This window comes from Falco rusticolus, chromosome 4, assembly GCF_015220075.1.
Source record: "Falco rusticolus isolate bFalRus1 chromosome 4, bFalRus1.pri, whole genome shotgun sequence".
Taxonomy (NCBI): Eukaryota; Metazoa; Chordata; class Aves; order Falconiformes; family Falconidae; genus Falco; species Falco rusticolus.
In genome coordinates this window covers 89,663,423-89,951,780 of record NC_051190.1, presented here as the reverse complement: position 1 = coordinate 89,951,780, position 288,358 = coordinate 89,663,423, and the positions used below count along the sequence as shown (strand labels likewise).

Below are 288,358 nucleotides of genomic sequence, written 5' to 3'. Positions count from 1 at the left end.
GGAGCAAATTATTTGGTGTCGCTACTTAATAGGATATTCCCTCCCTTCTCTATTTATGAATTGTTCATAAACAGAATTGTATTTTCACTAGGGATTTCCCCCCTTGTTTAAAAGCAGCAAGTAAATGACATGTGATCATATTCACTGAGAAGGTGACATCATGCAGAAGATATTCTTGACTCCAGCTTCTGATATTTACTACTTTCTACCCAGTCCCTGTGCAGAAGTCCAACACAAGGCTATTGCATAAGTTGAGTCCTGCTTAGACCTTCAAAATACAAAATGTAAATGTGCAATACTCAATTTTACCTCTATGAGACTAGACAGAATTTGCAAGTTACTGAATACACCCATTTTATAGCTAATGTAAACCTTAGCAATGGCTACCAAGCATGTCAAGTACAAATGTTCAGACAGATCACATGTATTTTTGCAAACTTACAAAAAAGCCCAGGGATTTCCTCTGAGTGAAATTTTCTAAGTAGCAGATTTAAAAACAAAACTTAAGATGCACTGTTTAATTCACAACCTTGTGTTGCTAGTAAGAACTTCCATTTCGTATTTCCTTATCTTTGGATTATTTGGGCCACTTATGTTTGAGCTAAGCAGCGCTGTTTGCATATCCCAAAGCTAGTGCACTAAATCTCCCAACACCCTTCTGGAAGTTGAGCAGTTGCACTTTGCTATTTATCTGAGGTACTGGAGGGGTTTCATTATGCAAGGTCACATAGTAAAACTAACTGAAGGTGAGGTGCACAGGATGTTATTTAAAAAAACAGAAGTTTTTTTTTTTTTTTAATAAAGAACAATTGTGCAACCAGTGAGCAATAAACTCAGGCAAAATTTGGTTTATGGAAGATATATTACTAAATATCCCACAAATATAGTTTCCGCATATGGGAATATATGTGGAGATGGAAAAAAAAAACCAAAACCCAGCTTGCAGAAATGCATATGTCATCAAAGATACTAAGCTATACGAACTGTTTATTGGAACTGTGTCCCATGTCAATACCGAGGAAAATAAAGAATGGAAAATAACTTTGGAATTGAATAGAGACCCTGTCACAGTTAAATTTGATACTTGGAGCCCAAGCCAACATACTGCCAGGACAAAAAGTATACAAGAAAATCAGGAATAAATCCAAGATGGAAAAAGTAAAAGTTAAATTAGCATCATACGGTGAAGAGAAATACCAATAATTAGGCAAATGCATAATAACCCTATGAAGTCAATTACTTTTATGACAGTGGGACTGGAAACACAGGCAGTTTTAGGGCTGAACATTTGCAAAGAATTAGGACTGGTTAGAACATACAATGGGTGCTGTGTATGATCTAAACAGACAATAAGAAACCAGAAGAATTTAAAGATATTTTTGATACAGTAGGATACAATAAGAAGAAACACTATATTTTTTTTTCAAACCTGAAGCAACCCTTTCCTCCCCAGTCACTGTTACATGCAAGTAGTTTCCATTGAGCCTCTGCAGGTACTAACATACACAAAAATTGAAGAGAAAGACTAAGTATACCCCATGAAAGAGGCCAAAAGAAAGCAAACACTATTGTTGTTACAAGTTCTACAGTTTCCTGATTTTTCTTCCAAACTAACTTTATTTCACTGTCTGGCTGTGCCTACCTTTGAGCCACCCAGCCCACAGACCCTATCTTTGCATGTGTTTGTAAAATGCCTCCTAACAGGTCTCACTGGTGAAAAGTTACTCTCTCCCTCTTGATCTGAGCAGATGCCTGCTCCCATGTCTGCTGTTTGAGGCCCTAGGTGAACACAGGTCTCCAGCAGCAGTGAAACACAATGGACTGAATCAGTGATACCACTCTGGAGCCAGGGCTGTACGCACACCCCCGTGCCCTGTTGGACCCGGTCTGTGTTGGGTCCTATTGCTAACATAGCCCAAGGCTTCCTGCTGTGCCTGCACTGGGAGAGTTTCTTTTTTAAAGAAAACCATTGGCTCTTACAGAGAGCCCTAGAAAAGCACTTTGAAAAAAAAATATTAAATAACATTTCATTTCATGGAAGGTTGGACAGACAAGGAGAAGTGACAGGACTGTGACTGTTCAGCAGCCCCGTGACAGAGCTAGCACCAAAACACAGCCGTCCTGGATTCTGGAATGGCACTGACTTCACTAAGCAGCAGTAGCAACCAGACACTATTCTAAAGAAAGTGAATGCTTCTGTAATAACGCCACTTGAGTTCACAGGAACACTATTTGGTAGGCGCCTTAGCCACCACCACAACTCTGAAAACAGACAAATGTTGTATCTCCGTTTCTCATGCTATTTCATTAAACTAATGCAAATATTTTCTTACTACTAATAAAATAGGCTACTCACCAAAATTTAGAATTGATTTCTTATTAGAATAAATATATTAGATATAGCTATAGCATATTCCATTGGAAGGATCCTGGAATGCTTTTACAATTATTTACAAGAGCGGCTCCAAGGCCTGAGAAACTCAAAAGTATCTTTACTTTAACTTCATGAACGTCTGACTTAAACCATAGTTATTTATGTTTTAGGTATAGCAGTTTCCCAGTTTTACAGATACAAAAATAAAGGCATACACAGGTTAAGGCCAGATCCATTGATGAGTTTACATACCTAGAGACAGTAGGTTAAGTTTCCAAGCCCATGTCTAGACCACAAATTTCCCATGTCTGTAGGTGATATTTCTGCCAGCAGTTTTTGTCAGTGTCTGCCACCTTTGCACATATCTGTGGCTAGCTCCAGAGCAGTGGGCCTCCCAGCCCCATCAGTACTCTTCTATGCATTGTTCTGCTGATTTCCCATGCAAACCTGCATTCCACAGGTGCAATCACAACAAGCTTTTAGCCCTCCTAACAGTTAAAGTACAGGCCAAGGCAACACCTGCGTTTTATATACCAGCCTATCAATCAGAATAGGAAAGTAGGATTTGAGTGCAGGACCCAAATGCAGTGCCTTCCTCAGCAATTTCACTATGATAGATCAGTTGCCCATCTCCCCAGAAACATGTCCCTACTATGCTGTAGTGTCACACTCACTCTTCTTTATTTTCCCCTTCTCCCTCCCCTTCCCTGTGGATCAGAACCCTGTCCTGCCCTAGTAGATATCTGCCAGGAGGGCTAGAGATTGCCATTCCCAGAACAGCTTATAACCAGACAGCTAGGCATTTCCTGGAAAGTGGGAGATGTTCATGGTGGGAGGCTTTTGGTAAGAGAACTGACCACTAGTGGCCTATATGAAGGGGTGAGAGTGTGGGACCAGCTGAAGCTCCTGCCCTATTCAAAACAAAGACTTTAACACACACACACAAAAGTGATTTGTGCTTTCTCTTTGGGAAGGAGCAATCCAGATGCTGAACTCCTGAAAAGGCTGAAGATCTGTAAATCCCAATCTGACATTGGTCCTTCCATGTCAGCCTGTGATTGATGCACAGAAAGGGAGAAATTTCAAGATGCCTAATTTCCCTTTGGCATTCCTGTTCTCCAGGATGCTGGTACCAGAAGTAGATCTCACAGCTCCAGACTCTCTCCCAGCCTCCAAAAATTCAGAAATAAGATGTCAAGCAAATAAATACTGGGGTGTCAATCCTAAAAACCAACGGCAGCTTTCTGACAGAACCACTAAGCCTAGAGCATCATCCCTTATTTCCTAGCTTTTAACCCTACATCCCAATCAGTAGAAAATCAGTCCTCTAAAAACTATTAGTGTGTATTCAATACTGATGTGTTACCAAGAAATAGCATTAGTAAGAAAATATAGGACTTATTTGTAAGGTTTCATATTATTGCCACCTAAATTCCTGTCTGACATAATACACTGGAAACATCTCCTGGAAAGATGAAAATTTTGCCTTCAAAGTGACACCCAACTCAAGGAAGCCACTTAAAAGAAATTAAAATCTTGCCCAACAAAGTGGTCTGATTTCCTTGCTATTTGATATGTAGTTCATCTTTAGAAAAGTATAAAGATTTCCTAGCTTTTGACATCTGAATTTCTTAAGTCAGTAAGAAATTAGGCTCACTCAAAGCACAGAATAATTCCACCAGTAGCCAGAGCAGATACCCCACCCCACCCCATATTTAATTTTATTTAGTGCATTTATTACAAAGGACAGACAAGCTTTAAAATGCTAAAATGAATAAAACCCAACCAACAAAACAAACAAAAATGTTCCCCAACAACAACAAGCCTATTTTGATTAATTAGCAGCCTGCAATGCGTTTCTTGTCAGGGCCTTTGTTAACGTAGCTTTGATTTATTTATTTTTTAAATGAGAGAGGTAAGACCAAATTCCTTGAGCAGGAAGGTCTGGTTTAAGTGATTTTATTATACTTAAATGCTGTTTTTCAAAGTCATATATCCTCATGCTTATCTTTTCTACCCACAAATACAAGTAGTTCCAAACCTCTAAAATGAACCTTCCTCCAAGGTTCAGTTCAGGAGTCTCATGATGCTCATAGTTTAAGAAGTTACTACACTAGCCTTGATACAACTGTGGGATCACTGGTGCTCCACAAAATCAGTATTTCAAGGCCTCTTAAACTAGAGGATCCTAACATGCACTGGTACATATCAAGAGTAACTCCATCAACTTCAGTGAAGAAACATTTCTGTAAACACCAAGTATGCAGCAGAAGTTACACATAGAAGCTTTTCTACTGATAGATAAATAAGCGAGAAAAATTAACTTTTTGGAGATTACACTTGGAGTGCTACGCATATTCATATACTCACAGAATAAGTATGAATGTAACCACTGCATGTACTATGAATAACAACACAGAGCTTACAGTGACCAACAGTAAATCCCAGATAATTTATTTGGTCTCCTTTCAAGCTATTCATAGACAAAACCAGAGGGAAATTCTCCATTACAAGTTCTGTTGCAGACAATGATTGTTCTGATTCAATTAAACAAAGTCATTGCATGGTTTCTGAAAATGGCAAATAAAGACAGCACAGGAACAGAAGTGAGTAGGGTAAGCTGGAGGAGGAAATTACTTTTTTAAATCGCTTGACTCATCAGAGTAGAAGTGTAAATTTAGAAGATAGGGCTGAACTTTGTAGAAATCTGTACATTGATTAGAGCCATAGAAAAGAATTGCTGCAGACTTTGCAGAATTTTTTTCCACAGTGTCTGGAAAAGAACTTTTTTTTTCTGGAATAGTGTCACACTTTTCCTGCCCCTTTTCTATTCCTAGGACAGGTGACTGCATCAAAAAGAAAAGGAAAACATTTTTTTTTTACATTGTTTTATTTTTAAAAATGAAAAAAATAAAAACCAACCCTGGAAGATAAATTATAGAAACAGCCGTGAGGAGCATTTTTAATTTTTTATTTTCTTTTTAAGAAAGGCCATTACTGAAAAAAAAAGTTTAAAAGCATTTCAGTCAGCCTTCCTTAGGTTGAGGCCTCAGTCCTTCAATAAATGTCAGTCCACTAGCGGTGTCTGTTCCTACATCCAAGTGAATTGGGGTTGCCTGGTATTAGCCTGGAGGGACATAGGATTCTTGGTTTGTATCCCCTGACTACCAGCTTATTTGCATTGGGCAGATCTCAATCTTTCTGTACCATCATGTATTCCCAATAAGGAAGTGGAAGCTTAATTAGGCGCTGGAAAGTTATTTTAGTATCCAAAGTGGTTGCTGTCATAGAAGGAAAACGTAACTTTCCATTGAGAGAAAGCAAGATAACTCGTGCCAGCTTGTTTCACTCCTCTCCAAGAGGCAGCTATAGTCGCGCTAACTGGCTGTCAGAGTGGAGGGCTTTGATTTTGGAAAGGGCACCAGCAGGACAGCTGCAGTCTGCACACAAATCCAAAGGATGGTAACTTGGACCTAGTTGGTGGTCATGTTTTCTTTGATTCTGGGAGATTTCATCTGCTGCCATCTCACACAGCCCCATGCAAAGACAAAGGCTTTTCATCATCTGAACGTTGGTCCCTCTGGGAAGAAATTAAATTACCTGACACAAAAAGGGACAGCTTGGAACTGAGGCTGTTTCTGTACTTTTCAGGACTGTTGAATATGTGAATTGAAGTGCATGAACAGCAGTTAACTTGGTGGCTGGGTTCCCTGCATGCCTACCTGTCCACATACAGGCTGGTTCCTGTGCAGCACTCCTCCACTGGTGCTCAGCTGGCACTGGAGCCAGAACCACCACCCAGTGGGAGCTGTGGATGGGCTCCCCTTGCCCCCACAGCTCTCTGCAGGGTTAACAAGGGAAATGGCTCTAAGCACTGTGAAATGTGCTCACCAGCAAGCCAGAGGCACAGGTTGTAGTCCTAGCTTCCACCCGATTCTGAAGGACAGAAGGGCAAAGACCACTATCTACCTGTCTCTTTTGGGGACTGGGGAAAGAACGAGAAAAGCAGTCCGATGTCTCTTACCCCCTATTCTCCAAGCATGAGGAAAGAAGGTCCAAAGTCTCTTGATGAGTCTCCAGCATTTTCCCTCTTCCTCCAGAAAAGGGAGCAGAGGGAGCAAAGTGGTGTTGAAGAGTGAGTGTGGGTGGCAGAGAGGAGGTAGCAAGGGTAAGCCCTGTCCCTGCGGGAGTCCGCAGGCTCTCAGTGTAGGACAACTCAAAGAGCTCTCTGTCCTAACCTACTTTTCCCCTGCAAACAACAAAAGCAATGACACAAAGGACAGTATCCACTTCTCACAGGCTTTGAATCAAAATAAACCAAACTCCAGAGTTGCTTTCCAGCTGCCTTTGCATCCTCTGTTCTCCCAGTGCGAAACTCTCATACAGACTCAGTTTTCATTCTCTGCTGCAGAATGAACCATTCAAAGTAATTAGCTATTCTTTTTCCTTTCCTCCCAAAACATGGAAACTCACGTAATGGGGAAGGGCAGGGGGAACTCTGCGAGTTTTGCTGCTGGTCACGTAGTTAATTCTGCTGATTGAGTCATGGCTCTTTTTTCTTCCTGACAATGTTTGCAATTGTGGACATAAAGGCAACAGACCCCCCATAACACCCAAGCCCAGGGTCCTGGCCTTTCCCATTTTCCCCCAAAATAAGAGGGCTCCGGGTCCCTTCCAGAACCAGCACATTCACACCTCATCAAACCTCCAGTTCTGAAACAAAAGCCTGATAAAACAGAGCTATTTTTGCAAAGGTTAGGTAACTTTTCCATACTTTCCCTTCCCCAGTGGTACCTAATATCTCTGCAACATCAAACAAACTCCCAGATAAAACAACAAAGGCAGCTGCAGAGAAAACACTGAATGGCTTAACAAACTAAGGAATGACCAGAGGAAAACACTCCTGAACAGGAAAAATACAAGGACATTGTTCAATATTCTTGGCCTACCCAACTCTAGTGATTTCCAAAGATTGCTCCCTCTCACTCAGAAGCTTTTCCACCCTACAGCTGAGAAATCCAGTTACATGACAAAAAGGGACTTCCCTTCTAGTACCAGATCAAGTATAGAAAGCGTTTGTGAGCATTGGAGATGCTACAGGGCAGCATACAGCAGATCTCTCCTGCTTTCAGAGGAACAAAATGATCTTGTGTCTCCAATGGTGTTTTAATGTGATTTATATTTAAAATGCTATTTACCAGGGAAGAAAAGATACTGTGTAACACCCAACACAATAAATTTCACAAGAAAAAGGCCAGCATGATGACGTGGGGAGTTACTGCCTCCCCCCTGTTAGTGAAGGCAAGATTGTATATTGCTTTCTGTGGTTAAGCAGGGTACTTAATAGATTGCTTTTTTTCCTATAACAACACTTGGTCCTGTAGCAGAACTCCATTCTCCACAACACACCAGCCTCCTATCTGGTTACACTGGTGCCACTCATGATAAAAGGAGCCATTTAGAAGGGGAGTGCCATTTAATGAAAGGAAAGGTCATACGATGCTGCAGTCAGTGGACTTGTTTCACCTATTACAGAAAGGCTCTCCTCACCCTTCCTACTACTGCCTGCAATGAAGACATAAGGAAACACTCTGAATATTCTTGAATCCTCAGTTTCACCTAAGTCACCTCAAGAATATATCTGTAAGAGTCAGGTATGTTTTTTTCTCAAAATAAGATTGGAGACTCCCACACAGTTTCTGAGCTGGGGCTTATGGCAAACCCCTAGATCCCACCCAGCTTGACAAAACTGCAAGAGCTGATGTGTCTCATAGACCAAGCAGAGAGGTACAGCATGGTGGATGCCCTATTAATTATTTTTATGAGTCCACTAGACCAGGGACTCATAAAGGGACCCATTTTTACACACTGTGCCTATGTCTCACTCTAGAAGCTGTGCAACTCCAGAATGAGCTTTGTTGTGACTACTGAACACTCAAGTTATATTTCTGCACGGGAGCTTGCACATAAAAGCCTGCAATTCCAGCAAATCTGTTCCACTAGACCTCTTCTGGTTTGCTGCATCAAGCTGCCAAGTATGTGAGCTCAGAACTTCAGCTGGAGGGAAGAGAAGGGACACCATATGTCATCATTCAAAATATTGTGCTATTCTTACCATTCAGCCTCTTGGGAGCTAGTACTTTTAAAGCAGTATTTTCAAAAAGAATTGCAAGCACATTTGTGGATAGAAGCCCAGTGACAGCTGATCAAACTGGTTAATTAGGCATCTACATAAGTGTAGTTGTGGATATAGTAACTGCAACCCATACTCAGTCCCACTTAAAACAGGGCTAAATATGGGAAGCAGAACAGATCAGAAAGCCCACTGAAGCATTACCGCTATTGCTAAAAGAAAACGTGAATTCTGCCAAATGTGCTTTCCATGAGAAAGTTTAGATTTTCTCAGAAGTTTTTGATTTCCCATCGCAAAAAATTAAATTTTTAGCTCCAGGATGTGCTAACACAAATCATGAAAAGCGCTTGTAACAAAAATCAGTGTCTCTTTTCAGCCTCATTTTCCAGTCATCTTCTTAGTCCTATTGTCTCATGGGAGCAGTAATTCAAGTGATGTGAGCCCCCCTTCTCCTTCCTCTTTGGCTCTTGGGCTCGAGCACATTTTCCACAGTGCACCACAGTATTCTTTTTATTTGGACTCCCGCAGCTCATGATGGAAAGAGTCATCTGAATGGGGAGTGCCAGCCCTGGAAGAGAGCAGATCACGAGAACCACAGCTTCCATGAGTCACCGTGGTAGATGCATGGGACACAGATCGGGCCAGCAACTTTCAACATTTCCCATTTAAAAATTGCTTTTTGTCCCAGATCAGAAAAGAACTCTGGAACTTTTTTTGTGATACATATTCACATTCTTAACCATCTCTAATCATATTAAAAAATAGGTTTATTGCATGGCCTGTTTCCTGGCCTCTTTGAAGCCTCTGATTCCTCAGCCTGACTCCATCAGCCCCATACCATATGTATCTGCGACAAAATTACTGCTTTCTTTGTTTTATGATATGCTAGCAGTGTAGCATCTGGCAATGTGGTGTGGGGTTTTTGTTTTGTGTTGTTTTGACTGGAAAGAAACTTCCCAAATACTCCAGTCAAATCCAAAAAGACACTAAATCAGCACTTTTTTAATTTATGCACAGAGGACGAGGAAGGATTTCCTGACTCATCAAGTGAGGATGCAAGCATCTGTGTGCCAGCATGCAGGTGATTGTCACACAGTGACATCATGGTAAGAGGGAATGGGTGTCCCTCCATCATCACACAGCCTTGTCACGCACACTGGCTGGCCAGTGCAGAAAAGGTCTCAGTGCAGAAAAGGCCACCCAAGACGAGACTTAACCACATTTTGGGGCAGTTTAGCAGGAGATGGGGCCCCAGGCCTTCTGTCACGTACAGTGTTTTTTCCCGTACTTAGAAGAAAGCTAGTCGACTTCCCATGTGTAGAGGATATGTCCCCTCCTTCTTTTTATCATTCCTTGTTGTGAATGTTGTCAGTGAAATCCACATTTCAACAGTGAGTCTCTCATAGCTCTCCTTATCTGTAATTTCCTTACACTATAGTCTCTTTTATGGTGCCTTTCCTTCACTAGCAATTTTTTTCCCCTTCCTTATTTCAGCTGCAGTGGCCAGATCAGGATCAAAAGTTCTCACAAGTCTAAGGGAGAGTCTGGAGGCAGAAAATGTCACATGGGTCAAAGCAGAGGTGCAGGTCAGGGCAGTAAATGTGTTTGTCCTTCATGTTTAGTTTGGCCAGACCCCTTTTCAGCCTTGTACTCTGTAACAAAATAACTTTCTTTTCTAAACTATCCATTTTAATTCTGCCTTACTAACAAAAGGTTTACTCCAAAACCCAATAGATCTGAGTCTTTCCTTCAGATTAGGCAGGAACAGTAGCTATCATCCATTTCATTACCAATTTTCTTAGTGCCTGTTGGGGAGGAAGAAAAAGCCTCATCTGTGACTAAAAATGTCACCTTGCAGGCCAGGGCAGGAGCTGTCTCCTTCTCCTGCTTGGGTGCTGACCTCTTCCCTGGGTGGCCACCAGCTCTGGACCGGCCACACAGTGAATTTTCTGTTTCTAGATGGTTCCCCTCATGCCCTCCAGCAGAGGTACAGTAGCAAGGAGGAAGAATAGGCAGGAAGAAGAGGAAGGGAAGGACTGCCCAGACAAGAGCAAGCCTGGGCTGTGTTACATGGATGGTGGCATTACAGCTTGGTAGCAGGGAAAGGGATCAGTGAAACATTTGGGGGGTGGGGGGAAGGGGAAGAGGTTGAAAAATGAGACCAACTTTCACCTTAGTCTGGCTGCTGCATGAGACATCCCTTGTCAATGTCTCCGGAGCACATTTTTTCAGTTCATAAGAAATTAAAAAAAAAAAAAAAGTTTTCAGGTCAATTGGACTAAAGTCAACTTGCTAAAAAATAAAAAATCCTCAAAAACTGGAAATCCTGCTTTTCAGCCAGCTCTGAAAAACCCTAATCAAACAGTTTGAACGATCAATCAACTGTACATTATTTACTCTAGCAGCATACACACTTTTTCTATTGGAAACACTTAAAAACAGCAAGCATATTCACAGAAACTGGGACTGGTTTATGCATGATTGAGTAAAAAGTGGGATGAGAGAGGAGTGTCTGGGGAGGGATATTCAAGTAACATTCATCTGTGAAAAGCATGATCTCCTCTGTTCCTGTAACTGAAAAAAAAATCTTATGAATGTCTGCACGTTCACATACATCATACAAGGTTCGTCATGCAAAGCTTCACTTTTTACTGTTCATGGCAGTTTATCCTGAAAAGGGAATGTGTCTCCTATTTCAGGCCGTAGGGAGGGTTGCCTTGTAATAGCACAGTGCGTAATGGGTTTCATTGCACCTGGGAACCAAAGAATTTGACCTTTGAGCAAAATAACATGAAGCAAAAAAATGCATTCAGATCACAGTTAGGTTGAGCTAAGAGTACAGGTGGCGAGGGAGTGCTTTGAACATTGTCCGTGTGGCCTCACTGCAGCTCCACAACAATTAGTCCTTCCCCTTTGAAGAAAATGTGTTGTCATTTTAAATTTTGGGGGGGAAAGGGGAAAATCTGTTAAGGGTAGTCTCATCCCTAAATATTCAAAAGTCATGAATAGGGAATGGGGTGTTTAAGGAACTATCTGAAACTCATGAGACAAAAAAAGTAAAACAGTTCTATTCATTTGTATTTTTCCTGGGGTTTTGTGGCTGTCTTTAGGATGCCCCTGGGTCATATTTTCAAACTTCTTCACAGTCTGAGGAATAGAAACTTACTTCTATAAAAATGAAAACTGAGATTCTCACCTAATTAAATGACTCTGGGAATGGGAAGTTATAGGGAAAAAACATAAAGTATCACGAGACTTGCGATAAAAATCACAGGATTTGGCAACACTGAATTAATTATGAGTTAGGAAGTGATAGCACTTGTTCTAGCTGAAAAGCAAAAAACAAACAGGCATAAAGTTTACTGAAAAATATTTTGCAGGCATGACTGCCAAACTTCAGTTGGCTGTGAGTAACACTGTTCATTATTTCAGAATAGTCATACAGCCAGTAGGTATTTCTGGAAATCCTTGAGAATCCTGCGTTTTCCATAATGCCAGAATGATTAATTTGTATTGAAAGTTTGTTACTTGCCAATTATCCATCTACTGTTGAAAAATCTGAGTCACACAATCAGCAGCCAGAAACAATACCACGCTGTATGTTTAGACATCCAAGATGCATAACGAATATTCAAAGGAGCAAGTTTGCAATCAAACCACAGGCTGAAAGTTATGCACCAAAACTATTTAGCTAAGAAGTGAGAATAATTAATAACTTCTCAAAAAGCGAGACCAATTGCAAGATAATATGTACCCCAGAAAGGTAATTACATTCATAACAGATTTAAAATTCAGATTTGAATGACCACAAGATATTATTTCTAACTACTAACAAACAAACAGGGATGCTCTTCTAGCCAGAATATAAAAAGATCCCTAGTTTCCATTGCAGATTTAAGGCCATCAGTTTAGCTCTGCTTATACAAATGGATGAGGCAGATGTACTTCTTAGCCAGTCTGTTTTGGTCCACCTGTGCAAACTTCCCAGTAGAGCTAAATTTGCAGCTCAGTGTAAATCTGAGGTAAACAGCACACTATGCTGTAGGATTTATATGTGGGTTATCGTTCAGCCAAAGTCTGGCCTTTTATTGATATGCCTGTTATTTAGATGTATTCAGAAGCCTTCCAATGCATATGGGTTTTTCCCTTGCAGTCACTGTATTCTCAAAGAGATGCCAGAGCCAGATCTTTTCTGTTCCCCAAGGTTAAAGGAAAAAGTGAGATGTCCTTTGCTTTTTCAACTCCTTACCCATAGAGAATAATTCATCTGCTGATATTCATAAGATGACTTCCACCACCAAATGTAAAGATGTCAGGAGGAGAATTTTTAAGCACATATGTAATTGTTTATGATTGGTATCTGCTTTTATTTAGCATACTTGCTAGCGCTCTCTTTCTGCTGCTAGTCTGTAGGAATCTTTCTTGACCAAGAAATCTGTTCTTTAGGGAACTGTATTTCATGTTCTTTCACTCTTTGCAAGCTCTGCTATAATAAAATCAATGTATCAAATCAATCCCGCAAAGCAGGCAAACAGTCTAATGGCAAAGGTAGTCGGCAGAGACATTTCTAACAGAAATTTTGGCAAGAAGGGATTAATGTGTGTTTGCCCATTTCCTATGCTTCTCCTTCCCTTCATACACAGTGTGGGAGGAGTGAGACACAGAGAAAGTGTCTTCTTTGGTCCCTAATAGCATTTTTTTTATTTTACCTCAGAAAGTCTTGATGAGAAAACCCTTTGAGATTTTTGAAACCACATTTCCACAGCTAAGTCCCCTTAATTAATAAATTATTTAAATACAGTTGTTGCAGCTCTGTATGTCTTGCCTTTGTCTGCAACACAGGATGAGCACAACTGTCACAGGGTACCAGAGAAGCTCCCCACTACTCCTGAGTTCTCTTGCCCACTGAAGAATGACTTACGATCCTTGGCACAGGCATACACTGTTTGGCACTTTTACTGTGCAGCCACTTGCCTGGAGAAGGGGTGCATGGGAAGAACTTGTTACCCCACCCCGGGTTTGCCACTGACCTCCACCTGCTGCAGGAAGGAGGGCTCTCCCCATTGTCACTGCAAAACAGCAACCTCTGCCGTAGCCCTAATGATCTCTCCATTGAATGGAGAACTACTGATTCAAATCCCAAAATCATAACCACTTTCCAGTTTAAAAGGTAAGCCTTAATTTTGTTATTATCAATGGTAGATCCTCTTTCCTCCTTTTTAAACATAAACTCACCAAAGAAGAGGTCAAGCTAAAGAAAACAACATGCACATTTGTTGCTGATCTGAATTGAGCAGCAAATTGATGTGATAGGTGGAAAGGTCTGTATGCAGGGATGAAAACTTTTTTTTGAAAGTTCTTTTTCCTGCTTTCCAGCACACTTTAAAAAGAAGCTGAAATTTCTAATTCTCTTTTCTGAAGGTGAGGAGGGTTGTGACTTAATTACATTGAACTGATTGCATCTTGAGGTGAACTGGAATCTTTCCAGTGACATTATGTGGTTTGTATTCACCAGAAAACTTGAGTGTAGTATGGTTAGAAACTACTCATGCAGAGCTAATGAAATCAAGTCTTGTACAGCTACAGTACTCAGCAATAGTTGCCATTTGTACCTTGCATAGTATCCTGAAAGTTATCTTTATACATAAATTGTATTGCTTTTATCACACTGATACAGCTGAAATGATACAGTAACTCCTAATTTTTCTCCAGAGTCAATATAATTATCTTGGGCCAAAGCGTAATGGCACTTTATGTAATTTATCAATAGCTGTATTTTGAAGAAGGGAAGGAGAATCAGTTGTGGGTCTGTAAATGCACTTTAAACTGGCATTCACACATCTCGAAAAGTAGTTGTACTAGGTGCTTCTTCTATATTTCTCTTTTTTTGGTACAAGACCATAGTCAGGAATGGTCTTGAGGAACAAAGTTATTTAAACAATCTTTTTGTGCTCAGCTCTTTAGCACTGTCCCCCCAGCTGAGGAATGGTTACTGGCTGTGTGAGTGTTCCTAGTTTGTTTCAAAGCCAATAAACCAGGTTAGATTAGATTGCCATTGTAAGAGCTGGGTAAATTAGCCCATGCTGGGCCCAAGGCTTTTATGCTTGGCCTGTGTCCAGGTCCAGAAGTGCCTTGTTAAAAACTGAGCTTGAATGGTACTGCATTCCAGGCACTTCTGTGACTGGTGTGCACACATGCCCCGCGATGGTTTTACTGATTGGACAATGCTCATTTTTGTGTTTAATCACCTAGAAAGCTTTTCCTGCTAGGTTTTTTGCTGAGTATGCATGTTTCCATTCCTTTCTCAAATTTTATTTTATTTTTTGGATTGTCTATAAAAGGCTGACCTTCCACTCCCTCAAATATCCTTGCCATTAGATATAAAGCATATGTATTGGCATAAAAACTACTGTATATGGAATGAAAATTATTGGCAGCTCTTGAAACACATTCTGTACATGAAAGCCTAATTGTATGTTGGACAGTGGCAATCGTAAAAAAATAATCTTGAATACTTGTGGTTTAAATCAATGACCTTTACTTCTGTGAGTGGTTGCATTGATACTGAGGTTGTCAAGTGCTAAGCCAAGCTGAAACTGTATATTGTGTGAAAACAAAGGTGCATGCCAACACTCCTGTGCCAACAAACAGCATGCCCTAAGTGAGGATGAATGAGGAGACTCGTGAGGAGATTAGCAGGTTAAGGTGCAAGAGTAAGGGTTTGTTCCTGTGAGTAAGGATTGATTCCTACAACCCTGAAAGAAAAAGTTTGCTAAGATGAATTTGATTCATCAGAAAGGCTTGAGGAATTACCTTGATAACCAGAGTATCTGAAAACTTCTTCATCCAACTTTCACAAGCTGGAAATACTTTTAGGATACAAGTGTTAGAAAACAGGCCAAATACAGTTTCTATTATATTGATGACGTAGCCATTGATCTAAACGGAGTTTCCTTGGGGGTTTTGTAATGCTACAATGAATAAAATTGATCCCTCAGATACTACTAAGCGTTGAAGAGTCTGTGTCTTTCTTGTTTTGGGTTCAGAGCAAAGTGAGGGTGATTCACAAGTAGGGTGTCACATCAGGTACCCTGCAATTACTTTCTGTCTGGCTGCTCTTGGTCACCTTGCATCACAGGGATACCCTGAAAGGGAGACCTAGACAGGGTTGTGTAGCTAGTGTGCAAGTAAGATGCACCCAAGAACTGTTGTGTTCATCTTACCTCTGCAGACAAGCCTGTATGCAAGTGCAGGTGAGGAGTTAATTTAATCTAAATGGTTAATGTAGGTAGGGCCATATGAGGGAACAGGATCAGGCTAGTGTTGTTTTGCAGAGAAGTGTCATTTTTCCTGCCATGTATAGTTAGAAAATAGGGTAACAAACCCATGCAATAAAGTTTGGCTTACCTCCGTAGTTTTGTGTGTTCCCTAGTACTAATGAGAGTTTGTTTGCTGGTGTTAGTAAGAGGTGTTAACAGATAGCTCTGAAAACTGAAGTCCTGTGTTTGTCTCCTGTCTGGGCACAGGTTTTCCCAGCTCACCCTCTACTGCTTCAATCAAGACACTAGAGGGAGGAGGAAGTGCTACTTCAGGAGTCTCTCTGGGCCCCTTAACTACTCATCCCTCTTCTGAGACCAGAAGCAAGCCTGGTAATCAGTAGCATCCATGCTGTGGGTTTTGCAATGCTGGTGTCTGTGTCTCCAGAACAGGACTGGTAACACCCATTGCTTCGCACCTGTACCCCACAACGGCAATCACAAGGCAACACCTTCTTCCCAGCAAGCTGCCTGGGTTGTCACCAGCAAAGCAGAAGCAGGGAATGGGTAACCTAGTTAGTGCTTGGGCTGAATTTATACACACATAGCAATACAGTACGCAGTCCATGGATGAAAAAATAGTGCTTTCTAAAGTGAGAATGAATGGAAAACTCAGGAGACAAACAATGTGATTAGTCCGAATTGAGAGATCTGGTGTCTCTTGTAGTACACTGAAAGACCTCTGCACAACCAAATCACCTGTGTTTTGTTTCCATTTGTATCAGTGTAGCCCCTGAGTACTACTAATCTAAATCAGTGAGAGCTGGCTCAAGGCCGAAGTCAATTTTATTTTGAAGTTTCTTCTGCCAAAATTTGGCCCTGGAAGCTTGTACTTGGAGTTGTACAAAGTTTCGTTTTATTACGGTATGTTTCCCCCTCTGTCCCCAAACTGGCGACCGCTTATATGAATTTTGGCAGAGGACAAATGATCCTCACACTCAGCCTGTAATTTACAGCTACATTTGGTTTTACATAATGTACAATTTCAACGTTGTCTAACATTTCTTCATGTATTGCAGAAGACTTTCAGGTTTTACTAAACTGGCATATGTAAATTGATTTTCCAGCTGGATGCAGTCACTTGGCAAACTCTGCACATTCTAACTACATATGAGCTAAATTACACACTCTAATAGTGTTTTTGAATTACTTTATATGCAACATATAGTTGCAGGCACATGTGGCAGTTTCCCAGTGCTTTGCCTAAACAGAGTTTTGCTCCTAGCTAAAGGAACTGTTACAGAGACAGATATAAATATTTTAGTGAAGGAGCAAGCAGGCTGTGCCTTTTGGTAGGAAAGACTCTTGCTAATTTGCATTTGCTGAGAAGAGATATTACTGTCTACCCATGACATGAAGAAGTGTTACTGAGGGCAAGACAAGTCTTCAAAAGTACCACTTGAGTTGAGGGATTTATGGATATGAAGAAGAATAAAGCTAGATTGGGGCACCTTCAGTGTCCATGGGATTTCTTATACAAATAGATGATCCATGAGAGACAGAAGACTTCTGCAGTGTGGCAGTTTCGTGACTGAAAACCTGAGCATATTGATTGAATTTCCTCTTTGTTAAAATGAGTCAAGATGCCAAGTGAGACACGTTTACCTCTGATAGGCTCACTTCCCAGTTTTGCCATTCTTGCTCATTAAGAGTAGGCTTTAATGCCTGCGTAGCCTCATGTTTGCATTACTCTTTGTGAAGGATCAGAGTAGACCTTAATGTCAAACCGGTTACCCAAAAAATAAGGACTGGGGAGAGGACTGTGTTAAATATTCACGCATTGAAGACAGGCAGATTACTTCAGTCCACATGAACCCCAGTGTGTGTGGCCTGAGATTTATGGCTGAATTTTGAATTTGAAAAGTCATTTGGTGTCACCTGTGTGCTACCTACAAGGCTTGGCCTGTCATGAGGGACAGCCACCAGAGTTGGGATTTTTTTTTAATGATGTTCCCATTTACCAGAAAGCTTCAAATCTCTCTTTCCAGAAGGTTATCCTCCAGGTGTGTACTGTTCAACTCAGTAACAGATATCTCTGTCTCATAATGGCAGTAGTCTGGCAATTAGGGTGCTTTTGTGGAAAGTAGCTACCGATGGTCACGCCTTGTTCTGCTGGAGTTGGCTCCCAGAGTCACCCAGGCTGCAGACAGATGCAGTAACTCAGAGGGGTGGTGCTGGACTTTGCATTGTGAGTTTCCTCTCTTGAAAAGATTTCACGCTGCATCAGAAAATATGTTGCAGCCACAACATCTTTGTAAAATGGAATTTCTAGTTTTGAGCCTCTTTTATGTTGAGATGCTGCAAGAGTTTTATGTCAGGCTCAGAATTCTCTAATGCATGTCCTCCTTTCCTACAAAAGGTGGAGGAAAGGAAAGCAGTATTGTAATGTTGTCACCAATAATCTTTTAATTCACCAGATATTTGAATTTTGCTGAAGAGTAATGTGTTTCCTTATTTCCTAAGAGATGGGATTAGCAATAAATTCTGCCACTGCCTCTCAGAATTCTGATTTTGTAGCCATTGCTCCTTTTACAGTGCTTCAGGTGTCAATTGTGCTATCTATTTACCACATGGATAAACACATAGCAAGCATTATATCACTTTATTAGGCCACTAATATCTAAGAGCTTTGTCTTATGACATCGTATAAACAATAAATCATACGCTCATTGCAGTTATTCTTTATGTCAAGTCTTATTTCTACATTCTAGGCAGAATAAAGTGTTTGGTACAGTTTTCTTGTTATGTCTTTCCGCCGCCTCTGTTGTTATTAATAGACTGTGTGCCTGATTATTCTGCCAGGGAAGGCAATATGGGATAAATTGTGGGCTCAGATGAGGGAATCGGAAAGAAATGTCTCAGTTCTTACATGGTATTAATGACTGATTTTCTTCAGGAGAGCTAGGTGAAACCAGTGCACTAAGGACCAAATAGTCAAAGTTCAGCCAAAACTGCTTAGCCTAGTACTTCATACTGAAAAGAGTGCCCTAGAGCTCAGAGAGTGGAGGTCATGTGTAGTGTTTAGGATGTGTAAATGCAGTCCAAGGTATCACACTGGTAAGAAGTCCTCCTCAAAGACATGTTGTGGTAAGCAATCGATAGTCCTAAGCTAAAAGCGCACTGTACAGTCCTGGACTATGTATTTCTGGAACAATCATGAGGAAAAAGAACAGGTTTATATTTGAATGAAGAGGTGCATTAATTTTACCACAAAAGAAAGAAGCATTTTATGCCATCATAACCACAGCCATCTACTGTGCAGCACCTACAATTGCTGTCCATCAGATCTTCCACCTTTGGTTTCCTGGTGCCAGATAAGACCATAACAGCTTGCTTAGCTGCAGCATGTTGTTTCGTTGGCATCGGTTTTATTCTTTTAGGAGAAGTAGCAAGCAATCTTTACTTTCCCTTTCTCCTCTTCCACTGGAGCAGAATGGGGGGCAGAGGGGGAAAAGGGGGAAGAGAAACACAGAGACGTCAGCTGTGGGGATCCAAAATGCCTTCAGCCTGTCCTTTCACCTGCAGTGGGTTTAATCCAGGCTGTGAAGAGAACAGTTCTTCCAGGCCCAAGCTATCCAGGGCCTTCTGCCCTGCCAGAGCCACTTCAGTCAAGTATTGTAACAAAAGTGGCATTGACTTTACCAGCCAGTTCCTTGAGAGAAAACTCCCGTGACTGACATCTCTCACCATATTTGTGGCCAAGCATAAAATAGGATTCACTGAAAGCCTTAATGCCTGCCTTTTCAGTTATTGACACTCTGCTATGGAGCAATCATACCACCTTGCATATCTCCCAAGACCTATTTCTTGTTGCTATCACATCTGTCAGATGATTTTCTGATGGGTAGCCTTAACCACAGAGGACTATAGATATTCCAGGGAACCTGAAGTAGCATTTCATAATAAAAGCAGATACCCAGGATCTTTCTTGCCAATGATGAACTCATTTTTGCAGGTCTAACAAAAGGGCATCAGTTCATCTTGATGTCCAAAGCCATGACATACTACAAAAAAAAAAAAACCCAACCAAAAAACAACAACAACAAAAAAAAAACCCAAACAAAAACAAACCAAAAAACCTCAACACAACATAGTTATAATCTGCATGTCATAGAGCATTACAAGTCTGTATCAAAATCTATCTCTCTGTATGTATTTTCCATTCAAGTGCCTTGTTTGTCTTCTTTTACATGAAGGTAGTTCAGCACCTGAACTGTTTCTGGCCAAGTGGATTAATGTGTGTATCAGATAGAAAATGTTGTACCTGATAGAACCAATGCACATTTCCAGAGTGTAAACAGAGCTAGGCAACACAATTCTTCATCTATATATTTATTCTACACTGTAGGTTGTATTTTAATCATAACAGGGTCTCCAAGAAGAATACTCTGCCCTACAATGATCCTCTAGTAGATTTATGTTGTGCTAAGGATTTTGCAAGGATAGGAGAAGCAGGGTGAATTCTTCACTGTTTCTGTTGGGATGTTACAACTTCCTATATGCATCTGGAATAGGATCCTAAACTCTGTCATTTCTTTGCTGGCAATGTCTCTCCCAGTTTTTTGTCTGGATGGTTTTTTGGCCAAGGGATAAATTACAATTGTGTAAATGCCTGTACTGAGCTATCTACTTGGTAATAGTTATTCTGACTAATCATAAGCTCATTTCTCTCTCATCACTACCTGGTTCTGAAGTGAAGAAATGGAAAAGGAGGAAGTCTGAGCACTCTATTACACTGTTGAACTAACCTGAGGCTGCTCACAAGACAAGATTTGCCCAACGATGGATCGGGACTGTAAGAAGTACAAGTTACTATTTGGGAGAGTTTTTCTGTTGCCTTCTCTTATGTCTGTGTGGAGCAGCTGTGGGGAGAAGGAAGAGAAAGGCTTCCCTTCAAAGTACCATCTCCTGCCTGAGCCTAAAATTAGGATTGCCTATCCAGTTTTGCAACTTGAAGGAAAGCAAGAACAACACTATCTGGTATGTAGAACTTGTTAGGGCATTACGGTATTTGTTCCCTGATTCAGGCCTCTTTTCTCTTTGCAAATCACTCAGAAAGACATCCTGTTTTCAGCAGATTTTTGCCAGACCATTTGGGGGAATGTGATTTCAACCTCTGCTTTGTTTGCAGACTACCACTCCATCTGTTAGTTGTTTGGTGTTTGTGATGAGTGGTTTGTGGCCTAAATTGCATAAAGTCTTGCTCTTAGCAGGAATGAATCAATACACAGCTAAACTCTTTTACTCTTAAAAAAAAGTCTGGCACATTGTTTTGCTTTTAGTCCTTGATTGGTGGCCTGAAATTTTTGGAGAAGAGAATAACCAATGAACAGCGAACAGTGATTAATTTGTAAATGCAATTGTTTTCCAAAAAAAATCATAATTCAAACAATTTTTAACATGAAGAGGAGGGAGGATGGTGGTATTTGGTAACTAGTGTCCATAAAGACATAAAGATAGCACAGCTTTCTCAAAGCCAGTAGCATATATAGTCTTCATTTCCATAAGGCATGGCTTTATTCCACCTTTTTGTGGGATTTAGAAGCTCTGAACGCAACAGCCCAAAGGGTAAGAGTTAAGCTGTAGTGGGAGGTGTGTGCAAAATGAAAGCTCTTCAGTGAAGATCACTGTAAATAAGAACAGAAGGTTTGTTCATTTGCTGTTACAAGCAGATAAGAAAGTCCAGTGTGCAGAAGAATAGGCTTGGGGGCAGCAGCTTGCACACTAGAAGAAAAGTATAAAGTGAGTTTGAAGGTGATGCCAGTTTGGTGAAATGTGTTCACTGGAAGGTGGCTTAGACCTTTGTCATCTTCCATAAATAAGGACATGTTATGGGCTGTAGGGGTGACAGGCTGAGAAAGAGCATGCGGGATCATTGAAGGCCACATCTGTCCAGTTTTGCAGCTGCTTCTAGTCCAAGCACAGTTTCCCCTCTTCCCTTTCTCACCCTGCATCAGGGTGCCTTGTGCCTCTCTTGAACAGCAGGGAGATGTTGACAATGTGGTATAGATCAGAAGACGCACTGGGAAAGGAAAAATTTGACATTGACTAATGCCTGATTAAATCATATGTTTGGGATCTCCTGGGTCACAAATTGTGAGAACTTTCCATGAATATTATGAGCTATAACTCAAGCAGGCAGCTCTGGGACGCTTGCACAGCTGTGCAAAGCATGCAAGCTACCCTTTTGCACTCGAGACTGATTTTTATTATTTTTTTTTTTTTTTCAGTAACCCTATCTTTGACTTACAGGTAAAGGTGCAATTTGTCCTCCGGTACCCCCTCTAGCTGGGCTGAGGCAGGAGGGAGGTGGCCGGAGCGGAGGCGCTGCGGGTCTGTGCGGGGTGCGTGCCCCTAGGGGGTGCTGGCAGCACAAGGAGAGGGCTTCCCGCACCGCGCCCGCCGCATGCCAGGGAACTGACCTCAGCTGTATCCTTCCCCAAACAGCCTTAAATTGGAAAGTCAACGCTGCATGCAGACTGCTTGTCAGCATCATGCCTCTCGCATCAGGCAGAGCGTGGGACCAGTCAGCTCGGCTGCCTGCTGCCGCCATTCACAGATCTCTCCATACTTTTGCCTGCTGCAAAGGGAAGGGGAGGGCTGGCAACAGCATTCCTTCCTGGCACCTTTGGTGTGGGAGCAGCAGCTGGACGCTTCCAATGTGGCCGACAGGCTCCATTACAGGGAGAAAGCACGGGGACTGTTTCCTCAGCTCAGAGAGCAGGTAGCCCAAGCTCTGTTGCAGCAGATTCGTGGCTGCAAAGGGAAGGTGAGGGCCACCAACAGAATTCCTTCCTGGCACCTTCTGTGTGAGTGCAGTGGCTGGACGTTTCCAATGTGGCCGATGGGCTCTGTGAGAGTTGGAAGTACGTGGGGACCATTCCCTCGGCTCAGAAAGCAGGTAGCTCAATTTTTGTTGCAGCAGATCCACGGCTGCAAACAGAAGGTGAGGGTCAGCAACAGAATTCCTTCCTGGCACCTTCTGTGTGGGAGCAGAGGCCGGGCATTTGCATTTCCAGCCAAGGGTCTCCGGTAGAGCTGAGAAGGTGCTGAGACCTTTCCCTTGGCTCAGAAAGCAGGTAGCCTTTCCCCCACAGAGAATGCGCCAGGCGGGGGTTCCACTGCTGGCCCTCACCTTCCCTTGGCAGCCACAGACCTGCCACAGCAGAGCTCGAGCTACCTGCTTTCTGACTGAAGAAACGGTCCCAGCACCTTCTCAGCTCTACTGGAGGCCCTCGGCCACAAATGCAAACTTCCAGCCCCTCTGCTCCCACAGGGAAGGTGCCAGGCTGGAGTTCCACTGCTGGCCCTTATCTTCCCTTGACAGCCATGCACAAAGACAAGAATATGTGCCTGGACAACAATCGTTATGAAACAGGCCAAAAATTAGTATTTAGTAAGTATGCAAGCCCCTAAGGTTTCATCTTGAGGGTTAAAGGAGCCTGCTTGCTCCCTAGTGTGCCACAGTTTATTGCTGGTAGCAGGCATTTTGTGCTTAATCCTCCATTCCTTTCTTGGATGCAACCCTAGCAAGAAGTGAAAGATAGTTCTGTCTTGGAGGAGGACTACAACACCAGTACCCATAAATACGTATCACTTAAAAGGACATTGAGAATGTAGCAATTGGTTCCAGTGTAGTCCTAAGAAGACCTGCAAGCCACTTTTGTCACTATCCATGATGAGAGCCACAGATCAGTCACTCAACACATACCAGTTTCAAGCGAAGTTGGGGGACTGCCCTTTAAAAGCCAGACCCTCCCAGGTCATTTTGAGTTGGGTTCCCCAAAATAAACTCTGAAAGAGGCACCAGCCATGATCCACCAGAGTACAGCAGAACAAGTTGGTGAGGAGACAATCCAAGTATCTATGAATTAAGAAAAAGATGTAGGATTTTTGAAAAACAGACGATTAGTGGGACAGATACAGCTGAAAAACAATAGTTTTTAAATCCTGAGGTAGATTCCCAAAAGAAAAGAGGTCTTGACCCAGAAGAAGGAATGGGAAAAAAAGGCATTTCGTCCTGCCATAAATGTAGTTTGAGGTGAAAGAGAATAAGGTCAGGTATCTGTACCACTTACGTTTTTCTGATGAATTCCAGAGCATGAGCACTTCAGTCATCACCCACTAATTTTAGTGGAAGTATCTAATGTTGAAAGCAGCATTTCAGATCCATTTTTATCACAGATTTGGTTTCTAAACAAGAAATGACAAACAATTCAAGAGGGCTGCATGAAGCTGAAAGCCCACAGTCATATGAATTATCTATGTATATTTGGCAGAAGAGATGGTGGGAGAAATTTCTGGAGCTTACTTTTACTGAAATAATTTTATTAAATAAAAAAGGAAGAAAGAAAAGTTGAAAGCCATTTTGAATTGTGAAGATATTGACACTTTTGAAATGGAAAGGGTGTATAGGTCTCTAGCCCCAGGTCCATTGGCTGAGGAATCTTGTTGGGCTGTAATAATCAAACTTTTAAGATTTAAAGAAAAGGAGATAATTCTGAAAAAAAGGTACAATACTCTAAAGAAAGAAAGCAGAGGATATAGAAAGGTGAGAAAGAGTTCGTATTTTCTCCAGCTCTACCCAAAAAGAAAAGAGGAGAGAAGAAAGAAACTGTTGAATTTGAGCCTTTAATGCCAGGAGGGGGGATGGGGGTGGGGGAAGTGAGACATGAAATTTTGCTACCTACTACTCCTATAATAACAGCAGGAACCATCACCATCTAGCAGAGGCAGTTCAACAGTTTATCAAGGAGGTTTTTTCCTTCTGCTATGGATTTCACTTTCATAGCAGCACATAGGCTTTTCCATGTTGCTTGGCCCTATTCCACAGCTTTCATTGAAGATTAAGGCTTAGAAGAGAAGAGAAAGCAAACAGCAAACAAGTACAGGCTCAACATCTTGATGGAAGTTTATACTGTCACTCTGCCTTGTTGCTTTAAACACAGTTGTTTTAGCTCCAGGCATTACAATTTTGAACTGTGATTAGTTGAAAGACTTACTGAATGCAATTTTATGGAGAAGTGTTTTAATTTCTGTACTTATTTCTTCCTTTCAAGGATCACATACCATCCTTGAAAGGAAGAACAGCCCAACACATTTTCATGTTACTCATTCTAAGGAATCATTTCCAGTAAAATGTGTGAGTATGGGGTGTAAATAGGAAGTAGGAAGCTTGTCTTTGGTGAGATCAAGCAGCAGAGGCATCAGTTTGTGCATATTTGCTTTTAATACTAAGTGGAAAGCTGGAACAGATGAGGATTCAGTTTTCAGAGTTGCTGAGTTTTCCAAGCTCTCGTTTATCATGCTGAGTTTGCAGGTGCTCAGCCCTTCTTAAGAGGCAGACAGTAAGCTATGAACTCTTTTTGTTATGGAGATATCTGTCCAAATGTAAACCAGTGCACCGAGTCAGCTCCCGGGCTGCCCACGTGCTCCCTCCACTGCTCAGAGTATTCTCTAACATGCAAACAGAAAAAATCTTTTGATATGTTTTGGGTCACCTTCTGCACTCCAGAATCTCCAATGCCCAATAAGATAGCCACATGACACAAGGTCATAAGAGAGGCAATATTTTCCAAGGGATGGGACCTTGCAGCAGGGTGGGGAAACCTGTGGTGCCTGCCTGCCTCTGCCCCATCCTGCTGCCCAGGCAGGGTTCTTGCTGTCTCTGTGCTCCTCCTTCCTTCCCTCTCCACCATCCATCTATCCCAGCCCTTCACACTACCCACCGCTGGGGTTTGTAACTGGGGGGCATCCACAAAAGGAGAAAAGGGATGGCTTCCCTACATGGTTTGCCCTCCACCCAGCCTCCAGGCTTTCAAGTTTCTACCAGGGAATGTCTGTGGTGCCTGGCTGCAGCAATGGCATCCCACAGTACTGAACTGGAAAAGTCACATAGCGTGCAAGAGGATTGGCGTAAGCTTTCCCCTGCTAAGGGGCAGCTCATTGTCGCACCTCCCACCTTTCAGGAAAGCCTGCAGGAGCATTTTCCATCTGTCCTACCCAAGGTGTTACCTCTTGCACAGCAACCTGCGCGGTGGAGCTAAGGAGAGCAAGGCAGGGAGTGTGACTGCAGCCTGACAGTCAGGGGAGCCACCTGGAGGGGAAGCAGGTGGCCAGCAGTGCTTTGAGGCCCTTCCCGGTGAACACCACATAGATTTTAACTGCTGGGTGTGTAGCGTGAAAAGCAGGAAGCAGAAACGGAGACCTAAGTCCCCTGTGGATCCAATCCTCTGTTTTATTATGTGCATGTATGGCAACGTTATACAGCAGACCTCTGGTCTGGTTTTGTGTCTTCAGGCTGCAGTTTAATGATGAATAATTAGGTTCTGGACAGCTCTTGGCAAAGGCTGCCACTGAATACTTTATGCTGTAATGGATGTTAATCTGAAAATTGTGTTTGCAGTTCTGTTTGATCATCTATAATGAAAGTAGTCAAATTGTAATTTGGTCTTATTAAAAAAATAAAATAATAATAATACCACCAAAACTATTTCAAATCAAGATCCAAATCCTATTGCTGTCTTACAGTAGTGAAAACAAGCAAGAATTCCACCGCATCCAATGATCTTACGTGACCACAAGAGGTGAAAAAAAGATTCCCAAAAACCATTTTGAAAGAGTTAAGAGTTCAACTACAGCATCAAACCATAGGAACTCAAGGGAGGAGTTTTACTTAGATAGCTTATTGCTCAAAATCAGTGGTCTATCATTACAACACAGTAAGTGACAGCAAATATAAAAGGCAAGTTATTTAAAATATTTTGAAACATCAAATCTTCCAAGGTACCTAGATTTGCATTTGACTGTTCTGGGAATACCTTTGTGAAAATTTTGCTCAGGAGTGGCATCGAAAACCATGATGCAAGAGATTCTCAAAGAATAAATGGTACCTGCATGTCAAACATTACTTTCACATCTCGTGACTGATATGAGACACTTGTAACGTTTGTTATGAAATACAGAAACAAATTACTCATAACTGAAACACTGATCAAAATACATATGCAAGTGATTTCACCTTCTTATGATCCAAACAATTGCCTAGAAAAATATGTGAAATTTAGAATAGTCCCTGAAATCTAGATATAAGCATGAAAAAGAAAGGAAACAGGATCCTAACCAGTGTGACCCAGCAAGCCAGTGGCTGAAACACAACTTACAATACATCCAGATAATTTTTTTTTTAAAAGTCTTCATACAGTAATAGCTGCAGAACTATTCAGTGACCGAAACAGTTAAAACAGGAATTTTGGACAATGTTGATGTGAGAGCTAACAAAATAGGGCAACTGTCCTCCCAGGAATGCTGGCTGTGTTGCTCACGCAGCTGCTGTGCCACTGTGACAGCATTAGGATGGAAATCTGAGTGATGCTGGCCTGTGAGGCAAAATAAAGTCAATCATATCTCTAAGTCTTTATGCAGATACATTTCCACTGATTTCAGTGAATTGGAGACAGGTTAGAACCAATGGAAGTTTAGTCTGGGTAAGGACAGAGACACAAATGAATAAAGATTTCAGCATTTGGCTTTACCTTTGTAAAGAAATAATAAAAATATATTGCACATGTTGCATATCTGTCAACTAAATTCATTTTATCTACAACACTATATTGGTTTCATGCAGCTCTAGAGAACAATTCAAATCTCAAATTACAAAACCACCTAGTTTAAGGCTCCATCAGTACTGAAGCCTTCAAACCCTGAAATACAGTCTCCAAGTTCCCATTCAAATTGTCATCAAAGCTATACTCCAACTTTAAGTCCATGTCAGCCTTAGTGGAAGCAGATGAGGACTCTAGCCACATCTGGTTTGACTTCCCTGTAATAACTACAGCCAATTGAGCCATATAAAAGAAAATGTAAGTATTTCCTTGAAAAGTAACTATTATTTTTCTTTCAGGAAAATAATTGCAAAAATGCTAATTTAATATTTAATAAGTCTTATTTTAAAACACAAGATCAAAATATCTACTGGACTAGAACAGGCCAAAAATATCAGAGAATAAGTTACAACATTCTCTCTTTGAGCAAATTTATTTCTGCGTAGGAAGAAAAATATTTGAAAAACTCAGCTTCAGTGACAGAAGATAAATTTAAACTCAGATCTGAGCTCTTCAAAGACTCGTTTAATCTACAGATTCCCATATATGTCCCGTCCTAAAGCATGGCCCATGCAGGTCCTTCAGAAGCTCTAGACATTGCTTGCTCTGTGATGCAGGCACTTCTGCTCTGCCTTTACCTGCTGGAAAATTAAACCTTCAGCAAGTGGGTTGGGGGTAGGTGGGAGTTGCTGTTACTCTTGATGAAACCATGCAACACAGGAAGGTACCTTCAGGCACTTAAGAAAACATATCTTCTCACTATATTTTAAATTAACCATATTTTCTGCTAGCTTTATTCGTTCTTTTAGGTCATTGATATACTTAAGCACTTCTCAATTACTTATCTAATGTCATGACCATTGTAATGTTAGTTACTTCCTCAGTCACTGATGTCTAACCTTCTTGTTTTTCTCATCACAAACAAGAATGTTTTATTGTCCTAACTTTAAAAATGGAGAGCCATGGCATACAAAAATGAAATCTCAGGTAGATTCTTGATTTTTGGACTACCTTCTTAACCAAAAAGACCCTAGTTTTCTGTAAGTAGTTGGTTGCAAGGCCAGTATATCATTTTCTACATGTCTCTTAAGAATTCTTTATTAGACATTCACATTCCAAAGGAAAGTTAAGTGTTTACTTTAGAGGAGAATTCCTCACTTCATCTATTGACAAGCTCTAAAACAACCAGGCATGGCTGGAAAGCAGACATCTGCACCCCTAGATTGTAGTTTGCCGATACAGGTATTATTTATACTCTCTACTTTTCACTTCTTTCAACCACTTCTCTGAGCTATGGCTACAAGTCAGGCACCCAGCTGCGTGGATAGAAGTAAATTAAAATTCCACAGTGCTCACAGAGAACACAAATGTAAATCTGAAGAATACCTACCAATAAAAATTTATCTTGATTTTTTTCCTATGACAAAACATTAAAGTGTTTAAGAGTGCTCTGAAGGACAGAAAAAAGGGCTACCAAACAGTTTTCCGTTACAAACATGTGTAAGGGAGCTGTCCTCTATGACATAAGCACAAGTTAAGCATGCCTCTTAATGCATGAGATTGGTTCCTCCATCACAGGTGTGGACTAGTGAATTTAGTAGAGGTTTTGGAACTGATGCCAGCTAACAGCTAAGATAAGTTCTGTTCCTTTGTTAAGCATTGTAATGATCCATATCGCTGTAATACCTGAAAATGTCTCAGGTGAAGCAGAGGGAGAAATATGAGGTTTTGGTGGGGGTTTTTAAAGTGAAAATGATGTATTTATGTGAAAAATAAAATTTCCCCTGTATTAATGACTCTGTTGTATTTTGGGGGTTGGAGGAGGGGTAGGCGGGATTGGTTTGGGGTTTTTCTTTCATTTGGTTGGGTTGGGTTTTTTAACAGATCAAAAAAGGAAAAATACCCTAGTTTTAAATGACCATTTCCAGTTTTTAAAAAAAATCACTATTTAAAACAAACATTATTGATAAAAATAAACCATCAGGAGGATAAATTTTTATGCTTGCATTCTTTTTCCATAAAAAAGCCAGAAACTTTAAAAATACTGAAAACTTTTACTCAAAGCCCTCTTTATATTTTCATTCCATAATGCCTTTTTAATTAAAATATAAAGTCAGCAATTAAAATTCTTTAAGTTTTCCACTAGTACTTACAAACTGAAAATACTCTTTCATCATTCCCACACCAGAGAGAAATAGCTTAAATTTAAAGTAAAGCAGTGACTATTGCATGAGTCTTTGTGTGAGGAAATAAATGAAGGAAAGTATAAGAGTATTGTGTTGCATTTTAATTCTGAAAGGAATTGTTTTGTTTTGGGTTGGGGTTGGGTTTTTTTTGCTTTTTAGAGGAGGAGTGCTATAATCCATCCCCTCCTTGTTGGGTATTTACCCATTAAGCCTTCCTCCCAGTGGCTGGCACTTCCTACTGGTTCATTTTTCAAAGAAACTTTTAGGATTGAGGAAGGAAAGGCAGACAAATTTTCCTGATCCATTTTTCAGAAAAAATGATTTAATTCAAGAATGCTGGTTAAAGCACACTGAGGGTTCAAACACCTGGGGCAGCAGCCCTGAGTAGGAGCCACACACAGGTTTGATGAGGCTTAACTTCATAACTTTGCTCAGTTCACCTAAACTTTCTTGAACACAGAAAAAATCTCAGGCTGCTACCTACTGCCCCAAGAAGAGTTCTTGGTACCAGGAACAACGATGGTGAACTAGATACTTCAAGAGCAGGAAGCCTATATGGTAACTAAAGCACAAAAGCAACGTGCACTTGATGAGTTATTGGGATAAACAGATTGGTTTGGTTTGGACTACTCAGAGGTTTTCCTATATGTGTCATGTTGTTACTTGGTACAAAATTCACTATTTAATAGTTTCCAAGTTCTAGAAACACATAGTTTTCCAAATATCCATGTCAATCACTCCACAACAGCATGTGTTATGGTATACCAATTTATTTTAATAGAGGCAGAACTGGCTTGAACCTATCCTCAACATTTTTTGGTGATTTGTGAAACAGTTGAATTCATTTTTCCCCGCATAAATCATCAAGATGAATGCCATTTTCCATTATCATTAGAAAATGGGCCTAAGCACAAATGAGTTGATTTCAGGGATGATGGAGAATAAAGGTGTATTCAAATACTTGTAAGTCGAACATACCTTTGCTTTTTGCTCTGCTGGGATGATAATGTAAAATAACAAATGAGAGTCCCAGCTTGCCTACCAAATCCATTCATGAGTTTCACACCATCATGTGAACTGACTTTCTTCTTTCAGTTCTAATCATGGTTCAACCTGGCTTTCACTACTTTTGCCTGCTTGCCTGGGACATTACCAGGAGCCCAGCCACCATCAGAAGTGTTTGTGCTTCACCACCACAAAACCAGGATGATAAGGAAAAAAAAAACAAAACAAAAAACAAAACTAAAACAAAAAAACCCAGAGACTATGGCTGAACCCAATTCATAGCATTTACATCAAGCTCAGGTGGGAGACATTACAGCAAAGAGGAATCGAGAGCGTAAAATGCCAACATGAATATGTGCCAATCACAGGCAATATTGCTAATTTAGGCTCATACAGTGAAACTTTGTAAGGCATTTGTGGGTCAATGCCGTGAGCATTACAGGCCTGCACAGCCTGGATGAGTACCTGGGGCAAATCTGGTAACCTAGGTAGTTTACAAACAGTAAACTCCTGATACACATTACTTAAAAACAAAACACACGTGAAAATGATAGTGTGTTCATGATACTTTTTTTGAAGGTCCAGACTGGTTGGAAGTTATCAGACCTTTGCTCCTTCTAAGTGTTAGCTGAAGCAAAGCCTAACTTGAGCATCTACTCACAGCTTTCCCAATGCTCCTGTGACCAAGCATGGACTGCCCTCAGTCAGGAAGCCCCCCCACTGCCCTAGGGGTTGCAGCCATGTATGCAAAAGAAAACCAGATCTCCTCACAGAAATGCATCAATAGGCATTATTCCCATGGCACACTCCCACCTCTTCTAATCAGCATCACACACCCACAAAACATCACACCTGTGCTCACTATAGCGCTTTACATGCTCCTGCCAAGGGTGTAACTTACAACACTGCAGACTTGAGCCCCACATCTTAAACTGCAAAGGGCAAGTTCTGCTCACAGTAACATCAGTACAACATTTACTAATTTCAGAGTATATCCACTGGGTTAAATCAGAGATGAATGTATCCCTAAATCTTCTGGTTTCTTTTATGGCATCAGTGCACTGCCATTTTCAATTCTTTCCTGAGCAGTTGATTCAGAGAATTCAGGACTGTTGAAAGGTCCTGAAAAAAAATGACTGAAATAGTTTATAAATCCTAGGAAGGAGCATAACTGCACAACATTTGTAGGACAAGGAGCATTCTTTACAGCGGTTATTTTATCTGGTGATTTATACTGGTCTCCTCCATCTATCACATGGCTACAGTATTCAGTTCTGCCTTGGAGGAATTCACTTTTGGCCTTACACTACATTGTCCCTGCCAGAGCAACACTTTCCTTAGGTTTGTGCAAGCCTTCTGCATCTGTTTTCTGTGTGATGATGTCCACAAACTGTTAAATTCAGTGGATGCATTTGTTCTGTGGCCCTTGGTGATATGACAGTGAGAAACTGAAAGCACCCCATGACAATCTGCACTCTAATTCAGAGGTTTCAGGTACAACTCAACAGGAAAGTTTGAGTCTAACCTCCCTCAAGCTTTACCCAACTGCTGCAACAAAAACAGCTACAAGGAGCGGGAAGTATCCATATCCAAGGCCTGAGAGGCCTCCTTACACAGGTCAATCCTGAATGTGATTGTCTCTGAGCTTTGAGGACATCCATAGTTCAAATACAGACCAGTCTTTTGGAAACGATCCACCTTAACATTATGTAGAATTCAACTTCTGGCTGTTAAGTTCCTATAACATTGCCACACTTAACATTGATAGATAGATCCAATTTATTTTGTTTAAATTTAGTTTGTTTGATTTTAAATACCAGCCTGAAATCTTGATATTGCCACAGTTCCTCATGTCCTCCTCCCTCTTCAGGCAGAGTCAAAACTGTGTCTTCAAGTACATTTCCCAGCACCACTTCAAGCAGAAGGCTGAGCCAAGTTTCTGTCTTACTGCACAGGCAGGTGGGAAGAATCACTTGCACATTTCCTCTAATACCAAAAACCCGACATAGGTTTTCCCTAGAACAGAGTCACAGCAGGCAACTCATTTTTATATTACCTATGATTACTAAATTTAATTCTCAGGCTAAATAAATCCATATTTAAGCTGCAATTAATACGTTTGATTCTGCAGTTCATATACCTTCACAAACAATACTTTTAACTTTCCATGACAGCACTTCCACAGTTCTGTGCACACTCACTACACGTTACATGCAACAGCCATTTGATTGCCAATGATCAGTGCAGATCATCAGAGTTTCACAGAGTTCCTTAGGTGGGAAGGGCCCTCAGGAGGTCTCTGATCCCTGCTCCTGATGCTCTCAAACCCGTGCCTCAAATGATTTTCAAGTTTAAGAACATTACAATGGCACTGAGAGAAAAGCAGCTCTGAAGGAAGTCTGGAAGTTTCCCCCACGAAAATTTGTGAGATAATATGGCACTTCAGATTGCTCCAGTTATATCAGCAGATATCTGTGCAGAAAGCAGAAGCCTATGGTAGGTTCTACAGGTTCCTCTGCTGCCACAGCAAGCTTGATCCAATGCTCCAGACTAGTCTATAACCACTTGAGGGTGAGCGGCTTCTTCACCCCCTAAAAAAATCTGATCAGTCAAGCTTTCTTCACAAATCAGCTCAGGATGTGAAATCTTAAAGGGCTTGCTTTTTGATGCTGGTGGAAATACAATCTGAAAGCAGCCTTCTCCTTAACCCAAAACCAACAAAACCCACCCTAATTGTTTCCTCTGCAGGAAGCCCCCTTGGGGATAAAAGAAGTCATACAGGATTTGTATCACTTCCTGTATTTGTGAGCATCTACCAAGTGACACGCAGCAGCAAAGCCAACAGCACCTTATCCCTGCTTCAAAGTACAGCCCAAGAGAAAGGTAAGAGAAATTCAGAACTAAGAGATTTGGATTGCCTCTTCCACTATTCACAAGGTAGAAAAATTATTTGATATGTAGGCCAGCAAAAGGTCCCTTTTCCTTCGTCTAGAAAGACACATCCTGCTAACACGAACAAAGTAGTAGACAGAAGTTGCAATGCATATTGAAAGTCACAGAGAAAGAGACACAGACACAGCGGCTAAGGAGTTGATAACACAGCGTGTCGGGGGAGGGGGAGAAAAGAAAAAAAAGAACTTATTAAGATTCTTTCTAAGAAAAATGAATCTTCACTGTACTGGTGCTTTCATTATAATGGCTCAAGCTTTTTTCTTGCTCTCTCTTCCTGACACAGTAAGTTATGTTCAAGCTGACTGTGACACTGCATTGTTCTTCTCCCAGACAGCTTCCTCCCAAGCTCGGCACACAGCACCATGCTCCAGTGGCAAGTGTGATGTGGCAACCCTCTGAGGGCTGAGGACGCTCATGCTCCTAATGGTGACCAGAAACCATCATCTGCAACAGTATTCAGCACACTTGGCTTTTTGAAATCAAGGGAAAGGACACTAAGCAAGGCTGATGTAAAATGAGGTGGAGCAAAGTAGGGTGTCAAACCTTTTCATGAGAAAGCTGTTCTTCCTACCCAAGACAGTGTCTCAGAAGTAGAGAAGGTACCTTTTTTTGAGCTTCAAATGCTGTACTTCCTTGGAGAGTGCCAAACTTCAGCCATGCAAGCCAAGAGTTCACAGCAATTTCACTTTTTTTTTTTTTTTTTAGCATGGCTTTTCTAAGTAATTATTGCCACTTCATGGGACCTACATTGTTACAGCAGCAATATGAAACCCTGTAGTGGGATCATTGCTAGACAGAGCAAAAAATCATTTCTGTCCGGAGGTCCTTTCAGGCAGAGGTAAGACAGGCAAAAGGCAGAAAATAAGTATAATCCACATTATACAGGAGGTATGGAAAGGCATACTGTAGACTTGATCCATGCCTCACCAATGCAAACCTGAGCCCAGGTCTTTGCAGACATGATGCCGAGCCTTACCAAGGGAACTGTCTTTCCCTTGGAGAAGCCATGGAGGTGGTGGGCCTGCAATGCTGATTGCAGCTGATGTTACCAATAGATAATCTCAGTTTGTCTAGAAGGAAAGCCGCAACTCACATGCCCTGCCAAGTACCACCTACAGGCCTGCCAGCAAATGGACGACTGGAATTTTTACTATGACTTTGCTCAAAATTACATATAATTTTCTTACTCTTCTTCCTTTTATTTTTATCTGGTAGTATAATTTTTAAAAAGCCAAAGTAATTCTATGGAAAAAGAACAATATCAGTCACAAGATAAGACTTACTCTTCAGGTTTTTACAGGCTTCTTGAACCATGTTAACAAAAAGTTATTTAGCCCCTCTTTATTTTAGCTTATACCTTTGCAAACAGAGCTTGCATAAGGCACAGTATGCCTTTACCACTCTCATTCTTAAGCCAGGAAGTAGCACAAGGGTAGACAGTATTACTTACCCTTTTCTCATGACTTGGGGATAGGCAGTTAAGTAGGAATATTAATGATCCTAACACTGGAAAAAGTAATATAACTACCAACTGGCAAGCTCAGAATGACAAGCTACAGCCCCCCACCAAGAAGATCATTCATTCTGGTCTAGCAAACTGCACATCCAGAATCCTCTAGAAATACTGTACGATCGCAAGACTTTGTACAACTTTGCGTCTAGTTTAATGTTTCCAGTCTGGAATGAGGTTACTAAACTGATGAGTTCTTTCAGAAATCTGAATCTCAATTGTGAGCAACAGGATGAAATAATACCTTTTCATGCGCTCACAGGGACACCTTGGCAAATGGAAATATAGCCAAAAGTCACATGTATGAAGAAGAAAACATGCACACTTCTGTACTTCAGAGAAATTTGCATTCCAGTGATTCTGAAGTCTAAGGGGTACTACAGTCTCTGACGAGAGTGGAAAAGACATTGAAGAAAAGCAGGAAGATTATCATATCTCAGTTGTTTGATGCCTACTACAACCAGGTAGGATCGCATGCATCAAAGGAAGATGTAGATTCACCCTCCCTCTGGAAGGATGCAGGCTTTCCATAATGCACAAAGACAGTAGTTCCCAAAACCTGTGATGTTCTGATCAGTTTAGCTGTTGTTCACCCATGTTACATGGAAAAGTGCCATATGCTCCCAGTGAACAAATACACAAAATTCTGAAGAAAATCTGCCCCCAAGGAGGAACACAATTCAACACGGTACTGAACTCTTCATCACTGTTACTTTAACACATAATTAACCTTGCTCATTTGAGGAAAGATTGATCTTCAATAATGCCATACAGAGTTAAACAGATACAGACAGAACCCACCCACTCACCTACATTACATCAGTATTCAGAATATATTAGTGGGGGGGGGAGGGGGGAAGCAGGCAAGGGGAAGAGGTAACCCTTTAGCACCACTACAGTAGAAAGATTTAAAATAAATTCTTGTGTTTTGAAGAACACAGAACCCAAGCAGCAATGTTCCTAATTAAAGCCCTCTGCAAAGTCCACAGCTGCTGCCCGCAGGTCCTCCACAGAGAAAACTGGAAGCCTTTTGCTCGGAAAGGAATCAGCAAATCTAACTGAGCCTTCTATACAGAGCTCCAAACACCCTCCACACTGCTGACCTGCCTCTCAGAGAAAATGTGTGAGAAAGACTGATGATGGCAGCCAGGTAGGCAGAGCCATCACCTGAGGAGATGCATATAAAATGGGCACCTAAAGAGTGCTCAGCCCAGATGGGGTGAAAAAGCCAAAGGATTCACACTAAGATCCTTGTTGAGAAATCGCCAAGCAAAAGGCGGTGAGTCTGTTATTGAAGGTTGTACATTGTGAGATGCTGCCATGTGGCTCAGTAGCCAGCCTTCATGCCAGGTGTGGATGGTGGCCACAGCAGTCCGGGGTCAGCTAGCCAACAAGTGATGCAGAGATACCAGCTAACCTTAGTGACCATCATCTGCCCAGCTGTGGGGGCAATTTTGCCTACAAAATGGGAATTTCCCCTCCACAGATTCACCTACCCAGAGATTTTCACAAAGGGAACATTTTGATCAAAGAATAAGTTTCACTCCAACTACAGTTTTGTATAGGGCAAGTTGCTTTCTGCTTGAGGTGGTGGAGGCTGCCCTGCTCTCTCATAGAACAGCAGCAGCTCAGTAGCACTGCAGGACACCTTGTCCTGCCCCAGTGACATACCTTAGATATTGTCTAAATGTCTCATGAACTGAGGAAACCGAAAAGTCCCCACAGTTTGTTCACTGAAATGTTGAACAGCACACTTTCAGGGGTATGCTGTTACTAGTGTTTTGACATATTTAAGTGTGAAGTAGTTTTCGTTTACAGAGTTTATGGAAGCTGTCAGTTCTACCATTAGTAAATAACTGAAACATATTATTAATGCAGGGGCAAATCAGTGTAGCTGTACAGGTCTGTATCTGCTGGAGACCTGTTCTCTTGCCTTTTTAATTGTCCTTCATGAGAAGTGAAGGTAAAGGCATCAGCACACAGCTTCCCAGGCAGAGGTGATGCTCCAGTGCATCCAGAGTTCAGATGAGATACCACATCAGATTGTGGATGTTTCCTGAAATCCTTCACATGCCATCTGTGCCTCTTGCTCATTACTTGTGAATACTCCTTCAGTACCTAAAGGCACAGGTAAGCCTATATATTTCATACAAACATGACTGAAGTGAAGTTCCACAAGGTTTACCATGCTTCCCTTAAAAGAACCACATTGGAAAATCTTAAAGAAGTCATTAAAGACTTTCCACTGGATATAAGCCAAAGAATAAAACTTCAAGCAAACCTTTCTTATAGAGTTTAGGTCTTTAGAGTTTAGGCCTAATGCGGCAGGATTTGAACAGTTTTAGTAACTTTGGAAGCTTCCTACCTTAAGTGATTTCCAGAAACACTTTCAGTCAACCATATTTAAAAAAAAAAAAAAAAAAAAAAGGGATTTAAAAGAATCAGGAAATTCATCACGTTGCGCACAATTTCTCTTTACTTGCCCAAAAGCTATGTCAAGTCAAAACATAAAAGGAAATTATCTATGGATATTTTTAGTACTTGTTTCCTAACCAGTCATTTCTGTGTTCTGTTTGAATGAGAAATTGAAGGTAAGAGGTTTATGTGCAGATGCCACGCTCCACTGAGATCATCTGTTAACTGCCATGAGACAGAAAGCAGTTTCAGAAGACAGAAAAAATCATCATTTAAGGTTTGCCTCTAGCAGAACTATCTTTTTTCCTACTTCAGTTACCACTTCCCCTAGGCAAAATAAGGCAGAAGTGTCAAAACATTTGCAACAAAACATGCAACTGCAAACATGCAACCACTTGCAAAGATGTGCCAAGCTGTGAAGAATGAGCCTTGCTAGCTTATACTGTGTAAGCAGAAAATCTTGGCAGAATGGCTCATTTTGCATCACATAGCAGTTCTGCTCACAGATCTAAGACATAAGCTCATGTGTATGTCTGATACCCAGCTGCACATGGTAATCCTGTCCAGCAGCACAAATAGATCCAGGAGGCAAAGCAGTTCATAGCCCATGTCAGATGCCTAAAGTTGGATAGTATAAACTCTACTCCTTCTGCAAACGGTCAGGACAGAATCTGAGAAATATCTACTAGGCATCCCAAGTTTCATTTTTAGTGCGTTGCAGAGCATAGCTGAATTAGGACTTGAAAACAAATGCGAGGATCCATCAGCGTTTCTGTCAGTGAGGGGGTGGTTTCTGCCCTGGAAAAGGCTAAGGATACATTCATGTCTCAGCAATGGTTCTGTTCATCACTTTCTTCTCAGAAAAGGAAAACCATGAAGAGCAGAAACTGGAGGATAAATTTGCCTGTGTGACAAGGAGAGGATGAGGTCTTTCAGGCGATAAGTAGGGTCTATCTGGATAGATAGGGTCTTTCACAGCAGTGCTGAAATATAGACATTACACTGCAAACAGTGGTAAAGAATGAGACAGGTGGAACAAAGCCAAATTCTCATGCCCAGAGACTGCTAGCATCCATTCAGACAAAGCAGATGAATCCTGGAACACGCTAAGGTTTTAGAACAGAAATCATATAAATCAGCAGCTCCTCACAGTTAAAGGCTTGGGTTAAATCTAATCAGAATTTGAACTCATGACTCCAAGAAGCCAAGACTCCAAAAGTCTCTTATTCTAGTATGTTAAGCTATTCCTGAAAAAAATTTATTTAGTGTCTAGGAAGACAGAGACACACTGGCAAAACAAATCCAAAAGAATCTGTGAATAGAGCCTGCACTTTAACATATCAAAAGTTTATGTGCCTACCAAACAGACCAAAGCCCCAAGTTTGCAAACTGAGAAAATGGGATCCTTGAAGAGCAGGATTTGGGGGAGTATAAAACCCTGTTGTGGGAGCTGGACTAGCAATACATGAGGGAGCTTCCTCCACATCATCAATTTCAGTTCCTAAGGAAATGTGAAAGGACAGAGATAGAAAAAAATAAAAGCCCCACCTCTTTTGTGTATGGGAAATATTAACCAAGCATGGTAGAGCCCGCCGACATGCTTGCATCTAGTTACAGAGAGAAAGCGCAAGAGGGGGTTTGATAGTCTCTAAGTCACTTCTCCCATGCCTAATGTGTGCAGTGTGTATTAATGTATTTCATACATTTTCTTTGGCAAGTTTAATGGAAACAGAGGCTTTCAATGAAAAGTTTAACTGAGCCAAAAGTCACAAATACCCAGATATACTGTCTACACACTCTTTTCTCTTATTTCCCTCTGCCCTTCTACACCCCTTCCCCTGCCTACACACACACCCCCGCCCACCCCACCCCACCCCAAAAAAAAAAAAAAAAAAAGAAGGCGCATTTAAGTGATGTTTTTCCTTTTGGCTTGTGTGGAAGGTGAGCTGATCTCTGCTCTGAAGTTCTATATTTGTTCCTCTTATTTTTTGAGAGACCAAAAAGGGAAAGAATAAAAACCAGCCTCTTTAAATGAAATATGTCCTTGTCAAAACAATTTAACAAATGGAAAAGGCACGGCCATTATGCTAGTTTTCCAGAAGTTCATCAACCTCACTGTTAAATGTTAGCATGTAAGAAAAATTATTCTATTTGTTCTTTATGGTTTGTTCCCAAGATCAAAGTGCTGTGGGCTGGAGGGTGTTTGACATCCAAGAAACACTCGTTGCTGCAATATTGTCTGTAGTGTCTTTTGTTAGTTTTGTTTCTTTATAAGGCTTTAAAGAACAGCAGTCAACACTTGCAGCACATTGGCATTCCATCAAATGCCAAACTCATCCTTTTAGAGCACATGGGAGGATAATATTTTTACAACTCTTATTATGGTTTTCTCCTTTCATTAGGTCCTCTGATAGAAGTAACTGGAAATTGTCTTGCATCCCAGTCTCCTTTCACTTGCAAGAAATTTGTCCAACAGTGAAATCAACACTATTAATTCTTTATTTTAAAGAGGAGTTAGAGCCTTATATAGATAAATCCAACAGTTGGTTTTAGACAAATATATAAATCATTAGAGGTTTTGCTTTGTTGGTTTGTTGGTTTTTTTTTAATACTGTGTGTTGTCCAATGTAAATTTTTTCAGTAGTTTTTATTTAGCTCCTATCAGATAGTGGATGAAATTTGAAGGGCTGAAAATGTGTGTCAGTAACATAACACAGCTTTATTTAACCAAACCAATTTAACTGACTGAATTAGCTTACACAGACTGTTTCAGTAGAAACTTTCCAGCACCTACAGCTCAGTTTTAGAAAAGCAGAGTTTCCGTCAAGTTCAGTTATCTGAGCTAATGTAACTTAAAAAGCATCTGCTCCAAACCCCACATCACGATAAGGATGGAAACTTTGTTTACTTCTGGAAGGTAACCACAGTTACAAACACATCCTGCTATCTGCAAATGTTCCATTTATTTGAAACAAGGACTCAAGTGCAAATGGTTTTGCTACAAAATAATATAGCTAGATAGATCTGTCAATAAATAAAAAAAATGAAGACTGAACTCTTTAGGTCTCAAGGATCACAGGCCTAGGCTCATCACCCAGCTCAGGGAGTCTGCTCTCAGGAGCAGCCTTGTTACAGATAATCCTTTTATAAACTTACAGAGCTTCATCTTCACTTATGTTATACTTCGTGCCCCAACTGCTCCAGTGGAGTGTCTGTTCAGAGCTCAGCTGCTTTAATAATAAGGAACTTGTTTCTTAACCCCAACTGAAATGTACTCCTGGCCAGTTTATACCCCTCTGTTCCTCTGCCAATGCTGCCCTTCATCTTAAAAAGTTATTTTCTGCCATGATGTATTTAAAGACAAAAAATTGTATACTCTCTCATGTTTTGCCTTGCTAAGATAAAAAAGCCAACCTTTTCTAGCCTCCGTTTGTAAAACAAGTTCTCTGTTCCCCTGATCACTATACCTTGTCAATGCAAGCTTCAGTTTCAGGTCATATTTCTTGAAAACTGTTAGTCTAAACCACATGTGGTATCTTAAGCAAGGTCTCATTAATGATCCTTGTATGCAGCCAGCACTACTTCCCTATCTGGAATTACCTTTCCTGAGACAACCTAGAATTGCATTTACCTCTTTCATATCTTTACCTTTTCGTATCTTCACAGCTTACTGTCAGCTTGTGACTGAGTAACTCCCATGTGTTGATTGGTCGTTTCCAGCTGATGACCTCCCAGTTTAGAGCAGTGGGTTTCAGCAAGAGCCCCCAAATGCATGTTATCTTCTACATTCATACATTTTATCCTATTTGTAGTCCTCATCATCATCCAGCTCTTTCTGTGCACTATCCCAAACTCCCTTTATACTGCTGAGTCTGTTTTGTGTCCTTGATTAAATAACTAGGCAGAAGCAGTTCCCCAGGGTGAACAGCCCAGATGTAATTAACAAATAATTAAAAAAAACCCCAAAACTTATTCTGTGTACCCAGTACAAACCGCCCTAGGTACTTTTTAAATCTGTAAGCCAGGTAAGTAAACTGAAGCTGGGAGAAGACACAGGACTACAATCAGCATAATTATGTCACTGCTTTAATGGGAAACTGGCAGCAATTTTCCCCTAAGGCAGTGCAGTATAGGTGAATATAACAAGAGAGGTTTCAGTGGGACAAAGGACAGAATTGCTTATGTGTTCAAGAAGGTTACTCCGTAACAGGCAGCATGAATGATGGCATGGCCAAATTTGTACAAGGAATTAATCAAATTAATTTGTTGTTTTGTTACCTGATAGGAGAAAAAAAAAAGCGAAAAGGAAAAGTAGTAAATTAGGCAAAGGGGAGGAGCAAAGATACATGGATTTTAAATGAGAAGGAAGAGTTTGAACTAAACACTGATAAAATGCAGGAAGCTGAAGGAAAGGTATGACAATCTAAATGATAAAGACTATTATTATTTCTAGAAAAAACACATTTGTAATGAAATGTGTTGGGAGGAGAAGACAACTGAATCCAGGAAGGCCCAAGGAGGGGGGATCTCCTCACCAGGAAGGGGGCAGATACATGTTTTAAAGCAACACATAGAAGGTTAAACAGTATCTTTAATTTTAAGGTCCAAGAGAAAAAGACTGAAAGTAAACCTGTTAAGGAAGAAATTGAAGAAAATCTGGATTCACAAGAAGAAAAAATCTTTACTTGAGAAACTTTTGGTACAGAAATTTTCGGGGGAAGAGGAAGAGGAAACATGTTAAAGCAAATAATGATGTAATTTCTTCTCACCTCCAGCAAAAGCAATTTTTTTTCTTCACAGCTAACCTACCTTCTCCTGACTTCTTCCTATTGTAACAAAGAAATTCTTCATTCAGCAGAAACTATTCCCACCATACAACGTGTTATAAAATGGGTGTCAAACATATTACAGTGTGCTAAAATGCTGATGCTAAATTGATCACAATTATATTTTAAGCATGCTGTCAGATCACCTACCAAAAAAACTCTGATTTACTAAACATGCTTGTCGTTCTCTTTCCAGCAGATTTCCCAGAACATACTCATGTTTTAAAACTGCTTACTAGAACGATGACAGAGAGACTTCTGCATGAAAGCCAACAGCACCAGAAGCCTACAATGATTTCTCAGATAAAAAGCAGACAAATAACCCAGGCATCCCTTGACTGCTATGGGGCCCCAGTCTTCCAGCTGAATACTGAAGAGCTCAGAGATGCATCCGAGCTCTTACTGTGGTAGAGCTTGCTGCAGTGATGTAGTCCCATTGGCTGCAAAGAGGTGATTCTCTTGTCTCCCCAAAGAATAATCAATTCCCAGTCAAAGAAATATTAATACCACAAGTGGAAACAAGCAGAACAGAAACAACATTGCTTCTTTTTTTCCCTTTTGGGTAACTTGCCTAGTGATTATAAACTTTACACTTAATGCATATAAATTGCTTTCCAGGTGGTAGCCTTCTACAGTCAAATAAAGAAAATTACACTAATTGTCCTTTTCTGTTACTAAATGTTAAACTCACTCATTTGGATGGGACAACAGGAAGTGCATATACAGATGAAATGAATATATATTTCAGATAATTGTGTTCAATATGCACCTGTTTTAAGATAGAAATTTATGTATTTTAATTCTACATAGAATCTTCCTAGTTTTAATGAAGTAGTCCATAGAATACATCTGATATACTGTATTGTATAAATGCAAATGTTATTTAATCTTTTATACAGGTGCACATATTCCTATACATACAAACACTTTTTAGGAGAAATTTCTACCACATTTAGACTGCTCTTTGCATAGTTTTCTGCATTTTTACAACATCATTATAAATAAATGATGAGATGCTGAAAGACTGAATGAAAAAAGTTCATACTCTACAGCTCCCCAAGGTGTTAAGAACAGCAGTCAGGAAATGAGCTTACAAAAGCCCACTTGAACATTTAAATTCTAGTAATAGCAGCACATAACATTAAAAACTTCAAGTAAAACCAACTATGAGAACATAAGTAATAACTCATCTAGAAAAACAAATAGAAGAACATGAATAGGTTTAGAACTTGAGTTTCACAAAACATCACAAATGTAATGTGAAACTAGCTATCCACTGGTTTTGAAAATGCTGAGCCAAACAGAGGGAAAACACTCAGTGATTTCTCAGAAGGTAATGTTTTATTTGGAACATACAACAGTCCAGGCAAAAACTTCATTTCCCCTTACAAGACAGAATATTGTTCGCTTAGCAGTTTGCTACCTAAAGACCCCTTCTACTTCCATTTTGTAGGTAAAGAGCATGCATTTCTTTCTGGTACTTAGTGAAGCTCCTCACAACTTGGCTAAAATTCAAAAAGTCAGCCCACTTTTGCCCAAAAAACACAGCCTGGACTTTTTCGTCTTCTACTGTCCAGCTGCAGCCAAAGAACCATGGCTCCTGTTTGTTTCATCCTTGATGTATCTCAAATTTCCTGCTGCAGCCCAACAAAGCCTACTACATTCATTGCAAAACCTTTCCTAAATTTCGTTAACACCAAGGAATTGGACACCCCTAAAATACATCTACTGCTATAACCCAGAGAAAGCAGCCCAAACCAAACACAGGGTCCAGTGTAATTCTTCCAAATACCACCCTGCACAATGTATCTCAAGCGCCTACATTTTCATATTGAACTGCCCCCAATCTGTGGCAATCCTGTTCTCTAACTCATTCCATATCACCACAAATGGAGGAACAAACTGTGGGTATGAAGAAGACTGATCTACTCAAACGCAAAAAGGCAAATGAAAGAGAAATTCCTCTAAAACATCATGTAAATATACATTAGAATTAGAAAAGGTCAAACAACAGTTTAAGGCCAAAAAAAAGACATTTTGGCATTTGTATAACATCATGCTCACAAGAAGACATTCCAACAGCATTTTCTTTCATGTCTCTTTTCTCTTGTACAGTTCAAAGTGTTGAAAATGACTTACGGAAGTTAAAGGGGGGGGGGGGGGGGGGGGGGGCGCAAATAACGAAAATTCATTAGTAGCCTGAAATAATTTGATTTCTCATTTAGAATTTACCGTTACACTCATCTAGTCTGACTTCTACACACAACACACACCAAATTTCACAAAGTAGCTCCAGAATTTAATCAATATCTTTAAAGGACTCTACTGAAAAGCCTTACAGCATGGAAGGTAAGCAAGACATCAAACAAAGCCATTAGATTTCCCTGATTGCAATTGCAACAAACGTCAGTGAATTTTATCTGCAAACAGCCACTTTCAAACAAAAAAGAAATGCAAAGCTAATGATATGAATCCCGCTCACTGACGTATGACTTGCAGTTTCATTCAGAACCAAGAGACTGATAAACAGTCACAAGTTACAAATTTCAGATCTTTTGGTGAATGCGTACCTTTATTCTTTTTTCTTCTCCTTTTCTGCCTTTTCATGAATCCTTATTCAAAAGTGACACTTTTGTTCAGTTCAGGGAGATTCTTCTCTCTGGAGGTGAAATAATTTTTATCAGTAAGACTCCCTGGTGATCAGGTAGACTTGGAACTGCTGTTAATCAGCTTTTTTGACATGGTAGCTTGAATAGCACTTCCCATGATGCTTTGTGCGCCTACCTTAATTCTTTCCTTTTGAACTCACCATGACTTATAGGTGTCTTTTTTTCCTTTTGTGTGTCTGAAGTTATCCCTCTATTAACTTTAATTGGAAAGGTATCTTTTGTTCCCCTAGAGTAGTCATATACTAACCACTGAACTCCCTAGGTTCAAATTTCTGGGGTAGCAAGAGTTCAGTTTTCTGATAACTCAAAAGAAAAAAAAAAATCCCACCAAAAGAATTGATGCCTTTATTAATGCTAATAAAATAAGTTATAGTTATGCTAAAGATGAGCTGTTGCATCCATTTATATCAACAAATATAGGGACTTTACTGCAAGTCATGGTGAGTTCAAAAGAAAAGAATTACCAGCAGACACACAGAACATCACAGAACCCCAACCCTTGCCATCAGCAAACTGCTGTGAAACGTATGCTGCTAAAAATAAATAAATAAATAAATAAATAGCCATTTTCTGAGGCACTAGGAGAAATTAAAGCTCTTTCATAGAAGCAGAACTAACAAAGATTCACTTCTTATAGGCTTGTGCCTTCTCTCAAACCCCACTCACCTGCCCTCACAATACCACTGCTGGCAAAAGGGAGGATATACTTGGGCTAGCCTGCACCTTGCTGCACTCTGATTAGCCCCACAAGACACCTGCATGGGGGGGGAGGTAATTATCAACCAAAATATGTAGATGAGTTCCTATCTTTCCCTCAGAATTTTATCTCATCTGGGGGCTCTCCCCTCACTCCAGGCTTCTTTCAAGAAATTTATAAGAGATTTTGAGACTTCTGCTACTCTTCCAGGTCTAGAAGAAGCTGCACAGAGAACCTAAAAGTTTCTGGGAAGGGACAGGCAGACATGTGCTTCAGATATGACACATTTCTTTAAGAAAGCTAAGTTTTATTACGTATTGAAGAAACTCTTTTCACATTTACTTCATGGCCTGCTCACAGTCAAATAAAATGTTAAAGAAAAAAGATGTTATACATTGGGCTTCAAATCAGAAGCTATGTTTGAACCTTCCCAGAAAGCTATCTAATCACTTTCATGCTGTTCAGTTGTATGTATCCACAGAAAGTGACCTAGGATTCATCTCTTCTGGATTTCCTTTGTACCAGAAGAAGAATTTGCATTAATGAGGACACAGGGCAGCAATATGTCCACCTCTTCTGCCCCACAGCTTAGAAGTCCCTGAGCTATAGAGGCAGCTACCACCCTCTCACTACTGACAGCTATATTAAAAAAAAATAATAACCCAATAATATACCAAGGATTAGCACATGGTCAATGGTCCAGCCATACGGGCACACAGAATTTTGCAAGCCAGCCAGCTTTAGAGCCTGTTTTTAAAGCAGTCATCTTAGGGCAGCTGGAGACAGTATTAATGTTTGAAGTAAGTAATAGTTTGAGTAAGCTGCTGGCCCTATGCCATACTTTTTACACCTGTATATATAGCAGAAAATCAAATTCACTGTGTCCAGTACGTCTCACTTAGTACCTTTCACAAGCAACACAGAGAAATTAACATCCACCATACAGGTCACTTCCTTTCTCAGCTACAATGAATTGATTCATTTATCCAGCTCTCCTAATCAACAACTAGCTAATGTACCAGCAGACAGACTGAGGTTTCTATGCGCAGTGCTGACCAGATTAATTATACAACCACACCTTTAATACTCAAGCGTTTGCTCTTCTCCCCATTCCCTGACTGACCACAGCCTAAAATGCAGATAAAATTTAATTAAGTTTCCAAATGGTCTAATTCAGTGTATGAGACTACCTGCACTTTTGATTCCTGCTTTGTTTCTCCTCTCTCCCTTTTTATGCGTTGTATCCTTCTAAGAATTACTGGGCAAAACTCTCCTTTGCAAAAAAGTGCTAGGCCATTGGGATAGGATTAAAATCACATTACTCCAGGGCTGTTGCAGCTGAGTCTGTGAGTTTACAGCAAACTGCTCTTTCTTTTCTCACAGCCCCACAGCCAGGACGCTGCCGGCATCCCTCTGGTGAGGCACACGCTTTGCAGACGCATTGGCTCTGGAGCCCCACATTGAGCACCCATATGGTATTTAAGCATTACAGACAGAAATGAGAGAGCACTGCTACTCCAAGTGACCTAGTACCTGTGAAAGGCACAGGGTAAAATGACCTGCAGAGAACAAAATTCCTCTTTATTCACCTCATGTACAGCCAGACAGCTCTTTGTTTACTAGGACCCAAAAAGCACCTCAACCCTGACCCCCAAGCGGTGGCCTAGGAGGAAAGCTTGCTGCAGGATCCCCTTCCCAAAGGCAGGTCTGGCTAACCCTGTGACAGCAGCACATCCCGACCTTGACACCAGCCCCTGACTTACAAAGCCCACATATTGGCCACATGGGCTACAGCATGGCCATGGCTTCATTCCTCTTCTGGGACTTGTGCTGGATCCTCCAGAGGAGTCCCTGCAGCAGGGGGCAGCGGGCGCCCCTCATCCCCTTCCTCCCTCTCTCCCCTTGAGGGTCGCAGGGCTGTTCCTCGCACTTTTTACCTCAGTGCCAGCAGCATTCTGCCCTTTCTTAGCTGCACTGTCCCTGAGGTGCCCACTGTGTGCTGCAGAGGTGCCACTGGAGCCACCTGGAGCTGACTGTGTCCAGCACGGGGCAGCCCCAACCTCTACTGACAGAGACCCCTGTAGCCCCCACCAGCAGCTGGGCCTAGCCCAGGGCCAGGCTGAAGAGCAACATGGCAGATAGCACCTTTTTGGGGACAGGGGTATCATCAGGCCATTAGCAACAAAACCTGGGGAGCAGAGGGGTCTCCGGCAGCTCAGGCCAAATGCAGGCTCCTGCCTGAGGCAGCCTGCAGCCTGTCGGCACTCAGGTGGGTTTTTGGAAGATATGGTTAGAATCAGCACATATTCCCCTCCTTTCCTACCCAAAAGGTCAGTACAGAGCTTTCCTTACCATATAAACAAGTTATTTTGGAGAGGAAAGAGAAAACAGTGTGGTAACTTACTCTGGTGTGATTCAACTCCTTGCGGAGGTTTCTGGGAAAGCAGCCTTGCAAGAAATTTGGCTTTTTAGGGCTGAAGTAACAGGCAGTAATCAAAAGCAAATTAAGATGACCATCAAGCTAAAATAAGATGCTCCAAGCCACAACACCAGCAGCTCTCTGTGCAGGGACTGCAAGGCTGCTTGGTACCACACCAAAATCGGCTCATCTTCATCCTTCTGACTGCCAGATTCATCTCCCCTCCCAGCCAAGGCAACCCACCGAGTTCATGCCGTGCAAGCAGACGTGCACAGGACTGCTTCACAGCAAAGTCAGGCCTGGAAATCATTCCTCCAGCCCCAAGAGCAGCTACTTGAGCACAAGCAAGGCCATGTGGAGGGTGGAAATAATCTTTCCTACATGCTGTTCCTGGGCTCCAGGTAAAATCAAGTTCTGCCATTAGGGGAGAAAAAGAAACAAGACCCTAGCAGAGGTCATTGCTATAGGACCTCTACTACCATGCCATGCCGGTATGGATGTCATACACAGCTCTGTGCTGCAGCAGCCGGCTTCCCTCTCAGGTGCCGGTGGTCAGCAAAGCACCCAGGTGCTAACTGCTGCATCTGCTGGAGGTTTCCTCCCCTCCTGCCCCACCAACTTGCAAGCCAGGCACAAAAGCAAAGGCAACTGCCCTTGGGAAACCCTGTAAAAAAGGCACAGGAGGTCTCACAGGTGCAAAAAGCAGAGCCCTCTGAAGGCTGCTTTCCAGCGTTTGGCAGCCCTCAGCCCCCTCCCGCTCCACAGCTTGTCTTTGAAATGGGCTGATGACTGATTATGGGAATCTTCCCCATGCAGTACCCCCACACCATGACATCTCAATCATACTTCCATTTCTTTTTAAAGTAAAAAATGGTTTTCCTGGCCCAGTATGTTTATCAGTTAGAGTCTGAGCCAGTTATCTGCACAGGTTTACGGTATGCAGCCTAGAACCATTAGATTTTTATCACATCTTATGAAAATCATACACAGCTTACTCTTGTAGCTGTATATTACAAGGGAAACATGTACAGAGAGACTAGTTCTCCCTAGATTACTATCTCTGAATTGATGCTGTATGAGGCACAACTGCTTTAAAGGTTATAACTGATGTAATTTTTGCCATTACAGGTAATTTATGGCTCCTGTGTGTCTGACTTGTCAAATCATCTTAGAGAGATCAAACAGGGTCTGTTTGTCATATGCATTTATCTAACACTTGTTCCTCTGCAAGCTTCAAAACGCAATAGTTATTCTTTTCTTGGGTGTCAATTTTCTCCAGTATATCTTGCTTCTTAGTCCTTGTAAATGTCCTCCTAATGCAAAATGCAGGGGTGCTTCAGCAGCAAATATGAGCAATGACTACCTCTCTACCTGTATTTTTAAAAGGGAGAATTTTGTTCTTAAGCGGTGCTCCAGTCCTTCAGAGAGGTCTGAAGTTAGGCACACAGATGTTTTGAAGCTCCAACTGTGCCTCAAACCTTGGTGCGTCATTTTCCCCTCAGCTTTGCATAACTCTGAGATGATTTCTGCCGCTGAGAAAGAAACGCTTCATGAAAAGTCCCAGAGAACAAAACAGCCTTTCATTAGGTAAAGCAGGGGGATAAAACCATAGCTGTGTACATCCTCAGCCCCTGCCTGCACATCAGCACCTGCTTCACTGCAAGGCTGAGGAGTTAAGGCCAGCTCTCGTGTCCTGCCAGGTCTCCATTCTGCTTCCTTGTCTCACTTTGCTGGAAGTCATATTCTGCTTTACATGCTTGAGGGTAAATCCCAATCATGCATAAGCTGCAAAAAGTTGTGCTCGTTCATTGCTTACTCTGCACAGGTTTGACAGCAAATGGAGCAGGCATTAGGGCAGGCAGGGAAGTGCAGGAGGGCTCAGTGGCAATGCCCACAGGGCAGCCGAGAGGAACATGAAGTTCTCAGCCTTCTGCCCACACCCTGCTTTCTCCTGTGCAGACTCCTTGGGATTACAATATCTCAGAGGGTATGGGCAACAGAGGCAAAATGTTAGCCAGATAACTGGAGAGAGGGATGAGAGGCACACTTTTCAAGAAGCCTGGGGATTTTGAGAAGTGTCAGTGTACATGAATCTTTCCAGCAGAGCTGAGGAGATAGAAGAGGCTGTGTAAAGGACTCGCTTCATTCTGATTCCCCGAGCACGAATCAACTGGAAATGAAAGGATGTGCCTCTGCATCAGGCACAGGAATCTCTGGGCTTACAGAGGGGGAAAGGCACAAAGGAGTTCATCGGCAATGTGGCTTCAGCACCACGTGACCCCACTACATTGGCACTACTGGTGGGGAAACAAGCCATAGGGGGGCTGAGTAAAAGGAGAGTCGCCAGTCCCTGCTTCCCTCACAGCACTGCAATGCACCCTAGCAGCAGGGGACAGCGCCTGCTCTGCTCCATGGACCCTGCTGCCCTGCTGTGCACTCATGTCCATATGCGATACACCACATGTCAGTAAGGTAAAAAAGGTAAGGAGCGGAGCAGCATTCAGACACACTCATGTTTCACATTTATGGACCTTTTACCCGTTGTACTGTCAAAAAGCTGCATTTCTTAATCGCTATGAAGTGTGAAGTGTCTGGAAACACACAGCACGCTCACTAGCAAGGGAAGAACTTCAGAGGAGCCTTGCCAGTTTAACTCTACATTAGGTTTTACCTTCCCACCAGGTACAAAATGGAAGGACATGCTTAAGCTGGCAATATGATAGGAATCCTAGAGATAGATAAATAAATAAAATAAAACAGTAAATGTATAGGTACTGTTTCTTTATTCAATAATAAATAAAGAGAAAATAATAAATTGTAATTTAAATAATAAATAAAAAGAAATAGAATTAGAAGAACTATAATTTGTTGAAGGTGAAGTCCTTTGAGTAAATTAGTTGAATTGGGTACCTTCACTGACACATAATTTTTAACAGTGTTTACAGTACAGAAGTTTTGTGCAGCAAATGGGAAATATTCTGAAAAAGTACAAATAATCCTTCAAACCATATATGAAGAACAGAATTTCAGCTGCAAACACACCAGAAACCTAGGGTTCTTAAGATCCAGTGATTTGGCCCAATAACACAGAACATATCTGAGAAATGCCAGTCTTTGATGCAGAAACACCTAATGCCTGCAAAAAATATTCCTCATATCAGGGAAAAATTTGGTGTTGCCAATTGCTTGAAATGGCTTTAATGTAATGTAGAATTAAAGACTGACAATCTTACATAGCAATAAACTGAATTGCACCTGCATCTTATAAATTATTTACATATCTTTCTACAGGAATCACACAAGTATGTTAGTTGCAAAACATCACTGACAACCTCTTAGTTTATAACCGGCACCCTGTTGGAGGCACTACCTGGCTCTGTGGACATTCTACATCCACACCTTTGAAGCTTTCTAGACTATTTGAAAAAAATTCAAGTATTTATTCAGAACTCATTAAAAGCCTAACAAGTGTTATAATAAATAATTTGCTTCTTCACAGATTAATTTTAACACTGACTTATTTTACCACACTGATAAAATCGATCTCCATCTCAAATATTATTCAAGCTACCTCAGGATATGCCACTTTTTTTCCCCCCAAGTTTGTTTTTTTCTTTTTTCTTTTCCTTCCAGTGTCTTAGATGAGGATCTCTCTGTATCTCGGCCCCAAGCTTCATGCTATAGCAGTCTTGAATGGCATATCAGAGCCTATTTCTGAGTACTGGAACAATGTCTCTGACATTATGTATTAGCATTCTGGCACCTTCCTCTAGACGAAATTTCTATGTGCTTCAGACAATAGACAATGTTAGGAGAGTTGGACAGACACTAAAGAGCAGTATTCATCTGATCTCGGAAGCCATTTTGGTACTGCAAGCAGAAGATGATAGAAGGCAGAAATACAAACTAGAAAGGAGCTGTAAGGCTGAGGATTTTGTGAAACAGGAAGAATATCTTAGTTCTTCCGGACAGACTGACACATTCAACAAAACAAAAGGCAAAGGTAACAGAAAACAACAGGCCCAAGAATCATGGGTTTGAGCCATACTAGTCAAAACATCAAAATGTATAAAGAGTACAAAATAATTTCACTGCCTCTACCTGCACAATGCCTGCCTCTACAACAAAACACCAAAGAAAAGAAGAAAAAATAAAAAAAAAAAAGAAAAAAGATGCACAAGGAAGACTTGTTCATTTGTGAGCATAACTACAGCTTACTGAATCTATTAACACTTGCTGGAAACAATCTAATAGGAAAATGAAAATATGTGGTTTATAAAAACATACTGAGGAAGGAGCTAGTGCTCTCATTCAGATAGAATTGATTAAAGGAAATCCTTGTATTATGTCAGACGGACTTTACTACTGTGATAGCTGAGCACAACAGTCCTCGATAATGGACTTCATGCATATGATAGAAATACCAAGTAGATACAATGCAGTTGATACCACTGGCTTTAATTGACAGCATTAAGTTTCAGAAAAACTTTACCAGTTTTCACTCCAGAGAACTAAAGATTGAGGACTACCCGCAATCTTATGGCTGGGTGCTGTGCTGGTTTGTGTTCAGGATAATCACCACCAGAAAGCCTCTCTTAGATGTTTTACAGATATCAACCATACAAAATATTGATAGAGAACCTTAGTAGCATGTGGCATCCATACCATAAGGTTTTTTGATAGCAACAACTTCAGAAGCAGAAAACAGTCCCTCTTATTAAAAGTAATTTTTTTTGTTCACCACTGAAATATTTACAACTTCTCCACAGACTGACAGGCCCAAACAATTTACTCTGTAATCCTCCTACAATTTACAGAAATGCTTTGTACACTATTACTGCCATAACCCTTTGAGAAGCTGAACATTAATTTAAGTCATGGGTATACAGGAATTTCAGCTGCCTTATTCATTAGTAGTGGCAAGGGCTCATTTTCTCTAAAAACATCTTGACAATTAAATCTACTGGAAAAATATACTTGACTTCCTGTAAAATAGTACCTTTTAAAAAAAACCATTTCCATGAATTAATCCACGCTGTGAAGGTTAGAGACCTTACTCTGAAGGCACTTTTGTTTTAAATCAAGGGCTTTCAGTCTGTGCTTGATGGACTTATAATACTCTATGTGGTCCAAGACAGTTGACTAAAATAAGCTATTTCATATGTGCTACTCAGATCTATGTATGCAAAAGTTTATAATAGGAAACGTGTGAATCTGATAACCAAAAGAGTAAAACTTACTGATTTATGCCATCAACTGGAAGTGTTAGTACATTTTACAAATCAATGCCATCACATTAGTCCCTGCCACATCAGCAATAGTTTATTGGTAAAACAGACAGTGCAGCCTCCACCAAGCCATGCCAGAATCACCATCTTGTGAGTTACTACTACATCGGAACAGGGTAACAGGAAGCGGGGAAGACAAAACGGCAAGGAAAGGCAGTATCCTGTGGAGGAAGTCCTCTCTGACTAAATCTCAGCTGCTATCAGAACTGGGGAGGAAAGCAGAAGAGAAAAAAAGCAATAGGAGCCACAGCATGTGTTTCTGGGAAGAAGCATTCCCATTTCATTCTTTAGGTGAATTGTGACTTGTCAAGTTTGTTATCTCTACTAAACTGCAGCTATTTTGTTACCTTGATCTCCTGCTCCTTTCCTTAATCCCACGTTTTTGCTGGCTTTGGTCCATGTGTCACAATGGTTACACCAGGAATGTCCCTGGCAGTGACCCTCCTCTTTACCCAGTGAGCATCTATGCTGTTGAGCATCATTGACCTGCCTGTCTCAAAGGGGATCTACAGGAAAAACCCTAAAATTAGCAATAAATAATACCATCCTTGCTAAAAAGACTCTTTTTCAAACCCACCCAGCCAAATATAACCTAATAAGTGTCTGAAGTATTAGCACAACCTTAAAGAGTTTCTACTAAGGGGAAGAGACTTCTTAGCAGTCTTGCTGGTTACTCATACAGTCATATTGAAGGGATACAGTGCAGTCCTTTGCACAAGCTAGTTTGCACTCACAGCTTCTTCCAGAAGCGTATGGCCATGTCACCCGGAGATCCAACACAGGCTGTTAACACTCATCTGAACTCAGTAATTATGGTAGGTCTTCCTGCCCTCTCCTCACACTGCGGCACGTTACATGGTGCAAGCACATCCAGGGCATCCCCTAACTCACAGGGCAAATTCTGCTCTTGGACCTCGACTGGTAGATCCCAGCGTGCTCAGAACAACTGTGCCAATGGGGAATTTAAACTTTGTTACACTTCTTTTCTCCAAATCTCAGTTTGAGAATAATTCCTTGTTTTCACTTTGGAGTGGTACATGTTCCACACAAAACCTATTGCCTCCTTACATCCACCAAAACTGGAAGAATCATTATTTACACTGAATAGACAATCCCTGGACATTTTACATCCCATTCATTTCAGCATGACATTCCCGTGAAATAGTACAGTTCCCATTTGGGACTGAACAAGTTTCTCCCTGCAACTGGCTACTAAACAATGACACTTCTCCCACTTAAACTCAGAAAACAAAGCCAATGCAGCGACTGCCTAGAAACACACTTGAATTCCACAAACCCCTTCCCCGACACCTATTGGATACAAACCCCAGAGGCTCACAGAAGAAATATCAACTACTCCATCCTGAAATTTTACACATGTGTTTGTGTCTCATATTAACAACATTCAAAAGAAATTCCTAATCATTCTGAGGACTGAATTTCTTAAACAAAAAATGGAAAAAGGAGAATATAAAACGTGAAGCAATTTTTAGCCTACAGAGAAGCACCCCGGAGAGAGCTGTTTCCCCACCAACAGAATTTCAAATCTAAATACCAGTATTTCTATGCATTCGTTGTTTGGATGCTTGAAGGGGAAAGCTTAATAGAAAACTGACTGAAGTTTGCCCCTTTTGCCTCACAGTGAACAAAAAATATCACTGCCTGTCATCTTCTGTGTCTGGCTAGTCACAGGCATCCAACCACCAGGAAATAAACTGCAATAAATCATGAAGCTAGGTTAAAAATCCACCTGATTTCCTGAATTCCAAGCATAATAAAGGTAAGTGGGATTGTCTAGGTATTTCAGTTTTCAGCTTTTGTTCTTTTGACCTCTAGGGTTCTTCACTTTTCAGTTTTTTCTCTGCAAGTCTGAGGACTAATAATTTCTTCAGTAGATCTGGATATTTAAAAGGCCGGCTTCCTATGGGTGCAAGAACTTCATTACCACCCAGTTAAGCTGTATACAACTGTTTCTATTTTGTTGTAATGTACATTTTTGCATTACAGAGATCCTCCAAAGATTTATTACAACCTCCCTGTTTGCTTCAAGTGCTCTAAATGGTTTGGCTGAATTTCTCTTCAGGGATTTCTCGCAGGGCACAAATTCACTCTCTGTGGGAGCAGTGTCAGGGAGCAGCATAAGCAGGGCTGTCCCATGAGTGGAGATGAGCCAGCAGCTGCAGGGGACCCAGCACAGGCCATGCCCTCCGTGATAGGGTCCAGTTCCACAGGGTTTGAACATAGGGCAGAGCCAGGCAGTCATAGCAATGCATCCTATTGACAGCCTTGGACAAGGCAATCAGCCAGTTCCAAGGTCCATCCAGCAAACAAGGGTAAGAGGTAGGAATGGAGGCAAGACTACAGCATGGGTCTGTCCAGATGGCAAGGTCAGAGATTGAAGTGCCCACAGCATAGCTCAGGCAAGGACTGAGTGCCAAGCCCTGAGCTGAAACAGGGCTCCTGGGCAGAGGGTAAAAACTGGTTGGGGCCAGTAAGGCTCATTAGTGCCCAAAGGACCCTGACAGGCACAGGCTTCGGGGGAAGCTCAGGCACAGTCCTGACCCCATGAAAATGAAAGAAAATACTGCAATTGACTTCCATGAGGTCATGATGTCTTTCTTTTCCAGGTCCTGTGGCATGCACCTCAAATGCCCTGGGGTATCATATCAAATAAATAGATAAGAGAGATAAAAGTTAACCAAAGCTATGAAACACTCAAAGCACTGCATAGTCACAGCTGTTAAGGATATTAGCACTGTATCAACCACTAACAAAATGAAAATTGCTGTTGTGTTTCTGGCCAGCACTGGAAGGTTTTGAAGCTTTTTTCTAAGGCTTGCTGCCAACAGTGCCATGGGAGTGCTAACACACTGCCATTTCATTTCAAGGCTAATATTGAAATATATTAGAAGTCTGCATTTATACAGAGCTATAAAGGCCAAAGAAAAGATCCCTCTTGCTCTTGGCAAGTTTTGGATCAAGTAGCAGATGCATGATTTTCATGTGCAAGAGTGATGTTGCCCTCTGCTGGGTAACCCACAACCAGATCAAAGACCTTGCTCTGGAATATCAGCAGATTCAAGCAAAAGCACCCCCTTTTTTTTTAATACTAGAATATTTGCAAATACCAGGTGATTTAGGTTTGCCACACCCCAAGGACAAAGAAGTAGCCTCTTTTTACAAATGAAGAGACAGAGGGTACAGGAAGGACGCAGTTTCAGTCTTCATCTCTATGTAGAATCAGTGCAGAATCAAGCCCATCCAACTTTTCCAAGGTCGTGTAGAAAATCTGTAAGACAGTTAAATAACAATAAAAGAAAAAAAAGGAGGGGGGACGACACACGACTACTCCATGCTTCATGACTCCCAAGTTTTAACCACAAGATTGTAAGAAAAAACAATCCTTCAAATATTTACATTTGGTCCTTAAAACCTCCTGACACCAATTATATACTGCAGGCTATGTCTACATTAATTCTCACCTATATTCATTTATTTGTTTTTCCTCCTTTCATGGAATCAGATTTAATTTTTCTTAAGTAACAGATAAACTACTAGTGTCTATATTATCAGCACCCTATTAAGAGCAGGAATCCAGCTCGATGCCACTGGGACGTTGTAACATTCCTATCTCATCAGCGATCAGACTAAGGTCTAGGGAGTGAAATTTATCAAATCCCATTGTACAGTGTATCTGGAAGGATGATAAACATGGTTAAAATTCATTTCACCGACACAGGTGCTTATGTGTATTTGATGTCCTTTTCCTTGGAATGGTTAGACAAATTGCACGGTTCCCTAAAATGAAATTCAGTCTTGGATTTTATACAACATGCCCTGATAATACAAATCAATATTTTGACAAAACATATTTTTGCCTGAAGATGAAGTATAATGTATAATGAAATACATTTAAGTACTTCATAATTTATCCTGAGAGCACAATGCATTTGACCAAATGTCATACATCATTCCATAGAAAACTAGGTGGAATGTATAATCTATACTCCTTTAAGAAGCAAGTGCATTGAGAGAGTACTCAATATTCAGAAAACCTTTAAAATTAAGCATCTGTGTGCAACCTCTTAAAGATGTGCATTGTTCTACACGATTTAACTGCAAGATCACGGTTTTTTTTCAAATGCATCATGTTCTCTAATTACTTTCATTTTTAAGATGGAGTACATTATCTTCCGTGTGTCAGCTTGCTCTTGCCATAGACCTCACAAAGCTTGTTTACACATATACTATAAGGGGAGACAAAAAACCCCCAAGAAGTTTCTGTGGACCTTTAGCATGCTGTGTGACTCTTGCCCAATGTCTATGATGAATGAGAGGCTTTCCTCTGGAATTCCCATGTCCTAGACTCATTTGGGTATTTACCCTCTCAGAGCTCTCTCCCTATAGACCCCTTAGCAAAAATTTCACAGACAGCAGTGGCACAGAGAGAAATTTAAAAGTTGGTAACTTAACATGTGCCAATTCCTAAATCCTGTGCAGCCCAAAGACATCAAGAACATTTAGGAGCCCAGTTCTTCATTTTGCAGGGAGATGTGACAACCTACGTACCTTAATGGGTCTTGGCATCAAGTACTATCTGCATGGTCAGGTAAATATATGAGTAGGGATTTAGCCTTTAACTGAAATATGAGCCAGACAAGGTATTATTTAATGGGAAGCCTCAGTAACTCACCAGACAAGACTCACTGACACAGAAAATAAAACAAGCTATGTATTTTGCTTATTAAGGTCTGTTCCATGTAACATGTCTTATTGCAGTCTTATTTTCTGCTCTCTTGGCTGAAACAAGCCTGGCCTTTAGTCTTTACAAGAGGTTTATCAGAATTCAAGACCTAAGTGCCCAGGCCATGACCATTACATAAGAATTTTTCCCACTGAGGCCAAGACATGAGCATGTTCAGGCAGTACACAAAGATCTGTTGCTGAAACGTTTCCCACTTGAAATGTAATTGTTCTCCAGTTAGGAAGTAACCACTGAAAAGCAAAATCCTACAGATGACACATTGAGTTTTATGCTCACAGAAGGTTAATATATTTTCCATCCACAGTGGAACTGTTTGTAATTTATAGGCAAAAATTCAGCCTTAGTGTAAGCAAGTGCAATTCTTATTGATCTCAATAGGAGATGCACTCATTTATAGCACGACTGGTTTTGGCGTCATGCCTGTTTAGTATGAGAATGAATAATATTACAAGGCAGGGCATAGGTTCAGTATGTGTTGAAAGCTTTTGCATGTGAATATTAAAATAGCCTGTCTCCACAATAGCAACTATTTTGGGCTGGAGAACACAACGTGCCAATCTGAGTTGCATAATGCTTTGCATATCTCGGGGTTCGCTACTCTGAATAGTTCCATACTGAATGGCTGCTTAATCTCTCTGGTACAGTTACTGTATAGATCCTCTATCTAACAGCACGATGCAGTGCTTTGCTCAATAGATGAGTCCTGTATTCACTCTCAAAAGCACAAGCCAGCCTGCAGGAGAGACTGAGGCAGAGGCTTCACTTGGAGAGCTTACACTATTTTGGTATGAGTTTAAAGAAAAACACTCACATTTTTTACACATTTGGTTTTCATTTGTTTGAAACAGTTTTGTAGCCTAATAAAAAGACCTACAGTTTCATAGAAGTAAGTTAACTGGTTGTCTTTGGGCAGTAGGAGATTTTTTCATTTATTACTGGGTTATTTTAAGGTTATTAACTGCAGTCAGCCCATGAGCTCTGTTATAGAACTGATTTGATTTAGGATTATTTTTTTTAATTACACTGTGTTTTATTAAAAAAAAAAACAAATGTCAGGGTGAAAATATTGGATCTATGGCCTTTCGTATTACACCACTTTGGCATGGAAGGCAGAGCACTGTTTGTAAGTCATCACATTGCCCACTGCCTGCCTGCTGCCTGCCTAGCAGCAGCAAACATATCCAACAGCAACAGAGATGCAGGGTGCTGGTGTTCCCATTCAAGCTCTCCTTCCAGCAGCAGGAAGGTACCTAATTTACCAACGCACTTTCACCTTCCAGCAGAAAGAAATCTGACAGCCTGATCTCACCTTCCAGCACTCAGGCCCAAGGGGAAGGCAGTTTGACTTGTCTAACCTTGTGTTTTGGCAGGGGGACAGTAAGGGAAGTAACCTGTCCACTACCGCCTTCCCACCAATAATGTACAGACCTCAGGATGGCCATAACTTACCCAATTAGCCACAGCACCTGCCATCCCCAAAATATACTCTGAAAATTTTCTGAAATGGATGATCACAGAACACAGCTGAGGAGTAAAACACAAGCATTTTTCTAAAGCTCAAGGAAACACACACATGCTGTACTCTAAATATGTTTACATTACTGTCTTCTTTAAGACAGCACATAAAAGTCACTGTGTGTAAGCATAAAACACTGGCAGCTAACATTCACCTCACATGGTTACACAGGATAAAAAATATATTGAAAGCTTAATTTCCAAAAACCTAAACTTTTTTAATTAGACTTTTCCATATAATGTATATTATCTCAATAAATTCACTTTACAGTTATGACTAGAGTGGCTATTCAATGTTAAGCTGTATTAATTCAACTGTACATCAAGGGACAAATTAAGATGAGGACATAGTCCAGATAAGTAGAGTAACAGCCCTGGGAAGATATACAAAAAGCTGAATGTTTTGTTCAAACCCGTAAAGAAAAGAAAGAGAAGAGAGAAAAAGAAAAGAGGAAAAAGAAGGGGGTGGTGGGGAGGGGTGGGATGGAGCAGAAGAGAAAACAGAAAAGGAAAAGAGGAAAATGAAGAAGGGGGGGGGAAGGCAAAGTCACCCAGGGTCTCCTTAACACGGAGTTCAGCCACTAAACCCAGAGTCATGGATCTTTTTTGCTCCTGCCTAATACAACCCATTTTTTGGTGCTGCTTTCTCAAATCCTGTCCTATCAGGCAGCGTCACTGTCACCTCTCAGTAGCGTTCAAGGAAGCTGAAGGGATTTAGTTCCTAAGCCAAATTCATGCCTTTGAGTCACACTGGAGATGAATCTAGAGGAGCACTAGACTAAAGTGGGAGAATTATACAATCCCTGAGACCACTCTCAATTATACCTAGATGTTTAAAAATATAAAGGGATTTTGAAGTCTAGATTTTGCCCTGGCCTATGGGAGGCAATGGAGAGGGTCAGAAAGGACAGAAAAGACCTGTCTTTTCTTTAGATGAGAAACTGAAGACCTATTTGCCTTAGTTTTAAGTGATGATTTTTTTTTCTTCTAATGAGAAGTTACTTTAGCTAAGTAAAAGGGCAGAAGGCATACGAAACTCATACCCAAACCCTGAGACCCCTCTCAAGTGAACAAGCAACCCTAAGGCAGATTATCCTTGATATCTCAGGGAGGGAGGGGGGTGTGTGTGGTAAAAACATAAGTGACAGAGGGTTCTTAGTTTGTTACCAGAAGGGTGGACTCCAAATCTACTCTAAACATGCCAAATACACCCAGGGTGATAGGCAGCAAGCTCTACAGATCTGCAAATGAGTATCGGCCAAGTATACATAGAATACAGAAGGCAAAATCTCAGCAGCTGGAAATCAATGCAAATAGGGCAATCTGCACTTGTGGATACTTGGGGCTGTTAGGGGTAGGTTGAAAAGTGAGCTATTACACATAGCATACACGGTGTCCACAAATGTCATGTGGCTTCGACACACTACAGATTAGTCTTATTCAGAGCTAATTACTCATCATGTGGATCTGAGGGAATTTCCTGTATAAACATAGTCTGTTATGCTGAAGAGCCTGCTCCTTGTCCCATCAAAGACAACAGCAAACTTCACTGACTTCAGCCAAGCAGTAACAAGGTTGATAGCTGCAGGCTTCCTTAAAGCATAAGAAGCTTTAGCTGTGAGTGAAAATCAGGACTTGCTGTATGATATACTGAGCATGAGACAAAAGGATGTTTTTCTTTGCTGGACAATGGAAGCCCTTCTTTTATAGCAACTGAGTTCCGTATCTGATCTGTCCAGCCAGAGTTTTAAAAAAATCTCACACATGCATGTCACAGCTATTGAATGATATTGTTTAAAGCTAGAAACTGTGAGCTGTTAGTCTTTAAAGAATAGGCAGACAGGCAAGAAATTCCACCGAGTGATTTATAAGCAGGTGGAAGAGAAAAGTGGAAACTTCTGTGAATCTTGGTCACCATCCAGCATAAGAGCCTTATTTTGATGGAGGGCTCCCTCTTCTGGATTTTGATTTCCCAAAGTCCAAACCAGTTTATTTTTTCCAATGCAACTGAAAGGTGTTTTCAGCTAGAGAACCGATCAAGGAGAGAGCCTCCATGTGCTCTCGCAGCCCAGCAGTCCCTCTGCCGCATAAACTGAGGGGCTCTGGGCTTTGGGCAGTGCATCCAACTGCACCTGCCCCACAGACCTGCCTGAGATAGTGGGAGCTGCCGCTGAGGTTTGTGTTTTTAATTTGCATATTGAAATTAATAGATGTCCCAGGCACAAGATCTAAACGCAAGTTTTGGAGAACTGTATCACTAAGAAATAGCCTTAGTAGTTACAGTTCCTGGGAACTCTACTTCTGGACAAGAATACCTTCAAGCTAAGCAGCTCAAAAAGAAAAATATCTATTTGGCTGGAAGTTCTCCAGTGACATGAAAAATAGCCTTTTAGTCCCTTATACAAATCAAAATAGTCTTACACGAAAAATCCTCCCTAATCTGTGGGGAATTTCCTCCCCCATAGGAATTCCTTCTAAAAACAGACACTTCCTGAATGGCAGGTGGGACTGCTGGAAACTGAAACTGCAGCTTTGAGTAATTTACATTTCTTAAAGAGAACAACCTTTTCAGGCAGAAACTTGCTTCAGTGAAGATTTTCCTTTAGTACAGCCAGTGTTTAAAACCCCAGTGCAAATACATCTATAAGACCATGCTACAGACTGTTACTGTGGCCAGAGGGGAATTCATTATTTCAGAATAGGGTAGGAATGCAAGCAAAACTCTGAGTTTTGCTGGAAATGAAATAATAGCAATAATAATACATACTGCTTTGTGGCCTGAGAAAGAGTCACATCTCTGATTTTAGAGAATGAGTGCAATTGTGTGTTTTATTTAAACAGAATCATTATCCTATTTGAAGTAAATTTAGCAACAAGGATGTGACAAAAGCTATGTAATCCTTTGTCAGAGAATCATATACTGTTCTTCCAGAGAGGTGGCAGGCCTTTGCCATCTAATGTTGCTACTGCCCACAAGACACTATTCACCTAGACCAGCTATTCCCTGGCACTTTTTTCCTGCAGAGTAAGCAAACAGCAATCAGCTCTGCCAGCATTTGGGGTCTACAAGATCCACAGGCCATTTACAGTGAGCTCCCAGACCAATCTGCAAGCCCCTCAGACCTCAGTTTGGGAACCACCAACTCAAAAAGCCCCATCTGATGCCAAATGCCTCCTGCCCTAAGTGCTCTGCAGCTACGTTGAAGGAAAGAGTGCCAGCCCCAACAGGTTTGTCATTCAAAGAGATGAGATGTGTAAAGGTTATGAAGAAAAACAGAAGGAACGTGAGCTGCTTAATGCCAAGCAGTGAACTGGATGGAAAGGCAGGAGCAAAGTGTGGGCTTCTTGGGAACAAGCTCAGTGCTCTGCACAGAGCTACAGCCCTTAAACTGAGGCCACACTCACAGAAGGGGTCATAAAAAAGCATCCACCAGAACACAGCTACTTCAAGCGTATGTAGAAAATGATGCTTGGGGTAAGAGGTCCCCACAATTTCCAGCACTATGAAAAAATACAGGCAAGAACTTTAAGCCGAGTTCCTAACATCTAATTTATGTCATCACTCTTAATAAAGGTGTTGCTGGCTGGTTTTTTCCCTTTCTGCTGAACTGAACAACTATAAGTCTGGGGAAAATTGCCCTGTAGGGTTTGTGGTTTTTTGTTGGTTTGTTGTTTGTTTTTTTTTTTTGGGGGGGGGCGTTGTATGGGTTTTTATTGCTATTGTCATAATAATGTGAAGGAGAAAAGTTGTGTTGTATTCCTATTACTTAGCTTTGCCAGGAGAAAGATGACAGCAAATTTGACCAGCAATGTAACAACACAGCTCTTGATTCTGAGAGAATAATTAAACAAACATATAAAAAGCCCCACAGTTTTCTTCCTACAGTGTTGCAAATAAAGAAATAAGCTCATTTTCAGACTCATAACTTGGTTGTGTTACAACAGATTGTTTCTGAGAAAGCAAGCAAAGGTTTTAGTCTCTTCCAGTGCACCCTAATTTATCTTTAGTGAGGCTTTGTGTTTATCTTTCCTTGGAGCAGAGTTGCACAATACTACCAACTTTCACCAGGGCTTTGTGCTGCAGTCCTCCTGTGTGTAAGAGTATCTGCCTGGGATGCACAGACCCTAAAGTTGGCTCCCTCCAGAGCAATGACAACATTAACTATTTGACAAGCTCTGTAACACACAATATAAAAAAAAATAATCTTATTAAAACCAATAAAACAAATTAATGGGCATCAGTCACGTGTTTAACTCTCCCACAGATAAAATTGGAGAGGACATTCTTCATCTTTTTCTTTCAGGACATCTGCCTCCATCTGTATTTCAGGTCAGCCAGTTTGCTGACAATGCCTGGTAATACACACCTCACAACAGGAATCAAGGCAATTCTTAAAATTCAGTAGTCCTCTCTGCTGGTATCTCCAACTTCTGACCAAGCTGAGTTTCTGACAAGAAATGAGGTTCCCAAAAATAACATGCATTCCACATCACCTCTCTGGGAAGCTATTGTGCTGCTTTCCTCCTGCCCTTCCCCAGAAAAGGACAAGGCACTGACATGGGAAAATCCTACACCATATCCATTAGATTAGCAGGGGGGTTTATCATCACTATTCCTGAGAGAAACACAGGAGTTCCATTCTGTCACACCCAGAGAAGCATCATTCAAGAATACAGTGTGGGGTTTTGCTGGCAAAAAACTTCAGGCTGGCAAAAAGGCCCTTTTAGCTGCAAGAAGAGCTGTTGAGTTGTCCCTTATTCCTTACAAGGTTCCCATTAGCTATGAGAACATGTGCCAGGGAGAGGTTGTTACTCCTTCCACATCTCTTCACAAATCCTCCTAGTTCTCTATGGCTATTAGTGGTGATGTCCATCCCCACCCCTGCCCCTGGGTGGGCTCTCACTTTTTCCCGTACCATCCTTGTAACAATTCCGTCTTCATTTCTTCTGTTGTACCCTCCTACAACAAACTTTGCCAATAGTTCCTAATTTCCCATGCTTCTCTCCTCCACTCCCGCAGTCATCACCAACATTGTCTCCTGGTCTCCACTGGTCTGTGGCTACATCCTCTCTGTTGCTTAGAGACCCCTTTCTGCTCTTTCCTCATTTACCTCAGCAGGGTAGAGCAGGGCACTAGGAAAACAGAAAGCCAGAGAACTAGGAATACTGTCTTTTATGCCCTATATACCCAGCATCACCAAAAGACATGGGCCAAACCATCAAATACCATCTACCACCATCTGCATCCGCAGCACAAGGGCTGTCGTGGCCCCAGAGCATCACAGCAATGTTATTGCTTCATCTTTGTAACAAAGGTAGGGATTTGGGAATTTTTTTTTTCTAATCTATTTTATAAAATATGACAAAATAGTAGCTAATCTGTAGCTTTTTTTTTTTTTTACTCAAAACAGGTACTGATGCCACAGGAGCTAAAGGAGCTGCTTCAAGTTATTTGCAAGATGAAGTAAAACTGTCTCTCACTCTACTGCAATCCTACAGCCAGAAATGGGGCTACTGTTCTATAGTCCGGCAGCAAACCTAGGACATAGGAGTAACACAGAAACTGGTGGGAACAACCCTGATCCTTCAAAATGGTAGAGTGCAGGGATATCAGGACACTGGGAAACAGAAGGCAAATTTAATGGTGATACAGGAAGCAAATGGGGAGGGAGGTGGAAGCAGTAAGCAGCCAGCAGAACAGCTGCATGTTAGAAAGCGTATATGAGGCTTGAGTGTAACCCTGAGAGCAGCCATCCCTAAAACTAAAAGAAAAAAAACAAACCCAACCAAAATTAAAAACAAGGCAAAAAGCATTTTATTACATCTTGGGATTTTTTAAGGTCTGAGTTACAATCTCTGAACACAGAAAATCAGTAGTCCTATAGCCATGTACTACACGTACCATCCTCGCTAGTTCAGGTATCCACATGTTGTAAGGTGTCATGAGAATAGGAATGGCTTTAGCTAACAGATTCCTTTATGACTGAGGGAGTAGTAGGTCAGCATCAACCTGACTTTCCTCACCACCTTTCATTGGACCTCAACCAACACGGAACTCACACAACAAAATGAAAGACAAAAAACCGTGGGCTACTGTATGATCTCCAGGAGGGGGGAAATAAAGGGACACAAAGACGCAGTGAGAATTGTTAAGATATTTAAGAGACATTCTTCAGCTCACCATTTTAGAAACTTGAAACAAAGAATGCGCATTCAGTCCATAGACAAAACCCAGGCACAGGAGAAATATCGAGTCACAAACCAGTACATTTTGGAGACAACTGCATTTTCCATTTCAGACACCAGCATTAGAAAGCACTGGGCAGAAATCTCAATAGCAGGGTAGAACACGGAAATGTGCTTTTGTTTCCCTCAGAGGAGTAACTCTTAATTCTGGAGATGAGGGCTAACTCTTTCATCCCTGCTGTGATCTTGGCTTTGCAAAACTCTTCTGCTGCTTGCAGCAATGGAACTAGTTTCCAAAAAAATGCATGGTCTCTCTTACAGTTGATGTATTAGTACAGATGAATCCAGCATTCAGTACCAGACCTGATCCTAGGAAAGGTGCCTAGCCTCCCTCAGTGGGTATGAGAAGTTTCCCCTGCTGAACTGCCCTTTGCTTATATTTCTATACATTAAGAACAAGTTCAGCCAGGGACTTCAGCATGCTTTATAGTAGCTAATAAGATTGGACTTACTGTTTTCCACCCTTGCCTGGTGGCAAGGCTGATGGTGCTACACTTTAATTCCCATTCTAATGGAGAGAAAGCACAATTTGCTAGGCAAGGTGTGAAATGCAGAAGGTTCACCAGAATATTAATTGCCTGTAGTCACCCTTAATTCCCTTAAGGTGGCCTGCACCAATTCTACTAGCCACATAAAATCTTGAGACTCAGTCCCTGAAACTGTTCCTAGCCACTCTGCTGCTTTCTGCCACCCTGCTTAAAGCCCTTTAGGACACTCAGGCCAGGCATCTTCTCTGAGCTATGTTCCAATATTCCCAGTTACCTCGCAGAATCACATTTTGAGGTAAGAGTATGACATAGCACTTAGAACAGAGATATTCACTCTTTACCACCTCTTTAATTTCCCCCTAAGCAGTTAGCTACTCATTTCAATAGAAAGATTTCTTCCCAACGGGTGAAATGAGGAAGTCACTTCAACAGTACCTGGTACAGTGAAAAACAAAGCAGAAAACCTCTCCAACTTCCATTTTTCTTCATCATCTCTGTATTTTGTGCCTTTCAGCTTTAAAACCAGCTTGCAGGAATGCTTCTGGACATCCGTCATACATCTGGACTTCTATCATTATGTCTAGCATACACATAAAATTACATTCAAATATCACTACGGACATTGTATAGTCAACCACTCCATCTTTAGGAAGTGGCAGATCTATGATTTTCCTGTGTGATGTTTATACAGGTCCTCTGAGCCATGCAACTACACAACATAAGTCTTCTGCTTCACCCAAAGCCCATGACATACTGTTGAAATAGAGAATGGCTATTTGGCTTTACCACTATTATTCAGTTTGTGGCATTAAAAGCACACCCTTCCCACTGCTGATTAAGCATGGGATTAATGAATCCTAACAGGCTTTCCAACAGTACTCATCGCTCCCTTGTGGGAGTCCTCCAGCACATCATGAAATTCCCTAAAATACTTGCAACATGTGTGTTCATCTCTCAGTTCCACAGCTGAGAAATAGGGAGGTATTGAAAATGTACAAGTTATCACAGAGATCCAGAATTGTAAGTACTGGATACAAAGCACAGACTTCTTTCAATTCAAGCACTTTGTTAAACATGCTTTCTGTGCATTGGAGGTCATTTCTGTGCATTTCTGCAGGTCAGCCCTCAAAGGTACCTTTGGCAGACATAAGGAAAGAACCTTAGTTTGAGACAGATGTGGCTGCATAGTTATGACACCAAATCTTTGTCTCCTTCATGTTCCTACAGATTTCATACAAGTTGCAAACAACAAAATTGTTATTCACTCACCCCCTTGCCATCAGGTAATAAATGAGCTCAATATCCTGCAGTAAAAATAACCTGTATAATGTAATTTAAATGATAGCATTACAATCAGGAGTCAAAGTGAAGTTGCAAGGATAAATTCTGACATCTCATAACTTTTGACTTTACAAACATATTAATGTTTTATGAACAGAGTTTTTTCTTTATAAGTTTCCTACAAAATGAACAAACCAAAAATACCAAAGCTTCTTTATGTGGCACCATACCAGCGCCTATAAGAGCACAAAATTCAGGTGCCGCACAAGCCACTCTCACTTGTGCTACCCAAGGGAGAGAGAAGCAGTAAGAAAACCTCCTGCTAGTGCTACAGGAGGATGAGAATGTGAGTTTCTCAGCCATTTCCAAAAGTCAAAGATAGAAATTCTGGGTTCTGCCCTGGGTGTTAATTCAAGAGTTCACAGACCTCCTACCCGGGGTCTCCCACCATACAGTTCAGCTTCCCCACAGGGTTACCTCCAACCTGTCCCTGTCTCAGTCCTTTCTAAGATGGGGACACAGATCAGCTTTCTGGGAGTGCATGACTTTTTTTTTTTTTTTTTTTTTGCTAATCCATACTCTTTTCTTTGATACTTTTCCCAGTTCGGATTCAAATTTCTTCTCCAAACTCTCAGCCAATTGCTCTCAGTTCATTTCCCTGGACCTCCAGCAGATGAAGTCAAAAGACATACTGGTGGATCTCTGACTTGAGAAAAGAATCAGGTGACTTAGTTCTGCCCACATAACCATCAGATAGCCTTTCAAAAGGACAGTGACAGCAAAGGTAAAGGCTGGGATCTGGGCACCTTCTGGAAATCCAAGCAGGGAATGAAACGGAGGCCAAAAAATCCACAGTAAAAATAGTTTTTAATAAGCCTGAAAGGGGAAGGAGAGAAAGTTTCCACTGCTTTGAATAAATCAGATGCTTGCAAATCAGAGAACTACAAGTGGCCCAGGTAATCACCTGAACCTTCTCTTTTTTTAGGTATTCATTACAGAAATTGCCTCCAGAAAGCCCCTAAAAACTGTGTTTCCCAGATACAAGGCTTCTGATCTGCATGGGTCTAGAGCAGCTGTTTGTAAAGGGCAATTCTACCCAAGCAGCATGTCTATGGTGTTGAATGCAAACCAGTAAGAGCAAGAAAACAGTCTTATCCCAAAACCTAACCCTCACTCATATTTGCTTGATGGAGCGTGCAATTTGACAGTGCAGCTACAGCAACTTCATGGCTGGCTGCTGCCCCTTTCAGCACATAGTCCCTGTCCTGCCTGTGTGCTCCCACCGTCTCACTGGCACTGGCTGTCTTCTTTTAGTTCCCTGAGCAGTTTCAATAGCGGATCACACAGTCTTGCACTAAGGCAAGGGTAGAAACATGCCTGTGATGATGGGAAATGGGGGAAGCAGGACCATCCATCCCCTTTTGGGAGCATCTTGTTGCATCTGCTTACAAACCTGCTGTCAGACCTAACCTTGAGTTCCATTACAGTGCCTAAAGTGCTTGGGATATATTTCATGAAAACAATAATGTAGGATTATTTCATACTATATGTTATAGAGATTTAAAATAGGGCTGTTAGAACTCTACTAGAATGCAAACTGTTTGAACTGATTAAAAACCCCCAAGAAGTCCTACATCCAGTTTCAATTCTACTTCCCAAATGGTTACCAAGCTTAGACTCTCTAGAGGTCAGCACAGTATCAAAAATAAGAAGAAAAAAAAAAATCCTTGTTTGATTGTTGTGTGTATACAGTGGACTTCAGTGAGAAATGCTGGAATAACCTTATTTTTGGTTAATAAATTTTCAGAGAAAAAAAACCATAGCTTTTTTAATGTAATATAAAAAAGATTGAAGTGATGGTGTCATAATTCCCACAATACGACTTTGTAGAGAAAGTGACATTTCTAAAGCATTTGTTCATAGACAAGAATTAATAGTGCCTGTACTGTCCTGTTTGCCTGACTTAAGTGTCCATTTCTGTTAAAAGACTGGTGCCATTAACAATTAATCAGGACCTGCCAAGAAGTCAGATCCTGAAGCCCTTACTCCCCTTTGTTTTCTTCACATTCAGGGATATTTCCCAATGAATTTCTCAAGATCCAAGAATTTTGTTTGAGCATAATTGTGGCAAATTATGTAACAAATTCCCCTTTAGCCATGTTAGGAAAGATGCAGTAAAACTGGAATAGCATCGAAGCATAGAGAAAAAAGTCTTCCTGTAGAGCTGCAAGGAAAAAAAAATAATCTAAGAGTTTAGCAATTAAACATTTACATGACAAAACTGACTTCATGGGGGACTCCAGATCTTCCACCAATGTCAGTGAAGTAGGCAAAGCTGCTAGGCTGGGACCTTCCAGAAACCAACAGTAGGCACAATTTTTGCTTCAATATTCATTTGTTCTATAAATTTGTTGAAAATGTCTGGACTTTTACATTTCCCCTGGTACCTCTGAGAAAGAAAAGAGGGATTCATGATTTTCCAGAAGATAGGATTCACAGGATTTTAAGCATGTAAAATAGTTGATGCTTTACAAAAAATGGTAGAAGCCAGAGAAACACACAAACTGCACTCCACATCTGAATGTAAGCTACAGCTAGCTATGGTACTTCCTAATCAAAAGGTTGCTAACAAATCATAACAGATGTAGCTAGGACTGCCAAGTTTGAACCTAAGTGTCAGGGCTGAGTGATGACACATTGACTCACCATGTTAGCTGAAGTATCGTCCTTATAAACAGCTTTAGACTCTCTTTTATGTACATGTGACCAAGTGTAACGGAGTGTCGGTAGAGCAAATGCAAACAGCACTGTCTTTCATTAAAGCAATCACATACCCAGACACAAAATCCAAGACTCTGAGACCTCATGCGAATCTGAGTCCCTGGAGCATTTGGGTTTGCTGAGAAATACATATAAATATTATAATCTGTGACAGATATAATCTTGCTCCAATACTTTCCACTTTATTTAAAAGGAAAGCTACCTATTCTGTTCAGCCCCACAGTCTGGAAGTTACAAAGATAAAAGGACCTCTCAGCATGAACAAACTGCAAAATGTATTTGAAAATAAATTCATAATGACAAATGGCATTAAAGAATTTATTTTCAAATACATTTTGCAGCCGGTTCATGCTGAGGGGTGCTTTTATCTTTTGAACTGGATGCTGCTAGGCTGAGCAGAGATCAAGAGTTTCCTCTTAACTCTTTCAGTATCACATAAACAGCAGAATCCATCAGGATTTTCTTATAAAGTACTTACACCTGCATTAAACAAACGTTGCATTACAGGGGCTCAATTTCTAGTCCCAGGAAAAGAACCACAGCTCTCCCAGCCGACCATGACACCTACTTTAATTAAGTCAAAGAATCTCTCTTCCTTAATATAGTCCCTTAATGCTTTTTCTCAACAGAAATCACAATTGTTCTGCTAACCTGGTTAGCCACAAATCGCAACAGCTTTACCTACTAAGTAAAGCTGTGTAGGACCAGAATTTCCTGTCTCCCCAGTGGGAGTCAGAATCTTGCATTACAAATAGCTCTGCTGTTGAAAAGGGAAAGGCAAGCTCTGCCTCCTTCTCTGGCATCCATTCTGCTTTGTGTGCCTCAATCTTTATTGCAACGCAGTCACTTTTAATGTCACGAGATAAAGCCAGGTTGCTCCTGAAGTGTAGTCCATCCTCCACACCTGTGCCTTCCTACAGTCAGTACTATCCTTTCCCTTTGGGCATTCACACAACTGCACAGTGAGCCAGGGCAGGAAACAAACCCAGCAGAAATCAGCCTTTCAGTCTGGAGTCCTTTTTCAGCAAAATAGTTCCCCTGGCTTGCCTGAATGCATAGTCAGACAAATGTCACGTAGGCAAAAGTCAGAGGGTGGGAACAAGAAGTCAGGCCTAGGGGTATGCTGGAGAGCTTATTTGCAGCATTGCCAATTTATGTTGGATTTAAAAAGTAAATGCATAACTGCAGGTGGAAATACAGGTATAAGAGAAGCTTCGATATCAAATTCTAAGAGCCTAAAGAAAGCTGAGATGTGGAAGAATATACATTACCTAGGAGTATGTACCACCTAGAGGCTGCACCGTGGTGCAAACCTGTCCATTATTTCCATTCCTGGCCTCACACTGTTAACTATGGAAAGTAATATAACCAAACAACAGAGAACAAGAAGGCCCTCCAGAGAGACAGACCCTTCTCAATGTCACTGGAGTGATCAGGCTGTAAAATGTAATCCTGCCTCTGTGAAAACTCCGTTTCGCTTCCTCTCTGGGCAGAACAAGGAGAAAGTGAAATCATCTGAAGACAGGATGTAAGTAGTAAAAATTACAAGAGGAAAAAATTCTGAAATATTCATTTTTGCCCAGTTTGCTCTGTCTCAGGGAGGGGAGGTCAGAAGAGGTATTTTGGATCACTGCATCCCACCCCCAGTTATCCCCATCAGATCACATAATCCCTTTCATATACCTATCATGTCTCATCTTAAACATTTGTTCTTATGGTTCACTATTCCCCTCTAAAGGCTCTTCACAAAATTATCCTCCTTCTCTCTTTTCCACTCTAAATGTACATAAAGCTTTTTGTCCCTGTGCCAGCACCTAAAACAGCTCTTCAGCTACAGTGTTTACCCTCCTGATGTGTTCACAAGCGGCAAAACACGTCACCTCCTGCCTTGAATTTGTTAGGCTGAACAAGCCAACATCTTCTAGTCCCTTCTCACAAGACAGGCTCTTCAGTCCCATGATTTACCAGGACAATCAGGAACTGAGGGAGCTCGCCTAGGGAGGCTGTAAGTCAGCAGTGGGGCACCCCAGTGCTCAGGCATAAATGCTTTCCCCGGAAGCCAACAGGGCGCAGATAGGCAGGAAACCACGCAGGCTGCCCTGCCTCCCTCTTTGGTGTCTATTAAATGTTTTGACACAGTAACACAGCAATGTTGAATGTTTCAGTGCTGGCAAATTAATATTTTCCAGCAGAAAACTATTCCACCCAAAAAACTCAACTGGCTCCATAAAAACTTTAAAACATCTCAATCCCAAAGGGAAGTCTGAGAAGAGGGAGTGAAATTTATGAGCTCTACAACCCACCTCTCTACTGATGGCAGGCAACTAGTAACCAAAGTATTTAAAGAATCAAGACTGGCACAACCAATCCATACATTTCAGGCAGGAACAAGCAACAGCAATACCTTTGAAAACCTTATGACTATGCAGACCAAAGCCAGAGTGAAACATAGATCTCAACATTGTACAGAACCTATTATTGCCTTAGCACAGCCTTTTTGGTAAACATCCCAAAAGAGATGATCATTGACTTCTTTACTAAAATATCCCTCCTCTCCCCAAATAAAAAAATCTTTCTCGAAATGCAGTAGAAATCGGGCAGTGATTTCAAGATGGATGGCCTGCACCTTACAAGAACATCCTGATGAGGTCTCTCACTCATGTGCTGTTTAGTGGCAAAAGTTTAAAGCAACCCTGTTCTTCCAGTGGACTCACTATGGATTAAAACACATGTTGAATATGTGCAAGCTACCCCTCTGACTGCTGAGACACCCTTCCTACCCATCCAGTCCTGCATTCACAAAGATAAACAGCACATATCATGACTGCAAGCTGAGCAGGACTCATGGGTATGCAAGCCCACATCTAAGAGAATATCCAAGATGCTAAAGAAAGCTCTTGCTTGAGCCAACAGCTGCTGTGCTCAAGGGCTGCTGATATGGAAAACTTGTCAAGAGTGACACCAACAATGAAGTTACGAAGCTTGAGCAAAGGCACATACCAAAAAGGTATTCACAGAGAACCAAAAATGCTGCGTGAACCTAATTTATTGGTCTGATATTTACCACAATAGGAACATTCTAGAAGGGGAGGAAGATGACTTCTTTGCTCACATAAGATTAAAAACAGGCAGAAAATATGAGCTCTGGCACTCCTCGTGGCTGCTCTTATTGAAGTTGATAAGACAGCTTCCACTAGCTTCATCAATACTGATTCCTAAAAGAGGGAAAGCAATTCATAATAGACCGTGCTTCCGTGGTACAAGAAAGATCCTCCTGTACATGAAATCTATGACTTTATTATGCTACTCACAAACCATTTTTAAAGCATACAGTGTATTTCTGAGCAACATTTCTGTTTGTTCCTCTCATGAGCAAAAGTGATATTCTTGCAGGCAATGTTGCTTTGCTGTATTAGTATTGCCAGCAGTTCGTGTGTCACACAAAAGCTTAAAAAATATTGAGAGCTACAGAACCTTGAAATATTTTGAAAAATTGAAAGAAGAAAAAAATAAAATCATTTTGCATTGCATCTTCCACATTCAGCTGAGATGATGTGTTCTCCATGGCTCCTGCAGAAGAGCTGAGGTGCCTCTGCTAAGCACTTTCATTTTCTCAGAACCTGCTGGAATTAGATACTACAGTGAAAACCCTTTACAGAGCAGGCAAACTCTGGTATCTGTGCCGCTATGGCACTTGTTGTTCCATAGGTCCTTCCCTACACAAAGTACTTGCTTTCAGAGAAACTCCCAAAGGCAGTGGGAAGCCATGACATTACAGGGTCAAATATGCAGCTGGGTAAGCCAAAGATCTCAACAGGTGAGTAGGGTCACATTATCTCTGAGTAAGCATTTTTGCCTTCTGGCAGAAAGAGGAGAGTCTGAAGTTTTACAGATAAGAAAATACTTCTATCTACTCCATCCTGGCAAAGTTCAGGTGAGCTCCTTCCCTCTTGACCTCCTTCAGATGACTCTCCATGAAAGGGAGACTAAAGCTGACATGAAACGGTGACAAACATGCATCTACAAAACAGTGACAGGAGAAACAGACACAGAAAGGAAAGGCCAAAAGGATGTGACGTTGTTGGGACATGAAAGGACATGGAACAAGAATACAAAATAGATCGTGGAAATTATCATGTTGATAAAAACAGGAAAAATACCCAAGCCTGCATCTGCTACTAAATACTCTACCAAACTGAGGCATTACTTAATCTTATTTGTCTGTCTTTCCCCAGCAGGATATCATTGCAAACTGCACATCTGCTTTGCTGGCTCATACTTTCCTGCCTGCTCTCAAATGCCAGCCCTTAGCACTCTCAGCAACCAAGGACAAGGCTGGGGTGACATGAGAGTTTCCACTAAAACAATGAGGTTTCAGGGGAAGCCCTGAACGTGCTTCTGAGCTGTAACCCTGCAATCCACAGCTTGTGTTGGTGCTGCGTAACCCACTAGTGCCAGAATCTGCACAGGGCTTTGCTGAGACAGCTTTACTGCATCTGGCCTAAAACCGCTACCATCAGCTCCATTTGGACTAATTACTGTCAATTTGGCATTACACAGACAAAGAAAAGAGTAACTACAACCCACCATTTCAGTTTATGCCTTTCCAGTGAGTTACAGAGCAACTCGATGAGGTCAGCTGAGATGGCCGAGCAGCTCACTGCCACTGACATGATGCCATGTGCTCCCACTGCTTCCCTACATCAGCTCCAGTGCTCATCTGACCTCTACTGAGGTGGTTTAATTCTTCCATGTAGCAAGAAAAGAAAGTTTTCTGCCGCATCAGCAGAACCAGCTCCCCAGGAGGCAATTAAGCCCCATTGGTAGCAAGAAAGAAAGCACAGGGCACAAGGGGAGAGGGAATCAAGACTTTTTTTTTGGGTGGTATCTCTGTTTTGTTAGTTAAGCTGGTTGAAAGATCTTTTATTATTTTACCCAGGTTCAATCCAGGGAAATCGCAAGCCAATCTGATTTAAATTGTACAAATTGCACCTCTCAAAATTAAATAGGAGCTTCTGTAAAGATTTTTATATCAGTTCAGATGTAAGAATCCAAATTTACATCATCAAAATTAGAGTAACCCCCAATAAAGGGCAGGAAAAGTAAAGAATCATGTGCTCAGGCTTTTACTTTTCTTCACTCCTAGAGCTAGTACAATTAACAGGAAGTCAAAGTGAAGTTCTTAAGTAATGTGGAAGCTTTCTACAGAGGAATCAAGGGCTACACAGCTTCATATGCTCCCACCCTACCACGTCCTTATAAACTGAAAGACTGAGCAGAAAAGGCAAGGTATAAACCATCTTCCCTGTCTTTATGGCTTTAGAGGAGCTGCCTTATCTACAGGCTTTTCATTACATTCATCCAATAATGTTACATTAGGTTACATTACCTAATGACAAGGTGATACAGCAGCAGGTTATTAAATAGAGAGCACACGATTCTCTTTGGAAGTTGCATGAAACGCTCCTAGGAGATGACCATTTCATTAAAACAGAACCAGATCATCCTCTTCTACACATTGAAGTGGCTTAAAGCTGCCTTACTTGAGCAGTTGGATATTCTCTTTACACAGCAGACCTCGGGGCTGATTTAGCCAGTCAAACACCAAAGCCAGCTCTGAAATGTCTTTAGAAATGAAGACACATAAAAGACATGACTTCTGACAGATCTTCTGTAAAGATCAACTCTCCGCCTTGCTATTGACCATGCATCATGGGTTAATTTCTCAATCACTTCATCCATTTTTCCATCATTATCTCATGGAAATCACCATCACCAGATTTTAAGAAAGTAAAAAATATAACGGGATTCCAAAAGCACTTAATGCTATGTGATAGAATCAGACAACCCAAATAACACCTACAATGATCAGAAACAAACATAGGATTTGGGTCTTCCCAAACACCTCACTAATGACAGCTAGAAAAAAAGGCTCTCTGTGGGCAAACTGTCCAATAACAGCTTACTGCATGCCTTCTTTACCCTCCCTGTGATAAAAGTGGAGCACAACTTTGTGCAGGGCTCAAATGAGGACAGCTGGACCTGGTTCAACTTTACCATTCTTGAGTTGAACTACATTGAACTGTAGACATGGCCTACAAAGAACACACGCTCAAAGCACCAGTTCCTTCTGATCTACCACAGGTACCTTAACTTTCCATAACATCTTTCTCTTTCATGACTTCCTTCACCTCCTCTCCATGGCTCCAACCTCTCTCCCCCGCCCGCCCCCCCCCAAAAAAAAATCTCTGGAAAAATGGAGATAAAAAATTTATTTTGAGATATCCCTGAGAAGCATCAGGGTACCATTCATTCAGTCTTGTAGCCTTGTCTGTGCTCCAGTATCCCCAGCTGCAAAGTGATAAAAACTTATTCATCTTTGTAAATTACATTGGACTTCTAGGGAAAAAAGGTAGCTGGGTACCAAGTAGTGCTGAAAGTCTGGCCTGAATCACAAAACATTATTTCAGTTATATTTAGAGCTTCTGATATGTAACTCAGCCTACTCTTATGTATATGCAAAAGATCCTGACTTTATATTTTTTTCCTAGATTCTCCAGAAAAGGCCAAGATTTGCCTTCTTGACAAAAAACAACAACAAATCAGCTCCAGAAGCTTGTTGGAACATTAAGCACTAAGTACAGTCCACTTCTTCCTTTGGAATTTGACTTGGAAGAAACAGAATCTTTGACTTTCCTTTTCTCCCAAACTGATCTCCATTAAAAGGCAAAAAACTCTTTGTAAAATACAAATAAAGTACCTGAAGGGACGCTATCACAGATCCTTTTCCCAAAACATAAATAGTTATATCTGACACAAGATGCCCTAGGGCACTTACAATTCTCAGCTCACAAGGAAAGAATTTAGCATCCTTCACCTTTCCAGAAAATCTGGTCCTTGCTAAAAAAAAAAAAAAAGTGCTTGTTTTTAAAACAGTAGTTTCTGTCTTCTGTTGTGCAATCTAATCTCACAGGTCTTCAGCACTGAGCCTACTCCTGTAAATTAAGCTGTTTCCCAAATGACCTCCTTTAATAAGATTGCAGAACTAAAAATTATTCTGCCTCCTGCAACACCTTAAAAAAAACCCAAAACCAACAACACAACAGTAGAAGAATTTGCTTATTTTTGAAACAGTGATGAAAATAACCAGCTACATTTGTTTTTAAGTGTTCTGAAGCTGTTTCAAATACTCAAATTAGGATCAACATCTTTCTCTCCTATACTAGCCCAACAAAGGATCCTAGTCAATACATTCAGCATAACCCAGCCCAACCAACGATCCACCTAGCCCTGTTTGCAAAGGTGGCCATAAGCTGATGCCCAGAGAAAAGTAAGAATTCAGAAGTATTTATATTATATGCATGTAAATACATGTAATATGTCCCTCCAACTAATATTCTCTCACTTCCCAGCTATTTATGAGGGTTAGCAAAAGCCAGGCTTGACAGTGGTACTCAATGAGAGGATGAAAGACAACAGGTGTAAATCAAAACAAGGTAAGTTCACACTGAATATAAGAGAACATTTTTTCACCATGAGGATGGTCAAGCATTGGAGGTTGCCTAGAGAGGTTGTGCGGGCTCTGTCCTTGGAGGGTTTTGAAACCAAACTGAATAAAGCTCAGAGTAAACTGGTATGAGCTAGGTGACCCTCCTTCCAGCAGGATATTAGACTAGAGACATCCTGAAATCCCTTCCAAGTTGAATTACCCTATGATCCTATTTTTCATCTGAGGATCTCTTGGGCTGGATGTTGCTTCCGTGTATTTAGTTACCATCAGTTTTACTTTTATAGGCAGTGTTCTCTTGAGCCTGCATAAACTTCTGACAACTAGTTTTTCCACCATCTGACAATGTCCCTTATTCTGAACCTAGCTCCACAGAGTTTTATATGATGGCCCCAGCTTGCTTCCAGGTGAAAAAAAAATATAAAAAAACATCAGCTGAGGAAAGCAGTAGATTTCTAAAAAAAATATTTTAGTATCATTTATTCACAATACTTTTAGTACATGAAAATGCTTTTAATAAATACCCTGCACTACATTTCCCAATTTGGAGATGAGGGGGAAGGGAGGCTACGTATCACAACCTGCTTCAGTTACCATTACTTGCTGTCAAAACCTCTCAGCACGGTGCCTGCCTGCACTGCATACCTTTGGAACACTTGCACTGGATCGTTAAAAAGCAAAGTAAGTGTTGACTTCCAGCCATTGCACAGGCACAGAATTGTAAGGAAGAATTGCTTGTTTCACACCTACTAGAGTTCCAGGTGCCAGTCTCCATGTCAATCAAGGCGCCTGGACTGAATGGGTACAGAGAAGGAGTGAAGTTGTCCCTCCACAGAGATGGTCTAAAACAGTATCATCACAACTGATCCTACTCCAGGGAAGAGCAAACAGTTTCAGTCAGTATCAGGTTTCTATCAGGTATCCTTCAAATCTCAGTAAATTTAAGTTAATTCAGAGTTCACTTTTATTTTTCTGACTAAAGATGCTCTGTGGATATTTGCACAGCTTTCCATCTTCTGCACACGAGTGAGCCGAGCATAGCATACAAACAGTTTATACAAACGTGCCTGGTACGCTGTAACCTTCTGCATGTTAAGTGAGACCAAACATCTACCACCGCACAGAGGAAGGCGGTGATCCATCTCCATAGTTGTAAAGTCATGTTTGTTTCTCCCTGAGTCCAGTATCAATACATAATCTGGACAACTGAGACCCAAGTGACCACAAGGCTAAGAGGAATTGCTGGATAATCATGCTTAGGTTTCTTTTTAAATCCATCAGGTTTTTAAATACCACTCAGTTCCCTCACAGTAAGTCTAGTGATTAGTACCTAAATCATTAATTTTGTTTTGGCATCAAGCCACAGTCGCTGGTTATGCTTCTGTCCATTCCATTAATGACTGCTTTAGGATCTAGCACTTTTATTTTTTCCCCCTCCCCATGAAACTGCAAACCATAAGTCACTCCTGTATCTTTCTTTTTGATAAAATAAATAGATTGGGCATCTGAAAGGATTTCTTCCTTCATAGGGAGGAATTTTTTCCAGCAATAAACATTTATAGTTTTTTTTTCTTTACCCTCTCTGACTTGGTTATACTCTGTAATTAATATTTGGACTGAGGGCCATGTTCAGGCATTTGGGGAAAGAAACAGTTCAAGAAAGATTGTTTTCGAAGACGTAGCCTCCATTGCTTAAGTACAGCTTTTATTCCTTTATCCTGTACATGTAACTTGCCTTGATGGCTGGGGCTGATTGAAAAAATTGTCACTAAATGCAATAAACCTGTAACACACCTCTGTTCTCACCATTATTTATTCTTCAGGATTCTCATCTAATTTGTTGATTCTTTCAGCAATGTTAACTGTATTTAATTTCAGGTCACTGAAGATACTGAATAGTAACAGACTCTGTACTAATTCTAAAAAAAAAAACCAACCACCAAAAAACAAACTAAAAAAACCCACCAACACCCTCCAAAATAAACCCACCAAAACACCAAAAAAACAAACAGTAAGAACTCCTACTCAAAATGTATCCCCTGATTACTATTTGAGATTGCTCCTTAACAATTCTTAACAATACAACCGGCAACAGTGAAAAACCAGTGAATCTAACTTTGTCTCCAGACAAACAACTAACCTGCAATGCTGCCTTAAAATGCTTAAATTCAATTATGCTTCCAAGTTGTTAGAAACTGGAACAATGAAAGGAGCAGAAGAGATTTGGGAAGAGCGAGATGGGCAACTTTGCTCAGTGAGCCCTGTGAGAAGGGAAGATAAATACTTTAGAAACATGAGTAACATGACAATTTCTCTCTCCTTGCACAGCAATAACTGAAATTTCAGTTATTTCAGTAGAGTATTTTAGAATATAGAAAATATCTGTTTCAGTAGAGTAACTGAAATTTGTTTGCTCTTTCTTCACAAACAGCAGGCCCACCGCTACCTCATGAGAACAACTGTGCATTAGAAAAATATTTTCAAGAATGAAAAACAAGAGTTCTTGGTCTCTAACTGAGGAATCTTGCTCATTGCAAATAGTTATCAGCAGATTTCTGACCCTTGCATCATGCTGTTACCTCTTACAGGTGACTCAGCGACAAAGTCTTCCATTCACATTTGAAAAAAAAGAAAATGCTACATATCAACCTTCAATTGAAACAAATAACACAGGAGAAATTTACTGCAGCATCTGTAGGTGTTCATGGGCATCAGTTTTTCTTTTTCACTTGAAGAAAAAAATGAAATCCTTCTGTTGCACCATAAAAAGCTTGATTAGAGGAATAATGCCTCAGGCAAACCCTAGAGGTAGAAGCAACTTGAAAGAAACACTGTGCTGAAAAACTAAGTTGATGCAATATTAAACAAGTGAAATCAGGGAAATGGGAGGGGAAAAAATAATCTTAGAGAGCCAGATTCTAAATTCCTTTATGTTGATTTGACATGAACCTAATTCTGCTAATTACTGCAGAATTGCTAGTTATAGCAATTACACCACTCACTCATACAAATGTAATATGCAGAATCAGGCTCACAGTTCTCTATCTGCATCACAGAGTTGAACACACAGCCCTGAGGTCCACCACTCCCCTGGCAGACCCTGAAGCATAATTAACCTTGTTACACTTGCCACAATTTCCCAGGGTCTTGCCATGACCCACCTCCCTGGTTAGCAGTAATGGGGAAGGTCATGGGGACCTGCATCCATGCAAACAGAGCATCTTTTCTGCATCAGAAATGCTCCTGGAACAATGATTGTGCCTTGCTGGCTACACCAAAGGAGCTGGCTCCTCTCTGGAGACTTGTCCGAACCTCTAAAATGCATCACTTTGGGGCTGAGATATGACAGGCTAGATACACACATGCACAAACACACAAGTATTCAACAAGGAAAAAGGAAGGTTTCACAATGAAATGCTCATCCAGCCTTGACCAAAACATGACAGTTCTTTCACGTTGTTATTACTTCCTTAAAAAAAAGAAGCCAGCTGCACATTTTCTTGTCCCACCTCACCCTTCACCTGTTACCATGAGGCACATTCAGTTTGTCAAGTGTCACATCAAAGGATTTTTGAAGATTCTCATTCAAAACTAACAGGATCAATTGCTTTGAGAAACCAGCATTGCCAGAGGCACGCAGTGACACCACTGTTGGTGCTCCTGCAGTCTGGGGCCACCACTGCCCCACCTCTCTGCCCTCAATGTCCTTTACTGCTTGCAGTAAAGGTTATCTCACCCTGTAGCAAGGGCAGGAACTGACTGATTACAAACCCTGATGGGTCCTAAATTCATTTTGAGAATGTAATTTGGAAGTTGCTTTTTGCAACCTGTTATTTTCGAGAAGATGCCAAAGCGCACAGAGATATGAGCTTACCTTTAAATACCCGGGGCTTTCTGTCCAATACGTACTTCAAGTTTCACTCTAAACGCTTGTGCTTAACGTTGCATTTAGATAACCATGCTGGAAAAGATGACGATCCTTTCAGCACTGCTGGCTCTGATTCTGTTCGATCTGGTAAAGGCAGGAGGTGAGTCAAAAATGTATTGGCAAATCAGTCTTTGTCAATTTGAAATGAGATTCACATTCCAGAGTGCACTTGTTCCCAGATTTATTTTTCCCTCTCCTCAAACTCCTGCTTGGTCTCTCTAATCTATAAAAGCAGCTATGAACATGTTAGATAGCCCTGTAAGTAACTTGGCTTTTCAAACCATCCTCCTCATCGACGTAAATTCCTTTCATTTTATTTGTAGATATCCCTGTGCCTGAGGTAACAAGAGCAGAGCAAAGCAGAGACCCCAGCGTGGAACCAAGCACAGAGCTCCCCCTGGACTACAGCAGAGACCGCTACAAGGAGGAAGGCACAGAACAAGCTGGGAACACTGGCGTGCAAGAAGGTGAACAGGCCACTTGGGAGATGAGCGGGGAGCCAAGTACTGAACCCACCCTTAAGCCGAGTGTGGAGCCAAGCACTGAACCAACTCAGGAGTCAATCACTGAAATATCTGGTAAGACTCATTTTGTCTTTGATTGTCCATGTTATTGCTATCCTAATTTTGTTACTCCAGTGCCCCTACCTTTCCTGCACTCATGAGGCATAATGTAAAAAATATTTCTTTTCCTTATAGTCTGTGTCTGGTAGGCTCTCTGACATGACAGAGATCTAGCCATCTTCTGCTCCTCTCCTCCTTCCAAAAACATAAATAAATGGCTAGTAATGGAAAGGAAGTTGAGACTCCTTAAGATGAACAGTGTTATTATGGATAAATGACTTTCCAGCTGTATGTGAAGTAAGGGGGTCGCACCCCCCCTCTCCATGAAAGAGGTTTTTCTTGTGGATTTAATTAATGCTGTCTTATAATGTGCATTCTTGTTGTAGGAAAAAAAAAAAACAAACAACCAACCAAAACAACAAACAAACAAAAATCAAAACCAAACCAGATTTATATGGTAGAGTTTAATTGTTATGAAGGCCTGTGGTCTGCCTCAGTGACATTTCACTCTGGTAAACCTCATCTCCATAAAGATGGGCCAAATTAACCCCTACAGAAGAAAAACCTGAAGAGTCGTCAGAAATTCAGTGCCTGCAAAGCAGCAGAGGGTCTGTCATATCATCCGTCTATAAGGAGCTCTCACCTGCAAGGAGGTTGTGCGATACCTCACCCAAAGATCTCATTTTGAACAGTGCCACATTCAAAGGCTCTACTCGTTGTCCCTTAGAGCTATCAGTACTTCTCCAGAGCTCACAGCAGGGCACACAGCATGGAAGAGGATATGCCAAAAAATTACTTTTCCCCCACCTTTGCCAATTTTGCCATGATTCTAGTCTGGCTAGCAGGACAATCTGACATCGACTTAACCTTCCATATTCATTCACTCATGTTCACATCAGCTGCCTCATCTTTTGAGAGTGTTTCACCTTGTAAACATTTCCTTTGAAATGTTTTTGCTTCGATTCTCCCACTTACTGACTGTATTTAGGACTATGTCTGTGCTAGGGAAACTGGAAATCATAATACTACGTCCAGTGTGATTTCAGAAAATGGAGCAATGTCTTAAATTAGTCAGCATTACTACCACCAATGCAAGGAAATGCTATGGCAGTTTACAATAAGCTCAAGAAATTCCATAATTCCATCACCTTCACTACTGTTAGCACCAGGGCAGTGTTAAGACCTCAAATACTTCAGTAAATGGAGGTGATGAACCTCAGAAAAAAAAAAAAAATACTATCAAGCACTCATGCTACTTGCTTCTCTAGCCCCTGGATTTTGGTACCTACACTGCAGTGTAAACTTCTGTGCCCTGTGTCTCCATGTTTCTTATTACCACAGTGAGCTGCTTTATCGTGCACTCAGCCTCATTAATGGATAAAGGGACACAGCTTCATTATCAGATGTTGTTAATTCTTTTGCCTGTTTTTTATTTTATTTGGTTGGTTTGGTTTGGGGGAATTGGTTTTTCTTTGTGATTTTTTTAAAGAAATGTTAATATAAGACATTATAAGTAAGGATCTTTTAAATGGACAGAAGGACTTTCTGAACAACGAAGGCTTGAGGAGGGGTGTGATAGAATGTAGGAACAATCTTAATTTCCATGGTGTTCATAGGAAACAATTTGCAAAGCTCCAAAGCCAGAATTCCAAGCAGTTCTGTCACTCGAAGTAGTAGTTCTACATTCACTTTCTCTGTTTTTACTCCAGAATGAACTGCAACATTAAAACTTGATGGAAAAGCAACAGCCACATGTACCTACAGAGCTGATTTCACCATAAAAGAACACATAGACAGTGCCCGCAGCAAGCTGGATGGCAGAGCAGTTCCTAAAACCACAGCTTGCAGAAAAACTGTAACCACAGCCTGCAGGTCAAGAATCCAATCTAACTCTTGCTTACTTTACCAGGTTGATTAGGTAACAGGTGACCTGTGCTGTTTTGCTTGCATGATAACCTGAAATAAAAAATGTCATTGCAACTACATGCTCTGTCATTGTAAACCCTTTCCTCGCACCACTTTAACAAAAAAAGATTTTAGGGTATTTTTTTCGAAGTCTCCTCCAAAGTTATTTAGAACAACTGATGTTTGTGTTTTCTAGATTTATTTTTGTTGCAACCAAGCCTACATTCAGTTTTCAGGAACTAGGAACGGGGTTGTGAAAGTTTTCAGACAAGCTCCAGAAGAATTCAGCAGACTGCTTTTAAGTCTGCTGAAGGCATCACCAGGTGAGGGGAACAGTTTGAAACACAACCTTTTTCTGACAAAACCGTAGAAGCTAAATTAGACACACAAATGTATTAACTGCTTAACTTACCTATTGATTTCTCATATACAATGCCAGTACTTTGTACTGCCTGACATCAATCGCAACGTTCCTTGTTTGGTAATCTTACTGTTGGAGCAGAGAACAGGCTGAGCGCTGCACAGAAAAGCAATGCTGGCTGTCCTCAGGAGACCATGGAACCCTACAGAGGTAACATAAAATAGAAAGTGCCAGAAGAACAAGGTTCTCCAAAACAGTTTGGGAATCCATCTTTGCCAAAGAACATCATGCTGACAAATTCCATGGGGAAAAAAAAACCAAACAAAAAACCACAGCAGCAAGGGAGATGTCCCTATCCCTGAGTGCCTGGAGCGGTGTAGACAAAGCAGTTGTGTGATACTGGAAAGAAAGGATAAGCAGTGTTGGGTTTGGTTTTTTTTTTTTTCAACTTAATTTCAAACATAATTAGGTATCTTCTGATTACTCATTTGTAAAGTCATAAATAAGGGAAGTCCCATGTCTTATCCCCCATTTGTGAAATTAAATAGAAGCTCTAAATGCACCAAACCAGAACACTGGTTTATATATGTAGATCACCAATATCTTAGAAGAAAATACAAAAGCCACCAGATATGACAATTAAAACACATTTTGGTTCCAAGTCAGCATTCAGTTTCAGGTTTCATCTTATCAAGCAATTCTTACACTCTGTCAGCATTGCACTCCTGTTTGACCAATAAGCCAGAAAACCATTGTAGGTAAAAATACCTTTTTCATTAAAAAATAAAAATCCACGTTCTGAACTTTTATTGCAACAGGGAGACACATAAAAAACCTCTCAAGGTGCACACTGGCATGGAGATAATTTCTAGAGTTTTGTATTCCTAAAATATCACTTATTTGGTCATAGAAATCAGTAAAAGAAAGAAAATGGATTAAATAATTAATACTGTGTTGGGCATAAATGACTGGTAATGAAAAAAATTATCACATGATGGCTCCAGATACAGAGGCTTTTAAACAGAGTAGCACTTAATGGTCACACAAAACAAGTCAGCTGGCTCTGCAGCAGCAGGAGTGAAGAAATACAGCAAGTGGAGCTCACTCACTTCTAATCTACGCAAACACAAGTCACTTGCTTTTCACTCCTTTCTCTGGGTCATCTACCATGTCAGAGCGCAGGTCACTGCCCCCTCATCCTTGGATTGGGGAAACCTCTTTAGAGGGTGCCCAAGAGGCTATTCAAGAGGACTGAATGGGATACAGTCTCAGAGTTGTAGCAGGAAGCAGCTATCTCCTATTTACTCGTTCAAAACCCTTATCGGGGCAGAAAGGCTGCAAGCAAATTAAAAGTAGCCTAAATACAAAGGATTAGTTCTTAAAAGGCCATAATGAATTACAATGCATAAGTGCACTGTTACCATGCACTTACCTTGAAGTATGTTCTGTAAGACTGTAAAACAGCTTAATCAGTGATGAATAGTAAGCTGCCTGTTGGGACCTCAGCTTTTAAAGCTCTGCATTGCAAACAAAAAGGACTCCTCTCACCCAGGTTGTTTGTTCATAAATTATTCACTAGGTGGTTTCTTGTACCTTCCTTCAGGACTTCTGGTACCAGACACACACAGTTTTGAGAGACACACTTCATTCTTATTCTCCACAGCTTCTCCCACCTGTATTTCCACACCTACCACAAAGGAAAGACATCACACAAGTGCCCAGGGTGATGTCCAGAGTAAGAGCTCTCATGGCAGAAATGAAAGGCACCTCTCCTTCCAGCTGTTTATAGCACTGTAACATTTCACCAACATCTGTGGTTGTGGTCTGGTAAATCCATCGTGCCACGATAAAGCAATTATCTCCCTAAGCTCCTGTATGACGGAGCTTGCACTGTTAACTACGAAGGCAGACTTGTGTTTCTGTAGCACAGACAACTTATTAGTTATTTTGTTTCATTATGTTGGCCCCTTTTCCCTTCAGAACTTTCAGAAAAATTAATGGATACAGTGGGGGATGTATCCTGCCATGAGGTTTTGTTACACTGTGTCAAGACTGTAGGAAATAGCTAGATGGTTTTGTTAGAACAGCTCACCAAGGGAGAACTGTGAAACTGGCAGGTAGAAGACTGGATGCTGAAGCAGCAAAAACCAAAATCCAGTTCCACCCACATTAACAAACCCCATGAACCACCTCAGTGACTAGCAGAAACGAGGGCCAGGTGAAGAGCAGACTGCCCTCTGCATTGTAAACAGTTACAAGTAAAGACAGGCAGCATGAGGATATTGGTTAACTCCTAACAGGTTAACTTACAGGCATAGTAGGAACAGAGCAGAGCAAAGGTTATACCAACAAAAAGTATGCTTTTGCTCCTTGGAGTTAAGCTTACTCAGCTGAAAGAGGCATGCAAAGTGGTTTTGCTGGCATGCCAGTATCTTTACACCGGTCGAGTGTACCAGAGTACCGGAGACAGAAAGAAATAGGTAGAGACTATAGCTAAGGGCAGCACCACAATTACTTTCTACTACAGGAAGAAATTTAGAGCAGCGTGGCAAGAGGCAGGAGAACATTCTTTGCTTGAACTATAAACTGCACAATGATGCTATCCTTTTGAACAACAGCCTATAACACATTCAGTGGGTATCTCTTTCACTGACCTGATAAAATATATCACTCAGGGCCAAGAGGTTCACTGACACCTCAGTATTTTCCACTAGGAACCTGATGCAAATTAACATCAAATAGCAAGTGCTATCATGACAGCATAAAGGAAAACATTAGAAAGACTTCTAAAACAGCAACTCTCTCCTGTGGGGGTGAATAATAATAAAAAAATTATTCTACACTTTTAAGTAAAACCAGCAATTACAACAACAGTGAAAAACCTTCTCTCTACTATAGGGCAAACTACCATTTAACAATCTGCCCCACAAACCTCCTCCACCGCCATGCCAACACTAAAGGACCTCTGTGAGGCTGTTTCAGGTAATCCTCAAGCAACCAAGCCAAATTCAAGTTACACAATGAGTCCTTCGCAGAGGGCTCACTAATATCAAAAACTACCTGGATGCTGGCTCAGTTCAGAAGGATTCTGTTACTCGAAGCCTCAAGACAGGTTTTGCACCCAGCAAGACTTTGCACTTGCTAAGAGAACAGGGAAGCAGGTTTGCCTCCTTGGCCTGCTACTGCCAGCTGTCCAGTTTCACCCAAGAGTCACAACATATTAGTGCCAATAAACTCTGATTTCAACTGCTTTCTCCAGGTATTTCAAAGCTGTTGTAACAGCGTAACATGGTGTACACAGAGGTTCCTTTCAGTAAAAGAAGGAAGGTTTAATTTGGTTTCTATTCACGGCTACTAGTCACGTCTTCACAAAACAGCATACCCAAAGAGGTACAGGTCTGTACACAAGGTAACAAACAATTCAGTTGAATAGGACTGGTGAAAGAAAGATTTAAGTTCCACTGAAGCCCTTCTAAGGTGCTGAAATTAATCTCTTGGAAAAGACAAAAATGACAAGGGCACAACAGCAACTGTGCTTTAAATGAACTTTTTTAATCAGGATGGATACAATTAATATACTGCAAGCCAGTTAACAATTTTCTCTGAAATCTTATTACCTTACTGAATAAATTAATGGCCAGCTGAACAAAAAAAAAAACCACCCAAGGATTAAGTAAAGCTATTGCAAATCCCTTGAGGAGCCCTCCCGCTGCTACAGTTACTGCTTTCACTGATACACACCCAAAAATGTATTGTTATGATTCTTTCATTTCTCCAATGCCTCCACTGCAGCATCTGCAATATTTCAATGACTAACTCATTTAATGACTTACAGTCCATTATCAGGTGGGCAGCTCTTTGGTAAAGGTGTGGCAACAGATTCTTTGCTTTCTGTCAATGCTCGTGGCTGATGGACAAAAACACTGAACCTGACACCTTGGTTAGCCGCTGCCCTCACAAAACCACTGTTTGCAGTCATGGTGATGGCTTTTAAAGTGTCTCCTGTCCCAAAAATGGTTAGAGAACGGCTGTTGATTTTTGAACTAGCCACTAGTCCTAAGGCACGGTCAGACGGCTGATCTGGCACCACATTAATTCTTTTAATAAGCAATGCAGCTCGCTCTTTCTCCCCAGGTCCTCCCAGTGTTTCTAAGATGGACTGAAAATCTCTGACAGCAGATTCACAGGCGAAGAGCTCTTTCCCCTCCATGAACTCCTCCAGCTGAGGCAGGACTCTCTCCTTCCTCTCCTGGGCTGCTTGCTCCGTTAACACTTTTTCTTTGAAGATGAAGTAGCAGCCACCATAGCTCAGAGCAGAGACATAGGTTATTAAGGTAGTGATGTCCAAGTTAACTCTACTGCACGTGTTTACTTTGATCTGGGTTGGAAAAGCAATGCTAGCCACTAGATTCTCCCGGTCTACTCTGGTCACCTGCAGGAGTTCAGGGCCTTCTTCATCTGATTCACTGGCACTAAGGTGCTTGTTTTCTGTAGATGGCTCTGCCAGTGAATTCACAGCAACAACGTCTCCTCGCACAGATATTCCCATCTCCTTGAGTCTCTCTGCCATAGGACTGGACACGCTGTTGTAGAATGCAAAGATTATGTGGGGATTGCTGTACTCCACTGGCTGCTGATGGCTTGCCTGCAGGAAGTCCTCTGCCTGCTCAATGATGCTTTTGTCACCATACTGGCCTCTCCCCAACCAGATGTTATGCAGAGCCTCAGCCTTCCGACCAATGGCCTTCACCCACGTGTGACCTCCATTTGCAACAACATCTACCACCAGTGTCTGTTTGTCTCCAAACCTGTCCTCATAAGTAAAGACATGCAGGACACTGACAACGTCCTCCAGGTTCTCTGCTGACTGAATAATGGCTTGGAGATGGGTAAGGTTTGTACTCTGCAGATGGGATTCTTTAATGGCCACCTTCCCTGCCTCCACCTTGTGTAAGAAGTTTAATTCGGCCTTCAGTTTGCCACATAGTTTTGCCCCACCTTCCACTTTCCTTTTCTGGGACTTGGAAAGGGCTTCTGCTCTCTTGATCAATTCTTTGGCAACAGCAATTCTTTCACAAAGCAGCGACTGCACAGACATGTTGGAAACATTATTCCTACCAAGTGACAGCAAAAGAGAAAACTGTTATTGCATGACCAAGAATAAAAACAGTCAAAAGAGGTCTTTGCAACAGTATACTCTGGAGCTTTGCAGTAGATTTAGTGCAATAGCTACCACTATTGTAAAGCACAAGCATCAGGAACCTCAGCACAAGTTCCACTGAAGAGTTCAATTCCTTTCCTTTGCCTCTGGGGGTCCAGCCTGCAGCCTCAGAAGACCTCTGTTCTCAGCAAGGGAGAACAGCAGCTTTCAAGTCTCCACACGCCCCTTGTAATTTTTTTGCTTTTTGCACACACACGTGAGCCCTTCACCGAGTTAGTCACTTAGTAAGACCGCAACTCTCACAGGTCATTTGGAAAAGCTGCCATTCAGAGCAAAATTAGAAATCCTGTTGATGCTTTAGGCAAATCTTGCCTCTCCCTCTCACCACAGTTACCATTAACATATAAAAACTAGCCACCATGCTTACAGGCACACATAAGAACTGTGAAGTCTGGCTCCCAGCAAGTATTTTAACACAGCATAGAGGAAGCCCACTGTATTTTACAATTACAGGCAGCACAGATCTGTCCTCTCCAGCTTCCAACCTACCCTGCACAACTCAGTGAACGAGCCCCTAACAACCTCCTGGCAAAGTTTCAACAACACACAGCATCATAACAGACTACGATTCATAATTCTAGAGCCAGGAGGATCTAGAAACCTCTGCGTTTTCTAGTTCTACTAAAAATTTCCTGTGTTGCATCCAGTTAAGACTATTCCTTTGCATCCATATTACTTTAGTATGCATTCCTAAGAAAAGCATGATAGGAATTACTTAACTGAATGTGGGCTGGTTTTGAAAAATATAGGATTCAATACCACACAGAAGACAATTACCACTTTTTATGACAGGCGGTAAACTGCCACTATGAGCAGTGAAATGAATCAATTTTGACTCCCAAGTACAGACACATGCTCCTGTAATCCTGTCCCAAGCTGAGTGTTGAAGCAAACTGGCATTAAAGGGAAAGACAAACACATCTTGGGCTGAAAAGGAGCAACAGCATGCGGCCTGTGTCCTACCACAGGCTCTGCCTGTGCAAACCCTCAGCCTGGAGCTTCAAGCAATTGAAAATACCCTTGCATTAAGCACAAGATCAAATACAGTCAGCATTAACTGCTATTGGCATGGTCAAGGCCCAGCATCCCCCAGATCTCCCCCTTCTTCTCAACTAAGCAGCCTAACGGCTTCCAACATGTCCCACCGGCTCTCTCCTGGGTCAGGGCAGCCACTGGCATCAGCCCTTCCCTCCAGAGTCCTCACCATCGCCACAGGTTTACTCTTATACGTAAAACGAGTAAAACCCCGCGGTTACTGCTTTGGCACCTCTCACCACAACACTTTCAATTTCTACACACATAAAAAGTCTTCAAGACAAAGCTTGCTTCCAGTTTTTCAATGGAAGTAAGGAAGAAACCCACAAGCCCAACTATTACTTCAGCACAACTGCGAGGGGGCCTCACTACCAAGCACAAAGCCTCAGAAGAGGAACTACTCCTTCAGATGAAGGGGGGGAGGGACGAAGGCCCTAACACAAACGCTCGCTGTTATACGGAGCCCGCCAGCCCGCTCGCCTCGGCCCAGGCCCAGGCCCAGGCCCAGCCCCGGCCCCTCATCCCCTGCGCTACCCCGCGGGCCCGCACCTCCCCTCGGCGGCGACCGCCGCCCCTCCCGCCCATACCCGCACGCTGCCCCGCCCCTTCCCACCGCTCCGCCATCACGTGAGAGCGGCACCGGGGAGGCCGCGGCGCCATCTTAGGTGAGGGCAGGGTGCCCTCGGCGCTTGCCCCAGGCCCGTCCCGGCGATGCGGGCGGACCCTCGGCGGCCGGCCCCGGCGCGTTGCCCTCAGCCCACACGCCTTCCCCGGCAGGGCGGCAGCGGGACTCGGCGGGCTGCCCCCCCTCCGCAGGCACCCCCGGGGCGCTACCAGCCGCCAAGACTCCCCCTCGCCAGACACCCCCGGGGCGCTACCAGCACCTCTCCGGGCGCTCCCGAGCCCCGCTCCCTCCCCGGTACCCGCAGCCCGTACTTACAGCCCGGCGGCGGCCACCTGCGCCCCGAATAGCGGCAGGAGCCCCAGGCCGGCGCGGTTCGGCCCGGCCCAGCACCTCCCGCGGGGCCGCCGGGCGGGGACAGCGCCGCACCCGCCTCGCCGCCGGCGCCGGCCCCAGCCCTCCCCGGCGCGGGGCCTCAACTAAACACGTGTATTTCATACCGACAAGCCTTTAAGGAGCAAGGACATTACCTGAGGCCGGAGACCTGCCAGCCTCGGGCTTTAACTTCCAGCTGGGCAGAAAAAACCACGGCGCGTTGGGTCCGCAAAGTTCAGGTAACATCGGGCCCTGACACCATCCGGCGCCAAAGGCGAGCCGGTGCCCGCCGTGCGTTACTGCATCCCCGCGGCCTCCGGCCTCCCCCCGCTGCAGCGCTGCTCCCGGCCAGGCTCCCCTTCCTCCGCCTAGCCGCAGCTGGCCACCGGTGCTACCGCCAGGAACTCTCTCTGCTTGTCCCGATGACTGCACACCACCTGCGAAGCGACAGTAGCCAAATCAAGTACAAACCTGCACTTCTTCCTTCTGTCGTATTGGAACCTACTGAAAGAATGAACCGCATGGCATAGTGATACTGCTCCCAGATCCCGATCCTACTAGTTAAATAAAGCCCAAGGAAATTCTGTTCTCTTAAGCGTCCCTGCCCTGAGTTCCTCCTAGCAGATCAAGATGCAAATCAAGAACATTACCTCCTTTAAGTGACCAGTGTCTCTTTTTCCAGCTGACTGCATTAGGAACAAGATAAACAAGGCAAAGTCCTACTTGATGGCCAGCTGAAGTAATCAAGCTTTTGTAATTTGTTGTTTCTCATAAATGAACTGTATTTGTCAGCTTTATTCCCCACCTGCCACACTTCATGCAGTGATTTTATAAAATACAAAGCTAGCATCGTATAGCTAAAAAAAAGAACTGCACTTTTTGAAAATGACCGCAACATCAGTTTGTTACTTCATTGCACTAGTATCTCTCACTGCTGAAGTGAGAAATACATTTCCAAATTAAAATTACTATTTACTTAAATCCCAAGGATTTTGAAGAGATGTAAGTTAGTTCCTTGCAGTTTAAAGGCTCCCTTTAAGTACTAGATACAATGTAGTTACTATTCTAAGCAATTGACATAACCATTTTCTGAAGTACATAACCTACATTTTCTCATATAGAAAACTCCTTTAAATATTTATATAGCATTAAAAAACAAATGGGTATAAATTTTCTAAATTGAAGATGTAGCAATATAAAATTCTCCAGTTTCAACTCCTAGCTGTTTCTCTAGAAGAATCAGAGCATGAACTGGTTTTCAGAGTAAAATACTCGAAAAGTGATCTGGAGTGTATCTTAATGCATTGTTTGGACATAGCTTTTATTTCTGACATTAAGAAAAAAACTTCATTTATGGCAAGTGTCAGAAATTCTTATCTAATGGTAACATAAAACATCAGACAACAGACACTGAAAAGAACAGATCAATTAGCTTATACACTGCTTACTACAGACTAACTACATAACTACAGCTGGCTACCATGTAACCTGTCAGGCTGCTCCCATACCTGCTTAACCTTAACTACAAGCAGAGTGATCCAGCTATTACTCCCAGTTCATTATTGACTGCTTTAAAAGAAAATAAAATCAGCAAACAGTAGAACTGTTAAAAGCCTGCTTTTAAAAAACAGATTTCTGCTGAAAATAGTACATATATTTATTCTGTTTCTTTTGCAGTAAGTTTTGTGTATCAATATAGCCTGAATTACTCTACACATGTAACAAATGTATTGATACAAACACCCACACATTAAGTGTTCTGTTCATTACTGCACCTTTAGGGTTACCTTGCAAGTTGGAAAATACTTCAGCACAATTCAAGGGATAAAGTAATTACATTATATATTCTCATCTTGCTTTGTAACTCCTGTTGAATTTTTATTGACTGTGATAAATAAATTTAGTTTTCAGTTATTACTTCCATTATTTCTAACAATATTTCAGGGTTGGAAAAGTGCAATTTCTAGGGCCACAAAAATAATGCAGTAGAAAACAAGTTCTTGAGACACAAAGACAGAGCAGAGATGCTCCAGTAGATAGATGACAGGTCACACTGAAATGGTTCTGCCTCTTTGTGAAAGTACATGATCTGTAACACCAGATAACACCGGTTTTGGAAGTTACTTAACATTTAAACAATATTCCAAAGTGAAAAAATTATCCTGTCCACTCAACATTTAAATTCTTTAAAAGAAGGTCTAACATGAGTTTATCATGGCTGTATGTGGAAGATTCTGTTTCCTCAACAATAAAGATACTGAAGTCTCAGCTTTTTGCAGATAAACAAGCTGTGATTAGAGAGACACAGACACACCTTCCCCCAGAACTGTGGCCTTCAAATTTTATTCTTTAGCCTTTTTCAAGCTGTCATTATAATTTTACATTTTGTACAGCATTTTGTGTACAAAGATTCCATGTATCAAGGGAATTACCTGTAATAAGATTCCATGTATTAGGACTGTTGCATTTGCATCCATGATATTTAAAAAAATCTCTCAGACAAACCATGTACAAATACATATGCAAAAACTGCAAACAAAAACATTTAAGTAGCCAAAATTAAAAAGACCTTTGTGTGAATCACACAGTCTTGCTGGTTTCTACTAGGCTATTGCAGCCAAGTAGTCCTTAACCTCAGTTGGAGTTAGCCTCCTAAAACCAGCTTCATTACAGATGCCGACTTCAATGTTGTCTTCTGTCATTTGCCCTTCAAAGCTCTCCTATTAAAGAAAAAACTGTTCAGTGAATCATATCAGTGATGTCATAAGAGTAATGAACTTACTTCTCAAGTATTTTGCTAACCTTTAGTGTTAAGATAGCTGTATGAATGGCATCTTCAAGCTCCAGATCTTCATTGTATCTGTAATTAGAAGTTCATGGGACAACTATGTTTCCAAATCCTAATAAACCTGGAGTTTCTAAAAACCCAAACACTACTAAAATCTTCTATTTCTTATACAAATATTATTTGTAAGCACTGTGAAATTAATAGTCAACGTTATTTGAATAACATATTTGAAATCTGAAAAGTGTCACTACTGTACAGAACAATATTTTTGCAAGTATGTTTAATATAGTGTTTATTGCACTGAAATAATTCTCTATAAACACAGAAGTTTGAGTTTAAATACAACAGATTTCCTGTGCATGTATAAATAAGAAACTGGAAGCATCTTATCTTAAGTATTTTAAGATTATCAGAACAAAGTTTTAAAAGTGTGCATTTTTTTGCAGTTTTAACATGGAACCTGAACAAAACAGAGTATCCTTCCCGACAAGTATCAAATATATTACCTTTTCTCAAGGAATGTTTTCCCATTGACGTAGTTTTTGCCCATCGCTGTTGCTTTCCACGCAAAGTAAGCTCCCTGTAAAAGCAATAATCCATTGAATTGTTCTGCATGACTTGGTCAGACATGTATTCAGTTACTTGGTAAAAAGTATGGAAGCAATTATGAACACACAATGTTCAGAGAATATAGGAGACTTTTGGATCACATTCAGACTAATTTGATATGGAAACATATGTTGTGAAAATTCACAAAACATTTGTACAGGGTTCCACCTGTTTTCATCCTCTCACTACTTTGAAAAATTAATTTAGTAAGTTATTAGCATAGTTTTGATTTGGGATTACTTAAACAGAAATAGTACGTTTGCCCTTGAGAATGAACACAGTCAGATCTTTCCTCAGGTTCACCCCTTATATTTTTTTTAAGATTAAGTACTGTAAACAACTTGCTCCAAATCAGCCATCTGATTTATCTTAGGTACTACTAGGCTATTTAGCCACCAATTCTTTCCTCTGGCATGAAGGCCATCAGCAGCTCTATGCCTCAATCAAGCTGCCTTACACAGGGCACCTGCATTTTGCTTTTTACATTTCAGCACCAGGTAATAATTCAAATTTCTGAAGCTTATCAATGATCACTACAATAACCACATTTTCTGTCAGATGTAAAGTATTACAACTCACACATGCATCAAAGGATAGTTTTTCAGATATGCAGTGCAAGTCACTTAGTATTTAATTACAGTGGTTAATTTAAAGCATATGCATTAGATTTCACAATGCAACAGAATTTGGCATAGCTTCCACCCAGTTTAGGGAATGACTATTTGAGCAGCATAAGCAGTCAATTTTTTTTCCTGGTACCTGCTGCACCTGCAGTGCCACTCTTACTGGCACTACCAACTAAGTGGGAAGGCATGAAAAAGGGTGGTGATACCCTGCAAAAACAGATGCCATCCCTCAAACAGGACAGGAACATGTAGGCACCTACAGATCCAGGCTTGCTCCAAGCACCTACTGAAATGGCTCATTCTGACTTCTGATGTTAAGGGATCTTTTGTTCTAGCCCTGCATTCTTACACAGAAAGTATTTCAGGAGCACATATAACGATTTAGATGTTTTATAAAAGCAGCAGAATTTACAAACGTAAGATACTTACGGATGGATCTGACTGAAATAAATAGGGCCGCCCTTCATTCCAGCCACATATTAGCAGTGATACACCAAACGGACGAACACCACTACAAGCAAAAAAAAAAAAACCTCAAACTGAAAAAACACAGCTGTTGTGTGAAATTCATTCAGTGAAACCCAAAGGTGACTGAATTATTTTGGATGCATTAACCTTCCCTCCAGCCCAGAGCTGTGATCAGGAATGACTGACTAGGCAACCAACAGTACAAATCCAAAAGCACGCTGCCTGGTCTGATGTGTGTTTGCAAGATATGAAGACCCTATCTCACCTGCTGCCAGCAGTCCTCTCACCAGCCTGCTTTTTGTGGACACTCTTTCCATTGAAAAACTAACTGCCTCTTTGACACAAAAAAATGGAATCGCTAGGTAGTTGTTATGCATTACATTTCAATGTTATCTTTCTAAGAAACTTCAAAATTCAGAAAACTACATACCCAGATTGTGTGTACTCCTGCATCACAGAAGCAATTCTCTGTACTAGCTGAGCTGTTGGAATGGGCTCATGATAAACCAAATAATATTGCTGGGCCAGCTTCCGAGCTCTGTGCACAAGTACTCTAAAAACAAAGACAAAATTAGCATGTCAAAGAAATTCCAACTAGTTGTTACAACTCAAACTGAAAACTCGTAATAAATACTGTCCTAAGGAGTTGATATATCTGGTATAACAACAACGTAAGAAAACACAGACTGTGCTGGGTTATCTTTATCAACCGTGTAATCTCTGAAATACTTAAAACTGAAACTACAGTTGAATTACACTGCTGTTCATTCCCTACTCACTTTAGATATAAGGTTATTTGACAAGGTATTGAATTATAAGGAAAAACTTAAAGTGGAATTTATATACATTGAAGTACAATATAATATTATGCCATATGTTTAGAACGAAACAGCTAATTGCCATCTGTTTCTGTTTCTTACATTTCTTGCATGAAAATGTATCTAAATGGTGACCAAACAAAATTTTGTAATACCTATAATCTGGACCCATACCGCTGTACACTAAACCTATATGTTTGGTAATTGGTTCTACTTTGTGGACACTCCTTTCATCATAAAGGATAGACTTCTGCTTCTTCTCAGTTGCCAATACCACTCCATTTGCAGCTGGAAAGGAACAAGATTTTTGAAATTCTTTTTAGTATTAAACTAAAATTATGGAAAGCACTCAAAACACAGAATAAATTTATCTGACTGTAAAGAATTTTTCTTCTCCCTTTTTAAAAAACCCTTCAAGTTTACAACCACATTAAACAGAGATACTTTGATGAATCCATTCAACACTTCGTTTGTAATTTTAAATAATCATACAGCTCCCAAAACCCCATTCTAAAGATTCTAAAGCACATATTCATAACTGAGCAGCTGAATTAACTTTGTGTAATTTTTATATATATGGACACACAGTTGGACTTAGTTAAGAGACAGGAACATTAAAGAAAAAAAAAAAAGATGTCTACTTCTAACAGTTGACTGTCTCCAAAATCACCCACACAATTCTCTTCTCCTAGCATGAAGCTCTATGCTTCCTTCCCTCTTATTGAGTTGCAGAAGAAAAAAAATAAAATTAAACCCACTATAACAAATGAAAACCCACTGAAAGAAAAAAATATGCAATAGAAGGCAAAATGAACAAAGACCCAGTGCATCATCGAAACTATTTTAGTTCTCTCCAACGATACTCAGAATCCTGAATCCTTTGCTAAAGAAGTTATTTTCTGAACATACCTTTAATCCCAACCGATGGAGCTCCTGCAGCCACTGCAGCTAAAGCATATTCAATCTGAACAAGCTTTCCAGAGGGACTAGAAAGGAAAATGCAAAAGTAAACAATTCTGACATGCTCAAATCTTTCCCATGACTTTTCTGATGCTAACTTGTTTCTCTAAGCTGCTTTACACCTAGTATCAGCGTATTCTAATCAGATTTAAAACAAACCACCAACTAAAACCCTGCAAGTCTGAAGATTCATAACAGTTTCTAAAGGAACTAGACCGGTTCAGCACAGAACTCACTGCCACACAGTACTACTGGGATACTCATACAGCACCTGCCTACAATCCTGATGAAAGCTAATGTGTCTCAGATCAGGAGCAGTGACTGGGATGCAGGTTGAAGGGCATGTCTGTTCTCCAGCACTACACCACTTTAAACAAGTTTTCCACTCAGTAGGGAAAATCTTCAAAGTGTCTCGTGACTTTCTACTGAAATGGCATTACATTTGGTATGGTATATACCATACATACACATGGTATGATTTGCAGAAGTTTTCAAGACAGTGATGCCCACTGCTGAAAGATACAAGGAAAACAGCTACTCTTTTTGCCTGATAAGCACAGACCAGGTCAATGGCACAAGATAGAAACAGCTCCCGTTCCATCCGCGGGCATTTTGTTTTAATGATCTGTGTTGTTCTAGTAATGGGTGCAGAGTCATCAGAACAGAGCAGCCAGTATCAGCCTAACAAACTGACTCATTCAGAATGAGGGGGATCAAGGGGTCCATTCTTGATCCCCAGGGAAAAGGACAGCACAGAGCAGTATTCACTGGACAAGTGATTTTGCAAGTGGGATCTATTCTCCGGGCTGTATTTGAGACACTGCTGTTAATAGGTGCAGAAGTAAAATAGAAAGTTACATAATTCAGTGCTTAGAAGAGTTAGAAAAAAGCAAGCAAGCAATAATCAATTAGTATAGTTACTTATACACTGAATATTTATATTACTGAATAAACAGTGTATAAAGGTGACAAAGTATTAATTCTATCTTCTCTGCTACAAAACACTAACAAACCATAGCCATAGTTTTCTATGCCAGTAATTAAAATATACAAAACATCAGCAAAATATTTTAAAAGTAAGTACAAGCTAAAATAAATAATTATTAGTACAAGGAACAGGTGAATGAGGGAAAGCATAAAGAAGTGTATTCTCTTCCATGTGAGTATAAAATCAAATGGTTTCATGTTTCAGAGCACGTACTGTTTCCATACAGTACAAAATGTTTGTAACTCCCTTAGGAAACCATTTCCAAGAACAAATGAATTCAACCCATGTAAGTAAAGCAGTGTGTTCAGCTGCATCCATCCACTAAGAAGATTCTTTTCCTCATTTTAGATTGTGCACTGCTTCAATTGCTTAACATCAACAAGCCTTTTGTAATCTACTTCGCAATTACAGAGCGTTACTCTCCTCTGAGATTAAGGGGACGCTTTACCTAAAACAGCACAAAGATTCTTGCATTCAGTTTTTCTATGTATAGCTATAATGTAATTCTGGATAGCTTAATAGTTAGTCAAAAAAAGAATGGAAAGTATTTTTCTCTGAATTAATCTTAAGCATATGTATTAGAGCAACACTTCAATAGGTACCACTCCAGTAGCATATTCATTCTGTGCGTGCAATCATCCCACATGCAGGCTGTGCACAAGATAAAGTGCAAGGTGAGCACTGCCTGCAAAGGGCAGCAGGAAGGGAAATAAATTAGTTAAAACTCATCTGTAGGCTTCTTTCATTCCCATGTCTGCAAGGTGTATTCTGAAGCAAGCTCTCAAAATACCATAGCTCAGCTACCACCACGCACTTCCAATTAGCTCAGAATTATGACCCAGCCTAAAGCATGGGAGGGGAGGGAACCCTAAGTTCCCTAAACTGTTTCACCAAGCACCAGGCGCCACCAGTGAGGGGACCGACCTGAGGCTGCCCCACAGTGACTGTGACTTACAGCAACGAGCAGCAGCCGCACTTGGGCCCGAAGTCAGCGGTGGAGATGAGGCGGGCCCGGCACTCTCACCTCAACTCCAGCCCCTGCCCCCACTTGCGCCCGCGACCGTTCAGCTCACGAAGCCCCCTGAAAGGTGCATGCCCCCCTCAGGCGAAGCCGCCCGCTCCCCACCGCTTTCCCCACGCCCAAGCCCCGCGGCCCCCCACGCTCGCAGGCCCGGCTCCACGATGACTCTGCAAAGTCCCCGCTCCGTCCCGCCCCACCGCCGGAAAGCGCTCCACACGGAGGCTGTGCGCCGCCCTCCCCCGCCAGCCTGCCCGCCCGCCGAGAGCCCGGGCCTACAGCTTTCTCCCGCCGCCCCGCGTACCTGAACGTAGTGAGGGAGAAGCTGTAGCCGCGCTCCGCCATTTTAGAAGGCTCTGCTCCCCGCTCCCGCCCCCGTTGCGGAGGCGCAGCCGCTCCCCCCGCTTCCGGCACGAGGACACAGCTCGTCCGCTGATTGGCGAGAAGGTGGCGAACGGCGGAGCATGCCTGGAACGGCGCCGGGCCAGCAAGGGGCGCGATTGGCCAAGAGGCATGCAGTGAGGCATGCTGGGAGTTGAAGTCCTCGGTGTGCCCCTGCGCTGCCGTGCCCTCCTGGCAGCGAGGGGCATGCTGGGACTTGAAGTCCCGGTCCGCGTCCCTGCAGCGCTGCGAGGAGCGCCGGGCTCGCGGTTTCCCAGAAGGCTCAGCGACAGGTGCGCATGCTCAGTGCTCCTCTGAGGCTTTGGCGGTGCTCTGAGGGGCTATGGTGGTTCAGGTGATGTTTTTTTCTCCCCTGCCGCGGCTTCGTGGTCTCCTTCAGCGCTGCTGGGGACAGCTGGAACATGGCCTCTTGCCGAGTTTCTGCAGGAGCCAGAGCCCGCCCTGGGGTAGGTATCGGCCTGTTCTCTCGTCTGAAGGAGGGCGGTGTCGGGGCCACGGGACTCATCTTTACCGTTTAACGGCTGAGGCAGGGGGGCTGGAGCAGGAAAGCACACGCCCTGGGGATAGTGAGGGGATAGGGTGGGAAGCGTCGCTGGCTGCTCTTACCTCCTCACTTTGGGAGTGTCAGTTGCATCTGTGTCTTATTTCCGCGGTTGCAGGCGAAAATGGGGCTTGCCTGTAATGAATTAGCTTTTCTTTTTCCTTCAGGACCAGCACTAGCTCTCCAAGCTCCAGCTTTTCTTCCACAACCGGTAAATGACACCAGTGAAAGTAATGAGGCGCCAAGCCTGTTGGATAGCATCTTGTGGATGGCGGCGCCAAAGTCGCGGCACACCATTGAAGTGAATCGCTGCAGGTGAAGAAACACCCCTAAGCTTATAAAAGTAAAGGTAATCACCAAATTTCTGCAGGCTTGCCACCTTACTCACTGCAAGTAATTTTCTTAATGGCAAGTAAGCATGCTGGAGTAAGATTTATGCTAATCATTGTTCATCTTACAGTGATCAATACTGAACAGAAAAAGCTTTCTGGAATTTGTTTATAAATAAACTTAAGAGACATTGTAATCGTCAGAATACTTTGTAACAGGTACGTTCATCATGCGTGACAGTGGTCTGTGGTTAAATAAACAGTGACAGTTCAGGTGTAAGCCAACAACATGTGAATTTTAGCTAAACAGCTAGTATAAATGGAAAAGTTCTGTACTTTCTGTGCATCTGAGTTGTTAGGTCTTTATTCTTCCAGATTAGGCATAATGATTTAGGTATTGACTTCATAGGCTATTTTTAGTAGTAAGCATTTGGCATAGCAATACATTACAGAAAATATATTTTACAAGGAAGAATACATTTTGAAAAGACAATTGAATTTTTCTCGTATTTCATTTAACATTTTTAGTAGTTTGTGATTGTTCCCTGTGTCTTTCATTTCCATTGTTCAAATTACATAATTTCCTCTTTCCACTGTCTTTTTTTAGAGGAACATAGATGTTTGTCCTGAGTGTGGAAACTTGAAACAGAAACATGTCCTGTGTGGCTACTGTTATGCAAAGGTCAAAGAAGAAACTCAACAGATACGGCTGGAAATGTGTAAAAAGGAATGAGGACCATTTAGTGCTCCAACTGTAGAGACAACAGAGTCCTTTATGATGGAGAAAAGCCCACAGAAAAAGATGAAGGCAAGCGGATCGTTGAAAGAGCCAGGAAGCATCTGTCTTGGTTTGTTCAAAATTAATGCTATAGACCTAATGCTAACAAAACCAGTTGCCACAGCAGGAAAGATCATGATTTTAAAGAATGTTTTCCTCATTCAGTGTTGATACAGAAACCCTATGAACTTTTGGAAAGCCTGCTTGAAATCATGTCATGCCATAGAAATTTGCCGTCAGGTGTTGTTTCTATAGCATGCAGTGGGAATTACGTCTCAGTGATACATCATAGCCGCCAACAGTTGAAGAGAAATCAGGTTCTGCATTGGGTTTGGACTTCTGCATACAGTACACTGAGTAATTTGTATGCTAATGGTTCTATGCTGGTTTTAGGTGTGAATAACACTTCTGTAACAAAGGGAAAACAAAGGAAAAAGGGGAAAAAGGTATGTTAAGTTTAAGGAAGCCTGCTTTCTGATTTTGGCTGCTGCTTTTTGGGAGAGGGGGAATAAAGTTCAAACCCAATATGGATTAGATACAAAAGATATTTACAAGGAAAGATACAGTTGTCTGGTTATTTCCGTGGCTCTTACAGAATCTGCCTGGATTTCTCCCTTCAAAGTGCCCTTGGTTTCTTGGGCAAAGTAGCAAATCAAAATTTTGGATGGAAAATCTGTAGATTTGAGAAGAGTCAAAGCTGATCCTTCGCAGCCATTGCCATTAAGTAGTCTGGGTGGTCTGTGTGTGCTTGGAAAACTGCAAAGAACAGTGAGCAGTTCCTGCGTGTCTTCAGTCTTCTGCAGAAAGAGGGCAGCTGTGCCCTCTAATGTCCATTGGTACTTCAGTGGTATGGTTACAGCATCTAGCTGGGGATTTTCACTGTTGCATTTAAGACTGTTTTGAATTTTAGGTTGGGACTTACATACATAAACAGTACTGTTGGATATTATGGCTCAGCTATTTCCTGCCAAAAAATGCAAGCGTGCCCCTAACCCTGGCTATGTTGCCTCTGTGTCTCTTAGGCACTTGAGTGTATCTGCTCCTTGTGCTGGCCTTGTTTGGGGAGCTATGCTTACAGAGAACTGATCCCTGGCTTTCTACAGCTTGGTGTTTAGTGGGTACCTCCCTGTAGCTTGGCTTGTGTGAGGGTCCAAAAAGTGGCACTGTGAATGGGAACATGAAAGTGAAGGACACAGGAACACACTTTCTGGAATAGCCTTTGTTTGTATGTGGGTGAGCCAATTATGCCTGCTCAAGGATGGGGCTTGTGTGTGCTTTAATGATGCACTTCTGTGTTGCTTGCTCTGGATTCCATGTTCTGAAACATAACTGGTGGGAATAGATGTTAGTGGAGATGTTACATTTCTTCTGTAGTCTAAAGGAACAATGAAAGCTGCTAAGTGTAAATTGATGCCATTTAATTGATAGTGTCCAAGCAAACAATATAAGCTCTTTTGATTTGTCCAAACCAGGATTTATTCCAGTTGTATCTGTTTTACACTTGTTCAGAACTGAAGCCAAAAAAAGGTGGCAAGCAGGATGCGGAGTGGAAAGCTTACTTTTGACAGCTGCATGGCATGAGAGTGACATGTTGGAGGTGAGGTTAGCCAAGCAATAAGGCAGATATTTTTTCCAGAGGGAAAGGTGTGTCTGTATTTCAGGGAGAGGTGGGGTTTTTTTGTTTCATTGTCCATATATCATAGGACCAGTTACACCTTACTGTCTTAGTTTGTTGGGGTTTTTTTTTGACAAAGGTTCTGTAGAGAAATAATCTAAATTAGTCTGGGATGTTGAGAGTCATAAATTAATTTCTCAGTAAAACAGAAGTATTATTTAAAGAAAAGAAGAAAATTATTTTTCTCTATGAGAGAGGACATGTGCTTTCTGCTAATGGAGTAATAATTATAATTGGTAGTATATTGCATTAGTTTACCGAGTTACAGGATCAGTGAAGCAATGAAGATGCTTTACAAATAGAGTTCTTATGAAACATGAGTGAAGTTAGGTTGTGTCAACACTAGAAATTTTAAGATACTTGCCAGGTCACAGTTAAGTAATGATTCATTTGACAGCCATAGTGCTTATGTTAGTACTGCAGTTGTGCAATCTGGACAAAAGGAGATGCTTGGTAATGTTTCATAATGGTTTCTGAGTAATTGGGGCTGGGGGGAAGTAAAATATCTGGTATTTGTGATCACTAAAAGAAAAATTAGAACTGACAAATATTGAAGATTTGTATGTGCAGTTCTAGTACCAGTTAATTTTTTGAGAAAGGAATTATCTTCAATGAGAGTCAGAACAGTTTAGTGGGAATGACGTTCCTTTCAAAAGAAAAGGAAAGCTGACTTTCATAGCTTCGTTTTATTAACAAATAATAGTTAAGTCCAGAATTCCTCTACAATATGTGGCATGCTCTGTTACTTGAAATAAACAATGTTTATGTGTAATTTTGAAAGAAGTACAGATTGCAACAGTGATAATATATAAACATACACTTTTGAAACAATGTAAAGTAAAGGTAACAAAAAGCACGCTAGTTGTTACAAGTGCTATACTCCAAAATCCATTTTAAAACAAAAAGTATGTTTGTTTAAAAACAAAAAGTATCCCAAGGCATACCTTGGGAACTTCACTTTGATACATTGGGAAGCTGCTAGTAGTTGAAAAAGCCATTCTGTTTTGTCTGAAAATTTCATATGATTAAATACACGTTATATTTGATTATGCTTTTCTTCTATAATGATCTTATGTAAAAATTAATTTATTTTATATTTTAGAAAGATCCAGGAAGATTATGTAACATCATAAAACACAAGAATGCCAGTTGCTAAACGATTTTGTATTCTACTAATATCTGCGGTGATAGAGGTGATCTCTGGTGGTGATCAATTATGATATCCATAGAGGCTGATAAACTAAGTTTCTCTTTAATCTCCCATTTAGCAAGGAAATTTTAATAAAGGGTTTCTGCACAGCCCTCATGTATTCTTATTGAACACGCTATGCCAGCAAGAGCTGTTAGTTCATATAAAATATACTTCTTTAAAGCACTAGATGGCAGAGGAGTATAGCTTTCTGGTGGGTGCAAAGCAAAAGGCAAAGATCACTAGTGAGATGGGAAACAGTGTCAGATTCAAGGAATTTGCACCTGTGTAAGCAAAAATCTGCAGAAAGACCGAATTTGCAAAGTACAAAGAAAAATATTACACTTGTTATGGACATAAACTAATCTATTGTAATTCATTGTCCCAGCTAAATTTAATCAGATCTATATTAAGAACTTATGTGCTGGCTTTTCTGTATATTTATGCACTTCTGCTCTTTGCTGGGTCAATTACTTGAAACTGCACTTGTACCTATCATTTTTCCCTAATAAGATAGTGGAGCTCTTTTTACATCTGTTTTACAGATGGCTTTCTATGCTGCTTGGTATGCCTGGTATATTCAGGTAGTTGACATTTTATTTATGCAGCTAGAAAGTCCTGCAAATAATAGGTCTGGCGGCATTCCAATGAATTTCAATGTGTAACTGCCTTGGATTTGTAGTCATAAGGATCAATTTGCAAACAGCAGGCACAAAGTGGAAAGGAAAGAAGACCAATGTGGTGTCTAAATGAATATTAGTTGCTCGGAAGGGAATAGAAGATTGTGTGCCCCATAAAAGTTTTTAAATGTTTTGCAAGTGCACCAGTGATAAAAGTGTATCTAAAGATACATCTTTAGAACTTACTTCTTAATTAGTATTTAAATAAGATATTAGCAAAAATCCTTCTTTTACTTGACATGATTGCATTATGTAATTTATACAGCGAATGAGGATCAGTAAATAAAAGTTGTTTCCAAATAATTGGCCTAACTCTTTACCTGCCAAGGACTTTAAGAATGGGGCCAAATGGGAGGAAAATTAATGAAAGGAATGAGAATAAAGTATGCTATGCAGCAGTGATGGATCTAGTTTTGTTTACTCTGGAAATTCTGTTGAAGTTGGTGGAGTATAATTCAAGGCAGAATTTGGTCCAATGTACTGAAACCCTGGACATATGGATGTGTGCAAGTATATATCTCTTTAATGCAGAGCATGTACCTGTGAAACTGCTGCTGGTTACCAGCTGGGTTGGGTTTACAGCTGAAAAGTAAGATTGCATTTAATTGATATAGTAAGTTGAGTCTAATCAGTTGATACTTTAATTCCTTTCAAATATCCTATATATCAGTTTCCCCTGGTTGAGGACAATATACATATTTAGAAGAAAGGGTATAGGATTCATTTAATATTGAATGTGCTGGAGAAACATACGAAAAGCAAAACTGAAATTGCTCTGGAGCAGAAGACCCAAACCAAAAGCTTTTGTGGCATTATCAACATCCAGTATTTGTCACGAATTTATCTAAAGCCTCACTCCTGGATCACATGATTTTTTTGAATTATTTTTTTTTTTAATAAAGCAGCTTTCCTCATTCTAAGATGGTGGGTCAAAGACAAGGAAGCAAAGACTTGGAAAATCACTAGGCAGAAAACCGTTCCTATATTATTACTATTTTAAGTGTGATACCTTTTAAGCCAATGCTATGATTCTGAAAACTTGGGGTATAGTTAGTGTGTCCTGATCATCCAAATACACAAGCATCTGACCCTTTCCCTTGATTTCTTGAAAGGGCACAGACTTTTCTCTGCACGATAGAAGGTGGTTCGGATGGAGTTGTTCTCACTACACGAGCATATGGAAGCGTTCTGTCTAACAGGACCTGGGTATAAGCATGATTAATCCTTTATGTGTCCTAAACTTGAGACCAGCTCATGAGGCTCCAGAGGAACAGGCACATTAAATGTAGTGTGTTATATGTGTGGGAAGCACAATTAGTCCCTACTTATACAGCTGACAGATTTACATCCATTCCCAAAGTATCCTAATGCTGTTTCTCTTCCCAGCTCCATCACACAGGCTCATCGTCTTGTCTAGCGATATGGCTTACTGCCCTATTTTCTGTTACGGCGTAGCTCTAGAGCACGTTATGTGAAATACTTCCAATAGAACTGAGGATTTTGTACAGGCTGTTGGAAAGATGTATGTTTTATTTTATAATCTGGGATTAATATTAAATACAAAGAATAGTGGTTTTAAAGAAGCTATACCGAATAGCTTAAGGCTCACAATGGACAGACCATTTTGTTTGTTCCAAATATTTCACAATTCACAAAGTTACTACTCGTTCATCTTTTGACTGTTCCTAATCAGTCCTAATCAGACCAAGCAAAGCATCTAAGGTGTTTTGAAGAATAACATCAGGATTTGGTCCAATTAAAGGTACGTAACTGTCACTCTTACACAGGATAAACGATACCTTGATCTTCAAGAAACCATTGACTTCAGTAGCATTTCTTTAAAGGAAATTGTCATTCCAAGTGACTGAGAGGCAGGCTGTAACGCATCGAACTGTTGTATTACAAAGTCACTTAATGAGATCGTGAAAGCATTTTTTAATTGAAATAAAGAAAAAAAATAATTAAACCTGTTAGTTGCCAACACCCATCGTGATACATACTTGAGCCCATGAGTCCAGTTCTGCCACAGTCATTTGGATATGGTCATTTATGAACAAAACATGTAATCTTTTAGGGGTTTGGGAGAATACTGAGATGCTTGAATTTCTCTTGCCCTAAATGAATCCTCTTCATATATTTTTGTCCAGCACAGAGCAGTATACCACAAAGTTACTAAGAGAAAGAAATGGAGGAAGGGTTGGAGGCCAAGGAGGTACAGTTATTGGCAAGGGCATAGAAGTAAGAGGCATCCTGTTGCTGTGTATGTAATACAAAGAGTGCAATAGGAGTTTCTGCAAGAAACATACCTACATTGTGCAACTGAGTAAGTAACTGCAAAGTATTCATGTGTGTGGCACTGCAGAGATGGATGGCATAGCAAACGCCGCCCTATCATGGATCACTTTCATGTTAGCAATTTATATTGGAAGCTAAATGGCACGGTTCCTTCTTGACAGGTGGCAAACAGGTGCAGAAAGAGCAAATGAATTCTTCAAAATTGTGCCCTCAGTCAGTGGCAGAGGAAGGGACTGGAGCTATTTGCAGATTATCAGACTTTTGAAATCTCTGCTGTGTCACAGGTTAGGGAGTAATAACAACTATTACTTGCAGTGGCCATTAATCTAGCTAGGTTTTTGTTTTGATCAAGTAAACTGCTGCAAAGATGCTATATATCTGAACATTTGTTGGGGCATGGGCCCATGACAGCCTTTATCCAGAGCTCTTCAGATAAGCTGGAAATCTGGTTTATTACTAGATGATGCCTTCTTTTATCCTCCTTTCACTTGAGAACTGGAGGAAAACTGTGATTTTTGCAGGAAGCTTCCAAGGACCAGACTCAATCACTTCTCATCTGCAGAAGAGTGTCTTACCCTAAAAGAAAAGCCATTCTGTACAGTGAGCTTATTTATAAGAGTATGTCTCAGCTGGACAACAATGACAGAATCTGTCCCTAGGAATTTTTTGATGTATGAATCTGAAATAAGTGTAGTCCTAGAAGTAAACAATTTCTCCTCCACAGATTAGATTCCTTTGGTGCAGGAACAAGGTGCCTTCTTTATGTGCTATATACAAGACTGTCAAATAGGAAAAAAAAAAAGTCCAACCTAAACAATGTAATCAATTAAATTCAGGAAAACCCAAGAACACAAGATCAAGAAATCTTTCACTAGCAAAACCAGCAGTACCAATTGGTTTAGATCACTTCTCAAACATTTTTCCTCTGAGACACTGCATGCTGAAAAATACAAAGGAAGAGAATTTGCTATAATTTTTTCCCTTTTCTTTCCAATCAAAAAGATGTACTTTGCTTTTAAGCCACCGGAGTGTATCTTCCTCATCCTGCTGATTTGGCATATGCCCTGGATCTGTTGCTTGGGTTATATGACTATCAGATTCAACAGGCAACTGATTGAGAATAGGTAATCCTGATCAAAAGTAATTGAATTCTTTTCAATTTACTGATGTTATATGACCCTGATTGAAATTACTGTACCTTCCCAAAAGCCCAGACATTGGCTTTGTTAATATGATTTTCAAGAATGCTATCTGTATCAGGAACATAGCACTTGAAGGAGAAAAAAAACCAAAAAACAAAACTTTGTATCTTCCTTTGACAGGTCTTATAGCCACATTCAGGTCTGAGAATCTGATGCTTCAAGCAAGATTCCTTTCTTTCCAGAGATAAAGCTGAAATGAGAAATTGATGACCAGTGATAAATATGTTTCACTGAGTTTTCCCAGCCTGTAGAGGGAAAAAATAAAAACGTGGAAGTTCCTTGCTAATTTCAAAGCTGTAGAGAGCATTGTGAGGCAGGCTACTTTTTGTGCATACTATTTTCATGTCCCAACAGAATTCCTCTTACTTGTCTGCAGTTGGTGTTAATCATGACCACATGTATTATCTCATTAACAGAGCACGTAGCAGAAAAAGCCATAAGAAAAATGTGACTTACAAGGTCCCTACTTCAACTGTAAAATCCATAGTTACTTTGGTCAAGTAATAGACATCAGCATTTCACCACTGAGCATCTTCCCTTAAGTGGTTACCATAAGCCATGGTCCTTAGTGTGTATGTTACCAATAGTTGCAGAAAATTGTACCTGTCTCTGCCTCTCTTTTCTGTCTACAAAATGAGGATAACACCAATTCCATGACATTCCCATGGAGCTCTGCCAGGAATCTTTTCCTAAGCCATCTAGGTTCTGAAGATCACCAGAATGCAGACATGGGTGCACTCAACAGAAAAGCCAGGTGCACACAGAATTCTGCTTTACTGGCAGACTGGGTATTGCTTGCAAAGCCACTGAGCTCTGGCTTCTGAAAGGGGTCCCCTGTATAGAGCGAGCCATGCTTATAGCCCACTTCTCAAGCTCTTCACACTCATGCCATGAGATGAAGTGTGCCTACTAGAGAAAAACATCTCTTCTCACTCTGTAGGCTACACAACACAGCAACAGGACACAAGGAAATGGCCTCAAGCTGTGCCAGGAGAGGTTTAGGTTGGATATTAGGAAGAATTTCATTACCAAAAGGATTGTCAAACATTGGAGCAGGCTGCTCAGAGAAGTGGTTGAGTCACCATCCTTGAGGTATTAAGACATGTAGTGGTCTTAAGGTGTGTTGCTTAGAGACATGGTTTAGTGATGGACTTTGGCAGTGCTAGGTGGACTTGGACTTGATGATCTTAAAGATCTTTTTCAGCCTATGATTCTGTGATTCTATGATCGCCGGCCTGCCCAGAAGCACTAACAGCAACTCTGCGCTGACGGTCTCAGAGGAGCAGTTGTGGAAAATAATCAGTCCCGCTGATTGCTGGGGAACGACAAGCAAGTACAAAGCGTCATGGAGAGGCACAAACCACATCTCGGTTAGGTTGTATGCAGCCAGCTGCAGCAAGCTTTGTGCCTGTGGGGTGTCCGTGTGTTTCCCTGACTGTGCCACGCACTGTGGCCCCTCAGTGGTAAGGGACAGATTCTGCCACACCTGATGGTCAAAGGAAGCATGAACTATCTGCCCTTTTCAGGTCCTGAGGAGGCAGGGGGGAGTGGAGGCAGTCCCCAGCCGAGGGCAGTTGAACTTTGCAGCACCTCTTTTCCATTCATCAACAGCCACCACCCACAGCAGACTTGGATTACACATGGCATAAAGTTTCTTGGATGTGTGCCGAGATCAGGACAGAGTGCAGCATGAACTAATTAATTCTCCCTTACCCAGTCTTGCTGCCCTTGCTGTAGAGAATATGGAGCTCAGATTTTTAAATTGAAGCTATTTTTAATGTACCATAGTTCTTCCATCAGTGAAACAGAAGTATGGGGGATGTTTGACAGGCCAGGCATCAACCTCTAGTCTTGTTCCTGGTGCAGAAACTGCCAGCTATTGTTTTCCATGGACTGCTCAGTGCTCTGCTTTCCTGGACTCCATCCATGAAGCAATTCTTGCTGCAGTGCCTGAATATTTAGATATTTACATTATAATCTGGCCATGGTGGACTTCCCTGTGCTGTGTACCTTACTACCAAAATATTCATGGCTTTGGCATGTCTTGTGTTTTCCCAACCTAATCACTTACTTTCCCCATTTGAAATTTTAAGAAAACACTAATTGTTGGACACCTTTCTTAAAAGAGCTTACATTTTATACAGCCCAATTTTCTTAGTACCCTCCTCCTATTTTCTGTGTGTGACCTTGGGGCTAATTTCACCTTTGGTAAATGATTGATCGAAGCTGTGTACATGCGGATAAGCATGGTTCCATATTTCCAGTCAACCTACTGGTGGGCTTTACAGCGAGTAGAGTGGGTCCCTCCAGATTTTGCAATAAATGAATTCATGCAGGGCAGAAGTTAAACAGTATTCTCAGGCTTCCTCCATTTTCAGTTTTAAATCCTGGACTGGCACAATTCCCACTCTCTTCCTCAGTCATTTTCCAGTAAAGCAAAATTCTGAGACAAAGCTCAAGAACTGGTGAACAACCTGGTGCAAATTACTTTCAGCATTCAGTCCCCAAGATAGTCAATAAACATGGAGGACTCTCTGTACCTCGTTGACTTCTTTCCAGTTTGTATTTTCCTTTAAAGAAAAGGACATTGTTCTTTTGTGAAATTCAGCTTCTACAAAAGAATGCTTTGTGTCTGCACAGCTCCAGTGGCAGCAATATATAACACTAACAATGAAGAGCTCGTTCTGAGGAGGATCCTCCATCTGCTCACCCTGAGATATGTGCGTATCCAATTTTTTCTGCTTCTGATGGGCTGGAAAGACTGGCAGTATATAGAAGTAGAGGTCTGATGCAGTACTTATTATGCTGAAACTAGTATGGCTTTATATCTTATTTTAGCTACAGAGGAAGTCCCAAGGCCATGGGGGATTATCAGAAAAGCAGCAGTATGGAAATGTGTATGGAGGGGGAAGGGGAATGAGCAGCTCGAGAGTGCTCAGCGCTGGTACTCTATAGGGAAAGCAGAGATCTCATCGTAAGCGCTGAGATCTTGTCATTAAGCGCGTTGATCTCATAGGGCCCTGCAGAGAGAACACAGATTGTTAGCTGTGGACCACCACCAGTTGTGGGTTTTATAACCCAGAATGACCAGAATGGTTTTGATTTGCTTGCCCTGTAGTATATCTGGCTGCAGTATCTTTCAATTAATTTATGCACTGGTTTTCTCAAAGCCAGCAGAAAGCCACATTTTGTAATTAATTAGTTTTTAATATTGCATCAGCCTATGAGAAGTGCTCTAATTAGCTCACCACTTTCCTTGACAGGTAAGGTTTTTTCTACTACTTATTCACACATATTCCATATATTCTTCTAAGTAGGGGAAAATTTTCTTAAAATATTAAGAACTCTTATTGGTTAAACAAGTTCTCTAACAGAGAAATTAATAACCTGATTGCATTGTTCAGAAATTCTTTTCAAGTGGATGACTATGTCACAAGTTAATAACCAGAAACATGGATCAATATGGGAAGCATATATGCAAATTTAGCAGCTGAAAGAAAGCTTCAATAAAGGTAGTTAATTATATCGTGTCATTTTACTTTCTCTCTGCCATTCTATGTATAATCCCAAATCCATTCTCCCTCTTGCTTTCCACATTCCTTTGTGTCAGTGAAGCTATCAGCTTTGTTTCACTATTCCCACATCTCTGACACATCTGTGAGATGTTCCTTCTTCCCATATTTTCTTCTAAGGATTTATCTTTTTAATCTTCAGCTATTGTATGAAACCCTTATCTTTACCCCCACTGAAGTCTGAGATACCTTATGCTTTTCCCTAGCTCCTGAAAATAAACCTTTCCTTGTTCTTGTGAGGTCTTTCCTGGAAGTGTGTTTGGGACCTGACATTTCCATTCAGCATATAAAAAGACAGACAGTTTGCTGGGGAAGCCACAACTACACCCAAAAGTTTTGTTCCAGAAAGGTGACGGGATGCGTTAATAAGAAGGAAAAACACAAAGGCAGAGAGGGAGGGAAGCAAGGAAATTCTGTGTGTTCAGAGACATGAGATTAGGCTCAGATGGAGAATTGCTCCAGGACTCGCTCTAAGATGTTGTGTGTGCCCAGCCCTAGCTGCATTCCTAGGGTGCTCCATCTCACATGCTTAGTTGCAGATTTTTCCACTCTTCTACTTAATAATTCAAGTAGGCAGATTGAGCAACTACCGAATGAATTATTGAAGGTGTAATTAAACTGGCAAGAATTGAGGGGAGCATGTGAGCATTTTCTTAGGAAAAAAAAAAGAAAAAAAAAATCTAAAATCTATTTCGGTATGAAATGAAATGTCACAGCTGAATTTAGTTACTACCTAGAACCTGCTCCCACTTGCTCTGTTAAGTAGCTGATTACCTGATGCACCAGCACAGTGGTTGTGAATATGGGTAGTGAGTCTTCAGCAAAACCACCCAGCTGTTTGGAAGGCGACTGACTTCTGACACTACAGGGGAGAAAAAAAAGCTCTTATTTTCCACTTCTTTATCTTCTGTAGTAGCAGTGGCCAGCTCCCATTTAAAGGCAAGGTCATGCCCCTTCATACAGCTCTGGGTAAATATTGAGAGATTGTATGCAAAGATTTAGCAGCCTCTGTACTGCAAAGATTAATATAGACAGTGAAACTGATTCCTGTTGCCTGGGGTTCCTCTAAGGTAGATAAAGGCGCTCACCACTTTGAAATACATGTAGCAGAGTCCTTCAGGGTTGTGACAAAGATATAATTCAGCTCTGTGAGATTAGGCATGATAATGAAGCAAAGGTTATTTTAGGTGGGCTTCCTTTATGAAGGACTTCGGCTAATCTTCACTGTCTTGCTGTAGCCTAAGAAGGCAAAATGCAGCTGTGGAAATCAGGTTTAACAGGTTTTTATTTAGTCTAGTAAAAGCTTGCTTTAATTCTGGGGTTTAATCGTTCCACAGCTGAGACCTATGTTGTGATGAAGTTGTGATGGCTGTCTCTATCATTCAAGTTATTCCAGCTCCTATGGGACAAAACCTTAAACTGCAAAATGCATCTTTTCCTGCTTTGCCTTGTCCTTTGGGTAGAAAAAGCTAATAATAACTGTCTGCGATTTTGTAGGTTATACTGCCTGATGCCAGCTTTTGTCTCCATCTCTCCTGGTGTCTCCTCAGTGCTGTTTTTGCATTCTGCAGACCATGTAAGACCTGTGGATGAATAAGACATGGTGTGGATGACCACCTCAGATGCCAGAAGTCCCTTGACTGGCCCTCACAGGCTTGAGAGAGGTCCCTTCTAGCGACCTGTTAGAAAAACAAGAAAGCATATTTAGATAAGCAGGTAGTTTACACCTGAAGCTACAAACTGTTACCTGAGAGTTTGGGGATACCCTCTCTTTGCCTCCAGTGGAAAAAATGGGAACAGAAACAGATCCCACAGCCAACGTGACTTTCACATCTACTAGAAACCAGTTGCTCAGGACAAATATAATAGCATCCACTTTAAAATTATTGTCTCCTTGAATGAGGAAAGAAAGCAGACTCTTTTCATTTAATTTGAGATATCCAGGGTGGTCCTTCTGCTGCATCCATTTTGTGAGTACTTCAAAAAATATTAATTTAAACCCAAACTTTATTTTCTTGGAGGAAATAATCCAAAATAAAACATTTGCCTGTTCTCCCTCTCCTCTTACCCTACTCAGTGAAGATGTATGATGGGTAAGAATATAGAACATATCCCTTCAACTCTGCTCCCCCCCTATTCTTGCAGTAATATTTTCAACTCTTAGATCTCCACTGAGGTTTCATTCTATTTTTAAAAAATGGAAAAATGAAAAACAAAATGTAGCTTCCAGTCAGCCCTCTTTCAATACACCAAGGTAGATCTCTTATCCAGATTCAGTGAACTTTGCCCACAGGTGCCAGCATCATAAACACTCAGAAATGCAAAATCAAAACAACTGAGCCAGTTACTTGTACAGCTTGCATGAAAAATTGACCTGCTTTGGAAGAGGGATGCAGGGTTTGTGGGGGGCGGGGGAGAAGCTGGGGGATAAAAAAAGAAAAAGATATCTTTTTTCTTAGAAAATTTTGTTGTCAGATTTTCAGATGTGCAAAGACATTGAAATAATGTGGTCGTCTGAATCTCTAGTTTAATAATATATTCTGCTGTCTTTTGTGTTGGGAAAGCAAAAATTTTTCAAGGAGGAAAAACAGAATAATAAATGCTTGTCTGCTAATTATGGGATTTATATGAGGTCTTCTATACTGCCATTTCCCATGTATCCCAGGATGGTATACAGTGATAGTACAGGCTTCTCCCCCATGGTCTTGGTGACAGTCCTCAACTTGGGTTTTAAGCAGTGCCTTGAGGAGTGAGGAGTAAGTTCATCCTCAAGGCCATGCAGGCACTAGCCTCTGCACTGAGGCAGCCAACAGAAGCACCGGTAAGTGTCATTTGGGTTATAACAGCAGATCTGCTTGGAAATAAGCAGACACCACTGTTTCTTTGCAGCTTACCCCCCTTCAAATGATTGACTTGTTGCCGAAGCTGCTGGATGCACTCGTGGTAACTTCCAAGGGAGGCAAACAAATTGATGGCAGCGTGCATGCTACTGCGATGGAAAGAAATCCTGCTTTGAACTGGGGAAGCTGTGGGTGTCCATCAAGAGGACTGCCTTGTGTTTATGGAACTGCCAAAGCATTAATATTTATCCAAGAAGTGACCTGATTATCACGAATGCTGCACAGGAAGGGGGCCAGGTTAAGCCAAAATGGTGAAATCTCAGATTTGAGTTCCTATGGAACTTCTATGACTGCTCAAAAATTGAGTGTGGCAGTCTCAATAGGAAATCCACGGTGGTCAGTGGTTTTTCAAAGGGATTTTTATAGGGAGAGTTAAAACTTAAAACACCCCAAATTAATTAAATATATATATATCTAAATTTTTTAAGATGATGCGTTTACTTGTGTTGAGGCTAAACAGAACAGGTTCCCGGGACACCTATAATTTCAGATTCCTATAATAGCATGATTTGAAATAAAAGTGCAGATTATTCCTGAGACCCAGAAGCATTCATTCTTGCCTGAAAACAGTGTTCTGAATGGGTATAAGCAGCAGGGCTTTATTAAGTGTGGCTCTCCTAAAAGGGTCTGAACTAACATGTTACCTGTTCCTGGATTTACTCCAGTTTTTTGTCTTGGTCTTATTGGGGTCCTTTGATATATAAAGGAGACTTATAAGAAAGACAGACTTTTTACCATGGCCTGGCACGACAGGACAAGGGGCAATGGTTTTAAACTGAAAGAGGGTAGATTTAGATTGGACATAAAGAAATATTTACAGTGAGAGTGGCGAGGCGCTGGCACAGGTTGCCCAGAGAAGGTGTGGATGCCCCATCCTGGGAGTGTTCAAGGTCAGGTTGGACAGGTTTGGAGCAACGTGGGCTAGTGAAGGATGTCCTTGTCCATGGCAGAAGGGTCGGACTAGATGATCTTTAAAGGTTCCTTCCAATGCAAACCATTCAGTGGTTCTGAGATTTTGCTCTCTCTCCCATGGGGACCTGGGAGTGTTTTCCTGTGCAAACAAGTAACAGAACTTGTGATAGTTGTGACAAAACAGTATGTGCTTACTGGAAATAATAGGAAGCTATCTTTGGAAGGCCCTGTTCTCTGATCCCCGGGTGCTATTTTGCATAGGCTCCCTGATGCTAAAGGAAATGTACATTCGGTGGGTTGCAGCTGCCTAAGAACTCCTCCAGCTGAAGGGAATCCTCATGTAGTATACGTTACAGCAGCTGTAGACACTCCTATGCCAGCACTGTGCTGGGTTGCTGGATGGCATATGTTCCAAAAAGCCTGAAAAAAACTCAGAAAAAATGAGCAGTGAGATTGGAGAGACACTATTATACTCTCTAGGCTTGGTGTGGGGATCTAGGGCTGTGCCGTGTGCCTGAACAGTCCTGGCTTTGATGTGATGCTCCCTGAGAGCCCCCAGCCTTTGGCTCTCCAGCAGTGCAGGTGAGATGACGGCCAGCATGTCAGTTGGCTTTTCTGGAAGAGGTTACATCTCCTGTGGCACCTGACAGAGGACAAATGTTGGAGCTTGGGGCTGCCCTGCTGGGTGGTGACCAGGCCTATGGGGACTGCATCGACATCAGGCACTGGTTTCCACAGTCCATGGAACAAATAGAAATTACCTCTGTTTGGAAAACTGTCCTGCAGAAAACAATTTACACAATCATTCTTAACACCACAATCTCAGTTGCCAGTCTTTGCTGGAATGAAGAAAGAGGCATTCATTTAATAAATTATGAGGAGCAGCCTGACGCAGTGCACAGCTGCTTAATAGTACTTGGCAGTGCTACTGCTTGTGATGATATCCTTCATGCATTTGCTGCTGAGTAAGTAATAGGTTTTCCCAATGCGATTGCACATTCTGCTCAACTCATTTTTCTTTAATACTCAGGCATTTGCTTTCAGGTAGTAGGGTTATTTCATTGAAATGACCAATCTTGTAGCCTATAGGTTTTTTTGGTTTCTATTAATTACCATGGTGTTATTTGTTTGCAAGAATAAAATTTAGTTCCTGATTCTGAGAAGGATTTGCATAATGTTAAGCACAAGAAAGTCACATTGGTCCTTACAAATATTTTTTTATGTTCAAAGGCTATACTGGATCCTTGTACGTTAGGCTTGCTAATTTAAAAGGGACCTTTTTTAATTCTTGGAATTGTTTTTTTATGTGAAGGCAGTTCTGCTTGACTGCATTATAGAGGAAATTTCGGTTCTTGTATGAATTAGGATTGCAGCATCTGTTTTCTTTTGTTTGCTGTGAACAACTAGCTCCACTTGAGCATAAGTCAGGAGCCTGCTCTCTGAGTAAACTTCACCCAGTAGCTGGCCAGAGGAGGAATCAGCATTGTATCTTCTGTGTGCAGCCAACAGGCTGTTAGCTGGTGCATTCATCTATATAGGAGACCTCAGTTCAAAACCTTCCTCTGTCTAAAAAACTTGAACTGTATCTCCCAAAGCCCAGGACATTGCACTAATTCCTGGAGCTTTCCAGGTGAATGTCCTGAGTCATGGAGCAGAAGGAAGTGGTGGTGTCCTCCGCACACCTCCTTGGCAGCACAGGGGCATTTGTGCATGGAGAGCATATCCCCTGGTTTGAGCCTGGCAGAAGAAATCAGCAGATTCACAGTATTTTGTGGCTCATGATGGGCCCTAGATGTGTACTAGATACCTAGCAACTTAGTGGACTTTCAGGCAGTGGTGCAAACACTAGAGCAGTGGTGTTAGGTGAAGACATCTGAGCCATTGCTGAATATATTAACTCAGTCTTGGAAGCAGCCTAGACATGCTACTGTGGCATTTCACTCTGCTTCTTTTTGGCCTTCTGGAGAAGCATCATATACGGGCCTGGGAGGCCCCACACTTTGCTGTGCAGCTTCCGTTTCCAAGGTTACCTTACTTACAGATAGCTATTATAAATAGCATATGGCATTACTATAGCATAACATTACACACCTACAGAATTAGTTGTCACTTGAGGGATGGCTTTGTGAATGTCAGCGGCATCTCAGCCAGTTTTCCTGCTTCTAAACACCTTTCATTCATTCTTTCAATATGCAGGAGAGCTCTCCAAGTGAGAAATAGTTATTTGCACTTCAAGTGAGAAATAGTTATTTCCACTGTACAAGCAAGAAGTTTAATGATTGCTAAAGTCAGCTTTAAGAATCAGGAAAGTTTTGTCCCTTGTGTAAAACCACAGACAAAACTACTCCTTTTGATTCTGTGCTCTTGTATTGCTCTTTTATGTCAGAGCTGACTGATGCCTACAAGGAAACGCATTCAGCTAACTTGGGCTCTAAGAGCTAGCAAGGAAGATGCTCACATTCTGTATAAATGTGCATCCCGTTTGCCTGCTGATTAATTATTTAAATCCCTGCTATTTATGGAAGCTGTCAGCATGCTTTGCTCTGCTGCTTTGACAGAAGCAAAGGAATCTGAGTAAAGTGACCAGTTAAGAGTTAAAATTTATTATTAATAGTCACACTGCACTCAGTTGCGTTTTGCTCAGTATTTGGCAGTCCTCAGAGATATTACCTGTTACTATAAATAGAACACATGCTGCCAGGATAACTGTTCTTCATTCGTCTGGCAAAATGTGCCATTTTTTTTCATTTTACTTTCAAAATCTGTATTATTAAGGCTTGTGTGTGTATTTGGACACTCAGTACAGACAGTTTTTACACTAGTCTCATGTTGCTGTTACTCCATGTGGTATTTCTACTCAGAGATAGATTTCACATGGTAATGCTGAGAGCTCCCATGCACTGTAGAGAAATGTGGACTGGGCTGGTACTGAGCTGGCAGGCAGACCTGGTGCTGCTCAGAAGCCAGTGAGCGGAGGAGGGTTAGGAAGCGCCTGGTGTGTTACGTCAGTGACTCCAGAGCCCCTGTGCTTTGGTTCACAACCTCTCTCCTAGTCCTCAAGCCACCATCTGGGATACAGATTGGCTTAGGGGTGATGTGCTGCCTTACCTTTCAGGCACTCCTGCTGCCATCCAGCCACGCAACCATGCAGAGGAACAGATCTGGCCAAAGTACATCCAGGGGAGGGGGAAAAATAAAAAGAGATTGCGAAGTGCACAGACATTACTGCCAGCCAAGGGCGTGTGCAGGAAAATTTGGTAGGGAAGAGGATGAAACTACTTTTTTTGGTGGCAGCAGCCTGCATTAAGCCAGTTTAAAGTGGTTATGGGACTGACCCACCGAGAGATGTAGTTTTGTCTTTTATGTTGTCCCCGTGTAGCTTAAAAAGTAGGTAGAAGTATGCTTAAGTGTTTTCCTTCTTATTAATAAAAGCATATGTGCCATTAAAAAGCAACATCAATAATTTATCTGGAAATATTTCACAGAGAGAAGACTGCCTATCTATATATACAGCTATTGATATATCTATATCCATATATATCGCTTAATGTGTGCAATAATCATCAAGTAGTCTTGCCAAAGGATTAGAAGTGTTTTGGAATGATTAATCAATTATTTCTGGGAGTATTCAGTATCTTCGTTCTATAGAGAGATCGACTCAGCTGGCATAGAGGGTGTTTAAGAGTCTCACCCAAAGACAACTGAGTCAGAGAAGCTCCTTCACCAACTTCCCTGAACTTGCCTGAGGCCAAATAATAAGTCAGTAGCAGAGCAAAGGACTGACTGAATTGTACAGATTTCCCATTTCTATTTTCTAGTCCCGAGGCACCTTCCTTCTGTATGTGCCATGATGGTGTTACAGTGATGTTACTTCTGATGAAGGTCATCTTAGATTCTGAAGAAAGCCTTTTCTTCCCCACCCCTGTTTATTTTTCAAAAGGCACATAACAATAATAACTTTTCCCTGGGATGAAATTCAGTCTAAGGACAGTTACAACAACCTTAAATCAGCATAGCCATTTCTCCCTAAGTTAAAGAATGCCAAAAAAGCACTTTTGTGGTTTCACATTATGCGCTTAGCACTTCTCTCAAATAGCATACAGTGACTTTGAAAATGTAATTGATAGTGTGAACTCAGCTTTTCTAGTATTGAAATAATGTAGCCTGCCAGTGAATCAAGAAAGAATATTTCCTGCTGGGAAAACACCTCCCACACGAGGTGAAAGTGCCCACAGACAGTAGTACAGGGCTCCCTGGGCAGCATTAACCACGTACCAGGAGACCACTACCAAGCAGTCCTGTCCCCAGGCGCACATGGTCCCTGAGACAAGTCCTGCAACTCCCAGGGGATGGTTTGGCTCGCAGAGAGCCCTGCTGTGCCCGAGAGACAAAGTACTCTTTCACCCCAGGCCAGGACTCCAGCTCTTCATGACTGTGTGAGACAAGAAAAAAAACCACACACAAGAAAGACAAGATCTTACATTTTTCCAGCCATACAGTGGGCTGCTGAGAGCACTGCATCTTGGCGAAGCAGGAACTCTTCACACGCAGATTCATCTGACACATTTTGAATTAATAAAAAAGCCAGATAGGGTCAAGAGTGAGCCTTAACTTCTGATCCGTGAATGATCCTTCCTGGAAGAGACATAATTGTTAATACCACATGTTAACCTCATCTAAATCTCATCTGTACTCACCAGCCCCAGTCTGTGGAACAAGGAGAAAGCACTTGCAAACAGAAGGAGAAGGAGCATCTTCTACCACTGTCCTGAAGAGACAAAACAGTTGTTATGGCTAGGCAGGAGACAGTTACGGAATGACAATCTACACATATAAAGTTTGGAGCTGAAACAAGAAATTTCAACCTGCTATCAGCTTGTGTCACTTGCTGCTTTTGTTCTTAAAAATCCCAGACTGTGGTTAATGTCACAATCATTTCATCAAAACATAGTGGCATGTTTTTGTCACCATCTCTTCCAAAAGGTGGTAAAATGTGGCCTTGTTCAGAGTACCCAGACTGCCTGTTACCTAGGCAGCAGTGAGAGGAGTGGGGTATCTCCAGTAGAATGCATATCTCATTGCAGACCCTTGGCAAGACTTGTCCTTGGATTCTAGTTATGGGTTGAGTTGTTTTCCTTTGATATTTTTTTCTTTTACCTTTTTTCCCCTGGTCCTGATAGGAACAGTGAGAATTGAGCAGGGCCAGACAGAGGTCCTGGTTCTTATCAGAGGGGCTGACTGCCATCAGAGGTGCCTTGGGATATCAGAAATAACCTGTCAGAGTAGTTCAGGCACAAGACCTACAGAGATCCACCATCTCAAGCACTACTGTTCTAGATGATCAGACAATCCACAGTGATGAGGAAAGTCTGAGGTCAAACTAGGAACTCAGTCCATGCACCCAGGTCCAGATCAGCAGATTACATGGCCAGGCACAGGCATGGCTGGGACACAGTTGAAGCTGGAACTCAGATGGGGACCAGAGTCAGAGCCTCCTCTTCAAAGTAGTTCCCATGAGCGGAACAGACGTGGCTGAGGTTGCTCTGAAGTCCTCCCTGGGAACACTGGTTCCAGTGTTAATAGAGGGAAGTGACACAGCCCTCAGTTGCACTGGCGCTAATTTGGCCATGAGCCTAGCTAGTCAAACCTCCAAGATGGGGAATGTACTTAAGGTGCTGACACTGAGGATGGCAACTGGACAGCCTCTCTGGGCAACAGATTCTGATGCTTCACTGTTCTCGTGGTGAGAAAGCTTTCTTACGCATAGCCTGAATGTCTTTCATTTAATTATTTCAATTTTAATATTTACCCATTATCTTTATCTCTCATGTTCCCACCATTTGCTGCTGTGAAGAGCCTGGTTCCATCTTCCTGCTTGTAGATATTGGAAAGCTTCTGCTAGTTCCTCCTGAGCCTTCCTCTTGTCCTGTCTGAACAAGTCCAGTTCCCTCAACCTCTCCTCAGTATAGATCTCTATGGTACTCCACTTGCTACTTGTCCACTTGTCTCCAGGTAGAGTATAGCCTGTTAAGCACTGCCACCAGTCTCTGAGCCTGATCATCCAGCCTGGTTTTGGCCATCCAGCATCCAGTTGTCCACTCACTCAAATCATAACATCCTAACCTAGATAGAAGAATGTGCTGGGAGACAATGCAAAAGCCTTCATAAAGTCAAGGTAAATGACCCTCACTGCTCCCCCTCCATCCATAATGCCATAATGAAAGAAGGCAATCACTTTGCTCAGGTCTGTTTAACACTTGGTAAATGCATGCTGACTATTCCAGTCCCCTTCCTCTCCTGCGTATACCCTAACATGCAGAGACTTGCCCCGTGATTTTTCCAGACTTAGAAAATGTCTGTTTCTCCTGTTTGCTAGCTTTCACCTTTCATGTTTTCATTCTTCTAGGGCCTGCCATCATGACATCTAATCTGGTTTGATCTGCTTCTTGAAAGCTTTTTAACCGTCCAATTTCCTTCCCAGTCCCACCAAGAGATAAAGCAGAAAGCTGCAAACCACTTTGCTTACTGTGGTGTATGAGATAGTGTTATCAGAGGAGCACAGATCCAAACTGATGAGGCATTTCAGGTAACACCAAACGGCAGCACTAAATGATAATAAAAACTTGAGCAAACCCACACCCCTCTTCAGTATTCTGATGTTTCCAGGAAAGAGCTGATGTTCTTAGTAATTCCTCTCTTGGCTGGTATCTCAAACAACTGTCAAGTAAGAGACTGTGTCTTCTTTGTGCCCGTGAGGAGCTTTTCTGAACATGAGACAAGGTAATTCTCTTATTTCCTCTCTGACACAGCTTTGCATACTGGAATTCTTGGGAAACACCCAAAATCACAACCCCAAGTTCCTCTTCTCTGGCCGTTTGGAAAAATCATAGAATCATAGAATGGTTTGAGTTGGAAGGGACCTCAAAGATCACCTAGTTCCAACCCCCTGCCACAGGCAGGGACATCTTCCACTAGACCAGGTTGATCAAAGGCCCATCCAACCTGGCCTTGAACACTTCCAGGGGCATCCACAACTTTTCTGGGCAACCTGTTCCAGTGCTTCACCACCCTCATAGTGAAGAATTTCTTCCTTATATCTAATCTAAATCTACCCTCTTCTAGTTTATCTCAAAAATCTCAAATACTAGTGTGAAAGTAACATTACAAAGGTGTTGGAGCCAAACAGACAGACAGAACTGTGAGATAAGGGAGCAAGAGCAAACCCCAAGTGTGTTGCATGAGGAAGTGACATCCTTTAATATCACTGGCAATAAAATTAAACATCCCAAGCCAGAAGATACACTGCAAGGCTTGTGACCTCTTGAATGGGCCTGCACAATCATACTACTGACCACATGGGCTGGAGCATGCTGAGGCTCTGCATGGTGGTGCCTTTATGGAATTATTGTTCTTTGTGCCCATGTATTTTTCTGCTCAAAATATCAGAAAGGTCAGAGCAGACATGCTTGTGTTGCAGCTTACCAGGATACTGCTTTTGAAGGTGAGCACTGAGAATTTGTACTGTCTGTCTTGGGATGTGTCAGGAGACATATGGGAGATGACTGGGGCCTCAAGACACACTCAGACTACCATGAAGGACTGTGAAAAACAGAGACACACAAACCTAAGCCATCCCATTCACACCATCTACCTGGAGGCATCTCTGGAACTAACTGCTCTGAGAATCACAGGTGTCATGGTTTAACCCCACGTGGCAATTAAGCACCACACAGCTGCTCACTCCCTGTCCCCTCATGGGATGAGGGAAGAACTGGAAGGGTAAAAGTGAGAAAGAATCTCGTGGTTTGAGGTAAGAACAGTTTAATAATTCAAAATAAATAGTAATTAAAATTTAAATTTTAAGGAAAAGAGAGAGAAAAATAACAGAGAGAGGGGAAAATAAAACCCAAGGAAGACAAGTGATGCAAAGGAAAACAATGGCTCGCCACCAATCAACCAACGCTCAACAACTCCTCAAGCAGCAGGCCCCCTGACAACTTCCCCCTCCCAGTTTTATTGATGAGCATGACATCATATGGTATGGAATATCCCTTTCGTCAGTTGGGGTCAGCTGTCCCAGCTGTGTCCCCTCCCAACTTTTTGTGCACCTCCAATCTACTCACTGGCGGGGCAGTCTGAGGGGCAGAAAAGTCCTTGACTCTGTGTAAGCACTGCTCAGCAATAACTAAAACATCAGTGTATTATCAACAATACTTTCAGCCCAAATCCAAAATAAATCCATACAAGCCAGTATGAAGAAATTTAACCTTATCCCAGCCAAAACCAGTACAACAGGAATATCTCAGCTTGAAGGTACCTGTTTGATTTACTATAAAGCACAGACTGAGCCTGTACCTATGCTTTGTGAGTGCTCAGAGCATCAGAACCTGAGCATGAACTGGAGGTTAACTCTCATGAAAATGAAGACACGTCATTTGTCCTTTGGCATGAGTGCAGCAGTCTATCAGAGGTAGATGGCTTTCAAAACACAACTTCAGCAATATGAACCCAAACATATCCCTCCACTGCTGCAGATGAATTGAAAAGCAAGTGGTCATCAGAAGTCCGGAGGACAGGACACCTTTAAAGAGCTGTGGGAGTGTAGCTGATACACAGTGGGAAAGAGACTTGTGAATGGGACTCCATATCCTGCTGCTCTTGTGTGAGTATCCTCCTGCTACTGGTCCTTCCCCAGCTGGTGGGAAATCTGCTGTTGCTTCTGAGACAGACAACAGGGTCATTCTGCAACTTCATTTTCTGGTGAAAAAAAAAGTAAAACCTTAATACTCATCCCCTGTCCAGAGAAGGGTATCCCCCTGCATTCATACTAGGCTTTTAAAAGTATTAAATTTATTATATTGATTGTACTAACATAGGTGTAGTAAAAGAAAAAACTGCATGAAGCTCTTCTCCTACAGGAATTCTGGATATAACTATATCAAGCCACTTTGTTATAAGAATTTTGAATTCAAACGCAATTCAAGCAAATTAGTATGTTTCCTAAGTTCAAGGGAGGGATGATCAATGCATGCAGATTACTGCATGTGGATTATTGCACATTGATACATGTTGTTGGGTTTTTGTCTGTTTTTTTTAATTGACAACTTCTCTCTCATGGCAGAGAGCAAGCATGAAGACAACAATCACTTATTCTTTTATTTTAAGGCAACAAATAAGACTTGAAGAACTTCAGACCTCAGCTCCTCTGGATGAGAGTAATGATATTCTTTGAATGCTTTGAAGTGCTTCCAGTGCCTGGATCCTCAGATATTCTCTCTTTCTCTCCCAGTTTTGTATTCCATCCAGTCTGCCCTTTCCTTCTCTTCTTTTCAGCAGTAAACAGATGGAGCTGTCTTTTGCACAGATGGGAAGCCTGTTCCCTGGAGGGCCACAGGATTTCAACAACATGTGGCATTACTCTCATCTGGTTGGGGAGGGTGGATTTGAGGGATGAGGCAGGGGCTGATTTTTTGGGTTTTAGCTCTCATCCTCTTATGAACTTTTTTGTCAATGTGCACAACTGAAAGACTTGTGCCTACAGACACTATTATGACTATCTAAGAGGAAATTCCTTGTTTTCCATCCTCTGAAAGCCCTTACTATTCGATTTTCTAGCATAAGTAAAAACTTTAGTAGCTCTACAAGCAGGTAGAAAGTACATTCTGAAAATATAATCAGCTTAGCCTGCTCCTGTCCCTCTTTGTCCACTGACCATGGTGTTCACAGGGTTGTTTCTCTTCTTTCCCTTCCTCCTCTGCCTGTCTGACATGTTCTGCTTTTACACGTTTTCCCAGGGACAGCACCAGCTTGGCCGATGTGCTCAGCTGTGCCCTGCCATGGGTCTGTTTTCGAGATGGCTGGAACTGCCTGTGTCCAGCACAGGGGCAGCCTCTGACCTCTTCCCACAGAGGCCACTCCTGCAGATTCACCTACCACCCCTCACCCCCAGCCTTCCAATATAAACTTAATACGCAGTTGTCAGCATTGTCTCAGCCACAAATACAAAGCATAGCACTCTATGGGCTGCTCTGAAGAAAGCTAACTCCACCCTAGCCACACTCAGGACACCCTCCGTTGACTATGTTGCATAGATGGTCACAGGGTGTTTATTAAAAGGTAATAATACATTACTGGGATCTTTGCAAAGAGTAATGCTCAGAAGGTGAATCAAAATCTCTCAGAAAGGATGCTTGGTCCCTGTCCAGATGGTGATGAGACTCTCTGTTGCAAAAGTCTTTGCAGCAGCATCTTCAAGTATGTAGAATAAGACTCCCCAAAATGTTTTTTCTGATTAATTCATCTATCAAACTGGTCTGTGGATCTCTTTGACCACTCCAGCACATACATGTTTCACTGCTATTTTTCATCTTAACAGTGCACAAAACATTTCCTAATTTATGTTCAAATATCTGTACTTCGGGACCATTCCTTCCTCTGTGATTTCCAGGTGTCTCATCTATGTAGAAACCCATCTGTTCTTTGGTAGGAACTGCCAGGAGTGGTCGCTGGGACAGAGGGATTCTCAGTTCAGGATGTGAACAAACACATTGAAATATACAAATAGAGCTTTTCAATTAGACTAGGTTTGGCACCATACCCCAGGCCAGGACACTGTCTCATCTATGCTGAGACTAGCAGGGCAGTTCCTGGACCACCAGGAAATTAATGACTAGGTAAAATGGGTTTGCACAAGACTACACCACAGTTATAACTAAAGGACAAACCTGAGTATCCTGCTTCTACCCCATAACTACATTCCCCTTAATTCTTGTCACAACAGCAATAAAAGTCTAGGAACCAGTACACATGAAACCACACCAGCACATGTTTTGGAATCTCAGTTCAGCGGAAGGAAATCATTTGCCCGCTTGACAGCATGTAGTGCTGTTGAGATGCTCTTCAGAAACCCATCTGGTCTGGTGGTTCGGAAAGGCACATACTAATATATTCTGTAACACTGTACTTATCTGATCAGTAGAGATTACATCTACACCTTCTGTATTTACAAAAGCTGGGCCTGTACTGTTGGTAGGGGAAGAGCTAAATGCATTTGTAACCTTCTTCTCACTTTTAGATCACTTTTTCCTGCTTCTAGACCAGCAATGAGCTATCTTGAAAGTAGTTCTGAAAATCAGAGGGCTGGGATGTGGATATAAATCCAAACACTTGGCAAGCACAGAGCTATTGGAGACACATATGCTATTTCTCTCTTAAAAGGATGTTGGGTTTTTTGTAGAAACACACATTAATTAGTTCAAAGAAAGAAATTGCCCTAACAGCCCAGCAGGTAGGGCACTTACCTACATGACTGTCTTAGGATGCTGGAAACTTTGTCTCCTTTCCAGGGAAAAAGACTACCTCAGGATCACATGAAAAGTTTTCATAAGACTGATATTTCACTTTCACTTAATAACTGACAAGAGCTTGTTCATGCCTTATCAAACCCCCTGTATTTGTTCATATTTGTTCTCAAAACCTTCTTTATGTTGTTATTTATTAAGCTGCAGATAAGGGGATTGACCAGTGGAGTCATAACTGTGTAGCAGACAGATAATATTTTGTGGAGGCTTCCCAGTGTGTTTAGTTTTGGTACAAAGTGTATAACAATCATTGTCCTATAGAAAAGTGTTGCCACAGTGAGGTGGGAAGAACACATAGGAAAAGCCTTATGCCTTCCTGTGGTTGATGGGATACTGAGGACAGTGTTGCTGATGTGCACGTAAGATATGAGCATCAAGAGAAACTGAGGTAGTTTGAAAAGGAATGCCAAGATAAATATTACAAGTTCAATCCAGTGGGTGTCACCGCAGGAGATCTTTACAACCAGCGTGAAGACACAGAAGAAACGCTCAGTTTCGTTTGTCCCACAGAAAGTTAGCTGTGGCATAAGAGAGGTGTCTATGGCACTAGCCGACAACCCATTTATCCAAGATCCACCTGCCAACTGGAGTCAGCACCTGCCATTCGTTATGGTTGTGTAATGCAATGGGTTGCATATTGTAATAGACCAGTCATAAGACATGACGGTCAGGAGACAATATTCTGTACCTGTTAGCTCAGTGAAGAAAAAGTACTGCAGAAGAAAATCAAGTTTGTTAGGAAACTTGCCAGGATTCTGGGAAGGATGGTGGAAGTGTAACAGATATTTTTTTTAACTTCAACCAAAGATTTCATTATGTGCAGTAGAAATACATAATTTTTGTGTGCTTTTAACTTCCATCTCTTGACATATCATGTTCTTATAAGAACCAAATACTGATGTACTCCAGCTTATCATAACTTTCTGAGTACCAAGCAACTATGTTAGATATGATAGACGGCCAAGTAGTTAGCAACAAAGCTAACAAAGTTATTTCTCCTATTATCAGCTTGGAAAGATAAGGGTACTTAATGTTTAGCTTTTACTTTATTTTCTGGTATATTAGGCTACTTCTAAAGCTATTCAGTGGGTATAGTTAAGACTTGCTAATTGTCTATTTATATCTTAAACAAAATGTCTTTTCTGTTCAGAGATCCTCAGGGACATTATCTGTGTTTAAGGAAACAAACAAAAAATTAATTTAATTATATAACTTACAATTATTATTATTTTCAACTTCAGTCTGAAACTAGCTGAAAAGTTTTAAAAGCTTTTTAAAATAGAAGCTTGATCTACCTGTATGTCATGGTTTTGGTATCTGGACACACATTAGTGACTGTAGTATTAGGGCAATTAACAGTCAGAAAGTCATTCTGTCTGCTTGAAGCCTTTTCCATACTGCCAGTGAAACTGTCACTGCCTTCAGCATTAATTTTGTCTAATGTAAGACATTGACAATGTAGGTATTTAAATCAGAATTAGTCAGAACTTCCTTTTATTCTAGAAATAGGCTGTTACCAGTGATAGATCTGACTTAGTTTAGCTTCATTCAAGATGCAGTGTCCCTTGCCATGAAAGGTCAGTGACTATTGATTAAATCACCACTAACTGTAAGACGGCAAGTAATAACTAGCTCAAAGGTAGATGATCGTGTTGCAGAGGTCTGTGGTTAGTCTTCTTTATTCATCCTGTCCAACAAACTTAAATTTTAGATTACTAGGTCCAAAGGAATCAGACAACTGAGTTGTGTTGTTCACTCAGTTGTGAATAGAAAACACTCCAACCTGAGCATAAATTCGGAATTACAATCTCTTGTTTTCTAAGTACAAAAATCATCTGTGATTTAGACTTCTAAGTCAGAGAATTTGGCCTTGGGCTGCCTGCATAATCAATGGGCAAAAGCAGGTAAGATAAATCTCTCTGTATGTTAGATAAGTAGGCAGATGGAGATCTTTGGATAATCTGAATTAAATCTGTCAAGTGTCATGCTTTAACCCCAGTCAGCAACTACGTACCACACAGCTGCTCGCTCACTTCCAACTGGTGGGATGGGGGAGAGAATCAGAAGACTAAAAGTGAGAAAACTTTTGTGTTGTTTAATAGGTAAAGCAAAAGCTGCACACGCAACCAAAGCAAAATAAGGAATTCTTTCACTGCTTCCCACTGGCAGGCAGGTGTTCACCACCTCTAGGAAATCAGGGATCCATTACATGCAATGATTACTTGAGAAGACAAACAGCATAATTCTGAACATCCCCCATGTCCTCCTTCTTTCCCGCAGCTTTCATTGCTGAGCAAGATGTCATATTGTATGGAATATTCTTTGGTCAGTTGAGGTCAGCTGTCCTGACCCTGTCCCCTCACAGCTTCTTGCATTCTCCCCAGCCTGCTCACTGGCAAGGCAGTATGAAAAGCAGAAAAGGACTTGATCCCATGTAAGCACTGCTCAGCAATAGCTAAAACATCAGTGTGTTATGAAACTGCTCTGGTCACAACTCCAAAACTGAGAACAATATGAGCTAATATGAAGAAAATTAATTCTATCCCAGACAAAACCAATATAACAGTGCAGACAATCCGAGGAGCAGTGCCCTCAAACAGAACAATTAGCAGTTTGGGCAACTCCTTTGCTTTGAAAGCTATTTTATTAAATTCATATAAGAGACAGAGTGAGATCCATCATGTTGATATGAGTACAGTGAATTATCTGCTGCAAGATAATTGATTTTCTGGTTGTACATAGGAAAATATTGGCATGTAAATACAAGGAAGCACCCAATAAAATCTGTATATGGTCACTTCAGTAACTTTCTAGACCCCATTAACTCTTTGTCTTGTTGAGGAATGTATGTCCCTTGACTGCCTGGTGCTTTTTAAATGACTAATGTATCTCTGCCCAAGTAAGCTTTGATTATCTCCAACCATGGAGATTCTATCATCATATCTGCTAGCTTTGGACTGTTAAACTGATCTATGTGATAGAATGATGTACAGACTCGAGAAAAAAAATCAGTTTGTGGGTTATGGGACCTATATCAGGACATACATGTTTGTGTCTATATGTAAGATAGATGTTGAAGGTCCTGTTATTGTAATTGGTGTTCTTAGGCTGCATTCAGTTGCCTAAACAGAGGGTTCTAATGACATTTCTGGGTCTGTGTGATGATCAATATGACTCAGAATATTTCATCTTCTCCAGAAGGTTTCCCATAACCCCTGTGTAATATCTGACAGTCTCTTGCAGATATGTCAGAAAACTGAAGTCAACTAACAAGACACTATACACTGCTGTCTAGGCACCTTGGTTGTACCTCAAAGGTAAGGAGAAAAAAAAATGCCAACCGTGACAGCAGCTATATCATACTGTGCTTTCTTCACTTTAAATTCTTCTAATTTATTCAGAAACACTTTCCTCAAAAGACAAAAAAAACCACTTTGCTTGCCACAAGCTTTAATAAAAGATACAAAGAATAAAGTAATTTTATTGTATATTTATTTAAAAATCAGCAGCACCAAAACTAAACACACACACCAGAAGAAAAATGAACATGCATCACTGAAACTCATAGATAATGTATGAACCTTATTAGTAAAATCAACAGATATTTGCCTTGTACTGTCTGTGCAAAAGAGACAATTGAGTTGATAATTGCAATAGCAATAAGAAGTAATATAACTGCTGGTCTCGGTGCTTGCCAATGCAGGGTCAAAGAGAAAAGAGGGTAAAAGACCACCAGAAAGTCATTCAGCTTACGGTGATAACTGATTGGAAGTGTTTTTGAAGCAGTAACTTATAGCACTATATATTGTTCTGATTTGGGTTCTACTTTCTTCATACTCCTCTGTTATGTACTCTTGAACATTCTTTCCTTAGGACTGAACAAACCCAGTGATGGTGCAGCCATGAAGGCAACTCAGTGATAATGGCAAAATACTGACAGACAAGAGTATCTGCTTTGCTGGGAGGTCAGGACATCCTTGATATGCACCATTCAAAGCCCAAGATAAGCACACAACAAAGAAACCACAATAACAAACCTCCTATGAAAGCAGAAGTCAGCAACACTGTTCCAGAATATGTGGTGTCCTGATACGTATCTACATCGATGATATAAAAGTTACACACTATCTACCCAAGGGAGCTTCTCTGTGTAAGATCTCCCAGACAGACCAGACCCTTGTTTGGGATGCTTGGCTGGCTCTGGACTCTAACACGGATGATCTTCGAAGTGAAACTTTTCTGTCATTGATTGGCTCCACTCCCGTGAGTTGTTTGGTGAGTGTCATACCCATAACACCTCAAACTATATCTATAGGTGTATACATAGGTAAATGTATAAGCTTATACTTGCTTTACTAGTGGTAATTTTGTAGTAACTTACAACATACACTTGCTTTACTAGTAGTAATTTGCAGTTAAGTAATTAATGAAAACAAAGCTTCCATGTCCTTGTGCATTACAGAATCCTGCAAATCCACAATTGCAATCTTTATACCCAACACGGGTCAGGTAATCCTCATAGGTTGTGACCATGACATTAACTGATATCAGAAGAGGGATTCTGTAAATACATATGGAGAAGGCTGTAGAAGAACAACTAAAATGCAAGAGAATAAGGAATGGAAAACACCAAGGTGGGACAGGAAACATGTCACTGAAAATTGTCTTGACTGGGAGATGTGTAAACAGAATTTCAGAAGTGGCAGGAAACTTCCAAACATAAAGCAAAGGAAATCAAGGGACCCTTCACTGGGCTTCTCATGGACACGTTAATGTCCACAGGTATTTTGCTAAAAGGTGCTGAGCAGTGAGTTCAAGACACTGAACAGTGAGCTGAAGATGCAGAGGCATGTGCTTTGAATCTCGTAGTCATGAAAAAAGCCAACAACATCAATGGTTAGAAACTAATCTTAGACCTCTGGCTTTGCAAAAGCTGGAGGCTATACCCTCCCAGTCTCAGAAAGTAATATTATTCAAAAGATCTCTGCACTGGAAGCTGATGAAGAGGAGGTTGATTCTGATATTATAACAATGGGCCTTCTGCCCCCACCTCAGCCACAGTGTTACCTGAGACAGATCCATGTAAGGTAAAACAGGTGCCACTCCAGTGCGCCTCTTACACCATATTAAAGCTGATGCAGTGCAATCTCCTGCCCCTGCCAGACTCACAGGAGGCACCCGTTACCCCCACCTCAGGTTACTACAACCATTGTATCATACAAGGCAGAAGCAGTTAATGCACATGTCCTTAAAATTCAGGAAGAAGCCAACTGAGGATTGACTAGGATGGGTAGCACAGCCCTGCTGTAGCCTTTATTTTTTATCAGAATGAGGCCAATCAAATACTCTTGGGAGAAGCAATATTTTTTTCTAAGCCCCAAAGCAGGGGCTGGACAGAACACCTTTTCTCTATTATCTTAAATAATACACAATCTTAGGCACCTGCAACCTCAATGTTGGGAAGGTGCTAGAGGAAATCACTGCATCTGCTGCTCCATCCCTGTCACAGCACTCTCCAGACTATGAAGCTGCAACAAGGTCTTTTACCATCTCATACCAACATACTCTTCATGCCAGTCCCTCTGCTGCCTTCTCCTCACCTCATCCAGGGCACGGGTTCCCTCTCCTCTTGCTTCTTCCTTGGCTGCTCTCTCTTCATTGGCTCTCAACCACTTAAAAGAACCAGCCACAGCTGCACCTTATCTACATTGACCAACCCGCGGGCCCTGAAGCCAACCCACAGCTGTAAATTATCAATGCTAATTAACCCAGCTTCATTCTTCTACACATCCTTACCTTTGGGAAAGTAATGGAAGGACACCAACATCTAGCCCAGGGAGTTTTGATGACGTCTGAAGTGGTTAAAATTTTTGGAATTTAATATATAGTAAAAGACCTCATATACCTTTGGTGGTAAATGATTTTTCTCATGGGCCCAGGAGCCTCAATGCCCATCATTAAAGCTGGGGACACGCCTGGATTGATCCAGATAACTCAAGACACTATTTATATAACATGGGTCACTGGGAAAGACAAAAGCTCCAAGTATCTATGATAAAGTTGACTCTGCCAAATGGAAGAATGCTGAGACTTATATTGATAGTAGGGACCTTAAATATATTAGGTACAGAAATACTGAACCTGACCATTAGTACTGCATTAAGCATGGGGTGCCAAATCTTTGGATTCAAACCTTAGCAGTCTCTATAGATAAAGTACCAACTGAGGGGTCTGCTGCCTATCACAGGCCACACCTAATTACCCAAAATTGCCTCAGTTCATGTGTGACAGTATTGTATCAGCCCTAAAGACACACCAGGCATAACTACTCTTATTCAAAAATTAGAATGGCAGGGAATTATTCAGAAAACTCATTCCCCATATCGTTCTTCTGTGTGGCCTGTTTGTAAATCTAATGGCACCTGGTGTTTGATGGTAAACTGAATGAAAATAGTGGACCCCTACAGGCTGCCATCTCATCTATCACGTCTTATTTTTATTATAGAGCAAATGGCCCATCCCTGGATGGCTGCTGTAGATGTAAAAGATGTGATTTTCATGGTCCCCTTTAAACTTGGGGGTCAAGAGATATGTACCTGGAGTTGAATTCAGTACACTTTTACCCAATTACCTCAAGGATTCAGACATAGATGTGCATTATCAAATCAGGATTTAGCTCAAGTATTAGAACAAATCCTACTGGAACCAGGGGTAATAGTATATTGATACACAGATGACATTTTAGTTGAAGGGAATTCCTCTGAAAAGGTCCAAAGAATGCATTATCACATCATTGTCCATCTGGAAGGTAAGTGGATTACCATCACTTAAGGGTAAATGACAGGGACCTATACAAATGGCTCTATTTTTAGGCATAACTTACCATCATGAGCCTTTCTCTATCATCTTGCTAAGTTTCTGCAATTAGACAGCAGAATAAAATGTCACAGCAAGAACATAAGCCTCTGGAAAAGCCATTGGTGTTCCCAAGATATGTTCCTTAGTTTCACCTGTCAATAACATCTGCAGAAAACAATATATTGCAGATTTTGAGAGGAAAAAGAGGTAAAACCCCCCATCTGACTGAGCATTAGAAGAATGAAGAATGAATGTTTTCACGTAAAAGGTTTTGGCCATGGAAAGGAAGAATATTATACCTGCACCAATCTTTTTATACATGGAGAGATAAAGAAAATGCTCATTAATTGCTTTCTATGTTCTTTGACGGAATGATACAAAATTGAATACAAATTGATACAAAAAGAGAGAGAAAGGATATCCTTGCAGTTGGAGGAATTGTGCAGTGTGGTCATGAAGGGAGGAAAGGTTGTTAAAGGATGATGAGGAATCTGCTTCAAAAAGGTCTGAATGAGCAGCCAAATGACTGCCTTGCAGGGATTGTCATACCTGTCCCTTCACAAAGGCAGAAGATGGGACTAAAGAATGGATGGACCACACAAAATTCTGTAGATGATTGAAGTGTAAATCTGCGGCATCTCCAAGCTGTTAGCCAATCTTAAAAGCGTAAGGCTTAGTCTGTGATAAAAATCATAAGAAGTATTTACTCTGGCATTTTCTTTGTCTTACTTTTAGCATTCAGAAATATTTTTTTCTGTATTTGAGATTGCTACAGTCATAGAAATGTTGGTGGGAAAGAACTCCAGGGATCTTAACCTGGTATCTAAACAATGAGGTGAACCTTGCCTGCAGGTTTATTTTGGAGGCAGTGGAAAGGAATAGACAGACCCAGAGTGAGTTGCACCTCCTTGTTAAGTCAGTATATAGTATATCTGTGCTGTCTAGCAAAGAAACTTCATTGTGACTATTTTATACGTAAGGCAAATAAATTGTGTCCACCTGCCACAGCCTATCTCCTCTGCTTCTCTCTCCACAAATGCTCTCATTTACCAGCCTTCACTGAATAAGTATTTTTCTTCCCTTTGTGAATACATATACTTTTTTTCATAATTTTGTGCATGAAATAGCTGAAAACAGACAAAATTATTCTCTTTTAAATATGTGTTGCTCAAAGGCATGCAGGAAAGATTAATATATCAGAAAAAACCCAGATGCTTAGGGCACAGAGGAAAAAGCTCATGTCCTCCTAAGACACTCAAGGATCAACCCCTACTGATCTTAGGAAGGCATGTCTTTCTTCATTTGAATGTGGTTTTGTTTGATTTATGGGTTATGAACCTACAAGTGACAGTGGGTAGCATACATGACCTAAAAGGAAGCATATTTGTGGGTACGTGACTTAGGATTCATCACACTGAAGAAAGCAGTTGCAATGACTGTAATGAATATTAATACCCTGTATTAGCAAAATAATTTTCAGGTCTTGCCTTTCTTTGTGGGAACTGAGAGCATTCTTCAAAGGGAAAGGGGGAAAAAAGTGTTCATGCTTTGAATATCTGTACAGTGCCTGTCTAATTGTACCAAGAAAACAGTGGTTGGTAATATATACACTGGAGCTCTCAATCCATTCTCTGCCCAGCCTGTACTGATACTGGGGGTTGCCCTGACCCATGTACAGGACCTTGTACTTGGCCTTATTGGATTTAATGAGATTAGCACAGGCCCATCTCTCAAGCCTGTCAAGGTCCCTCTGGATAGCATCCCTTCCCCCCAGCATGTCCACCGCGCCACTCAGCTTGGTGTTATTGGCAGACTCGAGGGTGCACTCAATCCCAGTGTCCATGGCACTGACAGAGATGTTGAACAGCACCAGTTCTACTATGGACACCTGAGGAATGCCACTTGTCACTGGTCTCCACTTGGACATTGATCCATTGACTGCAACTCTTTGAGTGTGACTCATAGAATCATAGAATGGTTTAGGTTGGAAGGGACCTTTAAAGATCCACTAGATCAGGTGCTCAAAGTCCCATCCAACCTAACCTTGAATTTCACAACTTCTCTGGGAAACCTATTGCAGTGTCTCAACACCCTCATCATAAAAACTTTCTTCCTTACATCTTATTTGAGTATTCTATCTTTGTTATTGAGGATGGCCCACATCAACACCTTTTTGATACCAGGGAAAAAAAAAAAAAGAATATTGAAACATAGCCATATAGCCATACAGGGACTAAACCTTTATTGGATAGCAGGCCTTTTAAATTCTGATGGAGATCTTAGGAACCAGGCTGGCACATATTGAATATTGCATTTGGCGTTCAGCACTTACAGGGAACTAGAATATTGCCATTTGTTTTATATACACAAACACACACCCATAAGACTACTCTGTATCTGTTTCTTGAGACTAGGTTGTTAACAGCTGGGTGTTAAGCAAAAGGAACGTTCAACCTGTATCAGGAAGCTTCCATTCTCCCCCTGGGAAGCAGAATGCTGGAAACTTGAAACAGCTTTTTCATACATGTTATCAAATTAGACTGAGTCAAGTAAGCAGTAACAGCCAGTCATAGTGTAACCATTTAGGCTAATGATGATAATTTGATTGCCTTTGGATATACACAATATTTATTAATTATTTTGTTATCAAATGTCTCATATTCATATGCGAGCATTCTGTGGAAACTGTGGCAATATTGGCAATATTGACAAGGCAAAGCAGTCAAAGCCATCAGGCTGTGAATCATTAATCCTAGGTAATAAGTAGTATGGTGCAATGTGTTAATTACTCAGCTCTTCTTTTAAACATTTATTTGGTTGTTTTTGTTTTTTGTTTTGGTTTGGTTTGTTTTTTTAACTTGGAAGACGGTAATCGGAAAATAAATTCAGCTCCTTTACAGTTTGAAAGTTCCTCTGAGCTAAGATACTGCTGTGTGTTCTCTTTTTGGTAGGTCTCCAGGACACAAAGACAGACACCTCAATGGCTACCAAGGTATGCTTTTTCTACTCTGTTTCCCCCTCTGTTTCCTAATCCCCCTTCTGCCTGCTTCACTGTCCACATGCTATGACACTTGTGTCGTGATTGTTTTTTAAAATGGATGTTCTATGTACTTCATGCTAATATTACTCTGAAAAGTATTTGTAAGGACTAACTTCAATTATTTGAGCCTTCCTCTCTAGATGATAGCTAAAGAGGAGCCTCCAGGACATGAATCAGAACAAGGGTAGGATTCATCTCACCTGACTTTAAGCATCTGCATTATAGCTTTCTACATATGAGCTAGTCAGGAATGCATTTCACAGTGGAGTTGAACAGGCATTTGAGGGGTGTCTGAAGTATGGTTTAGGACTGGTACTCTGGAATTGCTTCTTGCTCTCCTCTGATGTTTAAGGATATTCAGGAACTGCAGATTTCAGGCTGAAGTTGAAGTGAGGTGAACGCTGCTACAGGCATATACCTGATCTATATATACAAACCTAGGAAAGCTGTATTTCTTTAGGCTACTGTGAACATTAGTTCCAAGTTAGAAGGTTTTTTTTCAACTGAAAAAGACACCATTGGCTCAAGGAAATCAACTGGTGTATTTAACTGAATTTGATAAATTCCTTCAACACAAAAGAGTATTTCAGACTTGCAGTTACTATTATGAAAAAAATGCTAACAAGCTGTCACATGAAAAGGGGGTGGGGGGGGTGGGGGGGGTGTAGATTTTCCCAACACCGGGTTTTTGATCTGTCTACCAGTGCCCCAGGAAAGCCGAGACCCTTGTGCCCAACCAGTCTGTCAGCATCCCATTACAGGGACCCTTCAATGAACAGTCCCGCTGGATCAGAGGGCGATCCGACTGACTTGTTCAGGGAAACACACCCAACAGCATCACGGGGACCCCTCAGCTTTATTTGAATGTGTTACCCACTGCTGGCAACTGCTAGCACCCACAAAGGACTCACACCAACATTATATGGAATAACACTCTTCATTATAAGATTTGTGATTGCCGGTTATAGGGACTATCTGCAAAAACAAGCTTGAAATGCTATACAACCAGACTATATGCAACCAAAGCATTAATCACTAATAACAGCTATCACGGGTTAGTTATTTAGCATACATAAAACAAAGTTCTTACCCAATAGGCGTCCCTGTGCAGGAGAAGACAGGTTCAGCCTATCAACTGATCCCAGAAGTTACAATGGCATCTTCCCTAACTTCTCCCTTCATTCATTTAATTTTACACTTTTCTTAACTCTCAGGTGGAGCTTGAGTGACTCTAGTCATATATTCTTCTAGTATTGATTGCTGTAAACTTCTCTTGCTTTCATATAATGACATAATTGATAAGAACTGGAAAGCACATGCTTGGTGAAGGGTGGTTGTGTCTTGGAGGTAGGTAACTTTGGGATGGAGATGTTAGTATTATAACAAGATTATAATGGGCAATTAGATGACCAATGGGCAATGACATCTACCACAGTTGTTGGCCCAGCAATGGACATCTCATATATTTTCCATTTCATAGCCCCTATGCAGCTTATCGGCTGTATGGTACCATCAAGTTCCCAATCCTGCAGGGAGCACAGCAGAGCCTGGCCGTGGTGTCTCCACTTCCCTCCACCCTCCACTGCTCCTCTAGGATAGCAGGTGGTGTGGCTTAGAAAACCATGGGTGGAGTAGATTCCCTGCGTGCCCCTGTATTTTTCCCTTAAAAGGTTGTCATAATACTACAACTTCTATTGGGTCCTAATTTTCTATAATTTCCCCCCTCCAAGTGATTTTCCCACGTAAGTAAAACAATGTTTCCTTTTAGAAAATGGACTACCTTGTTCAGTCAAGAGTTTGAGGACTTTTTAACCTGGAAGAACTGAAATTTTTGCTTGTGTTCCTTCCCCTTTGCTTTGCTTATTAAGTTCATAAATACTGCCTCTTTCATCACATATTTAAAGTGTAGTACAAAAATTAGTTCCCTGATCTTCTTTACAGTGTTGTTAGGTGTTGACTCAGAGTGAACACTGGCTGGTCTGTAGAGAGCTGGGTCATCTGTATGGATCCCATATATTGATTTTCTTACAGAGAGAAATATTCTTACCCTGAATGTTTCACTTTGTATGCCAGGATGAGAATGAAATCCGTCTGTCTCATGCTCTCTCAGAAGGCGAGATAAAAGCCACTCAGAAGAGACAAGAAAAAGTATTGATGTGTCTGAAAGACCTTGGGATTCATTGTGACCAGGTAAGGACTGACAGTCCTGTGAAGGAAAGAAGGATAACGCTGCAGTGATGTGAATGGCACATAAGGTGCCACGTGAAGTGAGGTCCAGTCCCTAGGAAAACTACATCTGTCATCACAAGTTTTCCAGTACAGGCTTTCTGTCCACTGCTGGGAAAAGGATTCAGGCTGGGAATTCCCAAGAAGAAAAAAGGGAGCAGGACTCTTAATTTCCAGTGGAATTCCCAACGGCAATTCCTAGATCTATCAGCTAATGAATTAATTAATCAAATTTCCCTTGCATATGTTTATATACATGCATAGTTTTATAAATTTATACATATGTGTAAACATGAATATATATGCATCCTCTGGAACACACACACAGTTAACCACCTGACAGTGTTTGTATCTTAATAAGTGTGCACACACATCTCTTCCATCTTTGCATTCTTGTGTACACATTCTTCTCTATGTTCCAGCCTTTTCATCCTCAGAAGTACACCATCATGTACAATGATACAGGAACACTGGCCCCTATGCTTTTTCATATGCTGTGAACACAGGCATACGGTATAACTCTGCACACATCTTTCTTTGACTCCATGCTGATTTTATCCTCACAATATGCGCGGTGGGTTGACTCTGGCCAACAGCCAAGCAACACAGAGCTGCTTGCCATGGGACAGGAAGAAAATGGAAGGAGGGTGACAAGAGTCATGGACCAAAATAAAGACAGTTTAACAGGGAAAGGAAAAGCTGCAAAGATGTGTGCACAGGCAAGGGGATGTATCCACTGCTTCTCATCACTAGGGAAGAGTTAGCCACTTCCTGGAAAGTAGGGTCTAAGCATACATAACAGTTACTTGGGAAGACAAATGCCATAACCACAAACATCCCCACTTCTTCCTTTCCCTGAGCTTTTACTGTTTAGCATGATGTTATATGGTATAGAATATCCCTTTGGTCAGTTTGGGTCAGCTGTGCCCTCTCCCAGCCTCCTGCCCACCTCTAGCCTACTTACCCAGAGTGGAGTGCAGAGTGGGAAAGGGAGAGCCTTGATGTTGTGGAAGACTGTTCAGCAAGTAAAAACATTTGTGTGTTATGAATACCTATTCAGCCACAAATCCAAACCACGGCACCATATGGGCTGCTGTGAAGAAAGTTCACTCTGTTCCAGCCAGGTCTGGTACTGCTCAAGGTTTGAAGCTACAGCACAGAAACATAGCCACAACAAATTTCACTACCAGGCAGATAAGCGATAGCACAACACAAAGGAAAACCCATTCTGTGACTGTAATGTGAGGGGAAAAGAGAGATTATGGAATGTGTCTTAAAGCAAGGAAGCAGATCAGGTGAGAATTGCAACAGCCTTTATGCCTGTCTATTTGTTAAGCCTTTGCTCCAAAAGAAATATGCTTTCTGTCTTCCATTCCCCAGAATAATGTGCCTAATATTGTTGTTCTGGGATCAGGCGGAGGCCTGCGTGCCATGATAGCCCTGCTCGGAACCTTGGTCGAGCTGAAGACACAGAATTTCTTGGATGCTGTGCTGTATTTGTGTGGGGTGTCAGGATCCACTTGGTAGGTGCCCGTTGTCTGGTGTGATGATGAATGTTTTCCCTGCTCCATAGATTAAATAGCAATTCAACACTCATCACTGTTCAGAACTTTCTGCTGGGCTCACAACAGATGAACTAAGTGGTAGATGAGGTATCTTCCTGTGTAATGGTGGGAGGCACAGGGAATATTTGTGACATTAACTACAGTCCAGAAAGACTGACCTTTCATCCCCAGAGAGGGAGAAACTAGTGCCTTGTTGGGGAGAAGGGTTCGCCAGAGTCAAGAAATTGCTCAATATGAGTTATGCATCTTGCTCAATTTTATTAGTTTCTAACACTACTTATATAGACTCGATACACATGCATATTCGTAAAGCAAAAATATAATTGGTTATTAGTCTCTAAGCACGTGCGGCTCTCACACCCCTAATTATCATGTCTAAAATAAGCATTCTATCCATGTAGCTAATTGTGTCGCTATGCTTCAGCCATGTAGTTTGTTACTCCCTATTTTCCCCTACTGCTCCCTATCTTTCTTGGCCCTGCACCTGCTTTCCCAGCAGCTGTATCTTGTTACAGCCACGGCCTGTTGGCACAACATAATTACTTGGGCTCAGGATTCAAGAATAGCTCAAGGCTACCTTTCTTGTTAACTTCAGCACAGCAACTTCAGTACAATTCTGGTTACAGGCCTATTCTAATACCAGGCCTGGATTGTGCGGATCTTCAGAGATTCTAAGGCCACGCTTCTGCAGCCATTCTTCTACAGTGCCTCTCAATGGTGATTCAAATAAAGACCTCACTTGGCCATTTAGTCTTACCTTCTGGAGGAGATGATTCCCCCTGCTCACAGGCCATGAGAGGCAGAAAAGGGATAAGCAGCCAGGAAAGTATTGAAAACTTCTAGGTAACCTACTGCTCAGAAACACAAGGACTTGTTTAAATAGAAGCTGTGGTATAGTTAAGAGGAGCTCGTGCTACCAAGCTACATCTCTCAAGTGTAGGGGAATGAATCAGGTGCCTAAATATAAATACTTAGTACCATTTCAGTACTTAGCCAACCCCCTACCAGTCTGGAAGAGCACTGGGCTTCCTGCACATATTGCATCGAATCTGTCAAATCTGTGGTGATGTGACTCATCCTTGTGGCAGGTTAAATGGCAATATATATGTATGGTTATGGTCTTGAATGTTTATACCTCATTTACTTTTTTAGGCTTACCTTATACACAAGAAACAATACAGAGAAATATACAAAAGAAATACACAAAAGAAATGACATTCAGGAACATGAGCCATTTTCCCTTAAGGCCCACATGTAGCATGTCAATAACATGCCAAGATTGTTCATTACACTGAAGTGACTGTGAAGGAAGTCTAGCTTATAGGTCACATACGGACGTCTGCCCTGAAAGCACAGAACTCTGTCTGACTCTAGCACTCCTAAATTTACATGTGTCAGTATGTGTATCTGTATGTGACATATACACCTCTCCTTCCATTTTACTTAAGGCGATAGGCTTACGTTCTTTGAAGACAGACTTCCAGTGACAGTTTAGATGTCCTAGAAGGAAGTCCAGTCTGTTTTTCAAATGCTGGTTCAAGAGGGCAAGTCTGCCACAGACCCTAAGTTATTGCTGGTCAAATAAGGGTAGAAATCTTGCATGCTTTAGGCCACCTGAACTGTCACTGTCTGTGATTAGGTACCATATGTGGTGTCTGCAGTAATCCAGAATGCCTCCTTCCTTAAACAGTCAGACACATGCTGCTCTAGATAAAGAAGGTAATGCTGTACACCTTAATTTATACCTGAATTAGGTTGTGGAGTTGGTCTTGGAACAGAGTGAGCCTTTACATCTCTGCAGTTAGCTAGCATGAGCTGAGAGCTGTAAGTTTAGTATGAGATGATGCCACTCTTCAAGTGTACCAGCTTTATTGGTCCTAATAACAGACCAAAAAAATGTCAGAAGTCTTTAGTGCAAAATGATGACATGATGTAAATCATTCTATGTGTTTACATTTGTTCCAAGTTCTTTGATGAATTATCTGTGTCTTGGCAGATTTCGTATATTCCCCACTAAAGCCTTCTGCAAAACTGTATTTCTGCAGCAATTTACCCTTAATATATGACATGTAGCCAGCTGAAATTCAGCTTCAGGTCATCTAACTAATTAAATGACATTATCAATAAGTAGCTGGGAAGTAAGTGATCAGGGAATAATGACACCTTCCTATGATGTAAAGTGCCTTGTTTTTGTAGAAGCCTGGAACTTGTTTTTCCTCCCATACATTTTTAAAGACACTCCTGTGTCTGCATGCAGATTCAAAAAAAAAAAGTAAAGCCCCATGCACTTTCCTCTGTGGTAGAGATAGGGCTTTTCTTTCTCTTTAAAAGGTGCATGTCCCTCCTGTACGAAGATAGGAAATGGTCAGAAAATTTGATGTCCTTGGAAAAGAAACTGTGCAAAAACCTCAGTGATTTCCCCTGGCATTTTATGAAAGCAGAAGAATACTTACAGGAGTCATCAAGAGATGAACTTTACTCACTCACTGACTTCTGGGCCTCCTGTCTTGTATACCAAATACTGAAGCAGGTAAGAAGTTAACTGCAAACACCTTGGGAGTGTTTTGAAGATCTCAGAGTAATTACAACTAAATTTGACCTTAGTGGGTGGGTTTTTGAGGAGTTGTATAAGTTGAAGCAATATTTTAGAGCACAACATCTTATCTCTAGGTGTGGAAAGGTAGAAGTGGTTAATCCAACTCCTTGGTTAATTCAGTCTCCTAAGTGGAGGTGTTCTCAGTGCTATAGCAGAGGGGAGGGGCATTTTATGTTCCTTCAGAAGTCTATACTTACCTTGCAGTTTGATGAGCATGAGCTGGTTGACCACAGGGAGGCCTCAGAAACTGGAATAAACCCTTACCCAATTTATGCAGCAGTGGATAAGGAAAAACTAAGTGAAGAAGGTGAAAACTTTCCAGGTAAAACAGGGGTCCTTGTCTAACTATCTTAAATACCATGCATTAGGTTCCTTTAACTTAATGGCAGGCATAAACTGTGCTGACATCTAATCATAGCTCATCAGCCTATGTCTTTATTTATAGGTAATGGAGAAAAACATGCACAACCAGGGACTGAATCACATTCTGTAAAAGTGGCTTTCATGTTTGGATAGGGTGGGGAATCCCTTGAATAGAATGGGCTAAACAGATTAAATAAAAAGTCAATAAAATAGACATCCAAAATGTAGAAGCCTGAATAGAGGCATTTAGTGCCATCATAGATTTCCTTGGCCACCATCTGAGTTTTCAGCAGGGTGCAGATCTCTTGTAAATGCTCTGTAATATTCATCAGCCCTATGTGGAACTCCAAAATAATCCAGTGTTTCTAAAACTAGGCAACTATATCCTTTTTCAGTAGTTAGGGAGAAGGCCTTCGCATGGAGAAGTTTACTTTCAAGCAACCACTTTTACCCTGTTCCATTAAACTGACTTTTCCTTCAGTACAATTTAAAGCTCTTACTGCCTCTCCTACCCCTCCTCACACAGAGGACAGATCACCTCCTTCCACTTAGCAACTGTAGGCCTTGATTTAAGGTGATGGGACTTGATTTTGCAAGCATAAGCTGGCCTGAAATTGTGATAATCCTGGAAGGTCTGAGTGAGAACTGGGAACTTCATTCTGAAGGGAACTGTAATCAAGGAAGGCATTATGAAAGAAAGAGTAGGTGGCTTTGCAGCTCAGACAGGTGCAGGATAGTAGTCTCAACCAACAAAAAGTTTCACCATTGCTATCAAATTTTATTTTCCATACCTGTTAAAATAATTGATCTCTCCCTGGAGCAAAAAGACTCCATTCAGTTGTCCACACAGAGGCCTGTGGTTCTGTTTGAGATGCCTTATCATACTCTGCCTACTTCACCTACCTTTCTAAAACAGTATGAGTATTATTTCAGTCCTGTGTCATAGCTGTTGGCCACATGCAGATGACTCAGTTCACTGTAGGTCCCTAGTACCATAGGTTCCCAGTTACGTATCTTGGATATTTGACTCAGGACCAGTCTCTTCATCAACTCTAAATAATTTTAGGGCAGGTAGGTTGTGTGAACAGAATGACTTTGTTGCCTGTGCATAAGCATCAGGAAGCCCTTGAAACACCTAGCACATCTGGGAGATCTGCACAGAGCTGTACAATATGACATATGATCTGTGGGAAACCAAGACACTTTTGGTGTGACAGCTGGAGGCCAGGGTGGGAAGGATACAAAGAGCATATCAAAGAGTAGGTGGTGGCATGCTCACAGCTTAGTTTATTCCCCATATGTCAATTCATCTTCTGACAGCTAAAATCAGGAAATTTTAGAAAGGAAAACAACCAAAATGCTATTTTGGGACAGTGAGGTCAACTATGCTTCCAAATGACAAAGTGACAAAGCTGTTTGATTTTTTTCAGGGACCTGGTTTGAATTCACCCCACATGAGAGTGGATATACTGCCTTGGGTGCTTTTGTGAGTACCAAGTACTTTGGAAGTGAATTTGAGAAGGGTAAGATGAAGAAAAGGGCGAAGAAGAAACCCATTTGTTACATGCAAGGTGAATATTCCTAGTTCTGTTTTGTAGAAAAAAATGCAGGTTTATCTATTCTGTATCTTTCTGTAAAGAACAGGAATATATCTATTATTCCATGAATTCATGCATAATAGAAATGAATTCTAAAGAAGTTTGTCTCACTTTAAGCATGCAAACAGGAGCATCTGAATGCCTCTCTACACTCCACTGTCTACATTGACCAATTTTATGTGGTTGGTATGTGAAGTTAGAAACCTACACTGCAGATTACCAAAGCTAATATAATAATTATATTTAGTCCCAGACTGGATGTCTAAATGTTCTGTAATCTCAGCATGTTCACTTTACAGGGAGAGATGCTTCTCAAATTAGAGACATCCTACTGTGAGGACTGGTAGTCCCTATTTTGCGAATTTGTTTCGCTCTGTTTCAGGCCAGGTCTGAAGTTCTTTCATTTGCTACCTAAGTGTTACAGCTGCAGATTTCCTCTCACTTGTCTGTGACACGGCTAAACATATCTGGCATCCTTAGACACATCTTGTGCTCAATGACCCCAATCTCCTCAAAACATACCCTTGGCATCATGCTATAAGGGTGGGGATGGGAAACAAGGTAAAAAAAAAAAAAAAAAAAAGAAGCACTCTAGTTCCTACTATTTAATTTATTCAGAAGGAAAACCAAATAAGCACAACACAACCATGAAGAGTACTTATGCCTCCAGGTTTATGTGGGAGGCTGACCCAGGGAAGTGCTCGAGCAAGTGTACTGCAGTGTGAGAGTACCTGATGGTTGCCATGGGATTCTAGACTTGTGTAACGTAAAAAGCTGGTCTACAAAAAATGTGTAGATCTAGCAGGAGGAAGAAGGAGTAGTCTCAGGAGGTGTGTAATCCTATCAGTAGACAGTAAGTGAAAACTAGGCAAAGGAATTTTAATTTAGACATCAGTTTAGATTTTGAAAATTAAGACAAGCATACTATTGAAAGGCAAACTCGGATTGAATTCTTAGTGAGACTATAATAAAAGAAGCACTTTAAGCACATTCTCTTTTTTATTTCAGCCTTATGGGGGAGTGCTCTTGGAAGCATCGAAGAAAATCTAAAGTTTATACGAGGTACTACATCTTTCCTGTTGCCAGTATGCTCAAATCAGTTGTGGCACCAGCTGAAATTGAGCACATACTTCACATTACCATCAAATAATCTCTGCAGTCCTCTAGTTCCAAACAGAAATACAGGTAGCTAGAAAAACAGAAACTCCACTGGTTCTCCATTTGTCCTTCTCCCAGCATTCAGCAGAATCCCAGGAAAGTTTGCTGATCATAGTTTGAAATACATCTATGGAGACTGGCAAGAATGAAAGCAGATTCTGTGATAAAAAATTGAAATATTCATCAGTTTAAAGAACAGTTAAGATAAAACATGAGAATCATTCAGCCTAGTGTCTATTTCCTCATGTGAACTCTTCCAAGAACACAGCTACCAGTGGGAGCCTATAGATGCAGCAGTTTGCACAGCAGCTCATGCAGCAAGGTACACAGAAGGGGGCCAGCAGCTCTCCTGAGGACAGCATCCACACCCTCAGCAATCATGGTTCTGCATTACACGGTATGGTCTCCAGCAGCTGTTGCAGTAACATTCCCTGTAATGTCAGAAATCCTCATCAAATGGAGCTACAAAAGAAAGCTGCAGCTCTGCAGGTCTCAGGCTGCAGGGAGTGCCTGTGGTCTTTTGCTGAGGCTGCAGAAGCAGAAGGTAGTCTTGCAGCTTGCAGGAGAAGCGTGCTTGTTGAGATCTGTGTCTTAAAGTAAAGGATCTGTAGGAAGATGTCATCAGACTTCACAGCATCAGCAATGACACGAAAGAGGTTGGCCAGATCTTATCCAAGACACTGCAGCTTGAAAAGCCAAAATTCCAAATGTATTAAAGGAGTGCTCTATGCATATCAGACTGGGAAGTGGACACTGTTGCAACACCAAAAGCTGAAAGCTGGTGACTTCTGACACCAGGAAAAAGGCTCCTGCTCCACCTGAAGATCTGCAATTGTGGAATACATTTAGTAGGCTCAGAAAAGATGAGGGACTGCAAGCACAAGGGACTGAGAGCTCTGTCAAATGAAGCATGAGAGTCAGATGAACAGGACCACCAGCTGAAGGAAGTGATGAGTTATAGGAGTGAGAAACTCTGTGCTGCAACGGACAGACACACCCATCTGCCAGTTTCATGTCTTGCCTAGGGAGGTTCACTCCTTGCTGGGGGCCTGAATTTGGGAGACCTTGTAGATATATCTGTTGCTTGTGTGTGACCTTCTGGTTATCACCCCCCACTGTTCCTGCCCTGTGGGCACCAAGGATACCATCAAGCATGACTAGATCTGGTGAGAGATGTTGAAGGGCCACAAGAAGGGGTTTCAGAGGTTCAGCAGCAGCAAAAAGAAGACTAGGTAAAATGTGGGCCCGTTGCTGAATGGGGCAGGAGCCCTGGTGAGAACGGATGTGGAAAAGGCTCAGGTACTCAGTGCAGCCTTTGCCTCACTCTACTGTTTGGAGTGGACTTCAGGAACTCCTGGTCCCTAAGACAAGTGGGGGAGTCTGGAGTAAGGAAGTTCCTTGTCCCTGGGAACAAGTAAACAAATTGCATCAGGTTAAGGAACATGCAAACAAATTCAACATATACAAGTCCGTGGGACCTGATGGGATATACCCATAGTTGCTGGTTGAGCTGGCTGATGTCATTACAAGGCCACTCTCAACCATTTTTGAAAGGTCATGGCAATAGAGAGAGGTTTCTGATGACTGGAAGGTGTCATTCCTGTCTTCAGAAAGAGCAGGAAGGAGGATCTGGGAAGTCTCAGGTCAGCTAGCCACACCTCAGTCCCTGAGAAGGTGATTGAGCAACTCTTCCTCAAAGACTTTTCCAAACACATTAAGGATAAGAATCCCATGAGGACTAGTCAGCATGGATTTACAAAGGGCAGATCATGCTTAGCCAACATGAAAACCTTCTACAATGAGATAACAGGCTTGGTGGGTGAACAGAGAGCAGCAGATGTTGTTTACTGTCCTCTTAGTAAGGCTTTTGATGGTGTCTCCCATCACATCCTCACGGACAAACTGAGGATTTATGGTCTAAGTGGACAGTGGGGTGGATTGAAAAACTGCCTGAATTTGTGGGCCCAGAGACTTATGTTCAGCAGCGCGATGTTCAGCTGGAGGCCAGGCACTAGTGGTGTATTACAGGACTGAATTCTAGGTCTGATATTTTTATCATCATCAGTGACTCAGATAATGGGACAAAGTGCACCCACCCTCAGCAAGTTTAGAGATAATATGAAACTAGGAGGACTGCCTGGTAATCCAGAGCGATCTTGACAGGTTGGAGAAATGGACCAGGAGGAACCTCATGAAGTTCAACAAAGGGAAATGTAAAGTCCTGCACATAGGGAGGAATAAACCCAGGCACCAGGACAAGCTGGGGGCTGACCAGCTGAAAAGCAGCTTTTCAGTCAAGACCTGGGAGCCCTGGTAAATACCCAGTTGAACATGAGCCAGCAGTGTTCCCTTATGGCAAAGAAGGCTGAAGGTATTCCGGGCTGCATTAGGAAAAACATCACCAGCAGCTCAGGGGAGGTGATTCCGCCCTTCTACTCAGCATTGGTGATGCCACACCTGGAGTACTGTGTCCAGTTCTGGGCTCCCCAGTATGAGAAAGATGTGGACATATGCGAGGGAGTCCAGAAAGGGGCCACAAAGATGATTCAGGGATTGCAGCATTTTTCATATGAGGAGAGACTGAGAGACCTGGGACTGTTCAGCCTGGAGAAGGCTCAGGGGGATCCTATCCATTTCTATAAATACCAAATGGGAGGATTCAAAGTAGATGGAACCAGACTTTTCTCAGTAATATCTACTGAAAGGACAAGAGGCAATGAACACAAATTCAGATACAAGAAATCCCATTTAAACATAAGAAAAAACATTTTTACTGTGAGGATGATTGAACATTGGAACAATGGAGCCTGCATTCTTGGAACTTTTTGAAAGCCCAGCTGGATATGGCCCTGAATAACTTGCTATATCTGACCCTGCTTTGAGCACAGGATCTGAACTGGATGACCTCTAGAGGTCCCTTCCAACCTCAGCTGAAAATGACCAAAATAAAACACTGCTGCTTGCATGTCATTTTAACATTTATAGCATTGTTATGAACATTCAAATTACTCGCCTTAAGGTCTTTTCATAAGTAAAAAAGAACTTTACAGGTGCTTTTCACAGATACATTTAGATACCTGTTTAAACATGTGATGAAACTTGCTCCATTGAATATAGATCTATGGCAGCATGAGTGTGGACTGTTGAAGTCCAGTTTTGGTCAAGTGGATCTCTGCCAGTATCACAGGGGAAAGTTTAAATATCATGTCAGTGAATGTGGACTGATCTTCACATTATATTTCTTGTAATGTGGAAGCATCAGAGATGATATCTTAAACTTTGACATAGGAGGCTATCAAAACTGCTGGGTGAATAATAGAGATGACTGAGATGTCATCAGGTATCTGAGGCATCAAATGTAAAACTATGAGTGATGAACAAAAAAACCAGGAGATTAGTACTCTTCTGGAGTGTCAGCCACAGGGCAGGTGAGATTCTCCAAGGAATCTGAAATAGCACTTGTCCATCTATGTTTAGGTACATGGCTAGCTTTCCTGATGTCTTTCATTGGCCAGACAATGACTATTTTATTGGAAGAGGTAGTCTTATTTTGATTATCTTTGTATTTCTTCCAAGAGTGTCTACAAAGAATATTTCAGTTAAAGGAAGGCATCTCCTCATGTGCACCTGGTGAGTTTCTTTGCTCTTTATTTTTTAATGATTTTTTAAATTTAACATTATTTTCTGCTTGACCCGTCTTTTCCTTAGGGGACCGACAGGAGTGTCAGCCAGGCACAAGGAAATCCAGGCTTCCTTGTCTCTCATACACATAATGATTTGTGAGATCTTGAACATGTAACTAAAATAACCACCCTGACATTTTGGAGGGAATTCACTCATGTTAGATGTACTTTACTAATAGGCTTCTGGGAAGGTGATGTTACTGCACTCTCATGTTGCTGTTGTGGCCAGGGAGTACCAGTGAAGCCTGCACCACACATATACAAGGCTCACACACACATTCAGGTCCAAAATTCCTGCTTGTCCACACTGCCTGTGAGTGCCAGCTCTAGATTGCAATACAGTTGATCTTTCCACCTGGGAAACATGGGGACAGCAGGGATGGTGACCAGCTGATGACCAGCAATACAACATGAGGAAATGGAATGAAGCTTCATCAGAGGAAATTCAGACTGGACATTAGGAAAATTTCTTCACTTAGAGGGTGGTTGGTCACTGGAACAGGTTACCCAGGGAAGCAGTCACTGCACAAAGCCTATCAGAGTTCAAGGAGTATCTGGACGATGCTCTTAGTCATATGGTTAAGTTTTAGGTAGTACTGTGAGGAGCAGAAAGTTGAACTCAATTATTCTTATGAGACCCTTACACTTGAGACATTCTATGATCCTGTAATTCTGTGATTCTATGAAATGTTCACATAGAAAATTTAATTTTAATGACTGAAACACAAAATGCATTACCACAGTATTCTTTTGGTAATACTGGAAGAAATCACACCAGGCTTCGCTCAAATCATCATTACATTTCTTACTCTTTTATGTAGTTATTTATAAATTCAAAATGGGAATGAAGTATTTGAGGCTTATTGGAAAATTCCCATTTACACCAAAAGATATTTCTGCTCCTCTTTCCACTACTTTGTTTCATGGAACTTCTCTTCCAAGATGAACACAAAGGCTATCTGAATCCTGGTATGGTTGTGCAGCTGTCCAGATGTGTATGTTCCATGTTAAGTGTTTTTATTGTCAACAGAGAGAAATACTCACTTTGGCACATAGTTCCTTTCATCAGTTTAAACAACTTATTTAGGATAAGAGGAATGAGGTCAGTGTTTCTATAGATTTCATTGAATGCAGGGACTACATTTCAGTAATTCATGTGTCAGTTACTGTCTAATCAGATGTTTGGTAAGATAAATTACACTCTGACGTAACTTTTATTTTTCTTAGAGAGTAATTCAGATACCGTCATGGCATATCAGACTGCTCTTCTTCTACTAGACCTTGAGTTCTGTGCTGTAAGTGGGAATGATCCTAAGGAAGTCTTCAAGAAATTGTTGAATATATTGTCAGGCAAGTGAATGATGCTGAGATTTCCAAGTAGTCTGGTTTTACAAATGGTGATTTCTTCATTGTGCATTCTCGTATTTTCCTTTTCTTCTTTTCTCTCTCTTTAAGAAGACAGGGCAAAAAGTGCATCCTACCAACTGTGCACTGAAATGCATAATACTTGGGCAATGAAAACAAGGGAGGAAAGAATGGAGAGCTGTACTGAACTGGACAAAGAGATAGAAAAGGAATTGAGAGGCAAGTATTGTACATTAATATTTATCACAACAATGATTCCCTCTCCATCCCAGGTAGAAATGCCCACCTGCATTTGTAGTAAAATTTGCCCTGTAGGTTGACATCTGTTTCTTCACTGTGACTGAGTTTTGTGTTTTCTTCCACGTGATCTTCCTCAGTGCATCTTGGAGAAGAAGGTACTCTAGAAGGAGAGTTACAATCATCCCATGGAAACTCCCTAGGCAAGTTTATCCCCTTTTCAGTATCTTTTACTGCTTTTTGTATTGTATGTGCTTTGAAAAATTCCAGCTTTGGAGTTCTGTGAACTTAAATTCCAGTGTAAACCTTGGGTACAGCCACTGTAGGAAGATAGGGTGAAAACCATATTGCAGAATACGTGCCAGTGATATTCTCATCCAGGGACCACTTTCCAATATTCACAAAGCTTCTAAATCTCATGAAAGCACTTAGAATCTGCCTGCCTAAGTAAATAAAATCAGAAGCCTAATCCTGAACAATCACTGTTTCCCATCTATCTGCTCCTGACTGAGCCTGTGCTGTCAGCAAGACTTCACAGACATGCCAAACTGATGAAGTATAGATCTTGGCAGCTGCAGGTGCTGGATTACTGAGTGGATTGCTGTTGGACACCTACGGTGCCCTCATATCCAGTGTCTTTTGGAACTTCTATCGCTAGGGAAATTATGAAACAAAAAGTAATGAACTTAGATGTTTTAAAACAAATCTGGGTTTTCTTTACAGGCAACTCCATTCCTGCTGTGGGGGTTTTTTTGGCAGCTAATTAGCATTTCTGTCCTTTTATCTAAACGGAAGCTCATTTTCAATAAACTGAACTCATTTAGCCTGCACCTTCAATAATTAATAGGCTCGGCTGTGGGTGACATGAGGATTATTAGGATTTGCATCAAAGAGAGCAGGAAAAGGACTAAGCAAGACACAAATGAGTTGCAAAGTAAAATTTCACACTGAAATTCTTCAAATACATTTGTCATGTTTAGCTGGTACATTACCTGTTTAGATCCAGGGCTCTCCTAGTTCCATCAGCCACAGTTCATGGGAAGTTTTTGGCCAGTTCCTTCTGGAGCGAACTGACCGGTATTCTGAGATTAAAGCTGGGCACTGCAGACAAGTCTTTTTTCTCTCCAATGCCTGTTCCAGGGAGTATTTTCACAGATAAGGCCTGGATTGTCTCTCTGTGTGCAGTACAGTCCTCCAAATTCTTTTACTGGGCTGATCTCACATTTTCCTTCATGATATCTTGATGTTCTCATGGCTTTCAGCTAATACCCCCCACCTCTTACAGGTCATTCTACTGGGTTGTATCATGGCTCTCACTTCACTCAGGTCACTTTCAGCTGGAAAGAAGTTGAAGAGAAATAGCCATTCCTCTGAACCACAGGAATGCTGTAACAGGCCTACAAAAGCTCAGGCCTCACTCTTGTACAGCACTGGTGAATGTGCTAGCTGGTGTAGGGCTCAAGTCCTGCACAGTTTGTGTCTTGAATGGCTTATTCAAATCTGTTTCACCTGTGCTAAGATCCCATTGCTTGGTGTTAATTATTCGAACTAGTGTGGTTCTTTCTCTTCTGAAGCATTCAGGCCTTGGCCCTCAGGCTGTCTGTACGCTATCTGCACATATGTTCTTTTACATAACACATGTCCCCCAGATTTTGTCACACCAGTAAAAAAGTGAGGTTCTCCAGAATCAGCTATGTTCTGAATTTATTGTCTTTCCCAGGACCACTGCAGGATGTCATTAGGATGATGTTTAAAACAATTGGATGCGTGATGACCTGGAAATGGGGAACGACTAATAACTTCCTTTACAAGTGCTGTAAGAAAATCCAGTGAAATCATGATTTTTTTATATTCAGAAAATACAGAATGGTTATGCTATCCAACTAGATCTATGGGGCAGAGTGCATGGGGTTCAGCAGAACTTTTATGCTGTGTTTGTGTGATGTTAAACCAAGAAAACAGTCTTTGCCATTTGCCTGCTTAAAATAGTGAGTTTTAAAAAGTTTAAAAGAGGCAGCTTTTCTTTGCAGGATTCACCCTCTCTTAACAGCAACCCATTATGAGCAGCAAATAAGCTAGTCTTGAACAGAATTATTTCACACTACTGGAATCCAGATCTGCAACATCATTGCAGATATATAAGCTCAATTATATCACATTAACACAGGTATCTCACATCACACAAACTGACCTTGTGTACAAAGGACAACAGCATTAAGCTGGAAGACCTATAGGACCCCTGTACCCTTTTGGAGCAGAACCTGAAGGACACAAGAAGTAACCTAAGGAGTTGGAACTGGACAGCTAAATTAATGAAATTGAGTTGTGCTCCTGATGCATGAGCAGTAACATTGGTCTCTAGGTTCCATTCCCTGCCCTAGCTGGATGTTCACTTATGGTAAGGTAAGCGAGGGCACCTAGTGTATAAGTAGAAACCTGCATTTAGACAGCTACAGTTAGGTGTCATGATCTCTAGCTGGCTCATGCATTCATTTTCCTCTCAAAGATCTTACATTAGCACTATGGGTGCATAGTTCAAGGGATGTGATCTTTTGATCTTCAAAAAGCCCATCAGCAATTCTGGTCTGCAACAGACCACAGCCAGAGAGAGAGGGATGTGGATTCTTCTTGGCAGAATACAGCTGGACAAGTTTCAATACATTCTTGGGGTGCATCATCAGTGAAGACCAATGGACTCCTTTTGGGGCCCATCGTGTTCGTGTGTGTGTGTATTCATTCATATATGTCTTTATGAAATCTCATTGCTTTTTTTCATTTGATTAGCTAACATTCAACCCTCTTACCTGGTCAGAAACAAAATCATTTCTTTGATTGATGCTGGCCTGGCAATAAATTCTGCCTATCCTCTGGTCCTTCGAGCACAGCGGAGAACAGATCTGATAATTTCCTTTGACTTCAGCTCTGGAGATCCTTTTGAGGTACATGTGTGGTTATGGCTTTGGAGAACCTCCTTTGGGGTCATTGAGTTGGGGACTACAGAAGTGCATTATAATCATTGTCAAGGCAATTTTCAAAGAAGATTGAATGGATTCTGGCAGGTTGGTATGCCGATTGTTACATTGTTTTGGCTTCTCTTCTAGACAATTGGCAGAAACAGATACTTGTAGAACATGAGCCATTTTGTCTGTCTTGTTCACAGGCATTGTATAATAACCTAGCAAGCTTATCAAGCTGTCAGGCTATCAAGGGTGCATCAAGGCAGCAGGAGGGAAAGCTTACAAGTTTCTTACCATCCTTTTTTTTGCCTTAGGGCTGACTAGAATTTTTCTGTGGGCAAGTGATATTACTCCTTCCTTAAGGGTAGTGGCTGACATTCATGAAGGAGAACCTCATCCTGCTCCTGCTCACCAGGACGAGGAAGCATGGTGTTGGCATTGAATTCTTCCATATTGTTGGGGGAAATAGGTGGGGGAGGTACACTATACATAACTATTACCATTCCTTGCTATAGTTTCTGTTCCTTCCAAACACAGTGTTTGATCTGGAATTTCTTTTGGAAGTTGATTCAAGTTGATTAAGTGTAGTGTCTCATAAGAATTTAAAACGTTCTGAGATGTCTCAGATTGCTGCTTCTCTGGGTATTTTCAGTGTGGTCACTTTAGGGACAGTGGAGGCAGCTGTATCCAGAGGCTCTGGTTCCTCTGGGCATCTTACAGTAGGAGTTGAAAATAGATTAACTGATCTCTCCAAGCGCCCATTTCCACTTGACTACAAATAAGATTGTCAGGGAGCAGCGAGGGCCAGCTCCTCTGTAAGGGACAGGGTGCCAGGCTCAGTAACATGACCAGCAGGGCAGGAGCCTCAACACCCAGGGTCCAGCCCTGCAGCACCTGAGAGACAAGCAAGGCAGGTCTGAAGATGGCAGACAGGGTCAATCAGGAGTCCAGATTATTAGGGAAGTCCATGGTGCAAAGGCAGGTCCAGGGTCCAGCAGAGAAGCTAGTCCATGGTCCAGGGTGTGGATCAGTGGAGTCCATGGCCAGGCACATCCATGCATGAGCTGACCACTGCTACTTGTACAACATCAGTGAGGCCCCTGCGCCAATGGGAAGGGTACGGTTGGAGGCCCCAGGACCACTGAGACCTATTAGTGCATTCAGGACCCTGACAATAGTCTCCCCTCCCAACAAAGTGTGTCCTCATGCTTGGGAAGTCTGGGTTCAGAAGGGCCTTGCTGTAGAGTGATTTCATTGCTGCAGCTGTTAGCAGGCTATTTCAGGGGACCCCGAGCCAGGGCAGGGTCTGGCAACTGGGAAGAGAACATGGCACAAGAGGTTTGGGATTGGATAGGGGTGTTCTGGCTGGGGTCTAGGCCAGATTGGGAGTGAAGAAGGTGGGGCAGGGGCTTCTCAGGGCTGCCCCTGGCAAGCCTTGGAGGGTTGGCAGGCTTGAGGAAAGACATCACTCAGGATCCTGGGAATGGGTAGGAGCTTGGCAGTGTGGGAATGTCAGAGCCCAGGTCAAGGCTCAGCCCTCAGGAGGAGTCAGTGGTAAGGTCCTGCACAGGTGTGGGTCAGGCTCCACGTGTTTGTCACAGGGCTCAGGAGGGCCTGAGCTAACTACCAAGGGCTGGATGCTCCTAAGGGAAAGGAAGCCAGGCATGGTAACAGAGCAGGCAGGACGGGGCCTTGCCAGCCAGTGATCAGTTTTACAGGATCCAAGTGCATCAACCAGGGCAGGCTTGGAGATGGCAGTCAGGTTCAATGAAGGGTTGGAATGATCAGGCAAGTTTGCTGTGATGAGGCAGGTCCAAGATCAATTCAGGAAGTCAATATCGAACAGGATTAGTGGCAGGTAAGGATCAGGTCTGCTGAGGGTAACCAGTCCAGTGATTGCTGGGCAGGTCCATAGTGACGACACCATTCCAGGGTTAAGCTGTCAGCCTTTTGGTCAGGGCCCAGATCAAGAGGACTAAAGGCACAGGCATGACTGTGGCTGAGCAGGAGAACAGTGCACCTAGGACATAGCTCATGTAGGGGTTGCAGGACCAGGTTTGAGGTTAAATGGAGCTCATGGCCACTTGGAAGGGTCTGGTCCTCACTACCTCACACTTCAACAAGAATAAAGCAAAAGGGGTTTGGAAAATTTAATTCTCCAAGGCAGAAGAGCAGAAACACTTACTAGTAGTAAGAGAAGCCCCTATCAGATGGCAGAACACTTTCTGACAGGCAGTATTTGCAGCAAAATGTATCTTTCACCTTTGAGGAGGTCTCATATCAGTATCTGCAATAATTTTGCTCAGTTTCCCTTCACGTAAATTCTTTCTACTTAATCTACTCCATTTCCTTTCCCTTTTTTTGAACAATTTTCATTACAAATTAGGGTAAGTGTACAATACTTTTCCTGTAATTGCCTCTGTTTAAACATGAGGTGCTGGACCATGTCCAAAGAAGGGCAATGAAGCCTGTGAAGGGTCTGGAGCACAAGTCTGATGAGGAGCAGCTGAGGGAACAGCAATCCTTTAGCCTGGAGAGGAGAAGCCTCAGTGGGGACCTTATTGCTTTCTACAGCTACCTGAAAGGGGGGAAGGAGGGGGGGGGGGGGGGGGGGAGCGGTAGGTCTCTTCTCCCAGATAACAAGCAATAGGACAAAAGGAAATGGCCTCAGGTTTTGAAAGTGGAGGTTTAGAATGGATATTAGAAAAAAAATTTCTTTACTGAAAGGATGATCAAGCATTGGAACAGGCTGCCCAAGGAGATGGTGGAACCATCATCCCTGGAAGTGTTTAAAAATGCATACATGCAGTGCTTAGGGACATGTTTTAGTGGTGGACTTGGCAGTCCTGGGTTAATGGTTGGGCCTGATGATCTTAAAGGTCTTTTCCAACCTAAATGATTCTATGATTGTGTGATTCTATGATTGTGTGATTCTATGATCTATGTCTAGGGGATGAATTTTGAAAGCTTGAGTTAAAAAAGAACTTGCTAAGCTTTCAAAATGTTATTACTATTTCAGGAATATTATTATCATTCCAAGAAGATGTTGGGAGAAGTCTTCAGTATCTTTTGTGGCTACAAGAGTCATCATGTCTTTAGATACAACTCAACCTTTTCCCAATGGTGAATAAGGAAAAGGGATAAAACTGTAGAATCTAAGCCCTGAGGCAGATTTTTGGGGTGACAGAAATACCAAAGTGTCAGTAAGTGCCTGTCTATGGGAGAAGCCAGTAGTGTTCTTAGTGCCTAAGGCCCCATCTTTGGTTGTGAAGTGCATTCTTTGTGGAGGTGTTGTTGGAATGAATTGTGTAAGATGTCATTCACCCTTGGAAGCTTACATAAAGTGGCTGCTGTTCACAACCCTTGTGCCATCTAGAACAGAACATTGCAAACCCATTCAGAGGAGAGTGAAAAAGACCCAAAGGCTGTTTCTTCTCAGCTCCTGAACAGTTGGGGGCAATATTTCTCAGGGACACCACAGAAAATCTCACTTTGTTGAAGCTCCCAACACAATGCTTAACCCAGTCAATATTTTCATGCAAAACCAAGCCAACATTAAAGTTAATGAGTGCCTTGAATCAAGTGAGTTATTGTCTCCCTTTGATGGTCAGATCCACCTAAGTGACACAGAGCAAGTTTTTTTATTTTGTTGGAGTGGTAGAGTGTTGAATTTTGTTAGCGTGGTAGAGCAACAGGAAGGATTGCTTTGGAAAGTAAAATTTGTTCAGAAAGTCTATGAACTTGGTTAGGTTTTCAGATTTGTTTTATAGATGCCAATTCCCTTTAATTTCGACATCTTTCTCTGTGTCTCAGACTATCAAGAAAACAGCTACATATTGCCAGAAAAACAGTATCCCATTTCCCAAGATAGAGAATCAGGAAATGGATGAGAGCCTCCCTTCTGACTGCTATATCTTCCGAGGAGACAAGTCATGCCCTACAGTCATGCACTTTCCACTCTTCAACAGCGTGAATTGTTCTGGTAACACATACTCTATGCAACTTTGTATATTTGCATTTCATATTCTCAACTTCCAGTGTCATGCATTCCGGAGTCCTTCTTTACTCAGTGCTGCTGCCACAAATGGACACAGAAGAAAAGGAACAGGGCAGCCTCTATGTGCAATGAGTAGAAGCTTTGCACAAGCATTAACATACCCTCTCAGATGTATGTCCTGAGCTATAAGGATTTTACACTCTTGTTCTGTGAATCAGTGTAATTAAATTGTGGTCCTTCTCCTAAAGAGGAGCTGGGGAGGCATTACATTTGGAAGCCAGAGTACCCAAGTCTGGGATATTTACCACTGCTTCTCTTGATAGTTACTGGTGAGGAACAGGCAGGTCCAGAGAGAGACCTATCCTCCTCTCTGAGACAGCTGATAAAGCAGGTGATGAAAGAGCCACCCCCAGACTCTGATTGATCTCCTCTCTCTTCACTGAATGCAGCAGGATCTTAATGTGATAAAGAACTTGCATGTGAAACTTGCAGATCTTCAGGGATTAATGTTTTCCTTAAGTCCATGCTCTTCTTGAATGATGTTGTAGTATTCTGTTTGGCATTTACTTACATATATTGTCTTTTTTCTAGATAAAATAGAAGAATACAGAAAGAGGTTTCACACTTTTTCCATGTTCTTCTCCAAGGAAGACATCAAAGACCTCCTTGAGAAAGCAAGGTTGAATGTATACAACAATAGCGGGAAGATTATGGATGAGATAAAACGGCTTGTGTCTTCCTCTCACAAAAAGGAGTTCTGAATGTGAGGGGGGGGGGGGTGTCTTTCAGTACCAGATAACAAATTCATGAATCGCCGGTAAACTTCACCCCACTGCATTTTTAATTTTGGCCATTTGATCTTAGTCTTCATACTGTGCTCTGTACAACTGTAACGTAGATTTCTCCATTTTCTCCATTCTCAGCTACTTCTGGAAGTTCCTCTATAGTCAAAAGAACGAAAAAGCTGCTCTTAGGGAGTGAATCATTTGGCACATTTTAAACATATTTGTGACAATAAGATGGCCTGAGTTTCTTCTGAAGAGGCTCCCTTTAAAATTGGCTGAGATGGAGGCATCAGTGTTCACAAAGAAACTCCAACTGAACAGTGCTTGCACAGTGTCAAGAATTCCTTATTTTGCTTAGCGTGCGTGCTCAGCTTTTGTTTTACCTACTAAACTGTCTTTATGTCAACCCGTGAGTTTTTGCAGTTATGCTTCCAATTCTCTCCCCCATTCCACTGGGGGGCAGTGAGTGAGAGCTGTGTGGTGCTTAGCTGCCTGTCAGTGTTCACCCACGACAATCCTTCCTGGTGCCCACCATTGAGCTCAAAGGGTTCAAGATAACATTGGATTTGATTGGAGTGTCTTAGACCAAATTTATACCTGTTCCAGCTGTTCAACTATGAATTGGCAGGCTCCTGCGCTTGTCACAGGTCTTGCTTACCTTAATGTACGTTAATCTAGTGCTTGTTAGTGGATTCTTTTGCTGTTTGCTGTACTAATTATCATCTTACTCCTCTGTGCCTGGGAACATTTTGCTAACAGCAATGGCGATGAACCTGGGATGGCAGGTGGCCAGGGTATCACTGCTATTCCTGTGTTGCTGTACTGGACAGGCTGGAACTCCAGTATGAACTCAAGTCAAAGGGACTGTGACCTGCGGCTAAGTCCGCACTGGAGCAAGTACAAATTAAAGCATCTGTGGCCATGGATAAGTCCATGCCAGAGCAAGTACATCTCAGAGCACCTGTGGCTGTGGGTAAGTCCAAGCTGCAGCAGCGGGTATGTCCCTGAAGAGACTGTGGCCCATGGTAAAAGGCCAAGCTGGAGAAGGTACACCCCTAAGGGATTACGTTTAATGGAAAAGCTCACACCAGAGCAGGGGCAAGGGGAGGAGCTCATTGCAATGTTAAGCCCTGTGGCCTGGTTTAAAGGGAGCAGGAATGGAGATTGCAATAGATATATGTTTAAATTGTAACCCATTATTTGAGTTGCATGTTACAGGAAGTACTGTAGCAGGAACCAGCCAAACCAACAGACAACGAGCCTCACAAGAAGCAGTGCAAGTGCAGCAGTGACCCAGCCTGAGTCATGCCTTGGGTGCCTAATAACTCCACACAACACAACACCTCTCCTGACCTGAGTGACTGTTGTAACAGACAGAACCCAAGTCGTGAACTTAAATGAACTCAGTGGCCAATTTACGGACATGTTATGGGTATTTTTACAGGAGTGGCCCAAAGACTAAGGGAATGATATCTATGTGTAAATCTAAAGACAGAAAAGGGGTGGGTGATTAATGAGGGTGTATTGGATGACGTGGGTCCTGAGTATGATGTAAATGGTATGGAATAAGGAGACTGTAGTCGATCTGGCGGGGATGGAGTTATTTTTTTCATAGCAGTTCATACGGTGCTGCCTTTTGTGACCAAAACAGTGTTGATAACACATGGATGTTTGAGCTGTTGCTGAACAGTGCTTACAAAGCATCAAGGCCTTTTCTGCTTCTCACACTGCCCTGCTAGTGAGCAGGCTGGGGGTGCACAAGGAGCTAGAAGGGGACACAGCCAAGACAGCTGACCCCAACTGACCAAAGTGATATTCCATACCATATGGTGTCACGCTCAGCAATAAAAGTTGAGGGAAAGAAGGAGGGAGGGGAGGATGTTTGGAGTTATGCTGTTTGTCTTCCCAAGTAACCATTACGCGTAATGAAGGCCTGCTTTCCTGGAAAGGTCTAAACAGCTGCCTGCCAATGGGAAGCAGTGAAAGAATTCCTTATTTTGCTTTGCTTGCATGTGCAGCTTTTTCTTTACCTATTAAACTGCCTTTATCTCAACCCATAGTCTTTTGCACTTTTACCTTTCCGGTTCTCTCCCCCATCCCACTCAGGGGGAAGTCAGTGAGCAGCTGTGTGGTGCTTAGCTGCCTGTCAGGGTTCACCCACAATACCTTGTTTGAGCAACAGAGGTGGGACTAGATGACAGCAAGAGGTCTCTTCAAACCTCAATGATTCTGTGTGGCTATGTACTACCAAACTGCTAACCCACCAATAGCACTGTGTGGAAAATGCTATTTCCTTAAACCCAGAATAATGCCTTTCAAATGCTGACACTCATTGGAATTCCAGCTGGAATTCAGGGACCTTGATTGTGGGCAGCGGATATGCAGAAGTTACTCCTTCAAGGACCCTGGCTCTAGCATGTTTGCCACTTCTGTGGTGTGGAGTGCCAAAGCACCATGAAAAAGATGTTTTCTTGGCAAAGAGCTGTCATTACACACACAGACTGGCAGAGTGATGTGGCTTGCCACAATGAGATAGAAACATTTTGCAAACATTTTTGCATGTGATAACTTAACATGCTAAACATCATCTCTGTTGTTTTCCAAATGAGCTGCATAGCACTACGTGTTCACTGATTTTGTGCTCTACTGCATGTTCACTGGTTTCGTTGGGCCAAGAACAAAAGGAGCTTGTACTTCTGTGACACACACCAGAAAAGAAAAACACCTCCTTCAATTTTGTTTTTTACCTACAGCCACAATTCAAGGCAACTACACTGTCAGTGTGAGTCCACACTGTAGGATATGTTCATATGAATTGCTACAGCAAACAGTTATCAGGAAAAAAATATTTATTTGCCAATGCAGATGAGAAACTGAGCCCTCAGTTCCTGCTTGCTTGGTAAACCTCTTGGGTGACAGCCTATACGTTACATGGAGTACATCCAACATGACTCCTCCCAGTACCAAAATTCAGTTGTGGGAAATATCTTCACAAAGAGGGAGCTATATTCTAGACAATGCCACAAGACTGCTGATGATTGGCTTAAACTCCTCCCTTTACATCTCAACTTAATCTTATTTCTCTGTGTTATTCTTGCTGTTATGGTCTCGAGACTAGTTAGGAGCAATGGTTCTGTGTTTAGTGAAATCAAGATCGCTTCCTCTGAAGCCATGGATCTTCCAGTCTGGGTTTCTTGAGTGGATCTCATTTATCCAGAGGCATGTATGTTTAAGGGAGACACTTCTGTGCTGCTATTCACAGCTGAATTCATCTGCAAGTACACCATTAAAAAGTGTGTTTCACCTAGGCTTTGGTCAGATGTCCCAGACAGGCTCTATGAATCCTGCCTCATAGTTAGGTGAGAGGAACAGAGGCCCAGGCAAAACTCCCAACCAATATGCAGTCATTTCAGACAGACTTTCATTTCCTTTGAGAAAGTAAAAAAGGAAAACTATTATTAGGCATTGGAGGTGGGGGGTAGGGGTGGGGATAGGGAGCCAAAATCTTATGAGAAATGAGGTTTCCCAAACATTGCAAGATTTTCCAGAGTGGTTGAGGAATCTCTGCCTCCAGAGATATTGAAAACTCATCCGGACATGACCCCAAGCAACTTAATTTCACTTTGAAGTTGTATCTAACTTTACAGTGGACCCTGTTATGAGCAGGAAGTTGGATCAGATGACTTCCAGATACCTCTTTCAACCTAATTTAGTCTATTATTTTAAATCCCTTTGTTGGGGTTTGCTTGTTTTGTTTTTGTTTGTTTGTTTTAATTTGGAAAAATCTGTCACACTAGGATCCTTGCAGGACTTCCAGTCTGAAGACACACGAGGTGGGATTTGCCTCATGTGACTGCCTGCCTATGTGTGAATGTATTTATGCGTATCTGTATGTCTCACGGTACAGAGTGAAAGAGAAGAAACAGTGGGATTCAGCTCACCTGTGTATCTGCACAGTACATCTAAGAAGACTTAGTGAAGTTTCACTTGATCAAGTTGCCTGTCAAGAGGCACCCAATGCCATGAAAGAAGCCAGAGTAACCCAGATACATGTATAGATGTTAAAAAAGATACTGTTGATCCCAAAAGTATTTCACTAGTAACTGTCTGCCAGTTAAACTCTGCAGTATTGATCACCACCTTTTGAACTTGGAGACCCACCATTTTATAATTCACCTCTCCATTCCATAGCTCACCAGTATTTTGTGTGTAGCCTGGCTCTGGCCTAGCAATTGTTATCCCATTGACAAAACAAACATTGTTCTTCAGGGCCATGGAGACAACATCAAATGCAGGTGTTCTCCAGTGAAAGGAGATTACTTCCAGCCTGTCTTTCTTCGGTCATCAGCATGGCATGTTCCCATAGGTCCCAGCAATCCTGAGCACCACCAAAACTGTTGGAGTGCCTCAAGACTGCAGCCACCGTCTTCACCCAGGACATGGTGTCCTAGAGTTGTCTGGGTTTGGTGTGGTGAAGAGGAAACCCTACAGTTCCTGATGATTGTAGATGTGAATATGCAGAGGACCCCCACAAGAGCAGCAGTTGCTAGCATTTGGGGGAAGAAGCAAGGGACATGGCTGTGGAACCCATTCCCATACATGCCTTTGCTCCTGTGCTGGACACAGGCAAATGATTATTCCCAGAAATACCCAAAAAATAGGCAAGGACCAAGGGAAAAAGGTCCCAGTCCTCTTACAGGCACTGCATAGACACCCTGGGGGAATATGCATACTCAGGTCCCAGTTTCCTCCACAACCAGTGAAACACATCAGGATACCAGAGGCTATAGAAGGAACACAGGTAACCTCCCAGACTGTGTCCTAGCAAAAATATGTTGTTAATCCCATCTCCTAGCCACAAATAAGCTCAGAAATGTAGGTGTCTCCTACAGGATGAGGCTCCTTCACAAGGCACTGGAGGCATGATCAGAGGATGGGGCATCTGCAAACATCCCAGCTCAGCCCTACCATTTACAGACTTGGCTTTCGAAGGGGAAACATGCTGCAGAAGTTGAAGCCAAAGAAGGGAACGTGTCCATACTTCACCTGCCCAGCCCCCCGATGGGTGCATTCCCTACCACATAAACACAAGTGTTATTTCTTGTGGGTACATCTATCCCTGTCCCAAGCACAGGTAAGAGGACATCCACAGGGAGCAAGTACACAAGTTAGGAAGGACAAGGTCTCCAAAGATTCAGGCTACAGGACTGATGACATGATGTAGTTCAAGCAGCACACAAACACCACTTCTGTCAGAGGGCAGGGGATAGAAAAATGCCCCACATTCATTTCAAAGCATGTTCAGGAGTATCAGCTGTCCAAATAGAGACCGTCCCTGCTGTGGGAGAGGCAGAAAAGCTAGAACTACTTAAACAGAAGTTGGGTAGAAAAGCTCTGCTTCTGGTGTCTTGAAAAGTCTTCCCGCCCCCAGAAAACCTAAAAACAGCAGAGTCATTGTGCTCTCAAGTCGGGCTCACCGTCGTGAGTTTTTAATCAAAACCAGGGAAAGCAACAGTCTGCCTTTTCCCAGCTCTGAGAAGGGGGCCACAAAATTCAAGCTTCCACCGCCCTCCTCGGAGAAATTCGACGGCCTTTCCTCAGGCAGTCAGCAGGCGCACACGTGCACGCACGCCCCGAGCTCCCCCCTCCCGCGCAGCGGAGCCGCCTCAGGCCAGGGCGCCCCCAGCAGGATCCCCCGCTGCCAGCGGCCGCGGTTACCCGGGACGGACCCTCTTCGGCCAGGCCGGCCCCGCACTCGGGTGTGACAGGCCGGCACGGGCCGCGCCTGGCCCCCGCGGGCAAAGCTGCCCCGGCTCTGCGGGGGGACCGGCCCCAGTCCCGCCCACCGGGGCGGCGAAAGTGCCCGCGGGCAGAGCCGGCCGGGGCCGCAGCCCCCCGCAGCGCCCCCCCGTACTGCGACAGGGCGTCCTGCAACCAGAGACCCCCAAGCCTCTGCAGGGCAGATGCCAGCGCTACCGAGGGCCGACCACGGGCCCGGGCAGCCGCTCCTCGAACCCCCCGACGGCTCTCGGACAAGCCCGGGGACGCCGCCCCAGTAAGCCTTCGGCGCATGCGCCACGGGACGCGGCGGCCCGCCGCTCGCTGCCCGACACGTACGCAGGCGCAGCGCCGCCGGCAGCGCCCCCTGCTCCGCCCCGTCGGGGGGAAGAGCCGCGCCGGCGTGCTGGGCTCCTGCCCCGGCGGCGGGCTGGGCCTGCGCCGCCCGCAGCGCCCCGGAAGCGCTTCCTGGGGCTGCGTCCGGCCACCTCAGCCGGGGCGGAGGGACCATGTCGGGCGCGGCGGGGTCGGGCGCGGGTTCCGCGGGCTCGGTGGGCTCGGTGGTGCGGCGCTTCCTGGTGGAGTACGGCAGCGGCACGCCGAGCCGGCTCAAGGTGCTGGACGCCTACCTTCTCTACGTGCTGCTCACCGGGGCGCTCCAGTTCGGCTACTGCCTCGGCGTCGGCACCTTCCCCTTCAACTCCTTCCTCAGCGGCTTCATCTCCGCGGTCGGCAGCTTCATCCTCGGCGGTCAGTTCCCCGCCACGCCTGCTCAGCCCCCGCGCGGTTTTCCCTGGAATCCTGTTCACAACCGCGCACTCTCCATAACAAAACCTGAGCCTCCCACAACGATCGCGGAACCCCCAGCAACATCCAGAGGCCCCTGGACATCAGAGAGTTGCTTTAGAAATGCCGAGATCTCTTGTAGTAACCGCAGGATTCTCTTAGGAGCCACAGGCATTCCCCAGCAGCCCAAGAGAGCCACCCACTGCAGCCCTCAAACGTACCCTGGCAGGCAGGGAGTCCCCATAGCAATCCCCAGCACCCCCTCCCTTCCCCTGTAACACCCAGGTCTGCTCCCAGAACTCCCAGGCTCCTCGGCCAGCCTGCTCCACAGCAGCTTCGAGCCTGTGGTGGTCCTACCGGCGTGTGCCACAGAGCCTGGCTCCTTATCAGCTCCAGGGTGTCCTTGCTTCTCCCTGACAATCAAGGAGCCTTCACTTTTACTGTCTCGCATTGCTGTCCTTTAGCAACCATCCCATGGTGAAACCCCAATCATAGTAATGATTACTTCAGGGTGTTGCTCTTCTGTAGTACCCTCCAAAACCACCTTGTTCCTGTACAGTCCTCCCCAGCACACCCAATGGAGGACATAGAAATACCCACATTCCTATGCAAGTCCCATCCTGTTATAAGCCTGTTCACCTCAGGACTTGGCCACCCCTAATAGTGTAGTGCTATGCCAGTGTTCCGCTCATGTTATAATAAAGATAGGAGTTACCTTCTCCTGTGGTACCCTGGTGGAACAGTGACCCAGACTGGGATGGACTGCCCCAGGAAAACTGTGCTTCCCATCATGGCTTCCTTGTGTGATTGCTAATCTCACTTTCTTTCTCTGCCTTGCAGTTTGCCTCCGGATCCAGATCAATCCCCAGAACAAAGGCGAGTTCCAAGGCATTTCACCAGAGCGGGCGTTTGCTGATTTCCTCTTTGCAAACACCATCCTCCATCTTGTCGTCATCAATTTTGTTGGCTGAGCTCTAGAAGAGACTGTGAGGTACTGATCAGTGGGGTCGCAAAAGGGTCAACCACAGCTCATGCAACTTTGATACTTTTATAAACTAGAAAGATAATGAATCCAGGAGTCCTAGCTCCCAGCTTTGTCTTGGCCAAGCACTGTTAAGCTGTGGTCCTCTAGGTTGATACAGGATTAGGATTTACAGCTTTCTGGTTCTGTGCGTGTATTTTTTGGCTTTTATCATTTAAAAGGCAGTTTAACCAGGAGCATTACAGAAACCTACCCACATGTCTCTCTTATGAGAGAAATATGCCATTCTTTGCACAAGGGACTTTGGGAGCTGGAACTCCTGAGCTCTGTGAGGGTTGTCCTGTTTGGAGGCCGTGGTATGGCTCGTGTCTGAGTATGAGTTTCTCAGCACGTAAAACAGGGAGTTTAGGACAGGGAGAGTTTGGTGCTGGGAAGTGGAGGACATGCCCTGTCACTGTTGCCAGGGGCCACAAGATCATTGGAGCTTGTGGGGTATGTCCTCTTCCTTTGCAGAAATGTTGCTCATGTTGCCTTTCTCTCTTTCCAGGTCTTGAATTGCTCTTGAGCTCTGATGCCAAAGCCTGGCATTGGGCAGTGCTATTCCACAGCAGACATTTAACTGCTTCCTTGGTGGAGGGAGGAGACACAGGGCTCAAGATTTTCCCCACAGACTACCCTATGGAGGGGTCTGCTGCCTCATTACAGTTACTGTAATCCTTTCCATCAATAAAAACCCTTTATAGTACTGCAGTCTTTTTCCTATTGGTGTCAAATACAAAGGTTCTTCTGACACCCAAGTTACCTCAGGCATGACTCCCTGTTTTTACCCACCTCCCACCCTTTCTACCCAGCAGACTTTTTTCTGTGCCCGAGTTTTGGAGGAAAACAGGAAGTCAGTCAGTCATCGTGGCAACTCATTTGTTCCCTACCCTTTTCATCTCCCTGTTTCAGCTTCGAGGCTGTGGAAGATTTGGGTTAGGCTGTGGTTAGCAGTCATGAATGGGAGGAAGTGGAGGGTGTCCTTCAGCACATCCCCAGGTACACCTGTCTTCCCGCAGGCCTTCCCATGTATCTCACTGGTATGTGGGGCACAGCTGGATGTCCCAGCTGGACTTACTAGCTGATTAAGGTCTGGTAGTGATACAGCCACCCTACCACAGTGTTCAGTTCGGTGTGCTGATAAACCTGAGGATGTTGGAAGGGGCTGCCAAGCTGTATCAGTGCCTCAAACAGGGCTGCACCTGAGCTGTTCTGGGTCCATGGAGAAGCTCACCCTTCAGACTTAACTTCGTTGAAAATCCTTCCCCCTCTTAAAGCACTGTGAAATGCTTAAACACAATGGCTTTGGCTCTTGACTGTTGCCTGAGCCCAGGCTAGCTCCTGCGTTTAGGTCAAGTGCTTCTTTGTCCTGATGGAAAATGAGAGCCCTGTGAGGATCAGCTTATGGGCACAGAACAAGATACTAACCCCAGCTAGCCCCTCCACACCTTTGGCTGTAGAATTTACTGGGGTTACCTTCGTGCAAGAGGCTCCATCCTTGACGCTGATCCTGCCTCGGGCTTGTTTGGTTTGCCCTGCAGCTGAAACACTGGATAGGTAAATTGTGCATTAAGGCTATGTGACAAAGAAATGCTTGTCTGCTGGCACTCAGGAGGTAAAACATGGGGTCTGATAGCTTCACCCTCCCAGCATTGGATATGGCTTCTGTTTACACCATTTTCCTTTTAGCATTTTCAGCTGTGCCGCCGACAATAAACCCTTTAAATCAGGGGTCCTCAAACTACGGCCCACAGGCCGGATATGGCCCCCCAGGGTCCTCAATCCGGCCCCCGGTATTTACAGACCCCCCCGCCGGGGGTTGGGGGGGGAGACCAAGCAGCCACAGATGCCGGCCCCCTGGTTAAAAAGTTTGAGGACCCCTGGTTTAAAGTGTGAAACCTGGGACTCCTAAGTCTCTTAGCCTAATACAGGCTCTGAAGAGCGAGGTATGAGGGAGCAGGGTCTTTACTGTCTTAAAGGATGCTGTCTGGGTCTGTGGTAGGAACAGAATTAAGGTCAGCTCTGACCTCGTCACCTTCCTCCAGCCCCAGACATTAAGCTGGGTTTGTTTATAATGGTACCAGCGTTGTACCGCTGGGGAGCAGGCAGGGGACTCGACAGCATGTAGAGATTGTAAATGACCCACCGAGACCTTCTTTCCCATAAGAAGGGCCCTCTCCGAGGCAGACCCATGGCAGGCACCCAGTATGTTTGCAGGAAGAGGAGCAGCTCAGGCTGTCCCCTTTGCTGCTGTTGCAAGCTGCGAGTGCCTCCCTGCAGGTTTGTGCGACTCGGTCTCCCCACGGTTTGGCTTTAGAGAGAGCTCCAGGCTGGGACCCTCCTGTGGCCACGTCTAAGAACTGCACGGGAGTCTGCAGAAAAGGAACAAACGTGGGGTTTGGGGGGGGGGGGGGGGGGGGGGCTGTCCCCACCCCACCTGTTTTTTACCAGCTTGCAAAGCCTTTAGTTGCCATAAACTCAGCACTAGAGTTCAGGTCCTATTAGAGCTACTCCCATATCTGAATAAGCTTCAACAGTTCTATAGATACCTTCAAACGCTGTGCCTTGCTTATAACAACCGTGCTTGGGTCCCTACTCACACTATGGAAGAGGGCAAGAAGAGCGGCTGTTTCATGTACAGAGCTATGTTTGAGAGATGAAAAATGTCAAGGAGGGTTCTTCCTTCAATAAAACCCTCAGAAAAGATGCAAATTCATCTCTCACTCACAGGTGGGTGGGTATCAGGGGCAGGAGCTGTCATAGGGGAAAGGGTGATAGAGATGGACTATGGCAACATCTCTTTTCCTGTAAATGTGAGAGGACTCTCTGACCTGCTCCACCTTCCTCCTTTCTGTTTTGGGTAAGGAGAAGCGAAAAGATTTTTCCTGCACAGATTAACAGCCTGTATCACAGGGTGCAGAAGCCTATCAGCAAATTCAGAAATCATACACACTTCTAAGGTCTCTCCCCACCACACTTTATAATGTATTTTCTCTCCTTCTTTCTTCTGCCTATGCTATACATAGCTCAATCTTTTCTGCTGTACCCAAAACAACTCCTCCCAGACCAAAGCGTAGGCTGCGGTGAGGGGACAGAAAGGGAGGGTACCTTAATCTCATTTGACTGTGGCTTGTGGTCTAACGGCTGCTGTTCTTTTCCACATGCTTTTCCTCCTCCGTGCCACATGTCACACCAGCCCTGCTCCCCCCACCCCTTGTTTGTGCTCCACTTTCCAGAGGAAGTGGTTTCTGCGGTAGGGCGTAGAGTAGAATCAAAAGGTGACCCAGATCTCGACTGTGGCGTCATGGAACTGGTGGTGCATCCCCTTCCTGCCCCACCTGGGCCATGAGACCCCTTCCACGTCCTGTCCTACTGTGTTATTTCCTGCCTTTGCTTTGCACTGTGGTTTTTCTTTCTTGAAATAAACAAGAAAGCACAAAGTTGGGTCAGGGGGGTGGGGGACAAGGGGGGAGAGCACATTGCAGTGGTGGGAGATTGAAAACCTAATATCTGAAAGTATCTTTGAACTAGACCTACAAATTCAGTGTTTTGCCGATCACATGCGAAGAGTTACTTTAGTAAAAAGTCTTTACCTGTACACTCATCTTGCCACTTGGCAGATCTTATCACTTAGGTGGTTCAACCTGGAGGAGAAAAGACTGAGATGTGGAAACAAAAGCAGCACACTGTCCTTCCTCTTTGACCATATATATGGCTGAGAATGTGTTTGAAATGCAACACAAAAAATTTAACATGGATATTAATTTTAAAAAGTGATGCTAAAGGTAAATGAGTGTGGGAACTTTTCTTCCACATCTCTGAAGGTTTCTGGAATGAGGTTAATCAGTTGGAAATCTGTCAAATGCAATGACTTGTTTTGTAATTCAAATATGGTTTAGGCAGCTTCATCAAGCTGTCTTGTGACTGGTAGACCTCATCATGAATGAAACTGTAAGCTTCAAAATCTGCCTGGAATTTAGCGTTTAAAGGGCTGTGGGCTTTCTACAGCTAGAGAGAAATTAGAGATTGATGTGTCAAGGGAAAGGCAAGAGAATGAATCCCTGAACATCTGTACTATCAAATAATCAGGGTAATAGACCCAGACAGTTTGAAGTTGTTCCTTGGCAGGAGGGGGTCAGTAACTTGCCACCCTGTGACAGACCATCTGCTAAATGATCAGGTGGCAGCACCATAGCAGAGACCAGGGAGACTTTTTTGTGTTGCTGCTCAGTCAGATCCTGTGGCAGGGATGCTGGCATGGTCTTCAGATAGAAACCCTCTCCCCCATGAAGCACCAGGGCTTTTGACTAAAAGTATCTGAAGCGTAAGCCTTTCCAAAATCAGAGTTCCTTGCAACGGCTGTGAATCTAGCAGGGTGAGAAATATCCCATGAGGGGGAATCACCCCCATCAGTCTGGTAAGGCTTTCCCTGCCACTCAGTTTGGGCACTGGTGTGAGGTACAAGCAAGGTTCAAGCTTTGCAGGGAGGATGTGTTTCTTTCCAGAGCAATCTCTGGTGCTTCAGAAGAAGACAGAGAAATCGATGGCCAATCGATGTCCCAAAAGGAGAAAATTTGATTATCAGTCTTGCCAGTGAGACAGAACCTGGAGACACAATCCGGTCAGTTGGTGTCGTTAATGCAAAGCAGGTACCTTGTTCTCTAGCAGTGCTTGGGAGTGGGGGACATATACAGGCAGGGAGCTTCAAGCTCCTGTGTTCTCCATAGCAGTAGACACCTGCCTTCAAGAACCTGGACCACTTACTAGTTCTCCTACTGTGGGGAAGCCATATTTTACCATTATCTTCACATAGCACAGAGTCTACTCTTGGAGAAGTTCTCTGCTCCATTCACCTCTCTCCAAGCCAGCCGTGCTATTATCACCCAGACACAGCAAGGATGTCATGGAAAGGGACTTTGTAGCTATTCCCTGTCCCGGCAGTGGATCCAGTGCTGGGGTCCAAGTCATGCTGAAGAGCAGTGTCTGGATGCCCCTTCCCTCCTTCACCCCAAAAGCCAGTCTCATTCCCAAAGCTCATCTGAAGGGTAAAACAAGTTCCTCAAACTACAGATGGAAAAGACAAATAAGTTTCTTATTTTTTATAAGAATTGTTTGATCACAGCCAAAGGCCTAAAGAAATGCCAAGACATCAGTGTGGTTGCTAGTACAATTCAAGAATTAACAATGTACAAATTTCATATGCATGCACTATTTCCAAGATGTGTACGCATGAACAGGTAGATATTTCAGTATAGTTTTATGCAATGAGTATGAAAAGAAATTGGGAAATCTAAGGTTGTTAAACAAAAAGAATAAAAGTAGTTTGCGTTTTTACTAAACCAAAGCCAAATCTTAAGCTGGTTTAAATTCAGAAAATCTTAAGGCCAGATAAACTTTAAAAAATACTTTAAAACGTTATTTTGTTTGGTGATAATGAAATGAGAATTTCACTGAATTCAGGAAATTCAGGACTTCTGGAGACCTAGTAGCATATCTTGCCGGGTGGGGGTTGCGGGAGGATACCTTGCTCCGATCTAGCAAAAGATAGCAGGACATGGTTCCTAGCCCCTCAAGCCTCCCTTTGCTTTTCAGAGTGTTTCATTTGCAACTGAAATGGTGTCTGTGGGGCTACACTAATACCTGCATACATGCAAGCTACCAAGAGTTGAAAAATTCACATTCAAGTGATATTTAGCTTGCAGCTTTCAATAAACAACACCGTCCCGAGCAGAAATCATGTGTAATTTTAATGCAAGTAATAATGTTTGGCAATTTATAGTTACAGCAAACTATGCTTCATGCAAAAAGAGGTATTGTCATGCTAAACCAGTCAGGCATCTAGGGGAGCAGAATGCTGAACATTTAAAGCTTATTTTTGAGAAGTTTTATAACAAAGCAAATAAAGTGATTTAGACTACAATGGCTGGCAAGATACACAGAAAAAGCAAGTGATATCCCTTGCAACAGGAATGCCTGTGTTCCCTCTTGTATACGATGCTCTGGTAAGGATTTTTTAGCAGGTATTTTTGGTACCTCAGGACTGCACCATCTGGTTACTTTCATTCCTGTTAAAAAAATAAAAGTATTTTAAAGTCATTATTTGGGATACAGTCGCAGCTACACAGTTGTGGACCTGAAGTGTCTACACAATAGAAAGAGGAGAAAGAGACACTGCACTAAAACTAATATATTAGGTCTGAGGTCTTAAAGTCAATAAACATCAAACTCCCTGATGTCAGGGGATGAACCTGATGGATGAATGCAGACAAGGGAAGAGGTGGATGTAGAAATAGATGAAAGAGATGTCTAGAAAGAAGAAGAAAGTTAAATTTGCAGGTGGATAAGGAAAAGTATACAGACTTGAGGGGTGTGCAAAACCAGTGATATGGCCAAAGGAGCAGAGGCATCTTACTGTTGGTAGACATAAGGTATATGGATAGACTGCACAAACAGTTACTACAGAGAGAAGAAACATCATAGCTAATGAACTGATTGAGATGTTTTCTGTCAGAGGTCTTACCATCCCCGTGCATACTCACTTTTTTTTCCGCATAAGCATCGTCATCAGCACATTAAAAATTATTACTTTCATTAAAATTATTTTCAGGCTCAGATGTGATAAGGACAACATGTTCAGATTTTCATCTGTAAAAGTAATAAAGAATGAAAGTCACAGGACAGCCTCACTGAGATATCCTCACTTCCAGACAGATTTAAAAGCACTTCTTAATGAAGCTGTTCCATTTTGCATGATTGAGTCAGCTAGTGGGAAGGCTAATGAGACAGTGAGCAGGACTCTCTGACTGATAGACTTTAATTTCTTCCAGCTCATGTTTCAAGGGCCAGGTTTTCATTCAATAGCCACTTAATTATCCAATATGCAAGTCTGCCAACATCTAGCTGATCTAATTACAGAGTATTATGAACCCAGGATGCTAGAGGCATCCCTCCTCCGTCTCCCTAAAATTTTTTAAGATGGGCAAGGAGAAAACAAGTTATTCAACATTTTATTCAAAGAACACGAAGTCTATTTGGTTTTTCTATTAATCTTAAATTGCAAAGCCATTTTCATTTGAAAATACATTTATCTATGTTGGGGAAGAAGGGAGATGTCATCAAAAAGTCACTTTATGTTTCTTTTTGACAAATTGTCTGAAATGACTGATCAAATCAGCCAAATTACTGATGAGTATTTTTCTGAAGTGGTATTTTGTGAACATTTGGCTGTTTCCTTCTCAGCAAGGCTGCATGTTTGCAAAAGTACAGCTATTATGCAAACAGGGCAAGTGCAAAGGCAGGCTCAGCTCCTTTGAACTAGCAGGAACCGCAATTGCTTAGGCTCCAGCACTGGCTAGTATACTCCCACAGCCATGAGCTGCAGCAAAGCTTGCTGAGGTGCACAGTATCTTTACTGCAACCCTGCTTCTGAGCACACACTGGAGAAACCACCTTGTTTATTAGGTGCTTGTACAACCAAAAATAAAAACAATGCTTTTGAAGTGTGAAATGCAGACAAACATCCAGCAAGGCTGACTCATATCAGTACCTTAAATCATTATGTGATGGGGTGTAGTTGTTTGGCTGGTCCTAGCATAAGCAGGTAGGCACTGTCTTACACTGGTCACATAAAACTACCAGCTCAGATCCGGAAGACTACATTAACCCAATGGCTTTCAGCCTTGATGTTTAAAGCCTGTTGGGCCCTTTTGGAAATTTCCAGTCTGATTTTTTTGCTCCAACAGGAATTCTGCAAACAAGGAACATTAGCAAAAACCTGGGGAGACATTTCCTCTAATCAGGTCAAGTTTACTCCTAAAATGCTGTGTACATACCTGTCCTGAAGTGTAGAGATATCCCTGTAACGCAGACAGTGCTGGCACCTGCAGATAGTAACAATAAATTTAATTAATAACAGAAAGGTACTTCTTCATAAGTTCATAGAGCTACCTCTACTTAGAAGGGCTGGATTAGAGTTTCTGGCCAGTAAACCCTCCCATAAACACCCATTTCTGCTGTTTTCAGGACAAGCATAACATATGTTCTAGTTAAACTTTGGTGTCTCATCAGACAAAGGAATTTCAAGCTTTTTAATCCCCATAGTGTGATTTTAAGATCTCTCTGCTGTGACAGTCTACTTGACCCTTAATCTTGTTTCCATCAAGGAGGAAGGCAAAAGAGAGCAACAAGGCAAGATTCCTCTGGAGTGTGGAAGCATAATTCAGCATTGCTTGCAGGACTGGGAGACGTGAACAAGTCATGCTCATACTAATAGCACAGACACCAGAGTACTTTAGCCATGTACACACATCCAACAATGCCATTACCACTTTCAGGATCCTCAGCCTCCAGTTCTCCAAAGCCCTCATGATTTGCACCACACCACATTTTATCTTTCTTGGCCCAGTACGTTGACAGGTAGCTCGCTTCTGGTTTGCTCTCAGATGTTGTCACCTCCACAACAGCACTTGTCTGCTTATCAGTCCCTTTAAGCTTTCCAGGGGAGTAATCTGTGATAAGGCACATTTCCAAATCCTCATCATCTTTAGAGATCAGCTTGTATACTGAAGGAGATGGTGTAACATCTGAAAATGGAGAAGAGGCATTAGATGAGAGTACACAGTCATAGTTACTTCAATTTAATATACAGACACTTATGTGAGGTTTTTGCATGATTCCGGTGGGAAGTTGCCTGGTCATAGGGATCTTGTACTAGGACACCTTTAGAGAACCAAGGCATCCACAGCAGATGATGCAAGAGCTACATGAGACTTATGTTGATTTATATTGTGAGACAGAGAAAGTCATCAGGCAAGATCCCTAGAACATCTCAAATGATACTCACGTGGGCACCCACACTCTAGATGTCCATATCTAACCTAGTCATCCCTCTCTGTAACAGCTCAGTCCACTTTGCTCTGCAGCCTTGGCTTCCTTTTGGATCTTGTCTGGGGTGCATCCAGGACTTGTGTGTAATGGGCAGAGAGCACTCTTGCTTCACTGCTACAATGACATGTAATGTGTCTGGAAAGAACTGAGCAGCTCAGGGACATTCTGCCTTTTCTGCAAATGTGTAGTCAAATCCACCACTGACATTCAAATTTCCACTTCTTTTGCCTGTCCTGCGGGACTGTGGATAAACTACTAAGTCTTAAGGATGTCCACATTTACCAGCAGTTTAGCTAATTTTGTTCCTATGGGAGAAAGCTAGGAAAGCCACTGCAAAGAACACATGGTTGTATTTAGGGAAAGAAAGACAAAACAGATTAATGTTTCATTATGTTCCACCATCTGACAGTGGTGCAAGATTTTTTTTTACTAGATTTTACCTTGTAAAAGAGGTGTTTGGGGAACTAAAGGCTGCAGATATGACACCTGGCATCTATTTCTGTTTTCTTGCTTCAAATCTGCTAGCAAGTCAGACTAGGATTTTCCACACATATCAAAACGCTACCTGTGGTTAAATTCTTTTATGCGCATTTAGCTTTGTAAACTTATACTTTAAGCATACATTTCATCTTGTCCAGCTCTTGAAGTCTTATTCTTTGAAAAGGTGCTTTCCTAAATCTTTGTTCATGTGTAATAGTAAAATGGCATGTGCATTGCAGTGCTCTAACAACGAACAGATGAAATATCATTAAAAACATACTGTAGTCAAGATGCAGATTTGGGGCTCTCAGCACCCCTCTGGCTGCATTTTCCATTTGACTTCACAATCACAGGTTTGAACCGGAGCTTCAGTTCACATTTATAAACTAACAAAGTGTTATCATGTAGGATTGAGAGTTTAGATTAATATTTGCTTTGTCCCTGTTCACACACCGCACTGAGAAGTAGTGTATTGTAGCGTATTGTATAGGGTCTTGTAGAAATACTAAAATTGTATTTTATTATTTTGTAGAAATTATTATATTTTAGAAATACTAAAGACCGCATATCTCTCAGAAGAAGAAATTTGAATTTCTTCCCATGCAGACAGTTTGGACTAAATCTTGGCTTTTAGAAAGTGTCTCAATATCTTATACAAGTGAAGATCCTATTTCTATTACTGAGGTAAGTGCTTTTCATCTGCTCAGTTGCCAGTTGTCAGCACCTCAGAGAAATAGCCATACTTCTTTATTAGTATGATCTCAGAAAAAAACTAATCCACAAAGCCTAATGGTTCATTCTCTGGCCCTTCTGAATTGCAGTTCACCTATCCCAGCTTTGTCCTGGCTTTGAAAAACCTGATGAGATTGTCTTTTTCTAAACTACACAGGATATGGCCTAATGTACGTTCTGACTCCCTCAACCCCACTCCTCACGTCCCATACTCCCAGTTACTGTTTTAGAAATAGATTTCAGTGATCGTCTGTTAGAGAGAGGAAGATAGGAGCAGATTAAAAGCTTGATGGTAGATCCCTGTATAAAGTACAGATAAACCAGGGTACATCGTTGTCGTGGAGTACATGGATATGAAACAGAAGAGGAGGAACTGATAGAGCTGTTCTGCTTCTCTCTCATAATGAGTATGATGCTTTCTGAGAAGCTACCTATCTACCTTTCTCCAAATTAAGGTGTTTTTCTCCCTTTCAATCTGTGCAGTGCTTGTATCTTGAGCAGATAAAAATACAAGTTCTGTGTTTTTCAGGCAGCTTCAGCACCATCTGTTTTGCAAAATACTCATTTCTCATTCTTGCTCAGAGTGGCTGCTGGCTTTGTTCTGGTACTAGAGTCTTTTTCTGGTAAATTCCTTTGCATATTTGCACACTGTTTTGAAAGTCTGCAGATAGTCTTGGTAAATATCAGCTATTACGACCACAGCACTGTGACCTATGTTTCCTATTATTCTGTCTCAATGAGTTGGCGGATGTGTTGGAGATACTGTATAGATATTTATGACTATGTATTTGCAGGAAAGAAAGAAAAAAAAAAGATAGGTATTTGCAGGAAAGACTGAGAAGTAAATCATGATACTCCTAGCTGTCCACCCTGCCTAATTTCATCTTTACTGAAGGATATCTTCCAGATGAAGAACAGGAGCTGTTGAAATGCTATTCCTGACCAGTCTACAGAGGAAGCCAATTCCAGAGTCTGATTTCAGGGAGACAGCAGTAGAAGTCTGTTCCAACATCAGACTGAGACATACGGCTTTTTTTCCAAACAAGCTGCAGTAGTAATCCTGAAGTGGTTTAACAGCTTGTATTACACAGAGATTTCTCTCATTCTCCATTCCTGCCAAAGCAAACTCTGAATCTCTGGTCAGACTGGAATTGGTGTGATAGGGGTCTTTGATCCTTTTACCATTCCTCAACCTGAGACACAGTATTCCATGGCTAGAGTAAATCTGGAGCTATGGCCCAACTCAGAGGAAATATATGCCCCCTCACATACTCATACAGGCTAATCCTGACCATAAAGGAGCAACTCTAATGACTTAACAAGCACTTTAGTGATGTCTTCCAGCTGTCCTCCAATGGAGGTTCCAAAAGGTCTACCAGAGGTCTTTTGTGAAATCTGCTGGCCCTGCATGGATGATAGGATGTCAGCCGCAAGGCTAGATGTCCACATTTGGTATCTGAACCTTTCTCAAGACTTCCAGTGCTTGTGTCTGGAGGCATTCAGATAAAAGACGCCAGATCCTAGTGCAGCATCAGCTAAGTCATCTGAAGTACAAAGACTGCACAGAGATTCAATATTTGCAAATGTGAGTATATTGCTTCACTTACAGGGTTCAAGCATCATTCTGGTCTCCATCCCAAAAATATGTTTGTTGTTGCCTCTGTAATTACACTTGAGGAAGTCAAACCACAAAAACCATCCAAGGCCTTTCTCACAAACCTTTAAAGAGGAAGATTTCTAGCTGAACCAAGACTAAAGCTGAATTAGTAGAGGAAAATACCCAGTATATAAGGAGAAATTAAGTGTTCAATGGACTAAATAGTTCTCTAGTATCAAAACAAGATAAATTCTGAGCTTATAGCATGTGTCCACATTAAGGAAAAGTTGAGATTAAGTTTCCTTACATTTCATAGTGGGAAACAATGCCTTATTTGTGTTCATGTAGAGATTTACTCATGCATCACCTAAACTGCAGGAAAGATTTACTATGATTTCCTTTGCTGCTCCTGTCAACAATGTTAAAGAAAGATTTTGGGGGATCAGAATGAACAATTCTGCTTATCTAATCCACCCTTTAAAGCTCACAGGTGAATGAGATGGCTTAATCCATTTATCTAACCATTGTCTGGAAACAAAAAGACTTGAAATGGTTGCTCATGAACCTCCTGAGAACCTCTGTCACTTTCACAAAATACCTTTGCATGCTTTTTCTTCCAGAATCAGAGTGGGTTTTACATTTCCAGAACAAGTTTTCAATTTTATATGCCACAGTTTTAGTTTCTAGGAAAAAATTTATAAACTCTTAGAATGGTTTGAGTTGGAAGGGACTTTAAAAGTCATTTAGTCCAACCCTCAATTCAAACAATGTGAACTAAAAAAGAAGAAACTTTCTGAATTAGAGATTAGCTATTCATGTAGCACCAGCCAAAAAACCAAACAAACAAACAAAAAAAACCCCACACCAGCCACATTTGTTTAATGAGTAAGAAAAAAAGCATTCAAAAGAATCAATCTAAAATCCTAGTCTAAAAAAAAAAAAGTGGAAGGTAATTTTTATGTTGATAGCAAAAAGGCAGAAGAACTTTTGATCTTACAGTTGAGGAATTGCCTCAGATGTAGATGTCTGTTTCACAGCAAAATCATATTCTTTCCTGATCAGTCTATTTAATGGGTATATTTAATTAGATTACTTATTTGGGATTTGTGCCATTTCCAAAAATTACTCTCCTAGCTCCAGATTCCCACTCACCTCAGTCTGAATCATGCAAATACTTTAGTCTAAGCCACCTGGAAAATTTCTTCACAATGCAGTGTGAAACTAAGACTTAACCATGAACCAGAGGTATCTCTGAATTTCCCCCCCCCCCCCTCAATTTAAGGCAAAACACTACTACTGTCCACCAAGACTCAGAAGTTGATATGCCAGCATCATGAACCTAAGTGTCAATGATGCTGTCTCATTTCCCACTATTCCAAATCTCCTTGCTCCATCTTCACAAGCACTCTGCTGATAAATAATCCTGGGTTCATTTTCTTTCAGCCTTAACTCCTCCACTCATCATCTAGTGTTTATGTTCATTCTCCCTAAAGGTAGACCTATTCAGAAAGACTAACCAGTGGACACTCTTCCTGCTCTCATACCTTCATAGGTCATCCTGCTCCAAATCTTATTCACCTGGGTTGACGTTAAATCTAGTCCCTCTTCCAAACACAGATGTACTGTATCTTTCGGCTTCCCGCTCAACAAGAAGCCATTGCAATAAATTCCTGCCTACCAGCTGCATATTCCAATGGCTCCTCATCCAAAATATGTGAGAAAGCTGTCTACCAGAGGATGACACACAAAGATATTTGAAATTTCATATCATCTTTTCAAGTTTCTAAAGTATTTTAAAATATAACTGAGGAAAGGAAAGGAGTTACCATACATCACAATTGTAGCTCCCCTTCCAAATACAATTTTTCTAGTTCCTGACTGCTCACCCTGTAACATCAGTTTTTATAGATATAGTAGGGGACTTCATTTCTGGATTTATGAACCAAAATATCATGACATATGCTCTTAGGCTGAGTTTAAAAATCCACTCTCTATGGCATTTAAACATGCAAAAATCAAGTCCGAAAACTTTAAAAGACAGAAACTCTATGAAAGTGCTAAACTGTTTGTGTAGCATTCAACCATGTGTGAACTGTTTGCAGCATTCTATGTGTGACTGCACCATGCCATGACTGTAACTGCACCATGCCATGACTGTTAAGCCTGTGTGAACATTACCATTTTTTCTAGCAGTTCTTTCCTGCAATGCGTCACTGCCACACCATAGCCAAGCACTACTTGGATTACAAGACAGCATCTCTATTCCAACTGGTTTTTGTTAAAGGAAGCTGAAAAGAAGTTGAAACATCCTTCCACAAAAATCCCTAGTCCATCTACCCAAGGAAAAAATTATTTGCAAGTCCTAGTCTTAATACCAAACAGAAAGCTCAAACGTACTTGGAGTAACAAGAAGTTGCGTCCCGGTTCCAAATGTGAGTTTCGTATAACCCTGACTGACACACTGGTGTCAGTCTCTACAAAAATGTAGACAGGTTATTGCAATGCATGACAACCAGGTCAACAGACATTCCAGAGCAGGGAATAACTTAAGGCAGCATTGACAAAACACATTGATTTAAGTCACCATCAAAGTACCAAAGAACTCTACTAGAAAATTATCAGGAACAGAATGTTCTTTCATTCACTGGTTACAACTGTGTATTACACCTTGCAGGGCAGTCCTAGGAACAATCTGCTTTTCCATCTGCAACATCACCTAAAATTCTTGTTCACTGTACTGTGTAGTTAGGGCCGCTGCCTTCCAGTGCAAGTTTCCTCCTCAATGTTTCACCATTTACTACTCACCTGGCTTGACCACCATTAAGGTTCCTTTTCCTAATGCCAGCTTGTATCCTTTTCCACCCCCATAATTCACATGACCCAGGAAAACTTTGCAAGAACCCCTTTGATCTTGGTTACAGTTATCTCCTTACACGTTTCACTGGCACATTGTAATCCTCTCTAGATCTTACTGCTTCTCAGGCAGTTGTAAAGACAATCTGAGCCTTCTAACTCTTGTCAGGATTCCTATACCCTCACTTACGTAGATATGCAGTAGCAGAAGTAAGCATTAAGTATGGCCTTGCAGCTACGACAGCGCAGTAACTCTGGATTCAAGTCCCAGTCGTGAACAGAATCCACTTGCAATATTGTGGATAATATAGTATCTGTACATCAGACAAACCAGATAAAAGGCAGCCAACTCCCATTCCAACACTAATACCAAAACGAAGCATACTGTTCCTTGGTGGGATTCTGCTACAAGCAAAAAACCAGCTAAAATGGTGATAATCACCATAAGTGGGTATTTTCAAAATCATAGAATGATTTAGGTTGGAAAAGGCCTTTAAAGGTCATTTATACCAATCCCCATGTAATAAGCAGGGACAACTTCAACTAGATCAGGTTGCTCACAGCCCTGTCCAACCTGACTTTGAATGTTTCCAGGGATGGGGTTTCTACCGCCTCTCTGGGCAACCTGTTCCAGTGCATCGCCACCCTCATCATAAAAAAAATCTTTCTAATATCTAATCTGAATCTATCCTCTTTTATTTTAAAACCATTACTCCTTGTCCTATTGCAACAGACAGAAAAGTCTGTCCCCATTTTTCTTACAAGCTCCCTTTGAGTATGGAAACGCTGCAGTAATGTCTCCCCAGAGCCTTCTCTTCTCCAGGCTAAACAGCAACAATTCCCTCAGTCTTTCCTCATAGGAGAGGTGTTCCATCCCTCTGATTATCTTCCTGGACCTCCTTTGGACTTGTTTGAACAGGTCCATGTCTTTTCTGTGCTGAGGACTCCAGAGCTGGACACCTCACCTGAACTGAGTGGAGGGGCAGAAATGCCTCCTTCAACCTGCTGGCCATGCTTCTTTTGATGCAGCCCAGGATACAGTTGGCTTTCTGGGCTGTGAGTGCACATTGATGGCTCATGTCCAGCAATATATTATATATAGCCTGTAATGGTTTTACTCCAGCCAGCAAAGTACCATGCAGCCACTCACTCACTTCCCATCCTGATGTCATCGGGAAAAGAATCAGAAAAAGGTAAAACCCATGAGTTGAGATAAAAACAGCTTAATAACTGAAAAAGTTAAACATACTACTACTCCTGCTCCTCCTTCTGATGAAAAGGGAGATAACAAAAAGAGAAGAAAACTGAAGAAACACAAGTGATGCATAGTATAATATCTCACCACCTGCTGACCAATGCCCAGCTAGTCCCTGAGCAACAATCAGCGGCTCCTAACCAACACACCCCCCACCCCACCCCACCCAGTTTAGATGCTGAGCATGATGTTCTGTGTTACGGATATCCCTTCGGCTAGCTTGAGTCAGCTGTCCTGGCTGTGCTCCCTTCGACCTTCTTGTCCACCTGCTCACTGGCAGAGTATGGGAAACTTGAAAAGTCCTTGATTCAGAGCAAGCACTGCTTATCAACAACTAAAACATCAGTGTGTTATCAACATCGTTCTCATCTTATATCCAAAACAGCAGTGTACCAGCTACTAAGTAGAAAATTAACTCTATCCCAGCTGAAACCAGGGCATAGCCATTCTGGTATTTCAATGCATTTTCATTTATATCATGCATTTCTTTGCTTGAGTCCAATGGAAGTGGCATGCATTTACCCCTAGGAGAAAACAATTCCACATTACTTACTTGACAGAAAAGCAAAACCAGGCTTTGTCTTAGTTTATCACAGGAATGCAGTTGATGGAAAAGCACTGAAAGCACATGCTTACCAGCAGCTACCTCAAGGAAGACTGCTTGGACAGCTGCCATGGAAAAAATTCCATTGGTTAAGATGAGATGTCAGGCTACTATGACTTTGACAGCTGCCATTTCCCATATCTTGGTGTGTATCCACACCAATCTCGCAAATTAGGCAAAAAATCAGGATAAATGTACCTGGAGAAACCAGAAGTCTCGTCCCAGATCCAAATGTGAGTTTGTAACTACCTCCAAAGCCACACAATAACACAGGCCTCTACAATTTCCAGAGTGTTATTGAATGGAGCCTTCAACAGTGAAAAACTCCACCAAAAGAAATCCTATTTATCTCTAGATTAGACAGATCCATCTATCTAGGATTTTTCTTCCAACTAACTTTCTTTTCATGTGTTTTTTTGCATCTTTCAAACTTCCAAACAACTGTTCCTTAATATTCTCCTCCATCATATTTATCCCATTGCTTCCAGAAAGCCACATCACAAGTTCTATTCTTCACCTCATTCCTTGTTTATTTAGTCTGCCAGTCAGTTTCCTCTCTCAAAAATCAGTTTATTTACTATAACTTCACAGCTCACCTAGTGATCAATAGCATAATACAAACTCCATCGTCCCACTGTCTTGGATTTGCCATCTGAATTAGTCAAGAGTGATTCCAGAACAAATTTGCCGTTCTGCTTTTAAGTAGAAAGCACACTTTTTGGTATGCAATTTCTTTGAGGGAGGAAGACCATTGCTTGTTCTGCCATTAAACAGTAAGTTTTCCGTATACATTCAGGAAGCTCTTAGGTTCTACAGTGTGGCCAAAGTGAGATCTGGAGCTGCCGAATACAGACATGACCATAATAGTAAATTTAGGGACATGTAAATGAACTTAGGCAGAGCCTTGATTTATAGCTCCTTTGGCTTGTTGACAGCTTCTTATAAATCTGAGATTCTTCTTTTTCTCAGATGCTTTTGAACAGGGCCAGGAGGCTCATTTGAAATATGAGGAATTTCCTCAGAGGTATTCAGAATGAATAGTTTCTTTATATTGCTGTGGTTTTTAACTTTCAGTATGCAATTATTTTGAAATTATTTTAACAATCATTGCCATTTTAAGAAATGGAAACATTATTTTTCAAAAGTAAACCCAAAGCATTTAGGTATTAATGCTTCTGAAATTATTCTTAAGAAATTCAGAAAAATTGATATATTTACAAAAAAACATCGGTATTTCAGGATCTGCCTTACTTTCTTTCCCTTTTCCAAGGGGAAGAGTCATGGGGGTTTGGGGGGATTTTTTTTTTTCAAACACTTGTGGCAGTAACTGTCAAATCACACATTTTTTTCATGCTTTTTCATTCAAAGAAAATTATTTTGTGGTCAGGGTCACCTTTCCATCTTTCCACAGAAGTCCTTCAGTAATGAACTTTACTTCTCTACCTCTTTCCCCTCTGTCTGGGTATTTATTCCACCCCTAGATTTTAAGACTTGTCACACTGTTCTCCAACAATTTCAGAGCTTCACTTCTAATGTGCTCCAAGCTTCACATAGATGTTGAAGGGAAGATAATTTCACACTCCTCAGCACTAGCTGGCTGTGTTCACAAACTTGTGATTCTGTGATCATTCTCAAGGATAAGCTTGCTTCCTGAGATTCCAGTATGTATATAATGCCTCATAATACAACGGAACACCACCACCACCACCACCCCCCATCATTATAACTTTACTGAGGAGTCCAAAGACCCAATACAAGCTTATATTTTGCATCTGCATACAATTAAGAGTCTTTTTATATTAAAATATTAGCAGTCACGTAAGATTCACGAAAAGTCCTTTTTACCTGCTACAGCTTTATGAGACTAGTCTCATCACTCTGCATTTTGCTGGCCCATGCTGGCTTTCCCGATTTCCCTTTCCTTCTCCTCTACATGAAGGTTTCTGATTTAGGAGCCCAATTCCTGTGAACCTTCCAAGAAAAATCCTCTTGCAGATGTAACACTTCTGCTATGGCTAGTTCATCATCAGAAACAGGGAGGGGAAAATACATATGCAGCCATGGAAATCACTTGCTCTTATATTAGTTGAAAATTTATAGTCCTATCCCTAACATATTGTGGAGTGGTGAAATAGGCAAAATAACTTGCAAAGTGAAAGAAACAGTTCCAAGAGGAATCTCATTTAAGAAGTCAGACATACCTGGAGAAACCGTGAGTTTGGTTCCAGCTCCAAATGTAAGCTTGCCATAACCCACAGTTTTACACTGTGACACTATGCTTTGCAAAATGGTGCACTGGTGTGCCCATGTACTGGATTAAGACTTGAGAACATGGCAATGCAAGATTCTTATTGGAATAATCTAACCAACATTTTTGGCTACCTCCACAGCACATATAGTGAAAAAAACCACTTCCTTCAGCCACATTCCATTGCTTGCTTCATAATTCCTGATACTCACTAGTCTAGCTATTGTCCACCACCTAGTTAGTACTCTGTTGATTCTTTCCTCTGTCTCCACACAATAGCAGCATCTGTCAATCAGTGTGCACATACACAACTTTTCAGACAGTGTTTAGAAGCTTTCTGACTGCTGCTGTTGCATCTCACCAGTCTGTGTTACCTTTCTGCTCTATTCTCTTGGAATGTCCACCCTCCTTTGCAGGCTGCACTTCATGCTGCATTAATTCTTGCTAGGTCCACTTTGTGGAGGGATGCCACTACCAAACATGAGCTTGTCACATGCTCCAAAGTCTGCACAGTGCTTTAGAACACAACAGAAATCTCCCTTCCATCTTTCTCCAGAACTAGGTCTTCTACAGCAACACAAGTTCATCACTAATGTTTATACAGTTACACACACAAAAGCAAGGACTCTGTAAGTGCACTATATAGTCCGTTTTTGATTATCCAGAGCCACAGAGAACCTGAGTTGCCTTAGATACCAGAAGGACCTGAATAGTATGGTTATTGTGAGAAAGGCTGAAAAAAATAATGAAGAAATATCAAATATCAGAACCTGAATTGAGGCCATGCATTCAGAGAATTTTGCATCTGAGCTAGTAAATGGAAAAACAAGAAGAAAAATCCCACCAAAAAACCCACACCACCAAACCACAAAGAGAAACCAGTTGTAGCCAAACTTGGTTAATTGAGCCAGGAGTGTACAAATGTCCCAGTCTGCAGTAGCTAGTTTTGCATGATAAAAACTAGCTTAGCCTGTGGAATGTTCTGTAAAGCACGTCATACATAATGGGAAAATGCATTCATAGAAAAACAGAGATTTGGGCACAGTGCATCAAAACCTCACCCACTGGTTACTGTAAAGCCCAGCATCCTTCCTTTAAGTCTACCATAAAAGACTGCTGTCCCTAAGGAGTTTGTAAATTAAAAGGAAGACAAGACCATAGTTAATTCATTAGTTAATGAGCAAAAAATATCCAAGCACCAGTGACACCTCTCTCCCATTCTTCTGCAAAACCTAGACCACAATTCAGTTTGCTGTCCGTCACAAAAAGAAAATGGGATTTAATTTCTGGGAAAGCAGACACAACATCTAAGCCACAGGGGAAGCATTTACAATTCCTTTCACTCTCTTCCAATGGGGGAAAAAATTATTCTGGCAGTCTTCTAAGAGTCTTTTATTTTCTTAACTATTGGGTTTTTTGAAAGCAAAAAATCTTCTGAAGAATCTACAATTCTGGCTGAAAATTTTATTACTGAAGTAGTGAAAATTTTTGCTTGAGGTTTCTGATTCAAATTCTCATGAAAGTTTCTTAGGAATTCTTAGGAATAATCTTTCTTAGGAAAGATTATACTCACAATTTTCAAAGGATTTTATTTTCTTTCCTTCAGTTGTTGGATTGTTTATCTCCAAATCCAAGCAGCTATCAGAACCGCCCCCCCCTTTAAAGTTAGGGACCGATTTTCTTATTCATAATTTTATTCCAGATGAAAGGAAGATATAAACTACAGAGTTTTCTGTGACTATTTTTCAAGCCTGAGTGTATCTAACCAATAGTTAGGCCTTTACCTAACTTGCAAAATTCACAGGTCTGGAGAAATAAGATTAGTTCCTACTCCAAACAAGTTTATTAAAACTTGTGGAAGGAAAAGAGAACACTGAGCTTGCATAGACAATGCTGCAAGCATGAAGCTACTCATAATAGGAAACCCAGTTGCATGCACCTACTGAAGTTATCAATTTTTATGTCTTCTCTCCACAGCATGTTTAATTTCCATCATTGCTCTGTAGACCCTCTCTCCTGTTCTACAATACCCAGCAGATACTATAGTAACCAAGAGATCACTGTTGCCATTTTTTAGTAACAGCCTGCTTCTGAACTGCATTTTGCTACTCTCCCAGCAAATATTAACTTTGGGTGGATTGAATTTTTCCACTGAACAGCTCATTGTCCCAAATCTCAGAAATCTTACTTGGTTTTACTGTGAGCCTCGTTCCACGTCCAAACGTAAGTTGGTAGACATTCATAGACACTGTGTTGTTTGCCATAGCAAAAACCTTTGTACACTCCTATCCACCCCAATGCACCTGAATAACATTCTCAAGGAAATCCCACAATTCTGCATGCACAGGCTTGCAATGCACTACGTCTAACCTCCACATCCATTGCTTATTCTTTTTCCTCTCTGCACATCAGTCTCAGTAATACCACAAGGAAGGGTCACAAGGCAATTCCCTTTCCACCTCCATCCTTGACAAATCCAAACTGGCACCATTCACTAAAGACCGCTAGATATTTTCCCCATACACACACATCTCTGTTCTTGTATTTCACTTTTTTTTCACTTTCCAATTGCTTCCTTTCTGCAGGATGGACACTTTGCTGGTACACATTGGTCAAATAGGAAATCTACCACTTCTTTCCAGGGAATACTAAAAAAATCCCAAATTGCTCCACAAAGCCACTACACTTACTTTTGAAGCTAGAGTACAATACCATCTATACTAAGTCCAGCTTGATTCAGAGAAGAGACAGCTCACCTGGAGTAACATGAAATTTGGTTCCAATTCCCCATGTGAGTTTTCTTTGTCCTCCAGTAATAGCACTATGTGACAGGACATTACAAAATGGTCCTTTTCATCCAGCAACCTCAGTGTGTGTTGGAGGGCTTGGATAAAGTCAGTCATGGATCCGGCTCTGCAAGAAGCTTTAAATACTCATATAGGTTTCCACAGATCTCCTCTAGCCTCTTTTTGCCAAATACTTTTTCCCATGTTCAAATACATGGGAATAACTAGCAGGATTATAGTCATGTCATGTATCAAAGATGAGAAGAACTTACTCCTTTATGATCCCTGCCCCAAGCCACTGTTGTACTGGAATGGCAAAAAGAAATGGGAATAAAAACAGGAACACATTCTAGGGTGTGAGTAACTGATGAAGCCCACCTTCCTATCAGTCCAGATTTCTAGATACAGGTAGGTTTTTTCTCCAGTGCAAGAACTACAAGAGTATTTCAATCAGTACTACACATTTCAACTAGCCTTTTCTTTTTATCACCAAGACACAGCACAGCCTTAGAACATAGCATTCGGATGAGATTGCAATATGCAGACATTAACCCACTTACTTGGCAAGACGGTGACTTTAGTACCTGAGCCAAAAGTGAATCTGAAGCCATTGACAGGACAGCAGAGCACTTTACAGATTCCCAGAGGGTTACTTCCCAGCTGGTGACACCTCCACTAGCTGTACTGGCACCAGTTTCGCTTACACCCTAGGCAAGTAAGAGGTTTTCACTAAATTTCTGCTACATTGCTACAGCCATTAGTCTGGCTGACAAGGACCTTTCCAGAAAGGCACAGCTGACACTTCTCCAAAAATTGTGAAGACCTCAGGCTGAGATTTCCTCTGTCCAGCCACAACCTCATTAAAGACTACATCTGAAAGCATTCTCAGAGCCTGTGATGGGAGAGAAGGCATTTCAGGTGTGCAAAGTTAACACAAAAGGAAGAATATAAAAACACCCTGTTTGCAAGAGAGGCATATGGAAGAACAATGGCAAGCTGCACACTCACTGGTCTGGATGGACAGCCTGGTCCCTGAGCCAAAGGTCAGCTTGCCAGCGCCAGAACCATAATCACACAGCATTTCCTTCCATAACAAAAAGTTCAGCAAGCCGCTGCAGAAGCAGCACCTCTCCACAAGCCTTTGCCCAGCCATGCCAAGGCTAGGAAAAACAAATCCTCTGTGTCTTCTTTCCCTTATGCCTTTGAATTCTCTTTTTGGCCTTGAGCTGGCTAAAAGTAGGAATGCAGGAAGAGGAGACAGCATAAAGCGGAGAAGCAGGAGAAGAAAACATACTTGGCAGAACGTGTAGCTTCGTCCCTGGCCCAAACTGCAGTTTTCCTACATTGCTGGTCACACAGTGCTACACAACCTAACAAGAACCCAAGGCTCGGCCTACTCTTCTACCATCCCGCAATTTCCTTTTGCAAGGGGTGGGACAAACTCTTTGGATGGGAGACAGCATTGGCTTTGGGAACCACAACACAGAGAGGAGGGAAAGATAAAAACCGAGGGATGACTTTCTTAGGCCGCTTGGGCAATACCAGTCATTCACTGGCACAGTGACTTTTCTGGACAGACTGCCAAAACAGCTTGGTCTTGGTTTGTTGTGCAAAGGAGGAAAAGGACACTCTTGCTCTTGGCTTTCTGGTTTATCAATAACCTAAGCTTCCCCAGAGAGTTCAGTTTACCTTTCCTTTCCTATATGCTTGCCCTGTGCTGTTGCTGGAGCACAGCCTTAAGACAGAATATTTGGGTGAGATGGCAATATGTAGGCATTAACTCACTTACTTGCCAAGACGGTGACTTTAGTACCTGAGCCAAAAGTGAATCTGAAGCCATTGACAGGACAGCAGAGCACTTTACAGATTCCCAGAGGGTTACTTCCCAGCTGGTGACACCTCCACTAGTTGACCGGTACTGGCAGCAGTTTCACTTATACCCTGGGCAAGTAGGACACTCACTAAAGTGAAAACCTGCTACATTTCTGCAGAGTTGTTCAATGCAGTGTAATTGCACTTTCTTGGCTTTTTTCAGGGTCCTCCTCCTTCTGGCTATCTGCTCAGCCACATGAGGTTCCTTCTTTCACTGTCCACACCTCACCTAGGCTGAAAGCAGCCTGGAGCACCATGCTCAGGACACATTTCCCCCAATATCAGAAATCCTCCACCTGGAAACACTTTCTAGCATGAGAGCACCTTGAAATAGCACAGTTCTCCTTCCCCTGTGAAAGGTGACCCAGATACAACAAGGATATCTACAGGGTGCTCCAGTGGACACTCAAGCACTTTTGACAAAGGACACACAAGAAAGCTGCACACTCACTGGGTTGGATGGACAGCCTGGTCCCCGAGCCAAAGGTCAGCTTGTCAGAGCCAGAGCTATAGTCACACAGCATTTCCTTCCATAACAAAAAGCCCAGCAAGCCATTTGAGAAGCAGCACCTCTCCACAAGCCTTTGCACACCCTGCCAATGCTCAGAGGGGCAGCAGCAGGGTGTCTGTGCTTCCCACCTCAACACAAACCCCGCTGGAAGCAGTGGCGTAGCATAACCTCCCCACGGGACAGCAGGGACTTTTGGGAACAGGCGTGTGGCCACTTTGACTGTCCCAGCCAAACTGAGAGCAAGAAGGGTGGGTTTGGGCCAATCCGGCACATTCCCTTCAAACAAAACCTGTCACTAAATATGGTCACACATAACTGACCAAGCACCCAGCCACACTGCTGCTCTCAGCCACCCCAAGAAAGGTCTCAAAGAAGGCAGAAAGCAGAGGAGCAGTGTTGGACTTACACGGCCTAACAGTGACTCTCGTTCCGGATCCAAAGACAAGTTTATATGCACCAGCTCCTGTGGTCACACAGCATTTCCTCTCTCAACAAAAACCTTCCCAACAACTTGGCAAAGCTGGTTCCCCATGTCCCAATTAAATTCTACTGATTGTCACTGACAGTCAGGTACATCCTGAAATGAGGACACACCCAGCAAGGACTTTTGACAAAGAACGCACAGGAAAGATGCACACTCACTGGGATAGATGCACAGGCTGGTCCCTAAGCCAAAAGTCAGCCTGCTGTTGCCGTAGCCAACATCACACAGCATTTCCTTCCATAACAAAAAGCCCAGCAAGCCATTTGAGAAGCAGCACCTCTCCCCAAGCCTTTGCCCAATCCTGCCAAGGCTCGGAGGGGCAGCAGAAGGGTGGCTGTGCTTCCCACTGCTACACAAACCCTGCTGAGGCTCAGTGGTGTAGGACAGCCTCACCACGGCACACGTGGGAGCAGGTGTATGGCCACTTTGTCCATCCCGGGCATACTGAGAGCAATGGCAATTCTGACCAGCCTGACATGATCACCATTGGACCTATGGGTACAAACACCATTTGTGAAGGCCTTCTGCTTCTGCCCTAAGCCAAAGCTGTCCTGGAGGAAAGCAGGTGGCATGTAAGCCCATAGCTGAAGAGCCACAACCTCAAGAAGAGAGATGCTGGAAAGCCTGCTGCCCACTGTGCCAGGAACAAGCACGTTCCATTCAGGTAAAGGTAAGTGCTCAGGGAGCTGGAAAGGGTGGACTGGGATAACAAAGAGCAAGACATACCAGCAGCTGGGCAGCAGGTCTACTCACTGTGCTTCACAACCAAGCATGTCCATATCCCCAGCAGCAGGTTCAAGTTCCCTGCATTCAAAAAAGTCCTTCACACCCCAGCAAAAATAATCATCTCTCATGCCAGTAACTCTACCACTAATCTCTGTGAGATCAGCTCCTTCCCATCAACACCAGGCATTTGAATCCAAGAGCAACTGCAGCCTTGGCAAGGAGCGATCAGAAAGACATCAAGGAATACCTGGGTTTGCACCGTGTGCAGGTCTGACAGGTGCCCTATGGAGAAGCATGTCACAGCTGGACACCTGTTCCCTGGTCACCCAAACAACCTAAGCTGTTCCCAGCACCAAGGAATTCTTGTTTGTGTCTCCTGAGCTAGTAAATTTTCTGGACAAGAGGAATCTGCTGACCTGGACTCAAACTACACTTTAGGTTACCACCACAAGTTCGTGTTTGAATCAATGATGCTGCCTAAACTTCAAGCAGCAGAAAGTCTGGATCTGCTGTACGAGTGGCAGGAAAGCCATCGCTCACTGCAGCTGTAACAGTTACAGTCCGCACACTCCCAACTCTTACCACCACAGTAATGCAACAGCAGTTGAAGCACTACCACCAGTAATCTCATGAGAATCTCATCTACAGGAGAGATCACAAATGGGATTCTGGTGCAAACAAGAGGGTTATTAATTTGATCTTTCTTCAGCAGAGCAAAGGAAAACCTTTGCTTTGGAAAGAGCAAAAAAAAAAAAACCAGCACCCAGGGCTGTGCTCGACAGAACCATCAGCAACCCACCCCAATTTTCACAAGTACAGATGGCCATGGTGCAAAATACTTGTCTGTATTAACAAGAGGATTCAGGACCCCAGTCTGCTTATGTGACAGGCAGAGCACAGGAGCTGGCAGGAGTAAGTGGAAGGGGTAAATTCACAGCCTTGTTGAATCAAGGTCTCTGCTGCTACCAGAGAAAATGACGCAAAGAGTCCCACAGATTGAACCAGTCTCCCTCCACTTTAGTTGCTAACTCATGACCAGAAAACTGTTCCACCAAGTGGAGCAGGAAAAGGCTTTGGAACTTACTGGCATTTATCCTTAGCTGAGTTCCACCTCCAAAGGTGACTTGGTTGCCGTAATTAGTCACACAGTGCTTGTCTTCACAACAAAAACCCTGTAAATCACGTCTGCCCTGCACTAGCTTGTTCCTCCCCAGCTGTGCATTGCTGGCTGGGCATTTCTTTAACACCAGTCACAGCTGGTCACCCCTTCCAGCTTTGACAAAGATGACCCCTGAGTGCATCCTTATTCCATCTAGAGGAAAGATGCAGGATTATAATCACAACTTCCCTCTCAGCCCTTAAAAAATTGACCCTGAAAGCACAGATCTGCCCCTGGACTCACTTGCACACCTTCAAAAACTCTTCCTTGGTTCTGGCTGCTCTATCTCACACACAAACACTTACACACACACACACACACACACACTGCATCCCCGTGCGGAGCAGTTTCCAGCAGAGCTCAGCTGGGGTTTTTTTCCAAGTAAGGCATGTGACTTTCCTATCCTCACTCCTTCAGGCTGGGTTTCTACCTACCAGGTTTGACCATCAGTTGTGTCCCATTCCCCAAAGCAGCTTTCCAAGTGGGTGCTGAAATCACACAGTCACACACCCACTACCAAAACCCACACAGAGCTTTTGTTCCAGTAAATAGGAGAAGATTCCCCATAGAGATCGAGGGCGGGGTGGGAACAAGAAGCTCCTTTGGGGTACAATGAAAGACAGCTAACACATAGCTACTTACTGGGTTGGACAGAAAGTCTGGTTCCATGCCCAAAGGTGAGCTTGCCAAGACCTGACCCTGCAAATTGCCACAGCCACAGCCAGCTTTACAAGAACCCCACAGCTAGCAGAAAGGAAACAACATCACCTGTAGAAGAGGTGGACATTTGCCTTTCCTGGCAGAGCATGGAAAAATGGTGAAAGACAAGGGAAATCACAAATTCCTCAGCTACAGCAGCATCATACACACATCCAAGGCTAACACACAGCTGCTCTTCCTCCAACACTCCCCTTGCCCATAGGGGCTGCAGCACTGCCTTTGATCCTCTTTAGCAGCAGCCAGCGCTACCCAGCAACAACAACAGCAACTGTTAAAACACACAAGTTTCTCTCAATCTCGTTTCTCAATCTCATGGCCCTTAGGTGCCTTTGTTAAGAGCATTCTACACTCCCCAAAGACAAACCTCCTGTCCTGCCTCCCACTCATCTCACAGCAGCTCATAGCTTTTACACTCCCACAGAGAGGGCACAGGGTTATGTGACCTCACAGGAGTGCCTCCCAAAATTTATGCCCTGCATACACTTCTGCATTGCCCTGCAGGCTAAAAAGCAGCTTTGACAGTACTCGCAAGGCTTCACACTTAGCTTTGTCCCATCTCCAAAGGTGATACCTGTTCCCACTGATGCAGCAACAAAAGTCATTACACAAACGCTCACATCTCCCATAGCAAGGAAGCCATTAGTCTGGCTGACAAGGACCTTTCCAGAAAGGCACAGCTGACACTTCTCCAAAAATTGTGAAGACCTCAGGCTGAGATTTCCTCTGTCCAGCCACAACCTCATTAAAGACTACATCTGAAAGCATTCTCAGAGCCTGTGATGGGAGAGAAGGCATTTCAGGTGTGCAAAGTTAACACAAAAGGAAGAATATAAAAACACCCTGTTTGCAAGAGAGGCATATGGAAGAACAATGGCAAGCTGCACACTCACTGGTCTGGATGGACAGCCTGGTCCCTGAGCCAAAGGTCAGCTTGCCAGCGCCAGAACCATAATCACACAGCATTTCCTTCCATAACAAAAAGTTCAGCAAGCCGCTGCAGAAGCAGCACCTCTCCACAAGCCTTTGCCCAGCCATGCCAAGGCTAGGAAAAACAAATCCTCTGTGTCTTCTTTCCCTTATGCCTTTGAATTCTCTTTTTGGCCTTGAGCTGGCTAAAAGTAGGAATGCAGGAAGAGGAGACAGCATAAAGCGGAGAAGCAGGAGAAGAAAACATACTTGGCAGAACGTGTAGCTTCGTCCCTGGCCCAAACTGCAGTTTTCCTACATTGCTGGTCACACAGTGCTACACAACCTAACAAGAACCCAAGGCTCGGCCTACTCTTCTACCATCCCGCAATTTCCTTTTGCAAGGGGTGGGACAAACTCTTTGGATGGGAGACAGCATTGGCTTTGGGAACCACAACACAGAGAGGAGGGAAAGATAAAAACCGAGGGATGACTTTCTTAGGCCGCTTGGGCAATACCAGTCATTCACTGGCACAGTGACTTTTCTGGACAGACTGCCAAAACAGCTTGGTCTTGGTTTGTTGTGCAAAGGAGGAAAAGGACACTCTTGCTCTTGGCTTTCTGGTTTATCAATAACCTAAGCTTCCCCAGAGAGTTCAGTTTACCTTTCCTTTCCTATATGCTTGCCCTGTGCTGTTGCTGGAGCACAGCCTTAAGACAGAATATTTGGGTGAGATGGCAATATGTAGGCATTAACTCACTTACTTGCCAAGACGGTGACTTTAGTACCTGAGCCAAAAGTGAATCTGAAGCCATTGACAGGACAGCAGAGCACTTTACAGATTCCCAGAGGGTTACTTCCCAGCTGGTGACACCTCCACTAGTTGACCGGTACTGGCAGCAGTTTCACTTATACCCTGGGCAAGTAGGACACTCACTAAAGTGAAAACCTGCTACATTTCTGCAGAGTTGTTCAATGCAGTGTAATTGCACTTTCTTGGCTTTTTTCAGGGTCCTCCTCCTTCTGGCTATCTGCTCAGCCACATGAGGTTCCTTCTTTCACTGTCCACACCTCACCTAGGCTGAAAGCAGCCTGGAGCACCATGCTCAGGACACATTTCCCCAAATATCAGAAATCCTCCACCTGGAAACACTTTCTAGCATGAGAGCACCTTGAAATAGCACCTGTGTTCTCCTTCCCCTGTGAAAGCTGACCCAGATACAGCAAGCATATCTACAGGGTGCTCCAGTGGACACTCAAGCACTTTTGACAAAGGACACACAAGAAAGCTGCACACTCACTGGGTTGGATGGACAGCCTGGTCCCCGAGCCAAAGGTCAGCTTGTCAGAGCCAGAGCTATAGTCACACAGCATTTCCTTCCATAACAAAAAGCCCAGCAAGCCATTTGAGAAGCAGCACCTCTCCACAAGCCTTTGCACACCCTGCCAATGCTCAGAGGGGCAGCAGCAGGGTGTCTGTGCTTCCCACCTCAACACAAACCCCGCTGGAAGCAGTGGCGTAGCATAACCTCCCCACGGGACAGCAGGGACTTTTGGGAACAGGCGTGTGGCCACTTTGACTGTCCCAGCCAAACTGAGAGCAAGAAGGGTGGGTTTGGGCCAATCCGGCACATTCCCTTCAAACAAAACCTGTCACTAAATATGGTCACACATAACTGACCAAGCACCCAGCCACACTGCTGCTCTCAGCCACCCCAAGAAAGGTCTCAAAGAAGGCAGAAAGCAGAGGAGCAGTGTTGGACTTACACGGCCTAACAGTGACTCTCGTTCCGGATCCAAAGACAAGTTTATATGCACCAGCTCCTGTGGTCACACAGCATTTCCTCTCTCAACAAAAACCTTCCCAACAACTTGGCAAAGCTGGGCACTATCAGATTAACTAAACAGTACTGAATTTCACTCACTGTCAGGTACATCCTGCAGTGAAGAACCCCCACCCCAGTCTGTCTGTGGGACTAAGAGCTCTATTGGACCTATGGCTACAAACCGCATTTGTGAGGACTGCTGCTTCTACCCTGAGACAAAGCCTGCCCTGATGGAGAGCAGGCAGCGTGTAACCCCAAAGCCAATGAGCCACAAGCCCGTGAAGAGAGATGCTGGAAATCCTGCTGGATAGTGTTAGCTTTACCCATATGAAAGGATGCTACAAGAAGGTGGCAGCCTCTACTAGGCAATACCTGAAGTCTTGTCCCTTTGCCAAGTGTGACCTTGCCATCATTCACTCAGGGGTTTTCAGCTCAACAGGAACACAAGCTCATCCACAATCTTAGAGAGAAAGTCAACCCATACTCACATGGCCATGGCACAAAATGTCTGTCCCTCAGCAAATGTTTTTAGGACCTCACTCTGCTTCTCTGGAAGGAAGTAGGTTACTGACAGAGTTGAATTATTGAGGGCGTACCTTAGTACACCTTTCTTCAACTCAGACAATATATTAGGAGCATGATGCTATTCACACAGTATTTGTCTTCAAAATGAAAAGCCTTTTTTCTCCTTCAGTAGCTCACTATTTCCTGCTTGTTATTTCTTTTAGTCTGCTCAAGTAAATTCATTGGGAACTTAAACTTAGATTTCCTTTAAAGATTTTCCTAGTTGGTGATCTTTTTCAGTTTTTACAGAGATGGCCATTGACTGCAAGTTTTATCCTTCATTCATACGAAAAAATGCTACAAGGATTAACAGCAAAATTCCTCTGGCAGAATTAGATCAGCATTAGAAGCAGAGATCTCCCCCCCTGGACCTTTGTGCACATAGTGCAAATCTTAAAAATACCTTTCCTGATTCCCCAAACAAACAACACCTTGCTTATTCAGATCGCTTTCCAAGACAGGCAAACTTTTTTTGTAAAGAAGTAAAAACCTGGATGGAAACCTACCAGGAACATCAGAGCAAAAGGTAAGACAGTTTTTCCAGCAGAGACAAGAACTCCAGCTTATGAGCATAAATGAGGAAAAGGTTCTGGGCAACTGAAATGAAAGGACAGTGAGTGTCCCTGCAGGTCTGGGAGATTTCTGGGAACACACAGTAGTGAAGAAAAGGAGTATTTGTGGTAGGACTCCTCTCTCCAGGTGTAGAAAGCTATAACTGAGAGATTTGCATACTCTTTTTGGAGTAAAAGAAACATGCAGCATACAGTCCACTGGGATGGATGATCTCTCTCTGTCTCTCAGAAGGACAACTGACATCAATAGAAGCTGCCCAGAAAATTATTATTGTAGTAATTGCTCCAGAACCTGAATTAAACTCATTTTGAACATTCACAAATGTTGTATCTCTTAATGACATATACAGGAGAGACCAGTTCTCCAAATAGGTATTTAGCTTTATAACAATTTTTTTTTTCCCCTCATGCAAGATCAACCTTGTCCTTTGATTGCCCACAGAAGAACAACGGAATTTTAATGGCTGTTTCATAGAAAAGGGAAATAGGCTTTCCTATCCTTACTCCTTCAGGGTTTCTACCTACCAGGTTTCACCACCAGTAGCGTCCCACTTCCAAAGGTGACTTTCCAGTTGGATGCTGAATTCACACAGTGACACATCAACTAACAAAAACCGCACACAACTTTTGGCCCAGACAAGTATATGCGTTTTTCAAAATAGATCAAAGGGGAAAACAGATGTCATCCTTGTCACATAGCTTTGACCGCAAATTAAGATGTCTTTCTAGTTGTATGCCTCTGATTTTTCCATATAAATGAAGACAGAAACAACTCTGAAATACGTGAAGTAGAAAATCAAGCCCATTGCCCTGTCAGCATAATGCAGTTAAACCTCCTTGGACAGTTTTTAAGTACAACCATTTTTGCCATGGTTAGAATCTCAGCCTCACATTTATAATGTGAAACAACTATTTGTTTCAAGATTACCTGATTTCATAATTAGTTTTGTGCCTTTCCCAAAGGTCATTTCCTGGAAAACTTAATTGTTCCACAGTAATAAGTTTCTATAGAAAAACTATAAAGGAAAGAAGCCTCAGCCTTTAAAATCCAGAACACACTGTTAAGCAAAGTGAGATGAAATTTCCACCATTTTTTAAAACAACTAACATAGATGTTTCTAAAACTTCTCATGGTCTACAGAAAGAGTTTAGACAGATCAGCCAGCTAGTCAATCTCAGAAGCTAAGCCAGGGACCAGACCCATAAGCAAAAGAAGCCAAGAAAAAAATAAATAGAAGTAAATTCCCAGACAACACCAATTCAAGGGCCTAATTTTTCTTGTTTGTTCAGTTGGCAATGAACCAAATAAGGGATCCAAACCTAAGTCCCAGAAGCCGGTTTCACCTAATCTTTTGAGCAAGCAAGATTTGTGCATGAACACTAATCTCAAACATATTCCCGTGCAGGGTTTTTCTGACTAACATGGCATTTGTAAAACACAAAGGTCTTTCGCTGATTTTAGAACAACAGTGATTCCTGACCTGTTCCACTCACATCAACATGGCAGAGAAGTCAAAAGCAAACCGTTCAGTGTGTGCTCTTCTTCTCCGTGCCCTTTACTTCATATTTTAAAGAAGCTCTTCCCTCTGTATTTTAAGGAAGATCTGACAAAAGACCTAAAGTACTCGGTCTTTCCTAACCATATTGGTGAAGAGATACCTACAGGCCTTTATCAGCAGCCTGGTTCCTCTTCCAAAGATTAGTCTGTCTGCATTTCCTGAATACACACTGTCAAAAGCTCCTTTACAAGAAAACCCATGCTCTTCTGCACATTTCAGGTTCCACAGCAGGAAACTCCAGTCATCAAAATAAAACTATGTCTGCAAAATACCTGTTAGATATTCCCACAAAATGAAGGCTAGCTTCTCTATTTCCTAGCAGGTTTCATGTCAATGCTTTTTACAGATCAAGAAAGATTAAGTGCCCAGAGCATGGTATGCTTTGACATAGCCAGGAATAAACTAAGAACATCTCTACAGAAATCCTAGTTAACACTTATTTTCAAATCTGTGCCTTGGTAAAGGAGAGAGAAACATTACTAGAAGCACTTCCCTCCCTGGTCCTGAACAGTTTTGCAGAGAAAGATGTAACTGAGCAGTCAGAATATCTGGCTGGGACAGCTGGTCCAGTATTTCACAGGAGCAGAACTTCTGCAGGCTCTTCTATCTCTGTTAATGCATATTAAATCACTCTTTTTTTTTTTTTTTTTTTTTTTTTGTAGGGCAGAGACTCCTCAATTTTCTGCCACCTTCTCCTCTCTCTGTTTCTTGCTCAAGTGATTCCACACATGGATAGCCCTTGAGGTTCTCTTCAGAAGGGATGTGAAAAGCACAATGAAAGTCCATTCTTTTATACTGTCTGCAATGTCTCTTTCTACCAAGGAATACCATGAAGCTTAAGCAGCTTGAGAAATGAGACAATTTTGTAGTTTGGGGAAAGATTTGTCACAGCTCTCTGGCACTCTATGCTGATTTACACTGTTTTCATTTTGCTGGGAATCTAGGCCTTGCTTCCTTTGTCTGACTGGAAACATAGCACTGTAATTACTGTAGGAAGAACTCTCCATAAGCTATTACTATTAGACCTTACAAAAAATCCAGACTTTTTCTTGCTGCTATCCTTATATTGAATATTCCACCCACCGTGTTATTTCAGCCCTAGAAGCAGTAGATATGGAAGGAGATTCCCTTCCCAGGATCAATTCCCAGCATGAGTCTCCAATACTTCCCAAGATACTTTTGTTCATGCACTTACTCGGCTTAATGATGAGTCTTGTTCCTTTGCCAAACTGCAACTTGTAATTTGCTCCTGAATTCACACATCATTTAACTGCTTTGAAAAAACCTTTCCTGCTCTGCAGTTGTACACAAAACAGGGAAACGCCTCATCTGTGATGATACCTGGACAGGAACGAATCAAAATGATCCCAGCCCAGACTTAACTCAACTTGGTCAAGAAAATCTAGGCATATATTTGAAAACCCATTAACACATTTCCATTCTGTAAGCTAACTGGACAGGAAAATGCTTGCACTCTGACTACAAACCTTTGTTCTTTGTTCCTCACTAAAAATTCAGATCTTATATGCAGACTGAAACATAAGGGAGAGAAAGAAAGAGAACCTGTCCTTGCGGTCAAATAATTAACCATACCCCTAAGAAATTTCTGTGATAGATACGCATAATTGGAAAATATGGAAATAAGGAATGCTTATCACAGGATTCAGCAGAACCACAATTTCTCATCTATGAATCTAAGGCAGAATCTAACAGAAATAACATTCTGATCACAGATCAAGAATCAGGACTTACTAAGATTATTTAGCCTGACATCTACATATCACAAGCAGGAGAACCAAGTGTAAGATTCCTACAGTATTCAGGGTTGTCACAACAGAAGTATAGTGATACTCTACTGCCACTCTACTAGCATTATGGACCAATAACTGGAGCTGGGTGCATTTCCAAAATAGCTTTGGAAAACTTCAGATAGGTATGTTTTGCTTTCATGCAGAGAAAGTGAAACTGGCCCTTCAAACTGTATTTTTGCATCCTGCAGTAAATGTGATCACCTTACCTTACTGAATTTAGGCCCCCTGGCCTTTGACCAGCATCCAGAATTTTTATTTCTTGTGTGAAAACATACGCTCGCTAGAATAAACTGCTTGATACCACTGAGTACTTGTCTTATGGTTTACATTTGGATTTCAATTTCTCTTCCCCCTTAGCTTTTCTTTTAACTTCAAAGCCAGATAGATCTCCATGCCTTGAAGAGTATGGAGAGAGAAATGGGTAAAAATGCTGAGTTTTGTTAACTAGACTACACTTACTTGGTGTCATAACACCATACCCTCTGTTCAAATATCTCTTTCTTCCTTCTACAGTTGCACTGCATGAGAGTCTTCTACAAAAATAAATTCTGAAATTTGAAATTAAGAATTTCTTGGCTAAAAGCATCCTAGCGAGTCCTAGGACCTGAATATAGAGAAAAAGTGGTGTCTTTCACAAAACAAAATGAAAAAATAAACCTGTCACATACATATAAATATTTTATGGGAAGTGCTATCTAGACTATTTTTCTTCCTCAGGCATTTTTTTTAAACTAAAAGTGCAAACTGGAAATTTGTTTCCTATTAATGAGTTTGTTCTTATTTCTTTCTATGAAGTGAAAAGAAAGTTCATTTTACTTTACTGATTTCTGTTTCTCTGGTATATGCCTCTCAGCAACAGCACAAGTGACCGTTTTATCACCAGCATTCAATACACAATTAAGTCAATCAACCTAGTAGAACAAGATAACATTTTAAGTAGCTTAAATATCTAAGATAAAAGGGAGGCCCATTAAACTTCCAATTACTTCTTAATCGCTTAGCTTTCAAGGACAATGCCACAGTTTTGAATTAGCATTGCTGAAGTCTCGAATTAGGTAGGAAATTAGTAGCTACTTGTCCCGTAGCCCCTGAGAACATCTATGTATTTTATCAGATATTAGCTTGGAAATGAAAACCTGATGCTGAAGACCTTGAATACAAACTCCTTTATAAAGGTACTTCACTGAAATCGTAAGGCCAGAACAGAATTAAACAGAAACTGGAAGTTATCCTGTCTGATTTATACTGCTGCACACTTCTAGGATGAATGTCAATTCATCACTCCACCTGAACCTCTGGGAGAAGATATCTATGACCAAAGCACAAGCACATTTCTTCATTCAGCTCTGCTGAGGACACAGAAGTTGCACTGAATGTACTGTCACTGGATCTGGGATGTTCTGAAACACTATGATCTAAGATCACTGTTTTTACTGAAAGACTTACTTGGAAACACAAACAGATGAGTTCCTCCACCAAAAGTGAACTTTCCATAACCACCAGTCACACTGTGACAAGGCACTTTATATAAACCATTACAGCAAGAATTTAACAGATTCCAAATCACCACTGAATGACAGAGTTAAATATTGCCTTTCCAAAATCTTTAGAAGCAAAATATCTTGCTGTACTGATGACTGTATCCACAGAAATTTACTTTTGTTGGTTAAAATTTTGCTAAACCAAATCTTATTACAAATGGCATCAATTTAATTCTTCACTGTCCACTTCAGTACATATTCTGGGTCTGTAAAAGCAAAGTCGTTTTACATTTCACTGTTTTTTTCTATTTAAGATATTTCAGATGAAGCATGAATACAAAAAGAGGACAGTATTTAGCATTGCAAGATTTCTCTGCAGCCATTATTGTGCCAATATATTAATTTTAAAAGAATATAGGAGATTTTTCTGAATCATTCCACACCGCTGCCCTTGTGGCACAGTACATTTGAGAAAGCCAAGGGATTGGCATAAGAAAACTCATTATTTTTCAGTCTCATGGATAGTCAGCGCAACAGAGACAAGAGTTCCTAAATCTACAAATAAATCAAATGCTTTAAAAAAAAGCACATGGAAGTTTAATTCGTGAAATTGGGTTGATATGAAAAGCTGAACCTTGGAAATGGAAGTTTGGTTGTTAGTGTTTATATATCAAATTCTTCACTTCTCACTTACTTGGTATTACAAAAATTCTTGTCCCTTGTCCAAATGTTATTTTCCCAAAGCTTCCTGTATTCACACAGCCAGCAAATGCTTTACAAAAAACATCCAGAGAAATATATTTGCCTTCTTAACTCCTCCTTTCCTAGAATAGAAGTTAAATAAATGCAACTGGATGTATTAAATTATGATATCCATAAGCTTATTACTGAATAAGACTCATGGCTTAACATTACCGTCATCCTGTAACATACGTATGTGTCCCTTTCTTATATTTCCACTTCAAATTGGAAACTGGTTTCTTCCACCAAAAAGTAATTATCACTCCATCTTATCTATACATCTGCTTTTCAACCATAAAACCATTTACAAGGCAATTCTCCATTAGGAAAAAATACCTGTTTTTACAGTTTAATTCCATTCCTGAAGGTGAATTACCAGTTGCAGGGAGAATTCAGAACAATGATATATGCAGTAACAAAAGCTTTAATGAAATTAATTTCTAATAGTACCTTGTTTGCTGGTAAACATATGATCAGCTCTGGCTTCAATTCCAGAGGTAGTTGCTCCCTGTGAACATTGCCAAAGAATGCTGCAGCCTATTGTTTCTGCTTCTGTTTAAGGATTGTGTCATATCCAATCACACGAGCAGCCTGGTCTCATCCAATGTATTGAGCTACTATGTGTGAGATGAAACCTACTTTTTGCCTGACTTGTTGGAAATGTGTAGAAATAAATGAAAGTACATACTTCTAGAAAACACTAACTTCTTACCTACTCCTATTAAAATTCTGATTGTCTGCCTTGGGACAAAAATCTATGCATGCTGATATTTTCTGAACACTAAAATTGCTGGTTGCCAAAACACTGAAAGAAATAATTGTTGGAAGCTAAAGACACCCAAAAATATTTTTCATCCATAGATTTCAGTGATCAGGGACAGCAATGACATTCATAAATTCTTAACAACATGTGATATTCCAGTGCTGTTAAATCCTAAATTATATATAAATTGAAAGGTAAATCTCTTGGAATATTGAAATGTAACGACCCATGTGTCATTCTCCATTTCCATTCTGGAAACTTAGAATAAAACAACAACCCAAACCATCAGTTAAACTCTATGGGGAACCAGTATTGGATAGCTGTGGCCCAAATCTGTATGCATGCAATCCTCAGGAACACAGGTACTTATTTTCTAAAGCCTTGCACATTTTTTCAGGCTTACCTAGCTTTACTTGTAGGTGCATTTTTCTTTGGCATTTAAGCTCTTGTTTGCACTCTCCAAAGTCGCATCACAGCAGAGCTTTACAAAATCCTGGACATGGAAGGTTTTGATCCATGGCAGGCTTTCCCCCTACTTATTAATGGTCTTTCCATTTCTAACTGTGAAACTAGTAAAAATCTTCATTTGAAAAGTCAGGGTGGGTTTTTTTAAGTCTTCACATGGTGCAAGGATACTGACACTCTGGACTACATGTTAGATGTCTTGAGACAGACCAGAGAGACATCCTACACATGTGAGTTAACTAAACTTAGTACAGGTGTCCTAATGTCTCTCTACAATGACTGGAAAAATTCAGGCATTTTTCAAGCACAGTTCTCCTCTTGAAGATATTAACCCTAAAAAAACACCTCAAAAACTGGTGATGGAGATAGAAGCAAAATCATCTTGGGCTAGCAGATTTGACCTTGAATGCTGTTTATTAAAGGGAGTAAATCTGGACTCACAAGTCTGACAATTTCAAGATGAGTATTCACTTCTTTTTCTGAAATGTGACACATCCACTGCTTGTGGAAACACAGATAGTGGCAAGTTTCAAATTAAGGGAAGAAATTATCTTTAAGTCCCTACATGCCAAAGCTCATCACAGCATCATCAAGCTCAGGTTTTGAGAAGTTTATTTTATAAGATATCCAAGAAGCATATGATAATGTCAGATATAATAAATAAGGACAAAAACCCAGTACATAAGAAATACATTAGTGTTTCTAGACTACAAAATATAGGTATCTGTATAGTTATCTTCAAGATGCAGTTTAAGATGAGTATGCCAGAAAAGATGGATTTACATATTTGAGCCTATAGAGTTATAAGTATTTCTCATATTCCAGTAGAAATAACCTATCCTTTAGGAAGAAAAAAATAAAAATAATAATAATAAAAAAAAACAGAACCAACCAAACAAACAAACAAAAAAAAACCCAGGAAAAAAGAATTCAGAAATTCTTACACCCAGTGGGATATAGTATCAGATACCCCCTCGACAAAAGTTGTGTCACAAGTGCCTTTGCTACTATAGAAAGCTCTGCAAAAACTCATTTGAATTAAAAAAACCAAAAAAGGCAGCAGACTGAAACATCTAATTATTTTTTAATCTCATGCACGAGGTTTGGCTTTTTTTCAAATTGCTGATGTACAGGAAAGAAGCATTGTAAGATTTTTAATCCCAATTTTTTCTTCCTCAAATATAACTTAAAATCCTTCCCCAGAGGACAAACCATCCTACATTGTATTTCTGTCTACAAACAGGCAGTAGTAGCTTTCAAGCCCTTTCTAATGTAAGACTGAACAGACAATGGCACTCAGTCTAGTCAGAAAGCAGGCCTGAATTTACAGAATGACTTTGAACTGAAAAAAAATGATTTAATGGCAAAGATCTCTGTTGATACACACAGCTGGCTAATTTAATTTAATTTAAATTTAAGTTTATTTAAATGCATGGGAAATAATATGATCTATTTTGCTTATATCCATCTATGTGCAGTCTTCTTTTCCAGTCTTTCTTACCTGGCTGCACTTTGTGTTCTGAACGTTCACTTTGGGAAGCTGCTTTATCACTATATTAGACAACACCTTTGAATGAATCTACTGTAAACAGGATTTTACTGCTTATCTTCCTTTTACAAAACTGGCTGCTATCATTGGCAGCAGGGAAGTAATTTGTGCTCCTGTCAATTTTTTTCATGTTTGCAAATTTTAAATGGGAGCAAAGCCCTTGGAAATAGCATCCTCATGTTCCTCTAACAAAAAATCAGCAGCTTACCTGAATGCACCGTTAGCCGTATTCCACACACAAATATGAATGTCTCAATGATTACGCCCACACCAGCTCCGCCCTTTACAAAAACTTTACATCCATCCTCTCCTGAAATTTAGGATGTTTTCATTCTACATTATTAATTTTAACTATCCCTTATCACATAGAAGTATTGGTAATTTTTATTTTAAAGCAACTTGACAATTATATGCAGAGATTAAATATTCAAAACCATGAAAAATCCACTAAAATGAACATCTCAAAATCCAGCCATAACTTCATCTGCTGGGAGAAGGTAACTGGCATAATTGTGATGAAGTAAATAATTCTGCAGTAACTCTTCTAAAATAACTGAATATGTGCAGATTTTCTTTAGAGCAAAAAGAGCATTTATTCTATAACCTTTACTTTACTCATGACTGCGATCTTTCTGTCTGTCACACTCCATGCAGAAGAAAAGCATTCTGAATGCATATTCAGGAACAACTGAAAAAAAATTTGGGCATCTCTTCCAGAATAGCTTTGCCAATCAGTGCTGCTCCAGTCAAGCAGTCTCAAGTACATTTACTTGCAGTGAATAAAAGCAGAAAGTAGGTAGGACCAGAAGCTGATCAGATATTTTCTTGGGTAGCAAGCACAGAAGGGATTATGTTTTGACTCAGAGTTGTAGTGGCTGAATTGAAGAGTATCTGTGGTTCCAACTCCTAGCAGCACAGTATAACACCACTTCACAAAAAAAATCCTTTCTTAAGAGGTCCAGATCAATTTTCATTTGTAAGTCAACCATAGCACAATTTGGATTTGGAATTCTAAATTGAGTGCTATTCCCAGTTTCCAAAAGTACTGTACAACATAGGAAGTAAAGAAGGGACAAAGGGAGGGACGGAGGGAGGAATTACTATTGTTCAAATTCTACGTTTAGTGGTGGGAAACCTCTCTGTCTGCCCATGCAAAAATTATTTCTATATAAGACTGTTGGCTTTCCAGGCTGCTCTGTACGTGCAATTGTTACTAAAGTCAAGGTTTTTTAACTAAGAGTTGGCTGAGATGTGGGGAAGCAAAACTGTGATTTTCATTAAAGGATGAAAAGCAGCAGATCAAATCACTCAACAGTTTTGAACATCTCACACAGAGTCCCAAATACACAAATCTATTCAACAAATGGAAACTCTCCCAATGATGTTACTATAGAATATATAAATGGAACAGAATTAAAAGCAAGAACAGAGCAATTTTGTCTTTCTGTTTAAGTAATTCCATCTTCCTCCAGGTCCCTGCAGCATTTAGGTGCATAAGAAGTATTAAGTAATTTAGTTTCTCTCTCCTTTTTCACACATAGTAGACACCAAAAGATAAGTCATTTTACCAGAGTCCTATAGCAAGTGATCATCTCCAAGGCCAGTCCTTTGACACCCACCCTCCCCTTGATTGACTGCACCACTAAGCCTATTCATGTCTGTTCAAGACCACATCCCTCAGTATCCTCATTGTTGTGACTGTAGGACATCTAATGAAGAGAAGGATTCCAATGTATGGTACCCTGAATCCAAAGTTCAATAAAATTAAAGAAGTATTATATACACATGTTTGTGGCATGCAGAATTCCTGGCCAACAGCAGACTTACCTGTTTCCAGAAACAGCCAGATCCAATTGGCAGAAGTTGATAGAACTGATGTGGCTTGGTCCTTCTATAGTGAGAAACCCCCCTGCAGAAAACTTCAGTTCAAAAGAGCAGAGAGCCTTACCAGAACACAGCTCCTGAGCGTATCTCATCTGTAGCCTTCCTAGATGCAACAACTTGCCCTTTTCTTTAACACAGGGCACCAGACGCTTTGGCACTTGTATTCATCCATCTTCTTATCAGCCTCTTCATTGCTGGAAGCCAGAAAGTTTGTACTGCATTCCCTGCTGTTTCAGACTTCCTCCTTGTTTAGAAAGACATCCATGCCATTGGAAGACACTAGCCTCCTGGCCTGCTTTAGACAAAACAGCTTTTCAGGGCACAAACACATCCCTTAATCCCAGCAAGACATCTTTCCTCCAGCCTAGGACATTAGACCAATGAGTTTCTTGAACAACTTACAGTTTAACCTCCCTTGGAAGTACCAATAATTTCAAAAACAGTGCTACGTTTCCCATGGTTACTGTGTTTCTTCTGTTACAAATCACTTACAACTGTACAACTTTTAGCATGGATCTTCAAACAAACCTTCTTTGAATCTCAGTTCAGCTATTCATCTTCTTTCACCTGTGCATTTCTGACTGTGGACTTTCTAAAGCTTCTGTATCACATAGGAAGGGTTTTCATTTGCACCTGCTGGCAAGGCAAGAATGCAAAGAGCAAAGGAGTTTAATTTGTGCCATGTGCAGAGAAACATATTATGGGGTTTGGGTTTTTTTCCATTTGACCTATTTACTGGATTTCATCAAACTGAAAATGTGAGAACAATAAACTTTGACCAGCAGGTAGCAGGAGAGGTCAAGGAAAGAAATTCAGTTTAAATTAATATATTTAATTTTATCAGTATTTTTTTATTATTTTGGGGAAACAGGACAAGTCAGATTATGCACCACCAGAGTGAAGTACTATCTTTATTATTATGTATTTTTAATGCTGTATAAGACAACAGAAGCATTCAGCTGTACAAAAAGCTATTTAATATTTACCATTCTCATGAAGTTTGGTATTGTTTGAAGTAATAACATGAAAACAATCAGTTTATCTTCTTAAAAATATCTATAAAAGGTTATATGGCAAGAAAATAAAATAAAGCCTGGTTTATCATCTCAACTACAAAGTTTAAATTGGAAAGAATATACTGATGGGAGTTGACCAAAAAAAAGGATTTTTTTTTTTACCTCATTTCATGTATTTTAATTACTTTTAACAAGTTAAAAATCCTAGAAATTTTGTGTTTTGCTTTGAGTATCCTTTCAAGTATATGTATGCTCTTCATTCCAAATGCAACCCTTGCACAAGAGGATAAAAGCACATGCAATTATAATCACAGACAGACATAGCTCTTACACCCAGCTGGGTTTTCCAGTAGTAATAAACAAGCATTGTTAGCCATGTTGCATTCAGACTTATTTTAAGAGCAACTTAAGAAAACCTCCTTACTCTCCTTTGGCAAGAAAGTACTAAATAAACCCCAAGTCTGGTTAATATGCTGTGCAAGTAAGCAGCTTAAACCTTCGAGGGTGAGGAAGTATTCTAGCCCTAGAAGACCCTGGGGCATCACATGAAGAAAAGTAAGAAAAAAGCTTTTCTACAAGGGTCAGGTTGAGGCTTCGATATGTGCATATTCATGGAATTGAGTTGGAAAGAAGTTCAGATAGGTGTTTCTTTTCTTTTTTGCATATGGTTGGAGTAAATATTTATTTGTGTTGAAACAATTTGCCAGAGGATACAAAATCTTGTGTATCATTTTAGGTTGGTATAAGCACTTTTCTCTGGCAGTCTACATACAGAGACATTAATACTGTCCCTGAACTTCTTACTTTCTGTGACATACTTACTGGTTCTAAGAAAGCCAAGACACTACGGGAATGAAACTGGGAGTCCTGCCTTGTGCTGCCAGAGCCTTTCTGGCTATAGCTTACCATCCTTTCTGGCTTGGAGGCTGGGCACTGAAACCTTAGAGATATTTAATCTTGCTTGGGGAATTGCCATATATTTCTGCAGAAGCAAGAAAGGTTTAGGCTGGAAGCACAAACACTCCTCTCCCCATATATAAATAAAAACATGAAAGAAAATGCAAAATATTCTTCCTGCTATTCAGTTTTCCTTGTCCTTCATGTCACTTTTCCATTTAACCTTTTGGAAAGGTGTTTATTCACTTTGGGTGCTTTTAATGTTCTCTGCCACAGGAGAGAGCTATCATCGTTTTGACTTGCTCATCAAGAAGCCACACACAGGTGTTAGCATGTTATTTCTGTCAGGCCCACCAAGGGAAAGTAAGATTAAATTTCATGTGCTGGAGGTGAACAAGTGCCTGAAAGTACTTAAAAGGTTTTATTTATGTGTTCATATTGTGGATAGCATGTGCCCTTTTATAATAAGAAGCCACAAAACATACCATGCTCTGACTTGCTGGCAGCAAAAGATCTAAGAAGCTGTTTGGAGGTTGAATCTTTTGACAGTCAAGTCTCAAAGCTCCTGGTTGCTACAGTAGTTTCACCCCTTTTAAAACTAGAAGAGCCTGCAAAAATGCATGGCATGCAACACCTTACTTTTATCAGGCAGAAATCTGCTTTCTATTACAGTGATGAGTTTATTTTTTTATTTATAAGGTTTTATTTTTTAATTGTATTTTAATGATTGCAGGTATCACTAGTTAGTAGAAATGCAGATGGTGCATCTTCTGAGTCATATGGGGCTCTGTGAACTTCTCTGCATTTCCATCATGCCTATAGCATGAAGTTAAACTGGCTGCTTAGAAGCGTTTGCAACTTAGAGGAGAAGCTATGACAAGCAGCAGATTCCCAACAGAAAAGTGAAGAGGCAAATTTTGCACGCACTGAGCTGTAAACTTTTGCTAGAGAATACCCATGAGGCTCAGTAGCAGTCAGAAAAGAATTGCATGCTTAAACTGGGATAAGACATTGTTAGCAATAAGGATTTAATGCTTCATACAGTTAAAAAACACCTGATGGTTCCCTGACCCAGGTGTGAGCTAAGGACTGCCAACAGGTAAAACAATGGCAGCATAGCATCTGTACCTTATTAAGTTAAAATAAGGAAAAACAAAAAAGAAAATAATTCAGAGAAAAACAGCCGTATATGGAGCAGAAATAGAATTCTAAAATTTCCTAATATCAACAAAATTGAACAGTACTTTAAGAACTATTGGGAAAGGAATGTAAACCAGCTCATCTTATCTAAAACATTATATTCTCTTTAAGTAGTATCCAGAGGAAGAGAGTATCAGGAGTTAGCAGAGTAGTTTAGATTTTCATTTGAAATCTAGACATCATCATCATTTTAATGAACTCTTCCACAGAAAAACAAAGTAGCTTTCTAGTAGTAGTTATTCTACAGTCAAAATAAATCTTACATAGAAATGACTGTGATGATGCCTAGACAAAATGAAAGTCCTTGAAATATGATAAAAAATACAATACAAGCCTATACAACCATTTGAAACCTGCAACTAGTTGGCTTAAATTTACAGAAAGTTGTCTCATGACATAATTTGATTTAGCATTGTAAATATTGCCATTCTGTGTAAATAGAAGTTCTGCTGGTGAAATTGGTTCCTTAAGCTCTTCATTCAAAATAGGATTGTATTGCAGTAGGTGCAGTAAGACTTAGAAATACTCAGGAAAACTAAAGCAATAAAATTGTGTTAGTAAAAAAAGCCACATTTTCTTCCACATACTTCTATACTTAGTAAAGGGAAGGGTGCATTATATGCTCTCCCCACCCTGAACCACCTGACTTACTTGCTGGGATCCTTTAAAGAAAAGAGCTGAATTATTCCCAAAATAAAGCATTCCCAAAATTTTTTGCGCTGATTTTGATACTGGACTTCATGGGGATACAAACAAACTTAAATCCTACCAAGAACTTTAGCTGCCCCATTACACTAGACCTCAAGGGCATTTTAAGCTCTTCACTCTTTTTGATATCTTACAGATTAACATCTAGGATCAACAAGGTATGCAGAAGGAAGAAAACTCTTCAGGTAATGCCTCTTCCAAGATGCCAAACTATATACAGACACTGTATGTCTTCTGTATTACTCTCGACATCTGCAGCAATCCTACAGCACCAGCTGCAATGCTAGAAGGGCACAGTCCCCCAGAAATGCTGTGACTCATCTGTTATATCTTCTCTTTGCATCTGTTTTGCACTCCTGGGGACTTTCTACGTTGAAATTTTGGCTGTTTTCTAAAAGTGTTGTCCTGTCTCAGTATTGGAAAGTAGGAGGCAGAGGGAGAAGAGCAGGCAACCAGCTTGCTTTAGATAAGAACAATAAGCACATGAACATCAGATTTTTTTCTAAATTTTGCTAGAGATAAAAGCTGCAACTTTTTCTGCAGATGGGAACAGAGGTTTCATAAAGCAATGCAACAGGAACAGGAAGCAAAAATCTCTTGCTGATACACAGCAGAGGAGGGAAGACATTCCTTTCAGTGGCAGACTGAGCAGTCATTCTGAGCAAATAGTGCAGAATTTCACTAGCAAAGGACCTGCCTTGTTAATTCTTATTGCTTGGGTGATCACCTTTGATGATATAGTAATGGGATCCTTCCCAAGTACTTTTAAATTTACCTAGGAAGCCATGCATTTTGTCATTTTCACTGCAATAGATGTCTATAACTTCTAGTAGATTTCAAGTATAGCTTTAGGGGTTATGGGTTTGCTCTTGACTAGTATGTACCAAATGAACATCTTTTATAAAGTTGTGGTTTAACCCCTATGAGCAAGCAAGCACCACACAGCCACTTGCTCACTCCCCCTCACCAAGACGGATGGGGAGGAGAATCAGAAAAGAATGTAGATCTCAAACATTGAGATAAGAACAATTTAATAGGTAAAGCAAAAGCCACACATGCAAGCAAAGCAAAACAAGGAATTCATTCACTACTTCCCCTTGGCATGCACGTATTTGGCCATCTCTAGGAAAGCAGGGCCCCATTATACATAACAGTTACTTGGAAAGACAAATGCCATAATGCTGAATGTCCATCCCCTTCCTTCTTCTTCCCCCAGTTTATATACTCAGCATGACATCCCATGGTGTAAAGCAGTTATAGAGGGATGGAGGCAGGTTAATTAATATTGATAATATACAGCTGTGGGCTGGCTTCAGGGGTGTTGGGTTGGCTGACATGGATAATGTGCAGCTGTGGCTGGTTCCCGCTAAGTAGTTAAATAGCTCTAAGGGGTATGGAAGGGGAGGACTGAAGGAAGAGAGACTCTGGATGAAGAGAGACTTGGAAGAAGCAGAGGGAGAGAGGCTGGCTGGAAGAGAACCTTGGAAGAGGAAGAATCCAGATGTAGCAGAGGCAAGAAGCAGGATGGTCTGGCCTGAAGAAAATGAAGCAACAGCACAGTCAGTCAATGAACTTGTGAAACCTTGTGGGGGATAGGTGTCCATGCCAGGGCAAGGCACGGGACCTACTTATTGAAGTCAACCTGGTATGGGATGGTAAAAGCCTTGTTGCAGATAGTTAGTTTTGATAGTGCTGCAACACCATGGTATGGAATACCCTTTTGGCTAGTTTGGGTCATCTGTCCTGGCTGTGTCCCCTCCCAGTTTCCTGTGCCCCTCCAGCCCTCTCACTGGCAGGGCCCAAGGAACAGAAAAGTTCTTGATTTATTGTAAACATTGCCCAGCAACAACTAAAAACATGTGTGCTATCAACATTGTTCTCACACCAAATCCAAAACACAGCACTGCACCAGATACTAAGAAGAAAATTACCTCTATCCCAGCTGAAAGCAGGGCATATGACGTGAGTTTCTTAGGCCTGCGTTAAAAGGGGAAAGAGTGTGAATCAGAAACTGAAAACAAATAAAACTGCACCACGCAACAGCAACTGCACAGGAGAGATGAGGAGATACTCACAATGAACCACTTCAAGGCACTCAGAACTCTAGTCTGAGACACACTCGTGACCTTTACCTACAAAGATGAAAATTTTCTAGCCCCCTGAGGCAGGTACATTTGTTGTGTGACTTTGTGTGACCCAGACTGCTTGATAGATCCTTAAGACCAGAGGTGAGAACAGAGAGGAATGCATCATTGTCACAAACCATGAGCATTATTAACATCAAGGAAAGAAAGATAGAAGTCCACAAATTGCATCTTGGATGTGCATGCTTGCATATGGAGACAGATGTTCACATCAGCTGTTTCCAGGCTTTAACACTGGGTGGAGGGAGAGTACTGTTTGGAGAACTTTAAGAAGAAGCTTCTACTTCGGGTGAATGGATCTTTGGAGGTTGTTCTCATTCTGAAAACAGCAACATTGTTGGGAGCAGTTTCTTAACCCTAGGCTGGACTTCAGTTTGAAAACTACTCCCTTACACAAAAACAGTGTAGTCAAAAGGACAGGGGGAAAGGTCAAACTACAGTCATTACTAGTGATTTTTAAATAATTTTCTGAGCTGTAAAAATGCTCATTTATACCTTTGAATAACTATTAGACCTAAACTGGACAGATCTTATTTCCATGTATGCACAACCATGAGAAAATGAAGTTGTTGGATAACAGAGGTGATATGGTATAATAACAGTGCCCTTGGTGTAGTAGTAGTGGTACTGCTTTTTGTAACCATGTCAAGAGACCTTAAAGCCTGAATATTTTTGTACGCTTCAAAGGTACCACACCTGTTTGTCTTTCTCATAAGACATTGCTCACCTGACGTTGTCTTTGAGAAATTTCAGATTATGTTCAGGCTCAGTAACCTTAAGTTGCCGCATTAGCTGAATTTCTGATGGCTTGTCTGCCATGTCTCCCCTGGGCTTGCTCAGAACACACTTTATTCATGACCTGTGGGCCTCAGCTCCCACCAGGCAATATTGAAACAGTGTGAGGCTCAGTTTTCCTCCATCTCTCATTGTGAGACATGGCAAAGAAAAGCATTCAAGCCCTGATGCTAAGTATCACTGCTATCACTGTTTTCTCAAGTCCCATACTGCATTTTTGTCTTTTGTTAAATATCTCATGAGTTACCTTCTTGAGCATTATTTGGCTGTGTTAGTGCTCCTGATCACTCTACAGTATAAAGGAAGATAAGCTGCATTTTTTTTTCTGTAATGAATTGCACTGTAAATGTGCAATTTGTTTTTCCTGTCCAAACAACTACACTCTTAACCTGGGCTTTCTTATTTGAAATTTCTAGGCAAATGTTCTGTGTATGACAAAATTATTACAGAAATCCAGAATGCTTGAGGATGGAAGGGACCTCTGGAGGTCATCTGGTCTTCCCTGCTCAAGTAGGACTGCCTAGAGCTGTTTGCCGAGGACCATGTACAGAAAGCTTTTGAATATCTCCAGGGGTAGTGACTCCGCCTCTGGAGATATTCAAAGGCTATCTGAACATAATCAAATATGGACACAATTAAATCTGTAGGATAATATGAATAGTACTATTAAAATGTTTTTTACTCAGGAGTTCTTCTTATCATCATCTTAATTTATTCCAATATCATTGGATCTCTTACAGGACAATATGTTTTTTCCTGTTTAGGGATAATTCTAAATTCCAAGGTGCTGATTTTAACAGAGGATATTTTACTGTGGAGCAGAATATCTCTACAAAAACTTTCTCTTAGCTCATATCAGCTGGGAAACCTACAGAGTCTACCGTCTTCTGTGGAATTAGTCACACCAACACAGCCTAGCTATTGGGCTGTACAAAAGCTCCCTGTTATGGATTTTCTTCTGCAAACAAAGATTTTCTCCTGTTTTCTTAAGCTGCATGTTCTGCATTGGCTCAAAATTACAGATTGGCAACTGTAAAGTGAAAAGTCACTGCTAGTGGGAGGCAACCAGGAAGTCATAGTGACAGAAAGTAGGAAAGAGGCTCTTTCTTAACTCAAACTGGAATAATTAGATCTAGACAGATCCTTCCTAACAGGGGGAATGGTTCAAATAAAAAATCCAGCAGACTCGGCCTAGAAGTTTAAGAGCTGGAAAGGGATTGTGTGTCTGCACAGGTATCTGCTTCTTTTAGCTGGATCTTGTGGCCTAGTACCATACTGCCTGTCCCATTGACATCCCTTCTCTAGACATGAGCAGCCTAGAGGTGCCAGGATTCCTCACTGGGTACAAATACCTCTCTTCTCCCCAAGGGCGTACTTATGCACTTTGTTCCCTCTTCCTCTCTCATCTCCAGTTAGTCTAAGCTAGCATAGGTTGTTTCTTGCCCTGGGAAACTAATCCTTTCCTTCCAGAATAAGGCCAGACACAGCCAACTAAATTATTTTCTCCAGGTAAAGTGAGAAAAACAGGCTGTGTCAGCTTTGGCTACAGTATGAGGATGCCTGGACTGTCTTCAGTATCCAACCTTGACATCATGTCTCAGAAACATTATTTTGGCCAGCTGTGACACAGCCCTCTTCTTTCATATACTCTGACCTGAAATAAAGTCTTAGGGGAGCCACAGGCCTGACCATCAGGCTATCCCACTCCAGTGAGGACTAACTTTGATCACTGTTGGTGGGTGATGGACTGTGGTAAGAGACTGATCGATGGGTATTCCCTGCTTCTCATGATCCACAGAGCTGAAGGCTTCGAACCACCTTCTCAAAGGCACCAGATTCTCTTTTTTTGACTGAGACCTAGATAACAGACTTGGGTGACTGACATTTTAGGGAGTTAGTGAGGACACAGATGTTGCCACACTGATAGTTTTCCCAGTGATACACAGAGAGGTCTGAAAAACCTGACCATGGAGGTATCACTTAGATCATGAATATTTTTGTGATGGAAATGAGGGCTCTGGTGCCCTATGCTTAGGAACAATAGAGACTGAAGTCGTTACCTGGCTAATAAATTTCTATATGAGTCAATGCTACACCTCAGTAGTCACACATTTGTAGATCCCTCTTTTTGCTTGTGCAGTGTTGCAGATTTTAATTCTGCCAAAGCTCTCAGGCATAACAAAGGACTGCTTAGGAAGATGTCACTCCTTGATTGCATAAAGACACAGAAATGGTACTTGAAATCTGCATTTTGTCTGAGAGACTGGGAAAATGTGTGGAGTGCAAGACAAAAGGGTTCAGGGTGTCATCAGAAAATCAGGATAAAAATACTAGTGAACCCCTCCCTCTGATTTAGATTATGGTGGTAGAATGCACTAAATAAGCATTTTACTGTTTTTAGATTTGTCATGCAAAATTCACTTATCTTCTGCATAGGGTGAGGGTCTTCCTCTAGGTGTCTGCAGGGTCTGAGGGACTAACCTGACAAAGCTTAATTAAACAGACCTTACTATGCATTCTGTAGATGCTGTCTTAAAGCCAGCAGTAACTCAGTCAGCATGTGAAAAACCTTATTTCCCCTTCAGGATGTGGTTAACTTGTTTCTCAAAACAAGGAGTTAATCTTACATGGTGTAACTTAGTCATGAATGTTGACCACAGCATCCTGCTTGTTGCTTGTGAGAGAAAGATGAGCTGGGGAATGTGTGTGTTGGGGTCTTTTTAACTAATAACCAAGCTGCTGTGGAAACTATCACTCCATCAAACACAATTTCCTGTTGGCCTCTTCCTAGTATCAGTGAGTGGAAAAAACCATGTTTTCTTCTCTTCTGATATGTGTAGTTTCCTTCCTCCTGCTCATATTGAGCTCTTGACTGATTTCTCCTTGGACATGTGTGTCTTTTTGCCATGATGCAAAATATCTTGCTGGGGTCTCTTCAAAGTGATCTGAAGGATCAGACCTCATTCAAATCCCCTAAGTCTAGAATTCATGGCCCTACTGAAGCTTTTTAATGTGCCGAAAAGAATCTCCACTTCCCTGTACAAAGTCTAGAAAAGACAAATTCAGCCAACAGGAAATTTAGGTTATCAAAGCTGCATTTCTAATCCCAGTGGTCATTAGAACAGTTGGATTTCAGCAATGTCCATCTCAAATTCAGAAGTAAAAGCATGGAACAAACCACAGTATTTTGGCTCAAGTAAAACTTTATTTTGCTTATTACTACAGTAACCCAAAACTCATGTGCTGTACGCTTTGCAAAAGAAATACAGGTTTAATAAAGAAATGCTTCTATGGTTGAACATTGTCTGGTTGAATTGAATCACTTCAGATCCAATACAGGTCTTCTCATCTACACTAGAAACTTATTGTTATTAAAGCTATCTAAAAAACATTAAAGCTATAATTAGCATCTACTGTGCCTTAATTCTCCAATCAGTAATACATCAATTCTACAGATAGCAATGCAACATGCCTTCAAAAGGTGTTTTAAAAGGGTCACATATCTGCAGTGAGGATTGGATTTTTCAAAACTGTTGAAGTAGGTTGGATAATTATCTGCAAAGGCTAGAAAAGCGGGGAGATCTATTTCTGTTTAGCAGGGGGATGAGGAAGAATACACTCTCCTCAGTTCACAGAGAAAAAGAAATAGCAAAAGCAGTTACAACTCTTAAAACTATATAAACTAGCTATGCAGGATTCAGCAGTATAAAATGGCTTAAAAGGAAGGTGCCTTGTTTTCTGGATGGTTATCGTCAGCAGATTTGATGTTAGCTGTTCAACCTGTTGTACTGCTGGTACATGCTCTCTCCTGCTGTTCTTCAGATTGCTGTTGCCTTTCTTCCCCACTGTCTGGAAGAGCAAAGTGTGTTTTAAACTACATGTAATGCAATTTGGTCTATGTGCCACTGTTCAATAGCTGTCAGATCAAGACAGAGGTAGGCTCACAAAACTTAGGTTGCGCTATCTGTTGTGCCTCTTTGGATACCTTAATTTAAAAATCCTCCCCCCTCCTCTCTTTCCTCCCACTACTTCACGTTTGTGTTTTGGCAGCCTTGCTTTTGAATCCTTATTTGTCTTGATTTTTCTCCAGCCTTTGTGCTCTGCCACTTCAAATAGTCAATGAGATATCTCTTGGGCACTTCTGGTAATACCTGAGTTGCTCTGGCAAAGCAAGTTTGCTGCAAAAGAAATTTGGGAAACAGCCACCAAGAACTGAGGTTTTGATACAGAAAGGGGCTGTTTTCTTTGTGATTTGGGAGAGAGGGTGGGAGGTTTATTAGTTGTTTTTTGGTGTTTGTTGGGGGTTTTGTGGGTTTTGTTGGTCATCATTGGTTTTTTCCCCAGAAACCTGCAAGAGTTATTTAAAGGAAACAGAGTCAGATGAACAGGTATCACTGCTTGTGGGGTTAGAGAATTATACAAAGACAGGTGGTCATTCCTGGCATGTGCTTCCAGTATTTCTACAGATCAAGCTACGTGCTTCCTTACCTCAGAAAAGAAACAACTTGATACTCATGAGTGTATTAAAGGCAATACTTTTTGCCAACAGGACTCTCAAACCCAACACAGCCATAGACAGCATGTTCGCTTTCTCCACTTTGGTATCTGTGTAGTGATAGAGAAAAGATGGGAGAGATCATGGTCTAGATTTGGATATTGTGATATTGGCAGAAAAAAAACCCACAGGTAATAGTTTCAGGAAAAGAAACAGCAGCAAAGGAAAAGATGCTAAACATGGCAACAACAGGGGAGATGATGTCTGTCTAGACTGGATTTTTGCTTTCTGTTGCTTGCCTGTTGCTAAACTAACTACCTTGGAAAGGCAGATTGTGTTTGATGATACACTGTATTCTGATTCCTCTACCCCTGAGAAAGTACATTTCCATGAAGATATCCCCAACATAGTGATGTAACTTCACAATCTATTTAGGTAACTAACCTTGAGCAGAGGTGTTGCAAACGTTCCCTGTTACTGGTTCTTCAGACTCCTTTTCTGTAGCATGATAAAGAAAAGGCATTATAAACTATATCCAAATTTTAAAAAGGATTAAACAAAATGTGTGTATATATATATATGTATCTCCTTTCCTTAGGAACATGTGGGCAGTACAGTCTGAGGCTTAGATGACTAGTCACTAATTCTAACATTAATTTGAGGAGAAAATTTCTTCATGCAACTGCAGGAAACAAAAGAATTCCTGAATTGTTTTGGGTTTACTATTTGAATGAGCTTCATGATGACAAAAACATTCCCCCAAAGTATCAAAAGTGGTTTAGGAAAAAAACCCGACACACCACTACTTCAACATTTTGTTGTTTTTAGAAAGGCTATTTCAGGTTGTGCTCTAGCAGGTTTGCTGATATGTGGTGAAGTATTTAGTCATAAGTAAATGTACATTTTAAAAAAAGATTGTGTCTTTTTTCCCAAAAAAAGAAGTAGCTTTTAGTTGTTACAGTTAAGATCATTTATCTTAGATGCTTTTAAATATCTTTCAGCTCTATCTACTTGAGTACCAGATGTCTTTCCCTTTTCTGCTGGTTACCCAGGGCAATGCTTACTAGCAGGAGAAATAGCAAGTGCTAGAAGACACTGCCTCCAGAAATAAGTTGCAGCTGTACCACAAAATTGTACCTGGCAATGTTGCATTGGCTGTAATAGTGCTGCTGTTGAATTTGGCCATGCAGGTCACCCCTGTGTCTTTTGCCACGTTGACCACCTTAATAGTATCATACAACCCTTCTGATGTCAAAATGGATGTACTCTGTTCATATACAACCTCATTAGAGGTCATCTCCAAGCTGATGTTCTTTGGATAGAAATTCCTTGCCAAACAAGCTGCTTTCCCAATGCTGTCATCTTCTACTTTCTTCGATTTCATCACAATGACTTGTGGGACAGAACTTTTTTCATCATCTGTAAAAACAAGCATTGTATTGTCATGATTTAATCTTATTGCAAATTTGCTTGAGTGCTGAGTCACTTAAAGCTCATATATACTCCAGCCATGATTGATTTCTAACATTATCAATGACTAACTTCCTTTTTTTGTCATTATTTCTTGCTGCTGCTTCCAAAGATCACACCAAAGACAGAAAGCGTGTGTGAAAGTAGGTTTTTTATAGCAGCTTTAATTCCACAGGATTCTAAACTTCCTGTTGCCAAAGATTGTGCCTATATGTGAATTCTTTATTTTATAAGGGACCTGCAAATGAGGAGAGAACTTTTATGCATGCCACTCCAAGAGTCAAATTATTCTGCTTTCTCAACAATTTAATTCCTAAAAATAACACTTCTATCAAGGACTGTCTTGTATATTGGTGAGACATGAAGGAATAACTTCTTTCTTTGCTCTCCCTTCCCTCCCTCGAATCTTCTTCTGATGTGGTTAAAAGGTCTAACCATAGCAAGAGCAGTAGGGCAAAGAGAAGTCAGTTTGTTGCTTCACTGTGGTACAAGGTTACTCCATTGAATGGCATTACTTGCAGAAATGAAGTACTGCTGCTGGAGTGGGGTACAAGGTTGATCTTTTCAATAACATGCTCAAATGAAAGAAGGATTTTTGTCTTGAAGATGGGAAAGTAGGAGAGAAGCAACCAGAAGTTTGTGAATTCCATCTCTCCACTCCTCCAGGAGTTTCTGATGAGGTCAAGAACTTTCAATTGTGGGAGAGGTTTTCCCCACTAGACATTGCACAAGATGTAAGAGATTCCAGTGCAGTCTGGAGACAATGAAAAGAGAATAGGATTGGTACTTGGTTCAACAAAAGGTCTTGTGCCTGTTCCAAAAACCATGACCTTTCTCATTCATATGCTGTGCCATATTGTTAGTCCCACAGCACCAGGGGCAGTTAGAATTTGCAGAATTTGTATAATAAACTGATTTGAAGGGAAAGACACCTTGAGGCCTATGAACTCGATGTCCATGGACAAATCTTACAATCTGCCTTAGTTTAGTGTAATAACCTTCAGCAACAGTCCTTTAGCATTAAGATACCCATAAACATCAAGGGATGAAAAACGTGCCCTATAACTGGAGTTCTGAAAGAATCTAAAAGATGCTGACAAATTTTTGTGGGATCTGGGATCTCTGCTCTCTCACGCATCTTTTAGGAGAGTTACTATGAAACTTGCAGATGTATTTTTTTCATTTTGGAAAGAATTCTAGAGTTGAATTCCCAATTCCAAGCAATATAAATGAATGAAAAAGGCTTGACAACTGCAAAAGCCTGAATTGAAACTATATAGCAGTAGTCTTTTCCGGGAATTTCTTATAAGACATACAAGTAATGAAAAAAGATTGCTTAAACTTGAAGAAGATGTCTTTTAAAGAAAGAGTTGGTCTCAAAATAGTTTACTAGCCAGAAAATCATTATGATATCATGATTTTTTTTAAAAAAAAATAATATCTTTGCCCTCAGGTCATAGGTGGAGAAACTAGGGTGATTCCACATACAATGCCAGGACAATATTAGCAATATGAATTATAATAAAAAAATGAAACTGAAAGGAATCATCTAGCATGCTTCCTTGTCAAAAAGGGCTCATCTTATAAAAGGCTATGAGGCATATCAAAAAAGATTTACATGTCCAATTTGACATCCTGATGGATCTCTGCTAGAGAGGTGCATTAGGCTTTGAATTTTGCATGGCATCTGCCTTGCAGTCTGGTCAAGAGATCCCTCAGGTCTAAAATTTTGTTCATCACAGGATGTTTTTTCAAGGTTTGATCAAAGGGCTCTGATTTTACTCTCTTTCCCCACCACCCATACCCTAGTACTGAGGAACTGAGTTGAAAGTAAAATGGTACTCTGCCATAACTTCATGGGTTGGCTCTACTAATAAACCAGGCACAACTCCATGCTTGTCAACACCTACAGCAAACAGATGCCAAACAGGAATTAAACATTCCTTGACTTCATTTGACCTATTCAATTTAACCCAAACTCTGAACAATTTAGTGAAATTAAACCAGTACAGAGATCTTGGATAAGATTCCATTTAATGCTTTTGTACATTATTCTTCCCTTTTCTCAGTGCTGTCCTTCAAACTCTGACAGAATAGAGTCTTAGGAACTCAAATGTCAACCTCCACAGAAACTTTATATCTCTTTAGACTGCCCAAGTGTGATTTTAAAACCTAACAATTACTACAAAAAGCTTATTAAGATGCCTGAGTAAGTCGACAGACATTAGGTACCAAAGAAATTCAGCAAGACAGCAGACAGGACTTGCTCTTGTGGACCCCAGATTCTTTGGCGAGTCCTCAGAATTGGGTTCAGCGTGTTTTTTATACTTAAATTGTCTAATTATATATAAAAATGCTATACATAGAAAACGTAAAGTCTAACCAGTAACTTCAAGGCATGGGGGACTGCCTTACTATACAGCCTGAATTTTAGGAGGAAGAAAAGGAAAAAAGTGAAAATCCAAATAACAACAACTCAGAAAAGATTAATGTATAAATAATACCTACTTGGCTCCACACTCAGTTGAGTCCCATTCCCAAAAACAAGAGCAGCATTTACACACAGTTGAAAAGCGTAAATCAAAAAAGGCTTATTTCGCTGTTCCTCCTACATACATTTCCTTTCCCGGTACTGTTGCATGGTTTTGTCAGAACCTGTTAGTCCTGTGCATTCTTTGTTACCTGAGATATTTAAAGGCTTTTCTAGTTTTCTGATCTCCAGTATTTCCAAATAACCAGTATACCAGCAAGCTGCTTCTCTGGCATAACTCACTCAGTGCAATGTAGTTAATAAAACAGAATTACTTCTTTATCAGACCCCTGAAGCCTCAACTGAGTCCCGTTGTTTTGCATTACCTGAAAAGAGACCCATGAATTCCTACCACTGCTTATTTTTGGGAGGGATTAGGGATTTGTGTTTTACATTCTGTCAGTGGCATTTCATTAGTACAAAAAGTTGTACTTCTTTTTCCCTTCAGTCATACAAGGTCATGGAAGAACTATATATTCCAAATGTTGTAGCCCTTAGTATTCTTAATAAAAGTTTTATCTAGAATAAACAACCGAGTCCTCAAGAGAATGTGTCTTGAATATCTTATAGTGACTGCTAATGCACATTTTCCTACGTCATTTTGGTTTTGGGGATTCTCAGAAGATTTGGGTAATAAAGTATGTCTGTTCTTAGCATCTTAAAATGCATATTAGTATCTCCCAAAGAAATCCAGACTTAACAACAAAAGGGTCAGGTTGCTCAAATTCTGAAAATTTTGTTTTCAACTTGTTAATTATTTCAACAGAGACTAAGTGACTTAGATGCTTAAGGCCTTTTATCTCTTAATGTCAAATATAATCATAATGTCTTTGCGCAGATTTGAAAATGTCATCCTATCCTTAGCTAGAAAAGAGAAATCATTTAACAGCATGGAAACTTCACTCAACTGAAGTGTCATATAATTTTGCATTAGGATGTCAGAGAGGATAGATAAGCAGGAAAAGCAGAGAAAGAATAATTTAAAGCATTCAGGCACAGGAGGAGACAAGGCTAATACCTTTCTTTTGTGAAATGAATTGTTCTCTAACCCAAGTTTTGGGAAACTTAATGAAGATGGTTTAGAATTTTGAGTAATGTACTGAAAATTTTTCCTTACACCAAGAATACCTGTTGCACTCACAACATGTGTGAGCCACATGCTACCTTCAGCTCATAAGGAACAAATATTTTCTTGTCAGCAGAACCAACACACTAAACTTTTTTTAAAAAGACGTATAAGACCCTTAATGTGAGAAAGGAGTATCATGTCAGCATTTCTGTAGATGTCTAACATGGCAATACCATTCCTCAGTCTTGTTGTTTGGTTTTTTTCTTGCCAAATTCTACTATTCTCTATGTCATATTCAAACCAATGTAGACCGATGTTAAAATAATTGCATCTGGCAGTTTCTTATGGTCCTACATTTACAACAGGACCTGCTGGTTGGAAAGAACAGATCTTTCTTCAGAATTATAACTTTGTATTCCTTTGTCCCTTTGGAATTGGAAGTGGACTTAAATTGTTCCAAAATAGACATTTATTCCCACACAAAATAACCTACAGACCTGGACAGATATTAGGCATTACCTAAGGGAGCCACGTGCCCTTCTGGAATGAGAGCAGGATGTTTTAGCTATGTAAAATTACATGGGACATTTTTGCAGTACTGTAAAGACATGCAGACCTCTGAAAACATTGCAACAAGTCTTAAGGTATGCACCTGGATGCTTAATATAATACAAATCAACCTAACAAACTCCCCTGCTGCCCCAACATTCACACTCCCACAGAAAATCTTGGGGTCACGTCCACCCTTTTTGTACATTGTGAAATTCCAAATAAAGACAGAAATAACTAAGGCTTTTCATAATCCCTGCTAACCACATCTGCATTTTCAAAATCTAGGCAACTTGGTAGCCAACTTTCATTAATTCTAAGTGGTCTTGGATATGAGGCAGTTGTGAAAATTCAAGCCCAAGGATAGTTAACCTCCTTCTTCCTCTGTCTCCATGACAGTGGAATTACTTACCTGGTGATACTATGAGTGTACTGGCAGTGTCAAAACCTAACTTCTCACACCAAGAGCCAAAGATCTGTCTCAAAACTTCTCTCCACTGTCAGCTCTTCACTGAACTGTGCATTCCTGCTCAAAATGAGGCAGTGAACCCTGGAGGATAGGGCACTTCACAGTAAATTTGTGCCACAGTCCTATCCAGACTGGAAATAATTATGACATGTTAAACTTAAGCAGTACACACCAGGTTGGGGATCATGGAGTAACGGTGATATATAGAGTTAGCTCAGTTGTTCCTGTTAAGCTTTCTTAAGCAGATACAAGCTGAGGATTCAGCTTGAAACCCTAGCCAAAGAGAATACATTCTAGGGATTACTGCAGCAGAAAATTCTTACAGTGAACTCAAACCATTAGATTCCTTTGTCATCCCCCTCCTTAATTTTAACATCATTTCAAAAAATAAAGTAATGGTACTTACTTGGTTCAACTGTGAGAGTGGTCCCACTTCCAAATAAAAGCTTTTCTGCACTCACACTGCTAATACTTACTCCAATAAACAGCTCTTTCTTCATGGTTTTCAAAAGTGTTGTAAAAACAGGAGATGAAAAGCCAGATACTTGTCCTAACTATCAACATATGCAACTCCATGAGGGTACCCAGAGCCACACTTTCTTCCAAAACCAGAAAGGGAAAAACAGTACTTGAATAGTTCAATAATTGCAAATAACTTGATTGAGTACAGAATTTCCAAGTTCTCCCTTTCCTCCAGCTTTTAGAAACCCTGTGAGGTCTGTATTTCCAGGACAAATAGAAACATGAAAAGAATGCTATATTTATCTCCTTAATCATTTCAGTCACCCATCTTCTTTCTTCCTGAAAATATATTGCCTTTTTCCTTCTTTAGGTTTTTGTACAGGGCCCTACGTTGTTTATATCATTGTGGAACTCCAGCCCCTAGACACAGTGATACATTTCATTACAAAAACTCTCTCTTCCTTCTTTTTCACTATACAGACTTTTGGATTACACAGGCAGTCACATGACTTCTCGAGTGGTTTTTAACACAAAATACCACATGAAGAAACTTTCAAAGAAGTTTTCAAAGAAGGGTCTAAAATAATACCAGAAAAGTAGAATTGTAAGTGGAAACTTGGGGATTACATGACACCTCTGAAAAGTCTCATGGAGTTAAGCTGGATAGAAAGCAGGAAAAAAAAAATCAGTAATTTTAGTGCTATCTCAGAGCATTTTTCAGAGCATTTTATGAAAATTCTTCTGGGCTGCCGGAAGCTGCTTTTTTACCTTGAATTTTGTTTCAGTGCTCAGGAGTATGAGGAATGTGCCTCATCTGGGCTTTTAGAATTGGTGTTTGGGGGTTATTTGGTGCCTTAGAAAGTCTTCATGCCTTTTTAAGATGAGAAAGTAGGCAAAATGATTGTTCTTTGTTAGGCAGGGGCACTGTACTCATGGAAGTATCTACTAAAGAGTAAAGGAGTTTTTGCATATTTATCAAATCCTTCCTGAATATCAGTTTCTGCATTGTTAGCACTGTCTAGACCTTGATAGCAAGAAATGGACTCAATCTCAGAGACACTGTGGCTTCAAGAGTCCACTCCTTCCTCTTCTAGCAAAGGAGAGGCATATTGAGTCTGTGCCCATCAGAATGGGGAATGGAGATTCCCATTACGATAAAGGCTGGGAGCTTATGACTTCTGACACCAAGAGGAATGGTCTTGCTTCACCTTAAGTCTTGCAGCAACAGAACATAGCAAATGAGGAGCTGGGAGCTCTGTCAAATGAGGAGTCTGAGCCCATGAGCCACACAGGAGCACCAAAAAAAGTGGTGAGTGTTAGCAACAAAGGCTCCCTGCTGCACGGAACAGAACCCCCCTCTGACAACTGGGCCTGTCATCTAGGGAGGTTTACTCCTTGCCATGGACTTGGATTCGGGACATTGTTAAAAGTCTTGCAAAACTTACTACACCTACCTGCTATTACCTCCTGCTGCTCTTCCATGTGGGTATGATACTGCTAGGGGAGTCCTGGAAAGTAGCAAGCAGGCTCTGGGGGTGATGGTCAAGGGCATGTGGACCCAGGTGGGTTTTCTCTTTGATCCTACTGGTGAGGTGGAGGGTAGTGAGAAGGAGTGGATGGATCCTGCTGGATCCTGACTAAATGAGACAAAATCGTCTTTGCCAGCCTGGTAAGAAGGGTAACTAGGAACAACAGGGGAGGAGAAGAATGATCAATAATCAAGTGAGAAAGTGGTGGGAAGGATTGGTACAAAACATATGAGGAGTGATATGAACAAGACAGACTTCATAATAAAAAATTTTAACAAAAGAGCTGAAAGGGATGCACTTCCAAGTGTGTGTACATAAATAAGTATATATGGGGAAAAAAAGGCCTCATACTGTTTCTGGGAAATTAGCATGGCTGGGTGCCTCTTTAAAGAGCCTGTGTAGAAACACATGCAGTATGGGGAGCAAACAAGAGAAATTAGAGCTCTGCTAGTAGTTGCAGGGCTATGATCTCATTGATAACATAGAGATGTGGTGGGAGAGCTCACACGACCCAAGAACTGAAATGCATGGCGAAGTGCAAGTTAGCGTACATTGCCTGGGTTCCTCTCCAGCATGACCCAGTTTTTCCTCCGCAGCCTGGTTGCAGAGCTATGGGATCAGGGAGGTGTAGTGGGAGAGCTTACTGTAGTGAATGGAGCCAGGCTGAACAGGAAAGACAGGCTGGGAAGGTGAGGAGGAGGAAATGCCCTGTCTGTGAGGAAGCAGCTAGGATGCATATACATCTGGGATGTACAATGAGCCAGCTGATAGCATATATGTCAGAATTAGAGGGCAGATCGGCACAGGTGACACTGTGATGGATGACTACTAGAGATCACATGATCAGGAAGAAGTAGACAAGGCCTCCTTCAGACCACTGAAAGAAGCTTCACATTCACTGGCCCTGGTCCTCATGGAGTACTTGAACCATTCCAAACACCTGTTGGCAGGACAGCACAGCAGGGCTCAATCAAGTAGTTTTCTGGAGCGGAGCGATGAAAATTTCCTGACACAAGTGACTGATGAGCCTGACCTCCTACTTGCAAACAAGGAAGAATTGGTGGTAGATGTGAAGGTGAGGGGCAGCCTTGGCTGCAATGATCATGCAGTGTTTTGAGCTCAGGATCCAGAGAACAGGAAGCCATGCATGAAACAGGACTGCAGCCCTGGACTTCAGGAGAGCAGAATTTGAGCTCTTCAGTGATCTTCCTGGAAGAGTGCCATGGCTTATGGTTCTGGACAGAGAAGAGGTTTAGGACAGCTGCTTGATTTTCAGAGATTAGCTCCTTCAGGCTCAAGAATCATTCATCTTGACAAAGCAATGTCAGACAAAGGTGACAGAAGGCCAGAATTATGAACAAGAGGCTCCTGAATAAACTCATAAATATTTAATACAAAGGAACCATACATGATTCAAGTCCTTCTTCTGATGTCTAGTAGCTGGGAGATTGCTTCTGGTCTCCTGTTCTTGTTTTTCATGCATCTGCTTCTGGACACTGTTGGATATGAAGTTGAAGGGATCTTTGTTCTTTCCAAAAAGTGTGAACAAGTCTTACCTACTCTGTGCTCTGGTAAAAATAGAACATAATGCTAAGCTTAAATGGAAACATCTAAGTACAGTAGGTTAATGCCCACTTGCTCAACTTGAGCTGACTATCAGATGTCTAAAATGACATGCTTGCAAGACTCAAGATCTGATGCTGAACGTTGAGGAAACTGTTCTTGCATAGAAAGGTCTTTCTGCTGTCTAAGTAATTCTGGAAATCAAATTTGTGTATGTGCATACAGTGGTGTGAGGAAAAAGAGACTATATAGGGCACCATGTTCCCACCTTCAAAAGCAGTCAGTGAGTGAGATAATTTATGTGTAGATGTTCAGTCTTTTTCAATCACTGTGGTACGTAGTTCACACAGTGGTAGACAGTTGTACAAAAACAACTGCTTTTTTCAGTGCCAGGTGATGTGTTCTCTTTCATGTCCTTTGAAGAGCTAGATTTTATTTTCCTCTTCCTCTACACTTTTCTACTTCTGAACAATCTAATACTATTCCAGAAGTTGCTATACACTAAAACTATTATCAGCATTGCCTTTTTTAGCAGATAGGGTAGTATTAATATTCTCACTAAAATATTGCCCATACTTGTCAAAAAGGGATATTGTTCCTTTTGAGTTGTTAGAGCTGTTCTCACTTAAATGACTTGATCACCATTTGGTCTTTTGAGAAACATCAAGACAGTTTGGGTGAAATATTTTAAAGACTATCTGGGGACCACCTGCCCCAGTCTTATGAATTTTCAGTTGAGTTTCTTTCTACATTTTATAAGTCTTGCTGGACCTTCAAGTAGTTATGTTCTCAAGGCCTGTTTTCATGCAAATAAAAAAATAGAACATGTTTATGAATTGTTCAAAAGTTATTCTGGTTTAGCTGATAGTGGTTTGATGTGCTAAAGTTGCTTATTTACTCAGGTATTTGATTTTTAATATTTATTGTTAGAGTGCCATTTTTATAAGGGTCTTGGGAGTTTTTTTCCTGATTATATGCACCAATTTTTTTCCCAGTTTCTTTGATCTTGTGAGGTAGATTATTTGACCACTGACTTGGCCATGCTTTGGACTTTTGATTTATTTATATGTGCCTTTAGCTGAGTTTGAAAGTGGGGAACATCTAGTTATGGCTGACTAAAGTTGGCTTTTAATTTTATTTTTATCTTATGTTAATGATTTGATTAATGGTTACCTGGCATTGTAAGGCAGTTTCTGAATCCTCAAATCCAGTTCTAAGACACAAAAGGAAATAGTGTTATTTCATCCTGTTCACAAATCTGCATGGTTCCATACTGTAGTACTCAATATTTATTTGCATTATTGTTACCAAGTGCAAAGGCCTATTTCTCATTTTTAATCACTGTTTTAACACCAGTGCTGCTATATTTTCTGATGTATTTATTATATGTATTCTCCACCTTACTGCCTCCCTTCTCCAGGAAAGCTGTCCAGTTGGCTGGCATGATACTTTCAGTCTCCCAAACCATTGGCAGGACAAAGAGAACAAGCTCTAAATACCTCCTGCAACAGGCCTGGGTACATACAGGTGCCCCCCTACACCCTTTGCTTGCTGCCAAATCTTCTCAGAGCAGTGAGACCACACCCTGCTTGTCACTGTCACCAAGATCTCAGATGCAGTTAAACAGTCTTTTCCATTTGGGTGGCCACAGAAACACCTGCCTTCAACAGCCTCCTGCAAGCCACATGCTTGGATCTGTTTGGTTTAAAAGTTGAGTTCTGCCTTTGTTTTTCCTTTCTCTGTCCTGGTGCATGCCCTCAAAAAAATTGCAGGACATGCTCCAATAGTGCCAGTGACATGTTAGAGAGCATGTTTAGGCTGTGTTCCATGAGGTGATACTGAAGACCTTCTGGAGTTCTGCTTCAGAGGAAATGAGAACAGAGGGAGTCCCCCTTCCCTGCAGAAAGCTGTCCTAGGCAGATGAAGATAGGCTTTGGAGGGGAACTAGCAGGTAGTTTGGGCACACATGCTTGGTTGTATTCCTTCAGCTCTTGCTGAAAGGCCTACCCTGCTTCTTTCCAGAAGAAACTACCCCAGCCCTTCCAGCATAATTCTTCTTGATCCCCCCTCAAAACCTCCATTTGTATTTTAACACAATTTCCTTTTTTTGAGAACACCTCACCCTGAGCCTAGCTCCCAGCATGGCTAGCTGATTTCATCACATGTTTATAGGAGACTGTGTCCATGACTTTTACTGGTAAGGAGAGCTGCTTCTGGAAGACATCTCTCAAGAAGGTGACTTTTCTCTTAAAGGATGCAGTGGGCATTATGTTCTTCTGTTTCATGGGATTCAGTTACCCCATTCAACGTTTCTTCCAAGACAGAAATATTACTGGCCATTAATTCCTTGGAGACACTATCGATGAGCTTAGGAAACTAGATATTTAAGACCCAACAGTAGTTCACAAACTTCACTCTGGAGAGGACAGCTAGAAGTAGTGATTTAAAAACATATCTATAATACCTGCTTGGGGAAGTCCCTAAGCTGCTGAAACCTACAACAAAGGAGAGTGGTTAACAGAAGAAATAAAGTAGCATTTGCTTTGTATTTATAGCCATTGCAAGACATCTGACACTGGCCTGACAGGCAGTCTACTGTGTTGCATGACTCTTAACCTAATCCACTGCAGCAATGCTTCCATAGAGCCAAACAGAGTAATCAGGATAGTTTGGGGATAACTGACCTCCCATGTATCTTTAACTCTTGTATAGGGTAATGAGTCCATGCACACAAGCATATGGATGCATCTGCATACGTCTCTGTATGTCTTCCATGAAATTCTACACTTCCAAATAAAGAAACGAATGGTCAGTACTCAGAATAAGAACATGTGTGTTTATTTACATGGAGACAAAGCTAGGAGTGCAGAGATGAAATTTTGCATTATATCCTGGGAAAAATCATCTTGGCAGTGCAGTTCCTGGTACAGTGCCACTCTCTTCTCAGATATAGTTGACTATCATTATATTCCTGCACATTACCCTGAGACTCCCTAAACAATATGAGATATACAAATGAGTTCTGCATTTCCATGTTAAAATTTTAATTCCTTCAATGCTCATCGTGTTTCTTTGTCATGGTTTAACCCCAGCCAGCACTTAAGACCCACACAGCCACTTGCTTATTGCCCTTGGTGAGATCAGGGAAAGAATCAGAAGGGTAAAAGTGAGAACTCATGAGTTGAGATAAAGAGATTTTAATACGCTAAGCACAAGCCATGTGCACAAGCAAAGCAAAATAAGGAAGTTATTCACTACTCCCCATTGGGAGGCAGGTATTCAGCCATCTCCAGGAAAGCAAGGCTTCATCGCATGGAAAGACAAATGCCATTATTCTCCCCCCATCCTTCTTCTTTCCCCTACTTTCTATACTGAGAATGATGTCATATGGTATGGAATATCCCTTTGATCAGTTGGGGTCAGCTGTCCTGGCTGTGTCTTTTCCCAGCTTTTTGTGCACCACCAGTCAACTCACTGGCAAGGTGGTAGGAGAAGCAAAAAAGGCCTTGAGGCTGTGTAAGCATGGCTCAGCGATAACAAAAAAAGCCTTGAATTATCAACACTGTTTTGCTCACTAATTCAAACAGTGACCCATATTAGTCACGATGAAGAAAATTAACTCTACCCTAGCCAAAACCAGCACATTCTTCCCAAAAGAACCTCAAACCATCTTTTCCTGTCTCTTTCTGCCTATGGGAGAGACTGAGAGGGAAGCAAGAAGGTAACAGCATGTTCATGGTTTTCATGTGTGCTCAAGAAAGAGTCTGCTGCTGCTGCAGCGCCTCTCTGCCCCTTTCCAGGAAAGTCAGCCCAGACTAGTCTCAAAAATCTAGGAACAACCTTGCCCCGAAGCAACCACAAGAGGCCTGGCTGGATTTAAAGCCCTTCTTCCAGTTCTGCCCCAGCCCTGACTGTGTTTCAAGCACTGTGCCCTTTTCCAGCTCTCTGGTGTGGCAGGAATAGGTGGCTGTTGTCTGCAGCTGATGGCAAGAGCACTTCCAGTGACAGCTGGTTCCTGGAGGGGTTTGCAGATCTGGTGACTCGGGTCTGGAAGCATGATGCCATGTGCTGGAGTCCCATAAAAAGCAATTTCAGCGCTATATGCTGCAGGTCCCTGCCAGCAGTCTGCCAGATCCAGTCCCAAGCGTAGCTGCTGTCAGTGATGGGTACACCACAGATGTGGCACATAAGTGTGACAGACCCTGAGACATTCCCTACCATGGGGCCAGAGGTCCCTATTTGCACCTCAGAAAGGGCACCTGCAACTTTGGGAGAAAAGGATGAACAGGCAGGAACAGCTCAATCAACTGCTTCATCTACTCTACCACTTCCCTAGGCTTCTGCTTGTCATGTCTAGGAACTAGTAGCTCCAAATACACATGCTCACAAGTTCTTGCTCCTGTTATAGTCTCAGTTCTGGGAGAGAAGCACGGACTTCCTCTTTCTCCACGGTGCTGTTAAATGACCCTCCGTACTTTACCATTTCCTCTGCTCGTTCCTCAGGAAGAAACACTCATGGCCACACTAAGTCGACCTGAGCCCAAAACTAGAGCAGGGCTATTCACACATCTCACCAGCTAAGCCACGACGGGGTACCTGTACTACTGGGAACTGACAGAAACAGGAACACTTGTTTTCAAAGGTGAAGAGGTTTTGGAGTGAGAGGAGTGAAGACTGACAAGAGATGTGGGAAGACGGCAGGCAAAAAGGGTATAACAGAAGGGGACACAACCAATTACAACATCTTGGTCAGAATCAAACATTTGAAAACTGTATGCTGTAACTCTACAACTCTCAGGGAGCAGCACTGAACAACTGTGGGAACAGGACGCCTAGAGAGGGAAACCTGGCAGGAAATATGTGTAAAAGCTCAGACAGGATTCCTGCCCCGTGGAAACAACACAGAAGTAGCGAGCAGAGTCTTGGGGGTGCAGGGCACAGAGAGACAGAGATGACTCAGAAAGGGAACTGTCCCGGAACGCCGTGGCTCGACCCTCCACTGATGCTCCACAATTTATAGCACCAAATGACCAGCAGGCGGACACCCACTCGAGTCCGCCACCGAATGCTTGACGGTACCACCAAACATCAAGACCCTTGAACTGGAATCCGGATCCGCGGCAGGAGAGCACTCTTTGGGTCTGGCCATCCACTCAGTTTTTAACTCAGAAGAGAGTATGCCCATCCACGCTATGAGCACCCAGGATGGGGATCAAGGCAAGGCAGAGAGGTGCTGCAGACAGCTAAAGTAGCCAGGCTGGCTGTGTGACAAGGAATATACTGGACATCCTCTGCAAAATAGAACGCTGCTTTTGGGACTCAGCAGAAGGAAAGGGACAGTGCAGGGAAAGCAGCTCTTGCTGAAAAGCTGGACCACCCACCATGCACAGCGATGCTCTCTCCCTCCCTGGGAACACTCCAGAGCTGCCCTAGCACTCCACTCCCCAACAGTCCCACCGTCTGGGCCAGACTCCAGCAGGTTTCTGTGAGAGCTCTGCTGGATTCCCTGCCACCGTGTCGACTGAGCAGAAGTAGCGGGCAGAGTCCTGGGGGCGCAGGGCACGCAGAGCGAGATATAACACAGACTGGGAATTGTTCCGGGACACGGCGGCTCGACCCTCCACTCCTGGCCCGAATTTAGTTACTGAGGAATCCTTCCAGATAACGGACACCCACTCGAGTCCGCCACCAGGTGTCTGTCGGTACCACCAAACATCAAGACCCTTGAACTGGAATCCGGATCCGCGGCAGGAGAGCTGCACGGAGCCCCCGGACGGTCGCAGCCCCCCACCGGCCTCCACCAGCCTCGGCTGCGCCCACACCCCTGCGGACAGAGAGCACAGGCAGCCGGGCAACCACGGCCCCAGGACGCTCCCCGCCGCCCGCCGCCCCTCGCCCCGCCACGGCGGCCGCTGCCCCTCCCGGGCCCGGCAAAGCCCCAGGCCCGGGGCAATGCCCCGCCTGCGCTGCCCGGCGCTGAGCCGCGCCTGCTCCCCGCGCTCCGGCACGGCCGCTGCCCGAAAGCATCCCTCTGCCTCCTCACCCTCTGCCTCCCCACCCTCTGCCTCTCTCTCTCCCCCTCCCTCTCCTGTCTTTCCCTCTCCCTCTCCACTCTGTCTCCCCTCCCCTCCTCTCCTGCCTTCCCTTTTCTCCTTCTCCCTCCCTCTCCTTCTCCCTCCTCTACCTTCGCTCCCACTCCCCTCCCCCTCCCTCCCCCTCTGCCTCTCCCCATCACTCTCCCTGCCCTCCCTCTCCTTCTCCCAATCACCCCCTCTCCCCCTCCTCCCCTTCCCCGGCCCGGGGCTCGCTGCCCTCCCCGCCCGGCTCTCACCTGCCGGCCCCGCGGCCCAGGCCAAGGCCAGCAGCCACGGCCCCAGCCCGACCGCCATCCCGCCCTGCCGCGCCGGGGCCGGCGGAGCCCAGCGGAGCCCAGCGGAGCCACGCGCGGGCCCGGCCCTGCCCGCCCCGACGCCGAGGCCCCCCCGCCGGCGCAGCGCCGCCGCCCCCGCCCGCCCCCGCCAGGCCCGGCCCGGCCCGGCCCCCCGCGCCCGCGGCCCCTGCCGCCCAGGAGAAGGGGGGCGCGGGGAGGGCTGCGGGGCAGGGCCCCGGGCACAGCAGCAGGGGCGCGGGGCCCCGGCACACGAACGCTCCCGGCCCGCGGCTCACGGCGCCCTCCCGGCTCGGCGCCCTCCGGGCCCTGCCGAACGGGGTCGGCGCCTCGGCCGCCCGCGCCTGGGGCCGGACCCAGACCCCTCCTCAGCCCCCGCCCCAGCCCCAGGGACGGCACGCCGGCCCGCAGCGGCCCCTCGCAGCGCCCTCCCCGTGCCCCGCACCCCCAGCCCGCCCCGCCCACACGGCCTTCCCCTGCCCGCGGGGACCAAACTGCACAGAGCGCTGTGATACAGGAGCCTCAACAGGCTGGAGAAATGGGGTGATGGGAGCCTCTTGCAGCTCAACACGGGGAACCAGTGAAGTCCTCTACTTGGGGAGGAACAACGCCATGCTCAGGGCAGGCTGGGGCTGTTCTACTTGAAATAACATTCTCTGAAAAGGACCCAAGGCTTCTGCGGGACAAGCTGACCATGAAACAGCAAAATGCCGTTGCCGCAAGGAGGGCGAATAGTACCCTGGCGTGCACGGGGAGGAGTGCTTCCAGCAAGTCAAGGATGGGATCCTTTCTCTCTACTCAAGCATAGATGAGGTCATACCTGGAGTATTACATCCACTTCTTGGCTTCCCAGTACAACAGAGAGTTGGATATACTGGAGAGTGGCCAGTGAAGGACCACGATGACGGTTGTGGGACTGAACTGCCTCTTACCTGAGGAAAGGCTGAAAGACCTGTGACTGTTTACTATGGAAAAGAGAAGGCTTGGGGGTAGTGTCTTATCAACGCATAGAAACATATAGAACTTCAGAATCATGGAATCATTTGGGTTAGAAATTACCTTTAAAGATCACCTTGTCCAACCCTCCTGCAATGAGCAGGGATATCTTCAGCTAGATCAGGTCACTCAGAGCCCCATCCAATCTGACCTTAAATGTGTCCAGGGATGGAGAGTCTACATTATCTCTGGGCAAACTGTTGTTTCATTGCCCTCACTGTAAACAATGTCATCTTTATATCTAGTATGAATCGACCCTTTTTTAGTTTAAAACCATTTACCCCTTTTCCTATCGCTTTAGGCCCTATAAAAAAGTCATCCCCATCTTTTTTTATGTATATAAATAAATATGTACATATATAAAGCTCCCTTTATACTTTGAAAAGCTGCAGCAATGTCTCCCTAGAGCTTTCTTTTCTCCAGGCTAAACACCACCAACTCTCTTAAGTTTTACTCATAGGAGAGGTGTTCCAGCTCTCTGATCATCTTTGTGGCCCTCCTCTCCCATTCAAACAGGTCCATGTCTTTCCTGTGCTGAGGACTCCAAAGCTGGATGCAGTACTCCAGTTGGGGTCTCACCAGCATGGAGTGGAAGGGCAGAGTTACCTCTCTTGACCTGCTGGCCATGCTTCTTTTGATGTACCCCAGGATGTGGTTGGCTTTCTGGGCTGCAAGCACACATTGCTGGCTCATGTCCAGTTTTTCATCCACCAGTACCCCCAAGTCCTTATCTCTCAGATAGGGCTTCTCTCAATCCTGTATTGATATGGGGGTTGCCCTGACCCAGGTGCAGGACCTTGGGTTTGGCCTTGTTGAACCTCATGAGGTTCACAGGAGCCCACTTCTCAAGCTTGTTTAAGTCCCTCTGAATGGCATCCTGTCCCTCAGGTATGTCAGCTGCCCTACTCAGCTTCGTGTTGTCTGCAAATTTGCTGAGGGTGCACTCAATCCCACTGTCTATGCCATTGATGAAGCTATTAATCAGTAGTGGTCCCAATACAGACCTCTGTGGGACACCTTTTGCCACTGATCTCCATCCAGACATTGAGCTGTTGACCACTGCTCTCTGGATGTGACCATCCAACCTATTCCTTATCCACCAAATAGTCCATCCAACAAATTCACCTATCTCCAACTTAGAGAGAAGGATATTGTGAAGGACCACATCAAAGTCCTTACAGAAGTCCAGACAGATGACATCCGTAGCTCTTGCCTTGTCCACTGATGCAGCCACTCAATCATAGAAGGCCATTCAGTTGGTCAGGCAAGATTTGCCCTTGGGAAGCCGTGCTGGCTGTCCTGGATCACCTCCCTGTCCTCCGTGTACCTGACCATAGCTTCTAGGAGGATCTCTTCCATGATCTTCTCAGGCACAGAAGTGAGGCTGAGGTCAGTAGTTCCCAGGGTCATCTTTTCTACCCTTTTTAAAAATGAGTGCAATGCTTTCCTTTTTCCCAGTCACTGGGGACTTCACCTGACTACCATGACTTTTCAAGTATCATGGAGAGTGGCTTGGAAACTACATCAGCCAATTCCCTCAGAATCTGGGATGCATCCTGTCAGGTACAGAGACTTATGTATGTTCAGGTTCATTCCTCAGGTGGTCTCAAACCAGATCATCTCTTACAGGGGAAGGGATTTTGCTCCCCTAGTCCCTGTCTTGTGGTCCATCCACTTGAGAGGTGTAGGAAGAGAGATTGCTAGTGAAGAGTGAGGCAAGATTTGTTTGAGTATCTCAGCCTTCTCCTCAGCCATTGTTACCAGTTTTCCAGTCGAGTTCATTGGGAGGTGTACGGGGGCGTGTGCACTCTCTTTGACCTTCCTTTTTTTGCTGATGTACCTATAGAACTCCTTCTAATTATTCTTCATGTCCCTTGCCGAGTTCAGCTCCAGCTGCCCCTTGGCCTTCCTGACCCCATCCTTACACAACTGGGCAGCATCCCTATAGTCTTCCCAAGATACTTGTCCCTGCTTCCACTGCATGTGCTTTTCCTTCATGCCCTTTAGTTTGACCAGGATGTCTTGACTGAGCCATGCGAGTCTCTTGCTTTCCTTTCCTGATTTCTTACATCTAGGGATCAAGAGTTCTTGTGCTCTATGGAAAGCAACCTTAAAGATCTGCCAGCTCTGTTCTGCTCCCTTATCCCTGAGGGATTTTTCCCAAGAGGTCCCATTGACTAACTCCTTGAACAGCTGGAATTTTGCTTTCCTAAAATTCAGGATCCCAACTATATTTTTTACCTGTCCCATATCCCTCAGGACTGCAAATTCCACCAGGATGATCACTACAGCCCAGGCTGCCTCCAGTTGTGACATCTGAAGGAAGGTTCAAAGAAGACAGGGCCAGGGCCTTTTCAGTAGAGCTCAGTGACAGGTCAAGAGGCAGTGTGCACAAACTGAAAAAAAGAGCGCTCCTTCTGAACTTCAGGAAACACTTTCTCACTGTCAAGGTGACCAAGCACAGGTTGCCCAAAGAGGTTGCTGGGTCTCCGTGCTTGGAGGTATTCACAAGCTGTCTGGAGACAGTCCTGGGCAATTGGCTGTAGGTGGCCCTGCTTGAGTAGGGGGGCTTGGACCAGATGACACCCTGAGGTGCCTCCCAAATTCAACCTTCCTGTGATTCTGTGAAAGACTCACAGGCTCATTCACATCCTTGCAGGTGATATGTGCCAGGGAAAAGGGGAAAACTGAAAGTCTAACTGCTATGTAAAGTCAGTTCTTTGCCATTTGAGGAGAGGCGCAAGGGTGCTTATCATAGAATTATCAAAGGAACTTATTCTTTTGTATTTTAGCTATGCTCATTGCTGTGCCTTTGCCTGATATAGAGGAAAGCAGAGTCTTTATATGTGGCTGATTAGTGACTATTGTTTGCATAATCAGAATGTACTTGTCCTACACTGGATGAGTACACACTTGTCCTGCATAGGTGGTACAGATGTATGGCAACTGCTGTATGAATCTTCACTCCTCTAAACCCATGTCCAGTGCAGGTGGTGGTTATCCTGAATTCTGGCTGATTGCACTTCTGGCCATGCTTATATGCCTGATTTCATTAAAGGGTTAATCTTCTATTGTTTTGTCATCAGTATGGGGTATTCTGAGTCAGGAAGAGCTGGCTGGCTTTGGTTGGATCTTCAGGTCACATTGACCTTGAGGTAAAAGCTCATAGTCTCAGATAGTTTCCATTCTTCTAAGCAAGTGGTATTGCAATTAGCATCTTGCCTTTCACAGCTACTCCCCTGATGACTTCTGGAAATAGCTTTTTATAGGGGTGTTTAGGAAAATTTGCTTTCCTCTTTTGGCTTCAAGTTTCAAATATGGCACTCCAGAGATAAATATGCAAGTGATACAAAGTAATATGGGTGGGTAAAAAAGTAGCATACAGAGGAGCTATTCAGTATGCTTATGTTAGCTGTGTTTCTGATGTCTATTTTTTATGGTGTGTGGTCTTCTGTTAGATAGTGGTGTGTTGTTCTTTTGTGAAGTTGCAGAGACAGATACAAACGCATGTGATGAGGTTGTACAAACTAGGTACACAACACAGAGCCTAGCTTTGAAAGGATGGGTAATAACATGGATCCACGTGTATTTGACTGGTTGAATGGCTGCTTCCCAGAGCCTGAGAGGCCTACTGCTGGCCACAGTGTGTTGCTGGAGGTAGGGTTCATGGAGAGAATAAAGTGGGTACATGGCGTCATGTTGGCAGCACACGAGGTCAGGAGGAAAGACTAGAGGTCTTTCCCCCAGTCAGAAACCCAAAGATGCAAGAGTACTCCCAAAGAATTCCCAGACCTCAAAGCTGTCTCTTAAAAGCTCTGGTGAGCCATCAGGCCTAATGCTGTCCTTTCAGGTTCCCCAGAAAGAGCACAAGAAAAAAAAAAAAAAAAAAGAGCACAAAGAAACATTTGCAGCTAATGGCCTTCCAGTCAGCGTGATTCAGTTAGTGGAGGAGTGGACTCTTCATGAAATGATGGATTTTCCAGAGCCCGCTTATTGGAAGGATTTCAGTCCCTGTTGCTATTTACCATATCCTGCCTGTATGACACAGTTTTGGTGAAGAACGGTGGATTGGGTCTGGCTGAGCCCCATAGCAGCCCTCATCGTGCTGTCCTTTGTATCGGTAGCTAGAAGAGTGGTGATAACACACCCATGTTATGGCTACTGCTGAGCAGTGTTTGCACAGCAGCAAGGCTGTCTCTCCAGCACCCCGTCCTCCCCACTAGTAGGCTGGGGGTGGGCAAGATCTTGGGGGGGAACATAGCCAGGACAGCTGACCCAAACTGACCCTACAGGATATTCCATACTATATGACATCTGCTCAGATATAAAAGCTACAAGAATGGAGGAGGAAGGGGGAGGGGGCACTGGGTTTTTACAGAGTTTGTCTTCTAGAGCAACCTCTATGTGTATGGAAATGCTGCTTTCTGGGAAGTGGCCAAACATCGCCTGCTGATGGGAAGTAGAAAATAACATCTTTTGTTTCCCTTTGCTTCTGCACAAGCAACTTCTGCTACTGTTTCATTAAACTGCTTTTATCTTGACCCACAAGGGTTTTTTTCATCTTATTTTCTCCCTCCCCTGTTCTGCTGAGGAGGGGAGTGATAGAGCAGCTTGGTGGGCACCTGGTGTCCAGCCAAGACCAGCCCACCATGAAGGGGAATAACATGGATCCACGTGTATTTGACTGGTTGACTGGCTGCTTTCCAGAGCCTGAGAGGCCTACTGCTGGCCACAGTGTGTTGCTGGAGGCAGGGTTCATGGAGAGAGTGGAGACAATTAGATCAGGAAATGATTGGTAGAGGCTCTCCCTTTTCCACTCACAGCCACCTGAAGGCCACTGGTGGAGGACTGCAGGGGGTACAGGCAGCAAGTTGGCGGCACATGAGGAGGAGACATTAGAGGTTGTCCTCCCAGTCAGAAACCCAAGGATGCAAGAGTACTCCCAAAGTATTTCCAGACCCCAAAGCTCTCTTAAAAGCTCTGGCTGGCCATCAGGCCTGATGCTGTCTATTCAAGTTCCCAGAAAACAAGAAAACAGGAGCAGAAGAGAAGCCAGTTTTGGTCACAGGATGGTTAGAAGAGTTGAGGCTACCATGGACCTCTGGAAAAGGTCTAGTTTAACTCTCCTGCTTAAAGCAGGTCAACTGGTGTCGAGTGGGTATACTGCATGAGGCTGTGATGGAGTTAATTTTCTTCATAGCAGCTTGCGTGGGCAGCTGTGATAATTTGTGACCAAAACCATGTTGATAATGCACCGATGTTTTAGCTATTGCTTAATAGTGCTTACACAGCATCAGGGCCTTCTCCATTTCTCATGTTGCCCACCAATTGTACAGCTGACCAGAACCAGCCAAAGGGATAATGTGTATAGCATGATGTTATGTGAAGCAAAAAATCTGGGGGGAAAGGAGGAAGAAACGGTAATATTTGGAGTTATGGCATTTATCTTTCCCAAGTAACTGTTATGCATGATAAAGGCCTGCTTTCTGGGAAATGGCTGAATATCTGTCTGCCAGTGGGAATCAGGGAAAGAATTCGTTATTGTGACTGATTTGTGTGCAGCTTTTGCATTACTTCTTAAACTACCTTTATCTCAACACACAGGTTTTCTGACTTTTTCTCTTCCATTTCTCCCACCCACCCAACTGCCGGTGACTGAGCTAGCAGCTGGGTGGTGCTTAGCTGCCTACTGGGGTTAGGGATAGTAGGCTGTCCACAATTTTGTCCAGTTCAGTTTTGAATATCTCTAAGAATGGAGACTACACAACCTCAAGTATTTACATACAGTGATGAATTCCCCTCTAGAATTTTCTTCTCTACACTACATCATAACAGTTCTCTTAGTCTCTCCCTGTATGTCAGATGCTCCCTCCTCATCTTTGTGGCCCTTCATTACATTTACTTTGGTATGTCCTTGTCTTTCCTGTGCTGGGGAGCCCAGGAGTGGATGCATTCATCCAAAGTCTCATTTGGGGACAGCAAAAGGTAGCATGTCCCTTTCATAATCCAACGTTTGAAGACTGTATGCTGTAACTACACAACTCTCCAGGAACAACCGTGAACATCAATGTTACACACCTCCCCTCAAGCTCCAAGGAGTGCAGCCGGGATCCTGGTGGGTAGTTTGTGTTAAAGCTAAGCTGGATTTCCTGTCTCTGTGTGAACACTGCACAGAAGTAGCGCGCAGAGTCCCCATGATGAAGAAGGTGCAGGCTGAGATATGTCTCAGACTGGGAGTTGTCCCGGGACACGGCGGCTCGACCCTCCACTCCTGGCCCAATGTGAATCACTAATGAACTATGGCTTATCCAGGACACCCACTCCAGTCCGCCACTGGGGCCCTGACGGTACCACCAAATTCCGAAATGCCCGAAGTGGAATCCGGATCCGCGGCAGGAGAGCTGCACGGAGCCCCCGGACGGTCGCAGCCCCCCACCGGCCTCCACCAGCCTCGGCTGCGCCCACACCCCTGCGGACAGAGAGCACAGGCAGCCGGGCAACCACGGCCCCAGGACGCTCCCCGCCGCCCGCCGCCCCTCGCCCCGCCACGGCGGCCGCTGCCCCTCCCGGGCCCGGCAAAGCCCCAGGCCCGGGGCAATGCCCCGCCTGCGCTGCCCGGCGCTGAGCCGCGCCTGCTCCCCGCGCTCCGGCACGGCCGCTGCCCGAAAGCATCCCTCTGCCTCCTCACCCTCTGCCTCCCCACCCTCTGCCTCTCTCTCTCCCCCTCCCTCTCCTGTCTTTCCCTCTCCCTCTCCACTCTGTCTCCCCTCCCCTCCTCTCCTGCCTTCCCTTTTCTCCTTCTCCCTCCCTCTCCTTCTCCCTCCTCTACCTTCGCTCCCACTCCCCTCCCCCTCCCTCCCCCTCTGCCTCTCCCCATCACTCTCCCTGCCCTCCCTCTCCTTCTCCCAATCACCCCCTCTCCCCCTCCTCCCCTTCCCCGGCCCGGGGCTCGCTGCCCTCCCCGCCCGGCTCTCACCTGCCGGCCCCGCGGCCCAGGCCAAGGCCAGCAGCCACGGCCCCAGCCCGACCGCCATCCCGCCCTGCCGCGCCGGGGCCGGCGGAGCCCAGCGGAGCCACGCGCGGGCCCGGCCCTGCCCGCCCCGACGCCGAGGCCCCCCCGCCGGCGCAGCGCCGCCGCCCCCGCCCGCCCCCGCCAGGCCCGGCCCGGCCCGGCCCCCCGCGCCCGCGGCCCCTGCCGCCCAGGAGAAGGGGGGCGCGGGGAGGGCTGCGGGGCAGGGCCCCGGGCACAGCAGCAGGGGCGCGGGGCCCCGGCACACGAACGCTCCCGGCCCGCGGCTCACGGCGCCCTCCCGGCTCGGCGCCCTCCGGGCCCTGCCGAACGGGGTCGGCGCCTCGGCCGCCCGCGCCTGGGGCCGGACCCAGACCCCTCCTCAGCCCCCGCCCCAGCCCCAGGGACGGCACGCCGGCCCGCAGCGGCCCCTCGCAGCGCCCTCCCCGTGCCCCGCACCCCCAGCCCGCCCCGCCCACACGGCCTTCCCCTGCCCGCGGGGACCACCAAGATACACGTGGAGAAAAGACTCCCTGCGCCTTCCCCCTTGCCCCGTACTCCTACTTCACGCATCGCAGAGCTCCGTCCTCTCCACCGTCACTGCACCCTCGCAAGTCCCTCATCATCCCTGCTGTTTCTTGGTGCCTTCTTTTTCTTCCACACCGAGCACTGGACACATAGCCAGATCCCAAGTGTGATGACCAGTAGCGTGAAGTCTAGCTGGACACCAGTATCTAGCAGTGTACCACAGAGGTCAGTGCTGGGTACAGTCCTGTTTAACTCAGAATCATCGAATGCTTTGGGTTGGAAGTGACCTTAAAGACCACCTAACTCCAAACGCCCCTTCCACTAGACCAGGTTGATCAAAGCCCCATGCAACCCGGCCTTGAACGCTTCCAGGGACGGGGCATTTGCATTTTGTTCCAGTGTCTCACCACCTTCATAGTACAGAGCTTCTTCCTAGTATCCAATCTAGATCTACCCTCTCTTAGCTTAAAACCATCACCCCTTGTCCTGTTGCTACAGACCCTATTTAAAAATCATCCACATATTTCTTAGAAGATCTCTTTGTATTTTGAAAGAATGCAGTGTGGGAGAGGAGGATGAAGAATGTGTGACCTGGCAGGAGATGAGAGAACAGCTGGGTATTGTGAAGTAAGAAAGATAAACACGGTTATCTAGTAGCAAAAAGGTGTCTCCATGCTTGTTAGTGATATATAGCTATGTAACTGCAGGAATGGTTGCTGTCCTGAGCGCCTGGTGGTACATACAGCTGGAATTTGTATCCAGGCTCAGAGATGTAAATATGAGCTTCTCTGCACAATACAGTGTCTCTGGTTGCACCACAACCAGAGTCCGTGCCTTCATACTCAAGTCTCCCCGGTGCGTTCTCTTCTCCAGGCTAAACAACGCCAACACAACCTTTCCTCATAGGAGAGGCGCTCCAGCCCTCTGATCATCTTTGTGGCCCTCCTCTGGACCCACTCCAACGGGTCCATGTCCTTTTTATGTTGGGGGCTCCAGACCTGAGTACGGTACTCCACGGGGCATCTCACGAGGGCAGATGGGGGAGAATCACCTCCCTCGACTTGGTGGACACGCTTCTTTTAATGCAGCCCCAGATTCAGCTGGCTTTCTGGGCTGCAAGTGCACACTGGCGGGGCATGCTGAGCTTTCCGTCCACCGGCACCTCCAAGTCCTTCTCCTCTGGGCTGCTCTCAATCCATTTTCTGCCCAGTCTGTATTGATACCGGGGGTCGCCCAGACCCACTTCATCTTCAGCCGTGGTCTGGAGGATGGAATAAAGAGCACCCCCAACACATGACTTGGTGAAACAAAACTGGGAGGAGGGGCTGCTACTCCACAGGCTTGTGCTGCCATGCGGAGGGACCTTGACAGGCTGAGAGGAACCTCAGGCAGTCCAACAAGGTGTGCTCGCTCTGGCTCGGATACAGTTAGTTTTCTTCAAATGAGCTCGTACGGTCCTATGTATCGTATTTATGAACAAAACAGTATTGATGACACAGGGGTGGTTAACCTCTTGCTGGCCAGTGCTCACACAGCATCAAGGCCTTTTCTGATTTGCTTGCTGCCCCAAGCGAGCAAGCTAATGGTGGGCGATAAGCTGGGATGGGACACAGCCAGGAACGCTCACGCCAACTGACAAAGGACTATTCAATACCATATGACATCGGGCTCAGCAATAAAACTCCAGGAAAGAAGGAGAGAAATTGGGACATCTGGAGTCATGGCATTTCCCTTCCCAAGCAATCCCTGTGCGTGAGGGAGGCCTGCTTTCCTGGAAACGGCTAAACACCTGCCTGCCAATGCAAGTAGGGAATTCATTCTTCACTTGGCTTGGCTTGTGCACCTGGCTTTTTTTTTCCACCTGCTGAACTGCCTTGATCTTAACCTACGAGTTTGCTCTCTTTTATACTTCCAATTCTGTCCCCCCTCCTGCTGAGGAGGCAGAGAGTGAGCGGCTGTGTGATACTTAGCTACCTATGGGGGTTAAACCACAACACAAGGGAAAGCGCAAAGTCCTGCACCCGGGGAAGAACAAACCCATATACCAGTGTGTGCTGGGGGTTGTCCAACTGGAAAGGCCCAAAAGCCGTCAGGCTCCTTCAGGACACCGAGTTGAACGTGTCCAGCAGCGTGACCTTGTGGCGCTACAGGGTTTATGCAGCAATATTTTGGAAGCAGGGCGGGCTGCATGGGCAGCCTCTGTGCTAGGAGACCAGGGCTGCCCCCATGTCAGACATGGCTGATTCCAGCCAGCTCCAAAATGACCCACTGGTGGCCAAGACAAAGCCAACCCGCTAAGCTGCTGGTGCCTCTGTGGTAACATATTTACAACAAGGTAAAAAAAGGAACAAAAACTGTGAGATAAACCCCCCTGCAGACACCAAGGTCAGTGAACAAGGAGGGGGAGGAGGTGGTCCCGGGGCCAGAGCAGAGATTCTTTTGCAGCCTATGGAGAAGACAATGGTGAACCACATGTCTGCTCTGCTCACGTTTCCCACATCAGGGTTCCCACCCTAAGGGATGAAAGTAATGTCATATAAGGAGCAGCTAAGAACTTTGCGTTTGTCTAGTTTGGGGAAAAGAAGGCTGAAGGGCAACCTCATTGCTCTCTACAGCTTCCTGAGGTGGGGAAGGAGAGAAGGAGGTTCTGATCTCTTCTCCCTGGTATCCAGCGATAGAACGCGTGGGAATCATTCAAAGCTGCGCCAGGGGAGGTTTAGACTGGACATTAGGAAGCATTTCTTTATTGCTAGGGTGGCCAAACACTGCAACAGGCTTCCTAGAGAGCTGGTCAATGCCCCAAGTCTCTCGGTGTTTAAGAGGCACTCGGGCAACGCCCTTAATAACATGCTGAACTGGTCAGGCAGCTGGACTAGAAGATGACTTCCAATTGAAAGAGTCTCTCCTATCCTATCCTGTCCTGCTCTGTCCTATTCTATTCTATTCTATCCTATCCTGTCCTGTTCTGCTCTGTCCTATTCTATTCTATCCTATCCTGTTCTGTTCTGTTTCCTTATAGGAGGTGCTGACCACTGACAGCACCTAGCCACGATCAGACCCCCCACCCTCTGACCCCAGGCACAGCCCATTCATCGACTCACCCCTGAGGTGGGCTGTGACCCCCATGAACATGCAGGAAGAGAGAGCAGGAGGGGGAGGAAGCATTGTTGTTCAGGCATGCCCCAAGCGTCCCTCACTGTGGTTCCTGAAGGGTGCAGTAATAGAGCGCGCTGTCCCCCACCTCCAGCTCGGAGATGATCAGGGTGCCGGAGTTCTTGTCAGCCTGGCAGGAAAACCTCTTGCGGGCAAAAGGGGCTGTGTGGCTGTAGGAGCCTCCGCGGCCCTTGCTCTGCAGCAAGTACTGCAGGGGTCCACCAGGACGCTGCCGATACCAGGCCACATAAATATAGGAGGCATTGGAGCTGTAAGTGCATCGCAAAGTACCCGAGCCTCCTTCTCGCCACCACACTGCAGATGTTGCTGGTTTGATCTCATCACCCTGATAAGCAGCTGAAACAAAACGAGAGAGATTCCTGCACTGCTTTGCTCTTGCTGATGCAAGCAGATGGCTCACAAGGGGGCAATGGAAGCAGGCAAAGGTGTCGCTAATGCCTAAGTGCTTTGTGTGGCCCTAGGAAAAAGGGGAACAAGGGAAGGCAGAGAGGGGCTACAGGCATGCAGAGTGGCAAGCCTGGCTAGCTGACTGAAACACACTGAATCACCTCCACAGATAAACCACTGCATTCCGAACTCAGGAGCTGAAAACTGGTAGTGCCAGGAAAGAAGTCCTGCAGAAAGGTCAGGACCACATGCAGTGTGCACTGATGGCCCCTCCCTCCCTGGGAACACTCCTGAGACATCTACGCACTTGCCAGCTCCAAACCTTGTGCACCCATGACCGGGCCACAGCAGGTTTGCGTTAAAGCTTGGCTTGATTTCTTGTCTCTCTGCAAAAAGCTGAGGAACAGCACGCTGTGCCCCAGCGTTAAGGCCACGCAAGGAGACAGGTGCCTCAGACTGGGAAATGTCCCAGGACACTGTGGCTTGACCCTGCAATTCAGTGTCATATTTGACATGGTGATCCAAGCAACAGTTTTGGGTCTACCACCGGATGCCTGCTGGTAGTAGCAAAGGTTTAAATTCCTGAATGGGAAGCCAGATGCTCGGCAGGAGAGCTGCACGGAGCCCCCGGACGGTCGCAGCCCCCCACCGGCCTCCACCAGCCTCGGCTGCGCACACACCCCTGCGGACAGAGAGCACAGGCAGCCGGGCAACCACGGCCCCAGGACGCTCCCCGCCGCCCGCCGCCCCTCGCCCCGCCACGGCGGCCGCTGCCCCTCCCGGGCCCGGCAAAGCCCCAGGCCCGGGGCAATGCCCCGCCTGCGCTGCCCGGCGCTGAGCCGCGCCTGCTCCCCGCGCTCCGGCACGGCCGCTGCCCGAAAGCATCCCTCTGCCTCCTCACCCTCTGCCTCCCCACCCTCTGCCTCTCTCTCTCCCCCTCCCTCTCCTGTCTTTCCCTCTCCCTCTCCACTCTGTCTCCCCTCCCCTCCTCTCCTGCCTTCCCTTTTCTCCTTCTCCCTCCCTCTCCTTCTCCCTCCTCTACCTTCGCTCCCACTCCCCTCCCCCTCCCTCCCCCTCTGCCTCTCCCCATCACTCTCCCTGCCCTCCCTCTCCTTCTCCCAATCACCCCCTCTCCCCCTCCTCCCCTTCCCCGGCCCGGGGCTCGCTGCCCTCCCCGCCCGGCTCTCACCTGCCGGCCCCGCGGCCCAGGCCAAGGCCAGCAGCCACGGCCCCAGCCCGACCGCCATCCCGCCCTGCCGCGCCGGGGCCGGCGGAGCCCAGCGGAGCCCAGCGGAGCCACGCGCGGGCCCGGCCCTGCCCGCCCCGACGCCGAGGCCCCCCCGCCGGCGCAGCGCCGCCGCCCCCGCCCGCCCCCGCCAGGCCCGGCCCGGCCCGGCCCCCCGCGCCCGCGGCCCCTGCCGCCCAGGAGAAGGGGGGCGCGGGGAGGGCTGCGGGGCAGGGCCCCGGGCACAGCAGCAGGGGCGCGGGGCCCCGGCACACGAACGCTCCCGGCCCGCGGCTCACGGCGCCCTCCCGGCTCGGCGCCCTCCGGGCCCTGCCGAACGGGGTCGGCGCCTCGGCCGCCCGCGCCTGGGGCCGGACCCAGACCCCTCCTCAGCCCCCGCCCCAGCCCCAGGGACGGCACGCCGGCCCGCAGCGGCCCCTCGCAGCGCCCTCCCCGTGCCCCGCACCCCCAGCCCGCCCCGCCCACACGGCCTTCCCCTGCCCGCGGGGACCAAGGCATACGGTGCGAGGTGATCCCCGCACTCCTTCGCCTTGTCCCGCGCTCTTCCTTTCCACACCGCGTTGTTCCCCATTCCTCACCGCCACTGCAGCCCTGCCGGAGCCGGACCGTTAATCCCACCTTTTTCAACCTGTTTTTGCCCTTGTTTTCTGCTGGGCTGTACCGCTGTCCTGTGGGTTAGCAGTGACATCAGGCTTTGTGTGCCTTGCCTACCATCTTCAGGAAAAAGCAGAAGCTGGCTGTGGGGGACTCTGGGGCTGCAGGGACCTGCTCGGGTCCTCAGGATCCAAGTCTTTATGTCATCCTTCCCTGGGAAACAATCCCGGGGACATGGGAGACTGCATAGTCAGAACTGCTCCACCTTAGCAACCCTCATCTTTCACCATATTTGCCCTGCCTGTGCCCTTTTCCCCCCTGCCTGCCCCACCTTCACCCCACTCTATGCTTCAGTCAGAGCCCTGTAACTGCCTTGGTGCTGGTCTGGCCTGTGCCAGAAGCAACTTAGAAGCTGCACAGTGGTAAAGTAGGAACTGCCAGGACACTTTTGGGTGTATTTTCCTGTCATTCCTGTCAGGACACAAGACGGTGTCCTTCAGATCCAGTGTGGTGACATCCAGTGTACTGCAGTCATGATTGTTCTGTTTGGAAAACCTGTTGTAGGAGGCTCCCTGGCCTGTTCTGTGGGGAGAACATACCAAGCCGAATCCTGCCTGGGCTCTGGGCTGCTCAAACCAAATTGCCTTTGGGTCCCTAGTGCTACCAAGCAGTGAGCAGAGCACACCCTAGGGAACCCCATCATCATCGCATGATCATCTTCATCAGTTATTATTTGATTATCTCAGGGAAGTGTTAGGGAGTACCTTTTATTAATACGTAGAGCCTCTTGCCTCATAAGCTGCAATGGTATTTGTTGCTTAGGTGTTTCTTAGTTTTACTACACTTTCTTTAGCTTTTCTTTTTATTAGTATTTTCCACAGAATGTGACTTTATGCTGCCTGGGGTGTGGGGAGATCTCATCATTTAACCATATGCAGCAAAAGAAGGATTACCCTGCCCAGTGCTGCAGTATTAAGGTAAAAGCTGCTTTCCTGCTCCTTGGTGGCTCGGCAAAGAGGAGCAAGATGAGGGTCTGTGGTCCATCAGGCAGCTGTGTTGAGGGCTAGGGCTGGCCAAGAGCAAAGCAGAGACATGAATCCCCTGGCTCTGCCTACAGCTGGGTCAAGACCTCAGGCAGGATGCTGTAACCCCAGCACCACTGGGTTCTTCTGGCAGCTTCTGGAGGAACCAAGAGCAGGTAGAAATTGATGCTGCATCTGGAGGTTATGTCTGGGATTGTTGATCATTTCCTCGAGCAGTGTTGGTTTCTGTGTGAGAAAGCAAGGAAAGCTGAGTGTCTCAGCTCATCTGCAAACAGTCGCATGGTCCTGCGTTTCTAAGTCCCTGATCTGAATACCTCTGCATAGATGGGGTCTTTGAGAAAGGTAGGGAGAAGCTGGGGATGAGAGATGTAAAGGTTGATGTAAGAGGAAAGAATCATTTCAAGGGCAAAAGCATTACCAAGATTGGAAGATGCAGAGAAAGCCTCGCCACTCCTGTGCTGTTCTTGGTGATGCAGATTTTGCACGAGCGGAAATGAGGCTTAGCTTTACGTGGTGTTTCACAGCACAGTAATAAATTGCAGTGTCCTGGAAAGAGACAGTTGCTATTTCTAAGGGGGCTGTTTTGTTTTCGTAGACCACCACAGAGAATCGGCCATTGCGGAACTTGTCATTCCCTGAAGCTTTAAATGCTTGCAGGAGAAATGTCAAGGTTTCCCCTGGGAGATGGCGGTACCAGAAGAAATTCAAATTGCTGTCACTGTCCTCTATGGTGGACTGGCAGGGCAGAACCACTCGCTGCCCAACTGCGACTGACACCTCGGAGAAGAATTGCTTCTGGGGGTCACCTCCAACAAGACCTGCAACACAGGCAGAAATGTGTCTGTGGGGCAGCTTGCTTCCTTCTCTCATTTGCCCTAGGTTTAAGGCTGTGTTTGCACCAAACCCTTCTGTCTTTGCAAAGAAAAGGAAAGTTCAGAGATCTACTTCCATTGCCCCTCTGCATTTCTCCCTGACCTCATCATCTTGCCGGCACAGACCTCCATGTAACGTACTAAAAACTGTTGGAGACAGTAAGAAGTACATGAATACACCCACCTGACTGGATTAGCAGGACACAAGCTGGCACAGCCACGGTGAAGATCATTTTTCCTGGCTGCAGTATCCCTGTACCTCCGGAGACTCTCAGCACACTACAGAACAAGGCACTCTTGGCAGCACAATGAAATGGCTGCATCCTGCAGAGTATGCCAGAGCGTGTATGACATAGTCACACCTCTAGGCTGAGGAGGGCAAGAATGAGGTCCATTCACCTTTTGCCTTTGCTTGTCTTCACAGCAGACTGGACAGTCACAGTGGCTTCCTGAACTTTTCCCTGGGTTTCCCTCTCCCTCTGTAAGATTTATGCTGCATGGGAACATTTCTTCCTTGCCGTAGAGTGTATCTGGTTTTGTGTGCTTTTTGTTGGTGGGAGGGCTTTTGAAAGCACAGCTGCTCCTCATAACGTTCAGGGCTCTGGGAAACACAGGTGTAGTGTTTTTTTCAAAAAGTTTCAGATTTCTCTTAGTTTAACCTCTGTTATTTTGGAAGCAGATGTTCAGTATTTCTCCATACATGAGGACTCAGAGACAGGGGAAAAAAGGTATATAAAAAGAAAGGGGGGGGGGAAGGGGTGATAAAGGGGAAAAACCCCCGTATTTTAATGGATGAACATATAAATTCCTAGAATAGGCAGATGAAGTCCTGATTCCGATGGGTTGGGTCAATGCTTGCTGGGGCAGGGCAGGTTGGTGGGGTGGTGGAGTCTGAGGATCTGCAGCCCCAACCCCAGTGCAGCTCTACACCTGCACAAGGCATAAGGGCAGGACTTGGCCCCCCCCAGCAGCTGCTGGCACACTGAAAAGGAAAGGGACCAAGACTGGGACAGGGGTGGGAGGCAAAGTTCTGGTGTTTGGAGCCGGTGAGCAGAGAAGTAATAGGAGCAGCCCTGGCACTGGGAACAACTGCTTCTGGGCAGCACCTTTCCCTCTTTCCAGCTTCCTGTCAGATCTGCAGCCTTTGCTGCGTTTCTCATTTTGGTGGGTACTCTGCATACAATGGAGAGGGGAACTTTCACTGCTGTGCATCTAATTCTGCAGTAAGGCACTCCTCTGTCAGTCAAGGCTGCAAGGTGAGGATGGCCCTGTAAATCACAGACCTTCAGCTGAAATCTTCCCAGGTGGTGAACATCACCTGGACAAAGCAGTCACTGTTCTTGGAGGACCCAGCAGAGCCCAGAAGGTATCTGGGCTTACTGCTCCTGATGACCAGTACCAGAAGAAGGAGGGATTTCAGTCCAAGGAGGTGGTGGTGCAGGTGACTGTGACAAACTACCCAGCTGATGTGAGCAACTTGAGAAGTGCAATGGGAAGGATCTGGTTTGGTGCAGTGCCTATGGGAGGGTAACAAGGTATCCGTGCTTCCCTCTTTGGACAAAAGTGCAAAGTTCTGCATCTGGGGAGGAGCAACCCCATGCATCAGTATGTGCTGAGGACCACCCAGTTGTAAAACAACTTTGCAGAAAATGACCTGGGTGGTCCTACTGGACACCAACTTGACAATGAGTCAGCAATGTTTCCTGGTCTCAAACAAGATTCTCATAAAGCAAACCCCATTCTTTTGTACTCTAGTACCTGGGACAACCACTGTGTCTTGGGCTGGCAGGGAACTGGTGAGAGAGGTGATTTCCAGCTATGCTGAGGCACTCCAAATATCTCCATATTGAATTAAAATAAGAATCCAAACTAGTGTCAAACCATCCTTGCTGGGGCCTGAAGTAGCAGTGGTGGAGTGTGAGCTTTGCAGGGGCAGGCAGAAAAAGGAGGGCTGAACATGCCAAAGGTTGCATTTCAGTGCCTGTGCTATGGACAGTTCTTTGCCAGGTTGGTTCTGTTGCTGTTCAGCTGCACTCAGGATCCTTCTGGCTCTGGCTGTTCTGTGGACCTCATGATCAGAGTAGTGGAGACTGCCTCTGCTATGACTGGCAGATGCCCTCGTGATGAGTGACACCCAATGACACACAAACACGCACATGCTCATGCACACCAGTATAGAATCATGCAAAAATTTGCACTCACAAAAACACTTGCACAAATCCAGCGTGCAGATAAGTGTAGACAAGAGAACACATGCATAAACATGAGCAACTTTGCACTCGGCTGGGGACATCCTGGGGACAGCCCCAGCAGGGATTCTGGGGAGCATTCTGAGGAAGGACAAGACTCTACACGTGCTAATGATGTTGCTTGAGTACCCAGGGAGACGGCACAGAGGGGCATTGTATTGGAAGCTCTGAAGAAAACATTGCATTCAAGGAGCCAGTATTCTTGGGCAAGACATATCTGCTCTATGGGGCCTTGCACTACAGGCTTGAGAAGCCCGTATGTTAGCATGAGTAGCTGCCGCAAGGGAATCTGCTGGAGTGCCCTCTGCCAGCCTGTGCTGCACGCTGGTGTGTGTTATGGCAGAAATAACCTTCCAGTGTGTCAAGAGAAGTTGTGGCTTTTTTTCCTTTTCTTTTTAAAGGCACACAACATGGGAGCAAACTAGAATCTCTTTCTAGATGGGATCTGTACGGCATGTCTTGGGAAAATCCACCTGGGTCTGTACAATGCTGCATGAAGCCAGGGTTCTCTGCATTTGAAGGAATGTAAAGTTTATCAGTATCTGTATTCCTCTTTTTATTCTATCTTTCTAAATCAGACATTTTATTATACCATTTCTTGTCAGCCCTTTCTTTCTGAGATATGGAAAAGAGCTTGCACCACATCTTGACCGATACCTTCCTCCCTGGTACAGAACAGGAGGAGATAAAACAGACCAGCAGACTTTTTCCAGGAGTAGTGTTAGGTAGGATATGGTCAAACCCAGGAGCCAGGCCACTTCTTGGCAACAGGACCACAAAAAGACCCAAAAGTGTAACCCAGACTGACATCAGATATTAGAAGAGACTGCATCAGTGAGAACCACCATCGCCACAGCAGATGTTTGTCTCAGCATTGCTATGGCAGGAAACTCACACCATCACCACAGCAAAGGTTTATTTCAACATTGTTAAGGCAGGAAACCCACTGACTGACACCATGGAGCAATGAGGGGACCTAATCCTGGGAAACTTAACCAAACCCCTGTGCATGCACCCAGACCCGGGGTTGGGATATCAAGGGGCCTGGAGACCCCTAGGGACCACTTGGTCGTATTGGGCCCACACACCACCGCTGGGTGGAAGGTGTAGTTAACAGCTCATGACAACACTATAAAAGAATGGAAGCAACCAACATCAGATGAAACGTTCCCCCACTGGACTTGGAAACAAATCGAACTGTTGGGATGCTGCAGCTCCAGTGTAGTAGCTATTGCTGTGAACTTTTTCATTCTTTCCCTCTTTCTTTCCTTCTTTTCTCTATCTCTCACTCTCTCCTTCACATTTGCAAACCTGTTCTCAGGCAAATAAAGTTCCTTGACTCTGTTTTGAGTCCTGAGAATACAAGCAGAACCTCGCTCTAGTCTTGGACTGGTATGCGGCAGTTATTTGATGACTCCAGCATATGAGTGGAGTTCTCTGCCCATGCTGATATGTTTTGCTTGGGCCTGTCATCCTGTCATGCAAAAGCTGCCTTAACTGGGGAATGTGCCCAGGAAATGAAAAGGCAGCAATTCAGGAAGCCAAACCACAGCCCACAGCATTAGCTGGGATGTTTTGCATTCAAAATGAACTTGTCAGAAAACTACAAGCTGCTGCACGGCTGTGTCTTAGCATCTGGAGGACCTGCTCTCCTCTGCACTCCTCTCATTCCACAATGAGGGTCCCTGGCGGCTCTGGGTGCGCCAGTTGTGGGAAGGGGCTGTTCCCAGTCAGCTTGCAGTGGAGCCCTCACCTCCCCAGCTGGAATTGGCTGCCTTTCTGCACACCGATTGCTGGGTTAGGCCAGGCATTTCACATCTCTGCTGGGGTCCTTGCCTCTCTAGAGATGTTACTATTTCTTTGGGGACAGAAGTCTCTTCTGTTTCTGCCATTTCTTTCCTCAGCTTCCTGGGAACACAACCTCTTCCTCATGTCTCCAGAAACAGGAGCTGAACCCTGCTGTGTCCTCTGTCTCTGTGTCCTGCTCTGGTGATGTAAGCTATAGTCTAATGGAGGAACCTGCCTCCAGTGAGGCTGTTGGATGCTGCAAACCCAGAGGTGATGAGGACAACTTATTCAACAAGAGAAGGGGGGAGGGGTCAGCAAGGAACAGGATGAGGGATCAGTGGGTCACCCACACATACACCCAAGGAATGCTTAGGGCACCCATTGGAGTGCTGCACTGTGAGAGGTGGGGCTGGACTAGCCCTTCATCCCAGAGCTGAAAAAACATGTGAAGGGATGGGGGTTGACAGGTGGAGACCCCTATTCCCTTTCCAGATCAACTCCAGAATGACTTACAGCAAAGAGAACACAGTTCATTTTGGTTGTCTCATATGGGTGTTGCTCCAGAAAACCTCCATAAGCAGATGAATAATGATCCAGGTAATGATAATGGCAATAATAAGATTCTTATGGAAGTGCTCCACCTCCTTATGCTGTAAAAGGAAGTTTCTAGAAAAGTGGAGTGTTCTGAGGCCAACATGGGCTTTCCCAGGTGTAATAGCAGGCTGAAGCTTACCCTTTATCAGGCTCCTGAGATGGATCTGCTTTCCTAGGCTTCACAGCAGACATAAGACATGTACATGAAGTTGAGGATTCTGCATTTCTACCGAGAAGAGAAATTAAGCCAAAGCTTTCAACCTGCAAAGATCCTTGCTGACCCCAGGACCACATCACTGAGAGTCTCTCGGTGCTTGTGTCTCCTCTCTCAACATCCCTAATACTTTGGCTTGGCTGCACCTGGCTTCATCACAGTATCTGCCCCCACACCTCTGGGATATAGCTCTCAGGTACCTGAGCAGTGACACTCCGAGTCCTGCAGACTCTGTCTCTTTCAAACCCTCCAGGCAGTATCAGCATTCTCCTTCTAGCTAAATAAAACTACTTCAGGAATCAGTGTATCCACCTGCCTGCCTGTAGTGGCCCATAGTATCCAGAAGATGAATGTCCATGGAGATGTTAGGGATCCTCATGGCAGCTGGCTTGAGTAGGCACAGATGTGTACTGTGCTGAATATATCACTTGGCACCTGGCAATGCTGCCATAAGCATGTCCTTGTCTTTATCTAGGAGTGAAACACCATGTATTCATACAAATGTTAATTTGCTTAACAGTAGAAGTGATGAATAGAGTTGTCTATTTCTAAGAAAATCCCATGAAATATCTGAAAATGTCAATGGATCTCAGAATGAGCAGGATTTGCACCATGTGACAAACTGTGAGTCGAGGTCCATTTTGTGATCTATAACTAGGATTTGCCAGGATCTGAAGGGGCATAAGGTTACCTGTGCTATCCCTCTTTTCCTTCTTGTGTTATCTCCAATTAACAGTATTTTAACTGGCATCTTATGGAGCTGGAGTACCATTCTTACTGGGATCCATGTACAGCCATGCTCCAACCTCATGGGTAAAAACAAAATAAATTCCTAACTTCCAGTACAAATTTTCCCTGTTCTAGACTGTGTCCATTGCCTGCCTTTCTATCACTGTGTGCAAGAAGAGTTTATCTCCCTCTGGCTTCCTCTGGTCATCCTCCAAGTTTGGCTCCAGAGACTCCATCCTCTTCATGCTCCAGTCAAGCTTTAGAAGTTTAAAAAAATGTCCCTTTAGCTTTTCATTTGAAGGCTGAAGAAGCTCATCTTTCTCAGCCTCTCCTCATCTCTCATGTTACAGAAACATGAAAGAAATAATTGCTAAATTTAGAAGGCACCTCTGGGGGTTACTTGGTCCCTCCCCCTGCTCATGAAGGCTCACCTACAGCTGGCTTGCCTAGACCATGTCCAGATGGCTTATAAATGCCTCCAAGGATGGAGACTCCACAGCCTCTCTGGACATCCTGTGCCAATGCTTCCTCATCCTCACTGCCAAACATAGTTTCCTGATGTTTAGACAAGGCCCCCTATGTCACAATGTCCCAAATGCCTTTTGTTCTGTCACTGGGCACCATGGAGAAGAGCCTGGCTCCACCTTCTTCACACCCTTGCTTCTGATACCTTTACACATTGATGAGATTTGCCCCGAGAGGTCTCTTCTTTGTACTGAACAGTCCCAGTGCTCTCAGCTGGGATAACCATAAGAGGCACGCTCCAGACTCTTCATCGCCTAAATGATTCCTCACCTGAGTGTCTCCAGTATGCCTGTAGCATACAGTACCCTAGTCAAAATATGCACACCCTCACCCTCAGCAATCACAAGCACACTCGCAATTCCGAATCCCTCAAAAATCAGCATGAGCCCTCAGCCCATCTAATAGCCCTGCCTGGAGCCTGGGCTCTCTTACCTGGTACTTGGATCTCCTCCTCTCTAGCCAGGCCAGTCTGATGTTCACTAGCAAACAGTTGTGTGAATTCACCCATTCCTCTCACAATCACCCCCACACTCTTGGACCCTGAAACACTACCATGGGCTGATGATATCAGCCTGCTTAATGCTCACGAGTGGGCCCTGGGCTCCCTTACCCACCTCTGTGTCAGACTTCAGATAGAGATTTTCCTCCCACTCAACTGACCTAGACCAGCTTGAAATATGCCAAAAAATTCCACATACACTCCCATGCACATCAGGTTCAATTCACTAAGTTCTTAGACTTGTCAATCGTTATACATGCATCATAGTCCCTCCAGTTGCTGACAGCAAGATATATGACCCCTTTGCCACATTCTTCCTTTTCCAGTTGCTTGTACCCAGAGTTTGCTTACACTCCAGCCCCTCCAGCATCTGGCACAGAGACTGACAGGTCCTGTAACCAGTGACCCCTTCCTCAGTTGCTGGCACTTCGACCTTGCAGCATACACTCCAGCCCATCCAGTTGCTGGCACCCAGGCCTGAAATTCCTATAGTTATTAGTTGGTTGCCCAGTTACTGGCACTCAGATCTCTTTCACAACAGTCTCTCCAGTTGCTGGCACACAGATCTTGCAGCACTCGCACATAGGAAAGGGAGGGAAGATACACAGAAGGATGGTTAAGAAATGATTTTCTGAGAAGGCAGAGGGGACTGTGGTGATCAAGCACAGGGCTCATGCCATCAAGTGCATTCACCAGCCTTTGCTTATGTGCAGGTGCCTCCTTTTTTCCTTCCTCCCCTCTGTTGCCTCCCCTTGTTCCTTCGCAGTCCCCCTTCCCCCCCACCCCCCCGCCTTTGATCCCTCCCCTAAGTACTCCTCAATAATTGTTCCCTAGTCCCCCAGGAACCCTCAAACATCCATAATGATGTTCCTCCTGTCACTTGTCACTTATAAAGCTCAGACTGATGCACTTCAAACCCACACCCTTACTTTCCTAATGGCCCATCAATCAGCAGCTGAAGAGCTCTGGTCTCCCCCTTTGTCTCCCTTATCACTCCCTTAGAGACCTGTGTCACTGTGTGCTTTATCACTTTCCCTTTTACCTGTTCTTCCCTTTGAAAGGAAAAGGGACTTGATTAGACAGCTTTAGTGAATCAGCCCCTCCCACCTTCCACATGCCCTTACAGTGGCCTCTGATGAAAATGCTCAGGCATGCTTGTCCCTCAGGATGCTGAAAGGCTTCTGTCTCCTGAGAAAACTGGATCTTTTGAGCCAAGGCTCTGGGGGCAAACATCATGTTGAGCTCAGTTCTTAAAGTGTCGCCCTGCAACACCTGCAGCAGTGCTAAGCCACAGCACTCACTTTCCAGGAAGCCTGAGATGTTCCAAACATGAAGAAAAATAGGAAGATTGGCCAAATAAGCAATCAGTTCCAAATGTAACGTGGGTGTAAAAATGCACTCAGGTCATGTGAAATGTCAGTCTGGAGAGAGTTAGTTAGCATCACCATATCACAACATATTTACAGTTTGCCTTCCAAGATGTCCTGCATTTCTTCCAAGATCCTGAATACACCCTAACAGACGTTTGTGTGTACAGCTGAGCATGAACACAGACCTGAATTCTACCCCAGGGTGACATCCAAATCCTATTATTCCTACCCCATTCAGGTGGCAATGGGGCTTCTCAGGCTTCTCATATGCCTTCCAGTAAAGATATTCCATAAACATATTTTCCTCCGGGAGCAGAGAATGAGCTTACTTTGTCACCTCGGAAGGCACCATATAAACAGCCACTGTCATGGCCTGATGAGCTGACTCACTCCAGTAATTAGACCCTGTTGGCCTGCTACCGTAGTTGCTTTTTTCAGCTTTCCCCACAGACTCCCACCTCCAAGGCCAGTCATTGCTTTCCAAAACCGACTTTGTGTAAGAAGAGATGAGTGCACAGAGGGACAAAACTGATCCCAGAAATGCACATCCTCGAAATGCAGCCACCAGCCGTTTTCTGTTGGGCAGGAGTGTGACTCCCTTTTCCCACTGCTACTCTCCGGCAGGAAGACATTCAGCACAACCTGTTTACCAAAATATTCTCACCAACCCTGAGGGTATTATGACTTCTGCTCTGGGGATAACATCTCCTACAAGGGTTAGGTGATCATCTTATAAACTCAGAAGTGATCCTGCCTCCATGAGGAGCAGACTCCTTATGGATGCAGTAAAAAAAAATATTTGGGGATTCTGCAAGACATGAGAGGTTTAGGGGAAGTAGCAGAGACAAGGAAAAGGAAGGATCAAGGCTATGCGGGAGAGGCAGAGACTCAACGGACCCGATGCCGGTGCCGCAGGCGGTGGCGGGAAGCGCCCGCGGCCGGGCGGGGCGAGGCGGCAGCGCCCCCTGGCGGGCCCGGCCGGGGCTGTCCCCCCGCCCCCGACACACACGCCCGGCCCCGGCCGCCGAGGTTCGTGCCCGGCCGCAGCCCCGGCTCCGAGCCCCGTGTCTCCCACGGCGCAGTAATACACCGCCGCGTCCCTGCGCCGGGGCCGGGCGAGCCACAGGGCGCTGGACCGGCGGTCTGCCGCCACCGACATCCGCCCCGGAGGGTCCTGCACCTCTCTGGACCCTTTGTGACCGCTCGTGATGAATGCGGGGCCTCGGCCCGGGAGCTGGCGGTACCACTGGATGAAGTCATAGTTCTGTATGCTGGGGTGTGAGCAGCTGATGGCGATGCCGGTGTCCTCGGTGGTCTCTGCCGACGGCTCCTGCTGCAGCTGGGCTCTGCCCACAGCCACTGCCGAGGAGAAAAAGAAGGGGGAATCCTCAAAACCTGCTTTGTGCCCTGCCCCGCCTGCCGTTCGCCATGGCAAATCCCAGCCAGGAACGTTCGGGCATGGGGGGGGGGAGAAGAGTTTCCAGAGGATGTCTACAGGTGCATTAACGGAGGTGTCCGTTAACGGCTGGCAGACATACGAACGCGAGAGTGACAGGTGGAGTCACTGGACAAAAACAGGGACAAAGGGAAGGAGCCCGAGGGGAAGCAGCAGCGGGGAAGGAGCCCGAGGGGAAGCAGCAGCGGGGAAGGAGCGGCTGCAGGCGCTCCGCGGCAGAAGGCGGAGGGAAGGAGGCAGCGGGCAGGGCTGGACAGCGAGAGCACGGCGAGTTTCCGCAGGGAAGGCGGGATGGCAGCAGAGGGAGGGAGGGACGCGAGCCCGGCGCGGCGGCAGGGCTCCGTGCAGAAGCCCGAGGGGACGGCAGCCCCGCGGGGGCCCCCGCAGGCCGAGCCCCGGCCCGCCCCCCGCCGCCAGCCCCGCGCACCCAGCAGCAGCGCGGCCAGCCCCGCCAGCCCTGCGCCCCGGCCCCGCCGCATGCCGCCGCTCCGCCGCCCGCGCCTCGCTGCCCCGCGCCAGCCCCGGCTCTGGGCGGCGGCCGCGGCGCCTCCTCTCCGCCGCCTCCTCTGCTCCGCGCCGCCGCCAGCTCCGCCCCGGGGCTGAGCCCGGCGCCGGCGCCGCTCGGGGGCTCGCCGCAGCCTGGGGCAGCAGCGGGGCCTCGGCCCGGGAGATGGAGCAGCTTCCGGAGCTGCCTCCCCGCTCCGGGGCTGGAAGCGGCAGCCCCCGCTGCCCTGCGGGTGCCGGGGAGCAGCCTCAGAGCCTGCCTTCTGCTGCCTCTGCAGCCCCAGCCCTGGGCCGCAGTGTCCTGTGCAGGCAAAGGCAGCGTGAGGACGCGTGTGCCCACGGGCGTGCGGGGCTCAGGCTGAGCAGGGGTGTTGGGGAAGCACAGCGTTGGGCACAACGGACCTCCAGAGCTCATCGAGATCCACCCCTGCTTGCAACAATGCCCACTGCATGAGGTTACGCGAGGTCACAGTCGGTCCAGCCTTGGACAGGCTCGCTCAGGTTGGTACTGCAGGAACGTCCAGGCACATCCATTCCAGTTCTTGTTGTTGCTGTTGGCCTGTTGCTTAAGCACACCTCCCCGTGTTCCAGCAGTTCTTCATTGCCTTGGCTTCTGTTGCAGAGCACTTCCCGAGTGCAGTCCCTCTTCTCTGTTTCCTTTGAACAGGTAGATCCTGCCCCTGCTGGGAACAATTTTGGCTCCACAGAGATACCGTCTGTTCCTGTGGTTGGCTTTTATCCCTAAACTTGTGGTAAGCATCCTCCTTTCCATTTCCCCTGGCATTCATGAAAACATTGGAGTGTGGGTCCTGCTGCCTATCCCTGAGAGGCCCTGCTATTGTCTGCCTGCTGGGCTTTGCACCACTGCTCACAACTCCTGGAGCCTGCTAGTCCAGGCCCTTTGCTACTCACCTCTTCTTGATCCCTTTTGTCACCACTTTGGGGATCAACAAAGTATGGGAGAAGACGCCACTCCAGCTGTTGCCCAGCAGTGCTGAGAAAAGGGGAGCAATCGCCTCTCTTGGCCTCTTGGCAATGCTTTGTCTGAGGCGGCCGAGGATTCCCTTGGAACTCCTTGGCGCAGGGGCACAGTACTGGCTCATGGCCAGCTTGGTGTCTACCAAGGCAAAGGCAGCCTTCAGCACCTCAGTTTTTCCCCTATTCTGTGCCACCAGGGCCCTCATCTCATTGAGCATGCTCCTTCATTTGCTGTATTCTTCCTTTTGTTACCCATGCCCTTAGAGGAGCCCTTCTTGCCTTTGACATCCCTCCCTCGACTGACTTCCAGCTGGGCTTTCCCTTCCTTAACCTCATTGGAGGTTGTCTCTGTACGCCTCCCAGGTTACTTGTTGTGGCTTCCACCTTCCGTATGCTTCCTTTTTGTGTTTGAGATTGACCAGGAGCTCCTTGTTCATCCATGTAGGCCTCCTGGCGTTCTTTCCAGACTTCTTCCTTGTTGGCATGGGCTGCTCTTTGTAGAGGAATGAAGGCAGAGGGTTAATTAGCATTGATAACATGCATCTGTGGCCTTTCCTCAGCAGCAGCAGGTTGATTGACATGGATGATGTGCAGCTGTAGCTCGTTCCCACTAAGTGGTTAAATAGCCCAGAGGATTGTGGAGAAAAGGTCAGATGGAACAGGAGGAGTGTGGTCTGATCTCTGGAGGAAGGTGATACAGCACTGACAATAGAATCTGACCAACGGGTAAAGCCTTGTTGCAGCAGCACTTGAGCCCGGAGAATGCAATTCTTGACTAGGAACCAGCTTTCTTGGGCCCCTGTTGCCTCTAGGGCCTTATCCCAGGGGACTCTTCTGAGTACATCTTTGAAGCAGCCAAAGATTCAGCCTCCCCTTCCCTTTCAGGCTGAGGAAGACACAGCCAGCTCCTCCCAAGTCAGTGACAATCAGACCCTGTATCCTGGCATCTCTGCTCAGGAGCAGCCCCTTGGCCTCAGAGCATGTCCTGCAGATGGGCAGCCCAACCACGGCTGTCCCTCAGTGAGGATCCTGGTGCTGCTGGCGTGCCTGAGCTGTCAGCAGCTCTCAGGCCTATGAGGAATGGTATTCCTCATGGTTTCGGTAGCGTAGTGCTGCAAAAGGAAGCTCAGTGAGAAGATGGCTCCAAAGGAAGCAGGAGTGGGGCTGGAGTGAGGAAAAAGCATTTACAAGAGCCCAAGACATTCTCCTCCTCCTCCTCCTCCCACCTGTCCCCATAATGATGGGCCATGGCCTGCACCCAAGGGCAAGGATAGCAAGGGCAGGTGACCTGTACACCCTCTATGCCAGAAACAGTTCCCTGCACAGCACGGCAGTTGCACGCATGGGCAGGGCTAAGGCGACTCACAGGCTGACGCTGAAATCAGCCTGGCCAGGCCACAGACGACGGCACCCAGTGCCCAAGCCCCCACAGCTGCTCTGTGCTGCCTGGCCTTCCCCCAGGCAGGAAGCAGCTTTCCCCCAGGCCAGCTCTTCTCCTGGAGGACATGTTGCCCACCTCTGCCTGCTGGTCTGCTCCCCCATTCAGCTCTTGGATAGACTTGTACAGCATGGTCCCGCTGCAGAAGAGATGAGGCAGGGCTGAGGGCAGCACACAAGGTAGGGCATAAGAAAGGCTCCAGGGACGGACAGAGCGCACTGAGAAGAGACTTCCTCAGGCTCCCAACACACAGCAGCCGGAGGGTTTTCCAAAATCCTTGTCATCATGTCGTTCCAGGAAGGAGCATTGCCACGTGGCATGTCACTTATGTACCTTTCCTCTTACCTTGAGCTCTGACCTGTGAGGGACGCATCCTCGAGCAGCTGCTCTAAGGAATACCTGAAGAAGCAACGTGCCGCAGGGAAACCAGAAAGCAAAGAGCAGCAGCAAGGCACCAATGCAGAAACTGCGCTGATCTCCTGCATTGCCTGTCACCTCAGCAGAGCCATTGGGCAGAATACTCACGTAAGCCACAGCGAAGGCACGGGGACCTCAGATTCTTTCACCGCCTTCTGCTGCCTCTCAGGCCACTGACACCGGCCCTCCCTGGAAGAGGGTCTTGGCCTGCAGAGCTCTGGGTGGACGGGGGAAGGAGCGCTGCCCGGGGACACCTGAGGGCCCCTTCCCCCAAGCTCAGCCTTGCACAGGCACGTCCCCTCCCTCCCCTGGCTCGTCGCACAGCCGGAGCATCTCCCTGTGCCAGGGTGTCTTGCACAGCAGCGAGGTGCACGGCACTGGCCGAGACCTCGACTTGCGCTGGCTGCAGGACGCTCTATTTCCCTGTGGTGTTCAGCAACGTGGTGAAATGGCCGCTCTGCCTGGGACTACCCGCTGCCTGCTACGAGACGTGCTGTGGGGCTTAGCCTTTCTTCTGCTGGTACCAGAGCAGACGAGGAATCGTACCGTCAGTCAAAGCCAAGGCTTACCCAGCGGTTGCCTCAGGAAGTCAACGATGACGAGATACGCAAGGACCATGCTGAGATGGATCGTCCTGCATGTGTGAGAGCGACTCAAAGACCGCCCGCGTCCCCACCGGGAGCTCTGAGAGAGCAGAGCTGCCAGAAACGACTCTGCCAGGGGAACCCAGAACGAGAAAGGGAGGAGAGAATTCTTGTTCTTAGCATGCCTGAAATGCCTGTGCTGTGCTCCTGCCTCCTCCAGCAGTGGCACCTGTTGCTCCTGCACTCAGCAGCTTCTGCCTTGCCAGGGTGGAGGGGCGACAGGCCTGCAGCTGGGGACCAACCTCTCTGACACATCCCCCCATGCAATGTCGTGGGAGTCTCTCCTTCCCTGATGCCTGTGTCCTCTCTCTCACAGCACAAGGCCTTGGTGGGGTTGGCCTGTCCTAGCGCCTTCACGGTGCCTAGCGCCAAGCTCCTGTCAGCACAGCCCAAGGCTGCAGCTCTTACAAACATCATCTTCAACACCCCCAAGCCCTGCAGACACCAACTGTCCCACTCAGCCCCACAGGCACTGTGGACTTTCTCCTTCTATCCAAAAGAAGATCGGTACTCGAGGAAGCAACACATGAAGCTTTGTGCCCCGCTGCTCAACCCCTCTTATAAATCAGCTTCTGCCAAGCTCACCCAACACCACACAGCCTTTCCCGATGACCGTAACCCTGCCAATTTCCCTTTCCTCCAAACCAGCTGGATCTCCAGCTGTCCTGCCCTTACTTCCAGTCCCATCAAACAAACCTGCCAAACTGTTTCTGCTCTTCCCATAGCATGATGTAGGTTGGACAGGGCCGGTCAGGGCTGTGTCCAGACGAGTCTTGAAAACGTCCAAGGCCAGAGCCTGCACAACATTTATGGACAGTGCATTCCAGTCCTTGAGCTTTTTCAGGGTCAAAAAGAACTGGAAAATAAGGTCCTCACACGTCAGTAGAATTCCGCAGGTTCCAAACTGTGTCTGTGGCCTCTCGGCCTACCGGCACCGTGCACTTGGAGAAGAGCCTGGCTTCATCTTCTCCACGTGCTCAGAGCACGTAGCTGTAGACACCCATAAGGTCTCCCTTTGAGCCTTCTTTTGCTAAGGCCTCGTTCCCTCAGGCTCTGAGTGCATCATGTCCTCAAGCTCCCTGCCTGCCTTGGGGCCTCCCGCTGGACTCCCTCCAACACGCCTGTACCTTGCCTGCACACCGAGGAGCCCCAGCCTGAACGCAGGAGCCCAGGCATGGTCTCAGGAGTGCCAAAGAGAGGAGAAGGATGACTTCCCTGCCTGTGCTGGCTCCGCTTTCGCTGGCATCTCAGAGCGCAGTAGGTGTGCTTTGCCACAAGGGCACACTGCTGACTCACCTGCAGCCACTGGCCACCAGGCATCCCCTGCCTCCCCAGCTGCCTGACCTCCAACCTGTGTCTACAGCACGGTCCCAGGGCCCTCCAGAAGCTGAAAGGTGCCTCTCCCCGGAGGAAGTGCTCGATCATGGCTCAGGCCTTTGGAGAACAATCCTCTTCTGGTGTGTCCTACCTGCATGGTCGCTTCTGGTGGAACTGCAGCGTAAATTCCTTCTGCCTGTGATCTGTCAAGCCAGAAAGGTATTTCAGCGTTGCCTGGCTCCGTGTCCGCCGTATCTATCCGTTTGTCAGCTTTGGCACTGGGCTCATGCTCCACCTCGCTTTCTATAAGCTGCCAAAGGCTGATCCATGCATCTGAACAGGGTGAGATTGCAGGCTCAGGGTTCAGCCAACCCCCAGGTGCAAGGCAAGGAGGGATCTTCCCTCCTTGGGCTCATTTGGCCAGGAATTAAGTCACGAGCATGATCATGCCTCCTGCCTAGAACCATTCTCTCCAACGGCAGCTCTCGGTGGATGCTGGGGGGGCCTAGGAGCAAGACAAGTAGGATCCTTCTGCTGAGGATTCACTCCTGTGTTCCAAGCCCCTGGGCTTGGACTTGGCTGAAAAAGTCGCCCCCATACCAATCTCCACAGCTTTCCTCACTGGCACAGAGGCTGGGGAGGCACACGCCCAGCCTAACCACAACCCACAGCACCATGTTGCCCTCTGCTTTACAGCCAGGCTTCATCCATCCCTCCAAGTACCCACCTGGAGAACCCCTGGCGGCCTGTGCTGCCCTGGGCTCCAGGACACCACCGCTGAGGCAAGCGTGCTGGCTGGCCGCTTTGAACCGCATGCAAAGAATGCCTGGAGAAGGGATCCTTTACCACCGGTTCACGGCGAGGGCCTCTGCCGCTGCACAAACCAGGTTTTCCTCTGTGCTTCTGAAGCCCAAGAACGTCGACTCTGAACAGCTGAGTGCTGTTCAGAGCCGTGCAGGCTTCCTCTCCACCACAGACCTTGTGCTCAGGAATTGGCTGCAGTGCTGGGGGAAGAGGATTCTCTTACCTGTAAATCTCATCCCTTCTGGGAGATGGAATTGTCTCTTGGCAGCCACCACAGCCTCATTCCTATTTCCTCCACGAAAACCCCGATGTCTTGACAGAAATGTACAAGTGGAAGGATGGAAATCCCTACACCCCTGTCCTCCACCGAGAGGGGATTATGGCTAATGAAGCACATACAAGCATAGCAAAAATGTGAAAAGGCCAACACCATTATAAGGGCGTTTCTGTTGCGTGCCTGGCAAGTAAGGCCTTTTGCCAAAGCCCTGCCAGAGCGCTGCTACTGGCTCTTGGCACGACCTCTAGCTTGCTTGCCCAACGGAGACCATGGAAAGATAGAAAAGGGGCACAGGACCCACCCAAGTTTTAGACCTCAAACTAAGGGCATTGCTGCCAGCGGTTGTCCTTTCCAATGGAGATTTAAATCATGCTGCAGCTCTTCTGTGCAGAAGACGGGCACTGAGCTGTCTCAGGCTGCGCTTCTCATTTCAATGCTGTGGCCTGGTTCTATGCCTCATGTGTCTTCACCTACACGGGAGCCCCCGAGAAAAGGTCACTAGGCAGAGTAGCGGCTGTTCTCTGCGTGGTTCTTCCTCTTCTGCTCAACACCTTGGTTTACACCCTAAGAAAGGAGGATGTGAAAGCTGCTCTGAGCAGGGTCAAGAGCTGGCATTTCTTCACATGAGGGAAACAACCAGCAGGGTGCCATCACCCTCACCCCCACATCACCGTAGGTCAGGGAGTTGGTGATCCAGGTATCCTGAGGAGGCCCTGGCCTCTGCTGTGCCCTGCTACAAGCAGAGCCTGGCCTTCAGGCCCGTGTTGTTCTGCACAGATCCCTTGGCCAGGGGACAAACTCAGCCCGTCCATTGCAGCCGATGAGCTTTCAGGCAGCTTCGGCTTGGTGCCAGTGATTGCACTGCCCTTGTGTCCTTGCCTCTATCTGAAGTGCAGCAGGAAGGTCTCATGTGAACATGGCTTCTGTTTCGCAGCAGAAATGCTGAATAGAGCTGTTTTATTTCATGACAATCGTCTTAGAGTTTGACTGACCAAGAAGGGGTGACCTTTTCATGGGCAGGACGAGCGTGGTGTGCTGTGCCCTGACTGGAGCCACCTATTTGACAGCACGTAGCTTAGGGCTCCCAGCGTCTGAAGGACATAGGATTATCTGTACTGCCATCTCTTTCTTCAGTGGCATTCTCTGGGATAAGAAATGGCCATTTACAGAGTCTGGGTGCCTTTCCACTGGGAATCAAACCAGCAGCTCCTGGTGCAAAACGTTTGGTGCAGCTGGCAGGTCCCCGTGGGAAATGCCTTTGCAGGGGAAGGACAGTGATTTAAAGAATCACTCTAGCAATATATGAGCAAGCGCAGGTTATCTTTATTTGGCAGCGGTGGGTGCATGGGGGATCGCTGCACCAAAGTCATGCACAGCAAGGGAACCTTTCAGCCCCTTCTTTATACAAGTCACTCATGTCTATTCATTAACTTTCCATGAACTCATTAACATATTTCACACCTGGACAATTAGCACAACATTCCCTCTGTCACCCATTCAAGGATTTAGTACATCTTCAAGTTAACAATATTAAGATATCTCATGCCTGGACAATTTAGCACCCTCCCTGTGTCACCCATTCAAGGATTTAGTACACCCTCAAGTTAACAATAAGGGTCTCCTCAGACAAACATGAGCACATGTTCTTTAAATAAATCGTATATGGCCCATTATTCAATAGTGAAGCAGAGACAGAGCAAATGCCCGACTGGGCCCGCGCACACAGCCATGGAAGGCTGTTACGGGACACGTGGCCTAGGTGGTTTCCTGGTGAAGCGGGAAGTGAGGAGGGATTATCGGAATGTCCCAGCCCCCCTGAACAATTAACTTGTTTCAGGCAGCGTGGGCCCGCACAAGGAAAAGGCAAGGAGAACCTGTGCTGTGTTGGTTGTGGCATCCGTGCTGGAGGTGGACGTGGGGATGTTCGGAGCTGAAGCAGCAGCCCCAGGTGAGATGCAGGCGCGGTAGCTCAAACGCATCTGGGCAGCACATGGTGGTGTGGGAGCAGGGGGCACACGGGGTGGCATCCCTCCTCACCTGCAAACCAGCCCAGGGAAGGGGTGTCCCCTCTTCAGCCCTGGGGCAGGGACAGGGCTGGCCAGGGGCGGGAATGAACACAGCCCTTGAGTTCTGCTTGTGACACTGCGGAGCCAGCACAACACTCGCCGTGTTACGGCTCTGCTGGATACTGGGGCAGAAGTAACCCTAATTCATGGCAATCTGCACCATCCCCCAGACGAAAGCAATGACCGGTAACACAGTTGGGAAGGGGCTGTTGGGGGCAGAGGCAGAAGAGTTGTCTCCAAAAGTCTTTCTAACCTTGCAGCCAGGAGGAAACGAGCTACTTACAGTTGGGTGGGCTTCCAGAGTGCCCTGCTACATATCACAGGCCGCGATCCCTTAGCAGGAAAGGCTTTCCATATCCAGCGGGGGAAAATATTCCTCCCACATCCACCCAGCTCACAGCGGGGAGGACTTTGCCCCCACATTATGCAGCCCCCTCCCTCCAGGACAGTAGCCTCAGAGCAGGACTGGCTGCCTTCAGGGCTTGCTGACAGGTCTCCACCAAGCCAAACACTCCTAGAGCCTGGGGTTATCCAGCAGGGGCATTTGCCTTCAGTAACCCGGGCTGGCCTGTAAAGCAAGCGACTGGGTCCTGGTGTAGGACTGTAGGTCCCTGGCTTTTGGGCATGGTACAAAATGTTTTAACCAGAATGTATAAGCTAATGAACAATACTATATGGACATACGGTTTTGTTTAATAATCTGCACATCTTCTTGAAGAAAGAGAACATCCACATACTTTTGATTCAGGATGTGCCATGCAAAGAACTATCAAGGATAATTAGCTGAGGCAATTGCTGCTTGGGACAAGGTGACTCTGCAGAAGAATTACATCCAGGAAAGTTGTACCTCATCCTTGTTGCACAGGTAGCAAGAGATTTGTCCTTAAGCAAACTGCCTTCATTATAATACTATAACTCACAGCCCTTACACAGATGCCTCGGCCCACAAAGACACCCTTCCTCAACGAGCATGTGTAGTTGACCAGTAAGATTGTGTAACCGTTAAGTAGATTACCCTCCACTCAGTGTTAGAGGGTTGGAAATTAACAAATTCATATTCATCTACTCTGACTGTGGAAACTACCAAGTTGTGCGAGTTCACTCACCACTGAAAGCTAGAGGAACTTTTTATTAAAAGCAGTATCTCGTAGACTTACATTACTCCCTCCTCTGGGAGGCAGTCCTTGACAAAGTTCTCCAAATGGGTCCTTCCCATGCACTGCCATTCTTCATAAAGTCCTTTCCACGGTCTGCAGTCCTTCAGGAATGGATTGTTCCAGTCTGGGTCCCCCCTGCTGTACAGGTCCTGCTAGAAAAATGTCTCCTCCGTAGGCTCCTCTCTGTGGGCCGCAGTTTCTCTGAGGAGCCTCCTCCAGCACAGGGTTCTCTATGCTCTGCAGCTTCCTTCAGGGCATCTCCACCTGTTGTGGCATGAGGTCCTCCGTGGGCTGCAGGGTGGGTATGTGCTGCATCATAGTCCTCCGTGGGTTGGCACAAGACAAGCTGTGTCACCAGTGTCTTCTCCATGGCTGCAGGGGAGTATCTGCTCTGGCACTTCAGGCACCGGCTCCCCCTCCTTCCTCAAAGACCTCGGTGCCTGCCAAGTTGTTTCTCTCACATTTTCTGACTCTTCTCTCGCAGGTGATGCACAGCACCTTTTACCCCTTCTTGCATATGTTATCAGAGAGGCGCTGCCAGCGCTGCTGATTAGCTCTGCTTTGGCCAGCAGCAGGACCGCCTTGGAGCCGGCTGTCATTGGCTCTGTCTATGGCTCTGACATGGGGGCAGCTTCTGGCAGCTTCTCGCAGAAGCCATCCCTGCAGCCCGTCCGCTACCACAGCCTTAGGTGAAACACGTGCACTGTCATTACCCTGGTGTGATTATGTGCAAAACCTGTTTTGTGTCTGCAGGATAAAGCCAGCCAGCTCAAGGCGCACAGAGGAGGCTGCTGGCAGCTCCCTCTTGCTACGGGCAATTACCGCACCCGCACCTGCAGGCAAACAGCAGCAGAGCAAAGGCCAGCACATCAATTAAAACAGGGGAAAAATAACAAGAATGCGTGAGCATTCACAGGGCAGCCAAACCATTTGCTCAGCTGCTCTGTAAATTAATGTTGCTCCTGCCTTTCTCTGCCTTTACAAGAGAGGGTATTTGCCTTCACGTGAGCCTAGAGACAGGCTCACTGCTACATCACTTCTGATGCCCCAGCCTCAGCGGCTGCGGCCCAAGGGGAGTCTGGCTTGTCCCAGACACACCCCTTCTGTGGCCACATGAGTGTGTCACTGTGGAACTGCTCCCTCTGCAAGGGCAGGGGCTGGTCCCAGACCCCTGAGGAGATCACCAAGGTCAGGCGGGAGCTGCTACCACTGAGGGATTTAATGTTTCTTTTCCTTTCTTTTCCTGGTACCATGGGAATTCTTTGGGTGGCTGCAGCAAAGGGGATGTTCTCCAGCTTTGCATTATCCTCCACACATAGGCCTGAGATGTGGACAGGCTCGATATCTGGAAGGGCCTTGAAAACGTCCACTCTGCGGTGCTTTCTTGAGCGCTTCTCATCATCAAAGAGCCTGGATCCAGACGCAGCTGCACAAGTCACACAGGCCTGTGCCTCACAGCAGTACAGGCTGGGGAGGCAGAGGCCCAGCCTCACCACAGCCCCCAGGTGCTGCTGCTGAGTAGGCTGAGCTCAGAGCTCCAGGCAAGCAGTGGCAGGGAGGGATGTGCCCCTCACAGCACCGCCCATGTTTCTATGCGCTGCTGCGTGCTGTGGGCACCACTGTGGGCTCAGTGCACAGAAATAGGCAGCGCTGTCCCTGGAGCTCAGCATCCCGCACATGCAGAACCACCTGGGAGGTCTCCACAGACAGTGAAGACGAGAACCTCCCTGAATCCACCTGCGGTTTCCATTTGTACACTCCCTGCAGCAGCATCTGAGGGGACTGCGTCTGGCGCTGCTGGTACCAGAAGATGTAGGGATTGGCAGAACTGGTGGAGAAATTGCAGCGCAGAGCTGTGCTGTGTCCTCTCTGGATGGTCATTTCTGCAGGGAACTGGAGCACAGAGTCCTTTTGGGCATGACCTGTAAAGGCAGAAACTTCTTTCAGCCTTGCTTGCCTGTGCACCAGTCCATCTGTCACTTCCTGGGCTTGCTCACTGTCCCCGCTCTCCATCTCACTTTTCCCAGGCTCTGAGATGCTGAGCTGCTTGTCCCTGCACCCTTCTTTCTGCAGCTGCTTGCCACTCCTCACCGCCCAGATCATCCTGCTTTCCAGCAGTGCGCACATGTCTTTCCAGCCACTCTTTCTCTCCGTATCTGCCTCTGAGCTATGTTAACTGCTGCTGTCTCCTTCAGCAGCAGCAGCCATGAGCTGTCCTTCTCCCACCTCTGACTGTATCTTCTTGCTAGCGAAGCTCCTCCATATGACACACCACGTCCTCTGCCCTTGCCCTGTCCCTGTACAGCATTTCAGCTCTCCTTGACTCTAGTTAGCCTTCTCTGTTTGTCCCCCGAGGTTTAGAGACAGCCCTGCAGAGGCTGGTAACCTTTTCTCCAGCACACCTAGGAGAGAAGCTCCTAGATGCCACACAGCTCCGTTCCCCAGCGTCTTCCCTCTTTCAGGCTTGGACTGTATTAGCAGCACACTCAAGAATGCTCGGTACCTGCAAATGCAGGGTAAAGTCTTGTCCTTCCTCTTATGCTCGTTACTCCTGACATCTCCCACATTATTTGCCATACCCACCTGCAGCCCCGGCTCTCCCTACAGAAACACTCCCTGATCCCCCAGGCCGTCAGGACTGACACCTCCGTGCTTCCACCACCAGCTGCGCAAACTCTTGCCTCCTTCACCCCAGCCTGGAAGTGGCATCTCACCAAAGGCTGCCAGTCCCGCCAGGGCTGCCAGCACAATCAGGGCCATGTCACGCTCTCCCTTCACGGGGTGTGCAGGCACCTGCCAGCCGGAGGGACCTGATGCTTGCAACTTCACCTCTTCCTCCTGCCTCTGCCCGATCAAAGAGGCCTCCAAACCACAGCCCAGAGGGTGGAGCAAAACTCTCTCCCTGCTGCTCCAGGCAGGCCTCGTTGCACCTGTCCCCCAGCCTCTACCACCAGAACGTTCTCCAGAGCCTCGTGGTGTAGGTACCGTCCATCAGAGGGAATGGCATCCCTGGTGATCTTCTCCTGGCATCGGACCCAGGTGTCGCACACTCTCCCTTCCCCTCTGGCCGTGGAGCAGGAACCTGAAGAGAAACATCTCTGTAAAGAGCATCTGCTGCAGAAACCAGCCGCACAGGGACAGGCACGCTCCCGCACTCTGGCAGGGGGAGGACACTGCCACACAGCTCTCCGTTGTACAGGCAGTCCCCCTGTGTCCCTTCACCTGCCCACATTAGCCACAGGCGCCAGGTGCTTGTCCCACCCTGGGCCCCAGAACCGCTATCCCAGGCAAGCCAAAGGGCTGCTCGGTTTTACTGCCTCCTGCTCCTGGAGCAGGGCTCCTCTGCCACTTCTCACCCAGGGCCCTTGGCTCACACAGCTGGCAGGGACTGCAGAAAACAGCTGGCGAGCGCAGCAGCCCCCATTCACAAACCCGCTCCCACAAGGCCTTCAGGGTCCTGCTGCTCAGCCGAGGCCGTGGCAGAAGGACGGTGGGCTGCCCTCTGCTCTCCAATGTCTGCAAACCTGCCAGGGGCTCCTGGTAATGCACTGTAGCTGCCACCACAGTCCCCAGCTGAGGCAGGACGAAGGGCTGAACCTTTCCCCTCTGCCTCTCAAGCCTGTGCACATGAACTTTCACAGCTGTGTCAGCTCCTGCAGCCGCACCGGCCTCGCTGGGGACTGGCTGGGACCAGGAGCCAACTTTGACATCTAGATGAACACGCCAACCAAATGTTTTATATATATATATATATATCTGTATTTAGTATCCAATCATTGGTAAAATATGCATGATCATTAGTGAAAGATGTAGCTTAGATAGAATATAATCATTTGCAAAGATGGAGTGCATCCTTCCTTGCTTGGAGGCAGGTGGTCAAGGCTGTGAACCCAGGCTGTCTCAGTTGTGACTTTCTGTTCTAACAGGGCCTGGCTATGTTAGTGGGGTGGAAGAGATCCCCAGCCCCTGCCTGCTGAGCAGCAGCAATGCCCGGCTCATGTGGCAGGAGGACCTCTGCTGCCTGCCTCCCTGTGCTGACCCAAGAGGAGTCGCTCCTCGCCAGGGACCACGACTGAAGGGCAATGTTTTATCAGGGCATTTCACTTGCATGTCTGAAATCCTTTTTCCCTAGCTGTGCTACAAGGAACCATCACCTGCAGCAGCACAGCTGCACTTCCTAACCCAACCACAGTAAACCTTGTAACAAGCTGGAGTTCCTTCTTAATGAGGATAGCACCTGCAATGGTCCTTGTAGAAGAGGGAGGGATGGCATTTCTCCATACAGACGAGTAAGCCATTTGGCCACAGCACCGCCAAAGCGCTGCTCCTGGCCCTTGGCATGCCCCCTGGTTTGCCTGCCCGACCGAGGAGATCTTGGACATGGAGGAAACGGGTACAGAATCCATGCAGGTTTTACAGTCCAAACTAAGGGCGCTGCTGCCAGAGGTTCTGGGGGTTTTTTGATGGTGATTTAAACCACCTACTGATGGAGCTGCCATGGTTCTTTACACCTCTCTTACTCCCCTGCTGATTGCCTTGATTTATACCCTGAGAACTCAGGATGTCCCAGCTGCTACTATCTGCTGATTTGCAGTCAACTTCTGTCCAGCTTGCGGTGGTTCACAGTAGCAATGATGTCAGATCTGTTTCCAATGGAAGAAAATGCTCTAAAAGCTTGACCAACCGCAATGGAGTAATCCTTCTGTGGACGCGATCTGCACAGTGTCCTGTGCCCTGGCTGTGGCCTGCTGATGTAAGGGGGAGTTTGTGAGCATTGTGGACTGTCTGAGAAGGGCATATATGACTGTTAATTGAAAACACTTGATTCACAGAGGTGAGGAGTGGAATGTATTTGGTTTATGGGGCAAGGTTATGGTAGCAGGGGGGCTGCCGGGGTGGCTTCTGTGAGAAGATGCCAGTCAGTGCCGCCCCATGTTGTTCAGAGCCAGTTTCAGGTGGCTACAAGACGGACCTGCCACTGACCAAAGCTGGGCCAGTCAGTGACGGTGGTGGCGCCTCCACAATAATACATTTAAGAAGGTTGAAAAAGTGGTGCACAAGAGCATGTGGGAGAGAGGAATGAGAATATGGGAGAGAAACAACTCTGCAGGCACTGAAGTCAGCAAAGAAGGAGGAGGGGATGAGGTGCTCCAGGTTCATGTGTGGCTCATGACACAGGTTGTCCCTGATGAGCTGGTGATGCAGCTTGTCCCCCTGCAGCCCATGGAGGTTAAGGGTGGGGCAGACATCCACCTGCAGCCCATGGAGGAACCCATGCCACAGCAGGTGGATGTGCCCTGAAGGAAGCTGTGACCCCATGGAGATCCCATCATGGAGCAGGCTTCTGGCAAGATCTGTGGCCCCACGGGGGATCCACGCTGTAGCAGTTTGTGAAGAACTGCAGCCCACGGAAAGGACTCGTGTTGGAGAAGGACAGTCTCCCACGGGAGGGACCCCACACCGCAGCAGGGAAAGAGCATGAGGAGGAAGAGGCGGCAGAGGGAATGAGTTATGAACTGACTGCAGCACCCATTGCACATCCTCCTGTGTTCCTCTGGGGGAGGAAGTAGGGACGTCAGGACGGAAGGTGAGCCCAGGCATAAGGAAGTGTTGCAGGGAAGGTGTTTTAAAATTTATTCTCATTTCTCATTCTCCTACTCTGATTTGATTGGCAAGAAATTAATTTCTCCAAGCTGAGCCTGTTTGCCTGTGACACCAACTGCTGGGTCAAAATTTCCCTGTCCTTGCCACAAACCATGAGCCTTCTTATTTTTCCATCCTGGTGAGTAGTGGGAGTGATAGAGCAGAGTGGGGGAGACGTTGCAGCCAGGCAAGGTCAACCCAACCCCAACACGCCATGCTCATGCTGGCCCAGTACAGCAGTAGAGATAGTTAACTGTCACAGCAGTATCCAAACTAGCCAGCTGCAACAAGGCTTTTACCATCACATACCCCCTTAACTTCAATAAGTAGCTCCCGCATCTTGCCCCGGCAGAGCTGCCAATCCCTCACAAGGTTTCACAAGGTCATCTACTGTCCATGCTGTTTCCTCATCCTCTTCAGGCCAGTACACCCTGCTGCGTTCCTCTGCTGCATCTGGATTCTCTCTTCACCCAGGGCTCCTCTTGCAGCCAGCCTCTACCTTATCCAGCCCCCCCTTCTACTTCACACATCTCCCTGGCACTCTCCTTGGTTTTTTATACATCCAGAACACACGTGCACTCTTTCTCCTCCCTCTGCTTCTTCCAGGTCTCTCTTCATCCAGTGGTCCCCTTCCATACCCCTTAGAGCTATTTAACTACTTAGCAGGAACCAGCCACAGCTGCGCATTATCCACATCAGCCAACCCACCGACCCTGAAGGCAGCTCACAGCTGTGTATTATCAATGTTAATTAACAGGACTTCATTGCTCTATAATTCCTCTACAGCTAACAAACTTCCCTTTGCAGAAGGGACATTGCAGCAGCAGAGCCACCTGGGAGGAGGTGACCAAAAAGCCCACTGCCCACACTCCCGGTGCTGGCAGGGAGCAGAGCTTCTTTGTCATGACAGTGCTTTTTGCCAAGCACTTTGCGTATGGTGACACCATGACTGAAGGCCATGGCTGAGAGGATCGGGAACTCAGGCATAGCCAGGAAGAAGCAGGAAAATAACAGCAGGAGACACAAAGGATTGTTCTGTTGGCAAGGAATCTTGGGGACAGCATCTGGGGACGATGGTGGTGACACAGCAGATCTCCAGGAAGGAAAGCCTGACAGGAAGAAATGCACAAGGATCTGCAGGGAATTGCCTGATTGAATGCCCAGGGAGCTTGTTAGTGTTAATAACAACTCCAAGCTGAGATCTTTGTGTGCGTCCTTGGGATGGGGAAAATTACCGGGTGGAAGCTGCTGCTGTGTTTGCCCAAGGCAGCCAGGCAAAGGTGAGACACCCACTAAGCTGAGCATCGTGCTGGAGCATTTGCGTTCGCTTTATTCTTGACATCGTGAACTCCCTGTGCCATGGCAGCACTTGGAGGACCTAGAGGTGTCACTTGGCCTTCCTAAAAGTCATGAAGAGCTCAGCATCCTTGGCAAGAGGAGAAGCAGCCTGAGGTGGCCTGGATGGGAATCGGTCCCCTCTGGGAAGGCGTTGCGGGACAATGCCGGCAGGCCTTTTCAGACAGGCCAGGGGACGCCACGGTACCCGCAAGGCTCTGACCCCGTGCTGGGCAAGCACGAGCGCGTGGTGGGAAACACGCTGCGCCCCGCTGCCTTGCACAGACCCTCTCAGGCTCCCCGTGCAGCGCGGCCCAAGCGCGGCTGTTTGCTGCCTCGGAGCACCGATGCGCAGCAGCCCTCGAGGAGGAGAGGTGCTGAGCCCGGGCAGCGACTGCAAGGGGCACCCGCTGATCCCGGTGCCGGTGCCGGTGCCGCAGGCGGTGGCGGGAAGCGCCCGCGGCCGGGCGGGCCGAGGCGGCAGCGCCCCCTGGCGGGCCCGGCCGGGGCTGTCCCCCCGCCCCCGACACACACGCCCGGCCCCGGCCGCCGAGGTTCGTGCCCGGCCGCAGCCCCGGCTCCGAGCCCCGTGTCTCCCACGGCGCAGTAATACACCGCCGCGTCCCTGCGCCGGGGCCGGGCGAGCCACAGGGCGCTGGACCGGCGGTCTGCCGCCACCGACATCCGCCCCGGAGGGTCCTGCACCTCTCTGGACCCTTTGTGACCGCTCGTGATGAATGCGGGGCCTCGGCCCGGGAGCTGGCGGTACCAGTAGATGAAGTCTCCTGTCCCTATGCTGGGGTGTGAGCAGCTGATGGCGATGCCGGTGTCCTCGGTGGTCTCTGCCGACGGCTCCTGCTGCAGCTGGGCTCTGCCCACAGCCACTGCCGAGGAGAAAAAGAAGGGGGAATCCTCAAAACCTGCTTTGTGCCCTGCCCCGCCTGCCGTTCGCCATGGCAAATCCCAGTCGGCAACATTCGGGCATGGCGGGGGAAGAAGAGTTTCCAGAGGATGTCTAGCGGTGCATTAACGGAGGTGTCCGTTAACGGCTGGCAGACATACGAACGCGAGAGTGACAGGTGGAGTCACTGGAGAAAAACAGGGACAAAGGGAAGGAGCCCGAGGGGAAGCAGCAGCGGGGAAGGAGCCCGAGGGGAAGCAGCAGCGGGGAAGGAGCCCGAGGGGAAGCAGCAGCGGGGAAGCAGCAGCGGGGAAGGAGCCCGAGGGGAAGCAGCAGCGGGGAAGGAGCGGCTGCAGGCGCTCCGCGGCAGAAGGCGGAGGGAAGGAGGCAGCGGGCAGGGCTGGACAGCGAGAGCACGGCGAGTTTCCGCAGGGAAGGCGGGATGGCAGCAGAGGGAGGGAGGGACGCGAGCCCGGCGCGGCGGCAGGGCTCCGTGCAGAAGCCCGAGGGGACGGCAGCCCCGCGGGGGCCCCCGCAGGCCGAGCCCCGGCCCGCCCCCCGCCGCCAGCCCCGCGCACCCAGCAGCAGCGCGGCCAGCCCCGCCAGCCCTGCGCCCCGGCCCCGCCGCATGCCGCCGCTCCGCCGCCCGCGCCTCGCTGCCCCGCGCCAGCCCCGGCTCTGGGCGGCGGCCGCGGCGCCTCCTCTCCGCCGCCTCCTCTGCTCCGCGCCGCCGCCAGCTCCGCCCCGGGGCTGAGCCCGGCGCCGGCGCCGCTCGGGGGCTCGCCGCAGCCTGGGGCAGCAGCGGGGCCTCGGCCCGGGAGATGGAGCAGCTTCCGGAGCTGCCTCCCCGCTCCGGGGCTGGAAGCGGCAGCCCCCGCTGCCCTGCGGGTGCCGGGGAGCAGCCTCAGAGCCTGCCTTCTGCTGCCTCTGCAGCCCACTTGGGTCATAGAGAAGGTGTGCGAGAAGATGCCGCTCCAGCTGTTGCCCAGCAGTGCTGAGAAAAGGGGAGCAATCGCCTCTCGGCCTCTTGGCAATGCTTTGTCTGAGGCGGCCGAGGATTCCCTTGGAACTCCTTGGCGCAGGGGCACAGTACTGGCTCATGGCCAGCTTGGTGTCTACCAGAAGCCCAGTTTGTTCTCTGCACAGGACTGCTTTCTATGGGTGACCCCGGGCTGCCCTGGTGCGTGGTGCTGTTCTTCCAAGGACAGGAGTTTTTCCCTTTCCCTTGTTTCCCTTGTTTCCCGCCCGCATCCCCACCGGGAGCTCTGAGAGAGCAGAGCTGCCAGAAACGACTCTGCCAGGGGAACCCAGAACGAGAAAGGGAGGAGAGAATTCTTGTTCTTAGCATGCCTGAAATGCCTGTGCTGTGCTCCTGCCTCCTCCAGCAGTGGCACCTGTTGCTCCTGCACTCAGCAGCTTCTGCCTTGCCAGGGTGGAGGGGCGACAGGCCTGCAGCTGGGGACCAACCTCTCTGACACATCCTCCCATGCAATGTCGTGGGAGTCTCTCCTTCCCTGATGCCTGTGTCCTCTCTCTCACAGCACAAGGCCTTGGTGGGGTTGGCCTGTCCTAGCGCCTTCACGGTGCCTAGCGCCAAGCTCCTGTCAGCACAGCCCAAGGCTGCAGCTCTTACAAACATCATCTTCAACACCCCCAAGCCCTGCAGACACCAACTGTCCCACTCAGCCCCACAGGCACTGTGGACTTTCTCCTTCTATCCAAAAGAAGATCGGTACTCGAGGAAGCAACACATGAAGCTTTGTGCCCCGCTGCTCAACCCCTCTTATAAATCAGCTTCTGCCAAGCTCACCCAACACCACACAGCCTTTCCCGATGACCGTAACCCTGCCAATTTCCCTTTCCTCCAAACCAGCTGGATCTCCAGCTGTCCTCCCCTTACTTCCAATCCCATCAAACAAACCTGCCAAACTGTTTCTGCTCTTCCCATAGCATGATGTAGGCTGGACAGGGCCGGTCAGGGCTGTGTCCAGACGAGTCTTGAAAACGTCCAAGGCCAGAGCCTGCACAACATTTATGGACAGTGCATTCCAGTCCTTGAGCTTTTTCAGGGTCAAAAAGAACTGGAAAATAAGGTCCTCACATGTCAGTAGAATTCCGCAGGTTCCAAACTGTGTCTGTGGCCTCTCGGCCTACCGGCACCGTGCACTTGGAGAAGAGCCTGGCTTCATCTTCTCCACGTGCTCAGAGCACGTAGCTGTAGACACCCATAAGGTCTCCCTTTGAGCCTTCTTTTGCTAAGGCCTCGTTCCCTCAGGCTCTGAGTGCATCATGCCCTCAAGCTCCCTGCCTGCCTTGGGGCCTCCCGCTGGACTCCCTCCAACACGCCTGTACCTTGCCTGCACACCGAGGAGCCCCAGCCTGAACGCAGGAGCCCAGGCATGGTCTCAGGAGTGCCAAAGAGAGGAGAAGGATGACTTCCCTGCCTGTGCTGGCTCCGCTTTCGCTGGCATCTCAGAGCGCAGTAGGTGTGCTTTGCCACAAGGGCACACTGCTGACTCACCTGCAGCCACTGGCCACCAGGCATCCCCTGCCTCCCCAGCTGCCTGACCTCCAACCTGTGTCTACAGCACGGTCCCAGCGCCCTCCAGAAGCTGAAAGGTGCCTCTCCCCGGAGGAAGTGCTCGATCATGGCTCAGGCCTTTGGAGAACAATCCTCTTCTGGTGTGTCCTACCTGCATGGTCGCTTCTGGTGGAACTGCAGCGTAAATTCCTTCTGCCTGTGATCTGTCAAGCCAGAAAGGTATTTCAGCATTGCCTGGCTCCGTGTCCGCCGTATCTATCCGTTTGTCAGCTTTGGCACTGGGCTCATGCTCCACCTCGCTTTCTATAAGCTGCCAAAGGCTGATCCATGCATCTGAACAGGGTGAGATTGCAGGCTCAGGGTTCAGCCAACCCCCAGGTGCAAGGCAAGGAGGGATCTTCCCTCCTTGGGCTCATTTGGCCAGGAATTAAGTCACGAGCACGATCATGCCTCCTGCCTAGAACCATTCTCTCCAACGGCAGCTCTCGGTGGATGCTGGGGGGAGCCTAGGAGCAAGACAAGTAGGATCCTTCTGCTGAGGATTCACTCCTGTGTTCCAAGCCCCTGGGCTTGGACTTGGCTGAAAAAGTCGCCCCCATACCAATCTCCACAGCTTTCCTCACTGGCACAGAGGCTGGGGAGGCACACGCCCAGCCTAACCACAACCCACAGCACCATGTTGCCCTCTGCTTTACAGCCAGGCTTCATCCATCCCTCCAAGTACCCACCCGGAGAACCCCTGGCGGCCTGTGCTGCCCTGGGCTCCAGGACACCACCGCTGAGGCAAGCGTGCTGGCTGGCCGCTTTGAACCGCATGCAAAGAATGCCTGGAGAAGGGATCCTTTACCACCGGTTCACGGCGAGGGCCTCTGCCGCTGCACAAACCAGGTTTTCCTCTGTGCTTCTGAAGCCCAAGAATGTCGACTCTGAACAGCTGAGTGCTGTTCAGAGCCGTGCAGGCTTCCTCTCCACCACAGACCTTGTGCTCAGGAATTGGCTGCAGTGCTGGGGGAAGAGGATTCTCTTACCTGTAAATCTCATCCCTTCTGGGAGATGGAATTGTCTCTTGGCAGCCACCACAGCCTCATATCCTCTTTCCTCCACGAAAACCCCGATGTCTTGACAGAAATGTACAAGTGGAAGGATGGAAATCCCTACACCCCTGTCCTCCACCGAGAGGGGATTATGGCTAATGAAGCACATACAAGCATAGCAAAAATGTGAAAAGGCCAACACCATTATAAGGGCGTTTCTGTTGCGTGCCTGGCAAGTAAGGCCTTTTGCCAAAGCCCTGCCAGAGCGCTGCTACTGGCTCTTGGCACGACCTCTAGCTTGCTTGCCCAACGGAGACCATGGAAAGATAGAAAAGGGGCACAGGACCCACCCAAGTTTTAGACCTCAAACTAAGGGCATTGCTGCCAGCGGTTGTCCTTTCCAATGGAGATTTAAATCATGCTGCAGCTCTTCTGTGCAGAAGACGGGCACTGAGCTGTCTCAGGCTGCGCTTCTCATTTCAATGCTGTGGCCTGGTTCTATGCCTCATGTGTCTTCACCTACACGGGAGCCCCCGAGAAAAGGTCACTAGGCAGAGTAGTGGCTGTTCTCTGCGTGGTTCTTCCTCTTCTGCTCAACACCTTGGTTTACACCCTAAGAAAGGAGGATGTGAAAGCTGCTCTGAGCAGGGTCAAGAGCTGGCATTTCTTCACATGAGGGAAACAACCAGCAGGGTGCCATCACCCTCACCCCCACATCACCGTAGGTCAGGGAGTTGGTGATCCAGGTATCCTGAGGAGGCCCTGGCCTCTGCTGTGCCCTGCTACAAGCAGAGCCTGGCCTTCAGGCCCGTGTTGTTCTGCACAGATCCCTTGGCCAGGGGACAAACTCAGCCCGTCCATTGCAGCCGATGAGCTTTCAGGCAGCTTCGGCTTGGTGCCAGTGATTGCACTGCCCTTGTGTCCTTGCCTCTATCTGAAGTGCAGCAGGAAGGTCTCATGTGAACATGGCTTCTGTTTCGCAGCAGAAATGCTGAATAGAGCTGTTTTATTTCATGACAATCGTCTTAGAGTTTGACTGACCAAGAAGGGGTGACCTTTTCATGGGCAGGACGAGCGTGGTGTGCTGTGCCCTGACTGGAGCCACCTATTTGACAGCACGTAGCTTAGGGCTCCCAGCGTCTGAAGGACATAGGATTATCTGTACTGCCATCTCTTTCTTCAGTGGCATTCTCTGGGATAAGAAATGGCCATTTACAGAGTCTGGGTGCCTTTCCACTGGGAATCAAACCAGCAGCTCCTGGTGCAAAACGTTTGGTGCAGCTGGCAGGTCCCCGTGGGAAATGCCTTTGCAGGGGAAGGACAGTGATTTAAAGAATCACTCTAGCAATATATGAGCAAGCGCAGGTTATCTTTATTTGGCAGCGGTGGGTGCATGGGGGATCGCTGCACCAAAGTCATGCACAGCAAGGGAACCTTTCAGCCCCTTCTTTATACAAGTCACTCATGTCTATTCATTAACTTTCCATGAACTCATTAACATATTTCACACCTGGACAATTAGCACAACATTCCCTCTGTCACCCATTCAAGGATTTAGTACATCTTCAAGTTAACAATATTAAGATATCTCATGCCTGGACAATTTAGCACCCTCCCTGTGTCACCCATTCAAGGATTTAGTACACCCTCAAGTTAACAATAAGGGTCTCCTCAGACAAACATGAGCACATGTTCTTTAAATAAATCGTATATGGCCCATTATTCAATAGTGAAGCAGAGACAGAGCAAATGCCCGACTGGGCCCGCGCACACAGCCATGGAAGGCTGTTACGGGACACGTGGCCTAGGTGGTTTTCCTGGTGAAGCGGGAAGTGAGGAGGGATTATCGGAATGTCCCAGCCCCCCTGAACAACTAACTTGTTTCAGGCAGCGTGGGCCCGCACAAGGAAAAGGCAAGGAGAACCTGTGCTGTGTTGGTTGTGGCATCCGTGCTGGAGGTGGACGTGGGGATGTTCGGAGCTGAAGCAGCAGCCCCAGGTGAGATGCAGGCGCGGTAGCTCAAACGCATCTGGGCAGCACATGGTGGTGTGGGAGCAGGGGGCACACGGGGTGGCATCCCTCCTCACCTGCAAACCAGCCCAGGGAAGGGGTGTCCCCTCTTCAGCCCTGGGGCAGGGACAGGGCTGGCCAGGGGCGGGAATGAACACAGCCCTTGAGTTCTGCTTGTGACACTGCGGAGCCAGCACAACACTCACCGTGTTACGGCTCTGCTGGATACTGGGGCAGAAGTAACCCTAATTCATGGCAATCTGCACCATCACCCCAAGACGAAAGCAATGACCGGTAACACAGTTGGGAAGGGGCTGTTGGGGGCAGAGGCAGAAGAGTTGTCTCCAAAAGTCTTTCTAACCTTGCAGCCAGGAGGAAACGAGCTACTTACAAGTTGGGGTGGGCTTCCAGAGTGCCCTGCTTCATATCACAGGCCGCGATCCCTTAGCAGGAAAGGCTTTCCATATCCAGCGGGGGAAAATATTCCTCCCACATCCACCCAGCTCACAGCGGGGAGGACTTTGCCCCCCACATTATGCAGCCCCCTCCCTCCAGGACAGTAGCCTCAGAGCAGGACTGGCTGCCTTCAGGGCTTGCTGACAGGTCTCCACCAAGCCAAACACTCCTAGAGCCTGGGGTTATCCAGCAGGGGCATTTGCCTTTCAGTAACCCGGGCTGGCCTGTAAAGCAAGCGACTGGGTCCTGGTGTAGGACTGTAGGTCCCTGGCTTTTGGGCATGGTACAAAATGTTTTAACCAGAATGTATAAGCTAATGAACAATACTATATGGACATACGGTTTTGTTTAATAATCTGCACATCTTCTTGAAGAAAGAGAACATCCACATACTTTTGATTCAGGATGTGCCATGCAAAGAACTATCAAGGATAATTAGCTGAGGCAATTGCTGCTTGGGACAAGGTGACTCTGCAGAAGAATTACATCCAGGAAAGTTGTACCTCATCCTTGTTGCACAGGTAGCAAGAGATTTGTCCTTAAGCAAACTGCCTTCATTATAATACTATAACTCACAGCCCTTACACCAGATGCCTCGGCCCACAAAGACACCCTTCCTCAACGAGCATGTGTAGTTGACCAGTAAGATTGTGTAACCGTTAAGTAGATTACCCTCCACTCAGTGTTAGAGGGTTGGAAATTAACAAATTCATATTCATCTACTCTGACTGTGGAAACTACCAAGTTGTGTGAGTTCACTCACCACTGAAAGCTAGAGGAACTTTTATTAAAAGCAGTATCTCGTAGACTTACATTACTCCCTCCTCTGGGAGGCAGTCCTTGACAAAGTTCTCCAAATGGGTCCTTCCCATGCACTGCCATTCTTCATAAAGTCCTTTCCACGGTCTGCAGTCCTTCAGGAATGGATTGTTCCAGTCTGGGTCCCCCCTGCTGTACAGGTCCTGCTAGAAAAATGTCTCCTCCGTAGGCTCCTCTCTGTGGGCCGCAGTTTCTCTGAGGAGCCTCCTCCAGCACAGGGTTCTCTATGCTCTGCAGCTTCCTTCAGGGCATCTCCACCTGTTGTGGCATGAGGTCCTCCGTGGGCTGCAGGGTGGGTATGTGCTGCATCATAGTCCTCCGTGGGTTGGCACAAGACAAGCTGTGTCACCAGTGTCTTCTCCATGGCTGCAGGGGAGTATCTGCTCTGGCACTTCAGGCACCGGCTCCCCCTCCTTCCTCAAAGACCTCGGTGCCTGCCAAGTTGTTTCTCTCACATTTTCTGACTCTTCTCTCGCAGGTGATGCACAGCACCTTTTACCCCTTCTTGCATATGTTATCAGAGAGGCGCTGCCAGCGCTGCTGATTAGCTCTGCTTTGGCCAGCAGCAGGACCGCCTTGGAGCCGGCTGTCATTGGCTCTGTCTATGGCTCTGACATGGGGGCAGCTTCTGGCAGCTTCTCGCAGAAGCCATCCCTGCAGCCCGTCCGCTACCACAGCCTTAGGTGAAACACGTGCACTGTCATTACCCTGGTGTGATTATGTGCAAAACCTGTTTTGTGTCTGCAGGATAAAGCCAGCCAGCTCAAGGCGCACAGAGGAGGCTGCTGGCAGCTCCCTCTTGCTACGGGCAATTACCGCACCCGCACCTGCAGGCAAAACAGCAGCAGAGCAAAGGCCAGCACAGCAATTAAAACAGGGGAAAAATAACAGAATGCGTGAGCATTCGCAGGGCAGCCAAACCATTTGCTCAGCTGCTCTGTAAATTAATGTTGCTCCTGCCTTTCTCTGCCTTTACAAGAGAGGGTATTTGCCTTCACGTGAGCCTAGAGACAGGCTCACTGCTACATCACTTCTGATGCCCCAGCCTCAGCGGCTGCGGCCCAAGGGGAGTCTGGCTTGTCCCAGACACACCCCTTCTGCGGCCACATGAGTGTGTCACTGTGGAACTGCTCCCTCTGCAAGGGCAGGGGCTGGTCCCAGACCCCTGAGGAGATCACCAAGGTCAGGCGGGAGCTGCTACCACTGAGGGATTTAATGTTTCTTTTCCTTTCTTTTCCTGGTACCATGGGAATTCTTTGGGTGGCTGCAGCAAAGGGGATGTTCTCCAGCTTTGCATTATCCTCCACACATAGGCTTGAGATGTGGACAGGCTCGATATCTGGAAGGGCCTTGAAAACGTCCACTCTGCGGTGCTTTCTTGAGCGCTTCTCATCATCAAAGAGCCTGGATCCAGACGCAGCTGCACAAGTCACACAGGCCTGTGCCTCACAGCAGTACAGGCTGGGGAGGCAGAGGCCCAGCCTCACCACAGCCCCCAGGTGCTGCTGCTGAGTAGGCTGAGCTCAGAGCTCCAGGCAAGCAGTGGCAGGGAGGGATGTGCCCCTCACAGCACCGCCCATGTTTCTATGCGCTGCTGCGTGCTGTGGGCACCACTGTGGGCTCAGTGCACAGAAATAGGCAGCGCTGTCCTGGAGCTCAGCATCCCGCACATGCAGAACCACCTGGGAGGTCTTCACAGACAGTGAAGACGAGAACCTCCCTGAATCCACCTGCGGTTTCCATTTGTGCACTCCCTGCAGCAGCATCTGAGGGGACTGTGTCTGGCGCTGCTGGTACCAGAAGATGTAGGGATTGGTAAAACTGGTGGAGAAATTGCAGCGCAGAGCTGTGCTGTGTCCTCTCTGGATGGTCATTTCTGCAGGGAACTGGAGCACAGAGTCCTTTTGGGCATGACCTGTAAAGGCAGAAATATCTTTCAGCCTTGCTTGCCTGTGCACCAGTCCATCTGTCACTTCCTGGGCTTGCTCACTGTCCCCGCTCTCCATCTCACTTTTCCCAGGCTCTGAGATGCTGAGCTGCTTGTCCCTGCACCCTTCTTTCTGCAGCTGCTTGCCACTCCTCACCGCCCAGATCATCCTGCTTTCCAGCAGTGCGCACATGTCTTTCCAGCCACTCTTTCTCTCCGTATCTGCCTCTGAGCTTTGTTAACTGCTGCTGTCTCCTTCAGCAGCAGCAGCCATGAGCTGTCCTTCTCCCACCTCTGACTGTATCTTCTTGCTAGCGAAGCTCCTCCATATGACACACCACGTCCTCTGCCCTTGCCCTGTCCCTGTACAGCATTTCAGCTCTCCTTG

General features: G+C 44.1%; 7 protein-coding genes, 1 long non-coding RNA gene and 5 gene segments (V, D, J or C); 3 read left to right on the top strand and 10 right to left on the bottom strand.

The window, feature by feature from the left end:
• Window positions 1–59,624: 59,624 nt before the first annotated feature.
• Window positions 59,625–85,118, bottom strand: LOC119145820. Its single transcript, XR_005103542.1, has 3 exons — window positions 84,785–85,118; window positions 81,851–81,988; window positions 59,625–59,682 (listed from the first exon to the last, which is right to left on the bottom strand). It is a non-coding gene; the product is annotated as an uncharacterized LOC119145820 (long non-coding RNA).
• A 3,146-nt stretch (window positions 85,119–88,264) lies between these two features.
• On the bottom strand, window positions 88,265–93,491 carry C4H7orf25 (chromosome 4 C7orf25 homolog). 4 transcript variants are annotated; one of them, XM_037384872.1, is made up of 2 exons: window positions 92,382–93,491; window positions 88,265–89,847 (listed from the first exon to the last, which is right to left on the bottom strand). In XM_037384872.1, the coding sequence occupies exons 1-2, from the start codon at window positions 92,507–92,509 to the stop codon at window positions 88,563–88,565; spliced, it is 1,413 nt and encodes a 470-aa protein (XP_037240769.1). In that variant the 5' UTR covers window positions 92,510–93,491; the 3' UTR covers window positions 88,265–88,562. The 4 variants fall into 4 exon arrangements, with proteins under 4 accessions (XP_037240769.1, XP_037240771.1, XP_037240770.1 ...); XM_037384874.1 differs by having other exon boundaries at window positions 92,142–92,481; XM_037384873.1 differs by lacking the exon at window positions 92,382–93,491 and adding an exon at window positions 91,930–92,051.
• Window positions 93,492–93,839: 348 nt separating this feature from the next.
• PSMA2 (proteasome 20S subunit alpha 2) lies at window positions 93,840–100,683 on the bottom strand. The gene is made up of 8 exons (XM_037384877.1): window positions 100,566–100,683; window positions 98,205–98,281; window positions 97,451–97,583; window positions 96,908–97,030; window positions 96,439–96,520; window positions 95,281–95,354; window positions 94,789–94,846; window positions 93,840–94,706 (listed from the first exon to the last, which is right to left on the bottom strand). Exons 1-8 carry the CDS (start codon window positions 100,604–100,606, stop codon window positions 94,590–94,592), a joined length of 705 nt encoding a protein of 234 aa, XP_037240774.1. The 5' UTR covers window positions 100,607–100,683; the 3' UTR covers window positions 93,840–94,589.
• Window positions 100,684–100,875: 192 nt separating this feature from the next.
• On the top strand, window positions 100,876–106,158 carry MRPL32 (mitochondrial ribosomal protein L32). Its single transcript, XM_037385390.1, is given in 4 exon segments — window positions 100,876–101,109; window positions 101,372–101,553; window positions 102,141–102,299; window positions 102,302–106,158. Coding segments are annotated over 4 exon segments (561 nt in total). The 5' UTR covers window positions 100,876–100,985; the 3' UTR covers window positions 102,398–106,158.
• A 25,172-nt stretch (window positions 106,159–131,330) lies between these two features.
• On the top strand, window positions 131,331–162,213 carry PLA2G4C (phospholipase A2 group IVC). The gene is made up of 17 exons (XM_037386647.1): window positions 131,331–131,413; window positions 131,970–132,371; window positions 137,906–137,946; window positions 140,068–140,184; window positions 141,601–141,743; window positions 144,117–144,315; window positions 144,586–144,703; window positions 146,175–146,315; window positions 147,351–147,404; window positions 151,077–151,130; window positions 152,411–152,533; window positions 152,642–152,767; window positions 152,926–152,988; window positions 154,506–154,601; window positions 155,570–155,724; window positions 159,556–159,724; window positions 160,331–162,213. Exons 3-17 carry the CDS (start codon window positions 137,935–137,937, stop codon window positions 160,498–160,500), a joined length of 1,740 nt encoding a protein of 579 aa, XP_037242544.1. The 5' UTR covers window positions 131,331–131,413; window positions 131,970–132,371; window positions 137,906–137,934; the 3' UTR covers window positions 160,501–162,213.
• A 4,544-nt stretch (window positions 162,214–166,757) lies between these two features.
• DAD1 (defender against cell death 1) lies at window positions 166,758–168,816 on the top strand. The gene is made up of 3 exons (XM_037386956.1): window positions 166,758–167,052; window positions 167,929–168,079; window positions 168,618–168,816. The coding sequence occupies exons 1-2, from the start codon at window positions 166,812–166,814 to the stop codon at window positions 168,057–168,059; spliced, it is 372 nt and encodes a 123-aa protein (XP_037242853.1). The 5' UTR covers window positions 166,758–166,811; the 3' UTR covers window positions 168,060–168,079; window positions 168,618–168,816.
• Window positions 168,817–173,830: 5,014 nt separating this feature from the next.
• On the bottom strand, window positions 173,831–207,532 carry LOC119146756. The segment is given in 5 exon segments: window positions 173,831–174,174; window positions 174,649–174,754; window positions 175,942–175,989; window positions 176,434–176,691; window positions 207,469–207,532. Coding segments are annotated over 4 exon segments (384 nt in total).
• Window positions 207,533–219,089: 11,557 nt separating this feature from the next.
• On the bottom strand, window positions 219,090–249,769 carry LOC119146340 (T cell receptor alpha chain MC.7.G5-like). Its single transcript, XM_037383841.1, has 8 exons — window positions 249,712–249,769; window positions 248,160–248,471; window positions 227,361–227,374; window positions 224,378–224,429; window positions 221,537–221,818; window positions 220,844–220,897; window positions 220,393–220,509; window positions 219,090–219,753 (listed from the first exon to the last, which is right to left on the bottom strand). The coding sequence occupies exons 1-7, from the start codon at window positions 249,767–249,769 to the stop codon at window positions 220,394–220,396; spliced, it is 888 nt and encodes a 295-aa protein (XP_037239738.1). The 3' UTR covers window positions 219,090–219,753; window position 220,393.
• Window positions 235,074–236,437, bottom strand: LOC119146755. The segment is given in 2 exon segments: window positions 235,074–235,864; window positions 236,372–236,437. Coding segments are annotated over 2 exon segments (453 nt in total).
• Window positions 242,451–244,466, bottom strand: LOC119146753. The segment is given in 2 exon segments: window positions 242,451–243,893; window positions 244,401–244,466. Coding segments are annotated over 2 exon segments (528 nt in total).
• A 10,572-nt stretch (window positions 249,770–260,341) lies between the features above and the next one.
• LOC119146339 lies at window positions 260,342–263,401 on the bottom strand. The gene is given in 3 exon segments (XM_037383840.1): window positions 260,342–261,316; window positions 261,318–261,807; window positions 263,118–263,401. Coding segments are annotated over 3 exon segments (957 nt in total). The 3' UTR covers window positions 260,342–261,133.
• Window positions 263,402–272,855: 9,454 nt separating this feature from the next.
• Window positions 272,856–274,125, bottom strand: LOC119146757. The segment is given in 2 exon segments: window positions 272,856–273,225; window positions 274,018–274,125. Coding segments are annotated over 2 exon segments (378 nt in total).
• A 1,772-nt stretch (window positions 274,126–275,897) lies between these two features.
• On the bottom strand, window positions 275,898–279,166 carry LOC119146338 (the record flags this gene model as incomplete). The annotated part of the segment is given in 2 exon segments: window positions 275,898–275,946; window positions 278,816–279,166. Coding segments are annotated over 2 exon segments (400 nt in total), but the record flags the coding sequence as incomplete, so codon positions are not given.
• Window positions 279,167–288,358: the final 9,192 nt, after the last annotated feature.

Bases quoted from the DNA above. Each gene is read 5' to 3' on its own strand.
- PSMA2 (XM_037384877.1), bottom strand. From the start codon at position 100,606: ATGGCGGAGCGCGGCTACAGCTTCTCCCTCACTACGTTCAG. The intron at 97,031-97,450 runs GTATTACAAAAT...CTTTGTTTTTAG, and splicing joins GGTATGGGTCCAGATTATAG to AGTACTTGTGCACAGAGCTC. The intron at 94,707-94,788 runs GTTAGCAAAATA...TTTCTTTAATAG, and splicing joins CAGCTATCTTAACACTAAAG to GAGAGCTTTGAAGGGCAAAT.
- LOC119146340 (XM_037383841.1), bottom strand. From the start codon at position 249,769: ATGGCGGTCGGGCTGGGGCCGTGGCTGCTGGCCTTGGCCTGGGCCGCG. The intron at 248,472-249,711 runs GTGAGAGCCGGG...GTTTTGTTTCAG, and splicing joins CTGGGCCGCGGGGCCGGCAG to CTGCTTATCAGGGTGATGAG. The intron at 220,510-220,843 runs GTTAGTTACCTA...ATCACTACACAG, and splicing joins TTGCAACACCTCTGCTCAAG to ATACCAAAGTGGAGAAAGCG.
- DAD1 (XM_037386956.1), top strand. From the start codon at position 166,812: ATGTCGGGCGCGGCGGGGTCGGGCGCGGGTTCCGCGGGCTCGGTGGGC. The intron at 167,053-167,928 runs GTCAGTTCCCCG...TCTGCCTTGCAG, and splicing joins CGGCAGCTTCATCCTCGGCG to TTTGCCTCCGGATCCAGATC.
- PLA2G4C (XM_037386647.1), top strand. The intron at 140,185-141,600 runs GTAAGGACTGAC...TCCATTCCCCAG, and splicing joins TTGGGATTCATTGTGACCAG to AATAATGTGCCTAATATTGT. The intron at 144,704-146,174 runs GTAAAACAGGGG...GATTTTTTTCAG, and splicing joins AGAAGGTGAAAACTTTCCAG to GGACCTGGTTTGAATTCACC.
- C4H7orf25 (XM_037384872.1), bottom strand. From the start codon at position 92,509: ATGCGGTTCATTCTTTCAGTAGGTTCCAATACGACAGAAGGAAGAAGT. The intron at 89,848-92,381 runs GTAGCACCGGTG...GTCACTTGGTAG, and splicing joins AGCAGAGAGAGTTCCTGGCG to GAATAATGTTTCCAACATGT.